The sequence below is a fragment of the Ranitomeya imitator genome, chromosome 3 (genome assembly GCF_032444005.1).
Source record: "Ranitomeya imitator isolate aRanImi1 chromosome 3, aRanImi1.pri, whole genome shotgun sequence".
Taxonomy (NCBI): domain Eukaryota; kingdom Metazoa; phylum Chordata; class Amphibia; order Anura; family Dendrobatidae; genus Ranitomeya; species Ranitomeya imitator.
This window is the reverse complement of record NC_091284.1, coordinates 295,003,624-295,276,147: the sequence shown is the minus strand read 5'-3', so window position 1 is coordinate 295,276,147 and position 272,524 is coordinate 295,003,624.

Below are 272,524 nucleotides of genomic sequence, written 5' to 3'. Positions count from 1 at the left end.
AAGGCCTGGGCACAAGTGCGGGCTAGGCTTAAGACCTGGGCACAAGTGCGGGCTTGGCTTAAGGCAGGGGCACAAGTGCGGGCTAGGCTTAAGGTCTGGGCACAAGTGCGGGCTAGGCTTAAGGCCTGGGCACAAGTGCGGGCTAGGCTTAAGGCCTGGGCACAAGTGCGGGCTCGGCTTAAGGCCTGGGCACAAGTGCGGGCTAGGCTTAAGGCATAGGCACAAGTGCGGGCTAGGCTTAAGGCCTGGGCACAAGTGCGGGCTAGGCTTAAGGCCTGGGCACAAGTGCAGTGCTGGCTAGGATCAAGGCAGGGGGCACAAGTGCTGGCTAGGCTTAAGGCATTCAGCTAACTCTTTGCACTCTTTGCATAAAGGGTTAGGCACCCATAGGGGTGAAGAGCTAGCTTTCACCCCTCTACTCTGTACATGGACATTTAGGACTAGATCCTTTGTTGCACAGTGCGGAGCCTCTCCATAACCCCATGCTCCAAGCGACCAGGCACTTCTTGTCTGTCCTCCGTAAATGGGTAATGCCTTCTTCCCCAATTACAGTCGTGCATGCGCATTCAGATGGGACAAGAGCGAAGAGCGTAAAGCTGGCCCTATGTGCATAACCAACATGAAGCTGAAGACAAAAACAAACAAACAAGCATTCAAGGGGCTCAAAAGTGCAGGCTAGGCTTAAGGCCTGGGCACAAGTGCGGGCTAGGCTTAAGGCCTGGGCACAAGTGCTGGCTAGGATCAAGGCAGGGGGCACAAGTGCGGGCTAGGCTTAAGGCCTGGGCACAAGTGTGGGCTAGGCTTAAGGCCTGGGCACAAGTGCGGGCTAGGCTTAAGGCCTGGGCACAAGTGCGGGCTAGGCTTAAGGCCTGGGCACAAGTGCGGGCTAGGCTTAAGGCCTGGGCACAAGTGCAGGCTAGGCTTAAGGCCTGGGCACAAGTGCAGTGCCGGCTAGGACCAGGCAGGGGGCACAAGTGCTGGCTAGGCTTAAGGCATTCAGCTAACTCTTTGCACTCTTTGCATAAAGGGTTAGGCACCCATAGGGGTGAAGAGCTAGCTTTCACCCCTCTACTGTGTACTTGGACATTTAGGACTAGATCCTTTGTTGTACAGTGTGGAGCCTCTCCATAACCCCATGCTCCAAGCGACCAGGCACTTCTTGTCTGTCCTCCGTAAATGGGTAATGCCTTCTTCCCCAATTGCAGTCGTGCATGCGCATTCAGACGGGACAAGAGCGAAGAGCGTAAAGCTGGCTTTACGTGCATAACCAACATGAAGCTGAAGACAAAAACAAACAAGCATTCAAGGGGCTCAAAAGTGCAGGCTAGGTTTAAGGCCTGGGCACAAGTGCGGGCTAGGCTTAAGGCCTGGGCACAAGTGCGGGCTAGGCTTAAGGCCTGGGCACAAGTGCGGGCTAGGCTTAAGGCCTGGGCACAAGTGCGGGCTAGGCTTAAGGCTTGGGCACAAGTGCGGGCTAGGCTTATGGCCTGGGCACAAGTGCGGGCTAGGCTTAAGGCCTGGGCACAAGTGCGGGCTAGGCTTAAGGCCTGGGCACAAGTGCGGGCTAGGCTTAAGGCCTGGGCACAAGTGCAGTGCCGGCTAGGACCAGGCAGGGGGCACAAGTGCTGGCTAGGCTTAAGGCATTCAGCTAACTCTTTGCACTCTTTGAATAAAGGGTTAGGCACCCATAGGGGTGAAGAGCTAGCTTTCACCCCTCTACTTTGTACTTGGACATTTAGGACTAGATCCTTTGTTGTACAGTGCGGAGCCTCTCCATAACCCCATGCTCCAAGCGACCAGGCACTTCTTGTCTGTCCTCCGTAAATGGGTAATGCCTTCTTCCCCAATTGCAGTCGTGCATGCGCATTCAGACGGGACAAGAGCGAAGAGCGTAAAGCTGGCTTTATGTGCATAACCAACATGAAGCTGAAGACAAAAACAAACAAGCATTCAAGGGGCTCAAAAGTGCAGGCTAGGCTTAAGGCCTGGGCACAAGTGCGGGCTAGGCTTAAGGCCTGGGCACAAGTGCTGGCTAGGATCAAGGCAGGGGACACAAGTGCGGGCTAGGCTTATGGCCTGGGCACAAGTGCGGGCTAGGCTTAAGGCCTGGGCACAAGTGCGGGCTAGGCTTAAGGCCTGGGCACAAGTGCGGGCTAGGCTTAAGGCCTGGGCACAAGTGCGGGCTAGGCTTAAGGCCTGGGCACAAGTGCGGGCTAGGCTTAAGGCCTGGGCACAAGTGCGGGCTAGGCATAAGGCCTGGGCACAAGTGCGGGCTAGGCTTAAGGCATGGGCACAAGTGCGGGCTTGGCTTAAGGCAGGGGCACAAGTGCAGGCTTGGCTTAAGGCAGGGGCACAAGTGCGGGCTAGGCTTAAGGCCGGGGCACAAGTGCGGGCTAGGCTTAAGGCCGGGGCACAAGTGCGGGCTAGGCTTAAGGCCTGGGCACAAGTGCGGGCTAGGCTTAAGGCCTGGGCACAAGTGCGGGCTAGGCTTAAGGCCTGGGCACAAGTGCGGGCTAGGCTTAAGGCCTGGGCACAAGTGCGGGCTAGGCTTAAGGCAGGGGCACAAGTGCGGGCTAGGCTTAAGGCAGGGGCACAAGTGCGGGCTTGGCTTAAGGCCTGGGCACAAGTGCGGGCTAGGCTTAAGGCCTGGGCACAAGTGCGGGCTAGGCTTAAGGCCTGGGCACAAGTGCGGGCTAGGCTTAAGGCCTGGGCACAAGTGCGGGCTAGGCTTAAGGCCTGGGCACAAGTGCGGGCTAGGCTTAAGGCCTGGGCACAAGTGCGGGCTAGGCATAAGGCCTGGGCACAAGTGCGGGCTAGGCTTAAGGCCTGGGCACAAGTGCGGGCTAGGCTTAAGGCCTGGGCACAAGTGCTGGCTAGGCTTAAGGCCTGGGCACAAGTGCGGGCTAGGCTTAAGGCCTGGGCACAAGTGCGGGCTAGGCTTAAGGCCTGGGCACAAGTGTGGGCTAGGCTTAAGGCCTGGGCACAAGTGCGGGCTTGGCTTAAGGCCTGGGCACAAGTGCGGGCTAGGCTTAAGGCCTGGGCACAAGTGCGGGCTAGGCTTAAGGCCTGGGCACAAGTGCGGGCTAGGCTTAAGGCCTGGGCAAAAGTGCGGGCTAGGCTTAAGGCCTGGGCACAAGTGCGGGCTAGGCTTAAGGCCTGGGCACAAGTGCGGGCTAGGCTTAAGACCTGGGCACAAGTGCGGGCTTGGCTTAAGGCAGGGGCACAAGTGCGGGCTAGGCTTAAGGTCTGGGCACAAGTGCGGGCTAGGCTTAAGGCCTGGGCACAAGTGCGGGCTAGGCTTAAGGCCTGGGCACAAGTGCGGGCTCGGCTTAAGGCCTGGGCACAAGTGCGGGCTAGGCTTAAGGCATAGGCACAAGTGCGGGCTAGGCTTAAGGCCTGGGCACAAGTGCGGGCTAGGCTTAAGGCCTGGGCACAAGTGCAGTGCTGGCTAGGATCAAGGCAGGGGGCACAAGTGCTGGCTAGGCTTAAGGCATTCAGCTAACTCTTTGCACTCTTTGCATAAAGGGTTAGGCACCCATAGGGGTGAAGAGCTAGCTTTCACCCCTCTACTCTGTACTTGGACATTTAGGACTAGATCCTTTGTTGCACAGTGCGGAGCCTCTCCATAACCCCATGCTCCAAGCGACCAGGCACTTCTTGTCTGTCCTCCGTAAATGGGTAATGCCTTCTTCCCCAATTACAGTCGTGCATGCGCATTCAGATGGGACAAGAGCGAAGAGCGTAAAGCTGGCCCTATGTGCATAACCAACATGAAGCTGAAGACAAAAACAAACAAACAAGCATTCAAGGGGCTCAAAAGTGCAGGCTAGGCTTAAGGCCTGGGCACAAGTGCGGGCTAGGCTTAAGGCCTGGGCACAAGTGCTGGCTAGGATCAAGGCAGGGGGCACAAGTGCGGGCTAGGCTTAAGGCCTGGGCACAAGTGCGGGCTAGGCTTAAGGCCTGGGCACAAGTGCGGGCTAGGCTTAAGGCCTGGGCACAAGTGCGGGCTAGGCTTAAGGCCTGGGCACAAGTGCGGGCTAGGCTTAAGGCCTGGGCACAAGTGCAGGCTAGGCTTAAGGCCTGGGCACAAGTGCAGTGCCGGCTAGGACCAGGCAGGGGGCACAAGTGCTGGCTAGGCTTAAGGCATTCAGCTAACTCTTTGCACTCTTTGCATAAAGGGTTAGGCACCCATAGGGGTGAAGAGCTAGCTTTCACCCCTCTACTTTGTACTTGGACATTTAGGACTAGATCCTTTGTTGTACAGTGTGGAGCCTCTCCATAACCCCATGCTCCAAGCGACCAGGCACTTCTTGTCTGTCCTCCGTAAATGGGTAATGCCTTCTTCCCCAATTGCAGTCGTGCATGCGCATTCAGACGGGACAAGAGCGAAGAGCGTAAAGCTGGCTTTACGTGCATAACCAACATGAAGCTGAAGACAAAAACAAACAAGCATTCAAGGGGCTCAAAAGTGCAGGCTAGCTTTAAGGCCTGGGCACAAGTGCGGGCTAGGCTTAAGGCCTGGGCACAAGTGCTGGCTAGGATCAAGGCAGGGGACACAAGTGCGGGCTAGGCTTATGGCCTGGGCACAAGTGCGGGCTAGGCTTAAGGCCTGGGCACAAGTGCGGGCTAGGCTTAAGGCCTGGGCACAAGTGCGGGCTAGGCTTAAGGCCTGGGCACAAGTGCGGGCTAGGCTTAAGGCCTGGGCACAAGTGCGGGCTAGGCTTAAGGCCTGGGCACAAGTGCGGGCTAGGCTTAAGGCCTGGGCACAAGTGCGGGCTAGGCTTAAGGCCTGGGCACAAGTGCGGGCTAGGCATAAGGCCTGGGCACAAGTGCGGGCTAGGCATAAGGCCTGGGCACAAGTGCGGGCTAGGCTTAAAGCATGGGCACAAGTGCGGGCTTGGCTTAAGGCAGGGGCACAAGTGCGGGCTTGGCTTAAGGCAGGGGCACAAGTGCGGGCTAGGCTTAAGGCCGGGGCACAAGTGCGGGCTAGGCTTAAGGCCGGGGCACAAGTGCGGGCTAGGCTTAAGGCCTGGGCACAAGTGCGGGCTAGGCTTAAGGCCTGGGCACAAGTGCGGGCTAGGCTTAAGGCCTGGGCACAAGTGCGGGCTAGGCTTAAGGCCTGGGCACAAGTGCGGGCTAGGCTTAAGGCCTGGGCACAAGTTCGGGCTAGGCTTAAGGCCTGGGCACAAGTGCGGGCTTGGCTTAAGGCCTGGGCACAAGTGCGGGCTAGGCTTAAAGCCTGGGCACAAGTGCGGGCTAGGCTTAAGGCCTGGGCACAAGTGCGGGCTAGGCTTAAGGCCTGGGCACAAGTGCGGGCTAGGCTTAAGGCCTGGGCAAAAGTGCGGGCTAGGCTTAAGGCAGGGGCACAAGTGCGGGCTAGGCTTAAGGCAGGGGCACAAGTGCGGGCTAGGCTTAAGGCAGGGGCACAAGTGCGGGCTAGGCTTAAGGCCTGGGCACAAGTGCGGGCTAGGCTTAAGGCCTGGGCACAAGTGCGGGCTAGGCTTAAGGCCTGGGCACAAGTGCGGGCTAGGCTTAAGGCCTGGGCACAAGTGCGGGCTAGGCTTAAGGCCTGGGCACAAGTGCGGACTAGGCTTAAGGCCTGGGAACAAGTGCGGGCTAGGCTTAAGGCCTGGGCACAAGTGCGGGCTCGGCTTAAGGCAGGGGCACTAGTGCGGGCTCGGCTTAAGGCAGGGGCACAAGTGCGGGCTCGGCTTATGGCAGGGGCACAAGTGCGGGTTCGGCTTAAGGCCGGGGCACAAGTGCGGGCTCGGCTTAAGGCCGGGGCACAAGTGCGGGCTCGGCTTAAGGCCGGGGCACAAGTGCGGGCTCGGCTTAAGGCCGGGGCACAAGTGCGGGCTCGGCTTAAGGCCGGGCACAAGTGCGGGCTAGGCTTAAGGCCTGGGCACAAGTGCGGGCTAGGCTTAAGGCCTGGGCACAAGTGCGGGCTAGGCTTAAGGCCTGGGCACAAGTGCGGGCTAGGCTTAAGGCCTGGGCACAAGTGCGGGCTAGGCTTAAGGCCTGGGCACAAGTGCGGGCTAGGCTTAAGGCCTGGGCACAAGTGCGGGCTAGGCTTAAGGCCTGGGCACAAGTGCGGGCTAGGCTTAAGGCCTGGGCACAAGTGCGGGCTAGGCTTAAGGCATGGGCACAAGTGCGGGCTAGGCTTAAGGCCTGGGCACAAGTGCGGGCTAGGCTTAAGGCCTGGGCACAAGTGCGGGCTAGGCTTAAGGCCTGGGCACAAGTGCGGGCTAGGCTTAAGGCCTGGGCACAAGTGCGGGCTAGGCTTAAGGCCTGGGCACAAGTGCGGGCTAGGCTTAAGGCCTGGGCACAAGTGCGGGCTTGGCTTAAGGCCTGGGCACAAGTGCGGTCTTGGCTTAAGGCCTGGGCACAAGTGCGGGCTAGGCTTAAGGCCTGGGCACAAGTGCGGGCTTGGCTTAAGGCAGGGGCACAAATGCGGGCTAGGCTTAAGGCCGGGGCACAAGTGCGGCATAGGCTTAAGGCCGGGGCACAAGTGTGGGCTAGGCTTAAGGCCGGGGCACAAGTGCGGGCTAGGCTTAAGGCCGGGGCACAAGTGCGGGCTAGGCTTAAGGCCGGGGCACAAGTGCGGGCTAGGCTTAAGGCCGGGGCACAAGTGCGGGCTAGGCTTAAGGCCGGGGCACAAGTGCGGGCTAGGCTTAAGGCCTGGGCACAAGTGCGGGCTAGGCTTAAGGCCTGGGCACAAGTGCGGGCTAGGCTTAAGGCCTGGGCACAAGTGTGGGCTAGGCTTAAGGCCTGGGCACAAGTGCGGGCTTGGCTTAAGGCCTGGGCACAAGTGCGGGCTAGGCTTAAGGCCTGGGCACAAGTGCGGGCTAGGCTTAAGGCCTGGGCACAAGTGCGGGCTAGGCTTAAGGCCTGGGCAAAAGTGCGGGCTAGGCTTAAGGCCTGGGCACAAGTGCGGGCTAGGCTTAAGGCCTGGGCACAAGTGCAGGCTAGGCTTAAGGCCTGGGCACAAGTGCGGGCTTGGCTTAAGGCAGGGGCACAAGTGCGGGCTAGGCTTAAGGTCTGGGCACAAGTGCGGGCTAGGCTTAAGGCCTGGGCACAAGTGCGGGCTAGGCTTAAGGCCTGGGCACAAGTGCGGGCTAGGCTTAAGGCATGGGCACAAGTGCAGTGCTGGCTAGGATCAAGGCAGGGGGCACAAGTGCTGGCTAGGCTTAAGGCATTCAGCTAACTCTTTGCACTCTTTGCATAAAGGGTTAGGCACCCATAGGGGTGAAGAGCTAGCTTTCACCCCTCTACTCTTTACTTGGACATTTAGGATTAGATCCTTTGTTGTACAGTGCGGAGCCTCTCCATAACCCCATGCTCCAAGCGACCAGGCACTTCTTGTCTGTCCTCCGTAAATGGGTAATGCCTTCTTCCCCAATTACAGTCGTGCATGCGCATTCAGACGTGACAAGAGCGAAGAGCGTAAAGCTGGCCCTATGTGCATAACCAACATGAAGCTGAAGACAAAAACCAACAAACAAGCATTCAAGGGGCTCAAAAGTGCAGGCTAGGCTTAAGGCCTGGGCACAAGTGCGGGCTAGGCTTAAGGCCTGGGCACAAGTGAGGGCTAGGCGTAAGGCCTGGGCACAAGTGCGGGCTAGGCTTAAGGCCTGGGCACAAGTGCGGGCTAGGCTTAAGGACTGGGCACAAGTGCGGGCTAGGCTTAAGGCCTGGGCACAAGTGCGGGCTAGGCTTAAGGCATGGGCACAAGTGCGGGCTAGGCTTAAGGCCTGGGCACAAGTGCGGGCTAGGCTTAAGGCCTGGGCACAAGTGCAGTGCTGGCTAGGATCAAGGCAGGGGGCACAAGTGCTGGCTAGGCTTAAGGCATTCAGCTAACTCTTTGCACTCTTTGCATAAAGGGTTAGGCACCCATAGGGGTGAAGAGCTAGCTTTCACCCCTCTACTCTGTACTTGGACATTTAGGACTAGATCCTTTGTTGCACAGTGCGGAGCCTCTCCATAACCCCATGCTCCAAGCGACCAGGCACTTGTCTGTCCTCCGTAAATGGGTAATGCCTTCTTCCCCAATTACAGTCGTGCATGCGCATTCAGATGGGACAAGAGCGAAGAGCGTAAAGCTGGCCCTATGTGCATAACCAACATGAAGCTGAAGACAAAAACAAACAAACAAGCATTCAAGGGGCTCAAAAGTGCAGGCTAGGCTTAAGGCCTGGGCACAAGTGCGGGCTAGGCTTAAGGCCTGGGCACAAGTGCTGGCTAGGATCAAGGCAGGGGGCACAAGTGCGGGCTAGGCTTAAGGCCTGGGCACAAGTGCGGGCTAGGCTTAAGGCCTGGGCACAAGTGCGGGCTAGGCTTAAGGCCTGGGCACAAGTGCGGGCTAGGCTTAAGGCTTGGGCACAAGTGCGGGCTAGGCTTATGGCCTGGGCACAAGTGCGGGCTAGGCTTAAGGCCTGGGCACAAGTGCGGGCTAGGCTTAAGGCCTGGGCACAAGTGCGGGCTAGGCTTAAGGCCTGGGCACAAGTGCGGGCTAGGCTTAAGGCCTGGGCACAAGTGCGGGCTAGGCTTAAGGCCTGGGCACAAGTGCGGGCTAGGCTTAAGGCCTGGGCACAAGTGCGGGCTAGGCTTAAGGCCTGGGCACAAGTGCGGGCTAGCCTTAAGGCCTGGGCACAAGTGCGGGCTAGGCTTAAGGCCTGGGCACAAGTGCGGGCTAGGCTTAAGGCCTGGGCACAAGTGCGGGCTATGCTTAAGGCCTGGGCACAAGTGCGGGCTAGGCTTAAGGCCTGGGCACAAGTGCGGGCTAGGCTTAAGGCCTGGGCACAAGTGCGGGCTAGGCTTAAGGCCTGGGCACAAGTGCGGGCTAGGCTTAAGGCTTGGGCACAAGTGCGGGCTAGGCTTATGGCCTGGGCACAAGTGCGGGCTAGGCTTAAGGCCTGGGCACAAGTGCGGGCTAGGCTTAAGGCCTGGGCACAAGTGCGGGCTAGGCTTAAGGCCTGGGCACAAGTGCAGTGCCGGCTAGGACCAGGCAGGGGGCACAAGTGCTGGCTAGGCTTAAGGCATTCAGCTAACTCTTTGCACTCTTTGAATAAAGGGTTAGGCACCCATAGGGGTGAAGAGCTAGCTTTCACCCCTCTACTTTGTACTTGGACATTTAGGACTAGATCCTTTGTTGTACAGTGCGGAGCCTCTCCATAACCCCATGCTCCAAGCGACCAGGCACTTCTTGTCTGTCCTCCGTAAATGGGTAATGCCTTCTTCCCCAATTGCAGTCGTGCATGCGCATTCAGACGGGACAAGAGCGAAGAGCGTAAAGCTGGCTTTATGTGCATAACCAACATGAAGCTGAAGACAAAAACAAACAAGCATTCAAGGGGCTCAAAAGTGCAGGCTAGGCTTAAGGCCTGGGCACAAGTGCGGGCTAGGCTTAAGGCCTGGGCACAAGTGCTGGCTAGGATCAAGGCAGGGGACACAAGTGCGGGCTAGGCTTATGGCCTGGGCACAAGTGCGGGCTAGGCTTAAGGCCTGGGCACAAGTGCGGGCTAGGCTTAAGGCCTGGGCACAAGTGCGGGCTAGGCTTAAGGCCTGGGCACAAGTGCGGGCTAGGCTTAAGGCCTGGGCACAAGTGCGGGCTAGGCTTAAGGCCTGGGCACAAGTGCGGGCTAGGCATAAGGCCTGGGCACAAGTGCGGGCTAGGCTTAAGGCATGGGCACAAGTGCGGGCTTGGCTTAAGGCAGGGGCACAAGTGCAGGCTTGGCTTAAGGCAGGGGCACAAGTGCGGGCTAGGCTTAAGGCCGGGGCACAAGTGCGGGCTAGGCTTAAGGCCGGGGCACAAGTGCGGGCTAGGCTTAAGGCCTGGGCACAAGTGCGGGCTAGGCTTAAGGCCTGGGCACAAGTGCGGGCTAGGCTTAAGGCCTGGGCACAAGTGCGGGCTAGGCTTAAGGCCTGGGCACAAGTGCGGGCTAGGCTTAAGGCAGGGGCACAAGTGCGGGCTAGGCTTAAGGCAGGGGCACAAGTGCGGGCTTGGCTTAAGGCCTGGGCACAAGTGCGGGCTAGGCTTAAGGCCTGGGCACAAGTGCGGGCTAGGCTTAAGGCCTGGGCACAAGTGCGGGCTAGGCTTAAGGCCTGGGCACAAGTGCGGGCTAGGCTTAAGGCCTGGGCACAAGTGCGGGCTAGGCTTAAGGCCTGGGCACAAGTGCGGGCTAGGCATAAGGCCTGGGCACAAGTGCGGGCTAGGCTTAAGGCCTGGGCACAAGTGCGGGCTAGGCTTAAGGCCTGGGCACAAGTGCTGGCTAGGCTTAAGGCCTGGGCACAAGTGCGGGCTAGGCTTAAGGCCTGGGCACAAGTGCGGGCTAGGCTTAAGGCCTGGGCACAAGTGTGGGCTAGGCTTAAGGCCTGGGCACAAGTGCGGGCTTGGCTTAAGGCCTGGGCACAAGTGCGGGCTAGGCTTAAGGCCTGGGCACAAGTGCGGGCTAGGCTTAAGGCCTGGGCACAAGTGCGGGCTAGGCTTAAGGCCTGGGCAAAAGTGCGGGCTAGGCTTAAGGCCTGGGCACAAGTGCGGGCTAGGCTTAAGGCCTGGGCACAAGTGCGGGCTAGGCTTAAGACCTGGGCACAAGTGCGGGCTTGGCTTAAGGCAGGGGCACAAGTGCGGGCTAGGCTTAAGGTCTGGGCACAAGTGCGGGCTAGGCTTAAGGCCTGGGCACAAGTGCGGGCTAGGCTTAAGGCCTGGGCACAAGTGCGGGCTCGGCTTAAGGCCTGGGCACAAGTGCGGGCTAGGCTTAAGGCATAGGCACAAGTGCGGGCTAGGCTTAAGGCCTGGGCACAAGTGCGGGCTAGGCTTAAGGCCTGGGCACAAGTGCAGTGCTGGCTAGGATCAAGGCAGGGGGCACAAGTGCTGGCTAGGCTTAAGGCATTCAGCTAACTCTTTGCACTCTTTGCATAAAGGGTTAGGCACCCATAGGGGTGAAGAGCTAGCTTTCACCCCTCTACTCTGTACTTGGACATTTAGGACTAGATCCTTTGTTGCACAGTGCGGAGCCTCTCCATAACCCCATGCTCCAAGCGACCAGGCACTTCTTGTCTGTCCTCCGTAAATGGGTAATGCCTTCTTCCCCAATTACAGTCGTGCATGCGCATTCAGATGGGACAAGAGCGAAGAGCGTAAAGCTGGCCCTATGTGCATAACCAACATGAAGCTGAAGACAAAAACAAACAAACAAGCATTCAAGGGGCTCAAAAGTGCAGGCTAGGCTTAAGGCCTGGGCACAAGTGCGGGCTAGGCTTAAGGCCTGGGCACAAGTGCTGGCTAGGATCAAGGCAGGGGGCACAAGTGCGGGCTAGGCTTAAGGCCTGGGCACAAGTGCGGGCTAGGCTTAAGGCCTGGGCACAAGTGCGGGCTAGGCTTAAGGCCTGGGCACAAGTGCGGGCTAGGCTTAAGGCCTGGGCACAAGTGCGGGCTAGGCTTAAGGCCTGGGCACAAGTGCAGGCTAGGCTTAAGGCCTGGGCACAAGTGCAGTGCCGGCTAGGACCAGGCAGGGGGCACAAGTGCTGGCTAGGCTTAAGGCATTCAGCTAACTCTTTGCACTCTTTGCATAAAGGGTTAGGCACCCATAGGGGTGAAGAGCTAGCTTTCACCCCTCTACTTTGTACTTGGACATTTAGGACTAGATCCTTTGTTGTACAGTGTGGAGCCTCTCCATAACCCCATGCTCCAAGCGACCAGGCACTTCTTGTCTGTCCTCCGTAAATGGGTAATGCCTTCTTCCCCAATTGCAGTCGTGCATGCGCATTCAGACGGGACAAGAGCGAAGAGCGTAAAGCTGGCTTTACGTGCATAACCAACATGAAGCTGAAGACAAAAACAAACAAGCATTCAAGGGGCTCAAAAGTGCAGGCTAGCTTTAAGGCCTGGGCACAAGTGCGGGCTAGGCTTAAGGCCTGGGCACAAGTGCTGGCTAGGATCAAGGCAGGGGACACAAGTGCGGGCTAGGCTTATGGCCTGGGCACAAGTGCGGGCTAGGCTTAAGGCCTGGGCACAAGTGCGGGCTAGGCTTAAGGCCTGGGCACAAGTGCGGGCTAGGCTTAAGGCCTGGGCACAAGTGCGGGCTAGGCTTAAGGCCTGGGCACAAGTGCGGGCTAGGCTTAAGGCCTGGGCACAAGTGCGGGCTAGGCTTAAGGCCTGGGCACAAGTGCGGGCTAGGCTTAAGGCCTGGGCACAAGTGCGGGCTAGGCATAAGGCCTGGGCACAAGTGCGGGCTAGGCATAAGGCCTGGGCACAAGTGCGGGCTAGGCTTAAAGCATGGGCACAAGTGCGGGCTTGGCTTAAGGCAGGGGCACAAGTGCGGGCTTGGCTTAAGGCAGGGGCACAAGTGCGGGCTAGGCTTAAGGCCGGGGCACAAGTGCGGGCTAGGCTTAAGGCCGGGGCACAAGTGCGGGCTAGGCTTAAGGCCTGGGCACAAGTGCGGGCTAGGCTTAAGGCCTGGGCACAAGTGCGGGCTAGGCTTAAGGCCTGGGCACAAGTGCGGGCTAGGCTTAAGGCCTGGGCACAAGTGCGGGCTAGGCTTAAGGCCTGGGCACAAGTTCGGGCTAGGCTTAAGGCCTGGGCACAAGTGCGGGCTTGGCTTAAGGCCTGGGCACAAGTGCGGGCTAGGCTTAAAGCCTGGGCACAAGTGCGGGCTAGGCTTAAGGCCTGGGCACAAGTGCGGGCTAGGCTTAAGGCCTGGGCACAAGTGCGGGCTAGGCTTAAGGCCTGGGCAAAAGTGCGGGCTAGGCTTAAGGCAGGGGCACAAGTGCGGGCTAGGCTTAAGGCAGGGGCACAAGTGCGGGCTAGGCTTAAGGCAGGGGCACAAGTGCGGGCTAGGCTTAAGGCCTGGGCACAAGTGCGGGCTAGGCTTAAGGCCTGGGCACAAGTGCGGGCTAGGCTTAAGGCCTGGGCACAAGTGCGGGCTAGGCTTAAGGCCTGGGCACAAGTGCGGGCTAGGCTTAAGGCCTGGGCACAAGTGCGGACTAGGCTTAAGGCCTGGGAACAAGTGCGGGCTAGGCTTAAGGCCTGGGCACAAGTGCGGGCTCGGCTTAAGGCAGGGGCACTAGTGCGGGCTCGGCTTAAGGCAGGGGCACAAGTGCGGGCTCGGCTTATGGCAGGGGCACAAGTGCGGGTTCGGCTTAAGGCCGGGGCACAAGTGCGGGCTCGGCTTAAGGCCGGGGCACAAGTGCGGGCTCGGCTTAAGGCCGGGGCACAAGTGCGGGCTCGGCTTAAGGCCGGGGCACAAGTGCGGGCTCGGCTTAAGGCCGGGCACAAGTGCGGGCTAGGCTTAAGGCCTGGGCACAAGTGCGGGCTAGGCTTAAGGCCTGGGCACAAGTGCGGGCTAGGCTTAAGGCCTGGGCACAAGTGCGGGCTAGGCTTAAGGCCTGGGCACAAGTGCGGGCTAGGCTTAAGGCCTGGGCACAAGTGCGGGCTAGGCTTAAGGCCTGGGCACAAGTGCGGGCTAGGCTTAAGGCCTGGGCACAAGTGCGGGCTAGGCTTAAGGCCTGGGCACAAGTGCGGGCTAGGCTTAAGGCATGGGCACAAGTGCGGGCTAGGCTTAAGGCCTGGGCACAAGTGCGGGCTAGGCTTAAGGCCTGGGCACAAGTGCGGGCTAGGCTTAAGGCCTGGGCACAAGTGCGGGCTAGGCTTAAGGCCTGGGCACAAGTGCGGGCTAGGCTTAAGGCCTGGGCACAAGTGCGGGCTAGGCTTAAGGCCTGGGCACAAGTGCGGGCTTGGCTTAAGGCCTGGGCACAAGTGCGGTCTTGGCTTAAGGCCTGGGCACAAGTGCGGGCTAGGCTTAAGGCCTGGGCACAAGTGCGGGCTTGGCTTAAGGCAGGGGCACAAATGCGGGCTAGGCTTAAGGCCGGGGCACAAGTGCGGCATAGGCTTAAGGCCGGGGCACAAGTGTGGGCTAGGCTTAAGGCCGGGGCACAAGTGCGGGCTAGGCTTAAGGCCGGGGCACAAGTGCGGGCTAGGCTTAAGGCCGGGGCACAAGTGCGGGCTAGGCTTAAGGCCGGGGCACAAGTGCGGGCTAGGCTTAAGGCCGGGGCACAAGTGCGGGCTAGGCTTAAGGCCTGGGCACAAGTGCGGGCTAGGCTTAAGGCCTGGGCACAAGTGCGGGCTAGGCTTAAGGCCTGGGCACAAGTGTGGGCTAGGCTTAAGGCCTGGGCACAAGTGCGGGCTTGGCTTAAGGCCTGGGCACAAGTGCGGGCTAGGCTTAAGGCCTGGGCACAAGTGCGGGCTAGGCTTAAGGCCTGGGCACAAGTGCGGGCTAGGCTTAAGGCCTGGGCAAAAGTGCGGGCTAGGCTTAAGGCCTGGGCACAAGTGCGGGCTAGGCTTAAGGCCTGGGCACAAGTGCAGGCTAGGCTTAAGGCCTGGGCACAAGTGCGGGCTTGGCTTAAGGCAGGGGCACAAGTGCGGGCTAGGCTTAAGGTCTGGGCACAAGTGCGGGCTAGGCTTAAGGCCTGGGCACAAGTGCGGGCTAGGCTTAAGGCCTGGGCACAAGTGCGGGCTAGGCTTAAGGCATGGGCACAAGTGCAGTGCTGGCTAGGATCAAGGCAGGGGGCACAAGTGCTGGCTAGGCTTAAGGCATTCAGCTAACTCTTTGCACTCTTTGCATAAAGGGTTAGGCACCCATAGGGGTGAAGAGCTAGCTTTCACCCCTCTACTCTTTACTTGGACATTTAGGATTAGATCCTTTGTTGTACAGTGCGGAGCCTCTCCATAACCCCATGCTCCAAGCGACCAGGCACTTCTTGTCTGTCCTCCGTAAATGGGTAATGCCTTCTTCCCCAATTACAGTCGTGCATGCGCATTCAGACGTGACAAGAGCGAAGAGCGTAAAGCTGGCCCTATGTGCATAACCAACATGAAGCTGAAGACAAAAACCAACAAACAAGCATTCAAGGGGCTCAAAAGTGCAGGCTAGGCTTAAGGCCTGGGCACAAGTGCGGGCTAGGCTTAAGGCCTGGGCACAAGTGAGGGCTAGGCGTAAGGCCTGGGCACAAGTGCGGGCTAGGCTTAAGGCCTGGGCACAAGTGCGGGCTAGGCTTAAGGACTGGGCACAAGTGCGGGCTAGGCTTAAGGCCTGGGCACAAGTGCGGGCTAGGCTTAAGGCATGGGCACAAGTGCGGGCTAGGCTTAAGGCCTGGGCACAAGTGCGGGCTAGGCTTAAGGCCTGGGCACAAGTGCAGTGCTGGCTAGGATCAAGGCAGGGGGCACAAGTGCTGGCTAGGCTTAAGGCATTCAGCTAACTCTTTGCACTCTTTGCATAAAGGGTTAGGCACCCATAGGGGTGAAGAGCTAGCTTTCACCCCTCTACTCTGTACTTGGACATTTAGGACTAGATCCTTTGTTGCACAGTGCGGAGCCTCTCCATAACCCCATGCTCCAAGCGACCAGGCACTTGTCTGTCCTCCGTAAATGGGTAATGCCTTCTTCCCCAATTACAGTCGTGCATGCGCATTCAGATGGGACAAGAGCGAAGAGCGTAAAGCTGGCCCTATGTGCATAACCAACATGAAGCTGAAGACAAAAACAAACAAACAAGCATTCAAGGGGCTCAAAAGTGCAGGCTAGGCTTAAGGCCTGGGCACAAGTGCGGGCTAGGCTTAAGGCCTGGGCACAAGTGCTGGCTAGGATCAAGGCAGGGGGCACAAGTGCGGGCTAGGCTTAAGGCCTGGGCACAAGTGCGGGCTAGGCTTAAGGCCTGGGCACAAGTGCGGGCTAGGATCAAGGCCTGGGCACAAGTGCGGGCTAGGATCAAGGCAGGGGGCACAAGTGCGGGCTAGGCTTAAGGCCTGGGCACAAGTGCGGGCTAGGCTTAAGGCCTGGGCACAAGTGCGGGCTAGGCTTAAGGCCTGGGCACAAGTGCGGGCTAGGCTTAAGGCCTGGGCACAAGTGCGGGCTAGGCTTAAGGCCTGGGCACAAGTGCGGGCTAGGCTTAAGGCCTGGGCACAGGTGCGGGCTAGGCTTAAGGCCTGGGCACAAGTGCGGGCTAGGCTTAAGGCCTGGGCACAAGTGCGGGCTAGGCTTAAGGCCTGGGCACAAGTGCGGGCTAGGCTTAAGGCCTGGGCACAAGTGCAGTGCCGGCTAGGACCAGGCAGGGGGCACAAGTGCTGGCTAGGCTTAAGGCATTCAGCTAACTCTTTGCACTCTTTGCATAAAGGGTTAGGCACCCATAGGGGTGAAGAGCTAGCTTTCACCCCTCTACTTTGTACTTGGACATTTAGGACTAGATCCTTTGTTGTACAGTGCGGAGCCTCTCCATAACCCCATGCTCCAAGCGACCAGGCACTTCTTGTCTGTCCTCCGTAAATGGGTAATGCCTTCTTCCCCAATTGCAGTCGTGCATGCGCATTCAGACGGGACAAGAGCGAAGAGCGTAAAGCTGGCTTTATGTGCATAACCAACATGAAGCTGAAGACAAAAACAAACAAGCATTCAAGGGGCTCAAAAGTGCAGGCTAGGCTTAAGGCCTGGGCACAAGTGCGGGCTAGGCTTAAGGCCTGGGCACAAGTGCTGGCTAGGATCAAGGCAGGGGACACAAGTGCGGGCTAGGCTTATGGCCTGGGCACAAGTGCGGGCTAGGCTTAAGGCCTGGGCACAAGTGCGGGCTAGGCTTAAGGCCTGGGCACAAGTGCGGGCTAGGATCAAGGCCTGGGCACAAGTGCGGGCTAGGATCAAGGCCTGGGCACAAGTGCGGGCTAGGATCAAGGCAGGGGGCACAAGTGCGGGCTAGGCTTAAGGCCTGGGCACAAGTGCGGGCTAGGCTTAAGGCCTGGGCACAAGTGCGGGCTAGGCTTAAGGCCTGGGCACAAGTGCGGGCTAGGCTTAAGGCCTGGGCACAAGTGCGGGCTAGGCTTAAGGCCTGGGCACAAGTGCGGGCTAGGCTTAAGGCCTGGGCACAAGTGCGGGCTAGGCTTAAGGCCTGGGCACAAGTGCAGTGCCGGCTAGGACCAGGCAGGGGGCACAAGTGCTGGCTAGGCTTAAGGCATTCAGCTAACTCTTTGCATAAAGGGTTAGGCACCCATAGGGGTGAAGAGCTAGCTTTCACCCCTCTACTTTGTACTTGGACATTTAGGACTAGATCCTTTGTTGTACAGTGCGGAGCCTCTCCATAACCCCATGCTCCAAGCGACCAGGCACTTCTTGTCTGTCCTCCGTAAATGGGTAATGCCTTCTTCCCCAATTGCAGTCGTGCATGCGCATTCAGACGGGACAAGAGCGAAGAGCGTAAAGCTGGCTTTATGTGCATAACCAACATGAAGCTGAAGACAAAAACAAACAAGCATTCAAGGGGCTCAAAAGTGCAGGCTAGGCTTAAGGCCTGGGCACAAGTGCGGGCTAGGCTTAAGGCCTGGGCACAAGTGCGGGCTAGCCTTAAGGCCTGGGCACAAGTGCGGGCTAGGCTTAAGGCCTGGGCACAAGTGCGGGCTAGGCTTAAGGCCTGGGCACAAGTGCGGGCTATGCTTAAGGCCTGGGCACAAGTGCGGGCTAGGCTTAAGGCCTGGGCACAAGTGCGGGCTAGGCTTAAGGCCTGGGCACAAGTGCGGGCTAGGCTTAAGGCCTGGGCACAAGTGCGGGCTAGGCTTAAGGCTTGGGCACAAGTGCGGGCTAGGCTTATGGCCTGGGCACAAGTGCGGGCTAGGCTTAAGGCCTGGGCACAAGTGCGGGCTAGGCTTAAGGCCTGGGCACAAGTGCGGGCTAGGCTTAAGGCCTGGGCACAAGTGCGGGCTAGGCTTAAGGCCTGGGCACAAGTGCGGGCTAGGCTTAAGGCCTGGGCACAAGTGCGGGCTAGGCTTAAGGCCTGGGCACAAGTGCGGGCTAGGCTTAAGGCCTGGGCACAAGTGCGGGCTAGGCTTAAGGCCTGGGCACAAGTGCGGGCTAGGCTTAAGGCCTGGGCACAAGTGCGGGCTAGGCTTAAGGCCTGGGCACAAGTGCGGGCTAGGCTTAAGGCCTGGGCACAAGTGCGGGCTAGGCTTAAGGCCTGGGCACAAGTGCGGGCTAGGCTTAAGGCGTGGGCACAAGTGCGGGCTAGGCTTAAGGCGTGGGCACAAGTGCGGGCTAGGCTTAAGGCCTGGGCACAAGTGCGGGCTAGGCTTAAGGCAGGGGCACAAGTGCGGGCTCGGCTTAAGGCAGGGGCACAAGTGCGGGCTTGGCTTAAGGCCTGGGCACAAGTGCGGGCTAGGTTTAAGGCCTGGGCACAAGTGCGGGCTAGGCTTAAGGCCTGGGCACAAGTGCGGGCTCGGCTTAAGGCAGGGGCACAAGTGCGGGCTCAGCTTAAGGCAGGGGCACAAGTGCGGGCTCGGCTTAAGGCAGGGGCACAAGTGAGGGCTCGGCTTAAGGCTGGGGCACAAGTGAGGGCTAGGCTTAAGGCCGGGGCACAAGTGCGGGCTAGGCTTAAGGCCGGGGCACAAGTGCGGGCTAGGCTTAAGGCCTGGGCACAAGTGCGGGCTAGGCTTAAGGCCGGGGCACAAGTGCGGGCGAGGCTTAAGGCCGGGGCACAAATGCGGGCTAGGCTTAAGGCCGGGGCACAAGTGCGGGCTAGGCTTAAGGCCTGGGCACAAGTGTGGGCTAGGCTTAAGGCATGGGCACAAGTGCAGTGCTGGCTAGGATCAAGGCAGGGGGCACAAGTGCTGGCTAGGCTTAAGGCATTCAGCTAACTTTGCACTCTTTGCATAAAGGGTTAGGCACCCATAGGGGTGAAGAGCTAGCTTTCACCACTCTACTCTGTACTTGGACATTTAGGACTAGATCCTTTGTTGTACAGTGCAGAGCCTCTCCATAACCCCATGCTCCAAGCGACCAGGCACTTCTTGTCTGTCCTCCGTAAATGAGTAATGCCTTCTTCCCCAATTACAGTTGTGCATGCGCATTCAGACGGGACAAGAGCGAAGAGCGTAAAGCTGGCCCTATGTGCATAACCAACATGAAGCTGAAGACAAAAACAAACAAACAAGCATTCAAGGGGCTCAAAAGTGCAGGCTAGGCTTAAGGCCTGGGCACAAGTGCGGGCTAGGATCAAGGCAGGGGGCACAAGTACGGGCTAGGATCAAGGCCTGGGCACAAGTGCGGGCTAGGCTTAAGGCCTGGGCACAAGTGCGGGCTAGGCTTAAGGCCTGGGCACAAGTGCGGGCTAGGCTTAAGGCCTGGGCACAAGTGCGGGCTAGGCTTAAGGCCTGGGCACAAGTGCGGGCTAGGCTTAAGGCCTGGGCACAAGTGCGGGCTAGGCTTAAGGCCTGGGCACAAGTGCGGGCTAGGCTTAAGGCCTGGGCACAAGTGCGGGCTAGCCTTAAGGCCTGGGCACAAGTGCGGGCTAGGCTTAAGGCCTGGGCACAAGTGCGGGCTAGGCTTAAGGCCTGGGCACAAGTGCGGGCTATGCTTAAGGCCTGGGCACAAGTGCGGGCTAGGCTTAAGGCCTGGGCACAAGTGCGGGCTAGGCTTAAGGCCTGGGCACAAGTGCGGGCTAGGCTTAAGGCCTGGGCACAAGTGCGGGCTAGGCTTAAGGCTTGGGCACAAGTGCGGGCTAGGCTTATGGCCTGGGCACAAGTGCGGGCTAGGCTTAAGGCCTGGGCACAAGTGCGGGCTAGGCTTAAGGCCTGGGCACAAGTGCGGGCTAGGCTTAAGGCCTGGGCACAAGTGCGGGCTAGGCTTAAGGCCTGGGCACAAGTGCGGGCTAGGCTTAAGGCCTGGGCACAAGTGCGGGCTAGGCTTAAGGCCTGGGCACAAGTGCGGGCTAGGCTTAAGGCCTGGGCACAAGTGCGGGCTAGCCTTAAGGCCTGGGAACAAGTGCGGGCTAGGCTTAAGGCCTGGGCACAAGTGCGGGCTAGGCTTAAGGCCTGGGCACAAGTGCGGGCTATGCTTAAGGCCTGGGCACAAGTGCGGGCTAGGCTTAAGGCCTGGGCACAAGTGCGGGCTAGGCTTAAGGCCTGGGCACAAGTGCGGGCTAGGCTTAAGGCCTGGGCACAAGTGCGGGCTAGGCTTAAGGCTTGGGCACAAGTGCGGGCTAGGCTTATGGCCTGGGCACAAGTGCGGGCTAGGCTTAAGGCCTGGGCACAAGTGCGGGCTAGGCTTAAGGCCTGGGCACAAGTGCGGGCTAGGCTTAAGGCCTGGGCACAATTGCAGTGCCGGCTAGGACCAGGCAGGGGGCACAAGTGCTGGCTAGGCTTAAGGCATTCAGCTAACTCTTTGCACTCTTTGAATAAAGGGTTAGGCACCCATAGGGGTGAAGAGCTAGCTTTCACCCCTCTACTTTGTACTTGGACATTTAGGACTAGATCCTTTGTTGTACAGTGCGGAGCCTCTCCATAACCCCATGCTCCAAGCGACCAGGCACTTCTTGTCTGTCCTCCGTAAATGGGTAATGCCTTCTTCCCCAATTGCAGTCGTGCATGCGCATTCAGACGGGACAAGAGCGAAGAGCGTAAAGCTGGCTTTATGTGCATAACCAACATGAAGCTGAAGACAAAAACAAACAAGCATTCAAGGGGCTCAAAAGTGCAGGCTAGGCTTAAGGCCTGGGCACAAGTGCGGGCTAGGCTTAAGGCCTGGGCACAAGTGCTGGCTAGGATCAAGGCAGGGGACACAAGTGCGGGCTAGGCTTATGGCCTGGGCACAAGTGCGGGCTAGGCTTAAGGCCTGGGCACAAGTGCGGGCTAGGCTTAAGGCCTGGGCACAAGTGCGGGCTAGGCTTAAGGCCTGGGCACAAGTGCGGGCTAGGCTTAAGGCCTGGGCACAAGTGCGGGCTAGGCTTAAGGCCTGGGCACAAGTGCGGGCTAGGCATAAGGCCTGGGCACAAGTGCGGGCTAGGCTTAAGGCATGGGCACAAGTGCGGGCTTGGCTTAAGGCAGGGGCACAAGTGCAGGCTTGGCTTAAGGCAGGGGCACAAGTGCGGGCTAGGCTTAAGGCCGGGGCACAAGTGCGGGCTAGGCTTAAGGCCGGGGCACAAGTGCGGGCTAGGCTTAAGGCCTGGGCACAAGTGCGGGCTAGGCTTAAGGCCTGGGCACAAGTGCGGGCTAGGCTTAAGGCCTGGGCACAAGTGCGGGCTAGGCTTAAGGCCTGGGCACAAGTGCGGGCTAGGCTTAAGGCAGGGGCACAAGTGCGGGCTAGGCTTAAGGCAGGGGCACAAGTGCGGGCTTGGCTTAAGGCCTGGGCACAAGTGCGGGCTAGGCTTAAGGCCTGGGCACAAGTGCGGGCTAGGCTTAAGGCCTGGGCACAAGTGCGGGCTAGGCTTAAGGCCTGGGCACAAGTGCGGGCTAGGCTTAAGGCCTGGGCACAAGTGCGGGCTAGGCTTAAGGCCTGGGCACAAGTGCGGGCTAGGCATAAGGCCTGGGCACAAGTGCGGGCTAGGCTTAAGGCCTGGGCACAAGTGCGGGCTAGGCTTAAGGCCTGGGCACAAGTGCTGGCTAGGCTTAAGGCCTGGGCACAAGTGCGGGCTAGGCTTAAGGCCTGGGCACAAGTGCGGGCTAGGCTTAAGGCCTGGGCACAAGTGTGGGCTAGGCTTAAGGCCTGGGCACAAGTGCGGGCTTGGCTTAAGGCCTGGGCACAAGTGCGGGCTAGGCTTAAGGCCTGGGCACAAGTGCGGGCTAGGCTTAAGGCCTGGGCACAAGTGCGGGCTAGGCTTAAGGCCTGGGCAAAAGTGCGGGCTAGGCTTAAGGCCTGGGCACAAGTGCGGGCTAGGCTTAAGGCCTGGGCACAAGTGCGGGCTAGGCTTAAGACCTGGGCACAAGTGCGGGCTTGGCTTAAGGCAGGGGCACAAGTGCGGGCTAGGCTTAAGGTCTGGGCACAAGTGCGGGCTAGGCTTAAGGCCTGGGCACAAGTGCGGGCTAGGCTTAAGGCCTGGGCACAAGTGCGGGCTCGGCTTAAGGCCTGGGCACAAGTGCGGGCTAGGCTTAAGGCATAGGCACAAGTGCGGGCTAGGCTTAAGGCCTGGGCACAAGTGCGGGCTAGGCTTAAGGCCTGGGCACAAGTGCAGTGCTGGCTAGGATCAAGGCAGGGGGCACAAGTGCTGGCTAGGCTTAAGGCATTCAGCTAACTCTTTGCACTCTTTGCATAAAGGGTTAGGCACCCATAGGGGTGAAGAGCTAGCTTTCACCCCTCTACTCTGTACATGGACATTTAGGACTAGATCCTTTGTTGCACAGTGCGGAGCCTCTCCATAACCCCATGCTCCAAGCGACCAGGCACTTCTTGTCTGTCCTCCGTAAATGGGTAATGCCTTCTTCCCCAATTACAGTCGTGCATGCGCATTCAGATGGGACAAGAGCGAAGAGCGTAAAGCTGGCCCTATGTGCATAACCAACATGAAGCTGAAGACAAAAACAAACAAACAAGCATTCAAGGGGCTCAAAAGTGCAGGCTAGGCTTAAGGCCTGGGCACAAGTGCGGGCTAGGCTTAAGGCCTGGGCACAAGTGCTGGCTAGGATCAAGGCAGGGGGCACAAGTGCGGGCTAGGCTTAAGGCCTGGGCACAAGTGTGGGCTAGGCTTAAGGCCTGGGCACAAGTGCGGGCTAGGCTTAAGGCCTGGGCACAAGTGCGGGCTAGGCTTAAGGCCTGGGCACAAGTGCGGGCTAGGCTTAAGGCCTGGGCACAAGTGCAGGCTAGGCTTAAGGCCTGGGCACAAGTGCAGTGCCGGCTAGGACCAGGCAGGGGGCACAAGTGCTGGCTAGGCTTAAGGCATTCAGCTAACTCTTTGCACTCTTTGCATAAAGGGTTAGGCACCCATAGGGGTGAAGAGCTAGCTTTCACCCCTCTACTTTGTACTTGGACATTTAGGACTAGATCCTTTGTTGTACAGTGTGGAGCCTCTCCATAACCCCATGCTCCAAGCGACCAGGCACTTCTTGTCTGTCCTCCGTAAATGGGTAATGCCTTCTTCCCCAATTGCAGTCGTGCATGCGCATTCAGACGGGACAAGAGCGAAGAGCGTAAAGCTGGCTTTACGTGCATAACCAACATGAAGCTGAAGACAAAAACAAACAAGCATTCAAGGGGCTCAAAAGTGCAGGCTAGGTTTAAGGCCTGGGCACAAGTGCGGGCTAGGCTTAAGGCCTGGGCACAAGTGCGGGCTAGGCTTAAGGCCTGGGCACAAGTGCGGGCTAGGCTTAAGGCCTGGGCACAAGTGCGGGCTAGGCATAAGGCCTGGGCACAAGTGCGGGCTAGGCTTAAGGCCTGGGCACAAGTGCGGGCTAGGCTTAAGGCCTGGGCACAAGTGCTGGCTAGGCTTAAGGCCTGGGCACAAGTGCGGGCTAGGCTTAAGGCCTGGGCACAAGTGCGGGCTAGGCTTAAGGCCTGGGCACAAGTGTGGGCTAGGCTTAAGGCCTGGGCACAAGTGCGGGCTTGGCTTAAGGCCTGGGCACAAGTGCGGGCTAGGCTTAAGGCCTGGGCACAAGTGCGGGCTAGGCTTAAGGCCTGGGCACAAGTGCGGGCTAGGCTTAAGGCCTGGGCAAAAGTGCGGGCTAGGCTTAAGGCCTGGGCACAAGTGCGGGCTAGGCTTAAGGCCTGGGCACAAGTGCGGGCTAGGCTTAAGACCTGGGCACAAGTGCGGGCTTGGCTTAAGGCAGGGGCACAAGTGCGGGCTAGGCTTAAGGTCTGGGCACAAGTGCGGGCTAGGCTTAAGGCCTGGGCACAAGTGCGGGCTAGGCTTAAGGCCTGGGCACAAGTGCGGGCTCGGCTTAAGGCCTGGGCACAAGTGCGGGCTAGGCTTAAGGCATAGGCACAAGTGCGGGCTAGGCTTAAGGCCTGGGCACAAGTGCGGGCTAGGCTTAAGGCCTGGGCACAAGTGCAGTGCTGGCTAGGATCAAGGCAGGGGGCACAAGTGCTGGCTAGGCTTAAGGCATTCAGCTAACTCTTTGCACTCTTTGCATAAAGGGTTAGGCACCCATAGGGGTGAAGAGCTAGCTTTCACCCCTCTACTCTGTACATGGACATTTAGGACTAGATCCTTTGTTGCACAGTGCGGAGCCTCTCCATAACCCCATGCTCCAAGCGACCAGGCACTTCTTGTCTGTCCTCCGTAAATGGGTAATGCCTTCTTCCCCAATTACAGTCGTGCATGCGCATTCAGATGGGACAAGAGCGAAGAGCGTAAAGCTGGCCCTATGTGCATAACCAACATGAAGCTGAAGACAAAAACAAACAAACAAGCATTCAAGGGGCTCAAAAGTGCAGGCTAGGCTTAAGGCCTGGGCACAAGTGCGGGCTAGGCTTAAGGCCTGGGCACAAGTGCTGGCTAGGATCAAGGCAGGGGGCACAAGTGCGGGCTAGGCTTAAGGCCTGGGCACAAGTGCGGGCTAGGCTTAAGGCCTGGGCACAAGTGCGGGCTAGGCTTAAGGCCTGGGCACAAGTGCGGGCTAGGCTTAAGGCCTGGGCACAAGTGCGGGCTAGGCTTAAGGCCTGGGCACAAGTGCAGGCTAGGCTTAAGGCCTGGGCACAAGTGCAGTGCCGGCTAGGACCAGGCAGGGGGCACAAGTGCTGGCTAGGCTTAAGGCATTCAGCTAACTCTTTGCACTCTTTGCATAAAGGGTTAGGCACCCATAGGGGTGAAGAGCTAGCTTTCACCCCTCTACTTTGTACTTGGACATTTAGGACTAGATCCTTTGTTGTACAGTGTGGAGCCTCTCCATAACCCCATGCTCCAAGCGACCAGGCACTTCTTGTCTGTCCTCCGTAAATGGGTAATGCCTTCTTCCCCAATTGCAGTCGTGCATGCGCATTCAGACGGGACAAGAGCGAAGAGCGTAAAGCTGGCTTTACGTGCATAACCAACATGAAGCTGAAGACAAAAACAAACAAGCATTCAAGGGGCTCAAAAGTGCAGGCTAGGTTTAAGGCCTGGGCACAAGTGCGGGCTAGGCTTAAGGCCTGGGCACAAGTGCGGGCTAGGCTTAAGGCCTGGGCACAAGTGCGGGCTAGGCTTAAGGCCTGGGCACAAGTGCGGGCTAGGCTTAAGGCCTGGGCACAAGTGCGGGCTAGGCTTAAGGCAGGGGCACAAGTGCGGGCTAGGCTTAAGGCAGGGGCACAAGTGCGGGCTTGGCTTAAGGCCTGGGCACAAGTGCGGGCTAGGCTTAAGGCCTGGGCACAAGTGCGGGCTAGGCTTAAGGCCTGGGCACAAGTGCGGGCTAGGCTTAAGGCCTGGGCACAAGTGCGGGCTAGGCTTAAGGCCTGGGCACAAGTGCGGGCTAGGCTTAAGGCCTGGGCACAAGTGCGGGCTAGGCATAAGGCCTGGGCACAAGTGCGGGCTAGGCTTAAGGCCTGGGCACAAGTGCGGGCTAGGCTTAAGGCCTGGGCACAAGTGCTGGCTAGGCTTAAGGCCTGGGCACAAGTGCGGGCTAGGCTTAAGGCCTGGGCACAAGTGCGGGCTAGGCTTAAGGCCTGGGCACAAGTGTGGGCTAGGCTTAAGGCCTGGGCACAAGTGCGGGCTTGGCTTAAGGCCTGGGCACAAGTGCGGGCTAGGCTTAAGGCCTGGGCACAAGTGCGGGCTAGGCTTAAGGCCTGGGCACAAGTGCGGGCTAGGCTTAAGGCCTGGGCAAAAGTGCGGGCTAGGCTTAAGGCCTGGGCACAAGTGCAGGCTAGGCTTAAGGCCTGGGCACAAGTGCGGGCTAGGCTTAAGACCTGGGCACAAGTGCGGGCTTGGCTTAAGGCAGGGGCACAAGTGCGGGCTAGGCTTAAGGTCTGGGCACAAGTGCGGGCTAGGCTTAAGGCCTGGGCACAAGTGCGGGCTAGGCTTAAGGCCTGGGCACAAGTGCGGGCTCGGCTTAAGGCCTGGGCACAAGTGCGGGCTAGGCTTAAGGCATAGGCACAAGTGCGGGCTAGGCTTAAGGCCTGGGCACAAGTGCGGGCTAGGCTTAAGGCCTGGGCACAAGTGCAGTGCTGGCTAGGATCAAGGCAGGGGGCACAAGTGCTGGCTAGGCTTAAGGCATTCAGCTAACTCTTTGCACTCTTTGCATAAAGGGTTAGGCACCCATAGGGGTGAAGAGCTAGCTTTCACCCCTCTACTCTGTACATGGACATTTAGGACTAGATCCTTTGTTGCACAGTGCGGAGCCTCTCCATAACCCCATGCTCCAAGCGACCAGGCACTTCTTGTCTGTCCTCCGTAAATGGGTAATGCCTTCTTCCCCAATTACAGTCGTGCATGCGCATTCAGATGGGACAAGAGCGAAGAGCGTAAAGCTGGCCCTATGTGCATAACCAACATGAAGCTGAAGACAAAAACAAACAAACAAGCATTCAAGGGGCTCAAAAGTGCAGGCTAGGCTTAAGGCCTGGGCACAAGTGCGGGCTAGGCTTAAGGCCTGGGCACAAGTGCTGGCTAGGATCAAGGCAGGGGGCACAAGTGCGGGCTAGGCTTAAGGCCTGGGCACAAGTGTGGGCTAGGCTTAAGGCCTGGGCACAAGTGCGGGCTAGGCTTAAGGCCTGGGCACAAGTGCGGGCTAGGCTTAAGGCCTGGGCACAAGTGCGGGCTAGGCTTAAGGCCTGGGCACAAGTGCAGGCTAGGCTTAAGGCCTGGGCACAAGTGCAGTGCCGGCTAGGACCAGGCAGGGGGCACAAGTGCTGGCTAGGCTTAAGGCATTCAGCTAACTCTTTGCACTCTTTGCATAAAGGGTTAGGCACCCATAGGGGTGAAGAGCTAGCTTTCACCCCTCTACTGTGTACTTGGACATTTAGGACTAGATCCTTTGTTGTACAGTGTGGAGCCTCTCCATAACCCCATGCTCCAAGCGACCAGGCACTTCTTGTCTGTCCTCCGTAAATGGGTAATGCCTTCTTCCCCAATTGCAGTCGTGCATGCGCATTCAGACGGGACAAGAGCGAAGAGCGTAAAGCTGGCTTTACGTGCATAACCAACATGAAGCTGAAGACAAAAACAAACAAGCATTCAAGGGGCTCAAAAGTGCAGGCTAGGTTTAAGGCCTGGGCACAAGTGCGGGCTAGGCTTAAGGCCTGGGCACAAGTGCGGGCTAGGCTTAAGGCCTGGGCACAAGTGCGGGCTAGGCTTAAGGCCTGGGCACAAGTGCGGGCTAGGCATAAGGCCTGGGCACAAGTGCGGGCTAGGCTTAAGGCCTGGGCACAAGTGCGGGCTAGGCTTAAGGCCTGGGCACAAGTGCTGGCTAGGCTTAAGGCCTGGGCACAAGTGCGGGCTAGGCTTAAGGCCTGGGCACAAGTGCGGGCTAGGCTTAAGGCCTGGGCACAAGTGTGGGCTAGGCTTAAGGCCTGGGCACAAGTGCGGGCTTGGCTTAAGGCCTGGGCACAAGTGCGGGCTAGGCTTAAGGCCTGGGCACAAGTGCGGGCTAGGCTTAAGGCCTGGGCACAAGTGCGGGCTAGGCTTAAGGCCTGGGCAAAAGTGCGGGCTAGGCTTAAGGCCTGGGCACAAGTGCGGGCTAGGCTTAAGGCCTGGGCACAAGTGCGGGCTAGGCTTAAGACCTGGGCACAAGTGCGGGCTTGGCTTAAGGCAGGGGCACAAGTGCGGGCTAGGCTTAAGGTCTGGGCACAAGTGCGGGCTAGGCTTAAGGCCTGGGCACAAGTGCGGGCTAGGCTTAAGGCCTGGGCACAAGTGCGGGCTCGGCTTAAGGCCTGGGCACAAGTGCGGGCTAGGCTTAAGGCATAGGCACAAGTGCGGGCTAGGCTTAAGGCCTGGGCACAAGTGCGGGCTAGGCTTAAGGCCTGGGCACAAGTGCAGTGCTGGCTAGGATCAAGGCAGGGGGCACAAGTGCTGGCTAGGCTTAAGGCATTCAGCTAACTCTTTGCACTCTTTGCATAAAGGGTTAGGCACCCATAGGGGTGAAGAGCTAGCTTTCACCCCTCTACTCTGTACATGGACATTTAGGACTAGATCCTTTGTTGCACAGTGCGGAGCCTCTCCATAACCCCATGCTCCAAGCGACCAGGCACTTCTTGTCTGTCCTCCGTAAATGGGTAATGCCTTCTTCCCCAATTACAGTCGTGCATGCGCATTCAGATGGGACAAGAGCGAAGAGCGTAAAGCTGGCCCTATGTGCATAACCAACATGAAGCTGAAGACAAAAACAAACAAACAAGCATTCAAGGGGCTCAAAAGTGCAGGCTAGGCTTAAGGCCTGGGCACAAGTGCGGGCTAGGCTTAAGGCCTGGGCACAAGTGCTGGCTAGGATCAAGGCAGGGGGCACAAGTGCGGGCTAGGCTTAAGGCCTGGGCACAAGTGCGGGCTAGGCTTAAGGCCTGGGCACAAGTGCGGGCTAGGCTTAAGGCCTGGGCACAAGTGCGGGCTAGGCTTAAGGCCTGGGCACAAGTGCGGGCTAGGCTTAAGGCCTGGGCACAAGTGCAGGCTAGGCTTAAGGCCTGGGCACAAGTGCAGTGCCGGCTAGGACCAGGCAGGGGGCACAAGTGCTGGCTAGGCTTAAGGCATTCAGCTAACTCTTTGCACTCTTTGCATAAAGGGTTAGGCACCCATAGGGGTGAAGAGCTAGCTTTCACCCCTCTACTTTGTACTTGGACATTTAGGACTAGATCCTTTGTTGTACAGTGTGGAGCCTCTCCATAACCCCATGCTCCAAGCGACCAGGCACTTCTTGTCTGTCCTCCGTAAATGGGTAATGCCTTCTTCCCCAATTGCAGTCGTGCATGCGCATTCAGACGGGACAAGAGCGAAGAGCGTAAAGCTGGCTTTACGTGCATAACCAACATGAAGCTGAAGACAAAAACAAACAAGCATTCAAGGGGCTCAAAAGTGCAGGCTAGGTTTAAGGCCTGGGCACAAGTGCGGGCTAGGCTTAAGGCCTGGGCACAAGTGCGGGCTAGGCTTAAGGCCTGGGCACAAGTGCGGGCTAGGCTTAAGGCCTGGGCACAAGTGCTGGCTAGGATCAAGGCCTGGGCACAAGTGCGGGCTAGGCTTAAGGCCTGGGCACAAGTGCGGGCTAGGCTTAAGGCCTGGGCACAAGTGCGGGCTAGGCTTAAGGCCTGGGCACAAGTGCGGGCTAGGCTTATGGCCTGGGCACAAGTGCGGGCTAGGCTTAAGGCCTGGGCACAAGTGCGGGCTAGGCTTAAGGCCTGGGCACAAGTGCGGGCTAGGCTTAAGGCCTGGGCACAAGTGCGGGCTAGGCTTAAGGCCTGGGCACAAGTGCGGGCTAGGCTTAAGGCCTGGGCACAAGTGCGGGCTAGGCTTAAGGCCTGGGCACAAGTGCGGGCTAGGCTTAAGGCCTGGGCACAAGTGCGGGCTAGGCATAAGGCCTGGGCACAAGTGCGGGCTAGGCATAAGGCCTGGGCACAAGTGCGGGCTAGGCTTAAACCATGGGCACAAGTGCGGGCTTGGCTTAAGGCAGGGGCACAAGTGCGGGCTTGGCTTAAGGCAGGGGCACAAGTGCGGGCTAGGCTTAAGGCCGGGGCACAAGTGCGGGCTAGGCTTAAGGCCGGGGCACAAGTGCGGGCTAGGCTTAAGGCCTGGGCACAAGTGCGGGCTAGGCTTAAGGCCTGGGCACAAGTGCGGGCTAGGCTTAAGGCCTGGGCACAAGTGCGGGCTAGGCTTAAGGCCTGGGCACAAGTGCGGGCTAGGCTTAAGGCCTGGGCACAAGTTCGGGCTAGGCTTAAGGCCTGGGCACAAGTGCGGGCTTGGCTTAAGGCCTGGGCACAAGTGCGGGCTAGGCTTAAAGCCTGGGCACAAGTGCGGGCTAGGCTTAAGGCCTGGGCACAAGTGCGGGCTAGGCTTAAGGCCTGGGCACAAGTGCGGGCTAGGCTTAAGGCCTGGGCAAAAGTGCGGGCTAGGCTTAAGGCAGGGGCACAAGTGCGGGCTAGGCTTAAGGCAGGGGCACAAGTGCGGGCTAGGCTTAAGGCAGGGGCACAAGTGCGGGCTAGGCTTAAGGCCTGGGCACAAGTGCGGGCTAGGCTTAAGGCCTGGGCACAAGTGCGGGCTAGGCTTAAGGCCTGGGCACAAGTGCGGGCTAGGCTTAAGGCCTGGGCACAAGTGCGGACTAGGCTTAAGGCCTGGGAACAAGTGCGGGCTAGGCTTAAGGCCTGGGCACAAGTGCGGGCTCGGCTTAAGGCAGGGGCACTAGTGCGGGCTCGGCTTAAGGCAGGGGCACAAGTGCGGGCTCGGCTTACGGCATGGGCACAAGTGCGGGTTCGGCTTAAGGCCGGGGCACAAGTGCGGGCTCGGCTTAAGGCCGGGGCACAAGTGCGGGCTCGGCTTAAGGCCGGGGCACAAGTGCGGGCTCGGCTTAAGGCCGGGGCACAAGTGCGGGCTCGGCTTAAGGCCGGGGCACAAGTGCGGGCTCGGCTTAAGGCCGGGCACAAGTGCGGGCTAGGCTTAAGGCCTGGGCACAAGTGCGGGCTAGGCTTAAGGCCTGGGCACAAGTGCGGGCTAGGCTTAAGGCCTGGGCACAAGTGCGGGCTAGGCTTAAGGCCTGGGCACAAGTGCGGGCTAGGCTTAAGGCCTGGGCACAAGTGCGGGCTAGGCTTAAGGCCTGGGCACAAGTGCGGGCTAGGCTTAAGGCCTGGGCACAAGTGCGGGCTAGGCTTAAGGCCTGGGCACAAGTGCGGGCTAGGCTTAAGGCATGGGCATAAGTGCGGGCTAGGCTTAAGGCCTGGGCACAAGTGCGGGCTAGGCTTAAGGCCTGGGCACAAGTGCGGGCTAGGCTTAAGGCCTGGGCACAAGTGCGGGCTAGGCTTAAGGCCTGGGCACAAGTGCGGGCTAGGCTTAAGGCCTGGGCACAAGTGCGGGCTTGGCTTAAGGCCTGGGCACAAGTGCGGGCTTGGCTTAAGGCCTGGGCACAAGTGCGGGCTAGGCTTAAGGCCTGGGCACAAGTGCGGGCTTGGCTTAAGGCAGGGGCACAAATGCGGGCTAGGCTTAAGGCCGGGGCACAAGTGCGGCATAGGCTTAAGGCAGGGGCACAAGTGTGGGCTAGGCTTAAGGCCGGGGCACAAGTGCGGGCTAGGCTTAAGGCCGGGGCACAAGTGCGGGCTAGGCTTAAGGCCGGGGCACAAGTGCGGGCTAGGCTTAAGGCCGGGGCACAAGTGCGGGCTAGGCTTAAGGCCGGGGCACAAGTGCGGGCTAGGCTTAAGGCCTGGGCACAAGTGCGGGCTAGGCTTAAGGCCTGGGCACAAGTGCGGGCTAGGCTTAAGGCCTGGGCACAAGTGTGGGCTAGGCTTAAGGCCTGGGCACAAGTGCGGGCTTGGCTTAAGGCCTGGGCACAAGTGCGGGCTAGGCTTAAGGCCTGGGCACAAGTGCGGGCTAGGCTTAAGGCCTGGGCACAAGTGCGGGCTAGGCTTAAGGCCTGGGCAAAAGTGCGGGCTAGGCTTAAGGCCTGGGCACAAGTGCGGGCTAGGCTTAAGGCCTGGGCACAAGTGCAGGCTAGGCTTAAGGCCTGGGCACAAGTGCGGGCTTGGCTTAAGGCAGGGGCACAAGTGCGGGCTAGGCTTAAGGTCTGGGCACAAGTGCGGGCTAGGCTTAAGGCCTGGGCACAAGTGCGGGCTAGGCTTAAGGCCTGGGCACAAGTGCGGGCTAGGCTTAAGGCATGGGCACAAGTGCAGTGCTGGCTAGGATCAAGGCAGGGGGCACAAGTGCTGGCTAGGCTTAAGGCATTCAGCTAACTCTTTGCACTCTTTGCATAAAGGGTTAGGCACCCATAGGGGTGAAGAGCTAGCTTTCACCCCTCTACTCTTTACTTGGACATTTAGGATTAGATCCTTTGTTGTACAGTGCGGAGCCTCTCCATAACCCCATGCTCCAAGCGACCAGGCACTTCTTGTCTGTCCTCCGTAAATGGGTAATGCCTTCTTCCCCAATTACAGTCGTGCATGCGCATTCAGACGTGACAAGAGCGAAGAGCGTAAAGCTGGCCCTATGTGCATAACCAACATGAAGCTGAAGACAAAAACCAACAAACAAGCATTCAAGGGGCTCAAAAGTGCAGGCTAGGCTTAAGGCCTGGGCACAAGTGCGGGCTAGGCTTAAGGCCTGGGCACAAGTGAGGGCTAGGCGTAAGGCCTGGGCACAAGTGCGGGCTAGGCTTAAGGCCTGGGCACAAGTGCGGGCTAGGCTTAAGGACTGGGCACAAGTGCGGGCTAGGCTTAAGGCCTGGGCACAAGTGCGGGCTAGGCTTAAGGCATGGGCACAAGTGCGGGCTAGGCTTAAGGCCTGGGCACAAGTGCGGGCTAGGCTTAAGGCCTGGGCACAAGTGCAGTGCTGGCTAGGATCAAGGCAGGGGGCACAAGTGCTGGCTAGGCTTAAGGCATTCAGCTAACTCTTTGCACTCTTTGCATAAAGGGTTAGGCACCCATAGGGGTGAAGAGCTAGCTTTCACCCCTCTACTCTGTACTTGGACATTTAGGACTAGATCCTTTGTTGCACAGTGCGGAGCCTCTCCATAACCCCATGCTCCAAGCGACCAGGCACTTCTTGTCTGTCCTCCGTAAATGGGTAATGCCTTCTTCCCCAATTACAGTCGTGCATGCGCATTCAGATGGGACAAGAGCGAAGAGCGTAAAGCTGGCCCTATGTGCATAACCAACATGAAGCTGAAGACAAAAACAAACAAACAAGCATTCAAGGGGCTCAAAAGTGCAGGCTAGGCTTAAGGCCTGGGCACAAGTGCGGGCTAGGCTTAAGGCCTGGGCACAAGTGCTGGCTAGGATCAAGGCAGGGGGCACAAGTGCGGGCTAGGCTTAAGGCCTGGGCACAAGTGCGGGCTAGGCTTAAGGCCTGGGCACAAGTGCGGGCTAGGATCAAGGCCTGGGCACAAGTGCGGGCTAGGATCAAGGCAGGGGGCACAAGTGCGGGCTAGGCTTAAGGCCTGGGCACAAGTGCGGGCTAGGCTTAAGGCCTGGGCACAAGTGCGGGCTAGGCTTAAGGCCTGGGCACAAGTGCGGGCTAGGCTTAAGGCCTGGGCACAAGTGCGGGCTAGGCTTAAGGCCTGGGCACAAGTGCGGGCTAGGCTTAAGGCCTGGGCACAGGTGCGGGCTAGGCTTAAGGCCTGGGCACAAGTGCGGGCTAGGCTTAAGGCCTGGGCACAAGTGCGGGCTAGGCTTAAGGCCTGGGCACAAGTGCGGGCTAGGCTTAAGGCCTGGGCACAAGTGCGGGCTAGGCTTAAGGCCTGGGCACAAGTGCGGGCTAGGCTCAAGGCCTGGGCACAAGTGCGGGCTAGGCTTAAGGCAGGGGCACAAGTGCGGTCTTGGCTTAAGGCCTGGGCACAAGTGCGGGCTAGGCTTAAGGCCTGGGCACAAGTGCGGGCTAGGCTTAAGGCCTGGGCACAAGTGCGGGCTCGGCTTAAGGCCGGGGCACAAGTGCGGGCTCGGCTTAAGGCCGGGGCACAAGTGCGGGCCCGGCTTAAGGCCGGGGCACAAGTGCGGGCTCGGCTTAAGGCCTGGGCACAAGTGCGGGCTAGGCTTAAGGCATAGGCACAAGTGCGGGCTAGGCTTAAGGCCTGGGCACAAGTGCGGGCTAGGCTTAAGGCCTGGGCACAAGTGCGGGCTAGGCTTAAGGCCTGGGCACAAGTGCGGGCTAGGCTTAAGGCCTGGGCACAAGTGCGGGCTAGGCTTAAGGCCTGGGCACAAGTGCGGGCTAGGCTTAAGGCCTGGGCACAAGTGCGGGCTAGGCTTAAGGCCTGGGCACAAGTGCGGGCTAGGCTTAAGGCCTGGGCACAAGTGCAGTGCCGGCTAGGACCAGGCAGGGGGCACAAGTGCTGGCTAGGCTTAAGGCATTCAGCTAACTCTTTGCACTCTTTGCATAAAGGGTTAGGCACCCATAGGGGTGAAGAGCTAGCTTTCACCCCTCTACTTTGTACTTGGACATTTAGGACTAGATCCTTTGTTGTACAGTGCGGAGCCTCTCCATAACCCCATGCTCCAAGCGACCAGGCACTTCTTGTCTGTCCTCCGTAAATGGGTAATGCCTTCTTCCCCAATTGCAGTCGTGCATGCGCATTCAGACGGGACAAGAGCGAAGAGCGTAAAGCTGGCTTTATGTGCATAACCAACATGAAGCTGAAGACAAAAACAAACAAGCATTCAAGGGGCTCAAAAGTGCAGGCTAGGCTTAAGGCCTGGGCACAAGTGCGGGCTAGGCTTAAGGCCTGGGCACAAGTGCTGGCTAGGATCAAGGCAGGGGACACAAGTGCGGGCTAGGCTTATGGCCTGGGCTCAAGTGCGGGCTAGGCTTAAGGCCTGGGCACAAGTGCGGGCTAGGCTTAAGGCCTGGGCACAAGTGCGGGCTAGGATCAAGGCCTGGGCACAAGTGCGGGCTAGGATCAAGGCCTGGGCACAAGTGCGGGCTAGGATCAAGGCAGGGGGCACAAGTGCGGGCTAGGCTTAAGGCCTGGGCACAAGTGCGGGCTAGGCTTAAGGCCTGGGCACAAGTGCGGGCTAGGCTTAAGGCCTGGGCACAAGTGCGGGCTAGGCTTAAGGCCTGGGCACAAGTGCGGGCTAGGCTTAAGGCCTGGGCACAAGTGCGGGCTAGGCTTAAGGCCTGGGCACAAGTGCGGGCTAGGCTTAAGGCCTGGGCACAAGTGCAGTGCCGGCTAGGACCAGGCAGGGGGCACAAGTGCTGGCTAGGCTTAAGGCATTCAGCTAACTCTTTGCATAAAGGGTTAGGCACCCATAGGGGTGAAGAGCTAGCTTTCACCCCTCTACTTTGTACTTGGACATTTAGGACTAGATCCTTTGTTGTACAGTGCGGAGCCTCTCCATAACCCCATGCTCCAAGCGACCAGGCACTTCTTGTCTGTCCTCCGTAAATGGGTAATGCCTTCTTCCCCAATTGCAGTCGTGCATGCGCATTCAGACGGGACAAGAGCGAAGAGCGTAAAGCTGGCTTTATGTGCATAACCAACATGAAGCTGAAGACAAAAACAAACAAGCATTCAAGGGGCTCAAAAGTGCAGGCTAGGCTTAAGGCCTGGGCACAAGTGCGGGCTAGGCTTAAGGCCTGGGCACAAGTGCGGGCTAGGCTTAAGGCCTGGGCACAAGTGCGGGCTAGGCTTAAGGCCTGGGCACAAGTGCGGGCTAGGCTTAAGGCCTGGGCACAAGTGCGGGCTAGGCATAAGGCCTGGGCACAAGTGCGGGCTAGGCTTAAGGCCTGGGCACAAGTGCGGGCTAGGCTTAAGGTCTGGGCACAAGTGCGGGCTAGGCTTAAGGCCTGGGCACAAGTGCGGGCTAGGCTTAAGGCCTGGGCACAAGTGCGGGCTAGGCTTAAGGCCTGGGCACAAGTGCGGGCTAGGCTTAAGGCCTGGGCACAAGTGCGGGCTAGGCTTAAGGCCTGGGCACAACTGCGGGCTAGGCTTAAGGCCTGGGCACAACTGCGGGCTAGGCTTAAGGCCTGGACACAAGTGCGGGCTAGGCTTAAGGCCTGGGCACAAGTGCGGGCTAGGCTTAAGGCGTGGGCACAAGTGCGGGCTAGGCTTAAGGCGTGGGCACAAGTGCGGGCTAGGCTTAAGGCCTGGGCACAAGTGCGGGCTAGGCTTAAGGCAGGGGCACAAGTGCGGGCTAGGCTTAAGGCAGGGGCACAAGTGCGGGCTTGGCTTAAGGCCTGGGCACAAGTGCGGGCTAGGTTTAAGGCCTGGGCACAAGTGCGGGCTAGGCTTAAGGCCTGGGCACAAGTGCGGGCTCGGCTTAAGGCAGGGGCACAAGTGCGGGCTCGGCTTAAAGCAGGGGCACAAGTGCGGGCTCGGCTTAAGGCAGGGGCACAAGTGAGGGCTCGGCTTAAGGCCGGGGCACAAGTGAGGGCTAGGCTTAAGGCCGGGGCACAAGTGCGGGCTAGGCTTAAGGCCGGGGCACAAGTGCGGGCTAGGCTTAAGGCCTGGGCACAAGTGCGGGCTAGGCTTAAGGCCTGGGCACAAGTGCGGGCTAGGCTTAAGGCCTGGGCACAAGTGCGGGCTAGGCTTAAGGCCTGGGCACAAGTGCGGGCTAGGCTTAAGGCCTGGGCACAAGTGCGGGCTAGGCTTAAGGCCTGGGCACAAGTGCGGGCTAGGCTTAAGGCCTGGGCACAAGTGCGGGCTAGGCTTAAGGCCTGGGCACAAGTGCGGGCTAGGCATAAGGCCTGGGCACAAGTGCGGGCTAGGCATAAGGCCTGGGCACAAGTGCGGGCTAGGCTTAAGGCCTGGGCACAAGTGCGGGCTAGGCTTAAGGCCTGGGCACAAGTGCTGGCTAGGATCAAGGCAGGGGACACAAGTGCGGGCTAGGCTTATGGCCTGGGCACAAGTGCGGGCTAGGCTTAAGGCCTGGGCACAAGTGCGGGCTAGGCTTAAGGCCTGGGCACAAGTGCGGGCTAGGATCAAGGCCTGGGCACAAGTGCGGGCTAGGATCAAGGCCTGGGCACAAGTGCGGGCTAGGATCAAGGCAGGGGGCACAAGTGCGGGCTAGGCTTAAGGCCTGGGCACAAGTGCGGGCTAGGCTTAAGGCCTGGGCACAAGTGCGGGCTAGGCTTAAGGCCTGGGCACAAGTGCGGGCTAGGCTTAAGGCCTGGGCACAAGTGCGGGCTAGGCTTAAGGCCTGGGCACAAGTGCGGACTAGGCTTAAGGCCTGGGCACAAGTGCGGGCTAGGCTTAAGGCCTGGGCACAAGTGCAGTGCCGGCTAGGACCAGGCAGGGGGCACAAGTGCTGGCTAGGCTTAAGGCATTCAGCTAACTCTTTGCATAAAGGATTAGGCACCCATAGGGGTGAAGAGCTAGCTTTCACCCCTCTACTTTGTACTTGGACATTTAGGACTAGATCCTTTGTTGTACAGTGCGGAGCCTCTCCATCACCCCATGCTCCAAGCGACCAGGCACTTCTTGTCTGTCCTCCGTAAATGGGTAATGCCTTCTTCCCCAATTGCAGTCGTGCATGCGCATTCAGACGGGACAAGAGCGAAGAGCGTAAAGCTGGCTTTATGTGCATAACCAACATGAAGCTGAAGACAAAAACAAACAAGCATTCAAGGGGCTCAAAAGTGCAGGCTAGGCTTAAGGCCTGGGCACAAGTGCGGGCTAGGCTTAAGGCCTGGGCACAAGTGCGGGCTAGGCTTAAGGCCTGGGCACAAGTGCGGGCTAGGCTTAAGGCCTGGGCACAAGTGCGGGCTAGGCTTAAGGCCTGGGCACAAGTGCGGGCTAGGCATAAGGCCTGGGCACAAGTGCGGGCTAGGCTTAAGGCCTGGGCACAAGTGCGGGCTAGGCTTAAGGTCTGGGCACAAGTGCGGGCTAGGCTTAAGGCCTGGGCACAAGTGCGGGCTAGGCTTAAGGCCTGGGCACAAGTGCGGGCTAGGCTTAAGGCCTGGGCACAAGTGCGGGCTAGGCTTAAGGCCTGGGCACAAGTGCGGGCTAGGCTTAAGGCCTGGGCACAAGTGCGGGCTAGGCTTAAGGCCTGGGCACAACTGCGGGCTAGGCTTAAGGCCTGGGCACAAGTGCGGGCTAGGCTTAAGGCCTGGGCACAAGTGCGGGCTAGGCTTAAGGCGTGGGCACAAGTGCGGGCTAGGCTTAAGGCGTGGGCACAAGTGCGGGCTAGGCTTAAGGCCTGGGCACAAGTGCGGGCTAGGCTTAAGGCAGGGGCACAAGTGCGGGCTAGGCTTAAGGCAGGGGCACAAGTGCGGGCTTGGCTTAAGGCCTGGGCACAAGTGCGGGCTAGGTTTAAGGCCTGGGCACAAGTGCGGGCTAGGCTTAAGGCCTGGGCACAAGTGCGGGCTCGGCTTAAGGCAGGGGCACAAGTGCGGGCTCGGCTTAAAGCAGGGGCACAAGTGCGGGCTCGGCTTAAGGCAGGGGCACAAGTGAGGGCTCGGCTTAAGGCCGGGGCACAAGTGAGGGCTAGGCTTAAGGCCGGGGCACAAGTGCGGGCTAGGCTTAAGGCCGGGGCACAAGTGCGGGCTAGGCTTAAGGCCTGGGCACAAGTGCGGGCTAGGCTTAAGGCCTGGGCACAAGTGCGGGCTAGGCTTAAGGCCTGGGCACAAGTGCGGGCTAGGCTTAAGGCCTGGGCACAAGTGCGGGCTAGGCTTAAGGCCTGGGCACAAGTGCGGGCTAGGCTTAAGGCCTGGGCACAAGTGCGGGCTAGGCTTAAGGCCTGGGCACAAGTGCGGGCTAGGCTTAAGGCCTGGGCACAAGTGCGGGCTAGGCATAAGGCCTGGGCACAAGTGCGGGCTAGGCATAAGGCCTGGGCACAAATGCGGGCTAGGCTTAAGGCATGGGCACAAGTGCGGGCTTGGCTTAAGGCAGGGGCACAAGTGCGGGCTTGGCTTAAGGCAGGGGCACAAGTGCGGGCTAGGCTTAAGGCCGGGGCACAAGTGCGGGCTAGGCTTAAGGCAGGGGCACAAGTGCGGGCTAGGCTTAAGGCCTGGGCACAAGTGCGGGCTAGGCTTAAGGCCTGGGCACAAGTGCGGGCTCGGCTTAAGGCAGGGGCACAAGTGCGGGCTCGGCTTAAGGCAGGGGCACAAGTGTGGGCTCGGCTTACGGCAGGGGCACAAGTGCGGGTTCGGCTTAAGGCCGGGGCACAAGTGCGGGCTCGGCTTAAGGCCGGGGCACAAGTGCGGGCTCGGCTTAAGGCCGGGGCACAAGTGCGGGCTCGGCTTAAGGCCGGGGCACAAGTGCAGGCTCGGCTTAAGGCCGGGGCACAAGTGCGGGCTAGGCTTAAGGCCTGGGCACAAATGCGGGCTAGGCTTAAGGCCTGGGCACAAGTGCGGGCTAGGCTTAAGGCCTGGGCACAAGTGCGGGCTAGGCTTAAGGCCTGGGCACAAGTGCGGGCTAGGCTTAAGGCCTGGGCACAAGTTCGGGCTAGGCTTAAGGCCTGGGCACAAGTGCGGGCTTGGCTTAAGGCCTGGGCACAAGTGCGGGCTAGGCTTAAGGCCTGGGCACAAGTGCGGGCTAGGCTTAAGGCCTGGGCACAAGTGCGGGCTAGGCTTAAGGCCTGGGCACAAGTGCGGGCTAGGCTTAAGGCCTGGGCAAAAGTGCGGGCTAGGCTTAAGGCAGGGGCACAAGTGCGGGCTAGGCTTAAGGCAGGGGCACAAGTGCGGGCTAGGCTTAAGGCAGGGGCACAAGTGCGGGCTAGGCTTAAGGCCTGGGCACAAGTGCGGGCTAGGCTTAAGGCCTGGGCACAAGTGCGGGCTAGGCTTAAGGCCTGGGCACAAGTGCGGGCTAGGCTTAAGGCCTGGGCACAAGTGCGGACTAGGCTTAAGGCCTGGGCACAAGTGCGGGCTAGGCTTAAGGCCTGGGCACAAGTGCGGGCTCAGCTTAAGGCAGGGGCACAAGTGCGGGCTCGGCTTAAGGCAGGGGCACAAGTGCGGGCTCGGCTTACGGCAGGGGCACAAGTGCGGGTTCGGCTTAAGGCCGGGGCACAAGTGCGGGCTCGGCTTAAGGCCGGGGCACAAGTGCGGGCTCGGCTTAAGGCCGGGGCACAAGTGCGGGCTCGGCTTAAGGCCGGGGCACAAGTGCAGGCTCGGCTTAAGGCCGGGGCACAAGTGCGGGCTAGGCTTAAGGCCTGGGCACAAGTGCGGGCTAGGCTTAAGGCCTGGGCACAAGTGCGGGCTAGGCTTAAGGCCTGGGCACAAGTGCGGGCTAGGCTTAAGGCCTGGGCACAAGTGCGGGCTAGGCTTAAGGCCTGGGCACAAGTGCGGGCTAGGCTTAAGGCCTGGGCACAAGTGCGGGCTAGGCTTAAGGCATGGGCACAAGTGCGGGCTAGGCTTAAGGCATGGGCACAAGTGCGGGCTAGGCTTAAGGCCTGGGCACAAGTGCGGGCTAGGCTTAAGGCCTGGGCACAAGTGCGGGCTAGGCTTAAGGCCTGGGCACAAGTGCGGGCTAGGCTTAAGGCCTGGGCACAAGTGCGGGCTAGGCTTAAGGCCTGGGCACAAGTGCGGGCTAGGCTTAAGGCCTGGGCACAAGTGCGGGCTTGGCTTAAGGCCTGGGCACAAGTGCGGGCTTGGCTTAAGGCCTGGGCACAAGTGCGGGCTAGGCTTAAGGCCTGGGCACAAGTGCGGGCTTGGCTTAAGGCAGGGGCACAAATGCGGGCTAGGCTTAAGGCCGGGGCACAAGTGCGGCCTAGGCTTAAGGCCGGGGCACAAGTGCGGGCTAGGCTTAAGGCCGGGGCACAAGTGCGGGCTAGGCTTAAGGCCGGGGCACAAGTGCGGGCTAGGCTTAAGGCCGGGGCACAAGTGCGGGCTAGGCTTAAGGCCGGGGCACAAGTGCGGGCTAGGCTTAAGGCCGGGGCACAAGTGCGGGCTAGGCTTAAGGCCGGGGCACAAGTGCGGGCTTGGCTTAAGGCAGGGGCACAAGTGCGGGCTAGGCTTAAGGTCTGGGCACAAGTGCGGGCTAGGCTTAAGGCCTGGGCACAAGTGCGGGCTAGGCTTAAGGCCTGGGCACAAGTGCGGGCTAGGCTTAAGGCCTGGGCACAAGTGCAGTGCTGGCTAGGATCAAGGCAGGGGGCACAAGTGCTGGCTAGGCTTAAGGCATTCAGCTAACTCTTTGCACTCTTTGCATAAAGGGTTAGGCACCCATAGGGGTGAAGAGCTAGCTTTCACCCCTCTACTCTGTACATGGACATTTAGGACTAGATCCTTTGTTGCACAGTGCGGAGCCTCTCCATAACCCCATGCTCCAAGCGACCAGGCACTTCTTGTCTGTCCTCCGTAAATGGGTAATGCCTTCTTCCCCAATTACAGTCGTGCATGCGCATTCAGATGGGACAAGAGCGAAGAGCGTAAAGCTGGCCCTATGTGCATAACCAACATGAAGCTGAAGACAAAAACAAACAAACAAGCATTCAAGGGGCTCAAAAGTGCAGGCTAGGCTTAAGGCCTGGGCACAAGTGCGGGCTAGGCTTAAGGCCTGGGCACAAGTGCTGGCTAGGATCAAGGCAGGGGGCACAAGTGCGGGCTAGGCTTAAGGCCTGGGCACAAGTGCGGGCTAGGCTTAAGGCCTGGGCACAAGTGCGGGCTAGGCTTAAGGCCTGGGCACAAGTGCGGGCTAGGCTTAAGGCCTGGGCACAAGTGCGGGCTAGGCTTAAGGCCTGGGCACAAGTGCAGGCTAGGCTTAAGGCCTGGGCACAAGTGCAGTGCCGGCTAGGACCAGGCAGGGGGCACAAGTGCTGGCTAGGCTTAAGGCATTCAGCTAACTCTTTGCACTCTTTGCATAAAGGGTTAGGCACCCATAGGGGTGAAGAGCTAGCTTTCACCCCTCTACTTTGTACTTGGACATTTAGGACTAGATCCTTTGTTGTACAGTGTGGAGCCTCTCCATAACCCCATGCTCCAAGCGACCAGGCACTTCTTGTCTGTCCTCCGTAAATGGGTAATGCCTTCTTCCCCAATTGCAGTCGTGCATGCGCATTCAGACGGGACAAGAGCGAAGAGCGTAAAGCTGGCTTTACGTGCATAACCAACATGAAGCTGAAGACAAAAACAAACAAGCATTCAAGGGGCTCAAAAGTGCAGGCTAGGTTTAAGGCCTGGGCACAAGTGCGGGCTAGGCTTAAGGCCTGGGCACAAGTGCTGGCTAGGATCAAGGCAGGGGACACAAGTGCGGGCTAGGCTTATGGCCTGGGCACAAGTGCGGGCTAGGCTTAAGGCCTGGGCACAAGTGCGGGCTAGGCTTAAGGCCTGGGCACAAGTGCGGGCTAGGCTTAAGGCCTGGGCACAAGTGCGGGCTAGGCTTAAGGCCTGGGCACAAGTGCGGGCTAGGCTTAAGGCCTGGGCACAAGTGCGGGCTAGGCTTAAGGCCTGGGCACAAGTGCGGGCTAGGCTTAAGGCCTGGGCACAAGTGCGGGCTAGGCATAAGGCCTGGGCACAAGTGCGGGCTAGGCATAAGGCCTGGGCACAAGTGCGGGCTAGGCTTAAACCATGGGCACAAGTGCGGGCTTGGCTTAAGGCAGGGGCACAAGTGCGGGCTTGGCTTAAGGCAGGGGCACAAGTGCGGGCTAGGCTTAAGGCCGGGGCACAAGTGCGGGCTAGGCTTAAGGCCGGGGCACAAGTGCGGGCTAGGCTTAAGGCCTGGGCAAAAGTGCGGGCTAGGCTTAAGGCCTGGGCACAAGTGCGGGCTAGGCTTAAGGCCTGGGCACAAGTGCGGGCTAGGCTTAAGGCCTGGGCACAAGTGCGGGCTAGGCTTAAGGCCTGGGCACAAGTTCGGGCTAGGCTTAAGGCCTGGGCACAAGTGCGGGCTTGGCTTAAGGCCTGGGCACAAGTGCGGGCTAGGCTTAAAGCCTGGGCACAAGTGCGGGCTAGGCTTAAGGCCTGGGCACAAGTGCGGGCTAGGCTTAAGGCCTGGGCACAAGTGCGGGCTAGGCTTAAGGCCTGGGCAAAAGTGCGGGCTAGGCTTAAGGCAGGGGCACAAGTGCGGGCTAGGCTTAAGGCAGGGGCACAAGTGCGGGCTAGGCTTAAGGCAGGGGCACAAGTGCGGGCTAGGCTTAAGGCCTGGGCACAAGTGCGGGCTAGGCTTAAGGCCTGGGCACAAGTGCGGGCTAGGCTTAAGGCCTGGGCACAAGTGCGGGCTAGGCTTAAGGCCTGGGCACAAGTGCGGACTAGGCTTAAGGCCTGGGAACAAGTGCGGGCTAGGCTTAAGGCCTGGGCACAAGTGCGGGCTCGGCTTAAGGCAGGGGCACTAGTGCGGGCTCGGCTTAAGGCAGGGGCACAAGTGCGGGCTCGGCTTACGGCATGGGCACAAGTGCGGGTTCGGCTTAAGGCCGGGGCACAAGTGCGGGCTCGGCTTAAGGCCGGGGCACAAGTGCGGGCTCGGCTTAAGGCCGGGGCACAAGTGCGGGCTCGGCTTAAGGCCGGGGCACAAGTGCGGGCTCGGCTTAAGGCCTGGGCACAAGTGCGGGCTAGGCTTAAGGCCTGGGCACAAGTGCGGGCTAGGCTTAAGGCCTGGGCACAAGTGCGGGCTAGGCTTAAGGCCTGGGCACAAGTGCGGGCTAGGCTTAAGGCCTGGGCACAAGTGTGGGCTAGGCTTAAGGCCTGGGCACAAGTGCGGGCTTGGCTTAAGGCCTGGGCACAAGTGCGGGCTAGGCTTAAGGCCTGGGCACAAGTGCGGGCTAGGCTTAAGGCCTGGGCACAAGTGCGGGCTAGGCTTAAGGCCTGGGCAAAAGTGCGGGCTAGGCTTAAGGCCTGGGCACAAGTGCGGGCTAGGCTTAAGGCCTGGGCACAAGTGCAGGCTAGGCTTAAGGCCTGGGCACAAGTGCGGGCTTGGCTTAAGGCAGGGGCACAAGTGCGGGCTAGGCTTAAGGTCTGGGCACAAGTGCGGGCTAGGCTTAAGGCCTGGGCACAAGTGCGGGCTAGGCTTAAGGCCTGGGCACAAGTGCGGGCTAGGCTTAAGGCATGGGCACAAGTGCAGTGCTGGCTAGGATCAAGGCAGGGGGCACAAGTGCTGGCTAGGCTTAAGGCATTCAGCTAACTCTTTGCACTCTTTGCATAAAGGGTTAGGCACCCATAGGGGTGAAGAGCTAGCTTTCACCCCTCTACTCTTTACTTGGACATTTAGGATTAGATCCTTTGTTGTACAGTGCGGAGCCTCTCCATAACCCCATGCTCCAAGCGACCAGGCACTTCTTGTCTGTCCTCCGTAAATGGGTAATGCCTTCTTCCCCAATTACAGTCGTGCATGCGCATTCAGACGTGACAAGAGCGAAGAGCGTAAAGCTGGCCCTATGTGCATAACCAACATGAAGCTGAAGACAAAAACCAACAAACAAGCATTCAAGGGGCTCAAAAGTGCAGGCTAGGCTTAAGGCCTGGGCACAAGTGCGGGCTAGGCTTAAGGCCTGGGCACAAGTGAGGGCTAGGCGTAAGGCCTGGGCACAAGTGCGGGCTAGGCTTAAGGCCTGGGCACAAGTGCGGGCTAGGCTTAAGGACTGGGCACAAGTGCGGGCTAGGCTTAAGGCCTGGGCACAAGTGCGGGCTAGGCTTAAGGCATGGGCACAAGTGCGGGCTAGGCTTAAGGCCTGGGCACAAGTGCGGGCTAGGCTTAAGGCCTGGGCACAAGTGCAGTGCTGGCTAGGATCAAGGCAGGGGGCACAAGTGCTGGCTAGGCTTAAGGCATTCAGCTAACTCTTTGCACTCTTTGCATAAAGGGTTAGGCACCCATAGGGGTGAAGAGCTAGCTTTCACCCCTCTACTCTGTACTTGGACATTTAGGACTAGATCCTTTGTTGCACAGTGCGGAGCCTCTCCATAACCCCATGCTCCAAGCGACCAGGCACTTCTTGTCTGTCCTCCGTAAATGGGTAATGCCTTCTTCCCCAATTACAGTCGTGCATGCGCATTCAGATGGGACAAGAGCGAAGAGCGTAAAGCTGGCCCTATGTGCATAACCAACATGAAGCTGAAGACAAAAACAAACAAACAAGCATTCAAGGGGCTCAAAAGTGCAGGCTAGGCTTAAGGCCTGGGCACAAGTGCGGGCTAGGCTTAAGGCCTGGGCACAAGTGCTGGCTAGGATCAAGGCAGGGGGCACAAGTGCGGGCTAGGCTTAAGGCCTGGGCACAAGTGCGGGCTAGGCTTAAGGCCTGGGCACAAGTGCGGGCTAGGATCAAGGCCTGGGCACAAGTGCGGGCTAGGATCAAGGCAGGGGGCACAAGTGCGGGCTAGGCTTAAGGCCTGGGCACAAGTGCGGGCTAGGCTTAAGGCCTGGGCACAAGTGCGGGCTAGGCTTAAGGCCTGGGCACAAGTGCGGGCTAGGCTTAAGGCCTGGGCACAAGTGCGGGCTAGGCTTAAGGCCTGGGCACAAGTGCGGGCTAGGCTTAAGGCCTGGGCACAGGTGCGGGCTAGGCTTAAGGCCTGGGCACAAGTGCGGGCTAGGCTTAAGGCCTGGGCACAAGTGCGGGCTAGGCTTAAGGCCTGGGCACAAGTGCGGGCTAGGCTTAAGGCCTGGGCACAAGTGCGGGCTAGGCTTAAGGCCTGGGCACAAGTGCGGGCTAGGCTCAAGGCCTGGGCACAAGTGCGGGCTAGGCTTAAGGCAGGGGCACAAGTGCGGTCTTGGCTTAAGGCCTGGGCACAAGTGCGGGCTAGGCTTAAGGCCTGGGCACAAGTGCGGGCTAGGCTTAAGGCCTGGGCACAAGTGCGGGCTCGGCTTAAGGCCGGGGCACAAGTGCGGGCTCGGCTTAAGGCCGGGGCACAAGTGCGGGCCCGGCTTAAGGCCGGGGCACAAGTGCGGGCTCGGCTTAAGGCCTGGGCACAAGTGCGGGCTAGGCTTAAGGCATAGGCACAAGTGCGGGCTAGGCTTAAGGCCTGGGCACAAGTGCGGGCTAGGCTTAAGGCCTGGGCACAAGTGCGGGCTAGGCTTAAGGCCTGGGCACAAGTGCGGGCTAGGCTTAAGGCCTGGGCACAAGTGCGGGCTAGGCTTAAGGCCTGGGCACAAGTGCGGGCTAGGCTTAAGGCCTGGGCACAAGTGCGGGCTAGGCTTAAGGCCTGGGCACAAGTGCGGGCTAGGCTTAAGGCCTGGGCACAAGTGCAGTGCCGGCTAGGACCAGGCAGGGGGCACAAGTGCTGGCTAGGCTTAAGGCATTCAGCTAACTCTTTGCACTCTTTGCATAAAGGGTTAGGCACCCATAGGGGTGAAGAGCTAGCTTTCACCCCTCTACTTTGTACTTGGACATTTAGGACTAGATCCTTTGTTGTACAGTGCGGAGCCTCTCCATAACCCCATGCTCCAAGCGACCAGGCACTTCTTGTCTGTCCTCCGTAAATGGGTAATGCCTTCTTCCCCAATTGCAGTCGTGCATGCGCATTCAGACGGGACAAGAGCGAAGAGCGTAAAGCTGGCTTTATGTGCATAACCAACATGAAGCTGAAGACAAAAACAAACAAGCATTCAAGGGGCTCAAAAGTGCAGGCTAGGCTTAAGGCCTGGGCACAAGTGCGGGCTAGGCTTAAGGCCTGGGCACAAGTGCTGGCTAGGATCAAGGCAGGGGACACAAGTGCGGGCTAGGCTTATGGCCTGGGCTCAAGTGCGGGCTAGGCTTAAGGCCTGGGCACAAGTGCGGGCTAGGCTTAAGGCCTGGGCACAAGTGCGGGCTAGGATCAAGGCCTGGGCACAAGTGCGGGCTAGGATCAAGGCCTGGGCACAAGTGCGGGCTAGGATCAAGGCAGGGGGCACAAGTGCGGGCTAGGCTTAAGGCCTGGGCACAAGTGCGGGCTAGGCTTAAGGCCTGGGCACAAGTGCGGGCTAGGCTTAAGGCCTGGGCACAAGTGCGGGCTAGGCTTAAGGCCTGGGCACAAGTGCGGGCTAGGCTTAAGGCCTGGGCACAAGTGCGGGCTAGGCTTAAGGCCTGGGCACAAGTGCGGGCTAGGCTTAAGGCCTGGGCACAAGTGCAGTGCCGGCTAGGACCAGGCAGGGGGCACAAGTGCTGGCTAGGCTTAAGGCATTCAGCTAACTCTTTGCATAAAGGGTTAGGCACCCATAGGGGTGAAGAGCTAGCTTTCACCCCTCTACTTTGTACTTGGACATTTAGGACTAGATCCTTTGTTGTACAGTGCGGAGCCTCTCCATAACCCCATGCTCCAAGCGACCAGGCACTTCTTGTCTGTCCTCCGTAAATGGGTAATGCCTTCTTCCCCAATTGCAGTCGTGCATGCGCATTCAGACGGGACAAGAGCGAAGAGCGTAAAGCTGGCTTTATGTGCATAACCAACATGAAGCTGAAGACAAAAACAAACAAGCATTCAAGGGGCTCAAAAGTGCAGGCTAGGCTTAAGGCCTGGGCACAAGTGCGGGCTAGGCTTAAGGCCTGGGCACAAGTGCGGGCTAGGCTTAAGGCCTGGGCACAAGTGCGGGCTAGGCTTAAGGCCTGGGCACAAGTGCGGGCTAGGCTTAAGGCCTGGGCACAAGTGCGGGCTAGGCATAAGGCCTGGGCACAAGTGCGGGCTAGGCTTAAGGCCTGGGCACAAGTGCGGGCTAGGCTTAAGGTCTGGGCACAAGTGCGGGCTAGGCTTAAGGCCTGGGCACAAGTGCGGGCTAGGCTTAAGGCCTGGGCACAAGTGCGGGCTAGGCTTAAGGCCTGGGCACAAGTGCGGGCTAGGCTTAAGGCCTGGGCACAAGTGCGGGCTAGGCTTAAGGCCTGGGCACAACTGCGGGCTAGGCTTAAGGCCTGGGCACAACTGCGGGCTAGGCTTAAGGCCTGGGCACAAGTGCGGGCTAGGCTTAAGGCCTGGGCACAAGTGCGGGCTAGGCTTAAGGCGTGGGCACAAGTGCGGGCTAGGCTTAAGGCGTGGGCACAAGTGCGGGCTAGGCTTAAGGCCTGGGCACAAGTGCGGGCTAGGCTTAAGGCAGGGGCACAAGTGCGGGCTAGGCTTAAGGCAGGGGCACAAGTGCGGGCTTGGCTTAAGGCCTGGGCACAAGTGCGGGCTAGGTTTAAGGCCTGGGCACAAGTGCGGGCTAGGCTTAAGGCCTGGGCACAAGTGCGGGCTCGGCTTAAGGCAGGGGCACAAGTGCGGGCTCGGCTTAAAGCAGGGGCACAAGTGCGGGCTCGGCTTAAGGCAGGGGCACAAGTGAGGGCTCGGCTTAAGGCCGGGGCACAAGTGAGGGCTAGGCTTAAGGCCGGGGCACAAGTGCGGGCTAGGCTTAAGGCCGGGGCACAAGTGCGGGCTAGGCTTAAGGCCTGGGCACAAGTGCGGGCTAGGCTTAAGGCCTGGGCACAAGTGCGGGCTAGGCTTAAGGCCTGGGCACAAGTGCGGGCTAGGCTTAAGGCCTGGGCACAAGTGCGGGCTAGGCTTAAGGCCTGGGCACAAGTGCGGGCTAGGCTTAAGGCCTGGGCACAAGTGCGGGCTAGGCTTAAGGCCTGGGCACAAGTGCGGGCTAGGCTTAAGGCCTGGGCACAAGTGCGGGCTAGGCATAAGGCCTGGGCACAAGTGCGGGCTAGGCATAAGGCCTGGGCACAAGTGCGGGCTAGGCTTAAGGCCTGGGCACAAGTGCGGGCTAGGCTTAAGGCCTGGGCACAAGTGCTGGCTAGGATCAAGGCAGGGGACACAAGTGCGGGCTAGGCTTATGGCCTGGGCACAAGTGCGGGCTAGGCTTAAGGCCTGGGCACAAGTGCGGGCTAGGCTTAAGGCCTGGGCACAAGTGCGGGCTAGGATCAAGGCCTGGGCACAAGTGCGGGCTAGGATCAAGGCCTGGGCACAAGTGCGGGCTAGGATCAAGGCAGGGGGCACAAGTGCGGGCTAGGCTTAAGGCCTGGGCACAAGTGCGGGCTAGGCTTAAGGCCTGGGCACAAGTGCGGGCTAGGCTTAAGGCCTGGGCACAAGTGCGGGCTAGGCTTAAGGCCTGGGCACAAGTGCGGGCTAGGCTTAAGGCCTGGGCACAAGTGCGGACTAGTCTTAAGGCCTGGGCACAAGTGCGGGCTAGGCTTAAGGCCTGGGCACAAGTGCAGTGCCGGCTAGGACCAGGCAGGGGGCACAAGTGCTGGCTAGGCTTAAGGCATTCAGCTAACTCTTTGCATAAAGGATTAGGCACCCATAGGGGTGAAGAGCTAGCTTTCACCCCTCTACTTTGTACTTGGACATTTAGGACTAGATCCTTTGTTGTACAGTGCGGAGCCTCTCCATCACCCCATGCTCCAAGCGACCAGGCACTTCTTGTCTGTCCTCCGTAAATGGGTAATGCCTTCTTCCCCAATTGCAGTCGTGCATGCGCATTCAGACGGGACAAGAGCGAAGAGCGTAAAGCTGGCTTTATGTGCATAACCAACATGAAGCTGAAGACAAAAACAAACAAGCATTCAAGGGGCTCAAAAGTGCAGGCTAGGCTTAAGGCCTGGGCACAAGTGCGGGCTAGGCTTAAGGCCTGGGCACAAGTGCGGGCTAGGCTTAAGGCCTGGGCACAAGTGCGGGCTAGGCTTAAGGCCTGGGCACAAGTGCGGGCTAGGCTTAAGGCCTGGGCACAAGTGCGGGCTAGGCATAAGGCCTGGGCACAAGTGCGGGCTAGGCTTAAGGCCTGGGCACAAGTGCGGGCTAGGCTTAAGGTCTGGGCACAAGTGCGGGCTAGGCTTAAGGCCTGGGCACAAGTGCGGGCTAGGCTTAAGGCCTGGGCACAAGTGCGGGCTAGGCTTAAGGCCTGGGCACAAGTGCGGGCTAGGCTTAAGGCCTGGGCACAAGTGCGGGCTAGGCTTAAGGCCTGGGCACAAGTGCGGGCTAGGCTTAAGGCCTGGGCACAACTGCGGGCTAGGCTTAAGGCCTGGGCACAAGTGCGGGCTAGGCTTAAGGCCTGGGCACAAGTGCGGGCTAGGCTTAAGGCGTGGGCACAAGTGCGGGCTAGGCTTAAGGCGTGGGCACAAGTGCGGGCTAGGCTTAAGGCCTGGGCACAAGTGCGGGCTAGGCTTAAGGCAGGGGCACAAGTGCGGGCTAGGCTTAAGGCAGGGGCACAAGTGCGGGCTTGGCTTAAGGCCTGGGCACAAGTGCGGGCTAGGTTTAAGGCCTGGGCACAAGTGCGGGCTAGGCTTAAGGCCTGGGCACAAGTGCGGGCTCGGCTTAAGGCAGGGGCACAAGTGCGGGCTCGGCTTAAAGCAGGGGCACAAGTGCGGGCTCGGCTTAAGGCAGGGGCACAAGTGAGGGCTCGGCTTAAGGCCGGGGCACAAGTGAGGGCTAGGCTTAAGGCCGGGGCACAAGTGCGGGCTAGGCTTAAGGCCGGGGCACAAGTGCGGGCTAGGCTTAAGGCCTGGGCACAAGTGCGGGCTAGGCTTAAGGCCTGGGCACAAGTGCGGGCTAGGCTTAAGGCCTGGGCACAAGTGCGGGCTAGGCTTAAGGCCTGGGCACAAGTGCGGGCTAGGCTTAAGGCCTGGGCACAAGTGCGGGCTAGGCTTAAGGCCTGGGCACAAGTGCGGGCTAGGCTTAAGGCCTGGGCACAAGTGCGGGCTAGGCTTAAGGCCTGGGCACAAGTGCGGGCTAGGCATAAGGCCTGGGCACAAGTGCGGGCTAGGCATAAGGCCTGGGCACAAGTGCGGGCTAGGCTTAAGGCATGGGCACAAGTGCGGGCTTGGCTTAAGGCAGGGGCACAAGTGCGGGCTTGGCTTAAGGCAGGGGCACAAGTGCGGGCTAGGCTTAAGGCCGGGGCACAAGTGCGGGCTAGGCTTAAGGCAGGGGCACAAGTGCGGGCTAGGCTTAAGGCCTGGGCACAAGTGCGGGCTAGGCTTAAGGCCTGGGCACAAGTGCGGGCTCGGCTTAAGGCAGTGGCACAAGTGCGGGCTCGGCTTAAGGCAGGGGCACAAGTGCGGGCTCGGCTTACGGCAGGGGCACAAGTGCGGGTTCGGCTTAAGGCCGGGGCACAAGTGCGGGCTCGGCTTAAGGCCGGGGCACAAGTGCGGGCTCGGCTTAAGGCCGGGGCACAAGTGCGGGCTCGGCTTAAGGCCGGGGCACAAGTGCAGGCTCGGCTTAAGGCCGGGGCACAAGTGCGGGCTAGGCTTAAGGCCTGGGCACAAATGCGGGCTAGGCTTAAGGCCTGGGCACAAGTGCGGGCTAGGCTTAAGGCCTGGGCACAAGTGCGGGCTAGGCTTAAGGCCTGGGCACAAGTGCGGGCTAGGCTTAAGGCCTGGGCACAAGTTCGGGCTAGGCTTAAGGCCTGGGCACAAGTGCGGGCTTGGCTTAAGGCCTGGGCACAAGTGCGGGCTAGGCTTAAGGCCTGGGCACAAGTGCGGGCTAGGCTTAAGGCCTGGGCACAAGTGCGGGCTAGGCTTAAGGCCTGGGCACAAGTGCGGGCTAGGCTTAAGGCCTGGGCAAAAGTGCGGGCTAGGCTTAAGGCAGGGGCACAAGTGCGGGCTAGGCTTAAGGCAGGGGCACAAGTGCGGGCTAGGCTTAAGGCAGGGGCACAAGTGCGGGCTAGGCTTAAGGCCTGGGCACAAGTGCGGGCTAGGCTTAAGGCCTGGGCACAAGTGCGGGCTAGGCTTAAGGCCTGGGCACAAGTGCGGGCTAGGCTTAAGGCCTGGGCACAAGTGCGGACTAGGCTTAAGGCCTGGGCACAAGTGCGGGCTAGGCTTAAGGCCTGGGCACAAGTGCGGGCTCAGCTTAAGGCAGGGGCACAAGTGCGGGCTCGGCTTAAGGCAGGGGCACAAGTGCGGGCTCGGCTTACGGCAGGGGCACAAGTGCGGGTTCGGCTTAAGGCCGGGGCACAAGTGCGGGCTCGGCTTAAGGCCGGGGCACAAGTGCGGGCTCGGCTTAAGGCCGGGGCACAAGTGCGGGCTCGGCTTAAGGCCGGGGCACAAGTGCAGGCTCGGCTTAAGGCCGGGGCACAAGTGCGGGCTAGGCTTAAGGCCTGGGCACAAGTGCGGGCTAGGCTTAAGGCCTGGGCACAAGTGCGGGCTAGGCTTAAGGCCTGGGCACAAGTGCGGGCTAGGCTTAAGGCCTGGGCACAAGTGCGGGCTAGGCTTAAGGCCTGGGCACAAGTGCGGGCTAGGCTTAAGGCCTGGGCACAAGTGCGGGCTAGGCTTAAGGCATGGGCACAAGTGCGGGCTAGGCTTAAGGCATGGGCACAAGTGCGGGCTAGGCTTAAGGCCTGGGCACAAGTGCGGGCTAGGCTTAAGGCCTGGGCACAAGTGCGGGCTAGGCTTAAGGCCTGGGCACAAGTGCGGGCTAGGCTTAAGGCCTGGGCACAAGTGCGGGCTAGGCTTAAGGCCTGGGCACAAGTGCGGGCTAGGCTTAAGGCCTGGGCACAAGTGCGGGCTTGGCTTAAGGCCTGGGCACAAGTGCGGGCTTGGCTTAAGGCCTGGGCACAAGTGCGGGCTAGGCTTAAGGCCTGGGCACAAGTGCGGGCTTGGCTTAAGGCAGGGGCACAAATGCGGGCTAGGCTTAAGGCCGGGGCACAAGTGCGGCCTAGGCTTAAGGCCGGGGCACAAGTGCGGGCTAGGCTTAAGGCCGGGGCACAAGTGCGGGCTAGGCTTAAGGCCGGGGCACAAGTGCGGGCTAGGCTTAAGGCCGGGGCACAAGTGCGGGCTAGGCTTAAGGCCGGGGCACAAGTGCGGGCTAGGCTTAAGGCCGGGGCACAAGTGCGGGCTAGGCTTAAGGCCGGGGCACAAGTGCGGGCTTGGCTTAAGGCAGGGGCACAAGTGCGGGCTAGGCTTAAGGTCTGGGCACAAGTGCGGGCTAGGCTTAAGGCCTGGGCACAAGTGCGGGCTAGGCTTAAGGCCTGGGCACAAGTGCGGGCTAGGCTTAAGGCATGGGCACAAGTGCAGTGCTGGCTAGGATCAAGGCACGGGGCACAAGTGCTGGCTAGGCTTAAGGCATTCAGCTAACTCTTTGCACTCTTTGCATAAAGGGTTAGGCACCCATAGGGGTGAAGAGCTAGCTTTCACCCCTCTACTCTTTACTTGGACATTTAGGATTAGATCCTTTGTTGTACAGTGCGGAGCCTCTCCATAACCCCATGCTCCAAGCGACCAGGCACTTCTTGTCTGTCCTCCGTAAATGGTAATGCCTTCTTCCCCAATTACAGTCGTGCATGCGCATTCAGACGGGACAAGAGCGAAGAGCGTAAAGCTGGCCCTATGTGCATAACCAACATGAAGCTGAAGACAAAAACCAACAAACAAGCATTCAAGGGGCTCAAAAGTGCAGGCTAGGCTTAAGGCCTGGGCACAAGTGCGGGCTAGGCTTAAGGCCTGGGCACAAGTGAGGGCTAGGCGTAAGGCCTGGGCACAAGTGCGGGCTAGGCTTAAGGCCTGGGCACAAGTGCGGGCTAGGCTTAAGGACTGGGCACAAGTGCGGGCTAGGCTTAAGGCCTGGGCACAAGTGCGGGCTAGGCTTAAGGCATGGGCACAAGTGCGGGCTAGGCTTAAGGCCTGGGCACAAGTGCGGGCTAGGCTTAAGGCCTGGGCACAAGTGCAGTGCTGGCTAGGATCAAGGCAGGGGGCACAAGTGCTGGCTAGGCTTAAGGCATTCAGCTAACTCTTTGCATAAAGGGTTAGGCACCCATAGGGGTGAAGAGCTAGCTTTCACCCCTCTACTCTGTACTTGGACATTTAGGACTAGATCCTTTGTTGCACAGTGCGGAGCCTCTCCATAACCCCATGCTCCAAGCGACCAGGCACTTCTTGTCTGTCCTCCGTAAATGGGTAATGCCTTCTTCCCCAATTACAGTTGTGCATGCGCATTCAGATGGGACAAGAGCGAAGAGCGTAAAGCTGGCCCTATGTGCATAACCAACATGAAGCTGAAGACAAAAACAAACAAACAAGCATTCAAGGGGCTCAAAAGTGCAGGCTAGGCTTAAGGCCTGGGCACAAGTGCGGGCTAGGCTTAAGGCCTGGGCACAAGTGCTGGCTAGGATCAAGGCAGGGGGCACAAGTGCGGGCTAGGCTTAAGGCCTGGGCACAAGTGCGGGCTAGGCTTAAGGCCTGGGCACAAGTGCGGGCTAGGATCAAGGCCTGGGCACAAGTGCGGGCTAGGATCAAGGCAGGGGGCACAAGTGCGGGCTAGGCTTAAGGCCTGGGCACAAGTGCGGGCTAGGCTTAAGGCCTGGGCACAAGTGCGGGCTAGGCTTAAGGCCTGGGCACAAGTGCGGGCTAGGCTTAAGGCCTGGGCACAAGTGCGGGCTAGGCTTAAGGCCTGGGCACAAGTGCGGGCTAGGCTTAAGGCCTGGGCACAGGTGCGGGCTAGGCTTAAGGCCTGGGCACAAGTGCGGGCTAGGCTTAAGGCCTGGGCACAAGTGCGGGCTAGGCTTAAGGCCTGGGCACAAGTGCGGGCTAGGCTTAAGGCCTGGGCACAAGTGCGGGCTAGGCTTAAGGCCTGGGCACAAGTGCGGGCTAGGCTCAAGGCCTGGGCACAAGTGCGGGCTAGGCTTAAGGCAGGGGCACAAGTGCGGTCTTGGCTTAAGGCCTGGGCACAAGTGCGGGCTAGGCTTAAGGCCTGGGCACAAGTGTGGGCTAGGCTTAAGGCCTGGGCACAAGTGCGGGCTCGGCTTAAGGCCGGGGCACAAGTGCGGGCTCGGCTTAAGGCCGGGGCACAAGTGCGGGCTCGGCTTAAGGCCGGGGCACAAGTGCGGGCTCGGCTTAAGGCCTGGGCACAAGTGCGGGCTAGGCTTAAGGCATAGGCACAAGTGCGGGCTAGGCTTAAGGCCTGGGCACAAGTGCGGGCTAGGCTTAAGGCCTGGGCACAAGTGCGGGCTAGGCTTAAGGCCTGGGCACAAGTGCGGGCTAGGCTTAAGGCCTGGGCACAAGTGCGGGCTAGGCTTAAGGCCTGGGCACAAGTGCGGGCTAGGCTTAAGGCCTGGGCACAAGTGCGGGCTAGGCTTAAGGCCTGGGCACAAGTGCGGGCTAGGCTTAAGGCCTGGGCACAAGTGCAGTGCCGGCTAGGACCAGGCAGGGGGCACAAGTGCTGGCTAGGCTTAAGGCATTCAGCTAACTATTTGCACTCTTTGCATAAAGGGTTAGGCACCCATAGGGGTGAAGAGCTAGCTTTCACCCCTCTACTTTGTACTTGGACATTTAGGACTAGATCCTTTGTTGTACAGTGCGGAGCCTCTCCATAACCCCATGCTCCAAGCGACCAGGCACTTCTTGTCTGTCCTCCGTAAATGGGTAATGCCTTCTTCCCCAATTGCAGTCGTGCATGCGCATTCAGACGGGACAAGAGCGAAGAGCGTAAAGCTGGCTTTATGTGCATAACCAACATGAAGCTGAAGACAAAAACAAACAAGCATTCAAGGGGCTCAAAAGTGCAGGCTAGGCTTAAGGCCTGGGCACAAGTGCGGGCTAGGCTTAAGGCCTGGGCACAAGTGCTGGCTAGGATCAAGGCAGGGGACACAAGTGCGGGCTAGGCTTATGGCCTGGGCACAAGTGCGGGCTAGGCTTAAGGCCTGGGCACAAGTGCGGGCTAGGCTTAAGGCCTGGGCACAAGTGCGGGCTAGGATCAAGGCCTGGGCACAAGTGCGGGCTAGGATCAAGGCCTGGGCACAAGTGCGGGCTAGGATCAAGGCAGGGGGCACAAGTGCGGGCTAGGCTTAAGGCCTGGGCACAAGTGCGGGCTAGGCTTAAGGCCTGGGCACAAGTGCGGGCTAGGCTTAAGGCCTGGGCACAAGTGCGGGCTAGGCTTAAGGCCTGGGCACAAGTGCGGGCTAGGCTTAAGGCCTGGGCACAAGTGCGGGCTAGGCTTAAGGCCTGGGCACAAGTGCGGGCTAGGCTTAAGGCCTGGGCACAAGTGCAGTGCCGGCTAGGACCAGGCAGGGGGCACAAGTGCTGGCTAGGCTTAAGGCATTCAGCTAACTCTTTGCATAAAGGATTAGGCACCCATAGGGGTGAAGAGCTAGCTTTCACCCCTCTACTTTGTACTTGGACATTTAGGACTAGATCCTTTGTTGTACAGTGCGGAGCCTCTCCATCACCCCATGCTCCAAGCGACCAGGCACTTCTTGTCTGTCCTCCGTAAATGGGTAATGCCTTCTTCCCCAATTGCAGTCGTGCATGCGCATTCAGACGGGACAAGAGCGAAGAGCGTAAAGCTGGCTTTATGTGCATAACCAACATGAAGCTGAAGACAAAAACAAACAAGCATTCAAGGGGCTCAAAAGTGCAGGCTAGGCTTAAGGCCTGGGCACAAGTGCGGGCTAGGCTTAAGGCCTGGGCACAAGTGCGGGCTAGGCTTAAGGCCTGGGCACAAGTGCGGGCTAGGCTTAAGGCCTGGGCACAAGTGCGGGCTAGGCTTAAGGCCTGGGCACAAGTGCGGGCTAGGCATAAGGCCTGGGCACAAGTGCGGGCTAGGCTTAAGGCCTGGGCACAAGTGCGGGCTAGGCTTAAGGTCTGGGCACAAGTGCGGGCTAGGCTTAAGGCCTGGGCACAAGTGCGGGCTAGGCTTAAGGCCTGGGCACAAGTGCGGGCTAGGCTTAAGGCCTGGGCACAAGTGCGGGCTAGGCTTAAGGCCTGGGCACAAGTGCGGGCTAGGCTTAAGGCCTGGGCACAAGTGCGGGCTAGGCTTAAGGCCTGGGCACAACTGCGGGCTAGGCTTAAGGCCTGGGCACAAGTGCGGGCTAGGCTTAAGGCCTGGGCACAAGTGCGGGCTAGGCTTAAGGCGTGGGCACAAGTGCGGGCTAGGCTTAAGGCGTGGGCACAAGTGTGGGCTAGGCTTAAGGCCTGGGCACAAGTGCGGGCTAGGCTTAAGGCAGGGGCACAAGTGCGGGCTAGGCTTAAGGCAGGGGCACAAGTGCGGGCTTGGCTTAAGGCCTGGGCACAAGTGCGGGCTAGGTTTAAGGCCTGGGCACAAGTGCGGGCTAGGCTTAAGGCCTGGGCACAAGTGCGGGCTCGGCTTAAGGCAGGGGCACAAGTGCGGGCTCGGCTTAAAGCAGGGGCACAAGTGCGGGCTCGGCTTAAGGCAGGGGCACAAGTGAGGGCTCGGCTTAAGGCCGGGGCACAAGTGAGGGCTAGGCTTAAGGCCGGGGCACAAGTGCGGGCTAGGCTTAAGGCCGGGGCACAAGTGCGGGCTAGGCTTAAGGCCTGGGCACAAGTGCGGGCTAGGCTTAAGGCCTGGGCACAAGTGCGGGCTAGGCTTAAGGCCTGGGCACAAGTGCGGGCTAGGCTTAAGGCCTGGGCACAAGTGCGGGCTAGGCTTAAGGCCTGGGCACAAGTGCGGGCTAGGCTTAAGGCCTGGGCACAAGTGCGGGCTAGGCTTAAGGCCTGGGCACAAGTGCGGGCTAGGCTTAAGGCCTGGGCACAAGTGCGGGCTAGGCATAAGGCCTGGGCACAAGTGCGGGCTAGGCATAAGGCCTGGGCACAAGTGCGGGCTAGGCTTAAGGCATGGGCACAAGTGCGGGCTTGGCTTAAGGCAGGGGCACAAGTGCGGGCTTGGCTTAAGGCAGGGGCACAAGTGCGGGCTAGGCTTAAGGCCGGGGCACAAGTGCGGGCTAGGCTTAAGGCAGGGGCACAAGTGCGGGCTAGGCTTAAGGCCTGGGCACAAGTGCGGGCTAGGCTTAAGGCCTGGGCACAAGTGCGGGCTCGGCTTAAGGCAGGGGCACAAGTGCGGGCTCGGCTTAAGGCAGGGGCACAAGTGCGGGCTCGGCTTACGGCAGGGGCACAAGTGCGGGTTCGGCTTAAGGCCGGGGCACAAGTGCGGGCTCGGCTTAAGGCCGGGGCACAAGTGCGGGCTCGGCTTAAGGCCGGGGCACAAGTGCGGGCTCGGCTTAAGGCCGGGGCACAAGTGCAGGCTCGGCTTAAGGCCGGGGCACAAGTGCGGGCTAGGCTTAAGGCCTGGGCACAAATGCGGGCTAGGCTTAAGGCCTGGGCACAAGTGCGGGCTAGGCTTAAGGCCTGGGCACAAGTGCGGGCTAGGCTTAAGGCCTGGGCACAAGTGCGGGCTAGGCTTAAGGCCTGGGCACAAGTTCGGGCTAGGCTTAAGGCCTGGGCACAAGTGCGGGCTTGGCTTAAGGCCTGGGCACAAGTGCGGGCTAGGCTTAAGGCCTGGGCACAAGTGCGGGCTAGGCTTAAGGCCTGGGCACAAGTGCGGGCTAGGCTTAAGGCCTGGGCACAAGTGCGGGCTAGGCTTAAGGCCTGGGCAAAAGTGCGGGCTAGGCTTAAGGCAGGGGCACAAGTGCGGGCTAGGCTTAAGGCAGGGGCACAAGTGCGGGCTAGGCTTAAGGCAGGGGCACAAGTGCGGGCTAGGCTTAAGGCCTGGGCACAAGTGCGGGCTAGGCTTAAGGCCTGGGCACAAGTGCGGGCTAGGCTTAAGGCCTGGGCACAAGTGCGGGCTAGGCTTAAGGCCTGGGCACAAGTGCGGACTAGGCTTAAGGCCTGGGCACAAGTGCGGGCTAGGCTTAAGGCCTGGGCACAAGTGCGGGCTCAGCTTAAGGCAGGGGCACAAGTGCGGGCTCGGCTTAAGGCAGGGGCACAAGTGCGGGCTCGGCTTACGGCAGGGGCACAAGTGCGGGTTCGGCTTAAGGCCGGGGCACAAGTGCGGGCTCGGCTTAAGGCCGGGGCACAAGTGCGGGCTCGGCTTAAGGCCGGGGCACAAGTGCGGGCTCGGCTTAAGGCCGGGGCACAAGTGCAGGCTCGGCTTAAGGCCGGGGCACAAGTGCGGGCTAGGCTTAAGGCCTGGGCACAAGTGCGGGCTAGGCTTAAGGCCTGGGCACAAGTGCGGGCTAGGCTTAAGGCCTGGGCACAAGTGCGGGCTAGGCTTAAGGCCTGGGCACAAGTGCGGGCTAGGCTTAAGGCCTGGGCACAAGTGCGGGCTAGGCTTAAGGCCTGGGCACAAGTGCGGGCTAGGCTTAAGGCATGGGCACAAGTGCGGGCTAGGCTTAAGGCATGGGCACAAGTGCGGGCTAGGCTTAAGGCCTGGGCACAAGTGCGGGCTAGGCTTAAGGCCTGGGCACAAGTGCGGGCTAGGCTTAAGGCCTGGGCACAAGTGCGGGCTAGGCTTAAGGCCTGGGCACAAGTGCGGGCTAGGCTTAAGGCCTGGGCACAAGTGCGGGCTAGGCTTAAGGCCTGGGCACAAGTGCGGGCTTGGCTTAAGGCCTGGGCACAAGTGCGGGCTTGGCTTAAGGCCTGGGCACAAGTGCGGGCTAGGCTTAAGGCCTGGGCACAAGTGCGGGCTTGGCTTAAGGCAGGGGCACAAATGCGGGCTAGGCTTAAGGCCGGGGCACAAGTGCGGCCTAGGCTTAAGGCCGGGGCACAAGTGCGGGCTAGGCTTAAGGCCGGGGCACAAGTGCGGGCTAGGCTTAAGGCCGGGGCACAAGTGCGGGCTAGGCTTAAGGCCGGGGCACAAGTGCGGGCTAGGCTTAAGGCCGGGGCACAAGTGCGGGCTAGGCTTAAGGCCGGGGCACAAGTGCGGGCTAGGCTTAAGGCCGGGGCACAAGTGCGGGCTTGGCTTAAGGCAGGGGCACAAGTGCGGGCTAGGCTTAAGGTCTGGGCACAAGTGCGGGCTAGGCTTAAGGCCTGGGCACAAGTGCGGGCTAGGCTTAAGGCCTGGGCACAAGTGCGGGCTAGGCTTAAGGCATGGGCACAAGTGCAGTGCTGGCTAGGATCAAGGCACGGGGCACAAGTGCTGGCTAGGCTTAAGGCATTCAGCTAACTCTTTGCACTCTTTGCATAAAGGGTTAGGCACCCATAGGGGTGAAGAGCTAGCTTTCACCCCTCTACTCTTTACTTGGACATTTAGGATTAGATCCTTTGTTGTACAGTGCGGAGCCTCTCCATAACCCCATGCTCCAAGCGACCAGGCACTTCTTGTCTGTCCTCCGTAAATGGTAATGCCTTCTTCCCCAATTACAGTCGTGCATGCGCATTCAGACGGGACAAGAGCGAAGAGCGTAAAGCTGGCCCTATGTGCATAACCAACATGAAGCTGAAGACAAAAACCAACAAACAAGCATTCAAGGGGCTCAAAAGTGCAGGCTAGGCTTAAGGCCTGGGCACAAGTGCGGGCTAGGCTTAAGGCCTGGGCACAAGTGAGGGCTAGGCGTAAGGCCTGGGCACAAGTGCGGGCTAGGCTTAAGGCCTGGGCACAAGTGCGGGCTAGGCTTAAGGACTGGGCACAAGTGCGGGCTAGGCTTAAGGCCTGGGCACAAGTGCGGGCTAGGCTTAAGGCATGGGCACAAGTGCGGGCTAGGCTTAAGGCCTGGGCACAAGTGCGGGCTAGGCTTAAGGCCTGGGCACAAGTGCAGTGCTGGCTAGGATCAAGGCAGGGGGCACAAGTGCTGGCTAGGCTTAAGGCATTCAGCTAACTCTTTGCATAAAGGGTTAGGCACCCATAGGGGTGAAGAGCTAGCTTTCACCCCTCTACTCTGTACTTGGACATTTAGGACTAGATCCTTTGTTGCACAGTGCGGAGCCTCTCCATAACCCCATGCTCCAAGCGACCAGGCACTTCTTGTCTGTCCTCCGTAAATGGGTAATGCCTTCTTCCCCAATTACAGTTGTGCATGCGCATTCAGATGGGACAAGAGCGAAGAGCGTAAAGCTGGCCCTATGTGCATAACCAACATGAAGCTGAAGACAAAAACAAACAAACAAGCATTCAAGGGGCTCAAAAGTGCAGGCTAGGCTTAAGGCCTGGGCACAAGTGCGGGCTAGGCTTAAGGCCTGGGCACAAGTGCTGGCTAGGATCAAGGCAGGGGGCACAAGTGCGGGCTAGGCTTAAGGCCTGGGCACAAGTGCGGGCTAGGCTTAAGGCCTGGGCACAAGTGCGGGCTAGGATCAAGGCCTGGGCACAAGTGCGGGCTAGGATCAAGGCAGGGGGCACAAGTGCGGGCTAGGCTTAAGGCCTGGGCACAAGTGCGGGCTAGGCTTAAGGCCTGGGCACAAGTGCGGGCTAGGCTTAAGGCCTGGGCACAAGTGCGGGCTAGGCTTAAGGCCTGGGCACAAGTGCGGGCTAGGCTTAAGGCCTGGGCACAAGTGCGGGCTAGGCTTAAGGCCTGGGCACAGGTGCGGGCTAGGCTTAAGGCCTGGGCACAAGTGCGGGCTAGGCTTAAGGCCTGGGCACAAGTGCGGGCTAGGCTTAAGGCCTGGGCACAAGTGCGGGCTAGGCTTAAGGCCTGGGCACAAGTGCGGGCTAGGCTTAAGGCCTGGGCACAAGTGCGGGCTAGGCTCAAGGCCTGGGCACAAGTGCGGGCTAGGCTTAAGGCAGGGGCACAAGTGCGGTCTTGGCTTAAGGCCTGGGCACAAGTGCGGGCTAGGCTTAAGGCCTGGGCACAAGTGTGGGCTAGGCTTAAGGCCTGGGCACAAGTGCGGGCTCGGCTTAAGGCCGGGGCACAAGTGCGGGCTCGGCTTAAGGCCGGGGCACAAGTGCGGGCTCGGCTTAAGGCCGGGGCACAAGTGCGGGCTCGGCTTAAGGCCTGGGCACAAGTGCGGGCTAGGCTTAAGGCATAGGCACAAGTGCGGGCTAGGCTTAAGGCCTGGGCACAAGTGCGGGCTAGGCTTAAGGCCTGGGCACAAGTGCGGGCTAGGCTTAAGGCCTGGGCACAAGTGCGGGCTAGGCTTAAGGCCTGGGCACAAGTGCGGGCTAGGCTTAAGGCCTGGGCACAAGTGCGGGCTAGGCTTAAGGCCTGGGCACAAGTGCGGGCTAGGCTTAAGGCCTGGGCACAAGTGCGGGCTAGGCTTAAGGCCTGGGCACAAGTGCAGTGCCGGCTAGGACCAGGCAGGGGGCACAAGTGCTGGCTAGGCTTAAGGCATTCAGCTAACTATTTGCACTCTTTGCATAAAGGGTTAGGCACCCATAGGGGTGAAGAGCTAGCTTTCACCCCTCTACTTTGTACTTGGACATTTAGGACTAGATCCTTTGTTGTACAGTGCGGAGCCTCTCCATAACCCCATGCTCCAAGCGACCAGGCACTTCTTGTCTGTCCTCCGTAAATGGGTAATGCCTTCTTCCCCAATTGCAGTCGTGCATGCGCATTCAGACGGGACAAGAGCGAAGAGCGTAAAGCTGGCTTTATGTGCATAACCAACATGAAGCTGAAGACAAAAACAAACAAGCATTCAAGGGGCTCAAAAGTGCAGGCTAGGCTTAAGGCCTGGGCACAAGTGCGGGCTAGGCTTAAGGCCTGGGCACAAGTGCTGGCTAGGATCAAGGCAGGGGACACAAGTGCGGGCTAGGCTTATGGCCTGGGCACAAGTGCGGGCTAGGCTTAAGGCCTGGGCACAAGTGCGGGCTAGGCTTAAGGCCTGGGCACAAGTGCGGGCTAGGATCAAGGCCTGGGCACAAGTGCGGGCTAGGATCAAGGCCTGGGCACAAGTGCGGGCTAGGATCAAGGCAGGGGGCACAAGTGCGGGCTAGGCTTAAGGCCTGGGCACAAGTGCGGGCTAGGCTTAAGGCCTGGGCACAAGTGCGGGCTAGGCTTAAGGCCTGGGCACAAGTGCGGGCTAGGCTTAAGGCCTGGGCACAAGTGCGGGCTAGGCTTAAGGCCTGGGCACAAGTGCGGGCTAGGCTTAAGGCCTGGGCACAAGTGCGGGCTAGGCTTAAGGCCTGGGCACAAGTGCAGTGCCGGCTAGGACCAGGCAGGGGGCACAAGTGCTGGCTAGGCTTAAGGCATTCAGCTAACTCTTTGCATAAAGGGTTAGGCACCCATAGGGGTGAAGAGCTAGCTTTCACCCCTCTACTTTGTACTTGGACATTTAGGACTAGATCCTTTGTTGTACAGTGCGGAGCCTCTCCATAACCCCATGCTCCAAGCGACCAGGCACTTCTTGTCTGTCCTCCGTAAATGGGTAATGCCTTCTTCCCCAATTGCAGTCGTGCATGCGCATTCAGACGGGACAAGAGCGAAGAGCGTAAAGCTGGCTTTATGTGCATAACCAACATGAAGCTGAAGACAAAAACAAACAAGCATTCAAGGGGCTCAAAAGTGCAGGCTAGACTTAAGGCCTGGGCACAAGTGCGGGCTAGGCTTAAGGCCTGGGCACAAGTGCGGGCTAGGCTTAAGGCCTGGGCACAAGTGCGGGCTAGGCTTAAGGCCTGGGCACAAGTGCGGGCTAGGCTTAAGGCCTGGGCACAAGTGCGGGCTAGGCATAAGGCCTGGGCACAAGTGCGGGCTAGGCTTAAGGCCTGGGCACAAGTGCGGGATAGGATCAAGGCCTGGGCACAAGTGCGGGCTAGGCTTAAGGCCTGGGCACAAGTGCGGGCTAGGATCAAGGCAGGGGGCACAAGTGCGGGCTAGGCTTAAGGCCTGGGCACAAGTGCGGGCTAGGCTTAAGGCCTGGGCACAAGTGCGGGCTAGGCTTAAGGCCTGGGCACAAGTGCGGGCTAGGCTTAAGGCCTGGGCACAAGTGCGGGCTAGGCTTAAGGCCTGGGCACAAGTGCGGGCTAGGCTTAAGGCCTGGGCACAAGTGCGGGCTAGGCTTAAGGCCTGGGCACAAGTGCGGGCTAGGCTTAAGGCCTGGGCACAAGTGCAGTGCCGGCTAGGACCAGGCAGGGGGCACAAGTGCTGGCTAGGCTTAAGGCATTCAGCTAACTCTTTGCATAAAGGGTTAGGCACCCATAGGGGTGAAGAGCTAGCTTTCACCCCTCTACTTTGTACTTGGACATTTAGGACTAGATCCTTTGTTGTACAGTGCGGAGCCTCTCCATAACCCCATGCTCCAAGCGACCAGGCACTTCTTGTCTGTCCTCCGTAAATGGGTAATGCCTTCTTCCCCAATTGCAGTCGTGCATGCGCATTCAGACGGGACAAGAGCGAAGAGCGTAAAGCTGGCTTTATGTGCATAACCAACATGAAGCTGAAGACAAAAACAAACAAGCATTCAAGGGGCTCAAAAGTGCAGGCTAGGCTTAAGGCCTGGGCACAAGTGCGGGCTAGGCTTAAGGCCTGGGCACAAGTGCGGGCTAGGCTTAAGGCCTGGGCACAAGTGCGGGCTAGGCTTAAGGCCTGGGCACAAGTGCGGGCTAGGCTTAAGGCCTGGGCACAAGTGCGGGCTAGGCATAAGGCCTGGGCACAAGTGCGGGCTAGGCTAAAGGCCTGGGCACAAGTGCGGGCTAGGCTTAAGGTCTGGGCACAAGTGCGGGCTAGGCTTAAGGCCTGGGCACAAGTGCGGGCTAGGCTTAAGGCCTGGGCACAAGTGCGGGCTAGGCTTAAGGCCTGGGCACAAGTGCGGGCTAGGCTTAAGGCCTGGGCACAAGTGCGGGCTAGGCTTAAGGCCTGGGCACAAGTGCGGGCTAGGCTTAAGGCCTGGGCACAACTGCGGGCTAGGCTTAAGGCCTGGGCACAAGTGCGGGCTAGGCTTAAGGCCTGGGCACAAGTGCGGGCTAGGCTTAAGGCGTGGGCACAAGTGCGGGCTAGGCTTAAGGCGTGGGCACAAGTGCGGGCTAGGCTTAAGGCCTGGGCACAAGTGCGGGCTAGGCTTAAGGCAGGGGCACAAGTGCGGGCTAGGCTTAAGGCAGGGGCACAAGTGCGGGCTTGGCTTAAGGCCTGGGCACAAGTGCGGGCTAGGTTTAAGGCCTGGGCACAAGTGCGGGCTAGGCTTAAGGCCTGGGCACAAGTGCGGGCTAGGCTTAAGGCCTGGGCACAAGTGCGGGCTCGGCTTAAGGCAGGGGCACAAGTGCGGGCTCGGCTTAAAGCAGGGGCACAAGTGCGGGCTCGGCTTAAGGCAGGGGCACAAGTGAGGGCTCGGCTTAAGGCCGGGGCACAAGTGAGGGCTAGGCTTAAGGCCGGGGCACAAGTGCGGGCTAGGCTTAAGGCCGGGGCACAAGTGCGGGCTAGGCTTAAGGCCTGGGCACAAGTGCGGGCTAGGCTTAAGGCCGGGGCACAAGTGCGGGCTAGGCTTAAGGCCGGGGCACAAGTGCGGGCTAGGCTTAAGGCCGGGGCACAAGTGCGGGCTAGGCTTAAGGCCTGGGCACAAGTGCGGGCTAGGCTTAAGGCATGGGCACAAGTGCAGTGCTGGCTAGGATCAAGGCAGGGGGCACAAGTGCTGGCTAGGCTTAAGGCATTCAGCTAACTTTGCACTCTTTGCATAAAGGGTTAGGCACCCATAGGGGTGAAGAGCTAGCTTTCACCCCTCTACTCTGTACTTGGACATTTAGGACTAGATCCTTTGTTGTACAGTGCAGACCCTCTCCATAACCCCATGCTCAAAGCGACCAGGCACTTCTTGTCTGTCCTCCGTAAATGAGTAATGCCTTCTTCCCCAATTACAGTTGTGCATGCGCATTCAGACGGGACAAGAGCGAAGAGCGTAAAGCTGGCCCTATGTGCATAACCAACATGAAGCTGAAGACAAAAACAAACAAACAAGCATTCAAGGGGCTCAAAAGTGCAGGCTAGGCTTAAGGCCTGGGCACAAGTGCGGGCTAGGCTTAAGGCCTGGGCACAAGTGCGGGCTAGGATCAAGGCAGGGGGCACAAGTGCGGGCTAGGATCAAGGCCTGGGCACAAGTGCGGGCTAGGCTTAAGGCCTGGGCACAAGTGCGGGCTAGGCTTAAGGCCTGGGCACAAGTGCGGGCTAGGCTTAAGGCCTGGGCACAAGTGCGGGCTAGGCTTAAGGCCTGGGCACAAGTGCCGGCTAGGCTTAAGGCCTGGGCACAAGTGCGGGCTAGGCTTAAGGCCTGGGCACAAGTGCGGGCTAGGCTTAAGGCCTGGGCACAAGTGCGGGCTAGGCTTAAGGCCTGGGCACAAGTGCGGGCTAGGCTTAAAGCCTGGGCACAAGTGCGGGCTAGGCTTAAGGCCTGGGCACAAGTGCGGGCTAGGCTTAAGGCCTGGGCACAAGTGCGGGCTAGGCTTAAGGCCTGGGCACAAGTGCGGGCTAGGCTTAAGGCCTGGGCACAAGTGCGGGCTAGGCTTAAGGCCTGGGCACTAGTGCGGGCTAGGCTTAAGGCCTGGGCACAAGTGCGGGCTAGACTTAAGGCCTGGGCACAAGTGCGGGCTAGGCTTAAGGCCTGGGCACAAGTGCGGGCTAGGCTTAAGGCTTGGGCACAAGTGCGGGCTAGGCTTATGGCCTGGGCACAAGTGCGGGCTAGGCTTAAGGCCTGGGCACAAGTGCGGGCTAGGCTTAAGGCCTGGGCACAAGTGCGGGCTAGGCTTAAGGCCTGGGCACAAGTGCGGGCTAGGCTTAAGGCCTGGGCACAAGTGCGGGCTAGGCTTAAGGCCTGGGCACAAGTGCAGTGCCGGCTAGGACCAGGCAGGGGGCACAAGTGCTGGCTAGGCTTAAGGCATTCAGCTAACTCTTTGCACTCTTTGCATAAAGGGTTAGGCACCCATAGGGGTGAAGAGCTAGCTTTCACCCCTCTACTTTGTACTTGGACATTTAGGACTAGATCCTTTGTTGTACAGTGCGGAGCCTCTCCATAACCCCATGCTCCAAGCGACCAGGCACTTCTTGTCTGTCCTCCGTAAATGGGTAATGCCTTCTTCCCCAATTGCAGTCGTGCATGCGCATTCAGACGGGACAAGAGCGAAGAGCGTAAAGCTGGCTTTATGTGCATAACCAACATGAAGCTGAAGACAAAAACAAACAAGCATTCAAGGGGCTCAAAAGTGCAGGCTAGGCTTAAGGCCTGGGCACAAGTGCGGGCTAGGCTTAAGGCCTGGGCACAAGTGCTGGCTAGGATCAAGGCAGGGGACACAAGTGCGGGCTAGGCTTATGGCCTGGGCACAAGTGCGGGCTAGGCTTAAGGCCTGGGCACAAGTGCGGGCTAGGCTTAAGGCCTGGGCACAAGTGCGGGCTAGGATCAAGGCCTGGGCACAAGTGCGGGCTAGGATCAAGGCCTGGGCACAAGTGCGGGCTAGGATCAAGGCAGGGGGCACAAGTGCGGGCTAGGCTTAAGGCCTGGGCACAAGTGCGGGCTAGGCTTAAGGCCTGGGCACAAGTGCGGGCTAGGCTTAAGGCCTGGGCACAAGTGCGGGCTAGGCTTAAGGCCTGGGCACAAGTGCGGGCTAGGCTTAAGGCCTGGGCACAAGTGCGGGCTAGGCTTAAGGCCTGGGCACAAGTGCGGGCTAGGCTTAAGGCCTGGGCACAAGTGCAGTGCCGGCTAGGACCAGGCAGGGGGCACAAGTGCTGGCTAGGCTTAAGGCATTCAGCTAACTCTTTGCATAAAGGGTTAGGCACCCATAGGGGTGAAGAGCTAGCTTTCACCCCTCTACTTTGTACTTGGACATTTAGGACTAGATCCTTTGTTGTACAGTGCGGAGCCTCTCCATAACCCCATGCTCCAAGCGACCAGGCACTTCTTGTCTGTCCTCCGTAAATGGGTAATGCCTTCTTCCCCAATTGCAGTCGTGCATGCGCATTCAGACGGGACAAGAGCGAAGAGCGTAAAGCTGGCTTTATGTGCATAACCAACATGAAGCTGAAGACAAAAACAAACAAGCATTCAAGGGGCTCAAAAGTGCAGGCTAGGCTTAAGGCCTGGGCACAAGTGCGGGCTAGGCTTAAGGCCTGGGCACAAGTGCGGGCTAGGCTTAAGGCCTGGGCACAAGTGCGGGCTAGGCTTAAGGCCTGGGCACAAGTGCGGGCTAGGCTTAAGGCCTGGGCACAAGTGCGGGCTAGGCATAAGGCCTGGGCACAAGTGCGGGCTAGGCTTAAGGCCTGGGCACAAGTGCGGGATAGGATCAAGGCCTGGGCACAAGTGCGGGCTAGGCTTAAGGCCTGGGCACAAGTGCGGGCTAGGATCAAGGCAGGGGGCACAAGTGCGGGCTAGGCTTAAGGCCTGGGCACAAGTGCGGGCTAGGCTTAAGGCCTGGGCACAAGTGCGGGCTAGGCTTAAGGCCTGGGCACAAGTGCGGGCTAGGCTTAAGGCCTGGGCACAAGTGCGGGCTAGGCTTAAGGCCTGGGCACAAGTGCGGGCTAGGCTTAAGGCCTGGGCACAAGTGCGGGCTAGGCTTAAGGCCTGGGCACAAGTGCGGGCTAGGCTTAAGGCCTGGGCACAAGTGCAGTGCCGGCTAGGACCAGGCAGGGGGCACAAGTGCTGGCTAGGCTTAAGGCATTCAGCTAACTCTTTGCATAAAGGGTTAGGCACCCATAGGGGTGAAGAGCTAGCTTTCACCCCTCTACTTTGTACTTGGACATTTAGGACTAGATCCTTTGTTGTACAGTGCGGAGCCTCTCCATAACCCCATGCTCCAAGCGACCAGGCACTTCTTGTCTGTCCTCCGTAAATGGGTAATGCCTTCTTCCCCAATTGCAGTCGTGCATGCGCATTCAGACGGGACAAGAGCGAAGAGCGTAAAGCTGGCTTTATGTGCATAACCAACATGAAGCTGAAGACAAAAACAAACAAGCATTCAAGGGGCTCAAAAGTGCAGGCTAGGCTTAAGGCCTGGGCACAAGTGCGGGCTAGGCTTAAGGCCTGGGCACAAGTGCGGGCTAGGCTTAAGGCCTGGGCACAAGTGCGGGCTAGGCTTAAGGCCTGGGCACAAGTGCGGGCTAGGCTTAAGGCCTGGGCACAAGTGCGGGCTAGGCATAAGGCCTGGGCACAAGTGCGGGCTAGGCTAAAGGCCTGGGCACAAGTGCGGGCTAGGCTTAAGGTCTGGGCACAAGTGCGGGCTAGGCTTAAGGCCTGGGCACAAGTGCGGGCTAGGCTTAAGGCCTGGGCACAAGTGCGGGCTAGGCTTAAGGCCTGGGCACAAGTGCGGGCTAGGCTTAAGGCCTGGGCACAAGTGCGGGCTAGGCTTAAGGCCTGGGCACAAGTGCGGGCTAGGCTTAAGGCCTGGGCACAACTGCGGGCTAGGCTTAAGGCCTGGGCACAAGTGCGGGCTAGGCTTAAGGCCTGGGCACAAGTGCGGGCTAGGCTTAAGGCGTGGGCACAAGTGCGGGCTAGGCTTAAGGCGTGGGCACAAGTGCGGGCTAGGCTTAAGGCCTGGGCACAAGTGCGGGCTAGGCTTAAGGCAGGGGCACAAGTGCGGGCTAGGCTTAAGGCAGGGGCACAAGTGCGGGCTTGGCTTAAGGCCTGGGCACAAGTGCGGGCTAGGTTTAAGGCCTGGGCACAAGTGCGGGCTAGGCTTAAGGCCTGGGCACAAGTGCGGGCTCGGCTTAAAGCAGGGGCACAAGTGCGGGCTCGGCTTAAGGCAGGGGCACAAGTGAGGGCTCGGCTTAAGGCCGGGGCACAAGTGAGGGCTAGGCTTAAGGCCGGGGCACAAGTGCGGGCTAGGCTTAAGGCCGGGGCACAAGTGCGGGCTAGGCTTAAGGCCTGGGCACAAGTGCGGGCTAGGCTTAAGGCCGGGGCACAAGTGCGGGCTAGGCTTAAGGCCGGGGCACAAGTGCGGGCTAGGCTTAAGGCCGGGGCACAAGTGCGGGCTAGGCTTAAGGCCTGGGCACAAGTGCGGGCTAGGCTTAAGGCATGGGCACAAGTGCAGTGCTGGCTAGGATCAAGGCAGGGGGCACAAGTGCTGGCTAGGCTTAAGGCATTCAGCTAACTTTGCACTCTTTGCATAAAGGGTTAGGCACCCATAGGGGTGAAGAGCTAGCTTTCACCCCTCTACTCTGTACTTGGACATTTAGGACTAGATCCTTTGTTGTACAGTGCAGACCCTCTCCATAACCCCATGCTCAAAGCGACCAGGCACTTCTTGTCTGTCCTCCGTAAATGAGTAATGCCTTCTTCCCCAATTACAGTTGTGCATGCGCATTCAGACGGGACAAGAGCGAAGAGCGTAAAGCTGGCCCTATGTGCATAACCAACATGAAGCTGAAGACAAAAACAAACAAACAAGCATTCAAGGGGCTCAAAAGTGCAGGCTAGGCTTAAGGCCTGGGCACAAGTGCGGGCTAGGCTTAAGGCCTGGGCACAAGTGCGGGCTAGGATCAAGGCAGGGGGCACAAGTGCGGGCTAGGATCAAGGCCTGGGCACAAGTGCGGGCTAGGCTTAAGGCCTGGGCACAAGTGCGGGCTAGGCTTAAGGCCTGGGCACAAGTGCGGGCTAGGCTTAAGGCCTGGGCACAAGTGCGGGCTAGGCTTAAGGCCTGGGCACAAGTGCCGGCTAGGCTTAAGGCCTGGGCACAAGTGCGGGCTAGGCTTAAGGCCTGGGCACAAGTGCGGGCTAGGCTTAAGGCCTGGGCACAAGTGCGGGCTAGGCTTAAGGCCTGGGCACAAGTGCGGGCTAGGCTTAAGGCCTGGGCACAAGTGCGGGCTAGGCTTAAGGCCTGGGCACAAGTGCGGGCTAGGCTTAAGGCCTGGGCACAAGTGCGGGCTAGGCTTAAGGCCTGGGCACAAGTGCGGGCTAGGCTTAAGGCGTGGGCACAAGTGCGGGCTAGGCTTAAGGCATGGGCACAAGTGCGGGCTAGGCTTAAGGCCTGGGCACAAGTGCGGGCTAGGCTTAAGGCAGGGGCACAAGTGCGGGCTAGGCTTAAGGCAGGGGCACAAGTGCGGGCTTGGCTTAAGGCCTGGGCACAAGTGCGGGCTAGGTTTAAGGCCTGGGCACAAGTGCGGGCTAGGCTTAAGGCCTGGGCACAAGTGCGGGCTCGGCTTAAAGCAGGGGCACAAGTGCGGGCTCGGCTTAAGGCAGGGGCACAAGTGAGGGCTCGGCTTAAGGCCGGGGCACAAGTGAGGGCTAGGCTTAAGGCCGGGGCACAAGTGCGGGCTAGGCTTAAGGCCGGGGCACAAGTGCGGGCTAGGCTTAAGGCCTGGGCACAAGTGCGGGCTAGGCTTAAGGCCGGGGCACAAGTGCGGGCTAGGCTTAAGGCCGGGGCACAAGTGCGGGCTAGGCTTAAGGCCGGGGCACAAGTGCGGGCTAGGCTTAAGGCCTGGGCACAAGTGCGGGCTAGGCTTAAGGCATGGGCACAAGTGCAGTGCTGGCTAGGATCAAGGCAGGGGGCACAAGTGCTGGCTAGGCTTAAGGCATTCAGCTAACTTTGCACTCTTTGCATAAAGGGTTAGGCACCCATAGGGGTGAAGAGCTAGCTTTCACCCCTCTACTCTGTACTTGGACATTTAGGACTAGATCCTTTGTTGTACAGTGCAGACCCTCTCCATAACCCCATGCTCAAAGCGACCAGGCACTTCTTGTCTGTCCTCCGTAAATGAGTAATGCCTTCTTCCCCAATTACAGTTGTGCATGCGCATTCAGACGGGACAAGAGCGAAGAGCGTAAAGCTGGCCCTATGTGCATAACCAACATGAAGCTGAAGACAAAAACAAACAAACAAGCATTCAAGGGGCTCAAAAGTGCAGGCTAGGCTTAAGGCCTGGGCACAAGTGCGGGCTAGGCTTAAGGCCTGGGCACAAGTGCGGGCTAGGATCAAGGCAGGGGGCACAAGTGCGGGCTAGGATCAAGGCCTGGGCACAAGTGCGGGCTAGGCTTAAGGCCTGGGCACAAGTGCGGGCTAGGCTTAAGGCCTGGGCACAAGTGCGGGCTAGGCTTAAGGCCTGGGCACAAGTGCGGGCTAGGCTTAAGGCCTGGGCACAAGTGCCGGCTAGGCTTAAGGCCTGGGCACAAGTGCGGGCTAGGCTTAAGGCCTGGGCACAAGTGCGGGCTAGGCTTAAGGCCTGGGCACAAGTGCGGGCTAGGCTTAAGGCCTGGGCACAAGTGCGGGCTAGGCTTAAGGCCTGGGCACAAGTGCGGGCTAGGCTTAAGGCCTGGGCACAAGTGCGGGCTAGGCTTAAGGCCTGGGCACAAGTGCGGGCTAGGCTTAAGGCCTGGGCACAAGTGCGGGCTAGGCTTAAGGCCTGGGCACAAGTGCGGGCTAGGCTTAAGGCCTGGGCACAAGTGCGGGCTAGGCTTAAGGCCTGGGCACTAGTGCGGGCTAGGCTTAAGGCCTGGGCACAAGTGCGGGCTAGACTTAAGGCCTGGGCACAAGTGCGGGCTAGGCTTAAGGCCTGGGCACAAGTGCGGGCTAGGCTTAAGGCTTGGGCACAAGTGCGGGCTAGGCTTATGGCCTGGGCACAAGTGCGGGCTAGGCTTAAGGCCTGGGCACAAGTGCGGGCTAGGCTTAAGGCCTGGGCACAAGTGCGGGCTAGGCTTAAGGCCTGGGCACAAGTGCGGGCTAGGCTTAAGGCCTGGGCACAAGTGCGGGCTAGGCTTAAGGCCTGGGCACAAGTGCAGTGCCGGCTAGGACCAGGCAGGGGGCACAAGTGCTGGCTAGGCTTAAGGCATTCAGCTAACTCTTTGCACTCTTTGCATAAAGGGTTAGGCACCCATAGGGGTGAAGAGCTAGCTTTCACCCCTCTACTTTGTACTTGGACATTTAGGACTAGATCCTTTGTTGTACAGTGCGGAGCCTCTCCATAACCCCATGCTCCAAGCGACCAGGCACTTCTTGTCTGTCCTCCGTAAATGGGTAATGCCTTCTTCCCCAATTGCAGTCGTGCATGCGCATTCAGACGGGACAAGAGCGAAGAGCGTAAAGCTGGCTTTATGTGCATAACCAACATGAAGCTGAAGACAAAAACAAACAAGCATTCAAGGGGCTCAAAAGTGCAGGCTAGGCTTAAGGCCTGGGCACAAGTGCGGGCTAGGCTTAAGGCCTGGGCACAAGTGCTGGCTAGGATCAAGGCAGGGGACACAAGTGCGGGCTAGGCTTATGGCCTGGGCACAAGTGCGGGCTAGGCTTAAGGCCTGGGCACAAGTGCGGGCTAGGCTTAAGGCCTGGGCACAAGTGCTAGCTAGGCTTAAGGCCTGGGCACAAGTGCGGGCTAGGCTTAAGGCCTGGGCACAAGTGCGGGCTAGGCTTAAGGCCTGGGCACAAGTGCGGGCTAGGCTTAAGGCCGGGGCACAAGTGCGGGCTAGGCTTAAGGCCTGGGCACAAGTGCGGGCTAGGCATAAGGCCTGGGCACAAGTGCGGGCTAGGCTTAAGGCATGGGCACAAGTGCGGGCTTGGCTTAAGGCAGGGGCACAAGTGCAGGCTTGGCTTAAGGCAGGGGCACAAGTGCGGGCTAGGCTTAAGGCCGGGGCACAAGTGCGGGCTAGGCTTAAGGCCGGGGCACAAGTGCGGGCTAGGCTTAAGGCCGGGGCACAAGTGCGGGCTAGGCTTAAGGCCTGGGCACAAGTGCGGGCTAGGCTTAAGGCCTGGGCACAAGTGCGGGCTAGGCTTAAGGCCTGGGCACAAGTGCGGGCTAGGCTTAAGGCAGGGGCACAAGTGCAGGCTAGGCTTAAGGCAGGGGCACAAGTGTGGGCTTGGCTTAAGGCCTGGGCACAAGTGCGGGCTAGGCTTAAGGCCTGGGCACAAGTGCGGGCTAGGCTTAAGGCCTGGGCACAAGTGCGGGCTAGGCTTAAGGCCTGGGCACAAGTGCGGGCTAGGCTTAAGGCCTGGGCACAAGTGCGGGCTAGGCTTAAGGCCTGGGCACAAGTGCAGGCTAGGCATAAGGCCTGGGCACAAGTGCGGGCTAGGCTTAAGGCCTGGGCACAAGTGCGGGCTAGGCTTAAGGCCTGGGCACAAGTGCGGGCTAGGCTTAAGGCCTGGGCACAAGTGCGGGCTAGGCTTAAGGCCTGGGCACAAGTGCAGGCTAGGCTTAAGGCAGGGGCACAAGTGCGGTCTTGGCTTAAGGCCTGGGCACAAGTGCGGGCTAGGCTTAAGGCCTGGGCACAAGTGCGGGCTAGGCTTAAGGCCTGGGCACAAGTGCGGGCTCAGCTTAAGGCCGGGGCACAAGTGCGGGCTCGGCTTAAGGCCTGGGCACAAGTGCGGGCTCGGCTTAAGGCCTGGGCACAAGTGCGGGCTAGGCTTAAGGCATAGGCACAAGTGCGGGCTAGGCTTAAGGCCTGGGCACAAGTGCGGGCTAGGCTTAAGGCCTGGGCACAAGTGCGGGCTAGGCTTAAGGCCTGGGCACAAGTGCGGGCTAGGCTTAAGGCCTGGGCACAAGTGCGGGCTAGGCTTAAGGCCTGGGCACAAGTGCAGTGCCGGCTAGGACCAGGCAGGGGGCACAAGTGCTGGCTAGGCTTAAGGCATTCAGCTAACTCTTTGCACTCTTTGCATAAAGGGTTAGGCACCCATAGGGGTGAAGAGCTAGCTTTCACCCCTCTACTTTGTACTTGGACATTTAGGACTAGATCCTTTGTTGTACAGTGCGGAGCCTCTCCATAACCCCATGCTCCAAGCGACCAGGCACTTCTTGTCTGTCCTCCGTAAATGGGTAATGCCTTCTTCCCCAATTGCAGTCGTGCATGCGCATTCAGACGGGACAAGAGCGAATAGCGTAAAGCTGGTTTTATGTGCATAACCAACATGAAGCTGAAGACAAAAACAAACAAGCATTCAAGGGGCTCAAAAGTGCAGGCTAGGCTTAAGGCCTGGGCACAAGTGCGGGCTAGGCTTAAGGCCTGGGCACAAGTGCTGGCTAGGATCAAGGCAGGGGACACAAGTGCGGGCTAGGCTTATGGCCTGGGCACAAGTGCGGGCTAGGCTTAAGGCCTGGGCACAAGTGCGGGCTAGGCTTAAGGCCTGGGCACAAGTGCGGGCTAGGCTTAAGGCCTGGGCACAAGTGCGGGCTAGGCTTAAGGCCTGGGCACAAGTGCGGGCTAGGCTTAAGGCCTGGGCACAAGTGCGGGCTAGGCTTAAGGCCTGGGCACAAGTGCGGGCTAGGCTTAAGGCCTGGGCACAAGTGCGGGCTAGGCATAAGGCCTGGGCACAAGTGCGGGCTAGGCATAAGGCCTGGGCACAAGTGCGGGCTAGGCATAAGGCCTGGGCACAAGTGCGGGCTTGGCTTAAGGCAGGGGCAGAAGTGCGGGCTAGGCTTAAGGCCGGGGCACAAGTGCGGGCTAGGCTTAAGGCCGGGGCACAAGTGCGGGCTAGGCTTAAGGCCTGGGCACAAGTGCGGGCTAGGCTTAAGGCCTGGGCACAAGTGCGGGCTAGGCTTAAGGCCTGGGCACAAGTGCGGGCTAGGCTTAAGGCCTGGGCACAAGTGCGGGCTAGGCTTAAGGCAGGGGCACAAGTGCGGGCTAGGCTTAAGGCAGGGGCACAAGTGCGGGCTTGGCTTAAGGCCTGGGCACAAGTGCGGGCTAGGCTTAAGGCCTGGGCACAAGTGCGGGCTAGGCTTAAGGCCTGGGCACAAGTGCGGGCTAGGCTTAAGGCCTGGGCACAAGTGCGGGCTAGGCTTAAGGCCTGGGCACAAGTGCGGGCTAGGCTTAAGGCAGGGGCACAAGTGCGGGCTAGGCTTAAGGCAGGGTCACAAGTGCGGGCTAGGCTTAAGGCAGGGGCACAAGTGCGGGCTAGGCTTAAGGCCTGGGCACAAGTGCGGGCTAGGCTTAAGGCCTGGGCACAAGTGCGGGCTAGGCTTAAGGCCTGGGCACAAGTGCGGGCTAGGCTTAAGGCCTGGGCACAAGTGCGGACTAGGCTTAAGGCCTGGGCACAAGTGAGGGCTAGGCTTAAGGCCTGGGCACAAGTGCGGGCTCGGCTTATGGCAGGGCACAAGTGCGGGCTCGGCTTAAGGCAGGGGCACAAGTGCGGGCTCGGCTTAAGGCAGGGGCACAAGTGCGGGTTCGGCTTAAGGCAGGGGCACAAGTGCGGGCTCGGCTTAAGGCCGGGGCACAAGTGCGGACTAGGCTTAAGGCCTGGGCACAAGTGCGGGCTAGGCTTAAGGCCTGGGCACAAGTGCGGGCTAGGCTTAAGGCCTGGGCACAAGTGCGGGCTAGGCTCAAGGCCTGGGCACAAGTGCGGGCTAGGCTTAAGGCCTGGGCACAAGTGCGGGCTAGGCTTAAGGCAGGGGCACAAGTGCGGTCTTGGCTTAAGGCCTGGGCACAAGTGCGGGCTAGGCTTAAGGCCTGGGCACAAGTGCGGGCTAGGCTTAAGGCCTGGGCACAAGTGCGGGCTCGGCTTAAGGCCGGGGCACAAGTGCGGGCTCGGCTTAAGGCCGGGGCACAAGTGCGGGCTCGGCTTAAGGCCTGGGCACAAGTGCGGGCTAGGCTTAAGGCATAGGCACAAGTGCGGGCTAGGCTTAAGGCCTGGGCACAAGTGCGGGCTAGGCTTAAGGCCTGGGCACAAGTGGGGGTAGGCTTAAGGCCTGGGCACAAGTGCGGGCTAGGCTTAAGGCCTGGGCACAAGTGCGGGCTAGGCTTAAGGCCTGGGCACAAGTGCAGTGCCGGCTAGGACCAGGCAGGGGGCACAAGTGCTGGCTAGGCTTAAGGCATTCAGCTAACTCTTTGCACTCTTTGCATAAAGGGTTAGGCACCCATAGGGGTGAAGAGCTAGCTTTCACCCCTCTACTTTGTACTTGGACATTTAGGACTAGATCCTTTGTTGTACAGTGCGGAGCCTCTCCATAACCCTATGCTCCAAGCGACCAGGCACTTCTTGTCTGTCCTCCGTAAATGGGTAATGCCTTCTTCCCCAATTGCAGTCGTGCATGCGCATTCAGACGGGACAAGAGCGAAGAGCGTAAAGCTGGCTTTATGTGCATAACCAACATGAAGCTGAAGACAAAAACAAACAAGCATTCAAGGGGCTCAAAAGTGCAGGCTAGGCTTAAGGCCTGGGCACAAGTGCGGGCTAGGCTTAAGGCCTGGGCACAAGTGCGGGCTAGGCTTAAGGCCTGGGCACAAGTGCTGGCTAGGATCAAGGCAGGGGACACAAGTGCGGGCTAGGCTTATGGCCTGGGCACAAGTGCGGGCTAGGCTTAAGGCCTGGGCACAAGTGCGGGCTAGGCTTAAGGCCTGGGCACAAGTGCGGGCTAGGATCAAGGCCTGGGCACAAGTGCGGGCTAGGATCAAGGCCTGGGCACAAGTGCGGGCTAGGATCAAGGCAGGGGGCACAAGTGCGGGCTAGGCTTAAGGCCTGGGCACAAGTGCGGGCTAGGCTTAAGGCCTGGGCACAAGTGCGGGCTAGGCTTAAGGCCTGGGCACAAGTGCGGGCTAGGCTTAAGGCCTGGGCACAAGTGCGGGCTAGGCTTAAGGCCTGGGCACAAGTGCGGACTAGGCTTAAGGCCTGGGCACAAGTGCGGGCTAGGCTTAAGGCCTGGGCACAAGTGCAGTGCCGGCTAGGACCAGGCAGGGGGCACAAGTGCTGGCTAGGCTTAAGGCATTCAGCTAACTCTTTGCATAAAGGATTAGGCACCCATAGGGGTGAAGAGCTAGCTTTCACCCCTCTACTTTGTACTTGGACATTTAGGACTAGATCCTTTGTTGTACAGTGCGGAGCCTCTCCATCACCCCATGCTCCAAGCGACCAGGCACTTCTTGTCTGTCCTCCGTAAATGGGTAATGCCTTCTTCCCCAATTGCAGTCGTGCATGCGCATTCAGACGGGACAAGAGCGAAGAGCGTAAAGCTGGCTTTATGTGCATAACCAACATGAAGCTGAAGACAAAAACAAACAAGCATTCAAGGGGCTCAAAAGTGCAGGCTAGGCTTAAGGCCTGGGCACAAGTGCGGGCTAGGCTTAAGGCCTGGGCACAAGTGCGGGCTAGGCTTAAGGCCTGGGCACAAGTGCGGGCTAGGCTTAAGGCCTGGGCACAAGTGCGGGCTAGGCTTAAGGCCTGGGCACAAGTGCGGGCTAGGCATAAGGCCTGGGCACAAGTGCGGGCTAGGCTTAAGGCCTGGGCACAAGTGCGGGCTAGGCTTAAGGTCTGGGCACAAGTGCGGGCTAGGCTTAAGGCCTGGGCACAAGTGCGGGCTAGGCTTAAGGCCTGGGCACAAGTGCGGGCTAGGCTTAAGGCCTGGGCACAAGTGCGGGCTAGGCTTAAGGCCTGGGCACAAGTGCGGGCTAGGCTTAAGGCCTGGGCACAACTGCGGGCTAGGCTTAAGGCCTGGGCACAAGTGCGGGCTAGGCTTAAGGCCTGGGCACAAGTGCGGGCTAGGCTTAAGGCGTGGGCACAAGTGCGGGCTAGGCTTAAGGCGTGGGCACAAGTGCGGGCTAGGCTTAAGGCCTGGGCACAAGTGCGGGCTAGGCTTAAGGCAGGGGCACAAGTGCGGGCTAGGCTTAAGGCAGGGGCACAAGTGCGGGCTTGGCTTAAGGCCTGGGCACAAGTGCGGGCTAGGTTTAAGGCCTGGGCACAAGTGCGGGCTAGGCTTAAGGCCTGGGCACAAGTGCGGGCTCGGCTTAAGGCAGGGGCACAAGTGCGGGCTCGGCTTAAAGCAGGGGCACAAGTGCGGGCTCGGCTTAAGGCAGGGGCACAAGTGAGGGCTCGGCTTAAGGCCGGGGCACAAGTGAGGGCTAGGCTTAAGGCCGGGGCACAAGTGCGGGCTAGGCTTAAGGCCGGGGCACAAGTGCGGGCTAGGCTTAAGGCCTGGGCACAAGTGCGGGCTAGGCTTAAGGCCTGGGCACAAGTGCGGGCTAGGCTTAAGGCCTGGGCACAAGTGCGGGCTAGGCTTAAGGCCTGGGCACAAGTGCGGGCTAGGCTTAAGGCCTGGGCACAAGTGCGGGCTAGGCTTAAGGCCTGGGCACAAGTGCGGGCTAGGCTTAAGGCCTGGGCACAAGTGCGGGCTAGGCTTAAGGCCTGGGCACAAGTGCGGGCTAGGCATAAGGCCTGGGCACAAGTGCGGGCTAGGCATAAGGCCTGGGCACAAGTGCGGGCTAGGCTTAAGGCATGGGCACAAGTGCGGGCTTGGCTTAAGGCAGGGGCACAAGTGCGGGCTTGGCTTAAGGCAGGGGCACAAGTGCGGGCTAGGCTTAAGGCCGGGGCACAAGTGCGGGCTAGGCTTAAGGCCGGGGCACAAGTGCGGGCTAGGCTTAAGGCCTGGGCACAAGTGCGGGCTAGGCTTAAGGCCTGGGCACAAGTGCGGGCTCGGCTTAAGGCAGGGGCACAAGTGCGGGCTCGGCTTAAGGCAGGGGCACAAGTGCGGGCTCGGCTTACGGCAGGGGCACAAGTGCGGGTTCGGCTTAAGGCCGGGGCACAAGTGCGGGCTCGGCTTAAGGCCGGGGCACAAGTGCGGGCTCGGCTTAAGGCCGGGGCACAAGTGCGGGCTCGGCTTAAGGCCGGGGCACAAGTGCAGGCTCGGCTTAAGGCCGGGGCACAAGTGCGGGCTAGGCTTAAGGCCTGGGCACAAATGCGGGCTAGGCTTAAGGCCTGGGCACAAGTGCGGGCTAGGCTTAAGGCCTGGGCACAAGTGCGGGCTAGGCTTAAGGCCTGGGCACAAGTGCGGGCTAGGCTTAAGGCCTGGGCACAAGTTCGGGCTAGGCTTAAGGCCTGGGCACAAGTGCGGGCTTGGCTTAAGGCCTGGGCACAAGTGCGGGCTAGGCTTAAGGCCTGGGCACAAGTGCGGGCTAGGCTTAAGGCCTGGGCACAAGTGCGGGCTAGGCTTAAGGCCTGGGCACAAGTGCGGGCTAGGCTTAAGGCCTGGGCAAAAGTGCGGGCTAGGCTTAAGGCAGGGGCACAAGTGCGGGCTAGGCTTAAGGCAGGGGCACAAGTGCGGGCTAGGCTTAAGGCAGGGGCACAAGTGCGGGCTAGGCTTAAGGCCTGGGCACAAGTGCGGGCTAGGCTTAAGGCCTGGGCACAAGTGCGGGCTAGGCTTAAGGCCTGGGCACAAGTGCGGGCTAGGCTTAAGGCCTGGGCACAAGTGCGGACTAGGCTTAAGGCCTGGGCACAAGTGCGGGCTAGGCTTAAGGCCTGGGCACAAGTGCGGGCTCAGCTTAAGGCAGGGGCACAAGTGCGGGCTCGGCTTAAGGCAGGGGCACAAGTGCGGGCTCGGCTTACGGCAGGGGCACAAGTGCGGGTTCGGCTTAAGGCCGGGGCACAAGTGCGGGCTCGGCTTAAGGCCGGGGCACAAGTGCGGGCTCGGCTTAAGGCCGGGGCACAAGTGCGGGCTCGGCTTAAGGCCGGGGCACAAGTGCAGGCTCGGCTTAAGGCCGGGGCACAAGTGCGGGCTAGGCTTAAGGCCTGGGCACAAGTGCGGGCTAGGCTTAAGGCCTGGGCACAAGTGCGGGCTAGGCTTAAGGCCTGGGCACAAGTGCGGGCTAGGCTTAAGGCCTGGGCACAAGTGCGGGCTAGGCTTAAGGCCTGGGCACAAGTGCGGGCTAGGCTTAAGGCCGGGGCACAAGTGCGGGCTAGGCTTAAGGCCGGGGCACAAGTGCGGGCTCGGCTTAAGGCCGGGGCACAAGTGCGGGCTAGGCTTAAGGCCGGGGCACAAGTGCGGGCTAGGCTTAAGGCCTGGGCACAAGTGCGGGCTAGGCTTAAGGCCGGGGCACAAGAGCGGGCTAGGCTTAAGGCCGGGGCACAAGCGCGGGCTAGGCTTAAGGCCGGGGCACAAGTGCGGGCTAGGCTTAAGGCCTGGGCACAAGTGCGGGCTAGGCTTAAGGCCTGGGCACAAGTGCGGGCTAGGCTTAAGGCCTGGGCACAAGTGCGGGCTAGGCTTAAGGCCTGGGCACAAGTGCGGGCTAGGCTTAAGGCCTGGGCACAAGTGCGGGCTAGGCTTAACGCCTGGGCACAAGTGCGGGCTAGGCTTAAGGCCTGGGCACAAGTGCGGGCTAGGCTTAAGGCGTGGGCACAAGTGCGGGCTAGGCATAAGGCCTGGGCACAAGTGCGGGCTAGGCATAAGGCCTGGGCACAAGTGCGGGCTAGGCTTAATGCCTGGGCACAAGTGCGGGCTAGGCTTAAGGCCTGGGCACAAGTGCGGGCTAGGCTTAAGGCCTGGGCACAAGTGCGGGCTAGGCTTAAGGCCTGGGCACAAGTGCGGGCTAGGCTTAAGGCCTGGGCACAAGTGCGGGCTAGGCTTAAGGCCTGGGCACAAGTGCGGGCTTGGCTTAAGGCAGGGGCACAAGTGCGGGCTAGGCTTAAGGCCTGGGCACAAGTGCGGGCTAGGCTTAAGGCCGGGGCACAAGTGCGGGCTCGGCTTAAGGCCGGGGCACAAGTGCGGGCTAGGCTTAAGGCCGGGGCACAAGTGCGGGCTAGGCTTAAGGCCGGGGCACAAGTGCGGGCTAGGCTTAAGGCCGGGGCACAAGTGCGGGCTAGGCTTAAGGCCTGGGCACAAGTGCGGGCTAGGCTTAAGGCCTGGGCACAAGTGTTGGCTAAGCTTAAGGCCGAGGCACAAGTGCGGGCTAGGCTTAAGGCCTGGGCACAAGTGCGGACTAGGCTTAAGGCCTGGGCACAAGTGCGGGCTAGGCTTAAGGCCTGGGCACAAGTGCAGTGCCGGCTAGGACCAGGCAGGGGGCACAAGTGCTGGCTAGGCTTAAGGCATTCAGCTAACTCTTTGCATAAAGGATTAGGCACCCATAGGGGTGAAGAGCTAGCTTTCACCCCTCTACTTTGTACTTGGACATTTAGGACTAGATCCTTTGTTGTACAGTGCGGAGCCTCTCCATCACCCCATGCTCCAAGCGACCAGGCACTTCTTGTCTGTCCTCCGTAAATGGGTAATGCCTTCTTCCCCAATTGCAGTCGTGCATGCGCATTCAGACGGGACAAGAGCGAAGAGCGTAAAGCTGGCTTTATGTGCATAACCAACATGAAGCTGAAGACAAAAACAAACAAGCATTCAAGGGGCTCAAAAGTGCAGGCTAGGCTTAAGGCCTGGGCACAAGTGCGGGCTAGGCTTAAGGCCTGGGCACAAGTGCGGGCTAGGCTTAAGGCCTGGGCACAAGTGCGGGCTAGGCTTAAGGCCTGGGCACAAGTGCGGGCTAGGCTTAAGGCCTGGGCACAAGTGCGGGCTAGGCATAAGGCCTGGGCACAAGTGCGGGCTAGGCTTAAGGCCTGGGCACAAGTGCGGGCTAGGCTTAAGGTCTGGGCACAAGTGCGGGCTAGGCTTAAGGCCTGGGCACAAGTGCGGGCTAGGCTTAAGGCCTGGGCACAAGTGCGGGCTAGGCTTAAGGCCTGGGCACAAGTGCGGGCTAGGCTTAAGGCCTGGGCACAAGTGCGGGCTAGGCTTAAGGCCTGGGCACAACTGCGGGCTAGGCTTAAGGCCTGGGCACAAGTGCGGGCTAGGCTTAAGGCCTGGGCACAAGTGCGGGCTAGGCTTAAGGCGTGGGCACAAGTGCGGGCTAGGCTTAAGGCGTGGGCACAAGTGCGGGCTAGGCTTAAGGCCTGGGCACAAGTGCGGGCTAGGCTTAAGGCAGGGGCACAAGTGCGGGCTAGGCTTAAGGCAGGGGCACAAGTGCGGGCTTGGCTTAAGGCCTGGGCACAAGTGCGGGCTAGGTTTAAGGCCTGGGCACAAGTGCGGGCTAGGCTTAAGGCCTGGGCACAAGTGCGGGCTCGGCTTAAGGCAGGGGCACAAGTGCGGGCTCGGCTTAAAGCAGGGGCACAAGTGCGGGCTCGGCTTAAGGCAGGGGCACAAGTGAGGGCTCGGCTTAAGGCCGGGGCACAAGTGAGGGCTAGGCTTAAGGCCGGGGCACAAGTGCGGGCTAGGCTTAAGGCCGGGGCACAAGTGCGGGCTAGGCTTAAGGCCTGGGCACAAGTGCGGGCTAGGCTTAAGGCCTGGGCACAAGTGCGGGCTAGGCTTAAGGCCTGGGCACAAGTGCGGGCTAGGCTTAAGGCCTGGGCACAAGTGCGGGCTAGGCTTAAGGCCTGGGCACAAGTGCGGGCTAGGCTTAAGGCCTGGGCACAAGTGCGGGCTAGGCTTAAGGCCTGGGCACAAGTGCGGGCTAGGCTTAAGGCCTGGGCACAAGTGCGGGCTAGGCATAAGGCCTGGGCACAAGTGCGGGCTAGGCATAAGGCCTGGGCACAAGTGCGGGCTAGGCTTAAGGCATGGGCACAAGTGCGGGCTTGGCTTAAGGCAGGGGCACAAGTGCGGGCTTGGCTTAAGGCAGGGGCACAAGTGCGGGCTAGGCTTAAGGCCGGGGCACAAGTGCGGGCTAGGCTTAAGGCCGGGGCACAAGTGCGGGCTAGGCTTAAGGCCTGGGCACAAGTGCGGGCTAGGCTTAAGGCCTGGGCACAAGTGCGGGCTCGGCTTAAGGCAGGGGCACAAGTGCGGGCTCGGCTTAAGGCAGGGGCACAAGTGCGGGCTCGGCTTACGGCAGGGGCACAAGTGCGGGTTCGGCTTAAGGCCGGGGCACAAGTGCGGGCTCGGCTTAAGGCCGGGGCACAAGTGCGGGCTCGGCTTAAGGCCGGGGCACAAGTGCGGGCTCGGCTTAAGGCCGGGGCACAAGTGCAGGCTCGGCTTAAGGCCGGGGCACAAGTGCGGGCTAGGCTTAAGGCCTGGGCACAAATGCGGGCTAGGCTTAAGGCCTGGGCACAAGTGCGGGCTAGGCTTAAGGCCTGGGCACAAGTGCGGGCTAGGCTTAAGGCCTGGGCACAAGTGCGGGCTAGGCTTAAGGCCTGGGCACAAGTTCGGGCTAGGCTTAAGGCCTGGGCACAAGTGCGGGCTTGGCTTAAGGCCTGGGCACAAGTGCGGGCTAGGCTTAAGGCCTGGGCACAAGTGCGGGCTAGGCTTAAGGCCTGGGCACAAGTGCGGGCTAGGCTTAAGGCCTGGGCACAAGTGCGGGCTAGGCTTAAGGCCTGGGCAAAAGTGCGGGCTAGGCTTAAGGCAGGGGCACAAGTGCGGGCTAGGCTTAAGGCAGGGGCACAAGTGCGGGCTAGGCTTAAGGCAGGGGCACAAGTGCGGGCTAGGCTTAAGGCCTGGGCACAAGTGCGGGCTAGGCTTAAGGCCTGGGCACAAGTGCGGGCTAGGCTTAAGGCCTGGGCACAAGTGCGGGCTAGGCTTAAGGCCTGGGCACAAGTGCGGACTAGGCTTAAGGCCTGGGCACAAGTGCGGGCTAGGCTTAAGGCCTGGGCACAAGTGCGGGCTCAGCTTAAGGCAGGGGCACAAGTGCGGGCTCGGCTTAAGGCAGGGGCACAAGTGCGGGCTCGGCTTACGGCAGGGGCACAAGTGCGGGTTCGGCTTAAGGCCGGGGCACAAGTGCGGGCTCGGCTTAAGGCCGGGGCACAAGTGCGGGCTCGGCTTAAGGCCGGGGCACAAGTGCGGGCTCGGCTTAAGGCCGGGGCACAAGTGCAGGCTCGGCTTAAGGCCGGGGCACAAGTGCGGGCTAGGCTTAAGGCCTGGGCACAAGTGCGGGCTAGGCTTAAGGCCTGGGCACAAGTGCGGGCTAGGCTTAAGGCCTGGGCACAAGTGCGGGCTAGGCTTAAGGCCTGGGCACAAGTGCGGGCTAGGCTTAAGGCCTGGGCACAAGTGCGGGCTAGGCTTAAGGCCGGGGCACAAGTGCGGGCTAGGCTTAAGGCCGGGGCACAAGTGCGGGCTCGGCTTAAGGCCGGGGCACAAGTGCGGGCTAGGCTTAAGGCCGGGGCACAAGTGCGGGCTAGGCTTAAGGCCTGGGCACAAGTGCGGGCTAGGCTTAAGGCCGGGGCACAAGAGCGGGCTAGGCTTAAGGCCGGGGCACAAGCGCGGGCTAGGCTTAAGGCCGGGGCACAAGTGCGGGCTAGGCTTAAGGCCTGGGCACAAGTGCGGGCTAGGCTTAAGGCCTGGGCACAAGTGCGGGCTAGGCTTAAGGCCTGGGCACAAGTGCGGGCTAGGCTTAAGGCCTGGGCACAAGTGCGGGCTAGGCTTAAGGCCTGGGCACAAGTGCGGGCTAGGCTTAACGCCTGGGCACAAGTGCGGGCTAGGCTTAAGGCCTGGGCACAAGTGCGGGCTAGGCTTAAGGCGTGGGCACAAGTGCGGGCTAGGCATAAGGCCTGGGCACAAGTGCGGGCTAGGCATAAGGCCTGGGCACAAGTGCGGGCTAGGCTTAATGCCTGGGCACAAGTGCGGGCTAGGCTTAAGGCCTGGGCACAAGTGCGGGCTAGGCTTAAGGCCTGGGCACAAGTGCGGGCTAGGCTTAAGGCCTGGGCACAAGTGCGGGCTAGGCTTAAGGCCTGGGCACAAGTGCGGGCTAGGCTTAAGGCCTGGGCACAAGTGCGGGCTTGGCTTAAGGCAGGGGCACAAGTGCGGGCTAGGCTTAAGGCCTGGGCACAAGTGCGGGCTAGGCTTAAGGCCGGGGCACAAGTGCGGGCTCGGCTTAAGGCCGGGGCACAAGTGCGGGCTAGGCTTAAGGCCGGGGCACAAGTGCGGGCTAGGCTTAAGGCCGGGGCACAAGTGCGGGCTAGGCTTAAGGCCGGGGCACAAGTGCGGGCTAGGCTTAAGGCCTGGGCACAAGTGCGGGCTAGGCTTAAGGCCTGGGCACAAGTGTTGGCTAAGCTTAAGGCCGAGGCACAAGTGCGGGCTAGGCTTAAGGCCTGGGCACAAGTGTTGGCTAAGCTTAAGGCCGAGGCACAAGTGCGGGCTAGGCTTAAGGCCGGGGCACAAGTGCGGGCTAGGCTTAAGGCATGGGCACAAATGCAGTGCTGGCTAGGATCAAGGCAGGGGGCACAAGTGCTGGCTAGGCTTAAGGCATTCAGCTAGCTCTTTGCACTCTTTGCATAAAGGGTTAGGCACCCATAGGGGTGAAGAGTTAGCTTTCACCCCTCTACTCTGTACTTGGACATTTAGGACTAGATCCTTTGTTGTACAGTGCGGAGCCTCTCCATAACCCCATGCTCCAAGCGACCAGGCACTTCTTGTCTGTCCTCCGTAAATGGGTAATGCCTTCTTCCCCAATTACAGTCGTGCATGCGCATTCAGACGGGACAAGAGCGAAGAGCGTAAAGCTGGCCCTATGTGCATAACCAACATGAAGCTGAAGACAAAAACAAACAAGCATTCAAGGGGCTCAAAAGTGCAGGCTAGGCTTAAGGCCTGGGCACAAGTGCGGGCTAGGCTTAAGGCCTGGGCACAAGTGCGGGCTAGGGTCAAGGCAGGGGGCACAAGTGCGGGCTAGGCTTAAGGCCTGGGCACAAGTGCGGGCTAGGCTTAAAACCTGGGCACAAGTGCGGGCTAGGCTTAAGGCCTGGGCACAAGTGCGGGCTAGGCTTAAGGCCTGGGCACAAGTGCGGGCTAGGCTTAAGGCCTGGGCACAAGTGCGGGCTAGGCTTAAGGCCTGGGCACAAGTGCGGGCTAGGCTTAAGGCCTGGGCACAAGTGCGGGCTAGGCTTAAGGCCTGGGCACAAGTGCGGGCTAGGCTTAAGGCCTGGGCACAAGTGCGGGCTAGGCTTAAGGCCTGGGCACAAGTGCGGGCTAGGCTTAAGGCCTGGGCACAAGTGCGGGCTAGGCTTAAGGCTTGGGCACAAGTGCGGGCTAGGCTTAAGGCCTGGGCACAAGTGCGGGCTAGGCTTAAGGCCTGGGCACAAGTGCGGGCTAGGCTTAAGGCCTGGGCACAAGTGCGGGCTAGGCTTAAGGCCTGGGCACAAGTGCGGGCTAGGCTTAAGGCGTGGGCACAAGTGCGGGCTAGGCTTAAGGCGTGGGCACAAGTGCGGGCTAGGCTTAAGGCCTGGGCACAAGTGCGGGCTAGGCTTAAGGCAGGGGCACAAGTGCGGGCTAGGCTTAAGGCAGGGGCACAAGTGTGGGCTTGGCTTAAGGCCTGGGCACAAGTGCGGGCTAGGTTTAAGGCCTGGGCACAAGTGCGGGCTAGGCTTAAGGCCTGGGCACAAGTGCGGGCTCGGCTTAAGACAGGGGCACAAGTGCGGGCTCGGCTTAAGGCAGGGGCACAAGTGCGGGCTCGGCTTAAGGCCGGGGCACAAGTGCGGGCTAGGCTTAAGGCCGGGGCACAAGTGCGGGCTAGGCTTAAGGCCTGGGCACAAGTGCGGGCTAGGCTTAAGGCATGGGCACAAGTGCAGTGCTGGCTAGGATCAAGGCAGGGGGCACAAGTGCTGGCTAGGCTTAAGGCATTCAGCTAACTTTGCACTCTTTGCATAAAGGGTTAGGCACCCATAGGGGTGAAGAGCTAGCTTTCACCCCTCTACTCTGTACTTGGACATTTAGGACTAGATCCTTTGTTGTACAGTGCGGAGCCTCTCCATAACCCCATGCTCCAAGCGACCAGGCACTTGTCTGTCCTCCGTAAATGGGTAATGCCTTCTTCCCCAATTACAGTTGTGCATGCGCATTCAGACGGGACAAGAGCGAAGAGCGTAAAGCTGGCCCTATGTGCATAACCAACATGAAGCTGAAGACAAAAACAAACAAACAAGCATTCAAGGGGCTCAAAAGTGCAGGCTAGGCTTAAGGCCTGGGCACAAGTGCGGGCTAGGATCAAGGCAGGGGGCACAAGTGCGGGCTAGGATCAAGGCCTGGGCACAAGTGCGGGCTAGGCTTAAGGCCTGGGCACAAGTGCGGGCTAGGCTTAAGGCCTGGGCACAAGTGCGGGCTAGGCTTAAGGCCTGGGCACAAGTGCGGGCTAGGCTTAAGGCCTGGGCACAAGTGCGGGCTAGGCTTAAGGCCTGGGCACAAGTGCGGGCTAGGCTTAAGGCCTGGGCACAAGTGCGGGCTAGGCTTAAGGCCTGGGCACTAGTGCGGGCTAGGATCAAGGCAGGGGGCACAAGTGCGGGCTAGGCTTAAGGCCTGGGCACAAGTGCGGGCTAGGATCAAGGCAGGGGGCACAAGTGCGGGCTAGGATCAAGGCCTGGGCACAAGTGCGGGCTAGGCTTAAGTCCTGGGCACAAGTGCGGGCTAGGCTTAAGGCCTGGGCACAAGTGCGGGCTAGGCTTAAGGCCTGGGCACAAGTGCGGGCTAGGCTTAAGGCCTGGGCACAAGTGCGGGCTAGGCTTAAGGCCTGGGCACAAGTGCGGGCTAGGCTTAAGGCATGGGCACAAGTGCAGTGCTGGCTAGGATCAAGGCAGGGGGCACAAGTGCTGGCTAGGCTTAAGGCATTCAGCTAACTCTTTGCACTCTTTGCATAAAGGCTTAGGCACCCATAGGGGTGAAGAGCTAGCTTTCACCCCTCTACTTTGTACTTGGACATTTAGGACTAGATCCTTTGTTGTACAGTGCGGAGCCTCTCCATAACCCCATGCTCCAAGCGACCAGGCACTTCTTGTCTGTCCTCCGTAAATGGGTAATGCCTTCTTCCCCAATTACAGTCGTGCATGCGCATTCAGACGGGACAAGAGCGAATAGCGTAAAGCTGGTTTTATGTGCATAACCAACATGAAGCTGAAGACAAAAACAAACAAGCATTCAAGGGGCTCAAAAGTGCAGGCTAGGCTTAAGGCCTGGGCACAAGTGCGGGCTAGGCTTAAGGCCTGGGCACAAGTGCTGGCTAGGATCAAGGCAGGGGACACAAGTGCGGGCTAGGCTTATGGCCTGGGCACAAGTGCGGGCTAGGCTTAAGGCCTGGGCACAAGTGCGGGCTAGGCTTAAGGCCTGGGCACAAGTGCGGGCTAGGCTTAAGGCCTGGGCACAAGTGCGGGCTAGGCTTAAGGCCTGGGCACAAGTGCGGGCTAGGCTTAAGGCCTGGGCACAAGTGCGGGCTAGGCTTAAGGCCTGGGCACAAGTGCGGGCTAGGCTTAAGGCCTGGGCACAAGTGCGGGCTAGGCATAAGGCCTGGGCACAAGTGCGGGCTAGGCATAAGGCCTGGGCACAAGTGCGGGCTAGGCATAAGGCCTGGGCACAAGTGCGGGCTTGGCTTAAGGCAGGGGCAGAAGTGCGGGCTAGGCTTAAGGCCGGGGCACAAGTGCGGGCTAGGCTTAAGGCCGGGGCACAAGTGCGGGCTAGGCTTAAGGCCTGGGCACAAGTGCGGGCTAGGCTTAAGGCCTGGGCACAAGTGCGGGCTAGGCTTAAGGCCTGGGCACAAGTGCGGGCTAGGCTTAAGGCCTGGGCACAAGTGCGGGCTAGGCTTAAGGCAGGGGCACAAGTGCGGGCTAGGCTTAAGGCAGGGGCACAAGTGCGGGCTTGGCTTAAGGCCTGGGCACAAGTGCGGGCTAGGCTTAAGGCCTGGGCACAAGTGCGGGCTAGGCTTAAGGCCTGGGCACAAGTGCGGGCTAGGCTTAAGGCCTGGGCACAAGTGCGGGCTAGGCTTAAGGCCTGGGCACAAGTGCGGGCTAGGCTTAAGGCAGGGGCACAAGTGCGGGCTAGGCTTAAGGCAGGGTCACAAGTGCGGGCTAGGCTTAAGGCAGGGGCACAAGTGCGGGCTAGGCTTAAGGCCTGGGCACAAGTGCGGGCTAGGCTTAAGGCCTGGGCACAAGTGCGGGCTAGGCTTAAGGCCTGGGCACAAGTGCGGGCTAGGCTTAAGGCCTGGGCACAAGTGCGGACTAGGCTTAAGGCCTGGGCACAAGTGAGGGCTAGGCTTAAGGCCTGGGCACAAGTGCGGGCTCGGCTTATGGCAGGGCACAAGTGCGGGCTCGGCTTAAGGCAGGGGCACAAGTGCGGGCTCGGCTTAAGGCAGGGGCACAAGTGCGGGTTCGGCTTAAGGCAGGGGCACAAGTGCGGGCTCGGCTTAAGGCCGGGGCACAAGTGCGGACTAGGCTTAAGGCCTGGGCACAAGTGCGGGCTAGGCTTAAGGCCTGGGCACAAGTGCGGGCTAGGCTTAAGGCCTGGGCACAAGTGCGGGCTAGGCTCAAGGCCTGGGCACAAGTGCGGGCTAGGCTTAAGGCCTGGGCACAAGTGCGGGCTAGGCTTAAGGCAGGGGCACAAGTGCGGTCTTGGCTTAAGGCCTGGGCACAAGTGCGGGCTAGGCTTAAGGCCTGGGCACAAGTGCGGGCTAGGCTTAAGGCCTGGGCACAAGTGCGGGCTCGGCTTAAGGCCGGGGCACAAGTGCGGGCTCGGCTTAAGGCCGGGGCACAAGTGCGGGCTCGGCTTAAGGCCTGGGCACAAGTGCGGGCTAGGCTTAAGGCATAGGCACAAGTGCGGGCTAGGCTTAAGGCCTGGGCACAAGTGCGGGCTAGGCTTAAGGCCTGGGCACAAGTGCGGGCTAGGCTTAAGGCCTGGGCACAAGTGCGGGCTAGGCTTAAGGCCTGGGCACAAGTGCGGGCTAGGCTTAAGGCCTGGGCACAAGTGCAGTGCCGGCTAGGACCAGGCAGGGGGCACAAGTGCTGGCTAGGCTTAAGGCATTCAGCTAACTCTTTGCACTCTTTGCATAAAGGGTTAGGCACCCATAGGGGTGAAGAGCTAGCTTTCACCCCTCTACTTTGTACTTGGACATTTAGGACTAGATCCTTTGTTGTACAGTGCGGAGCCTCTCCATAACCCTATGCTCCAAGCGACCAGGCACTTCTTGTCTGTCCTCCGTAAATGGGTAATGCCTTCTTCCCCAATTGCAGTCGTGCATGCGCATTCAGACGGGACAAGAGCGAAGAGCGTAAAGCTGGCTTTATGTGCATAACCAACATGAAGCTGAAGACAAAAACAAACAAGCATTCAAGGGGCTCAAAAGTGCAGGCTAGGCTTAAGGCCTGGGCACAAGTGCGGGCTAGGCTTAAGGCCTGGGCACAAGTGCGGGCTAGGCTTAAGGCCTGGGCACAAGTGCTGGCTAGGATCAAGGCAGGGGACACAAGTGCGGGCTAGGCTTATGGCCTGGGCACAAGTGCGGGCTAGGCTTAAGGCCTGGGCACAAGTGCGGGCTAGGCTTAAGGCCTGGGCACAAGTGCGGGCTAGGATCAAGGCCTGGGCACAAGTGCGGGCTAGGATCAAGGCCTGGGCACAAGTGCGGGCTAGGATCAAGGCAGGGGGCACAAGTGCGGGCTAGGCTTAAGGCCTGGGCACAAGTGCGGGCTAGGCTTAAGGCCTGGGCACAAGTGCGGGCTAGGCTTAAGGCCTGGGCACAAGTGCGGGCTAGGCTTAAGGCCTGGGCACAAGTGCGGGCTAGGCTTAAGGCCTGGGCACAAGTGCGGACTAGGCTTAAGGCCTGGGCACAAGTGCGGGCTAGGCTTAAGGCCTGGGCACAAGTGCAGTGCCGGCTAGGACCAGGCAGGGGGCACAAGTGCTGGCTAGGCTTAAGGCATTCAGCTAACTCTTTGCATAAAGGATTAGGCACCCATAGGGGTGAAGAGCTAGCTTTCACCCCTCTACTTTGTACTTGGACATTTAGGACTAGATCCTTTGTTGTACAGTGCGGAGCCTCTCCATCACCCCATGCTCCAAGCGACCAGGCACTTCTTGTCTGTCCTCCGTAAATGGGTAATGCCTTCTTCCCCAATTGCAGTCGTGCATGCGCATTCAGACGGGACAAGAGCGAAGAGCGTAAAGCTGGCTTTATGTGCATAACCAACATGAAGCTGAAGACAAAAACAAACAAGCATTCAAGGGGCTCAAAAGTGCAGGCTAGGCTTAAGGCCTGGGCACAAGTGCGGGCTAGGCTTAAGGCCTGGGCACAAGTGCGGGCTAGGCTTAAGGCCTGGGCACAAGTGCGGGCTAGGCTTAAGGCCTGGGCACAAGTGCGGGCTAGGCTTAAGGCCTGGGCACAAGTGCGGGCTAGGCATAAGGCCTGGGCACAAGTGCGGGCTAGGCTTAAGGCCTGGGCACAAGTGCGGGCTAGGCTTAAGGTCTGGGCACAAGTGCGGGCTAGGCTTAAGGCCTGGGCACAAGTGCGGGCTAGGCTTAAGGCCTGGGCACAAGTGCGGGCTAGGCTTAAGGCCTGGGCACAAGTGCGGGCTAGGCTTAAGGCATTCAGCTAGCTCTTTGCACTCTTTGCATAAAGGGTTAGGCACCCATAGGGGTGAAGAGTTAGCTTTCACCCCTCTACTCTGTACTTGGACATTTAGGACTAGATCCTTTGTTGTACAGTGCGGAGCCTCTCCATAACCCCATGCTCCAAGCGACCAGGCACTTCTTGTCTGTCCTCCGTAAATGGGTAATGCCTTCTTCCCCAATTACAGTCGTGCATGCGCATTCAGACGGGACAAGAGCGAAGAGCGTAAAGCTGGCCCTATGTGCATAACCAACATGAAGCTGAAGACAAAAACAAACAAGCATTCAAGGGGCTCAAAAGTGCAGGCTAGGCTTAAGGCCTGGGCACAAGTGCGGGCTAGGCTTAAGGCCTGGGCACAAGTGCGGGCTAGGGTCAAGGCAGGGGGCACAAGTGCGGGCTAGGCTTAAGGCCTGGGCACAAGTGCGGGCTAGGCTTAAAACCTGGGCACAAGTGCGGGCTAGGCTTAAGGCCTGGGCACAAGTGCGGGCTAGGCTTAAGGCCTGGGCACAAGTGCGGGCTAGGCTTAAGGCCTGGGCACAAGTGCGGGCTAGGCTTAAGGCCTGGGCACAAGTGCGGGCTAGGCTTAAGGCCTGGGCACAAGTGCGGGCTAGGCTTAAGGCCTGGGCACAAGTGCGGGCTAGGCTTAAGGCCTGGGCACAAGTGCGGGCTAGGCTTAAGGCCTGGGCACAAGTGCGGGCTAGGCTTAAGGCCTGGGCACAAGTGCGGGCTAGGCTTAAGGCTTGGGCACAAGTGCGGGCTAGGCTTAAGGCCTGGGCACAAGTGCGGGCTAGGCTTAAGGCCTGGGCACAAGTGCGGGCTAGGCTTAAGGCCTGGGCACAAGTGCGGGCTAGGCTTAAGGCCTGGGCACAAGTGCGGGCTAGGCTTAAGGCGTGGGCACAAGTGCGGGCTAGGCTTAAGGCGTGGGCACAAGTGCGGGCTAGGCTTAAGGCCTGGGCACAAGTGCGGGCTAGGCTTAAGGCAGGGGCACAAGTGCGGGCTAGGCTTAAGGCAGGGGCACAAGTGTGGGCTTGGCTTAAGGCCTGGGCACAAGTGCGGGCTAGGTTTAAGGCCTGGGCACAAGTGCGGGCTAGGCTTAAGGCCTGGGCACAAGTGCGGGCTCGGCTTAAGACAGGGGCACAAGTGCGGGCTCGGCTTAAGGCAGGGGCACAAGTGCGGGCTCGGCTTAAGGCCGGGGCACAAGTGCGGGCTAGGCTTAAGGCCGGGGCACAAGTGCGGGCTAGGCTTAAGGCCTGGGCACAAGTGCGGGCTAGGCTTAAGGCATGGGCACAAGTGCAGTGCTGGCTAGGATCAAGGCAGGGGGCACAAGTGCTGGCTAGGCTTAAGGCATTCAGCTAACTTTGCACTCTTTGCATAAAGGGTTAGGCACCCATAGGGGTGAAGAGCTAGCTTTCACCCCTCTACTCTGTACTTGGACATTTAGGACTAGATCCTTTGTTGTACAGTGCGGAGCCTCTCCATAACCCCATGCTCCAAGCGACCAGGCACTTGTCTGTCCTCCGTAAATGGGTAATGCCTTCTTCCCCAATTACAGTTGTGCATGCGCATTCAGACGGGACAAGAGCGAAGAGCGTAAAGCTGGCCCTATGTGCATAACCAACATGAAGCTGAAGACAAAAACAAACAAACAAGCATTCAAGGGGCTCAAAAGTGCAGGCTAGGCTTAAGGCCTGGGCACAAGTGCGGGCTAGGATCAAGGCAGGGGGCACAAGTGCGGGCTAGGATCAAGGCCTGGGCACAAGTGCGGGCTAGGCTTAAGGCCTGGGCACAAGTGCGGGCTAGGCTTAAGGCCTGGGCACAAGTGCGGGCTAGGCTTAAGGCCTGGGCACAAGTGCGGGCTAGGCTTAAGGCCTGGGCACAAGTGCGGGCTAGGCTTAAGGCCTGGGCACAAGTGCGGGCTAGGCTTAAGGCCTGGGCACAAGTGCGGGCTAGGCTTAAGGCCTGGGCACTAGTGCGGGCTAGGATCAAGGCAGGGGGCACAAGTGCGGGCTAGGCTTAAGGCCTGGGCACAAGTGCGGGCTAGGATCAAGGCAGGGGGCACAAGTGCGGGCTAGGATCAAGGCCTGGGCACAAGTGCGGGCTAGGCTTAAGTCCTGGGCACAAGTGCGGGCTAGGCTTAAGGCCTGGGCACAAGTGCGGGCTAGGCTTAAGGCCTGGGCACAAGTGCGGGCTAGGCTTAAGGCCTGGGCACAAGTGCGGGCTAGGCTTAAGGCCTGGGCACAAGTGCGGGCTAGGCTTAAGGCATGGGCACAAGTGCAGTGCTGGCTAGGATCAAGGCAGGGGGCACAAGTGCTGGCTAGGCTTAAGGCATTCAGCTAACTCTTTGCACTCTTTGCATAAAGGCTTAGGCACCCATAGGGGTGAAGAGCTAGCTTTCACCCCTCTACTTTGTACTTGGACATTTAGGACTAGATCCTTTGTTGTACAGTGCGGAGCCTCTCCATAACCCCATGCTCCAAGCGACCAGGCACTTCTTGTCTGTCCTCCGTAAATGGGTAATGCCTTCTTCCCCAATTACAGTCGTGCATGCGCATTCAGACGGGACAAGAGCGAATAGCGTAAAGCTGGTTTTATGTGCATAACCAACATGAAGCTGAAGACAAAAACAAACAAGCATTCAAGGGGCTCAAAAGTGCAGGCTAGGCTTAAGGCCTGGGCACAAGTGCGGGCTAGGCTTAAGGCCTGGGCACAAGTGCTGGCTAGGATCAAGGCAGGGGACACAAGTGCGGGCTAGGCTTATGGCCTGGGCACAAGTGCGGGCTAGGCTTAAGGCCTGGGCACAAGTGCGGGCTAGGCTTAAGGCCTGGGCACAAGTGCGGGCTAGGCTTAAGGCCTGGGCACAAGTGCGGGCTAGGCTTAAGGCCTGGGCACAAGTGCGGGCTAGGCTTAAGGCCTGGGCACAAGTGCGGGCTAGGCTTAAGGCCTGGGCACAAGTGCGGGCTAGGCTTAAGGCCTGGGCACAAGTGCGGGCTAGGCATAAGGCCTGGGCACAAGTGCGGGCTAGGCATAAGGCCTGGGCACAAGTGCGGGCTAGGCATAAGGCCTGGGCACAAGTGCGGGCTTGGCTTAAGGCAGGGGCAGAAGTGCGGGCTAGGCTTAAGGCCGGGGCACAAGTGCGGGCTAGGCTTAAGGCCGGGGCACAAGTGCGGGCTAGGCTTAAGGCCTGGGCACAAGTGCGGGCTAGGCTTAAGGCCTGGGCACAAGTGCGGGCTAGGCTTAAGGCCTGGGCACAAGTGCGGGCTAGGCTTAAGGCCTGGGCACAAGTGCGGGCTAGGCTTAAGGCAGGGGCACAAGTGCGGGCTAGGCTTAAGGCAGGGGCACAAGTGCGGGCTTGGCTTAAGGCCTGGGCACAAGTGCGGGCTAGGCTTAAGGCCTGGGCACAAGTGCGGGCTAGGCTTAAGGCCTGGGCACAAGTGCGGGCTAGGCTTAAGGCCTGGGCACAAGTGCGGGCTAGGCTTAAGGCCTGGGCACAAGTGCGGGCTAGGCTTAAGGCAGGGGCACAAGTGCGGGCTAGGCTTAAGGCAGGGTCACAAGTGCGGGCTAGGCTTAAGGCAGGGGCACAAGTGCGGGCTAGGCTTAAGGCCTGGGCACAAGTGCGGGCTAGGCTTAAGGCCTGGGCACAAGTGCGGGCTAGGCTTAAGGCCTGGGCACAAGTGCGGGCTAGGCTTAAGGCCTGGGCACAAGTGCGGACTAGGCTTAAGGCCTGGGCACAAGTGAGGGCTAGGCTTAAGGCCTGGGCACAAGTGCGGGCTCGGCTTATGGCAGGGCACAAGTGCGGGCTCGGCTTAAGGCAGGGGCACAAGTGCGGGCTCGGCTTAAGGCAGGGGCACAAGTGCGGGTTCGGCTTAAGGCAGGGGCACAAGTGCGGGCTCGGCTTAAGGCCGGGGCACAAGTGCGGACTAGGCTTAAGGCCTGGGCACAAGTGCGGGCTAGGCTTAAGGCCTGGGCACAAGTGCGGGCTAGGCTTAAGGCCTGGGCACAAGTGCGGGCTAGGCTCAAGGCCTGGGCACAAGTGCGGGCTAGGCTTAAGGCCTGGGCACAAGTGCGGGCTAGGCTTAAGGCAGGGGCACAAGTGCGGTCTTGGCTTAAGGCCTGGGCACAAGTGCGGGCTAGGCTTAAGGCCTGGGCACAAGTGCGGGCTAGGCTTAAGGCCTGGGCACAAGTGCGGGCTCGGCTTAAGGCCGGGGCACAAGTGCGGGCTCGGCTTAAGGCCGGGGCACAAGTGCGGGCTCGGCTTAAGGCCTGGGCACAAGTGCGGGCTAGGCTTAAGGCATAGGCACAAGTGCGGGCTAGGCTTAAGGCCTGGGCACAAGTGCGGGCTAGGCTTAAGGCCTGGGCACAAGTGCGGGCTAGGCTTAAGGCCTGGGCACAAGTGCGGGCTAGGCTTAAGGCCTGGGCACAAGTGCGGGCTAGGCTTAAGGCCTGGGCACAAGTGCAGTGCCGGCTAGGACCAGGCAGGGGGCACAAGTGCTGGCTAGGCTTAAGGCATTCAGCTAACTCTTTGCACTCTTTGCATAAAGGGTTAGGCACCCATAGGGGTGAAGAGCTAGCTTTCACCCCTCTACTTTGTACTTGGACATTTAGGACTAGATCCTTTGTTGTACAGTGCGGAGCCTCTCCATAACCCTATGCTCCAAGCGACCAGGCACTTCTTGTCTGTCCTCCGTAAATGGGTAATGCCTTCTTCCCCAATTGCAGTCGTGCATGCGCATTCAGACGGGACAAGAGCGAAGAGCGTAAAGCTGGCTTTATGTGCATAACCAACATGAAGCTGAAGACAAAAACAAACAAGCATTCAAGGGGCTCAAAAGTGCAGGCTAGGCTTAAGGCCTGGGCACAAGTGCGGGCTAGGCTTAAGGCCTGGGCACAAGTGCGGGCTAGGCTTAAGGCCTGGGCACAAGTGCTGGCTAGGATCAAGGCAGGGGACACAAGTGCGGGCTAGGCTTATGGCCTGGGCACAAGTGCGGGCTAGGCTTAAGGCCTGGGCACAAGTGCGGGCTAGGCTTAAGGCCTGGGCACAAGTGCGGGCTAGGATCAAGGCCTGGGCACAAGTGCGGGCTAGGATCAAGGCCTGGGCACAAGTGCGGGCTAGGATCAAGGCAGGGGGCACAAGTGCGGGCTAGGCTTAAGGCCTGGGCACAAGTGCGGGCTAGGCTTAAGGCCTGGGCACAAGTGCGGGCTAGGCTTAAGGCCTGGGCACAAGTGCGGGCTAGGCTTAAGGCCTGGGCACAAGTGCGGGCTAGGCTTAAGGCCTGGGCACAAGTGCGGACTAGGCTTAAGGCCTGGGCACAAGTGCGGGCTAGGCTTAAGGCCTGGGCACAAGTGCAGTGCCGGCTAGGACCAGGCAGGGGGCACAAGTGCTGGCTAGGCTTAAGGCATTCAGCTAACTCTTTGCATAAAGGATTAGGCACCCATAGGGGTGAAGAGCTAGCTTTCACCCCTCTACTTTGTACTTGGACATTTAGGACTAGATCCTTTGTTGTACAGTGCGGAGCCTCTCCATCACCCCATGCTCCAAGCGACCAGGCACTTCTTGTCTGTCCTCCGTAAATGGGTAATGCCTTCTTCCCCAATTGCAGTCGTGCATGCGCATTCAGACGGGACAAGAGCGAAGAGCGTAAAGCTGGCTTTATGTGCATAACCAACATGAAGCTGAAGACAAAAACAAACAAGCATTCAAGGGGCTCAAAAGTGCAGGCTAGGCTTAAGGCCTGGGCACAAGTGCGGGCTAGGCTTAAGGCCTGGGCACAAGTGCGGGCTAGGCTTAAGGCCTGGGCACAAGTGCGGGCTAGGCTTAAGGCCTGGGCACAAGTGCGGGCTAGGCTTAAGGCCTGGGCACAAGTGCGGGCTAGGCATAAGGCCTGGGCACAAGTGCGGGCTAGGCTTAAGGCCTGGGCACAAGTGCGGGCTAGGCTTAAGGTCTGGGCACAAGTGCGGGCTAGGCTTAAGGCCTGGGCACAAGTGCGGGCTAGGCTTAAGGCCTGGGCACAAGTGCGGGCTAGGCTTAAGGCCTGGGCACAAGTGCGGGCTAGGCTTAAGGCATTCAGCTAGCTCTTTGCACTCTTTGCATAAAGGGTTAGGCACCCATAGGGGTGAAGAGTTAGCTTTCACCCCTCTACTCTGTACTTGGACATTTAGGACTAGATCCTTTGTTGTACAGTGCGGAGCCTCTCCATAACCCCATGCTCCAAGCGACCAGGCACTTCTTGTCTGTCCTCCGTAAATGGGTAATGCCTTCTTCCCCAATTACAGTCGTGCATGCGCATTCAGACGGGACAAGAGCGAAGAGCGTAAAGCTGGCCCTATGTGCATAACCAACATGAAGCTGAAGACAAAAACAAACAAGCATTCAAGGGGCTCAAAAGTGCAGGCTAGGCTTAAGGCCTGGGCACAAGTGCGGGCTAGGCTTAAGGCCTGGGCACAAGTGCGGGCTAGGGTCAAGGCAGGGGGCACAAGTGCGGGCTAGGCTTAAGGCCTGGGCACAAGTGCGGGCTAGGCTTAAAACCTGGGCACAAGTGCGGGCTAGGCTTAAGGCCTGGGCACAAGTGCGGGCTAGGCTTAAGGCCTGGGCACAAGTGCGGGCTAGGCTTAAGGCCTGGGCACAAGTGCGGGCTAGGCTTAAGGCCTGGGCACAAGTGCGGGCTAGGCTTAAGGCCTGGGCACAAGTGCGGGCTAGGCTTAAGGCCTGGGCACAAGTGCGGGCTAGGCTTAAGGCCTGGGCACAAGTGCGGGCTAGGCTTAAGGCCTGGGCACAAGTGCGGGCTAGGCTTAAGGCCTGGGCACAAGTGCGGGCTAGGCTTAAGGCTTGGGCACAAGTGCGGGCTAGGCTTAAGGCCTGGGCACAAGTGCGGGCTAGGCTTAAGGCCTGGGCACAAGTGCGGGCTAGGCTTAAGGCCTGGGCACAAGTGCGGGCTAGGCTTAAGGCCTGGGCACAAGTGCGGGCTAGGCTTAAGGCGTGGGCACAAGTGCGGGCTAGGCTTAAGGCGTGGGCACAAGTGCGGGCTAGGCTTAAGGCCTGGGCACAAGTGCGGGCTAGGCTTAAGGCAGGGGCACAAGTGCGGGCTAGGCTTAAGGCAGGGGCACAAGTGTGGGCTTGGCTTAAGGCCTGGGCACAAGTGCGGGCTAGGTTTAAGGCCTGGGCACAAGTGCGGGCTAGGCTTAAGGCCTGGGCACAAGTGCGGGCTCGGCTTAAGACAGGGGCACAAGTGCGGGCTCGGCTTAAGGCAGGGGCACAAGTGCGGGCTCGGCTTAAGGCCGGGGCACAAGTGCGGGCTAGGCTTAAGGCCGGGGCACAAGTGCGGGCTAGGCTTAAGGCCTGGGCACAAGTGCGGGCTAGGCTTAAGGCATGGGCACAAGTGCAGTGCTGGCTAGGATCAAGGCAGGGGGCACAAGTGCTGGCTAGGCTTAAGGCATTCAGCTAACTTTGCACTCTTTGCATAAAGGGTTAGGCACCCATAGGGGTGAAGAGCTAGCTTTCACCCCTCTACTCTGTACTTGGACATTTAGGACTAGATCCTTTGTTGTACAGTGCGGAGCCTCTCCATAACCCCATGCTCCAAGCGACCAGGCACTTGTCTGTCCTCCGTAAATGGGTAATGCCTTCTTCCCCAATTACAGTTGTGCATGCGCATTCAGACGGGACAAGAGCGAAGAGCGTAAAGCTGGCCCTATGTGCATAACCAACATGAAGCTGAAGACAAAAACAAACAAACAAGCATTCAAGGGGCTCAAAAGTGCAGGCTAGGCTTAAGGCCTGGGCACAAGTGCGGGCTAGGATCAAGGCAGGGGGCACAAGTGCGGGCTAGGATCAAGGCCTGGGCACAAGTGCGGGCTAGGCTTAAGGCCTGGGCACAAGTGCGGGCTAGGCTTAAGGCCTGGGCACAAGTGCGGGCTAGGCTTAAGGCCTGGGCACAAGTGCGGGCTAGGCTTAAGGCCTGGGCACAAGTGCGGGCTAGGCTTAAGGCCTGGGCACAAGTGCGGGCTAGGCTTAAGGCCTGGGCACAAGTGCGGGCTAGGCTTAAGGCCTGGGCACTAGTGCGGGCTAGGATCAAGGCAGGGGGCACAAGTGCGGGCTAGGCTTAAGGCCTGGGCACAAGTGCGGGCTAGGATCAAGGCAGGGGGCACAAGTGCGGGCTAGGATCAAGGCCTGGGCACAAGTGCGGGCTAGGCTTAAGTCCTGGGCACAAGTGCGGGCTAGGCTTAAGGCCTGGGCACAAGTGCGGGCTAGGCTTAAGGCCTGGGCACAAGTGCGGGCTAGGCTTAAGGCCTGGGCACAAGTGCGGGCTAGGCTTAAGGCCTGGGCACAAGTGCGGGCTAGGCTTAAGGCATGGGCACAAGTGCAGTGCTGGCTAGGATCAAGGCAGGGGGCACAAGTGCTGGCTAGGCTTAAGGCATTCAGCTAACTCTTTGCACTCTTTGCATAAAGGCTTAGGCACCCATAGGGGTGAAGAGCTAGCTTTCACCCCTCTACTTTGTACTTGGACATTTAGGACTAGATCCTTTGTTGTACAGTGCGGAGCCTCTCCATAACCCCATGCTCCAAGCGACCAGGCACTTCTTGTCTGTCCTCCGTAAATGGGTAATGCCTTCTTCCCCAATTACAGTTGTGCATGCGCATTCAGACAGGACAAGAGCGAAGAGCGTAAAGCTGGTCCTATGTGCATAACCAACATGAAGCTGAAGACAAAAACAAACAAGCATTCAAGGGGCTCAAAAGTGCAGGCTAGGCTTAAGGCCTGGGCACAAGTGCGGGCTAGGCTTAAGGCCTGGGCACAAGTGCGGGCTAGGCTTAAGGCCTGGGCACAAGTGCGGGCTAGGCTTAAGGCCTGGGCACAAGTGCGGGCTAGGCTTAAGGCCTGGGCACAAGTGCGGGCTAGGCTTAAGGCCTGGGCACAAGTGCGGGCTAGACTTAAGGCCTGGGCACAAGTGCGGGCTAGGCTTAAGGCCTGGGCACAAGTGCGGGCTAGGCTTAAGGCCTGGGCACAAGTGCGGGCTAGGCTTAAGGCCTGGGCACAAGTGCGGGCTAGGATTAAGGCCTGGGCACAAGTGCGGGCTAGGCTTAAGGCCTGGGCACAAGTGCGGGCTAGGCTTAAGGCCTGGGCACAAGTGCGGGCTAGGCTTAAGGCAGGGGCACATGTGCGGGCTAGGCTTAAAGCAGGGGCACAAGTGCGGGCTTGGCTTAAGGCCTGGGCACAAGTGCGGGCTAGGTTTAAGGCCTGGGCACAAGTGCGAGCTAGGCATAAGGCCTGGGCACAACTGCGGGCTAGGCTTAAGGCCTGGGCACAAGTGCGGGCTAGGCTTAAGGCCGGGGCACAAGTGCGGGCTAGGCTTAAGGCCGGGGCACAAGTGCGGGCTAGGCTTAAGGCCGGGGCACAAGTGCGGGCTAGGCTTAAGGCCTGGGAACAAGTGCGGGCTAGGCTTAAGGCCTGGGCACAAGTGTGGGCTAAGCTTAAGGCCGGGGCACAAGTGCGGGCTAGGCTTAAGGCCGGGGCACAAGTGCGGGCTAGGCTTAAGGCCTGGGCACAAGTGCGGGCTAGGCTTAAGGCATGGGCACAAGTGCGGGCTAGGCTTAAGGCCTGGGCACAAGTGCGGGCTAGGCTTAAGGCCGGGGCACAAGTGCGGGCTAGGCTTAAGGCCGGGGCACAAGTGCGAGCTAGGCATAAGGCCTGGGCACAAGTGCGGGCTAGGCTTAAGGCCTGGGCACAAGTGCGGGCTAGGCTTAAGGCCGGGGCACAAGTGCGGGCTAGGCTTAAGGCCGGGGCACAAGTGCGGGCTAGGCTTAAGGCCGGGGCACAAGTGCGGGCTAGGCTTAAGGCCTGGGAACAAGTGCGGGCTAGGCTTAAGGCCTGGGCACAAGTGTGGGCTAAGCTTAAGGCCGGGGCACAAGTGCGGGCTAGGCTTAAGGCCTGGGCACAAGTGCGGGCTAGGCTTAAGGCCTGGGCACAAGTGCGGGCTAGGCTTAAGGCCTGGGCACAAGTGCGGGCTAGGCTTAAGGCCTGGGCACAAGTGCGGGCTAGGCTTAAGGCCTGGGCACAAGTGCGGGCTAGGCTTAAGGCTTGGGCACAAGTGCGGGCTAGGCTTAAGGCCTGGGCACAAGTGCGGGCTAGGCTTAAGGCCTGGGCACAAGTGCGGGCTAGGCTTAAGGCCTGGGCACAAGTGCGGGCTAGGCTTAAGGCCTGGGCACAAGTGCGGGCTAGGCTTAAGGCCTGGGCACAAGTGCGGGCTAGGATTAAGGCCTGGGCACAAGTGCGGGCTAGGCTTAAGGCCTGGGCACAAGTGCGGGCTAGGCTTAAGGCCTGGGCACAAGTGCGGGCTAGGCTTAAGGCAGGGGCACATGTGCGGGCTAGGCTTAAAGCAGGGGCACAAGTGCGGGCTTGGCTTAAGGCCTGGGCACAAGTGCGGGCTAGGTTTAAGGCCTGGGCACAAGTGCGAGCTAGGCATAAGGCCTGGGCACAACTGCGGGCTAGGCTTAAGGCCTGGGCACAAGTGCGGGCTAGGCTTAAGGCCGGGGCACAAGTGCGGGCTAGGCTTAAGGCCGGGGCACAAGTGCGGGCTAGGCTTAAGGCCGGGGCACAAGTGCGGGCTAGGCTTAAGGCCTGGGAACAAGTGCGGGCTAGGCTTAAGGCCTGGGCACAAGTGTGGGCTAAGCTTAAGGCCGGGGCACAAGTGCGGGCTAGGCTTAAGGCCGGGGCACAAGTGCGGGCTAGGCTTAAGGCCTGGGCACAAGTGCGGGCTAGGCTTAAGGCATGGGCACAAGTGCGGGCTAGGCTTAAGGCCTGGGCACAAGTGCGGGCTAGGCTTAAGGCCGGGGCACAAGTGCGGGCTAGGCTTAAGGCCGGGGCACAAGTGCGAGCTAGGCATAAGGCCTGGGCACAAGTGCGGGCTAGGCTTAAGGCCTGGGCACAAGTGCGGGCTAGGCTTAAGGCCGGGGCACAAGTGCGGGCTAGGCTTAAGGCCGGGGCACAAGTGCGGGCTAGGCTTAAGGCCGGGGCACAAGTGCGGGCTAGGCTTAAGGCCTGGGAACAAGTGCGGGCTAGGCTTAAGGCCTGGGCACAAGTGTGGGCTAAGCTTAAGGCCGGGGCACAAGTGCGGGCTAGGCTTAAGGCCGGGGCACAAGTGCGGGCTAGGCTTAAGGCCTGGGCACAAGTGTGGGCTAGGCTTAAGGCATGGGCACAAGTGCAGTGCTGGCTAGGATCAAGGCAGGGGGCACAAGTGCTGGCTAGGCTTAAGGCATTCAGCTAACTCTTTGCACTCTTTGCATAAAGGGTTAGGCACCCATAGGGGTGAAGAGCTAGCTTTCACCCCTCTACTCTGTACTTGGACATTTAGGACTAGATCCTTTGTTGTACAGTGCGGAGCCTCTCCATAACCCCATGCTCCAAGCGACCAGGCACTTCTTGTCTGTCCTCCGTAAATGGGTAATGCTTTCTTCCCCAATTACAGTCGTGCATGCGCATTCAGACGGGACAAGAGCGAAGAGCGTAAAGCTGGCCCTATGTGCATAACCAACATGAAGCTGAAGACAAAAAACAAACAAGCATTCAAGGGGCTCAAAAGTGCAGGCTAGGCTTAAGGCCTGGGCATAAGTGCGGGCTAGGCTTAAGGCCTGGGCACAAGTGCGGGCTAGGATCAAGGCAGGGGGCACAAGTGCGGGCTAGGCTTAAGGCCTGGGCACAAGTGCGGGCTAGGCTTAAGGCCTGGGCACAAGTGCGGGCTAGGATCAAGGCAGGGGGCACAAGTGCGGGCTAGGCTTAAGGCCTGGGCACAAGTGCGGGCTAGGCTTAAGGCCTGGGCACAAGTGCGGGCTAGGCTTAAGGCCTGGGCACAAGTGCGGGCTAGGCTTAAGGTCGGGACACAAGTGCGGGCTAGGCTTAAGGCCTGGGCACAAGTGCGGGCTAGGCTTAAGGCCTGGGCACAAGTGCGGGCTAGGCTTAAGGCCTGGGCACAAGTGCGGGCTAGGCTTAAGGCCTGGGCACAAGTGCGGGCTAGGCTTAAGGCCTGGGCACAAGTGCGGGCTAGGCTTAAGGCCGGGGCACAAGTGCGGGCTAGGCTTAAGGCCGGGGCACAAGTGCGGGCTAGGCTTAAGGCCGGGGCACAAGTGCGGGCTAGGCTTAAGGCCTGGGCACAAGTGTGGGCTAAGCTTAAGGCCGGGGCACAAGTGCGGGCTAGGCTTAAGGCCGGGGCACAAGTGCGGGCTAGGCTTAAGGCCTGGGCACAAGTGCTGGCTAGGCTTAAGGCATGGGCACAAGTGCAGTGCTGGCTAGGATCAAGGCAGAGGGCACAAGTGCTGGCTAGGCTTAAGGCATTCAGCTAACTCTTTGCACTCTTTGCATAAAGGGTTAGGCACCCATAGGGGTGAAGAGCTAGCTTTCACCCCTCTACTCTGTACTTGGACATTTAGGACTAGATCCTTTGTTGTACAGTGCGGAGCCTCTCCATAACCCCATGCTCCAAGCGACCAGGCACTTCTTGTCTGTCCTCCGTAAATGGGTAATGCCTTCTTCCCCAATTACAGTCGTGCATGCGCATTCAGACGGGACAAGAGCGAAGAGCGTAAAGCTGGCCCTATGTGCATAACCAACATGAAGCTGAAGACAAAAACAAACAAGCATTCAAGGGGCTCAAAAGTGCAGGCTAGGCTTAAGGCCTGGGCATAAGTGCGGGCTAGGCTTAAGGCCTGGGCACAAGTGCGGACTAGGATCAAGGCAGGGGGCACAAGTGCGGGCTAGGCTTAAGGCCTGGGCACAAGTGCGGGCTAGGCTTAAGGCCTGGGCACAAGTGCGGGCTAGGATCAAGGCAGGGGGCACAAGTGCGGGCTAGGCTTAAGGCCTGGGCACAAGTGCGGGCTAGGCTTAAGGCCTGGGCACAAGTGCGGGCTAGGCTTAAGGCCTGGGCACAAGTGCGGGCTAGGCTTAAGGTCGGGACACAAGTGCGGGCTAGGCTTAAGGCCTGGGCACAAGTGCGGGCTAGGCTTAAGGCCTGGGCACAAGTGCGGGCTGGGCTTAAGGCCTGGGCACAAGTGCGGGCTAGGCTTAAGGCCTGGGCACAAGTGCGGGCTAGGCTTAAGGCCTGGGCACAAGTGCGGGCTAGGCTTAAGGCCGGGGCACAAGTGCGGGCTAGGCTTAAGGCCGGGGCACAAGTGCGGGCTAGGCTTAAGGCCGGGGCACAAGTGCGGGCTAGGCTTAAGGCCTGGGCACAAGTGTGGGCTAAGCTTAAGGCCGGGGCACAAGTGCGGGCTAGGCTTAAGGCCGGGGCACAAGTGCGGGCTAGGCTTAAGGCCTGGGCACAAGTGCGGGCTAGGCTTAAGGCATGGGCACAAGTGCAGTGCTGGCTAGGATCAAGGCAGAGGGCACAAGTGCTGGCTAGGCTTAAGGCATTCAGCTAACTCTTTGCACTCTTTGCATAAAGGGTTAGGCACCCATAGGGGTGAAGAGCTAGCTTTCACCCCTCTACTCTGTACTTGGACATTTAGGACTAGATCCTTTGTTGTACAGTGCGGAGCCTCTCCATAACCCCATGCTCCAAGCGACCAGGCACTTCTTGTCTGTCCTCCGTAAATGGGTAATGCCTTCTTCCCCAATTACAGTCGTGCATGCGCATTCAGACGGGACAAGAGCGAAGAGCGTAAAGCTGGCCCTATGTGCATAACCAACATGAAGCTGAAGACAAAAACAAACAAGCATTCAAGGGGCTCAAAAGTGCAGGCTAGGCTTAAGGCCTGGGCATAAGTGCGGGCTAGGCTTAAGGCCTGGGCACAAGTGCGGGCTAGGATCAAGGCAGGGGGCACAAGTGCGGGCTAGGCTTAAGGCCTGGGCACAAGTGCGGGCTAGGCTTAAGGCCTGGGCACAAGTGCGGGCTAGGATCAAGGCAGGGGGCACAAGTGCGGGCTAGGCTTAAGGCCTGGGCACAAGTGCGGGCTAGGCTTAAGGCCTGGGCACAAGTGCGGGCTAGGCTTAAGGCCTGGGCACAAGTGCGGGCTAGGCTTAAGGTCGGGGCACAAGTGCGGGCTAGGCTTAAGGCCTGGGCACAAGTGCGGGCTAGGCTTAAGGCCTGGGCACAAGTGCGGGCTCGGCTTACGGCCTGGGCACAAGTGCGGGCTCGGCTTAAGGCCGGGGCACAAGTGCGGGCTCGGCTTAAGGCCGGGGCACAAGTGCGGGCTAGGCTTAAGGCCGGGGCACAAGTGCGGGCTAGGCTTAAGGCCTGGGCACAAGTGCGGGCTAGGCTTAAGGCCTGGGCACAAGTGTTGGCTAAGCTTAAGGCCGAGGCACAAGTGCGGGCTAGGCTTAAGGCCTGGGCACAAGTGTTGGCTAAGCTTAAGGCCGAGGCACAAGTGCGGGCTAGGCTTAAGGCCGGGGCACAAGTGCGGGCTAGGCTTAAGGCCGGGGCACAAGTGCGGGCTAGGCTTAAGGCCTGGGAACAAGTGCGGGCTAGGCTTAAGGCCTGGGCACAAGTGTGGGCTAAGCTTAAGGCCGGGGCACAAGTGCGGGCTAGGCTTAAGGCCGGGGCACAAGTGCGGGCTAGGCTTAAGGCCTGGGCACAAGTGCGGGCTAGGCTTAAGGCATGGGCACAAGTGCGGGCTAGGCTTAAGGCCTGGGCACAAGTGCGGGCTAGGCTTAAGGCCGGGGCACAAGTGCGGGCTAGGCTTAAGGCCGGGGCACAAGTGCGAGCTAGGCATAAGGCCTGGGCACAAGTGCGGGCTAGGCTTAAGGCCTGGGCACAAGTGCGGGCTAGGCTTAAGGCCGGGGCACAAGTGCGGGCTAGGCTTAAGGCCGGGGCACAAGTGCGGGCTAGGCTTAAGGCCGGGGCACAAGTGCGGGCTAGGCTTAAGGCCTGGGAACAAGTGCGGGCTAGGCTTAAGGCCTGGGCACAAGTGTGGGCTAAGCTTAAGGCCGGGGCACAAGTGCGGGCTAGGCTTAAGGCCTGGGCACAAGTGCGGGCTAGGCTTAAGGCCTGGGCACAAGTGCGGGCTAGGCTTAAGGCCTGGGCACAAGTGCGGGCTAGGCTTAAGGCCTGGGCACAAGTGCGGGCTAGGCTTAAGGCCTGGGCACAAGTGCGGGCTAGGCTTAAGGCTTGGGCACAAGTGCGGGCTAGGCTTAAGGCCTGGGCACAAGTGCGGGCTAGGCTTAAGGCCTGGGCACAAGTGCGGGCTAGGCTTAAGGCCTGGGCACAAGTGCGGGCTAGGCTTAAGGCCTGGGCACAAGTGCGGGCTAGGCTTAAGGCCTGGGCACAAGTGCGGGCTAGGATTAAGGCCTGGGCACAAGTGCGGGCTAGGCTTAAGGCCTGGGCACAAGTGCGGGCTAGGCTTAAGGCCTGGGCACAAGTGCGGGCTAGGCTTAAGGCAGGGGCACATGTGCGGGCTAGGCTTAAAGCAGGGGCACAAGTGCGGGCTTGGCTTAAGGCCTGGGCACAAGTGCGGGCTAGGTTTAAGGCCTGGGCACAAGTGCGAGCTAGGCATAAGGCCTGGGCACAACTGCGGGCTAGGCTTAAGGCCTGGGCACAAGTGCGGGCTAGGCTTAAGGCCGGGGCACAAGTGCGGGCTAGGCTTAAGGCCGGGGCACAAGTGCGGGCTAGGCTTAAGGCCGGGGCACAAGTGCGGGCTAGGCTTAAGGCCTGGGAACAAGTGCGGGCTAGGCTTAAGGCCTGGGCACAAGTGTGGGCTAAGCTTAAGGCCGGGGCACAAGTGCGGGCTAGGCTTAAGGCCGGGGCACAAGTGCGGGCTAGGCTTAAGGCCTGGGCACAAGTGCGGGCTAGGCTTAAGGCATGGGCACAAGTGCGGGCTAGGCTTAAGGCCTGGGCACAAGTGCGGGCTAGGCTTAAGGCCGGGGCACAAGTGCGGGCTAGGCTTAAGGCCGGGGCACAAGTGCGAGCTAGGCATAAGGCCTGGGCACAAGTGCGGGCTAGGCTTAAGGCCTGGGCACAAGTGCGGGCTAGGCTTAAGGCCGGGGCACAAGTGCGGGCTAGGCTTAAGGCCGGGGCACAAGTGCGGGCTAGGCTTAAGGCCGGGGCACAAGTGCGGGCTAGGCTTAAGGCCTGGGAACAAGTGCGGGCTAGGCTTAAGGCCTGGGCACAAGTGTGGGCTAAGCTTAAGGCCGGGGCACAAGTGCGGGCTAGGCTTAAGGCCGGGGCACAAGTGCGGGCTAGGCTTAAGGCCTGGGCACAAGTGCGGGCTAGGCTTAAGGCATGGGCACAAGTGCAGTGCTGGCTAGGATCAAGGCAGGGGGCACAAGTGCTGGCTAGGCTTAAGGCATTCAGCTAACTCTTTGCACTCTTTGCATAAAGGGTTAGGCACCCATAGGGGTGAAGAGCTAGCTTTCACCCCTCTACTCTGTACTTGGACATTTAGGACTAGATCCTTTGTTGTACAGTGCGGAGCCTCTCCATAACCCCATGCTCCAAGCGACCAGGCACTTCTTGTCTGTCCTCCGTAAATGGGTAATGCTTTCTTCCCCAATTACAGTCGTGCATGCGCATTCAGACGGGACAAGAGCGAAGAGCGTAAAGCTGGCCCTATGTGCATAACCAACATGAAGCTGAAGACAAAAAACAAACAAGCATTCAAGGGGCTCAAAAGTGCAGGCTAGGCTTAAGGCCTGGGCATAAGTGCGGGCTAGGCTTAAGGCCTGGGCACAAGTGCGGGCTAGGATCAAGGCAGGGGGCACAAGTGCGGGCTAGGCTTAAGGCCTGGGCACAAGTGCGGGCTAGGCTTAAGGCCTGGGCACAAGTGCGGGCTAGGATCAAGGCAGGGGGCACAAGTGCGGGCTAGGCTTAAGGCCTGGGCACAAGTGCGGGCTAGGCTTAAGGCCGGGGCACAAGTGCGGGCTAGGCTTAAGGCCTGGGCACAAGTGCGGGCTAGGCTTAAGGTCGGGACACAAGTGCGGGCTAGGCTTAAGGCCTGGGCACAAGTGCGGGCTAGGCTTAAGGCCTGGGCACAAGTGCGGGCTAGGCTTAAGGCCTGGGCACAAGTGCGGGCTAGGCTTAAGGCCTGGGCACAAGTGCGGGCTAGGCTTAAGGCCTGGGCACAAGTGCGGGCTAGGCTTAAGGCCGGGGCACAAGTGCGGGCTAGGCTTAAGGCCGGGGCACAAGTGCGGGCTAGGCTTAAGGCCGGGGCACAAGTGCGGGCTAGGCTTAAGGCCTGGGCACAAGTGTGGGCTAAGCTTAAGGCCGGGGCACAAGTGCGGGCTAGGCTTAAGGCCGGGGCACAAGTGCGGGCTAGGCTTAAGGCCTGGGCACAAGTGCTGGCTAGGCTTAAGGCATGGGCACAAGTGCAGTGCTGGCTAGGATCAAGGCAGAGGGCACAAGTGCTGGCTAGGCTTAAGGCATTCAGCTAACTCTTTGCACTCTTTGCATAAAGGGTTAGGCACCCATAGGGGTGAAGAGCTAGCTTTCACCCCTCTACTCTGTACTTGGACATTTAGGACTAGATCCTTTGTTGTACAGTGCGGAGCCTCTCCATAACCCCATGCTCCAAGCGACCAGGCACTTCTTGTCTGTCCTCCGTAAATGGGTAATGCCTTCTTCCCCAATTACAGTCGTGCATGCGCATTCAGACGGGACAAGAGCGAAGAGCGTAAAGCTGGCCCTATGTGCATAACCAACATGAAGCTGAAGACAAAAACAAACAAGCATTCAAGGGGCTCAAAAGTGCAGGCTAGGCTTAAGGCCTGGGCATAAGTGCGGGCTAGGCTTAAGGCCTGGGCACAAGTGCGGACTAGGATCAAGGCAGGGGGCACAAGTGCGGGCTAGGCTTAAGGCCTGGGCACAAGTGCGGGCTAGGCTTAAGGCCTGGGCACAAGTGCGGGCTAGGATCAAGGCAGGGGGCACAAGTGCGGGCTAGGCTTAAGGCCTGGGCACAAGTGCGGGCTAGGCTTAAGGCCTGGGCACAAGTGCGGGCTAGGCTTAAGGCCTGGGCACAAGTGCGGGCTAGGCTTAAGGTCGGGACACAAGTGCGGGCTAGGCTTAAGGCCTGGGCACAAGTGCGGGCTAGGCTTAAGGCCTGGGCACAAGTGCGGGCTGGGCTTAAGGCCTGGGCACAAGTGCGGGCTAGGCTTAAGGCCTGGGCACAAGTGCGGGCTAGGCTTAAGGCCTGGGCACAAGTGCGGGCTAGGCTTAAGGCCGGGGCACAAGTGCGGGCTAGGCTTAAGGCCGGGGCACAAGTGCGGGCTAGGCTTAAGGCCGGGGCACAAGTGCGGGCTAGGCTTAAGGCCTGGGCACAAGTGTGGGCTAAGCTTAAGGCCGGGGCACAAGTGCGGGCTAGGCTTAAGGCCGGGGCACAAGTGCGGGCTAGGCTTAAGGCCTGGGCACAAGTGCGGGCTAGGCTTAAGGCATGGGCACAAGTGCAGTGCTGGCTAGGATCAAGGCAGAGGGCACAAGTGCTGGCTAGGCTTAAGGCATTCAGCTAACTCTTTGCACTCTTTGCATAAAGGGTTAGGCACCCATAGGGGTGAAGAGCTAGCTTTCACCCCTCTACTCTGTACTTGGACATTTAGGACTAGATCCTTTGTTGTACAGTGCGGAGCCTCTCCATAACCCCATGCTCCAAGCGACCAGGCACTTCTTGTCTGTCCTCCGTAAATGGGTAATGCCTTCTTCCCCAATTACAGTCGTGCATGCGCATTCAGACGGGACAAGAGCGAAGAGCGTAAAGCTGGCCCTATGTGCATAACCAACATGAAGCTGAAGACAAAAACAAACAAGCATTCAAGGGGCTCAAAAGTGCAGGCTAGGCTTAAGGCCTGGGCATAAGTGCGGGCTAGGCTTAAGGCCTGGGCACAAGTGCGGGCTAGGATCAAGGCAGGGGGCACAAGTGCGGGCTAGGCTTAAGGCCTGGGCACAAGTGCGGGCTAGGCTTAAGGCCTGGGCACAAGTGCGGGCTAGGATCAAGGCAGGGGGCACAAGTGCGGGCTAGGCTTAAGGCCTGGGCACAAGTGCGGGCTAGGCTTAAGGCCTGGGCACAAGTGCGGGCTAGGCTTAAGGCCTGGGCACAAGTGCGGGCTAGGCTTAAGGTCGGGGCACAAGTGCGGGCTAGGCTTAAGGCCTGGGCACAAGTGCGGGCTAGGCTTAAGGCCTGGGCACAAGTGCGGGCTCGGCTTACGGCCTGGGCACAAGTGCGGGCTCGGCTTAAGGCAGGGGCACAAGTGCGGGCTCGGCTTAAGGCCGGGGCACAAGTGCGGGCTAGGCTTAAGGCCGGGGCACAAGTGCGGGCTAGGCTTAAGGCCTGGGCACAAGTGCGGGCTAGGCTTAAGGCCTGGGCACAAGTGCGGGCTAGGCTTAAGGCCTGGGCACAAGTGCGGGCTAGGCTTAAGGCATGGGCACAAGTGCAGTGCTGGCTAGGATCAAGGCAGGGGGCACAAGTGCTGGCTAGGCTTAAGGCATTCAGCTAACTCTTTACACTCTTTGCATAAAGGGTAAGGCACCCATAGGGGTGAAGAGCTAGCTTTCACCCCTCTACTTTGTACTTGGACATTTAGGACTAGATCCTTTGTTGTACAGTGCGGAGCCTCTCCATAACCCCATGCTCCAAGCGACCAGGCACTTCTTGTCTGTCCTCCGTAAATGGGTAATGCCTTCTTCCCCAATTACAGTCGTGCATGCGCATTCAGACGGGACAAGAGCGAAGAGCGTAAAGCTGGCCCTATGTGCATAACCAACATGAAGCTGAAGACAAAAACAAACAAGCATTCAAGGGGCTCAAAAGTGCAGGCTAGGCTTAAGGCCTGGGCACAAGTGCGGGCTAGGCTTAAGGCCTGGGCACAAGTGCGGGCTAGGCTTAAGGCCTGGGCACAAGTGCGGGCTAGGCTTAAGGCCTGGGCACAAGTGCGGGCTAGGCTTAAGGCCTGGGCACAAGTGCGGGCTAGGCTTAAGGCCTGGGCACAAGTGCGGGCTAGGCTTAAGGCCTGGGCACAAGTGCGGGCTAGGCTTAAGGCCTGGGCACAAGTGCGGGCTAGGCTTAAGGCCTGGGCACAAGTGCGGGCTAGGCTTAAGGTCGGGACACAAGTGCGGGCTAGGCTTAAGGCCTGGGCACAAGTGCGGGCTAGGCTTAAGGCCTGGGCACAAGTGCGGGCTGGGCTTAAGGCCTGGGCACAAGTGCGGGCTAGGCTTAAGGCCTGGGCACAAGTGCGGGCTAGGCTTAAGGCCTGGGCACAAGTGCGGGCTAGGCTTAAGGCCGGGGCACAAGTGCGGGCTAGGCTTAAGGCCGGGGCACAAGTGCGGGCTAGGCTTAAGGCCGGGGCACAAGTGCGGGCTAGGCTTAAGGCCTGGGCACAAGTGTGGGCTAAGCTTAAGGCCGGGGCACAAGTGCGGGCTAGGCTTAAGGCCGGGGCACAAGTGCGGGCTAGGCTTAAGGCCTGGGCACAAGTGCGGGCTAGGCTTAAGGCATGGGCACAAGTGCAGTGCTGGCTAGGATCAAGGCAGAGGGCACAAGTGCTGGCTAGGCTTAAGGCATTCAGCTAACTCTTTGCACTCTTTGCATAAAGGGTTAGGCACCCATAGGGGTGAAGAGCTAGCTTTCACCCCTCTACTCTGTACTTGGACATTTAGGACTAGATCCTTTGTTGTACAGTGCGGAGCCTCTCCATAACCCCATGCTCCAAGCGACCAGGCACTTCTTGTCTGTCCTCCGTAAATGGGTAATGCCTTCTTCCCCAATTACAGTCGTGCATGCGCATTCAGACGGGACAAGAGCGAAGAGCGTAAAGCTGGCCCTATGTGCATAACCAACATGAAGCTGAAGACAAAAACAAACAAGCATTCAAGGGGCTCAAAAGTGCAGGCTAGGCTTAAGGCCTGGGCATAAGTGCGGGCTAGGCTTAAGGCCTGGGCACAAGTGCGGGCTAGGATCAAGGCAGGGGGCACAAGTGCGGGCTAGGCTTAAGGCCTGGGCACAAGTGCGGGCTAGGCTTAAGGCCTGGGCACAAGTGCGGGCTAGGATCAAGGCAGGGGGCACAAGTGCGGGCTAGGCTTAAGGCCTGGGCACAAGTGCGGGCTAGGCTTAAGGCCTGGGCACAAGTGCGGGCTAGGCTTAAGGCCTGGGCACAAGTGCGGGCTAGGCTTAAGGTCGGGGCACAAGTGCGGGCTAGGCTTAAGGCCTGGGCACAAGTGCGGGCTAGGCTTAAGGCCTGGGCACAAGTGCGGGCTCGGCTTACGGCCTGGGCACAAGTGCGGGCTCGGCTTAAGGCCGGGGCACAAGTGCGGGCTCGGCTTAAGGCCGGGGCACAAGTGCGGGCTAGGCTTAAGGCCGGGGCACAAGTGCGGGCTAGGCTTAAGGCCTGGGCACAAGTGCGGGCTAGGCTTAAGGCCTGGGCACAAGTGTTGGCTAAGCTTAAGGCCGAGGCACAAGTGCGGGCTAGGCTTAAGGCCTGGGCACAAGTGTTGGCTAAGCTTAAGGCCGAGGCACAAGTGCGGGCTAGGCTTAAGGCCGGGGCACAAGTGCGGGCTAGGCTTAAGGCCGGGGCACAAGTGCGGGCTAGGCTTAAGGCCTGGGAACAAGTGCGGGCTAGGCTTAAGGCCTGGGCACAAGTGTGGGCTAAGCTTAAGGCCGGGGCACAAGTGCGGGCTAGGCTTAAGGCCGGGGCACAAGTGCGGGCTAGGCTTAAGGCCTGGGCACAAGTGCGGGCTAGGCTTAAGGCATGGGCACAAGTGCGGGCTAGGCTTAAGGCCTGGGCACAAGTGCGGGCTAGGCTTAAGGCCGGGGCACAAGTGCGGGCTAGGCTTAAGGCCGGGGCACAAGTGCGAGCTAGGCATAAGGCCTGGGCACAAGTGCGGGCTAGGCTTAAGGCCTGGGCACAAGTGCGGGCTAGGCTTAAGGCCGGGGCACAAGTGCGGGCTAGGATTAAGGCCGGGGCACAAGTGCGGGCTAGGCTTAAGGCCGGGGCACAAGTGCGGGCTAGGCTTAAGGCCTGGGAACAAGTGCGGGCTAGGCTTAAGGCCTGGGCACAAGTGTGGGCTAAGCTTAAGGCCGGGGCACAAGTGCGGGCTAGGCTTAAGGCCTGGGCACAAGTGCGGGCTAGGCTTAAGGCCTGGGCACAAGTGCGGGCTAGGCTTAAGGCCTGGGCACAAGTGCGGGCTAGGCTTAAGGCCTGGGCACAAGTGCGGGCTAGGCTTAAGGCCTGGGCACAAGTGCGGGCTAGGCTTAAGGCTTGGGCACAAGTGCGGGCTAGGCTTAAGGCCTGGGCACAAGTGCGGGCTAGGCTTAAGGCCTGGGCACAAGTGCGGGCTAGGCTTAAGGCCTGGGCACAAGTGCGGGCTAGGCTTAAGGCCTGGGCACAAGTGCGGGCTAGGCTTAAGGCCTGGGCACAAGTGCGGGCTAGGATTAAGGCCTGGGCACAAGTGCGGGCTAGGCTTAAGGCCTGGGCACAAGTGCGGGCTAGGCTTAAGGCCTGGGCACAAGTGCGGGCTAGGCTTAAGGCAGGGGCACATGTGCGGGCTAGGCTTAAAGCAGGGGCACAAGTGCGGGCTTGGCTTAAGGCCTGGGCACAAGTGCGGGCTAGGTTTAAGGCCTGGGCACAAGTGCGAGCTAGGCATAAGGCCTGGGCACAACTGCGGGCTAGGCTTAAGGCCTGGGCACAAGTGCGGGCTAGGCTTAAGGCCGGGGCACAAGTGCGGGCTAGGCTTAAGGCCGGGGCACAAGTGCGGGCTAGGCTTAAGGCCGGGGCACAAGTGCGGGCTAGGCTTAAGGCCTGGGAACAAGTGCGGGCTAGGCTTAAGGCCTGGGCACAAGTGTGGGCTAAGCTTAAGGCCGGGGCACAAGTGCGGGCTAGGCTTAAGGCCGGGGCACAAGTGCGGGCTAGGCTTAAGGCCTGGGCACAAGTGCGGGCTAGGCTTAAGGCATGGGCACAAGTGCGGGCTAGGCTTAAGGCCTGGGCACAAGTGCGGGCTAGGCTTAAGGCCGGGGCACAAGTGCGGGCTAGGCTTAAGGCCGGGGCACAAGTGCGAGCTAGGCATAAGGCCTGGGCACAAGTGCGGGCTAGGCTTAAGGCCTGGGCACAAGTGCGGGCTAGGCTTAAGGCCGGGGCACAAGTGCGGGCTAGGCTTAAGGCCGGGGCACAAGTGCGGGCTAGGCTTAAGGCCGGGGCACAAGTGCGGGCTAGGCTTAAGGCCTGGGAACAAGTGCGGGCTAGGCTTAAGGCCTGGGCACAAGTGTGGGCTAAGCTTAAGGCCGGGGCACAAGTGCGGGCTAGGCTTAAGGCCGGGGCACAAGTGCGGGCTAGGCTTAAGGCCTGGGCACAAGTGCGGGCTAGGCTTAAGGCATGGGCACAAGTGCAGTGCTGGCTAGGATCAAGGCAGGGGGCACAAGTGCTGGCTAGGCTTAAGGCATTCAGCTAACTCTTTGCACTCTTTGCATAAAGGGTTAGGCACCCATAGGGGTGAAGAGCTAGCTTTCACCCCTCTACTCTGTACTTGGACATTTAGGACTAGATCCTTTGTTGTACAGTGCGGAGCCTCTCCATAACCCCATGCTCCAAGCGACCAGGCACTTCTTGTCTGTCCTCCGTAAATGGGTAATGCTTTCTTCCCCAATTACAGTCGTGCATGCGCATTCAGACGGGACAAGAGCGAAGAGCGTAAAGCTGGCCCTATGTGCATAACCAACATGAAGCTGAAGACAAAAAACAAACAAGCATTCAAGGGGCTCAAAAGTGCAGGCTAGGCTTAAGGCCTGGGCATAAGTGCGGGCTAGGCTTAAGGCCTGGGCACAAGTGCGGGCTAGGATCAAGGCAGGGGGCACAAGTGCGGGCTAGGCTTAAGGCCTGGGCACAAGTGCGGGCTAGGCTTAAGGCCTGGGCACAAGTGCGGGCTAGGATCAAGGCAGGGGGCACAAGTGCGGGCTAGGCTTAAGGCCTGGGCACAAGTGCGGGCTAGGCTTAAGGCCGGGGCACAAGTGCGGGCTAGGCTTAAGGCCTGGGCACAAGTGCGGGCTAGGCTTAAGGTCGGGACACAAGTGCGGGCTAGGCTTAAGGCCTGGGCACAAGTGCGGGCTAGGCTTAAGGCCTGGGCACAAGTGCGGGCTAGGCTTAAGGCCTGGGCACAAGTGCGGGCTAGGCTTAAGGCCTGGGCACAAGTGCGGGCTAGGCTTAAGGCCTGGGCACAAGTGCGGGCTAGGCTTAAGGCCGGGGCACAAGTGCGGGCTAGGCTTAAGGCCGGGGCACAAGTGCGGGCTAGGCTTAAGGCCGGGGCACAAGTGCGGGCTAGGCTTAAGGCCTGGGCACAAGTGTGGGCTAAGCTTAAGGCCGGGGCACAAGTGCGGGCTAGGCTTAAGGCCGGGGCACAAGTGCGGGCTAGGCTTAAGGCCTGGGCACAAGTGCTGGCTAGGCTTAAGGCATGGGCACAAGTGCAGTGCTGGCTAGGATCAAGGCAGAGGGCACAAGTGCTGGCTAGGCTTAAGGCATTCAGCTAACTCTTTGCACTCTTTGCATAAAGGGTTAGGCACCCATAGGGGTGAAGAGCTAGCTTTCACCCCTCTACTCTGTACTTGGACATTTAGGACTAGATCCTTTGTTGTACAGTGCGGAGCCTCTCCATAACCCCATGCTCCAAGCGACCAGGCACTTCTTGTCTGTCCTCCGTAAATGGGTAATGCCTTCTTCCCCAATTACAGTCGTGCATGCGCATTCAGACGGGACAAGAGCGAAGAGCGTAAAGCTGGCCCTATGTGCATAACCAACATGAAGCTGAAGACAAAAACAAACAAGCATTCAAGGGGCTCAAAAGTGCAGGCTAGGCTTAAGGCCTGGGCATAAGTGCGGGCTAGGCTTAAGGCCTGGGCACAAGTGCGGACTAGGATCAAGGCAGGGGGCACAAGTGCGGGCTAGGCTTAAGGCCTGGGCACAAGTGCGGGCTAGGCTTAAGGCCTGGGCACAAGTGCGGGCTAGGATCAAGGCAGGGGGCACAAGTGCGGGCTAGGCTTAAGGCCTGGGCACAAGTGCGGGCTAGGCTTAAGGCCTGGGCACAAGTGCGGGCTAGGCTTAAGGCCTGGGCACAAGTGCGGGCTAGGCTTAAGGTCGGGACACAAGTGCGGGCTAGGCTTAAGGCCTGGGCACAAGTGCGGGCTAGGCTTAAGGCCTGGGCACAAGTGCGGGCTGGGCTTAAGGCCTGGGCACAAGTGCGGGCTAGGCTTAAGGCCTGGGCACAAGTGCGGGCTAGGCTTAAGGCCTGGGCACAAGTGCGGGCTAGGCTTAAGGCCGGGGCACAAGTGCGGGCTAGGCTTAAGGCCGGGGCACAAGTGCGGGCTAGGCTTAAGGCCGGGGCACAAGTGCGGGCTAGGCTTAAGGCCTGGGCACAAGTGTGGGCTAAGCTTAAGGCCGGGGCACAAGTGCGGGCTAGGCTTAAGGCCGGGGCACAAGTGCGGGCTAGGCTTAAGGCCTGGGCACAAGTGCGGGCTAGGCTTAAGGCATGGGCACAAGTGCAGTGCTGGCTAGGATCAAGGCAGAGGGCACAAGTGCTGGCTAGGCTTAAGGCATTCAGCTAACTCTTTGCACTCTTTGCATAAAGGGTTAGGCACCCATAGGGGTGAAGAGCTAGCTTTCACCCCTCTACTCTGTACTTGGACATTTAGGACTAGATCCTTTGTTGTACAGTGCGGAGCCTCTCCATAACCCCATGCTCCAAGCGACCAGGCACTTCTTGTCTGTCCTCCGTAAATGGGTAATGCCTTCTTCCCCAATTACAGTCGTGCATGCGCATTCAGACGGGACAAGAGCGAAGAGCGTAAAGCTGGCCCTATGTGCATAACCAACATGAAGCTGAAGACAAAAACAAACAAGCATTCAAGGGGCTCAAAAGTGCAGGCTAGGCTTAAGGCCTGGGCATAAGTGCGGGCTAGGCTTAAGGCCTGGGCACAAGTGCGGGCTAGGATCAAGGCAGGGGGCACAAGTGCGGGCTAGGCTTAAGGCCTGGGCACAAGTGCGGGCTAGGCTTAAGGCCTGGGCACAAGTGCGGGCTAGGATCAAGGCAGGGGGCACAAGTGCGGGCTAGGCTTAAGGCCTGGGCACAAGTGCGGGCTAGGCTTAAGGCCTGGGCACAAGTGCGGGCTAGGCTTAAGGCCTGGGCACAAGTGCGGGCTAGGCTTAAGGTCGGGGCACAAGTGCGGGCTAGGCTTAAGGCCTGGGCACAAGTGCGGGCTAGGCTTAAGGCCTGGGCACAAGTGCGGGCTCGGCTTACGGCCTGGGCACAAGTGCGGGCTCGGCTTAAGGCCGGGGCACAAGTGCGGGCTCGGCTTAAGGCCGGGGCACAAGTGCGGGCTAGGCTTAAGGCCGGGGCACAAGTGCGGGCTAGGCTTAAGGCCTGGGCACAAGTGCGGGCTAGGCTTAAGGCCTGGGCACAAGTGCGGGCTAGGCTTAAGGCCTGGGCACAAGTGCGGGCTAGGCTTAAGGCATGGGCACAAGTGCAGTGCTGGCTAGGATCAAGGCAGGGGGCACAAGTGCTGGCTAGGCTTAAGGCATTCAGCTAACTCTTTACACTCTTTGCATAAAGGGTAAGGCACCCATAGGGGTGAAGAGCTAGCTTTCACCCCTCTACTTTGTACTTGGACATTTAGGACTAGATCCTTTGTTGTACAGTGCGGAGCCTCTCCATAACCCCATGCTCCAAGCGACCAGGCACTTCTTGTCTGTCCTCCGTAAATGGGTAATGCCTTCTTCCCCAATTACAGTCGTGCATGCGCATTCAGACGGGACAAGAGCGAAGAGCGTAAAGCTGGCCCTATGTGCATAACCAACATGAAGCTGAAGACAAAAACAAACAAGCATTCAAGGGGCTCAAAAGTGCAGGCTAGGCTTAAGGCCTGGGCACAAGTGCGGGCTAGGCTTAAGGCCTGGGCACAAGTGCGGGCTAGGCTTAAGGCCTGGGCACAAGTGCGGGCTAGGCTTAAGGCCTGGGCACAAGTGCGGGCTAGGCTTAAGGCCTGGGCACAAGTGCGGGCTAGGCTTAAGGCCTGGGCACAAGTGCGGGCTAGGCTTAAGGCCTGGGCACAAGTGCGGGCTAGGCTTAAGGCCTGGGCACAAGTGCGGGCTAGGCTTAACGCCTGGGCACAAGTGCGGGCTAGGCTTAAGGCCTGGGCACAAGTGCGGGCTAGGCTTAAGGCCTGGGCACAAGTGCGGGCTAGGCTTAAGGCCTGGGCACAAGTGCGGGCTAGGCATAAGGCCTGGGCACAAGTGCGGGCTAGGCATAAGGCCTGGGCACAAGTGTGGGCTAGGCTTAAGGCCTGGGCACAAGTGCGGGCTAGGCTTAAGGCCTGGGCACAAGTGCGGGCTAGGCTTAAGGCCTGGGCACAAGTGCGGGCTAGGCTTAAGGCCTGGGCACAAGTGCGGGCTAGGCTTAAGGCCTGGGCACAAGTGCGGGCTAGGCTTAAGGCCTGGGCACAAGTGCGGGCTAGGCTTAAGGCTTGGGCACAAGTGCGGGCTAGGCTTAAGGCCTGGGCACAAGTGCGGGCTAGGCTTAAGGCCTGGGCACAAGTGCGGGCTAGGCTTAAGGCCTGGGCACAAGTGCGGGCTAGGCTTAAGGCCTGGGCACAAGTGCGGGCTAGGCTTAAGGCGTGGGCACAAGTGCGGGCTAGGCTTAAGGCGTGGGCACAAGTGCGGGCTAGGCTTAAGGCCTGGGCACAAGTGCGGGCTAGGCTTAAGGCAGGGGCACAAGTGCGGGCTAGGCTTAAGGCAGGGGCACAAGTGTGGGCTTGGCTTAAGGCCTGGGCACAAGTGCGGGCTAGGTTTAAGGCCTGGGCACAAGTGCGGGCTAGGCTTAAGGCCTGGGCACAAGTGCGGGCTCGGCTTAAGACAGGGGCACAAGTGCGGGCTCGGCTTAAGGCAGGGGCACAAGTGCGGGCTCGGCTTAAGGCCGGGGCACAAGTGCGGGCTAGGCTTAAGGCCGGGGCACAAGTGCGGGCTAGGCTTAAGGCCTGGGCACAAGTGCGGGCTAGGCTTAAGGCATGGGCACAAGTGCAGTGCTGGCTAGGATCAAGGCAGGGGGCACAAGTGCTGGCTAGGCTTAAGGCATTCAGCTAACTTTGCACTCTTTGCATAAAGGGTTAGGCACCCATAGGGGTGAAGAGCTAGCTTTCACCCCTCTACTCTGTACTTGGACATTTAGGACTAGATCCTTTGTTGTACAGTGCGGAGCCTCTCCATAACCCCATGCTCCAAGCGACCAGGCACTTGTCTGTCCTCCGTAAATGGGTAATGCCTTCTTCCCCAATTACAGTTGTGCATGCGCATTCAGACGGGACAAGAGCGAAGAGCGTAAAGCTGGCCCTATGTGCATAACCAACATGAAGCTGAAGACAAAAACAAACAAACAAGCATTCAAGGGGCTCAAAAGTGCAGGCTAGGCTTAAGGCCTGGGCACAAGTGCGGGCTAGGCTTAAGGCCTGGGCACAAGTGCGGGCTAGGATCAAGGCAGGGGGCACAAGTGCGGGCTAGGATCAAGGCCTGGGCACAAGTGCGGGCTAGGCTTAAGGCCTGGGCACAAGTGCGGGCTAGGCTTAAGGCCTGGGCACAAGTGCGGGCTAGGCTTAAGGCCTGGGCACAAGTGCGGGCTAGGCTTAAGGCCTGGGCACAAGTGCCGGCTAGGCTTAAGGCCTGGGCACAAGTGCGGGCTAGGCTTAAGGCCTGGGCACAAGTGCGGGCTAGGCTTAAGGCCTGGGCACAAGTGCGGGCTAGGCTTAAGGCCTGGGCACAAGTGCGGGCTAGGCTTAAGGCCTGGGCACAAGTGCGGGCTAGGCTTAAGGCCTGGGCACAAGTGCGGGCTAGGCTTAAGGCCTGGGCACAAGTGCGGGCTAGGCTTAAGGCCTGGGCACAAGTGCGGGCTAGGCTTAAGGCGTGGGCACAAGTGCGGGCTAGGCTTAAGGCGTGGGCACAAGTGCGGGCTAGGCTTAAGGCCTGGGCACAAGTGCGGGCTAGGCTTAAGGCAGGGGCACAAGTGCGGGCTAGGCTTAAGGCAGGGGCACAAGTGCGGGCTTGGCTTAAGGCCTGGGCACAAGTGCGGGCTAGGTTTAAGGCCTGGGCACAAGTGCGGGCTAGGCTTAAGGCCTGGGCACAAGTGCGGGCTCGGCTTAAAGCAGGGGCACAAGTGCGGGCTCGGCTTAAGGCAGGGGCACAAGTGAGGGCTCGGCTTAAGGCCGGGGCACAAGTGAGGGCTAGGCTTAAGGCCGGGGCACAAGTGCGGGCTAGGCTTAAGGCCGGGGCACAAGTGCGGGCTAGGCTTAAGGCCTGGGCACAAGTGCGGGCTAGGCTTAAGGCCGGGGCACAAGTGCGGGCTAGGCTTAAGGCCGGGGCACAAGTGTGGGCTAGGCTTAAGGCCGGGGCACAAGTGCGGGCTAGGCTTAAGGCCTGGGCACAAGTGCGGGCTAGGCTTAAGGCATGGGCACAAGTGCAGTGCTGGCTAGGATCAAGGCAGGGGGCACAAGTGCTGGCTAGGCTTAAGGCATTCAGCTAACTTTGCACTCTTTGCATAAAGGGTTAGGCACCCATAGGGGTGAAGAGCTAGCTTTCACCCCTCTACTCTGTACTTGGACATTTAGGACTAGATCCTTTGTTGTACAGTGCAGACCCTCTCCATAACCCCATGCTCAAAGCGACCAGGCACTTCTTGTCTGTCCTCCGTAAATGAGTAATGCCTTCTTCCCCAATTACAGTTGTGCATGCGCATTCAGACGGGACAAGAGCGAAGAGCGTAAAGCTGGCCCTATGTGCATAACCAACATGAAGCTGAAGACAAAAACAAACAAACAAGCATTCAAGGGGCTCAAAAGTGCAGGCTAGGCTTAAGGCCTGGGCACAAGTGCGGGCTAGGCTTAAGGCCTGGGCACAAGTGCGGGCTAGGATCAAGGCAGGGGGCACAAGTGCGGGCTAGGATCAAGGCCTGGGCACAAGTGCGGGCTAGGCTTAAGGCCTGGGCACAAGTGCGGGCTAGGCTTAAGGCCTGGGCACAAGTGCGGGCTAGGCTTAAGGCCTGGGCACAAGTGCGGGCTAGGCTTAAGGCCTGGGCACAAGTGCCGGCTAGGCTTAAGGCCTGGGCACAAGTGCGGGCTAGGCTTAAGGCCTGGGCACAAGTGCGGGCTAGGCTTAAGGCCTGGGCACAAGTGCGGGCTAGGCTTAAGGCCTGGGCACAAGTGCGGGCTAGGCTTAAGGCCTGGGCACAAGTGCGGGCTAGGCTTAAGGCCTGGGCACAAGTGCGGGCTAGGCTTAAGGCCTGGGCACAAGTGCGGGCTAGGCTTAAGGCCTGGGCACAAGTGCGGGCTAGGCTTAAGGCCTGGGCACAAGTGCGGGCTAGGCTTAAGGCCTGGGCACTAGTGCGGGCTAGGCTTAAGGCCTGGGCACAAGTGCGGGCTAGGCTTAAGGCCTGGGCACTAGTGCGGGCTAGGCTTAAGGCCTGGGCACAAGTGCGGGCTAGACTTAAGGCCTGGGCACAAGTGCGGGCTAGGCTTAAGGCCTGGGCACAAGTGCGGGCTAGGCTTAAGGCTTGGGCACAAGTGCGGGCTAGGCTTATGGCCTGGGCACAAGTGCGGGCTAGGCTTAAGGCCTGGGCACAAGTGCGGGCTAGGCTTAAGGCCTGGGCACAAGTGCGGGCTAGGCTTAAGGCCTGGGCACAAGTGCGGGCTAGGCTTAAGGCCTGGGCACAAGTGCGGGCTAGGCTTAAGGCCTGGGCACAAGTGCAGTGCCGGCTAGGACCAGGCAGGGGGCACAAGTGCTGGCTAGGCTTAAGGCATTCAGCTAACTCTTTGCACTCTTTGCATAAAGGGTTAGGCACCCATAGGGGTGAAGAGCTAGCTTTCACCCCTCTACTTTGTACTTGGACATTTAGGACTAGATCCTTTGTTGTACAGTGCGGAGCCTCTCCATAACCCCATGCTCCAAGCGACCAGGCACTTCTTGTCTGTCCTCCGTAAATGGGTAATGCCTTCTTCCCCAATTGCAGTCGTGCATGCGCATTCAGACGGGACAAGAGCGAAGAGCGTAAAGCTGGCTTTATGTGCATAACCAACATGAAGCTGAAGACAAAAACAAACAAGCATTCAAGGGGCTCAAAAGTGCAGGCTAGGCTTAAGGCCTGGGCACAAGTGCGGGCTAGGCTTAAGGCCTGGGCACAAGTGCTGGCTAGGATCAAGGCAGGGGACACAAGTGCGGGCTAGGCTTATGGCCTGGGCACAAGTGCGGGCTAGGCTTAAGGCCTGGGCACAAGTGCGGGCTAGGCTTAAGGCCTGGGCACAAGTGCTAGCTAGGCTTAAGGCCTGGGCACAAGTGCGGGCTAGGCTTAAGGCCTGGGCACAAGTGCGGGCTAGGCTTAAGGCCTGGGCACAAGTGCGGGCTAGGCTTAAGGCCGGGGCACAAGTGCGGGCTAGGCTTAAGGCCTGGGCACAAGTGCGGGCTAGGCATAAGGCCTGGGCACAAGTGCGGGCTAGGCTTAAGGCATGGGCACAAGTGCGGGCTTGGCTTAAGGCAGGGGCACAAGTGCAGGCTTGGCTTAAGGCAGGGGCACAAGTGCGGGCTAGGCTTAAGGCCGGGGCACAAGTGCGGGCTAGGCTTAAGGCCGGGGCACAAGTGCGGGCTAGGCTTAAGGCCGGGGCACAAGTGCGGGCTAGGCTTAAGGCCTGGGCACAAGTGCGGGCTAGGCTTAAGGCCTGGGCACAAGTGCGGGCTAGGCTTAAGGCCTGGGCACAAGTGCGGGCTAGGCTTAAGGCAGGGGCACAAGTGCAGGCTAGGCTTAAGGCAGGGGCACAAGTGTGGGCTTGGCTTAAGGCCTGGGCACAAGTGCGGGCTAGGCTTAAGGCCTGGGCACAAGTGCGGGCTAGGCTTAAGGCCTGGGCACAAGTGCGGGCTAGGCTTAAGGCCTGGGCACAAGTGCGGGCTAGGCTTAAGGCCTGGGCACAAGTGCGGGCTAGGCTTAAGGCCTGGGCACAAGTGCAGGCTAGGCATAAGGCCTGGGCACAAGTGCGGGCTAGGCTTAAGGCCTGGGCACAAGTGCGGGCTAGGCTTAAGGCCTGGGCACAAGTGCGGGCTAGGCTTAAGGCCTGGGCACAAGTGCGGGCTAGGCTTAAGGCCTGGGCACAAGTGCAGGCTAGGCTTAAGGCAGGGGCACAAGTGCGGTCTTGGCTTAAGGCCTGGGAACAAGTGCGGGCTAGGCTTAAGGCCTGGGCACAAGTGCGGGCTAGGCTTAAGGCCTGGGCACAAGTGCGGGCTCAGCTTAAGGCCGGGGCACAAGTGCGGGCTCGGCTTAAGGCCTGGGCACAAGTGCGGGCTCGGCTTAAGGCCTGGGCACAAGTGCGGGCTAGGCTTAAGGCATAGGCACAAGTGCGGGCTAGGCTTAAGGCCTGGGCACAAGTGCGGGCTAGGCTTAAGGCCTGGGCACAAGTGCGGGCTAGGCTTAAGGCCTGGGCACAAGTGCGGGCTAGGCTTAAGGCCTGGGCACAAGTGCGGGCTAGGCTTAAGGCCTGGGCACAAGTGCAGTGCCGGCTAGGACCAGGCAGGGGGCACAAGTGCTGGCTAGGCTTAAGGCATTCAGCTAACTCTTTGCACTCTTTGCATAAAGGGTTAGGCACCCATAGGGGTGAAGAGCTAGCTTTCACCCCTCTACTTTGTACTTGGACATTTAGGACTAGATCCTTTGTTGTACAGTGCGGAGCCTCTCCATAACCCCATGCTCCAAGCGACCAGGCACTTCTTGTCTGTCCTCCGTAAATGGGTAATGCCTTCTTCCCCAATTGCAGTCGTGCATGCGCATTCAGACGGGACAAGAGCGAATAGCGTAAAGCTGGTTTTATGTGCATAACCAACATGAAGCTGAAGACAAAAACAAACAAGCATTCAAGGGGCTCAAAAGTGCAGGCTAGGCTTAAGGCCTGGGCACAAGTGCGGGCTAGGCTTAAGGCCTGGGCACAAGTGCTGGCTAGGATCAAGGCAGGGGACACAAGTGCGGGCTAGGCTTATGGCCTGGGCACAAGTGCGGGCTAGGCTTAAGGCCTGGGCACAAGTGCGGGCTAGGCTTAAGGCCTGGGCACAAGTGCGGGCTAGGCTTAAGGCCTGGGCACAAGTGCGGGCTAGGCTTAAGGCCTGGGCACAAGTGCGGGCTAGGCTTAAGGCCTGGGCACAAGTGCGGGCTAGGCTTAAGGCCTGGGCACAAGTGCGGGCTAGGCTTAAGGCCTGGGCACAAGTGCGGGCTAGGCATAAGGCCTGGGCACAAGTGCGGGCTAGGCATAAGGCCTGGGCACAAGTGCGGGCTAGGCATAAGGCCTGGGCACAAGTGCGGGCTTGGCTTAAGGCAGGGGCAGAAGTGCGAGCTAGGCTTAAGGCCGGGGCACAAGTGCGGGCTAGGCTTAAGGCCGGGGCACAAGTGCGGGCTAGGCTTAAGGCCTGGGCACAAGTGCGGGCTAGGCTTAAGGCCTGGGCACAAGTGCGGGCTAGGCTTAAGGCCTGGGCACAAGTGCGGGCTAGGCTTAAGGCCTGGGCACAAGTGCGGGCTAGGCTTAAGGCAGGGGCACAAGTGCGGGCTAGGCTTAAGGCAGGGGCACAAGTGCGGGCTTGGCTTAAGGCCTGGGCACAAGTGCGGGCTAGGCTTAAGGCCTGGGCACAAGTGCGGGCTAGGCTTAAGGCCTGGGCACAAGTGCGGGCTAGGCTTAAGGCCTGGGCACAAGTGCGGGCTAGGCTTAAGGCCTGGGCACAAGTGCGGGCTAGGCTTAAGGCAGGGGCACAAGTGCGGGCTAGGCTTAAGGCAGGGTCACAAGTGCGGGCTAGGCTTAAGGCAGGGGCACAAGTGCGGGCTAGGCTTAAGGCCTGGGCACAAGTGCGGGCTAGGCTTAAGGCCTGGGCACAAGTGCGGGCTAGGCTTAAGGCCTGGGCACAAGTGCGGGCTAGGCTTAAGGCCTGGGCACAAGTGCGGACTAGGCTTAAGGCCTGGGCACAAGTGAGGGCTAGGCTTAAGGCCTGGGCACAAGTGCGGGCTCGGCTTATGGCAGGGCACAAGTGCGGGCTCGGCTTAAGGCAGGGGCACAAGTGCGGGCTCGGCTTAAGGCAGGGGCACAAGTGCGGGTTCGGCTTAAGGCAGGGGCACAAGTGCGGGCTCGGCTTAAGGCCGGGGCACAAGTGCGGACTAGGCTTAAGGCCTGGGCACAAGTGCGGGCTAGGCTTAAGGCCTGGGCACAAGTGCGGGCTAGGCTTAAGGCCTGGGCACAAGTGCGGGCTAGGCTCAAGGCCTGGGCACAAGTGCGGGCTAGGCTTAAGGCCTGGGCACAAGTGCGGGCTAGGCTTAAGGCAGGGGCACAAGTGCGGTCTTGGCTTAAGGCCTGGGCACAAGTGCGGGCTAGGCTTAAGGCCTGGGCACAAGTGCGGGCTAGGCTTAAGGCCTGGGCACAAGTGCGGGCTCGGCTTAAGGCCGGGGCACAAGTGCGGGCTCGGCTTAAGGCCGGGGCACAAGTGCGGGCTCGGCTTAAGGCCTGGGCACAAGTGCGGGCTAGGCTTAAGGCATAGGCACAAGTGCGGGCTAGGCTTAAGGCCTGGGCACAAGTGCGGGCTAGGCTTAAGGCCTGGGCACAAGTGCGGGCTAGGCTTAAGGCCTGGGCACAAGTGCGGGCTAGGCTTAAGGCCTGGGCACAAGTGCGGGCTAGGCTAGGACCAGGCAGGGGGCACAAGTGCTGGCTAGGCTTAAGGCATTCAGCTAACTCTTTGCACTCTTTGCATAAAGGGTTAGGCACCCATAGGGGTGAAGAGCTAGCTTTCACCCCTCTACTTTGTACTTGGACATTTAGGACTAGATCCTTTGTTGTACAGTGCGGAGCCTCTCCATAACCCTATGCTCCAAGCGACCAGGCACTTCTTGTCTGTCCTCCGTAAATGGGTAATGCCTTCTTCCCCAATTGCAGTCGTGCATGCGCATTCAGACGGGACAAGAGCGAAGAGCGTAAAGCTGGCTTTATGTGCATAACCAACATGAAGCTGAAGACAAAAACAAACAAGCATTCAAGGGGCTCAAAAGTGCAGGCTAGGCTTAAGGCCTGGGCACAAGTGCGGGCTAGGCTTAAGGCCTGGGCACAAGTGCGGGCTAGGCTTAAGGCCTGGGCACAAGTGCTGGCTAGGATCAAGGCAGGGGACACAAGTGCGGGCTAGGCTTATGGCCTGGGCACAAGTGCGGGCTAGGCTTAAGGCCTGGGCACAAGTGCGGGCTAGGCTTAAGGCCTGGGCACAAGTGCGGGCTAGGATCAAGGCCTGGGCACAAGTGCGGGCTAGGATCAAGGCCTGGGCACAAGTGCGGGCTAGGATCAAGGCAGGGGGCACAAGTGCGGGCTAGGCTTAAGGCCTGGGCACAAGTGCGGGCTAGGCTTAAGGCCTGGGCACAAGTGCGGGCTAGGCTTAAGGCCTGGGCACAAGTGCGGGCTAGGCTTAAGGCCTGGGCACAAGTGCGGGCTAGGCTTAAGGCCTGGGCACAAGTGCGGACTAGGCTTAAGGCCTGGGCACAAGTGCGGGCTTGGCTTAAGGCCTGGGCACAAGTGCAGTGCCGGCTAGGACCAGGCAGGGGGCACAAGTGCTGGCTAGGCTTAAGGCATTCAGCTAACTCTTTGCATAAAGGATTAGGCACCCATAGGGGTGAAGAGCTAGCTTTCACCCCTCTACTTTGTACTTGGACATTTAGGACTAGATCCTTTGTTGTACAGTGCGGAGCCTCTCCATCACCCCATGCTCCAAGCGACCAGGCACTTCTTGTCTGTCCTCCGTAAATGGGTAATGCCTTCTTCCCCAATTGCAGTCGTGCATGCGCATTCAGACGGGACAAGAGCGAAGAGCGTAAAGCTGGCTTTATGTGCATAACCAACATGAAGCTGAAGACAAAAACAAACAAGCATTCAAGGGGCTCAAAAGTGCAGGCTAGGCTTAAGGCCTGGGCACAAGTGCGGGCTAGGCTTAAGGCCTGGGCACAAGTGCGGGCTAGGCTTAAGGCCTGGGCACAAGTGCGGGCTAGGCTTAAGGCCTGGGCACAAGTGCGGGCTAGGCTTAAGGCCTGGGCACAAGTGCGGGCTAGGCATAAGGCCTGGGCACAAGTGCGGGCTAGGCTTAAGGCCTGGGCACAAGTGCGGGCTAGGCTTAAGGTCTGGGCACAAGTGCGGGCTAGGCTTAAGGCCTGGGCACAAGTGCGGGCTAGGCTTAAGGCCTGGGCACAAGTGCGGGCTAGGCTTAAGGCCTGGGCACAAGTGCGGGCTAGGCTTAAGGCCTGGGCACAAGTGCGGGCTAGGCTTAAGGCCTGGGCACAACTGCGGGCTAGGCTTAAGGCCTGGGCACAAGTGCGGGCTAGGCTTAAGGCCTGGGCACAAGTGCGGGCTAGGCTTAAGGCGTGGGCACAAGTGCGGGCTAGGCTTAAGGCGTGGGCACAAGTGCGGGCTAGGCTTAAGGCCTGGGCACAAGTGCGGGCTAGGCTTAAGGCAGGGGCACAAGTGCGGGCTAGGCTTAAGGCAGGGGCACAAGTGCGGGCTTGGCTTAAGGCCTGGGCACAAGTGCGGGCTAGGTTTAAGGCCTGGGCACAAGTGCGGGCTAGGCTTAAGGCCTGGGCACAAGTGCGGGCTCGGCTTAAGGCAGGGGCACAAGTGCGGGCTCGGCTTAAAGCAGGGGCACAAGTGCGGGCTCGGCTTAAGGCAGGGGCACAAGTGAGGGCTCGGCTTAAGGCCGGGGCACAAGTGAGGGCTAGGCTTAAGGCCGGGGCACAAGTGCGGGCTAGGCTTAAGGCCGGGGCACAAGTGCGGGCTAGGCTTAAGGCCTGGGCACAAGTGCGGGCTAGGCTTAAGGCCTGGGCACAAGTGCGGGCTAGGCTTAAGGCCTGGGCACAAGTGCGGGCTAGGCTTAAGGCAGGGGCACAAGTGCGGGCTAGGCTTAAGGCCTGGGCACAAGTGCGGGCTAGGCTTAAGGCCTGGGCACAAGTGCGGGCTAGGCTTAAGGCCTGGGCACAAGTGCGGGCTAGGCTTAAGGCCTGGGCACAAGTGCGGGCTAGGCATAAGGCCTGGGCACAAGTGCGGGCTAGGCATAAGGCCTGGGCACAAGTGCGGGCTAGGCTTAAGGCATGGGCACAAGTGCGGGCTTGGCTTAAGGCAGGGGCACAAGTGCGGGCTTGGCTTAAGGCAGGGGCACAAGTGCGGGCTAGGCTTAAGGCCGGGGCACAAGTGCGGGCTAGGCTTAAGGCCGGGGCACAAGTGCGGGCTAGGCTTAAGGCCTGGGCACAAGTGCGGGCTAGGCTTAAGGCCTGGGCACAAGTGCGGGCTCGGCTTAAGGCAGGGGCACAAGTGCGGGCTCGGCTTAAGGCAGGGGCACAAGTGCGGGCTCGGCTTACGGCAGGGGCACAAGTGCGGGTTCGGCTTAAGGCCGGGGCACAAGTGCGGGCTCGGCTTAAGGCCGGGGCACAAGTGCGGGCTCGGCTTAAGGCCGGGGCACAAGTGCGGGCTCGGCTTAAGGCCGGGGCACAAGTGCAGGCTCGGCTTAAGGCCGGGGCACAAGTGCGGGCTAGGCTTAAGGCCTGGGCACAAATGCGGGCTAGGCTTAAGGCCTGGGCACAAGTGCGGGCTAGGCTTAAGGCCTGGGCACAAGTGCGGGCTAGGCTTAAGGCCTGGGCACAAGTGCGGGCTAGGCTTAAGGCCTGGGCACAAGTTCGGGCTAGGCTTAAGGCCTGGGCACAAGTGCGGGCTCGGCTTAAGGCCTGGGCACAAGTGCGGGCTAGGCTTAAGGCATAGGCACAAGTGCGGGCTAGGCTTAAGGCCTGGGCACAAGTGCGGGCTAGGCTTAAGGCCTGGGCACAAGTGCGGGCTAGGCTTAAGGCCTGGGCACAAGTGCGGGCTAGGCTTAAGGCCTGGGCACAAGTGCGGGCTAGGCTTAAGGCCTGGGCACAAGTGCAGTGCCGGCTAGGACCAGGCAGGGGGCACAAGTGCTGGCTAGGCTTAAGGCATTCAGCTAACTCTTTGCACTCTTTGCATAAAGGGTTAGGCACCCATAGGGGTGAAGAGCTAGCTTTCACCCCTCTACTTTGTACTTGGACATTTAGGACTAGATCCTTTGTTGTACAGTGCGGAGCCTCTCCATAACCCCATGCTCCAAGCGACCAGGCACTTCTTGTCTGTCCTCCGTAAATGGGTAATGCCTTCTTCCCCAATTGCAGTCGTGCATGCGCATTCAGACGGGACAAGAGCGAATAGCGTAAAGCTGGTTTTATGTGCATAACCAACATGAAGCTGAAGACAAAAACAAACAAGCATTCAAGGGGCTCAAAAGTGCAGGCTAGGCTTAAGGCCTGGGCACAAGTGCGGGCTAGGCTTAAGGCCTGGGCACAAGTGCTGGCTAGGATCAAGGCAGGGGACACAAGTGCGGGCTAGGCTTATGGCCTGGGCACAAGTGCGGGCTAGGCTTAAGGCCTGGGCACAAGTGCGGGCTAGGCTTAAGGCCTGGGCACAAGTGCGGGCTAGGCTTAAGGCCTGGGCACAAGTGCGGGCTAGGCTTAAGGCCTGGGCACAAGTGCGGGCTAGGCTTAAGGCCTGGGCACAAGTGCGGGCTAGGCTTAAGGCCTGGGCACAAGTGCGGGCTAGGCTTAAGGCCTGGGCACAAGTGCGGGCTAGGCATAAGGCCTGGGCACAAGTGCGGGCTAGGCATAAGGCCTGGGCACAAGTGCGGGCTAGGCATAAGGCCTGGGCACAAGTGCGGGCTTGGCTTAAGGCAGGGGCAGAAGTGCGGGCTAGGCTTAAGGCCGGGGCACAAGTGCGGGCTAGGCTTAAGGCCGGGGCACAAGTGCGGGCTAGGCTTAAGGCCTGGGCACAAGTGCGGGCTAGGCTTAAGGCCTGGGCACAAGTGCGGGCTAGGCTTAAGGCCTGGGCACAAGTGCGGGCTAGGCTTAAGGCCTGGGCACAAGTGCGGGCTAGGCTTAAGGCAGGGGCACAAGTGCGGGCTAGGCTTAAGGCAGGGGCACAAGTGCGGGCTTGGCTTAAGGCCTGGGCACAAGTGCGGGCTAGGCTTAAGGCCTGGGCACAAGTGCGGGCTAGGCTTAAGGCCTGGGCACAAGTGCGGGCTAGGCTTAAGGCCTGGGCACAAGTGCGGGCTAGGCTTAAGGCCTGGGCACAAGTGCGGGCTAGGCTTAAGGCAGGGGCACAAGTGCGGGCTAGGCTTAAGGCAGGGTCACAAGTGCGGGCTAGGCTTAAGGCAGGGGCACAAGTGCGGGCTAGGCTTAAGGCCTGGGCACAAGTGCGGGCTAGGCTTAAGGCCTGGGCACAAGTGCGGGCTAGGCTTAAGGCCTGGGCACAAGTGCGGGCTAGGCTTAAGGCCTGGGCACAAGTGCGGACTAGGCTTAAGGCCTGGGCACAAGTGAGGGCTAGGCTTAAGGCCTGGGCACAAGTGCGGGCTCGGCTTATGGCAGGGCACAAGTGCGGGCTCGGCTTAAGGCAGGGGCACAAGTGCGGGCTCGGCTTAAGGCAGGGGCACAAGTGCGGGTTCGGCTTAAGGCAGGGGCACAAGTGCGGGCTCGGCTTAAGGCCGGGGCACAAGTGCGGACTAGGCTTAAGGCCTGGGCACAAGTGCGGGCTAGGCTTAAGGCCTGGGCACAAGTGCGGGCTAGGCTTAAGGCCTGGGCACAAGTGCGGGCTAGGCTCAAGGCCTGGGCACAAGTGCGGGCTAGGCTTAAGGCCTGGGCACAAGTGCGGGCTAGGCTTAAGGCAGGGGCACAAGTGCGGTCTTGGCTTAAGGCCTGGGCACAAGTGCGGGCTAGGCTTAAGGCCTGGGCACAAGTGCGGGCTAGGCTTAAGGCCTGGGCACAAGTGCGGGCTCGGCTTAAGGCCGGGGCACAAGTGCGGGCTCGGCTTAAGGCCGGGGCACAAGTGCGGGCTCGGCTTAAGGCCTGGGCACAAGTGCGGGCTAGGCTTAAGGCATAGGCACAAGTGCGGGCTAGGCTTAAGGCCTGGGCACAAGTGCGGGCTAGGCTTAAGGCCTGGGCACAAGTGCGGGCTAGGCTTAAGGCCTGGGCACAAGTGCGGGCTAGGCTTAAGGCCTGGGCACAAGTGCGGGCTAGGCTTAAGGCCTGGGCACAAGTGCAGTGCCGGCTAGGACCAGGCAGGGGGCACAAGTGCTGGCTAGGCTTAAGGCATTCAGCTAACTCTTTGCACTCTTTGCATAAAGGGTTAGGCACCCATAGGGGTGAAGAGCTAGCTTTCACCCCTCTACTTTGTACTTGGACATTTAGGACTAGATCCTTTGTTGTACAGTGCGGAGCCTCTCCATAACCCTATGCTCCAAGCGACCAGGCACTTCTTGTCTGTCCTCCGTAAATGGGTAATGCCTTCTTCCCCAATTGCAGTCGTGCATGCGCATTCAGACGGGACAAGAGCGAAGAGCGTAAAGCTGGCTTTATGTGCATAACCAACATGAAGCTGAAGACAAAAACAAACAAGCATTCAAGGGGCTCAAAAGTGCAGGCTAGGCTTAAGGCCTGGGCACAAGTGCGGGCTAGGCTTAAGGCCTGGGCACAAGTGCGGGCTAGGCTTAAGGCCTGGGCACAAGTGCTGGCTAGGATCAAGGCAGGGGACACAAGTGCGGGCTAGGCTTATGGCCTGGGCACAAGTGCGGGCTAGGCTTAAGGCCTGGGCACAAGTGCGGGCTAGGCTTAAGGCCTGGGCACAAGTGCGGGCTAGGATCAAGGCCTGGGCACAAGTGCGGGCTAGGATCAAGGCCTGGGCACAAGTGCGGGCTAGGATCAAGGCAGGGGGCACAAGTGCGGGCTAGGCTTAAGGCCTGGGCACAAGTGCGGGCTAGGCTTAAGGCCTGGGCACAAGTGCGGGCTAGGCTTAAGGCCTGGGCACAAGTGCGGGCTAGGCTTAAGGCCTGGGCACAAGTGCGGGCTAGGCTTAAGGCCTGGGCACAAGTGCGGACTAGGCTTAAGGCCTGGGCACAAGTGCGGGCTAGGCTTAAGGCCTGGGCACAAGTGCAGTGCCGGCTAGGACCAGGCAGGGGGCACAAGTGCTGGCTAGGCTTAAGGCATTCAGCTAACTCTTTGCATAAAGGATTAGGCACCCATAGGGGTGAAGAGCTAGCTTTCACCCCTCTACTTTGTACTTGGACATTTAGGACTAGATCCTTTGTTGTACAGTGCGGAGCCTCTCCATCACCCCATGCTCCAAGCGACCAGGCACTTCTTGTCTGTCCTCCGTAAATGGGTAATGCCTTCTTCCCCAATTGCAGTCGTGCATGCGCATTCAGACGGGACAAGAGCGAAGAGCGTAAAGCTGGCTTTATGTGCATAACCAACATGAAGCTGAAGACAAAAACAAACAAGCATTCAAGGGGCTCAAAAGTGCAGGCTAGGCTTAAGGCCTGGGCACAAGTGCGGGCTAGGCTTAAGGCCTGGGCACAAGTGCGGGCTAGGCTTAAGGCCTGGGCACAAGTGCGGGCTAGGCTTAAGGCCTGGGCACAAGTGCGGGCTAGGCTTAAGGCCTGGGCACAAGTGCGGGCTAGGCATAAGGCCTGGGCACAAGTGCGGGCTAGGCTTAAGGCCTGGGCACAAGTGCGGGCTAGGCTTAAGGTCTGGGCACAAGTGCGGGCTAGGCTTAAGGCCTGGGCACAAGTGCGGGCTAGGCTTAAGGCCTGGGCACAAGTGCGGGCTAGGCTTAAGGCCTGGGCACAAGTGCGGGCTAGGCTTAAGGCCTGGGCACAAGTGCGGGCTAGGCTTAAGGCCTGGGCACAACTGCGGGCTAGGCTTAAGGCCTGGGCACAAGTGCGGGCTAGGCTTAAGGCCTGGGCACAAGTGCGGGCTAGGCTTAAGGCGTGGGCACAAGTGCGGGCTAGGCTTAAGGCGTGGGCACAAGTGCGGGCTAGGCTTAAGGCCTGGGCACAAGTGCGGGCTAGGCTTAAGGCAGGGGCACAAGTGCGGGCTAGGCTTAAGGCAGGGGCACAAGTGCGGGCTTGGCTTAAGGCCTGGGCACAAGTGCGGGCTAGGTTTAAGGCCTGGGCACAAGTGCGGGCTAGGCTTAAGGCCTGGGCACAAGTGCGGGCTCGGCTTAAGGCAGGGGCACAAGTGCGGGCTCGGCTTAAAGCAGGGGCACAAGTGCGGGCTCGGCTTAAGGCAGGGGCACAAGTGAGGGCTCGGCTTAAGGCCGGGGCACAAGTGAGGGCTAGGCTTAAGGCCGGGGCACAAGTGCGGGCTAGGCTTAAGGCCGGGGCACAAGTGCGGGCTAGGCTTAAGGCCTGGGCACAAGTGCGGGCTAGGCTTAAGGCCTGGGCACAAGTGCGGGCTAGGCTTAAGGCCTGGGCACAAGTGCGGGCTAGGCTTAAGGCCTGGGCACAAGTGCAGGCTAGGCTTAAGGCCTGGGCACAAGTGCGGGCTAGGCTTAAGGCCTGGGCACAAGTGCGGGCTAGGCTTAAGGCCTGGGCACAAGTGCGGGCTAGGCTTAAGGCCTGGGCACAAGTGCGGGCTAGGCATAAGGCCTGGGCACAAGTGCGGGCTAGGCATAAGGCCTGGGCACAAGTGCGGGCTAGGCTTAAGGCATGGGCACAAGTGCGGGCTTGGCTTAAGGCAGGGGCACAAGTGCGGGCTTGGCTTAAGGCAGGGGCACAAGTGCGGGCTAGGCTTAAGGCCGGGGCACAAGTGCGGGCTAGGCTTAAGGCCGGGGCACAAGTGCGGGCTAGGCTTAAGGCCTGGGCACAAGTGCGGGCTAGGCTTAAGGCCTGGGCACAAGTGCGGGCTCGGCTTAAGGCAGGGGCACAAGTGCGGGCTCGGCTTAAGGCAGGGGCACAAGTGCGGGCTCGGCTTACGGCAGGGGCACAAGTGCGGGTTCGGCTTAAGGCCGGGGCACAAGTGCGGGCTCGGCTTAAGGCCGGGGCACAAGTGCGGGCTCGGCTTAAGGCCGGGGCACAAGTGCGGGCTCGGCTTAAGGCCGGGGCACAAGTGCAGGCTCGGCTTAAGGCCGGGGCACAAGTGCGGGCTAGGCTTAAGGCCTGGGCACAAATGCGGGCTAGGCTTAAGGCCTGGGCACAAGTGCGGGCTAGGCTTAAGGCCTGGGCACAAGTGCGGGCTAGGCTTAAGGCCTGGGCACAAGTGCGGGCTAGGCTTAAGGCCTGGGCACAAGTTCGGGCTAGGCTTAAGGCCTGGGCACAAGTGCGGGCTTGGCTTAAGGCCTGGGCACAAGTGCGGGCTAGGCTTAAGGCCTGGGCACAAGTGCGGGCTAGGCTTAAGGCCTGGGCACAAGTGCGGGCTAGGCTTAAGGCCTGGGCACAAGTGCGGGCTAGGCTTAAGGCCTGGGCAAAAGTGCGGGCTAGGCTTAAGGCAGGGGCACAAGTGCGGGCTAGGCTTAAGGCAGGGGCACAAGTGCGGGCTAGGCTTAAGGCAGGGGCACAAGTGCGGGCTAGGCTTAAGGCCTGGGCACAAGTGCGGGCTAGGCTTAAGGCCTGGGCACAAGTGCGGGCTAGGCTTAAGGCCTGGGCACAAGTGCGGGCTAGGCTTAAGGCCTGGGCACAAGTGCGGACTAGGCTTAAGGCCTGGGCACAAGTGCGGGCTAGGCTTAAGGCCTGGGCACAAGTGCGGGCTCAGCTTAAGGCAGGGGCACAAGTGCGGGCTCGGCTTAAGGCAGGGGCACAAGTGCGGGCTCGGCTTACGGCAGGGGCACAAGTGCGGGTTCGGCTTAAGGCCGGGGCACAAGTGCGGGCTCGGCTTAAGGCCGGGGCACAAGTGCGGGCTCGGCTTAAGGCCGGGGCACAAGTGCGGGCTCGGCTTAAGGCCGGGGCACAAGTGCAGGCTCGGCTTAAGGCCGGGGCACAAGTGCGGGCTAGGCTTAAGGCCTGGGCACAAGTGCGGGCTAGGCTTAAGGCCTGGGCACAAGTGCGGGCTAGGCTTAAGGCCTGGGCACAAGTGCGGGCTAGGCTTAAGGCCTGGGCACAAGTGCGGGCTAGGCTTAAGGCCTGGGCACAAGTGCGGGCTAGGCTTAAGGCCTGGGCACAAGTGCGGGCTAGGCTTAAGGCATGGGCACAAGTGCGGGCTAGGCTTAAGGCATGGGCACAAGTGCGGGCTAGGCTTAAGGCCTGGGCACAAGTGCGGGCTAGGCTTAAGGCCTGGGCACAAGTGCGGGCTAGGCTTAAGGCCTGGGCACAAGTGCGGGCTAGGCTTAAGGCCTGGGCACAAGTGCGGGCTAGGCTTAAGGCCTGGGCACAAGTGCGGGCTAGGCTTAAGGCCTGGGCACAAGTGCGGGCTTGGCTTAAGGCCTGGGCACAAGTGCGGGCTTGGCTTAAGGCCTGGGCACAAGTGCGGGCTAGGCTTAAGGCCTGGGCACAAGTGCGGGCTTGGCTTAAGGCAGGGGCACAAATGCGGGCTAGGCTTAAGGCCGGGGCACAAGTGCGGCCTAGGCTTAAGGCCGGGGCACAAGTGCGGGCTAGGCTTAAGGCCGGGGCACAAGTGCGGGCTAGGCTTAAGGCCGGGGCACAAGTGCGGGCTAGGCTTAAGGCCGGGGCACAAGTGCGGGCTAGGCTTAAGGCCGGGGCACAAGTGCGGGCTAGGCTTAAGGCCGGGGCACAAGTGCGGGCTAGGCTTAAGGCCGGGGCACAAGTGCGGGCTTGGCTTAAGGCAGGGGCACAAGTGCGGGCTAGGCTTAAGGTCTGGGCACAAGTGCGGGCTAGGCTTAAGGCCTGGGCACAAGTGCGGGCTAGGCTTAAGGCCTGGGCACAAGTGCGGGCTAGGCTTAAGGCATGGGCACAAGTGCAGTGCTGGCTAGGATCAAGGCACGGGGCACAAGTGCTGGCTAGGCTTAAGGCATTCAGCTAACTCTTTGCACTCTTTGCATAAAGGGTTAGGCACCCATAGGGGTGAAGAGCTAGCTTTCACCCCTCTACTCTTTACTTGGACATTTAGGATTAGATCCTTTGTTGTACAGTGCGGAGCCTCTCCATAACCCCATGCTCCAAGCGACCAGGCACTTCTTGTCTGTCCTCCGTAAATGGTAATGCCTTCTTCCCCAATTACAGTCGTGCATGCGCATTCAGACGGGACAAGAGCGAAGAGCGTAAAGCTGGCCCTATGTGCATAACCAACATGAAGCTGAAGACAAAAACCAACAAACAAGCATTCAAGGGGCTCAAAAGTGCAGGCTAGGCTTAAGGCCTGGGCACAAGTGCGGGCTAGGCTTAAGGCCTGGGCACAAGTGAGGGCTAGGCGTAAGGCCTGGGCACAAGTGCGGGCTAGGCTTAAGGCCTGGGCACAAGTGCGGGCTAGGCTTAAGGACTGGGCACAAGTGCGGGCTAGGCTTAAGGCCTGGGCACAAGTGCGGGCTAGGCTTAAGGCATGGGCACAAGTGCGGGCTAGGCTTAAGGCCTGGGCACAAGTGCGGGCTAGGCTTAAGGCCTGGGCACAAGTGCAGTGCTGGCTAGGATCAAGGCAGGGGGCACAAGTGCTGGCTAGGCTTAAGGCATTCAGCTAACTCTTTGCATAAAGGGTTAGGCACCCATAGGGGTGAAGAGCTAGCTTTCACCCCTCTACTCTGTACTTGGACATTTAGGACTAGATCCTTTGTTGCACAGTGCGGAGCCTCTCCATAACCCCATGCTCCAAGCGACCAGGCACTTCTTGTCTGTCCTCCGTAAATGGGTAATGCCTTCTTCCCCAATTACAGTTGTGCATGCGCATTCAGATGGGACAAGAGCGAAGAGCGTAAAGCTGGCCCTATGTGCATAACCAACATGAAGCTGAAGACAAAAACAAACAAACAAGCATTCAAGGGGCTCAAAAGTGCAGGCTAGGCTTAAGGCCTGGGCACAAGTGCGGGCTAGGCTTAAGGCCTGGGCACAAGTGCTGGCTAGGATCAAGGCAGGGGGCACAAGTGCGGGCTAGGCTTAAGGCCTGGGCAAAAGTGCGGGCTAGGCTTAAGGCCTGGGCACAAGTGCGGGCTAGGATCAAGGCCTGGGCACAAGTGCGGGCTAGGATCAAGGCAGGGGGCACAAGTGCGGGCTAGGCTTAAGGCCTGGGCACAAGTGCGGGCTAGGCTTAAGGCCTGGGCACAAGTGCGGGCTAGGCTTAAGGCCTGGGCACAAGTGCGGGCTAGGCTTAAGGCCTGGGCACAAGTGCGGGCTAGGCTTAAGGCCTGGGCACAAGTGCGGGCTAGGCTTAAGGCCTGGGCACAGGTGCGGGCTAGGCTTAAGGCCTGGGCACAAGTGCGGGCTAGGCTTAAGGCCTGGGCACAAGTGCGGGCTAGGCTTAAGGCCTGGGCACAAGTGCGGGCTAGGCTTAAGGCCTGGGCACAAGTGCGGGCTAGGCTTAAGGCCTGGGCACAAGTGCGGGCTAGGCTCAAGGCCTGGGCACAAGTGCGGGCTAGGCTTAAGGCAGGGGCACAAGTGCGGTCTTGGCTTAAGGCCTGGGCACAAGTGCGGGCTAGGCTTAAGGCCTGGGCACAAGTGTGGGCTAGGCTTAAGGCCTGGGCACAAGTGCGGGCTCGGCTTAAGGCCGGGGCACAAGTGCGGGCTCGGCTTAAGGCCGGGGCACAAGTGCGGGCTAGGCTTAAGGCCTGGGCACAAGTGCGGGCTAGGCTTAAGGCCTGGGCACAAGTGCGGGCTAGGCTTAAGGCCTGGGCACAAGTGCGGGCTAGGCTTAAGGCCTGGGCACAAGTGCGGGCTAGGCTTAAGGCCTGGGCACAAGTGCAGTGCCGGCTAGGACCAGGCAGGGGGCACAAGTGCTGGCTAGGCTTAAGGCATTCAGCTAACTATTTGCACTCTTTGCATAAAGGGTTAGGCACCCATAGGGGTGAAGAGCTAGCTTTCACCCCTCTACTTTGTACTTGGACATTTAGGACTAGATCCTTTGTTGTACAGTGCGGAGCCTCTCCATAACCCCATGCTCCAAGCGACCAGGCACTTCTTGTCTGTCCTCCGTAAATGGGTAATGCCTTCTTCCCCAATTGCAGTCGTGCATGCGCATTCAGACGGGACAAGAGCGAAGAGCGTAAAGCTGGCTTTATGTGCATAACCAACATGAAGCTGAAGACAAAAACAAACAAGCATTCAAGGGGCTCAAAAGTGCAGGCTAGGCTTAAGGCCTGGGCACAAGTGCGGGCTAGGCTTAAGGCCTGGGCACAAGTGCTGGCTAGGATCAAGGCAGGGGACACAAGTGCGGGCTAGGCTTATGGCCTGGGCACAAGTGCGGGCTAGGCTTAAGGCCTGGGCACAAGTGCGGGCTAGGCTTAAGGCCTGGGCACAAGTGCGGGCTAGGATCAAGGCCTGGGCACAAGTGCGGGCTAGGATCAAGGCCTGGGCACAAGTGCGGGCTAGGATCAAGGCAGGGGGCACAAGTGCGGGCTAGGCTTAAGGCCTGGGCACAAGTGCGGGCTAGGCTTAAGGCCTGGGCACAAGTGCGGGCTAGGCTTAAGGCCTGGGCACAAGTGCGGGCTAGGCTTAAGGCCTGGGCACAAGTGCGGGCTAGGCTTAAGGCCTGGGCACAAGTGCGGGCTAGGCTTAAGGCCTGGGCACAAGTGCGGGCTAGGCTTAAGGCCTGGGCACAAGTGCAGTGCCGGCTAGGACCAGGCAGGGGGCACAAGTGCTGGCTAGGCTTAAGGCATTCAGCTAACTCTTTGCATAAAGGGTTAGGCACCCATAGGGGTGAAGAGCTAGCTTTCACCCCTCTACTTTGTACTTGGACATTTAGGACTAGATCCTTTGTTGTACAGTGCGGAGCCTCTCCATAACCCCATGCTCCAAGCGACCAGGCACTTCTTGTCTGTCCTCCGTAAATGGGTAATGCCTTCTTCCCCAATTGCAGTCGTGCATGCGCATTCAGACGGGACAAGAGCGAAGAGCGTAAAGCTGGCTTTATGTGCATAACCAACATGAAGCTGAAGACAAAAACAAACAAGCATTCAAGGGGCTCAAAAGTGCAGGCTAGGCTTAAGGCCTGGGCACAAGTGCGGGCTAGGCTTAAGGCCTGGGCACAAGTGCGGGCTAGGCTTAAGGCCTGGGCACAAGTGCGGGCTAGGCTTAAGGCCTGGGCACAAGTGCGGGCTAGGCTTAAGGCCTGGGCACAAGTGCGGGCTCGGCTTAAGGCCGGGGCACAAGTGCAGGCTCGGCTTAAGGCCGGGGCACAAGTGCGGGCTAGGCTTAAGGCCTGGGCACAAATGCGGGCTAGGCTTAAGGCCTGGGCACAAGTGCGGGCTAGGCTTAAGGCCTGGGCACAAGTGCGGGCTAGGCTTAAGGCCTGGGCACAAGTGCGGGCTAGGCTTAAGGCCTGGGCACAAGTTCGGGCTAGGCTTAAGGCCTGGGCACAAGTGCGGGCTTGGCTTAAGGCCTGGGCACAAGTGCGGGCTAGGCTTAAGGCCTGGGCACAAGTGCGGGCTAGGCTTAAGGCCTGGGCACAAGTGCGGGCTAGGCTTAAGGCCTGGGCACAAGTGCGGGCTAGGCTTAAGGCCTGGGCAAAAGTGCGGGCTAGGCTTAAGGCAGGGGCACAAGTGCGGGCTAGGCTTAAGGCAGGGGCACAAGTGCGGGCTAGGCTTAAGGCAGGGGCACAAGTGCGGGCTAGGCTTAAGGCCTGGGCACAAGTGCGGGCTAGGCTTAAGGCCTGGGCACAAGTGCGGGCTAGGCTTAAGGCCTGGGCACAAGTGCGGGCTAGGCTTAAGGCCTGGGCACAAGTGCGGACTAGGCTTAAGGCCTGGGCACAAGTGCGGGCTAGGCTTAAGGCCTGGGCACAAGTGCGGGCTCAGCTTAAGGCAGGGGCACAAGTGCGGGCTCGGCTTAAGGCAGGGGCACAAGTGCGGGCTCGGCTTACGGCAGGGGCACAAGTGCGGGTTCGGCTTAAGGCCGGGGCACAAGTGCGGGCTCGGCTTAAGGCCGGGGCACAAGTGCGGGCTCGGCTTAAGGCCGGGGCACAAGTGCGGGCTCGGCTTAAGGCCGGGGCACAAGTGCAGGCTCGGCTTAAGGCCGGGGCACAAGTGCGGGCTAGGCTTAAGGCCTGGGCACAAGTGCGGGCTAGGCTTAAGGCCTGGGCACAAGTGCGGGCTAGGCTTAAGGCCTGGGCACAAGTGCGGGCTAGGCTTAAGGCCTGGGCACAAGTGCGGGCTAGGCTTAAGGCCTGGGCACAAGTGCGGGCTAGGCTTAAGGCCTGGGCACAAGTGCGGGCTAGGCTTAAGGCATGGGCACAAGTGCGGGCTAGGCTTAAGGCATGGGCACAAGTGCGGGCTAGGCTTAAGGCCTGGGCACAAGTGCGGGCTAGGCTTAAGGCCTGGGCACAAGTGCGGGCTAGGCTTAAGGCCTGGGCACAAGTGCGGGCTAGGCTTAAGGCCTGGGCACAAGTGCGGGCTAGGCTTAAGGCCTGGGCACAAGTGCGGGCTAGGCTTAAGGCCTGGGCACAAGTGCGGGCTTGGCTTAAGGCCTGGGCACAAGTGCGGGCTTGGCTTAAGGCCTGGGCACAAGTGCGGGCTAGGCTTAAGGCCTGGGCACAAGTGCGGGCTTGGCTTAAGGCAGGGGCACAAATGCGGGCTAGGCTTAAGGCCGGGGCACAAGTGCGGCCTAGGCTTAAGGCCGGGGCACAAGTGCGGGCTAGGCTTAAGGCCGGGGCACAAGTGCGGGCTAGGCTTAAGGCCGGGGCACAAGTGCGGGCTAGGCTTAAGGCCGGGGCACAAGTGCGGGCTAGGCTTAAGGCCGGGGCACAAGTGCGGGCTAGGCTTAAGGCCGGGGCACAAGTGCGGGCTAGGCTTAAGGCCGGGGCACAAGTGCGGGCTTGGCTTAAGGCAGGGGCACAAGTGCGGGCTAGGCTTAAGGTCTGGGCACAAGTGCGGGCTAGGCTTAAGGCCTGGGCACAAGTGCGGGCTAGGCTTAAGGCCTGGGCACAAGTGCGGGCTAGGCTTAAGGCATGGGCACAAGTGCAGTGCTGGCTAGGATCAAGGCACGGGGCACAAGTGCTGGCTAGGCTTAAGGCATTCAGCTAACTCTTTGCACTCTTTGCATAAAGGGTTAGGCACCCATAGGGGTGAAGAGCTAGCTTTCACCCCTCTACTCTTTACTTGGACATTTAGGATTAGATCCTTTGTTGTACAGTGCGGAGCCTCTCCATAACCCCATGCTCCAAGCGACCAGGCACTTCTTGTCTGTCCTCCGTAAATGGTAATGCCTTCTTCCCCAATTACAGTCGTGCATGCGCATTCAGACGGGACAAGAGCGAAGAGCGTAAAGCTGGCCCTATGTGCATAACCAACATGAAGCTGAAGACAAAAACCAACAAACAAGCATTCAAGGGGCTCAAAAGTGCAGGCTAGGCTTAAGGCCTGGGCACAAGTGCGGGCTAGGCTTAAGGCCTGGGCACAAGTGAGGGCTAGGCGTAAGGCCTGGGCACAAGTGCGGGCTAGGCTTAAGGCCTGGGCACAAGTGCGGGCTAGGCTTAAGGACTGGGCACAAGTGCGGGCTAGGCTTAAGGCCTGGGCACAAGTGCGGGCTAGGCTTAAGGCATGGGCACAAGTGCGGGCTAGGCTTAAGGCCTGGGCACAAGTGCGGGCTAGGCTTAAGGCCTGGGCACAAGTGCAGTGCTGGCTAGGATCAAGGCAGGGGGCACAAGTGCTGGCTAGGCTTAAGGCATTCAGCTAACTCTTTGCATAAAGGGTTAGGCACCCATAGGGGTGAAGAGCTAGCTTTCACCCCTCTACTCTGTACTTGGACATTTAGGACTAGATCCTTTGTTGCACAGTGCGGAGCCTCTCCATAACCCCATGCTCCAAGCGACCAGGCACTTCTTGTCTGTCCTCCGTAAATGGGTAATGCCTTCTTCCCCAATTACAGTTGTGCATGCGCATTCAGATGGGACAAGAGCGAAGAGCGTAAAGCTGGCCCTATGTGCATAACCAACATGAAGCTGAAGACAAAAACAAACAAACAAGCATTCAAGGGGCTCAAAAGTGCAGGCTAGGCTTAAGGCCTGGGCACAAGTGCGGGCTAGGCTTAAGGCCTGGGCACAAGTGCTGGCTAGGATCAAGGCAGGGGGCACAAGTGCGGGCTAGGCTTAAGGCCTGGGCAAAAGTGCGGGCTAGGCTTAAGGCCTGGGCACAAGTGCGGGCTAGGATCAAGGCCTGGGCACAAGTGCGGGCTAGGATCAAGGCAGGGGGCACAAGTGCGGGCTAGGCTTAAGGCCTGGGCACAAGTGCGGGCTAGGCTTAAGGCCTGGGCACAAGTGCGGGCTAGGCTTAAGGCCTGGGCACAAGTGCGGGCTAGGCTTAAGGCCTGGGCACAAGTGCGGGCTAGGCTTAAGGCCTGGGCACAAGTGCGGGCTAGGCTTAAGGCCTGGGCACAGGTGCGGGCTAGGCTTAAGGCCTGGGCACAAGTGCGGGCTAGGCTTAAGGCCTGGGCACAAGTGCGGGCTAGGCTTAAGGCCTGGGCACAAGTGCGGGCTAGGCTTAAGGCCTGGGCACAAGTGCGGGCTAGGCTTAAGGCCTGGGCACAAGTGCGGGCTAGGCTCAAGGCCTGGGCACAAGTGCGGGCTAGGCTTAAGGCAGGGGCACAAGTGCGGTCTTGGCTTAAGGCCTGGGCACAAGTGCGGGCTAGGCTTAAGGCCTGGGCACAAGTGTGGGCTAGGCTTAAGGCCTGGGCACAAGTGCGGGCTCGGCTTAAGGCCGGGGCACAAGTGCGGGCTCGGCTTAAGGCCGGGGCACAAGTGCGGGCTCGGCTTAAGGCCGGGGCACAAGTGCGGGCTCGGCTTAAGGCCTGGGCACAAGTGCGGGCTAGGCTTAAGGCATAGGCACAAGTGCGGGCTAGGCTTAAGGCCTGGGCACAAGTGCGGGCTAGGCTTAAGGCCTGGGCACAAGTGCGGGCTAGGCTTAAGGCCTGGGCACAAGTGCGGGCTAGGCTTAAGGCCTGGGCACAAGTGCGGGCTAGGCTTAAGGCCTGGGCACAAGTGCGGGCTAGGCTTAAGGCCTGGGCACAAGTGCGGGCTAGGCTTAAGGCCTGGGCACAAGTGCGGGCTAGGCTTAAGGCCTGGGCACAAGTGCAGTGCCGGCTAGGACCAGGCAGGGGGCACAAGTGCTGGCTAGGCTTAAGGCATTCAGCTAACTATTTGCACTCTTTGCATAAAGGGTTAGGCACCCATAGGGGTGAAGAGCTAGCTTTCACCCCTCTACTTTGTACTTGGACATTTAGGACTAGATCCTTTGTTGTACAGTGCGGAGCCTCTCCATAACCCCATGCTCCAAGCGACCAGGCACTTCTTGTCTGTCCTCCGTAAATGGGTAATGCCTTCTTCCCCAATTGCAGTCGTGCATGCGCATTCAGACGGGACAAGAGCGAAGAGCGTAAAGCTGGCTTTATGTGCATAACCAACATGAAGCTGAAGACAAAAACAAACAAGCATTCAAGGGGCTCAAAAGTGCAGGCTAGGCTTAAGGCCTGGGCACAAGTGCGGGCTAGGCTTAAGGCCTGGGCACAAGTGCTGGCTAGGATCAAGGCAGGGGACACAAGTGCGGGCTAGGCTTATGGCCTGGGCACAAGTGCGGGCTAGGCTTAAGGCCTGGGCACAAGTGCGGGCTAGGCTTAAGGCCTGGGCACAAGTGCGGGCTAGGATCAAGGCCTGGGCACAAGTGCGGGCTAGGATCAAGGCCTGGGCACAAGTGCGGGCTAGGATCAAGGCAGGGGGCACAAGTGCGGGCTAGGCTTAAGGCCTGGGCACAAGTGCGGGCTAGGCTTAAGGCCTGGGCACAAGTGCGGGCTAGGCTTAAGGCCTGGGCACAAGTGCGGGCTAGGCTTAAGGCCTGGGCACAAGTGCGGGCTAGGCTTAAGGCCTGGGCACAAGTGCGGGCTAGGCTTAAGGCCTGGGCACAAGTGCGGGCTAGGCTTAAGGCCTGGGCACAAGTGCAGTGCCGGCTAGGACCAGGCAGGGGGCACAAGTGCTGGCTAGGCTTAAGGCATTCAGCTAACTCTTTGCATAAAGGGTTAGGCACCCATAGGGGTGAAGAGCTAGCTTTCACCCCTCTACTTTGTACTTGGACATTTAGGACTAGATCCTTTGTTGTACAGTGCGGAGCCTCTCCATAACCCCATGCTCCAAGCGACCAGGCACTTCTTGTCTGTCCTCCGTAAATGGGTAATGCCTTCTTCCCCAATTGCAGTCGTGCATGCGCATTCAGACGGGACAAGAGCGAAGAGCGTAAAGCTGGCTTTATGTGCATAACCAACATGAAGCTGAAGACAAAAACAAACAAGCATTCAAGGGGCTCAAAAGTGCAGGCTAGGCTTAAGGCCTGGGCACAAGTGCGGGCTAGGCTTAAGGCCTGGGCACAAGTGCGGGCTAGGCTTAAGGCCTGGGCACAAGTGCGGGCTAGGCTTAAGGCCTGGGCACAAGTGCGGGCTAGGCTTAAGGCCTGGGCACAAGTGCGGGCTAGGCATAAGGCCTGGGCACAAGTGCGGGCTAGGCTTAAGGCCTGGGCACAAGTGCGGGATAGGATCAAGGCCTGGGCACAAGTGCGGGCTAGGCTTAAGGCCTGGGCACAAGTGCGGGCTAGGATCAAGGCAGGGGGCACAAGTGCGGGCTAGGCTTAAGGCCTGGGCACAAGTGCGGGCTAGGCTTAAGGCCTGGGCACAAGTGCGGGCTAGGCTTAAGGCCTGGGCACAAGTGCGGGCTAGGCTTAAGGCCTGGGCACAAGTGCGGGCTAGGCTTAAGGCCTGGGCACAAGTGCGGGCTAGGCTTAAGGCCTGGGCACAAGTGCGGGCTAGGCTTAAGGCCTGGGCACAAGTGCGGGCTAGGCTTAAGGCCTGGGCACAAGTGCAGTGCCGGCTAGGACCAGGCAGGGGGCACAAGTGCTGGCTAGGCTTAAGGCATTCAGCTAACTCTTTGCATAAAGGGTTAGGCACCCATAGGGGTGAAGAGCTAGCTTTCACCCCTCTACTTTGTACTTGGACATTTAGGACTAGATCCTTTGTTGTACAGTGCGGAGCCTCTCCATAACCCCATGCTCCAAGCGACCAGGCACTTCTTGTCTGTCCTCCGTAAATGGGTAATGCCTTCTTCCCCAATTGCAGTCGTGCATGCGCATTCAGACGGGACAAGAGCGAAGAGCGTAAAGCTGGCTTTATGTGCATAACCAACATGAAGCTGAAGACAAAAACAAACAAGCATTCAAGGGGCTCAAAAGTGCAGGCTAGGCTTAAGGCCTGGGCACAAGTGCGGGCTAGGCTTAAGGCCTGGGCACAAGTGCGGGCTAGGCTTAAGGCCTGGGCACAAGTGCGGGCTAGGCTTAAGGCCTGGGCACAAGTGCGGGCTAGGCTTAAGGCCTGGGCACAAGTGCGGGCTAGGCATAAGGCCTGGGCACAAGTGCGGGCTAGGCTAAAGGCCTGGGCACAAGTGCGGGCTAGGCTTAAGGTCTGGGCACAAGTGCGGGCTAGGCTTAAGGCCTGGGCACAAGTGCGGGCTAGGCTTAAGGCCTGGGCACAAGTGCGGGCTAGGCTTAAGGCCTGGGCACAAGTGCGGGCTAGGCTTAAGGCCTGGGCACAAGTGCGGGCTAGGCTTAAGGCCTGGGCACAACTGCGGGCTAGGCTTAAGGCCTGGGCACAAGTGCGGGCTAGGCTTAAGGCCTGGGCACAAGTGCGGGCTAGGCTTAAGGCGTGGGCACAAGTGCGGGCTAGGCTTAAGGCGTGGGCACAAGTGCGGGCTAGGCTTAAGGCCTGGGCACAAGTGCGGGCTAGGCTTAAGGCAGGGGCACAAGTGCGGGCTAGGCTTAAGGCAGGGGCACAAGTGCGGGCTTGGCTTAAGGCCTGGGCACAAGTGCGGGCTAGGTTTAAGGCCTGGGCACAAGTGCGGGCTAGGCTTAAGGCTTGGGCACAAGTGCGGGCTCGGCTTAAGGCAGGGGCACAAGTGCGGGCTCGGCTTAAAGCAGGGGCACAAGTGCGGGCTCGGCTTAAGGCAGGGGCACAAGTGAGGGCTCGGCTTAAGGCCGGGGCACAAGTGAGGGCTAGGCTTAAGGCCGGGGCACAAGTGCGGGCTAGGCTTAAGGCCGGGGCACAAGTGCGGGCTAGGCTTAAGGCCTGGGCACAAGTGCGGGCTAGGCTTAAGGCCGGGGCACAAGTGCGGGCTAGGCTTAAGGCCGGGGCACAAGTGCGGGCTAGGCTTAAGGCCGGGGCACAAGTGCGGGCTAGGCTTAAGGCCTGGGCACAAGTGCGGGCTAGGCTTAAGGCATGGGCACAAGTGCAGTGCTGGCTAGGATCAAGGCAGGGGGCACAAGTGCTGGCTAGGCTTAAGGCATTCAGCTAACTTTGCACTCTTTGCATAAAGGGTTAGGCACCCATAGGGGTGAAGAGCTAGCTTTCACCCCTCTACTCTGTACTTGGACATTTAGGACTAGATCCTTTGTTGTACAGTGCAGACCCTCTCCATAACCCCATGCTCAAAGCGACCAGGCACTTCTTGTCTGTCCTCCGTAAATGAGTAATGCCTTCTTCCCCAATTACAGTTGTGCATGCGCATTCAGACGGGACAAGAGCGAAGAGCGTAAAGCTGGCCCTATGTGCATAACCAACATGAAGCTGAAGACAAAAACAAACAAACAAGCATTCAAGGGGCTCAAAAGTGCAGGCTAGGCTTAAGGCCTGGGCACAAGTGCGGGCTAGGCTTAAGGCCTGGGCACAAGTGCGGGCTAGGATCAAGGCAGGGGGCACAAGTGCGGGCTAGGATCAAGGCCTGGGCACAAGTGCGGGCTAGGCTTAAGGCCTGGGCACAAGTGCGGGCTAGGCTTAAGGCCTGGGCACAAGTGCGGGCTAGGCTTAAGGCCTGGGCACAAGTGCGGGCTAGGCTTAAGGCCTGGGCACAAGTGCGGGCTAGGCTTAAGGCCTGGGCACAAGTGCGGGCTAGGCTTAAGGCCTGGGCACAAGTGCGGGCTAGGCTTAAGGCCTGGGCACAAGTGCGGGCTAGGCTTAAGGCCTGGGCACAAGTGCGGGCTAGGCTTAAGGCCTGGGCACTAGTGCGGGCTAGGCTTAAGGCCTGGGCACAAGTGCGGGCTAGACTTAAGGCCTGGGCACAAGTGCGGGCTAGGCTTAAGGCCTGGGCACAAGTGCGGGCTAGGCTTAAGGCTTGGGCACAAGTGCGGGCTAGGCTTATGGCCTGGGCACAAGTGCGGGCTAGGCTTAAGGCCTGGGCACAAGTGCGGGCTAGGCTTAAGGCCTGGGCACAAGTGCGGGCTAGGCTTAAGGCCTGGGCACAAGTGCGGGCTAGGCTTAAGGCCTGGGCACAAGTGCGGGCTAGGCTTAAGGCCTGGGCACAAGTGCAGTGCCGGCTAGGACCAGGCAGGGGGCACAAGTGCTGGCTAGGCTTAAGGCATTCAGCTAACTCTTTGCACTCTTTGCATAAAGGGTTAGGCACCCATAGGGGTGAAGAGCTAGCTTTCACCCCTCTACTTTGTACTTGGACATTTAGGACTAGATCCTTTGTTGTACAGTGTGGAGCCTCTCCATAACCCCATGCTCCAAGCGACCAGGCACTTCTTGTCTGTCCTCCGTAAATGGGTAATGCCTTCTTCCCCAATTGCAGTCGTGCATGCGCATTCAGACGGGACAAGAGCGAAGAGCGTAAAGCTGGCTTTATGTGCATAACCAACATGAAGCTGAAGACAAAAACAAACAAGCATTCAAGGGGCTCAAAAGTGCAGGCTAGGCTTAAGGCCTGGGCACAAGTGCGGGCTAGGCTTAAGGCCTGGGCACAAGTGCTGGCTAGGATCAAGGCAGGGGACACAAGTGCGGGCTAGGCTTATGGCCTGGGCACAAGTGCGGGCTAGGCTTAAGGCCTGGGCACAAGTGCGGGCTAGGCTTAAGGCCTGGGCACAAGTGCGGGCTAGGATCAAGGCCTGGGCACAAGTGCGGGCTAGGATCAAGGCCTGGGCACAAGTGCGGGCTAGGATCAAGGCAGGGGGCACAAGTGCGGGCTAGGCTTAAGGCCTGGGCACAAGTGCGGGCTAGGCTTAAGGCCTGGGCACAAGTGCGGGCTAGGCTTAAGGCCTGGGCACAAGTGCGGGCTAGGCTTAAGGCCTGGGCACAAGTGCGGGCTAGGCTTAAGGCCTGGGCACAAGTGCGGGCTAGGCTTAAGGCCTGGGCACAAGTGCGGGCTAGGCTTAAGGCCTGGGCACAAGTGCAGTGCCGGCTAGGACCAGGCAGGGGGCACAAGTGCTGGCTAGGCTTAAGGCATTCAGCTAACTCTTTGCATAAAGGGTTAGGCACCCATAGGGGTGAAGAGCTAGCTTTCACCCCTCTACTTTGTACTTGGACATTTAGGACTAGATCCTTTGTTGTACAGTGCGGAGCCTCTCCATAACCCCATGCTCCAAGCGACCAGGCACTTCTTGTCTGTCCTCCGTAAATGGGTAATGCCTTCTTCCCCAATTGCAGTCGTGCATGCGCATTCAGACGGGACAAGAGCGAAGAGCGTAAAGCTGGCTTTATGTGCATAACCAACATGAAGCTGAAGACAAAAACAAACAAGCATTCAAGGGGCTCAAAAGTGCAGGCTAGGCTTAAGGCCTGGGCACAAGTGCGGGCTAGGCTTAAGGCCTGGGCACAAGTGCGGGCTAGGCTTAAGGCCTGGGCACAAGTGCGGGCTAGGCTTAAGGCCTGGGCACAAGTGCGGGCTAGGCTTAAGGCCTGGGCACAAGTGCGGGCTAGGCATAAGGCCTGGGCACAAGTGCGGGCTAGGCTTAAGGCCTGGGCACAAGTGCGGGATAGGATCAAGGCCTGGGCACAAGTGCGGGCTAGGCTTAAGGCCTGGGCACAAGTGCGGGCTAGGATCAAGGCAGGGGGCACAAGTGCGGGCTAGGCTTAAGGCCTGGGCACAAGTGCGGGCTAGGCTTAAGGCCTGGGCACAAGTGCGGGCTAGGCTTAAGGCCTGGGCACAAGTGCGGGCTAGGCTTAAGGCCTGGGCACAAGTGCGGGCTAGGCTTAAGGCCTGGGCACAAGTGCGGGCTAGGCTTAAGGCCTGGGCACAAGTGCGGGCTAGGCTTAAGGCCTGGGCACAAGTGCGGGCTAGGCTTAAGGCCTGGGCACAAGTGCAGTGCCGGCTAGGACCAGGCAGGGGGCACAAGTGCTGGCTAGGCTTAAGGCATTCAGCTAACTCTTTGCATAAAGGGTTAGGCACCCATAGGGGTGAAGAGCTAGCTTTCACCCCTCTACTTTGTACTTGGACATTTAGGACTAGATCCTTTGTTGTACAGTGCGGAGCCTCTCCATAACCCCATGCTCCAAGCGACCAGGCACTTCTTGTCTGTCCTCCGTAAATGGGTAATGCCTTCTTCCCCAATTGCAGTCGTGCATGCGCATTCAGACGGGACAAGAGCGAAGAGCGTAAAGCTGGCTTTATGTGCATAACCAACATGAAGCTGAAGACAAAAACAAACAAGCATTCAAGGGGCTCAAAAGTGCAGGCTAGGCTTAAGGCCTGGGCACAAGTGCGGGCTAGGCTTAAGGCCTGGGCACAAGTGCGGGCTAGGCTTAAGGCCTGGGCACAAGTGCGGGCTAGGCTTAAGGCCTGGGCACAAGTGCGGGCTAGGCTTAAGGCCTGGGCACAAGTGCGGGCTAGGCATAAGGCCTGGGCACAAGTGCGGGCTAGGCTAAAGGCCTGGGCACAAGTGCGGGCTAGGCTTAAGGTCTGGGCACAAGTGCGGGCTAGGCTTAAGGCCTGGGCACAAGTGCGGGCTAGGCTTAAGGCCTGGGCACAAGTGCGGGCTAGGCTTAAGGCCTGGGCACAAGTGCGGGCTAGGCTTAAGGCCTGGGCACAAGTGCGGGCTAGGCTTAAGGCCTGGGCACAAGTGCGGGCTAGGCTTAAGGCCTGGGCACAACTGCGGGCTAGGCTTAAGGCCTGGGCACAAGTGCGGGCTAGGCTTAAGGCCTGGGCACAAGTGCGGGCTAGGCTTAAGGCGTGGGCACAAGTGCGGGCTAGGCTTAAGGCGTGGGCACAAGTGCGGGCTAGGCTTAAGGCCTGGGCACAAGTGCGGGCTAGGCTTAAGGCAGGGGCACAAGTGCGGGCTAGGCTTAAGGCAGGGGCACAAGTGCGGGCTTGGCTTAAGGCCTGGGCACAAGTGCGGGCTAGGTTTAAGGCCTGGGCACAAGTGCGGGCTAGGCTTAAGGCCTGGGCACAAGTGCGGGCTCGGCTTAAAGCAGGGGCACAAGTGCGGGCTCGGCTTAAGGCAGGGGCACAAGTGAGGGCTCGGCTTAAGGCCGGGGCACAAGTGAGGGCTAGGCTTAAGGCCGGGGCACAAGTGCGGGCTAGGCTTAAGGCCGGGGCACAAGTGCGGGCTAGGCTTAAGGCCTGGGCACAAGTGCGGGCTAGGCTTAAGGCCGGGGCACAAGTGCGGGCTAGGCTTAAGGCCGGGGCACAAGTGCGGGCTAGGCTTAAGGCCGGGGCACAAGTGCGGGCTAGGCTTAAGGCCTGGGCACAAGTGCGGGCTAGGCTTAAGGCATGGGCACAAGTGCAGTGCTGGCTAGGATCAAGGCAGGGGGCACAAGTGCTGGCTAGGCTTAAGGCATTCAGCTAACTTTGCACTCTTTGCATAAAGGGTTAGGCACCCATAGGGGTGAAGAGCTAGCTTTCACCCCTCTACTCTGTACTTGGACATTTAGGACTAGATCCTTTGTTGTACAGTGCAGACCCTCTCCATAACCCCATGCTCAAAGCGACCAGGCACTTCTTGTCTGTCCTCCGTAAATGAGTAATGCCTTCTTCCCCAATTACAGTTGTGCATGCGCATTCAGACGGGACAAGAGCGAAGAGCGTAAAGCTGGCCCTATGTGCATAACCAACATGAAGCTGAAGACAAAAACAAACAAACAAGCATTCAAGGGGCTCAAAAGTGCAGGCTAGGCTTAAGGCCTGGGCACAAGTGCGGGCTAGGCTTAAGGCCTGGGCACAAGTGCGGGCTAGGATCAAGGCAGGGGGCACAAGTGCGGGCTAGGATCAAGGCCTGGGCACAAGTGCGGGCTAGGCTTAAGGCCTGGGCACAAGTGCGGGCTAGGCTTAAGGCCTGGGCACAAGTGCGGGCTAGGCTTAAGGCCTGGGCACAAGTGCGGGCTAGGCTTAAGGCCTGGGCACAAGTGCCGGCTAGGCTTAAGGCCTGGGCACAAGTGCGGGCTAGGCTTAAGGCCTGGGCACAAGTGCGGGCTAGGCTTAAGGCCTGGGCACAAGTGCGGGCTAGGCTTAAGGCCTGGGCACAAGTGCGGGCTAGGCTTAAGGCCTGGGCACAAGTGCGGGCTAGGCTTAAGGCCTGGGCACAAGTGCGGGCTAGGCTTAAGGCCTGGGCACAAGTGCGGGCTAGGCTTAAGGCCTGGGCACAAGTGCGGGCTAGGCTTAAGGCGTGGGCACAAGTGCGGGCTAGGCTTAAGGCGTGGGCACAAGTGCGGGCTAGGCTTAAGGCCTGGGCACAAGTGCGGGCTAGGCTTAAGGCAGGGGCACAAGTGCGGGCTAGGCTTAAGGCAGGGGCACAAGTGCGGGCTTGGCTTAAGGCCTGGGCACAAGTGCGGGCTAGGTTTAAGGCCTGGGCACAAGTGCGGGCTAGGCTTAAGGCCTGGGCACAAGTGCGGGCTCGGCTTAAAGCAGGGGCACAAGTGCGGGCTCGGCTTAAGGCAGGGGCACAAGTGAGGGCTCGGCTTAAGGCCGGGGCACAAGTGAGGGCTAGGCTTAAGGCCGGGGCACAAGTGCGGGCTAGGCTTAAGGCCAGGGCACAAGTGCGGGCTAGGCTTAAGGCCTGGGCACAAGTGCGGGCTAGGCTTAAGGCCGGGGCACAAGTGCGGGCTAGGCTTAAGGCCGGGGCACAAGTGCGGGCTAGGCTTAAGGCCGGGGCACAAGTGCGGGCTAGGCTTAAGGCCTGGGCACAAGTGCGGGCTAGGCTTAAGGCATGGGCACAAGTGCAGTGCTGGCTAGGATCAAGGCAGGGGGCACAAGTGCTGGCTAGGCTTAAGGCATTCAGCTAACTTTGCACTCTTTGCATAAAGGGTTAGGCACCCATAGGGGTGAAGAGCTAGCTTTCACCCCTCTACTCTGTACTTGGACATTTAGGACTAGATCCTTTGTTGTACAGTGCAGACCCTCTCCATAACCCCATGCTCAAAGCGACCAGGCACTTCTTGTCTGTCCTCCGTAAATGAGTAATGCCTTCTTCCCCAATTACAGTTGTGCATGCGCATTCAGACGGGACAAGAGCGAAGAGCGTAAAGCTGGCCCTATGTGCATAACCAACATGAAGCTGAAGACAAAAACAAACAAACAAGCATTCAAGGGGCTCAAAAGTGCAGGCTAGGCTTAAGGCCTGGGCACAAGTGCGGGCTAGGCTTAAGGCCTGGGCACAAGTGCGGGCTAGGATCAAGGCAGGGGGCACAAGTGCGGGCTAGGATCAAGGCCTGGGCACAAGTGCGGGCTAGGCTTAAGGCCTGGGCACAAGTGCGGGCTAGGCTTAAGGCCTGGGCACAAGTGCGGGCTAGGCTTAAGGCCTGGGCACAAGTGCGGGCTAGGCTTAAGGCCTGGGCACAAGTGCCGGCTAGGCTTAAGGCCTGGGCACAAGTGCGGGCTAGGCTTAAGGCCTGGGCACAAGTGCGGGCTAGGCTTAAGGCCTGGGCACAAGTGCGGGCTAGGCTTAAGGCCTGGGCACAAGTGCGGGCTAGGCTTAAGGCCTGGGCACAAGTGCGGGCTAGGCTTAAGGCCTGGGCACAAGTGCGGGCTAGGCTTAAGGCCTGGGCACAAGTGCGGGCTAGGCTTAAGGCCTGGGCACAAGTGCGGGCTAGGCTTAAGGCCTGGGCACAAGTGCGGGCTAGGCTTAAGGCCTGGGCACTAGTGCGGGCTAGGCTTAAGGCCTGGGCACAAGTGCGGGCTAGGCTTAAGGCCTGGGCACTAGTGCGGGCTAGGCTTAAGGCCTGGGCACAAGTGCGGGCTAGACTTAAGGCCTGGGCACAAGTGCGGGCTAGGCTTAAGGCCTGGGCACAAGTGCGGGCTAGGCTTAAGGCTTGGGCACAAGTGCGGGCTAGGCTTATGGCCTGGGCACAAGTGCGGGCTAGGCTTAAGGCCTGGGCACAAGTGCGGGCTAGGCTTAAGGCCTGGGCACAAGTGCGGGCTAGGCTTAAGGCCTGGGCACAAGTGCGGGCTAGGCTTAAGGCCTGGGCACAAGTGCGGGCTAGGCTTAAGGCCTGGGCACAAGTGCAGTGCCGGCTAGGACCAGGCAGGGGGCACAAGTGCTGGCTAGGCTTAAGGCATTCAGCTAACTCTTTGCACTCTTTGCATAAAGGGTTAGGCACCCATAGGGGTGAAGAGCTAGCTTTCACCCCTCTACTTTGTACTTGGACATTTAGGACTAGATCCTTTGTTGTACAGTGCGGAGCCTCTCCATAACCCCATGCTCCAAGCGACCAGGCACTTCTTGTCTGTCCTCCGTAAATGGGTAATGCCTTCTTCCCCAATTGCAGTCGTGCATGCGCATTCAGACGGGACAAGAGCGAAGAGCGTAAAGCTGGCTTTATGTGCATAACCAACATGAAGCTGAAGACAAAAACAAACAAGCATTCAAGGGGCTCAAAAGTGCAGGCTAGGCTTAAGGCCTGGGCACAAGTGCGGGCTAGGCTTAAGGCCTGGGCACAAGTGCTGGCTAGGATCAAGGCAGGGGACACAAGTGCGGGCTAGGCTTATGGCCTGGGCACAAGTGCGGGCTAGGCTTAAGGCCTGGGCACAAGTGCGGGCTAGGCTTAAGGCCTGGGCACAAGTGCTAGCTAGGCTTAAGGCCTGGGCACAAGTGCGGGCTAGGCTTAAGGCCTGGGCACAAGTGCGGGCTAGGCTTAAGGCCTGGGCACAAGTGCGGGCTAGGCTTAAGGCCGGGGCACAAGTGCGGGCTAGGCTTAAGGCCTGGGCACAAGTGCGGGCTAGGCATAAGGCCTGGGCACAAGTGCGGGCTAGGCTTAAGGCATGGGCACAAGTGCGGGCTTGGCTTAAGGCAGGGGCACAAGTGCAGGCTTGGCTTAAGGCAGGGGCACAAGTGCGGGCTAGGCTTAAGGCCGGGGCACAAGTGCGGGCTAGGCTTAAGGCCGGGGCACAAGTGCGGGCTAGGCTTAAGGCCGGGGCACAAGTGCGGGCTAGGCTTAAGGCCTGGGCACAAGTGCGGGCTAGGCTTAAGGCCTGGGCACAAGTGCGGGCTAGGCTTAAGGCCTGGGCACAAGTGCGGGCTAGGCTTAAGGCAGGGGCACAAGTGCAGGCTAGGCTTAAGGCAGGGGCACAAGTGTGGGCTTGGCTTAAGGCCTGGGCACAAGTGCGGGCTAGGCTTAAGGCCTGGGCACAAGTGCGGGCTAGGCTTAAGGCCTGGGCACAAGTGCGGGCTAGGCTTAAGGCCTGGGCACAAGTGCGGGCTAGGCTTAAGGCCTGGGCACAAGTGCGGGCTAGGCTTAAGGCCTGGGCACAAGTGCAGGCTAGGCATAAGGCCTGGGCACAAGTGCGGGCTAGGCTTAAGGCCTGGGCACAAGTGCGGGCTAGGCTTAAGGCCTGGGCACAAGTGCGGGCTAGGCTTAAGGCCTGGGCACAAGTGCGGGCTAGGCTTAAGGCCTGGGCACAAGTGCAGGCTAGGCTTAAGGCAGGGGCACAAGTGCGGTCTTGGCTTAAGGCCTGGGCACAAGTGCGGGCTAGGCTTAAGGCCTGGGCACAAGTGCGGGCTAGGCTTAAGGCCTGGGCACAAGTGCGGGCTCAGCTTAAGGCCGGGGCACAAGTGCGGGCTCGGCTTAAGGCCTGGGCACAAGTGCGGGCTCGGCTTAAGGCCTGGGCACAAGTGCGGGCTAGGCTTAAGGCATAGGCACAAGTGCGGGCTAGGCTTAAGGCCTGGGCACAAGTGCGGGCTAGGCTTAAGGCCTGGGCACAAGTGCGGGCTAGGCTTAAGGCCTGGGCACAAGTGCGGGCTAGGCTTAAGGCCTGGGCACAAGTGCGGGCTAGGCTTAAGGCCTGGGCACAAGTGCAGTGCCGGCTAGGACCAGGCAGGGGGCACAAGTGCTGGCTAGGCTTAAGGCATTCAGCTAACTCTTTGCACTCTTTGCATAAAGGGTTAGGCACCCATAGGGGTGAAGAGCTAGCTTTCACCCCTCTACTTTGTACTTGGACATTTAGGACTAGATCCTTTGTTGTACAGTGCGGAGCCTCTCCATAACCCCATGCTCCAAGCGACCAGGCACTTCTTGTCTGTCCTCCGTAAATGGGTAATGCCTTCTTCCCCAATTGCAGTCGTGCATGCGCATTCAGACGGGACAAGAGCGAATAGCGTAAAGCTGGTTTTATGTGCATAACCAACATGAAGCTGAAGACAAAAACAAACAAGCATTCAAGGGGCTCAAAAGTGCAGGCTAGGCTTAAGGCCTGGGCACAAGTGCGGGCTAGGCTTAAGGCCTGGGCACAAGTGCTGGCTAGGATCAAGGCAGGGGACACAAGTGCGGGCTAGGCTTATGGCCTGGGCACAAGTGCGGGCTAGGCTTAAGGCCTGGGCACAAGTGCGGGCTAGGCTTAAGGCCTGGGCACAAGTGCGGGCTAGGCTTAAGGCCTGGGCACAAGTGCGGGCTAGGCTTAAGGCCTGGGCACAAGTGCGGGCTAGGCTTAAGGCCTGGGCACAAGTGCGGGCTAGGCTTAAGGCCTGGGCACAAGTGCGGGCTAGGCTTAAGGCCTGGGCACAAGTGCGGGCTAGGCATAAGGCCTGGGCACAAGTGCGGGCTAGGCATAAGGCCTGGGCACAAGTGCGGGCTAGGCATAAGGCCTGGGCACAAGTGCGGGCTTGGCTTAAGGCAGGGGCAGAAGTGCGGGCTAGGCTTAAGGCCGGGGCACAAGTGCGGGCTAGGCTTAAGGCCGGGGCACAAGTGCGGGCTAGGCTTAAGGCCTGGGCACAAGTGCGGGCTAGGCTTAAGGCCTGGGCACAAGTGCGGGCTAGGCTTAAGGCCTGGGCACAAGTGCAGTGCCGGCTAGGACCAGGCAGGGGGCACAAGTGCTGGCTAGGCTTAAGGCATTCAGCTAACTCTTTGCATAAAGGGTTAGGCACCCATAGGGGTGAAGAGCTAGCTTTCACCCCTCTACTTTGTACTTGGACATTTAGGACTAGATCCTTTGTTGTACAGTGCGGAGCCTCTCCATAACCCCATGCTCCAAGCGACCAGGCACTTCTTGTCTGTCCTCCGTAAATGGGTAATGCCTTCTTCCCCAATTGCAGTCGTGCATGCGCATTCAGACGGGACAAGAGCGAAGAGCGTAAAGCTGGCTTTATGTGCATAACCAACATGAAGCTGAAGACAAAAACAAACAAGCATTCAAGGGGCTCAAAAGTGCAGGCTAGGCTTAAGGCCTGGGCACAAGTGCGGGCTAGGCTTAAGGCCTGGGCACAAGTGCGGGCTAGGCTTAAGGCCTGGGCACAAGTGCGGGCTAGGCTTAAGGCCTGGGCACAAGTGCGGGCTAGGCTTAAGGCCTGGGCACAAGTGCGGGCTAGGCATAAGGCCTGGGCACAAGTGCGGGCTAGGCTTAAGGCCTGGGCACAAGTGCGGGATAGGATCAAGGCCTGGGCACAAGTGCGGGCTAGGCTTAAGGCCTGGGCACAAGTGCGGGCTAGGATCAAGGCAGGGGGCACAAGTGCGGGCTAGGCTTAAGGCCTGGGCACAAGTGCGGGCTAGGCTTAAGGCCTGGGCACAAGTGCGGGCTAGGCTTAAGGCCTGGGCACAAGTGCGGGCTAGGCTTAAGGCCTGGGCACAAGTGCGGGCTAGGCTTAAGGCCTGGGCACAAGTGCGGGCTAGGCTTAAGGCCTGGGCACAAGTGCGGGCTAGGCTTAAGGCCTGGGCACAAGTGCGGGCTAGGCTTAAGGCCTGGGCACAAGTGCAGTGCCGGCTAGGACCAGGCAGGGGGCACAAGTGCTGGCTAGGCTTAAGGCATTCAGCTAACTCTTTGCATAAAGGGTTAGGCACCCATAGGGGTGAAGAGCTAGCTTTCACCCCTCTACTTTGTACTTGGACATTTAGGACTAGATCCTTTGTTGTACAGTGCGGAGCCTCTCCATAACCCCATGCTCCAAGCGACCAGGCACTTCTTGTCTGTCCTCCGTAAATGGGTAATGCCTTCTTCCCCAATTGCAGTCGTGCATGCGCATTCAGACGGGACAAGAGCGAAGAGCGTAAAGCTGGCTTTATGTGCATAACCAACATGAAGCTGAAGACAAAAACAAACAAGCATTCAAGGGGCTCAAAAGTGCAGGCTAGGCTTAAGGCCTGGGCACAAGTGCGGGCTAGGCTTAAGGCCTGGGCACAAGTGCGGGCTAGGCTTAAGGCCTGGGCACAAGTGCGGGCTAGGCTTAAGGCCTGGGCACAAGTGCGGGCTAGGCTTAAGGCCTGGGCACAAGTGCGGGCTAGGCATAAGGCCTGGGCACAAGTGCGGGCTAGGCTAAAGGCCTGGGCACAAGTGCGGGCTAGGCTTAAGGTCTGGGCACAAGTGCGGGCTAGGCTTAAGGCCTGGGCACAAGTGCGGGCTAGGCTTAAGGCCTGGGCACAAGTGCGGGCTAGGCTTAAGGCCTGGGCACAAGTGCGGGCTAGGCTTAAGGCCTGGGCACAAGTGCGGGCTAGGCTTAAGGCCTGGGCACAAGTGCGGGCTAGGCTTAAGGCCTGGGCACAACTGCGGGCTAGGCTTAAGGCCTGGGCACAAGTGCGGGCTAGGCTTAAGGCCTGGGCACAAGTGCGGGCTAGGCTTAAGGCGTGGGCACAAGTGCGGGCTAGGCTTAAGGCGTGGGCACAAGTGCGGGCTAGGCTTAAGGCCTGGGCACAAGTGCGGGCTAGGCTTAAGGCAGGGGCACAAGTGCGGGCTAGGCTTAAGGCAGGGGCACAAGTGCGGGCTTGGCTTAAGGCCTGGGCACAAGTGCGGGCTAGGTTTAAGGCCTGGGCACAAGTGCGGGCTAGGCTTAAGGCCTGGGCACAAGTGCGGGCTCGGCTTAAAGCAGGGGCACAAGTGCGGGCTCGGCTTAAGGCAGGGGCACAAGTGAGGGCTCGGCTTAAGGCCGGGGCACAAGTGAGGGCTAGGCTTAAGGCCGGGGCACAAGTGCGGGCTAGGCTTAAGGCCGGGGCACAAGTGCGGGCTAGGCTTAAGGCCTGGGCACAAGTGCGGGCTAGGCTTAAGGCCGGGGCACAAGTGCGGGCTAGGCTTAAGGCCGGGGCACAAGTGCGGGCTAGGCTTAAGGCCGGGGCACAAGTGCGGGCTAGGCTTAAGGCCTGGGCACAAGTGCGGGCTAGGCTTAAGGCATGGGCACAAGTGCAGTGCTGGCTAGGATCAAGGCAGGGGGCACAAGTGCTGGCTAGGCTTAAGGCATTCAGCTAACTTTGCACTCTTTGCATAAAGGGTTAGGCACCCATAGGGGTGAAGAGCTAGCTTTCACCCCTCTACTCTGTACTTGGACATTTAGGACTAGATCCTTTGTTGTACAGTGCAGACCCTCTCCATAACCCCATGCTCAAAGCGACCAGGCACTTCTTGTCTGTCCTCCGTAAATGAGTAATGCCTTCTTCCCCAATTACAGTTGTGCATGCGCATTCAGACGGGACAAGAGCGAAGAGCGTAAAGCTGGCCCTATGTGCATAACCAACATGAAGCTGAAGACAAAAACAAACAAACAAGCATTCAAGGGGCTCAAAAGTGCAGGCTAGGCTTAAGGCCTGGGCACAAGTGCGGGCTAGGCTTAAGGCCTGGGCACAAGTGCGGGCTAGGATCAAGGCAGGGGGCACAAGTGCGGGCTAGGATCAAGGCCTGGGCACAAGTGCGGGCTAGGCTTAAGGCCTGGGCACAAGTGCGGGCTAGGCTTAAGGCCTGGGCACAAGTGCGGGCTAGGCTTAAGGCCTGGGCACAAGTGCGGGCTAGGCTTAAGGCCTGGGCACAAGTGCCGGCTAGGCTTAAGGCCTGGGCACAAGTGCGGGCTAGGCTTAAGGCCTGGGCACAAGTGCGGGCTAGGCTTAAGGCCTGGGCACAAGTGCGGGCTAGGCTTAAGGCCTGGGCACAAGTGCGGGCTAGGCTTAAGGCCTGGGCACAAGTGCGGGCTAGGCTTAAGGCCTGGGCACAAGTGCGGGCTAGGCTTAAGGCCTGGGCACAAGTGCGGGCTAGGCTTAAGGCCTGGGCACAAGTGCGGGCTAGGCTTAAGGCGTGGGCACAAGTGCGGGCTAGGCTTAAGGCGTGGGCACAAGTGCGGGCTAGGCTTAAGGCCTGGGCACAAGTGCGGGCTAGGCTTAAGGCAGGGGCACAAGTGCGGGCTAGGCTTAAGGCAGGGGCACAAGTGCGGGCTTGGCTTAAGGCCTGGGCACAAGTGCGGGCTAGGTTTAAGGCCTGGGCACAAGTGCGGGCTAGGCTTAAGGCCTGGGCACAAGTGCGGGCTCGGCTTAAAGCAGGGGCACAAGTGCGGGCTCGGCTTAAGGCAGGGGCACAAGTGAGGGCTCGGCTTAAGGCCGGGGCACAAGTGAGGGCTAGGCTTAAGGCCGGGGCACAAGTGCGGGCTAGGCTTAAGGCCGGGGCACAAGTGCGGGCTAGGCTTAAGGCCTGGGCACAAGTGCGGGCTAGGCTTAAGGCCGGGGCACAAGTGCGGGCTAGGCTTAAGGCCGGGGCACAAGTGCGGGCTAGGCTTAAGGCCGGGGCACAAGTGCGGGCTAGGCTTAAGGCCTGGGCACAAGTGCGGGCTAGGCTTAAGGCATGGGCACAAGTGCAGTGCTGGCTAGGATCAAGGCAGGGGGCACAAGTGCTGGCTAGGCTTAAGGCATTCAGCTAACTTTGCACTCTTTGCATAAAGGGTTAGGCACCCATAGGGGTGAAGAGCTAGCTTTCACCCCTCTACTCTGTACTTGGACATTTAGGACTAGATCCTTTGTTGTACAGTGCAGACCCTCTCCATAACCCCATGCTCAAAGCGACCAGGCACTTCTTGTCTGTCCTCCGTAAATGAGTAATGCCTTCTTCCCCAATTACAGTTGTGCATGCGCATTCAGACGGGACAAGAGCGAAGAGCGTAAAGCTGGCCCTATGTGCATAACCAACATGAAGCTGAAGACAAAAACAAACAAACAAGCATTCAAGGGGCTCAAAAGTGCAGGCTAGGCTTAAGGCCTGGGCACAAGTGCGGGCTAGGCTTAAGGCCTGGGCACAAGTGCGGGCTAGGATCAAGGCAGGGGGCACAAGTGCGGGCTAGGATCAAGGCCTGGGCACAAGTGCGGGCTAGGCTTAAGGCCTGGGCACAAGTGCGGGCTAGGCTTAAGGCCTGGGCACAAGTGCGGGCTAGGCTTAAGGCCTGGGCACAAGTGCGGGCTAGGCTTAAGGCCTGGGCACAAGTGCCGGCTAGGCTTAAGGCCTGGGCACAAGTGCGGGCTAGGCTTAAGGCCTGGGCACAAGTGCGGGCTAGGCTTAAGGCCTGGGCACAAGTGCGGGCTAGGCTTAAGGCCTGGGCACAAGTGCGGGCTAGGCTTAAGGCCTGGGCACAAGTGCGGGCTAGGCTTAAGGCCTGGGCACAAGTGCGGGCTAGGCTTAAGGCCTGGGCACAAGTGCGGGCTAGGCTTAAGGCCTGGGCACAAGTGCGGGCTAGGCTTAAGGCCTGGGCACAAGTGCGGGCTAGGCTTAAGGCCTGGGCACAAGTGCGGGCTAGGCTTAAGGCCTGGGCACAAGTGCGGGCTAGGCTTAAGGCCTGGGCACTAGTGCGGGCTAGGCTTAAGGCCTGGGCACAAGTGCGGGCTAGACTTAAGGCCTGGGCACAAGTGCGGGCTAGGCTTAAGGCCTGGGCACAAGTGCGGGCTAGGCTTAAGGCTTGGGCACAAGTGCGGGCTAGGCTTATGGCCTGGGCACAAGTGCGGGCTAGGCTTAAGGCCTGGGCACAAGTGCGGGCTAGGCTTAAGGCCTGGGCACAAGTGCGGGCTAGGCTTAAGGCCTGGGCACAAGTGCGGGCTAGGCTTAAGGCCTGGGCACAAGTGCGGGCTAGGCTTAAGGCCTGGGCACAAGTGCAGTGCCGGCTAGGACCAGGCAGGGGGCACAAGTGCTGGCTAGGCTTAAGGCATTCAGCTAACTCTTTGCACTCTTTGCATAAAGGGTTAGGCACCCATAGGGGTGAAGAGCTAGCTTTCACCCCTCTACTTTGTACTTGGACATTTAGGACTAGATCCTTTGTTGTACAGTGCGGAGCCTCTCCATAACCCCATGCTCCAAGCGACCAGGCACTTCTTGTCTGTCCTCCGTAAATGGGTAATGCCTTCTTCCCCAATTGCAGTCGTGCATGCGCATTCAGACGGGACAAGAGCGAAGAGCGTAAAGCTGGCTTTATGTGCATAACCAACATGAAGCTGAAGACAAAAACAAACAAGCATTCAAGGGGCTCAAAAGTGCAGGCTAGGCTTAAGGCCTGGGCACAAGTGCGGGCTAGGCTTAAGGCCTGGGCACAAGTGCTGGCTAGGATCAAGGCAGGGGACACAAGTGCGGGCTAGGCTTATGGCCTGGGCACAAGTGCGGGCTAGGCTTAAGGCCTGGGCACAAGTGCGGGCTAGGCTTAAGGCCTGGGCACAAGTGCTAGCTAGGCTTAAGGCCTGGGCACAAGTGCGGGCTAGGCTTAAGGCCTGGGCACAAGTGCGGGCTAGGCTTAAGGCCTGGGCACAAGTGCGGGCTAGGCTTAAGGCCGGGGCACAAGTGCGGGCTAGGCTTAAGGCCTGGGCACAAGTGCGGGCTAGGCATAAGGCCTGGGCACAAGTGCGGGCTAGGCTTAAGGCATGGGCACAAGTGCGGGCTTGGCTTAAGGCAGGGGCACAAGTGCAGGCTTGGCTTAAGGCAGGGGCACAAGTGCGGGCTAGGCTTAAGGCCGGGGCACAAGTGCGGGCTAGGCTTAAGGCCGGGGCACAAGTGCGGGCTAGGCTTAAGGCCGGGGCACAAGTGCGGGCTAGGCTTAAGGCCTGGGCACAAGTGCGGGCTAGGCTTAAGGCCTGGGCACAAGTGCGGGCTAGGCTTAAGGCCTGGGCACAAGTGCGGGCTAGGCTTAAGGCAGGGGCACAAGTGCAGGCTAGGCTTAAGGCAGGGGCACAAGTGTGGGCTTGGCTTAAGGCCTGGGCACAAGTGCGGGCTAGGCTTAAGGCCTGGGCACAAGTGCGGGCTAGGCTTAAGGCCTGGGCACAAGTGCGGGCTAGGCTTAAGGCCTGGGCACAAGTGCGGGCTAGGCTTAAGGCCTGGGCACAAGTGCGGGCTAGGCTTAAGGCCTGGGCACAAGTGCAGGCTAGGCATAAGGCCTGGGCACAAGTGCGGGCTAGGCTTAAGGCCTGGGCACAAGTGCGGGCTAGGCTTAAGGCCTGGGCACAAGTGCGGGCTAGGCTTAAGGCCTGGGCACAAGTGCGGGCTAGGCTTAAGGCCTGGGCACAAGTGCAGGCTAGGCTTAAGGCAGGGGCACAAGTGCGGTCTTGGCTTAAGGCCTGGGCACAAGTGCGGGCTAGGCTTAAGGCCTGGGCACAAGTGCGGGCTAGGCTTAAGGCCTGGGCACAAGTGCGGGCTCAGCTTAAGGCCGGGGCACAAGTGCGGGCTCGGCTTAAGGCCTGGGCACAAGTGCGGGCTCGGCTTAAGGCCTGGGCACAAGTGCGGGCTAGGCTTAAGGCATAGGCACAAGTGCGGGCTAGGCTTAAGGCCTGGGCACAAGTGCGGGCTAGGCTTAAGGCCTGGGCACAAGTGCGGGCTAGGCTTAAGGCCTGGGCACAAGTGCGGGCTAGGCTTAAGGCCTGGGCACAAGTGCGGGCTAGGCTTAAGGCCTGGGCACAAGTGCAGTGCCGGCTAGGACCAGGCAGGGGGCACAAGTGCTGGCTAGGCTTAAGGCATTCAGCTAACTCTTTGCACTCTTTGCATAAAGGGTTAGGCACCCATAGGGGTGAAGAGCTAGCTTTCACCCCTCTACTTTGTACTTGGACATTTAGGACTAGATCCTTTGTTGTACAGTGCGGAGCCTCTCCATAACCCCATGCTCCAAGCGACCAGGCACTTCTTGTCTGTCCTCCGTAAATGGGTAATGCCTTCTTCCCCAATTGCAGTCGTGCATGCGCATTCAGACGGGACAAGAGCGAATAGCGTAAAGCTGGTTTTATGTGCATAACCAACATGAAGCTGAAGACAAAAACAAACAAGCATTCAAGGGGCTCAAAAGTGCAGGCTAGGCTTAAGGCCTGGGCACAAGTGCGGGCTAGGCTTAAGGCCTGGGCACAAGTGCTGGCTAGGATCAAGGCAGGGGACACAAGTGCGGGCTAGGCTTATGGCCTGGGCACAAGTGCGGGCTAGGCTTAAGGCCTGGGCACAAGTGCGGGCTAGGCTTAAGGCCTGGGCACAAGTGCGGGCTAGGCTTAAGGCCTGGGCACAAGTGCGGGCTAGGCTTAAGGCCTGGGCACAAGTGCGGGCTAGGCTTAAGGCCTGGGCACAAGTGCGGGCTAGGCTTAAGGCCTGGGCACAAGTGCGGGCTAGGCTTAAGGCCTGGGCACAAGTGCGGGCTAGGCATAAGGCCTGGGCACAAGTGCGGGCTAGGCATAAGGCCTGGGCACAAGTGCGGGCTAGGCATAAGGCCTGGGCACAAGTGCGGGCTTGGCTTAAGGCAGGGGCAGAAGTGCGGGCTAGGCTTAAGGCCGGGGCACAAGTGCGGGCTAGGCTTAAGGCCGGGGCACAAGTGCGGGCTAGGCTTAAGGCCTGGGCACAAGTGCGGGCTAGGCTTAAGGCCTGGGCACAAGTGCGGGCTAGGCTTAAGGCCTGGGCACAAGTGCGGGCTAGGCTTAAGGCCTGGGCACAAGTGCGGGCTAGGCTTAAGGCAGGGGCACAAGTGCGGGCTAGGCTTAAGGCAGGGGCACAAGTGCGGGCTTGGCTTAAGGCCTGGGCACAAGTGCGGGCTAGGCTTAAGGCCTGGGCACAAGTGCGGGCTAGGCTTAAGGCCTGGGCACAAGTGCGGGCTAGGCTTAAGGCCTGGGCACAAGTGCGGGCTAGGCTTAAGGCCTGGGCACAAGTGCGGGCTAGGCTTAAGGCAGGGGCACAAGTGCGGGCTAGGCTTAAGGCAGGGTCACAAGTGCGGGCTAGGCTTAAGGCAGGGGCACAAGTGCGGGCTAGGCTTAAGGCCTGGGCACAAGTGCGGGCTAGGCTTAAGGCCTGGGCACAAGTGCGGGCTAGGCTTAAGGCCTGGGCACAAGTGCGGGCTAGGCTTAAGGCCTGGGCACAAGTGCGGACTAGGCTTAAGGCCTGGGCACAAGTGAGGGCTAGGCTTAAGGCCTGGGCACAAGTGCGGGCTCGGCTTATGGCAGGGCACAAGTGCGGGCTCGGCTTAAGGCAGGGGCACAAGTGCGGGCTCGGCTTAAGGCAGGGGCACAAGTGCGGGTTCGGCTTAAGGCAGGGGCACAAGTGCGGGCTCGGCTTAAGGCCGGGGCACAAGTGCGGACTAGGCTTAAGGCCTGGGCACAAGTGCGGGCTAGGCTTAAGGCCTGGGCACAAGTGCGGGCTAGGCTTTAGGCCTGGGCACAAGTGCGGGCTAGGCTCAAGGCCTGGGCACAAGTGCGGGCTAGGCTTAAGGCCTGGGCACAAGTGCGGGCTAGGCTTAAGGCAGGGGCACAAGTGCGGTCTTGGCTTAAGGCCTGGGCACAAGTGCGGGCTAGGCTTAAGGCCTGGGCACAAGTGCGGGCTAGGCTTAAGGCCTGGGCACAAGTGCGGGCTCGGCTTAAGGCCGGGGCACAAGTGCGGGCTCGGCTTAAGGCCGGGGCACAAGTGCGGGCTCGGCTTAAGGCCTGGGCACAAGTGCGGGCTAGGCTTAAGGCATAGGCACAAGTGCGGGCTAGGCTTAAGGCCTGGGCACAAGTGCGGGCTAGGCTTAAGGCCTGGGCACAAGTGCGGGCTAGGCTTAAGGCCTGGGCACAAGTGCGGGCTAGGCTTAAGGCCTGGGCACAAGTGCGGGCTAGGCTTAAGGCCTGGGCACAAGTGCAGTGCCGGCTAGGACCAGGCAGGGGGCACAAGTGCTGGCTAGGCTTAAGGCATTCAGCTAACTCTTTGCACTCTTTGCATAAAGGGTTAGGCACCCATAGGGGTGAAGAGCTAGCTTTCACCCCTCTACTTTGTACTTGGACATTTAGGACTAGATCCTTTGTTGTACAGTGCGGAGCCTCTCCATAACCCTATGCTCCAAGCGACCAGGCACTTCTTGTCTGTCCTCCGTAAATGGGTAATGCCTTCTTCCCCAATTGCAGTCGTGCATGCGCATTCAGACGGGACAAGAGCGAAGAGCGTAAAGCTGGCTTTATGTGCATAACCAACATGAAGCTGAAGACAAAAACAAACAAGCATTCAAGGGGCTCAAAAGTGCAGGCTAGGCTTAAGGCCTGGGCACAAGTGCGGGCTAGGCTTAAGGCCTGGGCACAAGTGCTGGCTAGGATCAAGGCAGGGGACACAAGTGTGGGCTAGGCTTATGGCCTGGGCACAAGTGCGGGCTAGGCTTAAGGCCTGGGCACAAGTGCGGGCTAGGCTTAAGGCCTGGGCACAAGTGCGGGCTAGGCTTAAGGCCTGGGCACAAGTGCGGGCTAGGCTTAAGGCCTGGGCACAAGTGCGGGCTAGGCTTAAGGCCTGGGCACAAGTGCGGGCTAGGCTTAAGGCCTGGGCACTAGTGCGGGCTAGGCTTAAGGCCTGGGCACAAGTGCGGGCTAGACTTAAGGCCTGGGCACAAGTGCGGGCTAGGCTTAAGGCCTGGGCACAAGTGCGGGCTAGGCTTAAGGCTTGGGCACAAGTGCGGGCTAGGCTTATGGCCTGGGCACAAGTGCGGGCTAGGCTTAAGGCCTGGGCACAAGTGCGGGCTAGGCTTAAGGCCTGGGCACAAGTGCGGGCTAGGCTTAAGGCCTGGGCACAAGTGCGGGCTAGGCTTAAGGCCTGGGCACAAGTGCGGGCTAGGCTTAAGGCCTGGGCACAAGTGCAGTGCCGGCTAGGACCAGGCAGGGGGCACAAGTGCTGGCTAGGCTTAAGGCATTCAGCTAACTCTTTGCACTCTTTGCATAAAGGGTTAGGCACCCATAGGGGTGAAGAGCTAGCTTTCACCCCTCTACTTTGTACTTGGACATTTAGGACTAGATCCTTTGTTGTACAGTGCGGAGCCTCTCCATAACCCCATGCTCCAAGCGACCAGGCACTTCTTGTCTGTCCTCCGTAAATGGGTAATGCCTTCTTCCCCAATTGCAGTCGTGCATGCGCATTCAGACGGGACAAGAGCGAAGAGCGTAAAGCTGGCTTTATGTGCATAACCAACATGAAGCTGAAGACAAAAACAAACAAGCATTCAAGGGGCTCAAAAGTGCAGGCTAGGCTTAAGGCCTGGGCACAAGTGCGGGCTAGGCTTAAGGCCTGGGCACAAGTGCTGGCTAGGATCAAGGCAGGGGACACAAGTGCGGGCTAGGCTTATGGCCTGGGCACAAGTGCGGGCTAGGCTTAAGGCCTGGGCACAAGTGCGGGCTAGGCTTAAGGCCTGGGCACAAGTGCGGGCTAGGCTTAAGGCCTGGGCACAAGTGCGGGCTAGGCTTAAGGCCTGGGCACAAGTGCGGGCTAGGCTTAAGGCCTGGGCACAAGTGCGGGCTAGGCTTAAGGCCGGGGCACAAGTGCGGGCTAGGCTTAAGGCCTGGGCACAAGTGCGGGCTAGGCATAAGGCCTGGGCACAAGTGCGGGCTAGGCTTAAGGCATGGGCACAAGTGCGGGCTTGGCTTAAGGCAGGGGCACAAGTGCAGGCTTGGCTTAAGGCAGGGGCACAAGTGCGGGCTAGGCTTAAGGCCGGGGCACAAGTGCGGGCTAGGCTTAAGGCCGGGGCACAAGTGCGGGCTAGGCTTAAGGCCGGGGCACAAGTGCGGGCTAGGCTTAAGGCCTGGGCACAAGTGCGGGCTAGGCTTAAGGCCTGGGCACAAGTGCGGGCTAGGCTTAAGGCCTGGGCACAAGTGCGGGCTAGGCTTAAGGCAGGGGCACAAGTGCAGGCTAGGCTTAAGGCAGGGGCACAAGTGTGGGCTTGGCTTAAGGCCTGGGCACAAGTGCGGGCTAGGCTTAAGGCCTGGGCACAAGTGCGGGCTAGGCTTAAGGCCTGGGCACAAGTGCGGGCTAGGCTTAAGGCCTGGGCACAAGTGCGGGCTAGGCTTAAGGCCTGGGCACAAGTGCGGGCTAGGCTTAAGGCCTGGGCACAAGTGCAGGCTAGGCATAAGGCCTGGGCACAAGTGCGGGCTAGGCTTAAGGCCTGGGCACAAGTGCGGGCTAGGCTTAAGGCCTGGGCACAAGTGCGGGCTAGGCTTAAGGCCTGGGCACAAGTGCGGGCTAGGCTTAAGGCCTGGGCACAAGTGCAGGCTAGGCTTAAGGCAGGGGCACAAGTGCGGTCTTGGCTTAAGGCCTGGGCACAAGTGCGGGCTAGGCTTAAGGCCTGGGCACAAGTGCGGGCTAGGCTTAAGGCCTGGGCACAAGTGCGGGCTCAGCTTAAGGCCGGGGCACAAGTGCGGGCTCGGCTTAAGGCCTGGGCACAAGTGCGGGCTCGGCTTAAGGCCTGGGCACAAGTGCGGGCTAGGCTTAAGGCATAGGCACAAGTGCGGGCTAGGCTTAAGGCCTGGGCACAAGTGCGGGCTAGGCTTAAGGCCTGGGCACAAGTGCGGGCTAGGCTTAAGGCCTGGGCACAAGTGCGGGCTAGGCTTAAGGCCTGGGCACAAGTGCGGGCTAGGCTTAAGGCCTGGGCACAAGTGCAGTGCCGGCTAGGACCAGGCAGGGGGCACAAGTGCTGGCTAGGCTTAAGGCATTCAGCTAACTCTTTGCACTCTTTGCATAAAGGGTTAGGCACCCATAGGGGTGAAGAGCTAGCTTTCACCCCTCTACTTTGTACTTGGACATTTAGGACTAGATCCTTTGTTGTACAGTGCGGAGCCTCTCCATAACCCCATGCTCCAAGCGACCAGGCACTTCTTGTCTGTCCTCCGTAAATGGGTAATGCCTTCTTCCCCAATTGCAGTCGTGCATGCGCATTCAGACGGGACAAGAGCGAAGAGCGTAAAGCTGGCTTTATGTGCATAACCAACATGAAGCTGAAGACAAAAACAAACAAGCATTCAAGGGGCTCAAAAGTGCAGGCTAGGCTTAAGGCCTGGGCACAAGTGCGGGCTAGGCTTAAGGCCTGGGCACAAGTGCTGGCTAGGATCAAGGCAGGGGACACAAGTGCGGGCTAGGCTTATGGCCTGGGCACAAGTGCGGGCTAGGCTTAAGGCCTGGGCACAAGTGCGGGCTAGGCTTAAGGCCTGGGCACAAGTGCGGGCTAGGCTTAAGGCCTGGGCACAAGTGCGGGCTAGGCTTAAGGCCTGGGCACAAGTGCGGGCTAGGCTTAAGGCCTGGGCACAAGTGCGGGCTAGGCTTAAGGCCTGGGCACAAGTGCGGGCTAGGCTTAAGGCCTGGGCACAAGTGCGGGCTAGGCATAAGGCCTGGGCACAAGTGCGGGCTAGGCATAAGGCCTGGGCACAAGTGCGGGCTAGGCATAAGGCCTGGGCACAAGTGCGGGCTTGGCTTAAGGCAGGGGCAGAAGTGCGGGCTAGGCTTAAGGCCGGGGCACAAGTGCGGGCTAGGCTTAAGGCCGGGGCACAAGTGCGGGCTAGGCTTAAGGCCTGGGCACAAGTGCGGGCTAGGCTTAAGGCCTGGGCACAAGTGCGGGCTAGGCTTAAGGCCTGGGCACAAGTGCGGGCTAGGCTTAAGGCCTGGGCACAAGTGCGGGCTAGGCTTAAGGCAGGGGCACAAGTGCGGGCTAGGCTTAAGGCAGGGGCACAAGTGCGGGCTTGGCTTAAGGCCTGGGCACAAGTGCGGGCTAGGCTTAAGGCCTGGGCACAAGTGCGGGCTAGGCTTAAGGCCTGGGCACAAGTGCGGGCTAGGCTTAAGGCCTGGGCACAAGTGCGGGCTAGGCTTAAGGCCTGGGCACAAGTGCGGGCTAGGCTTAAGGCAGGGGCACAAGTGCGGGCTAGGCTTAAGGCAGGGTCACAAGTGCGGGCTAGGCTTAAGGCAGGGGCACAAGTGCGGGCTAGGCTTAAGGCCTGGGCACAAGTGCGGGCTAGGCTTAAGGCCTGGGCACAAGTGCGGGCTAGGCTTAAGGCCTGGGCACAAGTGCGGGCTAGGCTTAAGGCCTGGGCACAAGTGCGGACTAGGCTTAAGGCCTGGGCACAAGTGCGGGCTAGGCTTAAGGTCTGGGCACAAGTGCGGGCTCGGCTTAAGGCAGGGGCACAAGTGCGGGCTCGGCTTAAGGCAGGGGCACAAGTGCGGGCTCGGCTTAAGGCAGGGGCACAAGTGCGGGTTCGGCTTAAGGCAGGGGCACAAGTGCGGGCTCGGCTTAAGGCCGGGGCACAAGTGCGGACTAGGCTTAAGGCCTGGGCACAAGTGCGGGCTAGGCTTAAGGCCTGGGCACAAGTGCGGGCTAGGCTTAAGGCCTGGGCACAAGTGCGGGCTAGGCTTAAGGCCTGGGCACAAGTGCGGGCTAGGCTTAAGGCCTGGGCACAAGTGCGGGCTAGGCTTAAGGCAGGGGCACAAGTGCGGTCTTGGCTTAAGGCCTGGGCACAAGTGCGGGCTAGGCTTAAGGCCTGGGCACAAGTGCGGGCTAGGCTTAAGGCCTGGGCACAAGTGCGGGCTAGGCATAAGGCCTGGGCACAAGTGCGGGCTAGGCATAAGGCCTGGGCACAAGTGCGGGCTAGGCATAAGGCCTGGGCACAAGTGCGGGCTTGGCTTAAGGCAGGGGCAGAAGTGCGGGCTAGGCTTAAGGCCGGGGCACAAGTGCGGGCTAGGCTTAAGGCCGGGGCACAAGTGCGGGCTAGGCTTAAGGCCTGGGCACAAGTGCGGGCTAGGCTTAAGGCCTGGGCACAAGTGCGGGCTAGGCTTAAGGCCTGGGCACAAGTGCGGGCTAGGCTTAAGGCCTGGGCACAAGTGCGGGCTAGGCTTAAGGCAGGGGCACAAGTGCGGGCTAGGCTTAAGGCAGGGGCACAAGTGCGGGCTTGGCTTAAGGCCTGGGCACAAGTGCGGGCTAGGCTTAAGGCCTGGGCACAAGTGCGGGCTAGGCTTAAGGCCTGGGCACAAGTGCGGGCTAGGCTTAAGGCCTGGGCACAAGTGCGGGCTAGGCTTAAGGCCTGGGCACAAGTGCGGGCTAGGCTTAAGGCAGGGGCACAAGTGCGGGCTAGGCTTAAGGCAGGGTCACAAGTGCGGGCTAGGCTTAAGGCAGGGGCACAAGTGCGGGCTAGGCTTAAGGCCTGGGCACAAGTGCGGGCTAGGCTTAAGGCCTGGGCACAAGTGCGGGCTAGGCTTAAGGCCTGGGCACAAGTGCGGGCTAGGCTTAAGGCCTGGGCACAAGTGCGGACTAGGCTTAAGGCCTGGGCACAAGTGCGGGCTAGGCTTAAGGTCTGGGCACAAGTGCGGGCTCGGCTTAAGGCAGGGGCACAAGTGCGGGCTCGGCTTAAGGCAGGGGCACAAGTGCGGGCTCGGCTTAAGGCAGGGGCACAAGTGCGGGTTCGGCTTAAGGCAGGGGCACAAGTGCGGGCTCGGCTTAAGGCCGGGGCACAAGTGCGGACTAGGCTTAAGGCCTGGGCACAAGTGCGGGCTAGGCTTAAGGCCTGGGCACAAGTGCGGGCTAGGCTTAAGGCCTGGGCACAAGTGCGGGCTAGGCTTAAGGCCTGGGCACAAGTGCGGGCTAGGCTTAAGGCCTGGGCACAAGTGCGGGCTAGGCTTAAGGCAGGGGCACAAGCGCGGTCTTGGCTTAAGGCCTGGGCACAAGTGCGGGCTAGGCTTAAGGCCTGGGCACAAGTGCGGGCTAGGCTTAAGGCATGGGCACAAGTGCGGGCTTGGCTTAAGGCAGGGACACAAGTGCGGGCTTGGCTTAAGGCAGGGGCACAAGTGCGGGCTAGGCTTAAGGCCGGGGCACAAGTGCGGGCTCGGCTTAAGGCCGGGGCACAAGTGCGGGCTCGGCTTAAGGCCGGGGCACAAGTGCGGGCTCGGCTTAAGGCCTGGGCACAAGTGCGGGCTAGGCTTAAGGCATAGGCACAAGTGCGGGCTAGGCTTAAGGCCTGGGCACAAGTGCGGGCTAGGCTTAAGGCCTGGGCACAAGTGCGGGCTAGGCTTAAGGCCTGGGCACAAGTGCGGGCTAGGCTTAAGGCCTGGGCACAAGTGCAGTGCCGGCTAGGACCAGGCAGGGGGCACAAGTGCTGGCTAGGCTTAAGGCATTCAGCTAACTCTTTGCACTCTTTGCATAAAGGGTTAGGCACCCATAGGGGTGAAGAGCTAGCTTTCACCCCTCTACTTTGTACTTGGACATTTAGGACTAGATCCTTTGTTGTACAGTGCGGAGCCTCTCCATAACCCCATGCTCCAAGCGACCAGGCACTTCTTGTCTGTCCTCCGTAAATGGGTAATGCCTTCTTCCCCAATTGCAGTCGTGCATGCGCATTCAGACGGGACAAGAGCGAAGAGCGTAAAGCTGGCTTTATGTGCATAACCAACATGAAGCTGAAGACAAAAACAAACAAGCATTCAAGGGGCTCAAAAGTGCAGGCTAGGCTTAAGGCCTGGGCACAAGTGCGGGCTAGGCTTAAGGCCTGGGCACAAGTGCTGGCTAGGATCAAGGCAGGGGACACAAGTGCGGGCTAGGCTTATGGCCTGGGCACAAGTGCGGGCTAGGCTTAAGGCCTGGGCACAAGTGCGGGCTAGGCTTAAGGCCTGGGCACAAGTGCTAGCTAGGCTTAAGGCCTGGGCACAAGTGCGGGCTAGGCTTAAGGCCTGGGCACAAGTGCGGGCTAGGCTTAAGGCCTGGGCACAAGTGCGGGCTAGGCTTAAGGCCGGGGCACAAGTGCGGGCTAGGCTTAAGGCCTGGGCACAAGTGCGGGCTAGGCATAAGGCCTGGGCACAAGTGCGGGCTAGGCTTAAGGCATGGGCACAAGTGCGGGCTTGGCTTAAGGCAGGGGCACAAGTGCAGGCTTGGCTTAAGGCAGGGGCACAAGTGCGGGCTAGGCTTAAGGCCGGGGCACAAGTGCGGGCTAGGCTTAAGGCCGGGGCACAAGTGCGGGCTAGGCTTAAGGCCGGGGCACAAGTGCGGGCTAGGCTTAAGGCCTGGGCACAAGTGCGGGCTAGGCTTAAGGCCTGGGCACAAGTGCGGGCTAGGCTTAAGGCCTGGGCACAAGTGCGGGCTAGGCTTAAGGCAGGGGCACAAGTGCAGGCTAGGCTTAAGGCAGGGGCACAAGTGTGGGCTTGGCTTAAGGCCTGGGCACAAGTGCGGGCTAGGCTTAAGGCCTGGGCACAAGTGCGGGCTAGGCTTAAGGCCTGGGCACAAGTGCGGGCTAGGCTTAAGGCCTGGGCACAAGTGCGGGCTAGGCTTAAGGCCTGGGCACAAGTGCGGGCTAGGCTTAAGGCCTGGGCACAAGTGCAGGCTAGGCATAAGGCCTGGGCACAAGTGCGGGCTAGGCTTAAGGCCTGGGCACAAGTGCGGGCTAGGCTTAAGGCCTGGGCACAAGTGCGGGCTAGGCTTAAGGCCTGGGCACAAGTGCGGGCTAGGCTTAAGGCCTGGGCACAAGTGCAGGCTAGGCTTAAGGCAGGGGCACAAGTGCGGTCTTGGCTTAAGGCCTGGGCACAAGTGCGGGCTAGGCTTAAGGCCTGGGCACAAGTGCGGGCTAGGCTTAAGGCCTGGGCACAAGTGCGGGCTCAGCTTAAGGCCGGGGCACAAGTGCGGGCTCGGCTTAAGGCCTGGGCACAAGTGCGGGCTCGGCTTAAGGCCTGGGCACAAGTGCGGGCTAGGCTTAAGGCATAGGCACAAGTGCGGGCTAGGCTTAAGGCCTGGGCACAAGTGCGGGCTAGGCTTAAGGCCTGGGCACAAGTGCGGGCTAGGCTTAAGGCCTGGGCACAAGTGCGGGCTAGGCTTAAGGCCTGGGCACAAGTGCGGGCTAGGCTTAAGGCCTGGGCACAAGTGCAGTGCCGGCTAGGACCAGGCAGGGGGCACAAGTGCTGGCTAGGCTTAAGGCATTCAGCTAACTCTTTGCACTCTTTGCATAAAGGGTTAGGCACCCATAGGGGTGAAGAGCTAGCTTTCACCCCTCTACTTTGTACTTGGACATTTAGGACTAGATCCTTTGTTGTACAGTGCGGAGCCTCTCCATAACCCTATGCTCCAAGCGACCAGGCACTTCTTGTCTGTCCTCCGTAAATGGGTAATGCCTTCTTCCCCAATTGCAGTCGTGCATGCGCATTCAGACGGGACAAGAGCGAAGAGCGTAAAGCTGGCTTTATGTGCATAACCAACATGAAGCTGAAGACAAAAACAAACAAGCATTCAAGGGGCTCAAAAGTGCAGGCTAGGCTTAAGGCCTGGGCACAAGTGCGGGCTAGGCTTAAGGCCTGGGCACAAGTGCTGGCTAGGATCAAGGCAGGGGACACAAGTGTGGGCTAGGCTTATGGCCTGGGCACAAGTGCGGGCTAGGCTTAAGGCCTGGGCACAAGTGCGGGCTAGGCTTAAGGCCTGGGCACAAGTGCGGGCTAGGCTTAAGGCCTGGGCACAAGTGCGGGCTAGGCTTAAGGCCTGGGCACAAGTGCGGGCTAGGCTTAAGGCCTGGGCACAAGTGCGGGCTAGGCTTAAGGCCTGGGCACTAGTGCGGGCTAGGCTTAAGGCCTGGGCACAAGTGCGGGCTAGACTTAAGGCCTGGGCACAAGTGCGGGCTAGGCTTAAGGCCTGGGCACAAGTGCGGGCTAGGCTTAAGGCTTGGGCACAAGTGCGGGCTAGGCTTATGGCCTGGGCACAAGTGCGGGCTAGGCTTAAGGCCTGGGCACAAGTGCGGGCTAGGCTTAAGGCCTGGGCACAAGTGCGGGCTAGGCTTAAGGCCTGGGCACAAGTGCGGGCTAGGCTTAAGGCCTGGGCACAAGTGCGGGCTAGGCTTAAGGCCTGGGCACAAGTGCAGTGCCGGCTAGGACCAGGCAGGGGGCACAAGTGCTGGCTAGGCTTAAGGCATTCAGCTAACTCTTTGCACTCTTTGCATAAAGGGTTAGGCACCCATAGGGGTGAAGAGCTAGCTTTCACCCCTCTACTTTGTACTTGGACATTTAGGACTAGATCCTTTGTTGTACAGTGCGGAGCCTCTCCATAACCCCATGCTCCAAGCGACCAGGCACTTCTTGTCTGTCCTCCGTAAATGGGTAATGCCTTCTTCCCCAATTGCAGTCGTGCATGCGCATTCAGACGGGACAAGAGCGAAGAGCGTAAAGCTGGCTTTATGTGCATAACCAACATGAAGCTGAAGACAAAAACAAACAAGCATTCAAGGGGCTCAAAAGTGCAGGCTAGGCTTAAGGCCTGGGCACAAGTGCGGGCTAGGCTTAAGGCCTGGGCACAAGTGCTGGCTAGGATCAAGGCAGGGGACACAAGTGCGGGCTAGGCTTATGGCCTGGGCACAAGTGCGGGCTAGGCTTAAGGCCTGGGCACAAGTGCGGGCTAGGCTTAAGGCCTGGGCACAAGTGCGGGCTAGGCTTAAGGCCTGGGCACAAGTGCGGGCTAGGCTTAAGGCCTGGGCACAAGTGCGGGCTAGGCTTAAGGCCTGGGCACAAGTGCGGGCTAGGCTTAAGGCCGGGGCACAAGTGCGGGCTAGGCTTAAGGCCTGGGCACAAGTGCGGGCTAGGCATAAGGCCTGGGCACAAGTGCGGGCTAGGCTTAAGGCATGGGCACAAGTGCGGGCTTGGCTTAAGGCAGGGGCACAAGTGCAGGCTTGGCTTAAGGCAGGGGCACAAGTGCGGGCTAGGCTTAAGGCCGGGGCACAAGTGCGGGCTAGGCTTAAGGCCGGGGCACAAGTGCGGGCTAGGCTTAAGGCCGGGGCACAAGTGCGGGCTAGGCTTAAGGCCTGGGCACAAGTGCGGGCTAGGCTTAAGGCCTGGGCACAAGTGCGGGCTAGGCTTAAGGCCTGGGCACAAGTGCGGGCTAGGCTTAAGGCAGGGGCACAAGTGCAGGCTAGGCTTAAGGCAGGGGCACAAGTGTGGGCTTGGCTTAAGGCCTGGGCACAAGTGCGGGCTAGGCTTAAGGCCTGGGCACAAGTGCGGGCTAGGCTTAAGGCCTGGGCACAAGTGCGGGCTAGGCTTAAGGCCTGGGCACAAGTGCGGGCTAGGCTTAAGGCCTGGGCACAAGTGCGGGCTAGGCTTAAGGCCTGGGCACAAGTGCAGGCTAGGCATAAGGCCTGGGCACAAGTGCGGGCTAGGCTTAAGGCCTGGGCACAAGTGCGGGCTAGGCTTAAGGCCTGGGCACAAGTGCGGGCTAGGCTTAAGGCCTGGGCACAAGTGCGGGCTAGGCTTAAGGCCTGGGCACAAGTGCAGGCTAGGCTTAAGGCAGGGGCACAAGTGCGGTCTTGGCTTAAGGCCTGGGCACAAGTGCGGGCTAGGCTTAAGGCCTGGGCACAAGTGCGGGCTAGGCTTAAGGCCTGGGCACAAGTGCGGGCTCAGCTTAAGGCCGGGGCACAAGTGCGGGCTCGGCTTAAGGCCTGGGCACAAGTGCGGGCTCGGCTTAAGGCCTGGGCACAAGTGCGGGCTAGGCTTAAGGCATAGGCACAAGTGCGGGCTAGGCTTAAGGCCTGGGCACAAGTGCGGGCTAGGCTTAAGGCCTGGGCACAAGTGCGGGCTAGGCTTAAGGCCTGGGCACAAGTGCGGGCTAGGCTTAAGGCCTGGGCACAAGTGCGGGCTAGGCTTAAGGCCTGGGCACAAGTGCAGTGCCGGCTAGGACCAGGCAGGGGGCACAAGTGCTGGCTAGGCTTAAGGCATTCAGCTAACTCTTTGCACTCTTTGCATAAAGGGTTAGGCACCCATAGGGGTGAAGAGCTAGCTTTCACCCCTCTACTTTGTACTTGGACATTTAGGACTAGATCCTTTGTTGTACAGTGCGGAGCCTCTCCATAACCCCATGCTCCAAGCGACCAGGCACTTCTTGTCTGTCCTCCGTAAATGGGTAATGCCTTCTTCCCCAATTGCAGTCGTGCATGCGCATTCAGACGGGACAAGAGCGAAGAGCGTAAAGCTGGCTTTATGTGCATAACCAACATGAAGCTGAAGACAAAAACAAACAAGCATTCAAGGGGCTCAAAAGTGCAGGCTAGGCTTAAGGCCTGGGCACAAGTGCGGGCTAGGCTTAAGGCCTGGGCACAAGTGCTGGCTAGGATCAAGGCAGGGGACACAAGTGCGGGCTAGGCTTATGGCCTGGGCACAAGTGCGGGCTAGGCTTAAGGCCTGGGCACAAGTGCGGGCTAGGCTTAAGGCCTGGGCACAAGTGCGGGCTAGGCTTAAGGCCTGGGCACAAGTGCGGGCTAGGCTTAAGGCCTGGGCACAAGTGCGGGCTAGGCTTAAGGCCTGGGCACAAGTGCGGGCTAGGCTTAAGGCCTGGGCACAAGTGCGGGCTAGGCTTAAGGCCTGGGCACAAGTGCGGGCTAGGCATAAGGCCTGGGCACAAGTGCGGGCTAGGCATAAGGCCTGGGCACAAGTGCGGGCTAGGCATAAGGCCTGGGCACAAGTGCGGGCTTGGCTTAAGGCAGGGGCAGAAGTGCGGGCTAGGCTTAAGGCCGGGGCACAAGTGCGGGCTAGGCTTAAGGCCGGGGCACAAGTGCGGGCTAGGCTTAAGGCCTGGGCACAAGTGCGGGCTAGGCTTAAGGCCTGGGCACAAGTGCGGGCTAGGCTTAAGGCCTGGGCACAAGTGCGGGCTAGGCTTAAGGCCTGGGCACAAGTGCGGGCTAGGCTTAAGGCAGGGGCACAAGTGCGGGCTAGGCTTAAGGCAGGGGCACAAGTGCGGGCTTGGCTTAAGGCCTGGGCACAAGTGCGGGCTAGGCTTAAGGCCTGGGCACAAGTGCGGGCTAGGCTTAAGGCCTGGGCACAAGTGCGGGCTAGGCTTAAGGCCTGGGCACAAGTGCGGGCTAGGCTTAAGGCCTGGGCACAAGTGCGGGCTAGGCTTAAGGCAGGGGCACAAGTGCGGGCTAGGCTTAAGGCAGGGTCACAAGTGCGGGCTAGGCTTAAGGCAGGGGCACAAGTGCGGGCTAGGCTTAAGGCCTGGGCACAAGTGCGGGCTAGGCTTAAGGCCTGGGCACAAGTGCGGGCTAGGCTTAAGGCCTGGGCACAAGTGCGGGCTAGGCTTAAGGCCTGGGCACAAGTGCGGACTAGGCTTAAGGCCTGGGCACAAGTGCGGGCTAGGCTTAAGGTCTGGGCACAAGTGCGGGCTCGGCTTAAGGCAGGGGCACAAGTGCGGGCTCGGCTTAAGGCAGGGGCACAAGTGCGGGCTCGGCTTAAGGCAGGGGCACAAGTGCGGGTTCGGCTTAAGGCAGGGGCACAAGTGCGGGCTCGGCTTAAGGCCGGGGCACAAGTGCGGACTAGGCTTAAGGCCTGGGCACAAGTGCGGGCTAGGCTTAAGGCCTGGGCACAAGTGCGGGCTAGGCTTAAGGCCTGGGCACAAGTGCGGGCTAGGCTTAAGGCCTGGGCACAAGTGCGGGCTAGGCTTAAGGCCTGGGCACAAGTGCGGGCTAGGCTTAAGGCAGGGGCACAAGTGCGGTCTTGGCTTAAGGCCTGGGCACAAGTGCGGGCTAGGCTTAAGGCCTGGGCACAAGTGCGGGCTAGGCTTAAGGCCTGGGCACAAGTGCGGGCTAGGCATAAGGCCTGGGCACAAGTGCGGGCTAGGCATAAGGCCTGGGCACAAGTGCGGGCTAGGCATAAGGCCTGGGCACAAGTGCGGGCTTGGCTTAAGGCAGGGGCAGAAGTGCGGGCTAGGCTTAAGGCCGGGGCACAAGTGCGGGCTAGGCTTAAGGCCGGGGCACAAGTGCGGGCTAGGCTTAAGGCCTGGGCACAAGTGCGGGCTAGGCTTAAGGCCTGGGCACAAGTGCGGGCTAGGCTTAAGGCCTGGGCACAAGTGCGGGCTAGGCTTAAGGCCTGGGCACAAGTGCGGGCTAGGCTTAAGGCAGGGGCACAAGTGCGGGCTAGGCTTAAGGCAGGGGCACAAGTGCGGGCTTGGCTTAAGGCCTGGGCACAAGTGCGGGCTAGGCTTAAGGCCTGGGCACAAGTGCGGGCTAGGCTTAAGGCCTGGGCACAAGTGCGGGCTAGGCTTAAGGCCTGGGCACAAGTGCGGGCTAGGCTTAAGGCCTGGGCACAAGTGCGGGCTAGGCTTAAGGCAGGGGCACAAGTGCGGGCTAGGCTTAAGGCAGGGTCACAAGTGCGGGCTAGGCTTAAGGCAGGGGCACAAGTGCGGGCTAGGCTTAAGGCCTGGGCACAAGTGCGGGCTAGGCTTAAGGCCTGGGCACAAGTGCGGGCTAGGCTTAAGGCCTGGGCACAAGTGCGGGCTAGGCTTAAGGCCTGGGCACAAGTGCGGACTAGGCTTAAGGCCTGGGCACAAGTGCGGGCTAGGCTTAAGGTCTGGGCACAAGTGCGGGCTCGGCTTAAGGCAGGGGCACAAGTGCGGGCTCGGCTTAAGGCAGGGGCACAAGTGCGGGCTCGGCTTAAGGCAGGGGCACAAGTGCGGGTTCGGCTTAAGGCAGGGGCACAAGTGCGGGCTCGGCTTAAGGCCGGGGCACAAGTGCGGACTAGGCTTAAGGCCTGGGCACAAGTGCGGGCTAGGCTTAAGGCCTGGGCACAAGTGCGGGCTAGGCTTAAGGCCTGGGCACAAGTGCGGGCTAGGCTTAAGGCCTGGGCACAAGTGCGGGCTAGGCTTAAGGCCTGGGCACAAGTGCGGGCTAGGCTTAAGGCAGGGGCACAAGCGCGGTCTTGGCTTAAGGCCTGGGCACAAGTGCGGGCTAGGCTTAAGGCCTGGGCACAAGTGCGGGCTAGGCTTAAGGCATGGGCACAAGTGCGGGCTTGGCTTAAGGCAGGGACACAAGTGCGGGCTTGGCTTAAGGCAGGGGCACAAGTGCGGGCTAGGCTTAAGGCCGGGGCACAAGTGCGGGCTCGGCTTAAGGCCGGGGCACAAGTGCGGGCTCGGCTTAAGGCCGGGGCACAAGTGCGGGCTCGGCTTAAGGCCTGGGCACAAGTGCGGGCTAGGCTTAAGGCATAGGCACAAGTGCGGGCTAGGCTTAAGGCCTGGGCACAAGTGCGGGCTAGGCTTAAGGCCTGGGCACAAGTGCGGGCTAGGCTTAAGGCCTGGGCACAAGTGCGGGCTAGGCTTAAGGCCTGGGCACAAGTGCAGTGCCGGCTAGGACCAGGCAGGGGGCACAAGTGCTGGCTAGGCTTAAGGCATTCAGCTAACTCTTTGCACTCTTTGCATAAAGGGTTAGGCACCCATAGGGGTGAAGAGCTAGCTTTCACCCCTCTACTTTGTACTTGGACATTTAGGACTAGATCCTTTGTTGTACAGTGCGGAGCCTCTCCATAACCCCATGCTCCAAGCGACCAGGCACTTCTTGTCTGTCCTCCGTAAATGGGTAATGCCTTCTTCCCCAATTGCAGTCGTGCATGCGCATTCAGACGGGACAAGAGCGAAGAGCGTAAAGCTGGCTTTATGTGCATAACCAACATGAAGCTGAAGACAAAAACAAACAAGCATTCAAGGGGCTCAAAAGTGCAGGCTAGGCTTAAGGCCTGGGCACAAGTGCGGGCTAGGCTTAAGGCCTGGGCACAAGTGCTGGCTAGGATCAAGGCAGGGGACACAAGTGCGGGCTAGGCTTATGGCCTGGGCACAAGTGCGGGCTAGGCTTAAGGCCTGGGCACAAGTGCGGGCTAGGCTTAAGGCCTGGGCACAAGTGCTAGCTAGGCTTAAGGCCTGGGCACAAGTGCGGGCTAGGCTTAAGGCCTGGGCACAAGTGCGGGCTAGGCTTAAGGCCTGGGCACAAGTGCGGGCTAGGCTTAAGGCCGGGGCACAAGTGCGGGCTAGGCTTAAGGCCTGGGCACAAGTGCGGGCTAGGCATAAGGCCTGGGCACAAGTGCGGGCTAGGCTTAAGGCATGGGCACAAGTGCGGGCTTGGCTTAAGGCAGGGGCACAAGTGCAGGCTTGGCTTAAGGCAGGGGCACAAGTGCGGGCTAGGCTTAAGGCCGGGGCACAAGTGCGGGCTAGGCTTAAGGCCGGGGCACAAGTGCGGGCTAGGCTTAAGGCCGGGGCACAAGTGCGGGCTAGGCTTAAGGCCTGGGCACAAGTGCGGGCTAGGCTTAAGGCCTGGGCACAAGTGCGGGCTAGGCTTAAGGCCTGGGCACAAGTGCGGGCTAGGCTTAAGGCAGGGGCACAAGTGCAGGCTAGGCTTAAGGCAGGGGCACAAGTGTGGGCTTGGCTTAAGGCCTGGGCACAAGTGCGGGCTAGGCTTAAGGCCTGGGCACAAGTGCGGGCTAGGCTTAAGGCCTGGGCACAAGTGCGGGCTAGGCTTAAGGCCTGGGCACAAGTGCGGGCTAGGCTTAAGGCCTGGGCACAAGTGCGGGCTAGGCTTAAGGCCTGGGCACAAGTGCAGGCTAGGCATAAGGCCTGGGCACAAGTGCGGGCTAGGCTTAAGGCCTGGGCACAAGTGCGGGCTAGGCTTAAGGCCTGGGCACAAGTGCGGGCTAGGCTTAAGGCCTGGGCACAAGTGCGGGCTAGGCTTAAGGCCTGGGCACAAGTGCAGGCTAGGCTTAAGGCAGGGGCACAAGTGCGGTCTTGGCTTAAGGCCTGGGCACAAGTGCGGGCTAGGCTTAAGGCCTGGGCACAAGTGCGGGCTAGGCTTAAGGCCTGGGCACAAGTGCGGGCTCAGCTTAAGGCCGGGGCACAAGTGCGGGCTCGGCTTAAGGCCTGGGCACAAGTGCGGGCTCGGCTTAAGGCCTGGGCACAAGTGCGGGCTAGGCTTAAGGCATAGGCACAAGTGCGGGCTAGGCTTAAGGCCTGGGCACAAGTGCGGGCTAGGCTTAAGGCCTGGGCACAAGTGCGGGCTAGGCTTAAGGCCTGGGCACAAGTGCGGGCTAGGCTTAAGGCCTGGGCACAAGTGCGGGCTAGGCTTAAGGCCTGGGCACAAGTGCAGTGCCGGCTAGGACCAGGCAGGGGGCACAAGTGCTGGCTAGGCTTAAGGCATTCAGCTAACTCTTTGCACTCTTTGCATAAAGGGTTAGGCACCCATAGGGGTGAAGAGCTAGCTTTCACCCCTCTACTTTGTACTTGGACATTTAGGACTAGATCCTTTGTTGTACAGTGCGGAGCCTCTCCATAACCCCATGCTCCAAGCGACCAGGCACTTCTTGTCTGTCCTCCGTAAATGGGTAATGCCTTCTTCCCCAATTGCAGTCGTGCATGCGCATTCAGACGGGACAAGAGCGAATAGCGTAAAGCTGGTTTTATGTGCATAACCAACATGAAGCTGAAGACAAAAACAAACAAGCATTCAAGGGGCTCAAAAGTGCAGGCTAGGCTTAAGGCCTGGGCACAAGTGCGGGCTAGGCTTAAGGCCTGGGCACAAGTGCTGGCTAGGATCAAGGCAGGGGACACAAGTGCGGGCTAGGCTTATGGCCTGGGCACAAGTGCGGGCTAGGCTTAAGGCCTGGGCACAAGTGCGGGCTAGGCTTAAGGCCTGGGCACAAGTGCGGGCTAGGCTTAAGGCCTGGGCACAAGTGCGGGCTAGGCTTAAGGCCTGGGCACAAGTGCGGGCTAGGCTTAAGGCCTGGGCACAAGTGCGGGCTAGGCTTAAGGCCTGGGCACAAGTGCGGGCTAGGCTTAAGGCCTGGGCACAAGTGCGGGCTAGGCATAAGGCCTGGGCACAAGTGCGGGCTAGGCATAAGGCCTGGGCACAAGTGCGGGCTAGGCATAAGGCCTGGGCACAAGTGCGGGCTTGGCTTAAGGCAGGGGCAGAAGTGCGGGCTAGGCTTAAGGCCGGGGCACAAGTGCGGGCTAGGCTTAAGGCCGGGGCACAAGTGCGGGCTAGGCTTAAGGCCTGGGCACAAGTGCGGGCTAGGCTTAAGGCCTGGGCACAAGTGCGGGCTAGGCTTAAGGCCTGGGCACAAGTGCGGGCTAGGCTTAAGGCCTGGGCACAAGTGCGGGCTAGGCTTAAGGCAGGGGCACAAGTGCGGGCTAGGCTTAAGGCAGGGGCACAAGTGCGGGCTTGGCTTAAGGCCTGGGCACAAGTGCGGGCTAGGCTTAAGGCCTGGGCACAAGTGCGGGCTAGGCTTAAGGCCTGGGCACAAGTGCGGGCTAGGCTTAAGGCCTGGGCACAAGTGCGGGCTAGGCTTAAGGCCTGGGCACAAGTGCGGGCTAGGCTTAAGGCAGGGGCACAAGTGCGGGCTAGGCTTAAGGCAGGGTCACAAGTGCGGGCTAGGCTTAAGGCAGGGGCACAAGTGCGGGCTAGGCTTAAGGCCTGGGCACAAGTGCGGGCTAGGCTTAAGGCCTGGGCACAAGTGCGGGCTAGGCTTAAGGCCTGGGCACAAGTGCGGGCTAGGCTTAAGGCCTGGGCACAAGTGCGGACTAGGCTTAAGGCCTGGGCACAAGTGAGGGCTAGGCTTAAGGCCTGGGCACAAGTGCGGGCTCGGCTTATGGCAGGGCACAAGTGCGGGCTCGGCTTAAGGCAGGGGCACAAGTGCGGGCTCGGCTTAAGGCAGGGGCACAAGTGCGGGTTCGGCTTAAGGCAGGGGCACAAGTGCGGGCTCGGCTTAAGGCCGGGGCACAAGTGCGGACTAGGCTTAAGGCCTGGGCACAAGTGCGGGCTAGGCTTAAGGCCTGGGCACAAGTGCGGGCTAGGCTTTAGGCCTGGGCACAAGTGCGGGCTAGGCTCAAGGCCTGGGCACAAGTGCGGGCTAGGCTTAAGGCCTGGGCACAAGTGCGGGCTAGGCTTAAGGCAGGGGCACAAGTGCGGTCTTGGCTTAAGGCCTGGGCACAAGTGCGGGCTAGGCTTAAGGCCTGGGCACAAGTGCGGGCTAGGCTTAAGGCCTGGGCACAAGTGCGGGCTCGGCTTAAGGCCGGGGCACAAGTGCGGGCTCGGCTTAAGGCCGGGGCACAAGTGCGGGCTCGGCTTAAGGCCTGGGCACAAGTGCGGGCTAGGCTTAAGGCATAGGCACAAGTGCGGGCTAGGCTTAAGGCCTGGGCACAAGTGCGGGCTAGGCTTAAGGCCTGGGCACAAGTGCGGGCTAGGCTTAAGGCCTGGGCACAAGTGCGGGCTAGGCTTAAGGCCTGGGCACAAGTGCGGGCTAGGCTTAAGGCCTGGGCACAAGTGCAGTGCCGGCTAGGACCAGGCAGGGGGCACAAGTGCTGGCTAGGCTTAAGGCATTCAGCTAACTCTTTGCACTCTTTGCATAAAGGGTTAGGCACCCATAGGGGTGAAGAGCTAGCTTTCACCCCTCTACTTTGTACTTGGACATTTAGGACTAGATCCTTTGTTGTACAGTGCGGAGCCTCTCCATAACCCTATGCTCCAAGCGACCAGGCACTTCTTGTCTGTCCTCCGTAAATGGGTAATGCCTTCTTCCCCAATTGCAGTCGTGCATGCGCATTCAGACGGGACAAGAGCGAAGAGCGTAAAGCTGGCTTTATGTGCATAACCAACATGAAGCTGAAGACAAAAACAAACAAGCATTCAAGGGGCTCAAAAGTGCAGGCTAGGCTTAAGGCCTGGGCACAAGTGCGGGCTAGGCTTAAGGCCTGGGCACAAGTGCTGGCTAGGATCAAGGCAGGGGACACAAGTGTGGGCTAGGCTTATGGCCTGGGCACAAGTGCGGGCTAGGCTTAAGGCCTGGGCACAAGTGCGGGCTAGGCTTAAGGCCTGGGCACAAGTGCGGGCTAGGCTTAAGGCCTGGGCACAAGTGCGGGCTAGGCTTAAGGCCTGGGCACAAGTGCGGGCTAGGCTTAAGGCCTGGGCACAAGTGCGGGCTAGGCTTAAGGCCTGGGCACTAGTGCGGGCTAGGCTTAAGGCCTGGGCACAAGTGCGGGCTAGACTTAAGGCCTGGGCACAAGTGCGGGCTAGGCTTAAGGCCTGGGCACAAGTGCGGGCTAGGCTTAAGGCTTGGGCACAAGTGCGGGCTAGGCTTATGGCCTGGGCACAAGTGCGGGCTAGGCTTAAGGCCTGGGCACAAGTGCGGGCTAGGCTTAAGGCCTGGGCACAAGTGCGGGCTAGGCTTAAGGCCTGGGCACAAGTGCGGGCTAGGCTTAAGGCCTGGGCACAAGTGCGGGCTAGGCTTAAGGCCTGGGCACAAGTGCAGTGCCGGCTAGGACCAGGCAGGGGGCACAAGTGCTGGCTAGGCTTAAGGCATTCAGCTAACTCTTTGCACTCTTTGCATAAAGGGTTAGGCACCCATAGGGGTGAAGAGCTAGCTTTCACCCCTCTACTTTGTACTTGGACATTTAGGACTAGATCCTTTGTTGTACAGTGCGGAGCCTCTCCATAACCCCATGCTCCAAGCGACCAGGCACTTCTTGTCTGTCCTCCGTAAATGGGTAATGCCTTCTTCCCCAATTGCAGTCGTGCATGCGCATTCAGACGGGACAAGAGCGAAGAGCGTAAAGCTGGCTTTATGTGCATAACCAACATGAAGCTGAAGACAAAAACAAACAAGCATTCAAGGGGCTCAAAAGTGCAGGCTAGGCTTAAGGCCTGGGCACAAGTGCGGGCTAGGCTTAAGGCCTGGGCACAAGTGCTGGCTAGGATCAAGGCAGGGGACACAAGTGCGGGCTAGGCTTATGGCCTGGGCACAAGTGCGGGCTAGGCTTAAGGCCTGGGCACAAGTGCGGGCTAGGCTTAAGGCCTGGGCACAAGTGCGGGCTAGGCTTAAGGCCTGGGCACAAGTGCGGGCTAGGCTTAAGGCCTGGGCACAAGTGCGGGCTAGGCTTAAGGCCTGGGCACAAGTGCGGGCTAGGCTTAAGGCCGGGGCACAAGTGCGGGCTAGGCTTAAGGCCTGGGCACAAGTGCGGGCTAGGCATAAGGCCTGGGCACAAGTGCGGGCTAGGCTTAAGGCATGGGCACAAGTGCGGGCTTGGCTTAAGGCAGGGGCACAAGTGCAGGCTTGGCTTAAGGCAGGGGCACAAGTGCGGGCTAGGCTTAAGGCCGGGGCACAAGTGCGGGCTAGGCTTAAGGCCGGGGCACAAGTGCGGGCTAGGCTTAAGGCCGGGGCACAAGTGCGGGCTAGGCTTAAGGCCTGGGCACAAGTGCGGGCTAGGCTTAAGGCCTGGGCACAAGTGCGGGCTAGGCTTAAGGCCTGGGCACAAGTGCGGGCTAGGCTTAAGGCAGGGGCACAAGTGCAGGCTAGGCTTAAGGCAGGGGCACAAGTGTGGGCTTGGCTTAAGGCCTGGGCACAAGTGCGGGCTAGGCTTAAGGCCTGGGCACAAGTGCGGGCTAGGCTTAAGGCCTGGGCACAAGTGCGGGCTAGGCTTAAGGCCTGGGCACAAGTGCGGGCTAGGCTTAAGGCCTGGGCACAAGTGCGGGCTAGGCTTAAGGCCTGGGCACAAGTGCAGGCTAGGCATAAGGCCTGGGCACAAGTGCGGGCTAGGCTTAAGGCCTGGGCACAAGTGCGGGCTAGGCTTAAGGCCTGGGCACAAGTGCGGGCTAGGCTTAAGGCCTGGGCACAAGTGCGGGCTAGGCTTAAGGCCTGGGCACAAGTGCAGGCTAGGCTTAAGGCAGGGGCACAAGTGCGGTCTTGGCTTAAGGCCTGGGCACAAGTGCGGGCTAGGCTTAAGGCCTGGGCACAAGTGCGGGCTAGGCTTAAGGCCTGGGCACAAGTGCGGGCTCAGCTTAAGGCCGGGGCACAAGTGCGGGCTCGGCTTAAGGCCTGGGCACAAGTGCGGGCTCGGCTTAAGGCCTGGGCACAAGTGCGGGCTAGGCTTAAGGCATAGGCACAAGTGCGGGCTAGGCTTAAGGCCTGGGCACAAGTGCGGGCTAGGCTTAAGGCCTGGGCACAAGTGCGGGCTAGGCTTAAGGCCTGGGCACAAGTGCGGGCTAGGCTTAAGGCCTGGGCACAAGTGCGGGCTAGGCTTAAGGCCTGGGCACAAGTGCAGTGCCGGCTAGGACCAGGCAGGGGGCACAAGTGCTGGCTAGGCTTAAGGCATTCAGCTAACTCTTTGCACTCTTTGCATAAAGGGTTAGGCACCCATAGGGGTGAAGAGCTAGCTTTCACCCCTCTACTTTGTACTTGGACATTTAGGACTAGATCCTTTGTTGTACAGTGCGGAGCCTCTCCATAACCCCATGCTCCAAGCGACCAGGCACTTCTTGTCTGTCCTCCGTAAATGGGTAATGCCTTCTTCCCCAATTGCAGTCGTGCATGCGCATTCAGACGGGACAAGAGCGAAGAGCGTAAAGCTGGCTTTATGTGCATAACCAACATGAAGCTGAAGACAAAAACAAACAAGCATTCAAGGGGCTCAAAAGTGCAGGCTAGGCTTAAGGCCTGGGCACAAGTGCGGGCTAGGCTTAAGGCCTGGGCACAAGTGCTGGCTAGGATCAAGGCAGGGGACACAAGTGCGGGCTAGGCTTATGGCCTGGGCACAAGTGCGGGCTAGGCTTAAGGCCTGGGCACAAGTGCGGGCTAGGCTTAAGGCCTGGGCACAAGTGCGGGCTAGGCTTAAGGCCTGGGCACAAGTGCGGGCTAGGCTTAAGGCCTGGGCACAAGTGCGGGCTAGGCTTAAGGCCTGGGCACAAGTGCGGGCTAGGCTTAAGGCCTGGGCACAAGTGCGGGCTAGGCTTAAGGCCTGGGCACAAGTGCGGGCTAGGCATAAGGCCTGGGCACAAGTGCGGGCTAGGCATAAGGCCTGGGCACAAGTGCGGGCTAGGCATAAGGCCTGGGCACAAGTGCGGGCTTGGCTTAAGGCAGGGGCAGAAGTGCGGGCTAGGCTTAAGGCCGGGGCACAAGTGCGGGCTAGGCTTAAGGCCGGGGCACAAGTGCGGGCTAGGCTTAAGGCCTGGGCACAAGTGCGGGCTAGGCTTAAGGCCTGGGCACAAGTGCGGGCTAGGCTTAAGGCCTGGGCACAAGTGCGGGCTAGGCTTAAGGCCTGGGCACAAGTGCGGGCTAGGCTTAAGGCAGGGGCACAAGTGCGGGCTAGGCTTAAGGCAGGGGCACAAGTGCGGGCTTGGCTTAAGGCCTGGGCACAAGTGCGGGCTAGGCTTAAGGCCTGGGCACAAGTGCGGGCTAGGCTTAAGGCCTGGGCACAAGTGCGGGCTAGGCTTAAGGCCTGGGCACAAGTGCGGGCTAGGCTTAAGGCCTGGGCACAAGTGCGGGCTAGGCTTAAGGCAGGGGCACAAGTGCGGGCTAGGCTTAAGGCAGGGTCACAAGTGCGGGCTAGGCTTAAGGCAGGGGCACAAGTGCGGGCTAGGCTTAAGGCCTGGGCACAAGTGCGGGCTAGGCTTAAGGCCTGGGCACAAGTGCGGGCTAGGCTTAAGGCCTGGGCACAAGTGCGGGCTAGGCTTAAGGCCTGGGCACAAGTGCGGACTAGGCTTAAGGCCTGGGCACAAGTGCGGGCTAGGCTTAAGGTCTGGGCACAAGTGCGGGCTCGGCTTAAGGCAGGGGCACAAGTGCGGGCTCGGCTTAAGGCAGGGGCACAAGTGCGGGCTCGGCTTAAGGCAGGGGCACAAGTGCGGGTTCGGCTTAAGGCAGGGGCACAAGTGCGGGCTCGGCTTAAGGCCGGGGCACAAGTGCGGACTAGGCTTAAGGCCTGGGCACAAGTGCGGGCTAGGCTTAAGGCCTGGGCACAAGTGCGGGCTAGGCTTAAGGCCTGGGCACAAGTGCGGGCTAGGCTTAAGGCCTGGGCACAAGTGCGGGCTAGGCTTAAGGCCTGGGCACAAGTGCGGGCTAGGCTTAAGGCAGGGGCACAAGTGCGGTCTTGGCTTAAGGCCTGGGCACAAGTGCGGGCTAGGCTTAAGGCCTGGGCACAAGTGCGGGCTAGGCTTAAGGCCTGGGCACAAGTGCGGGCTAGGCATAAGGCCTGGGCACAAGTGCGGGCTAGGCATAAGGCCTGGGCACAAGTGCGGGCTAGGCATAAGGCCTGGGCACAAGTGCGGGCTTGGCTTAAGGCAGGGGCAGAAGTGCGGGCTAGGCTTAAGGCCGGGGCACAAGTGCGGGCTAGGCTTAAGGCCGGGGCACAAGTGCGGGCTAGGCTTAAGGCCTGGGCACAAGTGCGGGCTAGGCTTAAGGCCTGGGCACAAGTGCGGGCTAGGCTTAAGGCCTGGGCACAAGTGCGGGCTAGGCTTAAGGCCTGGGCACAAGTGCGGGCTAGGCTTAAGGCAGGGGCACAAGTGCGGGCTAGGCTTAAGGCAGGGGCACAAGTGCGGGCTTGGCTTAAGGCCTGGGCACAAGTGCGGGCTAGGCTTAAGGCCTGGGCACAAGTGCGGGCTAGGCTTAAGGCCTGGGCACAAGTGCGGGCTAGGCTTAAGGCCTGGGCACAAGTGCGGGCTAGGCTTAAGGCCTGGGCACAAGTGCGGGCTAGGCTTAAGGCAGGGGCACAAGTGCGGGCTAGGCTTAAGGCAGGGTCACAAGTGCGGGCTAGGCTTAAGGCAGGGGCACAAGTGCGGGCTAGGCTTAAGGCCTGGGCACAAGTGCGGGCTAGGCTTAAGGCCTGGGCACAAGTGCGGGCTAGGCTTAAGGCCTGGGCACAAGTGCGGGCTAGGCTTAAGGCCTGGGCACAAGTGCGGACTAGGCTTAAGGCCTGGGCACAAGTGCGGGCTAGGCTTAAGGTCTGGGCACAAGTGCGGGCTCGGCTTAAGGCAGGGGCACAAGTGCGGGCTCGGCTTAAGGCAGGGGCACAAGTGCGGGCTCGGCTTAAGGCAGGGGCACAAGTGCGGGTTCGGCTTAAGGCAGGGGCACAAGTGCGGGCTCGGCTTAAGGCCGGGGCACAAGTGCGGACTAGGCTTAAGGCCTGGGCACAAGTGCGGGCTAGGCTTAAGGCCTGGGCACAAGTGCGGGCTAGGCTTAAGGCCTGGGCACAAGTGCGGGCTAGGCTTAAGGCCTGGGCACAAGTGCGGGCTAGGCTTAAGGCCTGGGCACAAGTGCGGGCTAGGCTTAAGGCAGGGGCACAAGCGCGGTCTTGGCTTAAGGCCTGGGCACAAGTGCGGGCTAGGCTTAAGGCCTGGGCACAAGTGCGGGCTAGGCTTAAGGCATGGGCACAAGTGCGGGCTTGGCTTAAGGCAGGGACACAAGTGCGGGCTTGGCTTAAGGCAGGGGCACAAGTGCGGGCTAGGCTTAAGGCCGGGGCACAAGTGCGGGCTCGGCTTAAGGCCGGGGCACAAGTGCGGGCTCGGCTTAAGGCCGGGGCACAAGTGCGGGCTCGGCTTAAGGCCTGGGCACAAGTGCGGGCTAGGCTTAAGGCATAGGCACAAGTGCGGGCTAGGCTTAAGGCCTGGGCACAAGTGCGGGCTAGGCTTAAGGCCTGGGCACAAGTGCGGGCTAGGCTTAAGGCCTGGGCACAAGTGCGGGCTAGGCTTAAGGCCTGGGCACAAGTGCAGTGCCGGCTAGGACCAGGCAGGGGGCACAAGTGCTGGCTAGGCTTAAGGCATTCAGCTAACTCTTTGCACTCTTTGCATAAAGGGTTAGGCACCCATAGGGGTGAAGAGCTAGCTTTCACCCCTCTACTTTGTACTTGGACATTTAGGACTAGATCCTTTGTTGTACAGTGCGGAGCCTCTCCATAACCCCATGCTCCAAGCGACCAGGCACTTCTTGTCTGTCCTCCGTAAATGGGTAATGCCTTCTTCCCCAATTGCAGTCGTGCATGCGCATTCAGACGGGACAAGAGCGAAGAGCGTAAAGCTGGCTTTATGTGCATAACCAACATGAAGCTGAAGACAAAAACAAACAAGCATTCAAGGGGCTCAAAAGTGCAGGCTAGGCTTAAGGCCTGGGCACAAGTGCGGGCTAGGCTTAAGGCCTGGGCACAAGTGCTGGCTAGGATCAAGGCAGGGGACACAAGTGCGGGCTAGGCTTATGGCCTGGGCACAAGTGCGGGCTAGGCTTAAGGCCTGGGCACAAGTGCGGGCTAGGCTTAAGGCCTGGGCACAAGTGCTAGCTAGGCTTAAGGCCTGGGCACAAGTGCGGGCTAGGCTTAAGGCATGGGCACAAGTGCGGGCTTGGCTTAAGGCAGGGGCACAAGTGCAGGCTTGGCTTAAGGCAGGGGCACAAGTGCGGGCTAGGCTTAAGGCCGGGGCACAAGTGCGGGCTAGGCTTAAGGCCGGGGCACAAGTGCGGGCTAGGCTTAAGGCCGGGGCACAAGTGCGGGCTAGGCTTAAGGCCTGGGCACAAGTGCGGGCTAGGCTTAAGGCCTGGGCACAAGTGCGGGCTAGGCTTAAGGCCTGGGCACAAGTGCGGGCTAGGCTTAAGGCAGGGGCACAAGTGCAGGCTAGGCTTAAGGCAGGGGCACAAGTGTGGGCTTGGCTTAAGGCCTGGGCACAAGTGCGGGCTAGGCTTAAGGCCTGGGCACAAGTGCGGGCTAGGCTTAAGGCCTGGGCACAAGTGCGGGCTAGGCTTAAGGCCTGGGCACAAGTGCGGGCTAGGCTTAAGGCCTGGGCACAAGTGCGGGCTAGGCTTAAGGCCTGGGCACAAGTGCAGGCTAGGCATAAGGCCTGGGCACAAGTGCGGGCTAGGCTTAAGGCCTGGGCACAAGTGCGGGCTAGGCTTAAGGCCTGGGCACAAGTGCGGGCTAGGCTTAAGGCCTGGGCACAAGTGCGGGCTAGGCTTAAGGCCTGGGCACAAGTGCAGGCTAGGCTTAAGGCAGGGGCACAAGTGCGGTCTTGGCTTAAGGCCTGGGCACAAGTGCGGGCTAGGCTTAAGGCCTGGGCACAAGTGCGGGCTAGGCTTAAGGCCTGGGCACAAGTGCGGGCTCAGCTTAAGGCCGGGGCACAAGTGCGGGCTCGGCTTAAGGCCTGGGCACAAGTGCGGGCTCGGCTTAAGGCCTGGGCACAAGTGCGGGCTAGGCTTAAGGCATAGGCACAAGTGCGGGCTAGGCTTAAGGCCTGGGCACAAGTGCGGGCTAGGCTTAAGGCCTGGGCACAAGTGCGGGCTAGGCTTAAGGCCTGGGCACAAGTGCGGGCTAGGCTTAAGGCCTGGGCACAAGTGCGGGCTAGGCTTAAGGCCTGGGCACAAGTGCAGTGCCGGCTAGGACCAGGCAGGGGGCACAAGTGCTGGCTAGGCTTAAGGCATTCAGCTAACTCTTTGCACTCTTTGCATAAAGGGTTAGGCACCCATAGGGGTGAAGAGCTAGCTTTCACCCCTCTACTTTGTACTTGGACATTTAGGACTAGATCCTTTGTTGTACAGTGCGGAGCCTCTCCATAACCCCATGCTCCAAGCGACCAGGCACTTCTTGTCTGTCCTCCGTAAATGGGTAATGCCTTCTTCCCCAATTGCAGTCGTGCATGCGCATTCAGACGGGACAAGAGCGAATAGCGTAAAGCTGGTTTTATGTGCATAACCAACATGAAGCTGAAGACAAAAACAAACAAGCATTCAAGGGGCTCAAAAGTGCAGGCTAGGCTTAAGGCCTGGGCACAAGTGCGGGCTAGGCTTAAGGCCTGGGCACAAGTGCTGGCTAGGATCAAGGCAGGGGACACAAGTGCGGGCTAGGCTTATGGCCTGGGCACAAGTGCGGGCTAGGCTTAAGGCCTGGGCACAAGTGCGGGCTAGGCTTAAGGCCTGGGCACAAGTGCGGGCTAGGCTTAAGGCCTGGGCACAAGTGCGGGCTAGGCTTAAGGCCTGGGCACAAGTGCGGGCTAGGCTTAAGGCCTGGGCACAAGTGCGGGCTAGGCTTAAGGCCTGGGCACAAGTGCGGGCTAGGCTTAAGGCCTGGGCACAAGTGCGGGCTAGGCATAAGGCCTGGGCACAAGTGCGGGCTAGGCATAAGGCCTGGGCACAAGTGCGGGCTAGGCATAAGGCCTGGGCACAAGTGCGGGCTTGGCTTAAGGCAGGGGCAGAAGTGCGGGCTAGGCTTAAGGCCGGGGCACAAGTGCGGGCTAGGCTTAAGGCCGGGGCACAAGTGCGGGCTAGGCTTAAGGCCTGGGCACAAGTGCGGGCTAGGCTTAAGGCCTGGGCACAAGTGCGGGCTAGGCTTAAGGCCTGGGCACAAGTGCGGGCTAGGCTTAAGGCCTGGGCACAAGTGCGGGCTAGGCTTAAGGCAGGGGCACAAGTGCGGGCTAGGCTTAAGGCAGGGGCACAAGTGCGGGCTTGGCTTAAGGCCTGGGCACAAGTGCGGGCTAGGCTTAAGGCCTGGGCACAAGTGCGGGCTAGGCTTAAGGCCTGGGCACAAGTGCGGGCTAGGCTTAAGGCCTGGGCACAAGTGCGGGCTAGGCTTAAGGCCTGGGCACAAGTGCGGGCTAGGCTTAAGGCAGGGGCACAAGTGCGGGCTAGGCTTAAGGCAGGGTCACAAGTGCGGGCTAGGCTTAAGGCAGGGGCACAAGTGCGGGCTAGGCTTAAGGCCTGGGCACAAGTGCGGGCTAGGCTTAAGGCCTGGGCACAAGTGCGGGCTAGGCTTAAGGCCTGGGCACAAGTGCGGGCTAGGCTTAAGGCCTGGGCACAAGTGCGGACTAGGCTTAAGGCCTGGGCACAAGTGAGGGCTAGGCTTAAGGCCTGGGCACAAGTGCGGGCTCGGCTTATGGCAGGGCACAAGTGCGGGCTCGGCTTAAGGCAGGGGCACAAGTGCGGGCTCGGCTTAAGGCAGGGGCACAAGTGCGGGTTCGGCTTAAGGCAGGGGCACAAGTGCGGGCTCGGCTTAAGGCCGGGGCACAAGTGCGGACTAGGCTTAAGGCCTGGGCACAAGTGCGGGCTAGGCTTAAGGCCTGGGCACAAGTGCGGGCTAGGCTTTAGGCCTGGGCACAAGTGCGGGCTAGGCTCAAGGCCTGGGCACAAGTGCGGGCTAGGCTTAAGGCCTGGGCACAAGTGCGGGCTAGGCTTAAGGCAGGGGCACAAGTGCGGTCTTGGCTTAAGGCCTGGGCACAAGTGCGGGCTAGGCTTAAGGCCTGGGCACAAGTGCGGGCTAGGCTTAAGGCCTGGGCACAAGTGCGGGCTCGGCTTAAGGCCGGGGCACAAGTGCGGGCTCGGCTTAAGGCCGGGGCACAAGTGCGGGCTCGGCTTAAGGCCTGGGCACAAGTGCGGGCTAGGCTTAAGGCATAGGCACAAGTGCGGGCTAGGCTTAAGGCCTGGGCACAAGTGCGGGCTAGGCTTAAGGCCTGGGCACAAGTGCGGGCTAGGCTTAAGGCCTGGGCACAAGTGCGGGCTAGGCTTAAGGCCTGGGCACAAGTGCGGGCTAGGCTTAAGGCCTGGGCACAAGTGCAGTGCCGGCTAGGACCAGGCAGGGGGCACAAGTGCTGGCTAGGCTTAAGGCATTCAGCTAACTCTTTGCACTCTTTGCATAAAGGGTTAGGCACCCATAGGGGTGAAGAGCTAGCTTTCACCCCTCTACTTTGTACTTGGACATTTAGGACTAGATCCTTTGTTGTACAGTGCGGAGCCTCTCCATAACCCTATGCTCCAAGCGACCAGGCACTTCTTGTCTGTCCTCCGTAAATGGGTAATGCCTTCTTCCCCAATTGCAGTCGTGCATGCGCATTCAGACGGGACAAGAGCGAAGAGCGTAAAGCTGGCTTTATGTGCATAACCAACATGAAGCTGAAGACAAAAACAAACAAGCATTCAAGGGGCTCAAAAGTGCAGGCTAGGCTTAAGGCCTGGGCACAAGTGCGGGCTAGGCTTAAGGCCTGGGCACAAGTGCTGGCTAGGATCAAGGCAGGGGACACAAGTGTGGGCTAGGCTTATGGCCTGGGCACAAGTGCGGGCTAGGCTTAAGGCCTGGGCACAAGTGCGGGCTAGGCTTAAGGCCTGGGCACAAGTGCGGGCTAGGCTTAAGGCCTGGGCACAAGTGCGGGCTAGGCTTAAGGCCTGGGCACAAGTGCGGGCTAGGCTTAAGGCCTGGGCACAAGTGCGGGCTAGGCTTAAGGCCTGGGCACTAGTGCGGGCTAGGCTTAAGGCCTGGGCACAAGTGCGGGCTAGACTTAAGGCCTGGGCACAAGTGCGGGCTAGGCTTAAGGCCTGGGCACAAGTGCGGGCTAGGCTTAAGGCTTGGGCACAAGTGCGGGCTAGGCTTATGGCCTGGGCACAAGTGCGGGCTAGGCTTAAGGCCTGGGCACAAGTGCGGGCTAGGCTTAAGGCCTGGGCACAAGTGCGGGCTAGGCTTAAGGCCTGGGCACAAGTGCGGGCTAGGCTTAAGGCCTGGGCACAAGTGCGGGCTAGGCTTAAGGCCTGGGCACAAGTGCAGTGCCGGCTAGGACCAGGCAGGGGGCACAAGTGCTGGCTAGGCTTAAGGCATTCAGCTAACTCTTTGCACTCTTTGCATAAAGGGTTAGGCACCCATAGGGGTGAAGAGCTAGCTTTCACCCCTCTACTTTGTACTTGGACATTTAGGACTAGATCCTTTGTTGTACAGTGCGGAGCCTCTCCATAACCCCATGCTCCAAGCGACCAGGCACTTCTTGTCTGTCCTCCGTAAATGGGTAATGCCTTCTTCCCCAATTGCAGTCGTGCATGCGCATTCAGACGGGACAAGAGCGAAGAGCGTAAAGCTGGCTTTATGTGCATAACCAACATGAAGCTGAAGACAAAAACAAACAAGCATTCAAGGGGCTCAAAAGTGCAGGCTAGGCTTAAGGCCTGGGCACAAGTGCGGGCTAGGCTTAAGGCCTGGGCACAAGTGCTGGCTAGGATCAAGGCAGGGGACACAAGTGCGGGCTAGGCTTATGGCCTGGGCACAAGTGCGGGCTAGGCTTAAGGCCTGGGCACAAGTGCGGGCTAGGCTTAAGGCCTGGGCACAAGTGCGGGCTAGGCTTAAGGCCTGGGCACAAGTGCGGGCTAGGCTTAAGGCCTGGGCACAAGTGCGGGCTAGGCTTAAGGCCTGGGCACAAGTGCGGGCTAGGCTTAAGGCCGGGGCACAAGTGCGGGCTAGGCTTAAGGCCTGGGCACAAGTGCGGGCTAGGCATAAGGCCTGGGCACAAGTGCGGGCTAGGCTTAAGGCATGGGCACAAGTGCGGGCTTGGCTTAAGGCAGGGGCACAAGTGCAGGCTTGGCTTAAGGCAGGGGCACAAGTGCGGGCTAGGCTTAAGGCCGGGGCACAAGTGCGGGCTAGGCTTAAGGCCGGGGCACAAGTGCGGGCTAGGCTTAAGGCCGGGGCACAAGTGCGGGCTAGGCTTAAGGCCTGGGCACAAGTGCGGGCTAGGCTTAAGGCCTGGGCACAAGTGCGGGCTAGGCTTAAGGCCTGGGCACAAGTGCGGGCTAGGCTTAAGGCAGGGGCACAAGTGCAGGCTAGGCTTAAGGCAGGGGCACAAGTGTGGGCTTGGCTTAAGGCCTGGGCACAAGTGCGGGCTAGGCTTAAGGCCTGGGCACAAGTGCGGGCTAGGCTTAAGGCCTGGGCACAAGTGCGGGCTAGGCTTAAGGCCTGGGCACAAGTGCGGGCTAGGCTTAAGGCCTGGGCACAAGTGCGGGCTAGGCTTAAGGCCTGGGCACAAGTGCAGGCTAGGCATAAGGCCTGGGCACAAGTGCGGGCTAGGCTTAAGGCCTGGGCACAAGTGCGGGCTAGGCTTAAGGCCTGGGCACAAGTGCGGGCTAGGCTTAAGGCCTGGGCACAAGTGCGGGCTAGGCTTAAGGCCTGGGCACAAGTGCAGGCTAGGCTTAAGGCAGGGGCACAAGTGCGGTCTTGGCTTAAGGCCTGGGCACAAGTGCGGGCTAGGCTTAAGGCCTGGGCACAAGTGCGGGCTAGGCTTAAGGCCTGGGCACAAGTGCGGGCTCAGCTTAAGGCCGGGGCACAAGTGCGGGCTCGGCTTAAGGCCTGGGCACAAGTGCGGGCTCGGCTTAAGGCCTGGGCACAAGTGCGGGCTAGGCTTAAGGCATAGGCACAAGTGCGGGCTAGGCTTAAGGCCTGGGCACAAGTGCGGGCTAGGCTTAAGGCCTGGGCACAAGTGCGGGCTAGGCTTAAGGCCTGGGCACAAGTGCGGGCTAGGCTTAAGGCCTGGGCACAAGTGCGGGCTAGGCTTAAGGCCTGGGCACAAGTGCAGTGCCGGCTAGGACCAGGCAGGGGGCACAAGTGCTGGCTAGGCTTAAGGCATTCAGCTAACTCTTTGCACTCTTTGCATAAAGGGTTAGGCACCCATAGGGGTGAAGAGCTAGCTTTCACCCCTCTACTTTGTACTTGGACATTTAGGACTAGATCCTTTGTTGTACAGTGCGGAGCCTCTCCATAACCCCATGCTCCAAGCGACCAGGCACTTCTTGTCTGTCCTCCGTAAATGGGTAATGCCTTCTTCCCCAATTGCAGTCGTGCATGCGCATTCAGACGGGACAAGAGCGAAGAGCGTAAAGCTGGCTTTATGTGCATAACCAACATGAAGCTGAAGACAAAAACAAACAAGCATTCAAGGGGCTCAAAAGTGCAGGCTAGGCTTAAGGCCTGGGCACAAGTGCGGGCTAGGCTTAAGGCCTGGGCACAAGTGCTGGCTAGGATCAAGGCAGGGGACACAAGTGCGGGCTAGGCTTATGGCCTGGGCACAAGTGCGGGCTAGGCTTAAGGCCTGGGCACAAGTGCGGGCTAGGCTTAAGGCCTGGGCACAAGTGCGGGCTAGGCTTAAGGCCTGGGCACAAGTGCGGGCTAGGCTTAAGGCCTGGGCACAAGTGCGGGCTAGGCTTAAGGCCTGGGCACAAGTGCGGGCTAGGCTTAAGGCCTGGGCACAAGTGCGGGCTAGGCTTAAGGCCTGGGCACAAGTGCGGGCTAGGCATAAGGCCTGGGCACAAGTGCGGGCTAGGCATAAGGCCTGGGCACAAGTGCGGGCTAGGCATAAGGCCTGGGCACAAGTGCGGGCTTGGCTTAAGGCAGGGGCAGAAGTGCGGGCTAGGCTTAAGGCCGGGGCACAAGTGCGGGCTAGGCTTAAGGCCGGGGCACAAGTGCGGGCTAGGCTTAAGGCCTGGGCACAAGTGCGGGCTAGGCTTAAGGCCTGGGCACAAGTGCGGGCTAGGCTTAAGGCCTGGGCACAAGTGCGGGCTAGGCTTAAGGCCTGGGCACAAGTGCGGGCTAGGCTTAAGGCAGGGGCACAAGTGCGGGCTAGGCTTAAGGCAGGGGCACAAGTGCGGGCTTGGCTTAAGGCCTGGGCACAAGTGCGGGCTAGGCTTAAGGCCTGGGCACAAGTGCGGGCTAGGCTTAAGGCCTGGGCACAAGTGCGGGCTAGGCTTAAGGCCTGGGCACAAGTGCGGGCTAGGCTTAAGGCCTGGGCACAAGTGCGGGCTAGGCTTAAGGCAGGGGCACAAGTGCGGGCTAGGCTTAAGGCAGGGTCACAAGTGCGGGCTAGGCTTAAGGCAGGGGCACAAGTGCGGGCTAGGCTTAAGGCCTGGGCACAAGTGCGGGCTAGGCTTAAGGCCTGGGCACAAGTGCGGGCTAGGCTTAAGGCCTGGGCACAAGTGCGGGCTAGGCTTAAGGCCTGGGCACAAGTGCGGACTAGGCTTAAGGCCTGGGCACAAGTGCGGGCTAGGCTTAAGGTCTGGGCACAAGTGCGGGCTCGGCTTAAGGCAGGGGCACAAGTGCGGGCTCGGCTTAAGGCAGGGGCACAAGTGCGGGCTCGGCTTAAGGCAGGGGCACAAGTGCGGGTTCGGCTTAAGGCAGGGGCACAAGTGCGGGCTCGGCTTAAGGCCGGGGCACAAGTGCGGACTAGGCTTAAGGCCTGGGCACAAGTGCGGGCTAGGCTTAAGGCCTGGGCACAAGTGCGGGCTAGGCTTAAGGCCTGGGCACAAGTGCGGGCTAGGCTTAAGGCCTGGGCACAAGTGCGGGCTAGGCTTAAGGCCTGGGCACAAGTGCGGGCTAGGCTTAAGGCAGGGGCACAAGTGCGGTCTTGGCTTAAGGCCTGGGCACAAGTGCGGGCTAGGCTTAAGGCCTGGGCACAAGTGCGGGCTAGGCTTAAGGCCTGGGCACAAGTGCGGGCTAGGCATAAGGCCTGGGCACAAGTGCGGGCTAGGCATAAGGCCTGGGCACAAGTGCGGGCTAGGCATAAGGCCTGGGCACAAGTGCGGGCTTGGCTTAAGGCAGGGGCAGAAGTGCGGGCTAGGCTTAAGGCCGGGGCACAAGTGCGGGCTAGGCTTAAGGCCGGGGCACAAGTGCGGGCTAGGCTTAAGGCCTGGGCACAAGTGCGGGCTAGGCTTAAGGCCTGGGCACAAGTGCGGGCTAGGCTTAAGGCCTGGGCACAAGTGCGGGCTAGGCTTAAGGCCTGGGCACAAGTGCGGGCTAGGCTTAAGGCAGGGGCACAAGTGCGGGCTAGGCTTAAGGCAGGGGCACAAGTGCGGGCTTGGCTTAAGGCCTGGGCACAAGTGCGGGCTAGGCTTAAGGCCTGGGCACAAGTGCGGGCTAGGCTTAAGGCCTGGGCACAAGTGCGGGCTAGGCTTAAGGCCTGGGCACAAGTGCGGGCTAGGCTTAAGGCCTGGGCACAAGTGCGGGCTAGGCTTAAGGCAGGGGCACAAGTGCGGGCTAGGCTTAAGGCAGGGTCACAAGTGCGGGCTAGGCTTAAGGCAGGGGCACAAGTGCGGGCTAGGCTTAAGGCCTGGGCACAAGTGCGGGCTAGGCTTAAGGCCTGGGCACAAGTGCGGGCTAGGCTTAAGGCCTGGGCACAAGTGCGGGCTAGGCTTAAGGCCTGGGCACAAGTGCGGACTAGGCTTAAGGCCTGGGCACAAGTGCGGGCTAGGCTTAAGGTCTGGGCACAAGTGCGGGCTCGGCTTAAGGCAGGGGCACAAGTGCGGGCTCGGCTTAAGGCAGGGGCACAAGTGCGGGCTCGGCTTAAGGCAGGGGCACAAGTGCGGGTTCGGCTTAAGGCAGGGGCACAAGTGCGGGCTCGGCTTAAGGCCGGGGCACAAGTGCGGACTAGGCTTAAGGCCTGGGCACAAGTGCGGGCTAGGCTTAAGGCCTGGGCACAAGTGCGGGCTAGGCTTAAGGCCTGGGCACAAGTGCGGGCTAGGCTTAAGGCCTGGGCACAAGTGCGGGCTAGGCTTAAGGCCTGGGCACAAGTGCGGGCTAGGCTTAAGGCAGGGGCACAAGCGCGGTCTTGGCTTAAGGCCTGGGCACAAGTGCGGGCTAGGCTTAAGGCCTGGGCACAAGTGCGGGCTAGGCTTAAGGCATGGGCACAAGTGCGGGCTTGGCTTAAGGCAGGGACACAAGTGCGGGCTTGGCTTAAGGCAGGGGCACAAGTGCGGGCTAGGCTTAAGGCCGGGGCACAAGTGCGGGCTCGGCTTAAGGCCGGGGCACAAGTGCGGGCTCGGCTTAAGGCCGGGGCACAAGTGCGGGCTCGGCTTAAGGCCTGGGCACAAGTGCGGGCTAGGCTTAAGGCATAGGCACAAGTGCGGGCTAGGCTTAAGGCCTGGGCACAAGTGCGGGCTAGGCTTAAGGCCTGGGCACAAGTGCGGGCTAGGCTTAAGGCCTGGGCACAAGTGCGGGCTAGGCTTAAGGCCTGGGCACAAGTGCAGTGCCGGCTAGGACCAGGCAGGGGGCACAAGTGCTGGCTAGGCTTAAGGCATTCAGCTAACTCTTTGCACTCTTTGCATAAAGGGTTAGGCACCCATAGGGGTGAAGAGCTAGCTTTCACCCCTCTACTTTGTACTTGGACATTTAGGACTAGATCCTTTGTTGTACAGTGCGGAGCCTCTCCATAACCCCATGCTCCAAGCGACCAGGCACTTCTTGTCTGTCCTCCGTAAATGGGTAATGCCTTCTTCCCCAATTGCAGTCGTGCATGCGCATTCAGACGGGACAAGAGCGAAGAGCGTAAAGCTGGCTTTATGTGCATAACCAACATGAAGCTGAAGACAAAAACAAACAAGCATTCAAGGGGCTCAAAAGTGCAGGCTAGGCTTAAGGCCTGGGCACAAGTGCGGGCTAGGCTTAAGGCCTGGGCACAAGTGCTGGCTAGGATCAAGGCAGGGGACACAAGTGCGGGCTAGGCTTATGGCCTGGGCACAAGTGCGGGCTAGGCTTAAGGCCTGGGCACAAGTGCGGGCTAGGCTTAAGGCCTGGGCACAAGTGCTAGCTAGGCTTAAGGCCTGGGCACAAGTGCGGGCTAGGCTTAAGGCCTGGGCACAAGTGCGGGCTAGGCTTAAGGCCTGGGCACAAGTGCGGGCTAGGCTTAAGGCCGGGGCACAAGTGCGGGCTAGGCTTAAGGCCTGGGCACAAGTGCGGGCTAGGCATAAGGCCTGGGCACAAGTGCGGGCTAGGCTTAAGGCATGGGCACAAGTGCGGGCTTGGCTTAAGGCAGGGGCACAAGTGCAGGCTTGGCTTAAGGCAGGGGCACAAGTGCGGGCTAGGCTTAAGGCCGGGGCACAAGTGCGGGCTAGGCTTAAGGCCGGGGCACAAGTGCGGGCTAGGCTTAAGGCCGGGGCACAAGTGCGGGCTAGGCTTAAGGCCTGGGCACAAGTGCGGGCTAGGCTTAAGGCCTGGGCACAAGTGCGGGCTAGGCTTAAGGCCTGGGCACAAGTGCGGGCTAGGCTTAAGGCAGGGGCACAAGTGCAGGCTAGGCTTAAGGCAGGGGCACAAGTGTGGGCTTGGCTTAAGGCCTGGGCACAAGTGCGGGCTAGGCTTAAGGCCTGGGCACAAGTGCGGGCTAGGCTTAAGGCCTGGGCACAAGTGCGGGCTAGGCTTAAGGCCTGGGCACAAGTGCGGGCTAGGCTTAAGGCCTGGGCACAAGTGCGGGCTAGGCTTAAGGCCTGGGCACAAGTGCAGGCTAGGCATAAGGCCTGGGCACAAGTGCGGGCTAGGCTTAAGGCCTGGGCACAAGTGCGGGCTAGGCTTAAGGCCTGGGCACAAGTGCGGGCTAGGCTTAAGGCCTGGGCACAAGTGCGGGCTAGGCTTAAGGCCTGGGCACAAGTGCAGGCTAGGCTTAAGGCAGGGGCACAAGTGCGGTCTTGGCTTAAGGCCTGGGCACAAGTGCGGGCTAGGCTTAAGGCCTGGGCACAAGTGCGGGCTAGGCTTAAGGCCTGGGCACAAGTGCGGGCTCAGCTTAAGGCCGGGGCACAAGTGCGGGCTCGGCTTAAGGCCTGGGCACAAGTGCGGGCTCGGCTTAAGGCCTGGGCACAAGTGCGGGCTAGGCTTAAGGCATAGGCACAAGTGCGGGCTAGGCTTAAGGCCTGGGCACAAGTGCGGGCTAGGCTTAAGGCCTGGGCACAAGTGCGGGCTAGGCTTAAGGCCTGGGCACAAGTGCGGGCTAGGCTTAAGGCCTGGGCACAAGTGCGGGCTAGGCTTAAGGCCTGGGCACAAGTGCAGTGCCGGCTAGGACCAGGCAGGGGGCACAAGTGCTGGCTAGGCTTAAGGCATTCAGCTAACTCTTTGCACTCTTTGCATAAAGGGTTAGGCACCCATAGGGGTGAAGAGCTAGCTTTCACCCCTCTACTTTGTACTTGGACATTTAGGACTAGATCCTTTGTTGTACAGTGCGGAGCCTCTCCATAACCCCATGCTCCAAGCGACCAGGCACTTCTTGTCTGTCCTCCGTAAATGGGTAATGCCTTCTTCCCCAATTGCAGTCGTGCATGCGCATTCAGACGGGACAAGAGCGAATAGCGTAAAGCTGGTTTTATGTGCATAACCAACATGAAGCTGAAGACAAAAACAAACAAGCATTCAAGGGGCTCAAAAGTGCAGGCTAGGCTTAAGGCCTGGGCACAAGTGCGGGCTAGGCTTAAGGCCTGGGCACAAGTGCTGGCTAGGATCAAGGCAGGGGACACAAGTGCGGGCTAGGCTTATGGCCTGGGCACAAGTGCGGGCTAGGCTTAAGGCCTGGGCACAAGTGCGGGCTAGGCTTAAGGCCTGGGCACAAGTGCGGGCTAGGCTTAAGGCCTGGGCACAAGTGCGGGCTAGGCTTAAGGCCTGGGCACAAGTGCGGGCTAGGCTTAAGGCCTGGGCACAAGTGCGGGCTAGGCTTAAGGCCTGGGCACAAGTGCGGGCTAGGCTTAAGGCCTGGGCACAAGTGCGGGCTAGGCATAAGGCCTGGGCACAAGTGCGGGCTAGGCATAAGGCCTGGGCACAAGTGCGGGCTAGGCATAAGGCCTGGGCACAAGTGCGGGCTTGGCTTAAGGCAGGGGCAGAAGTGCGGGCTAGGCTTAAGGCCGGGGCACAAGTGCGGGCTAGGCTTAAGGCCGGGGCACAAGTGCGGGCTAGGCTTAAGGCCTGGGCACAAGTGCGGGCTAGGCTTAAGGCCTGGGCACAAGTGCGGGCTAGGCTTAAGGCCTGGGCACAAGTGCGGGCTAGGCTTAAGGCCTGGGCACAAGTGCGGGCTAGGCTTAAGGCAGGGGCACAAGTGCGGGCTAGGCTTAAGGCAGGGGCACAAGTGCGGGCTTGGCTTAAGGCCTGGGCACAAGTGCGGGCTAGGCTTAAGGCCTGGGCACAAGTGCGGGCTAGGCTTAAGGCCTGGGCACAAGTGCGGGCTAGGCTTAAGGCCTGGGCACAAGTGCGGGCTAGGCTTAAGGCCTGGGCACAAGTGCGGGCTAGGCTTAAGGCAGGGGCACAAGTGCGGGCTAGGCTTAAGGCAGGGTCACAAGTGCGGGCTAGGCTTAAGGCAGGGGCACAAGTGCGGGCTAGGCTTAAGGCCTGGGCACAAGTGCGGGCTAGGCTTAAGGCCTGGGCACAAGTGCGGGCTAGGCTTAAGGCCTGGGCACAAGTGCGGGCTAGGCTTAAGGCCTGGGCACAAGTGCGGACTAGGCTTAAGGCCTGGGCACAAGTGAGGGCTAGGCTTAAGGCCTGGGCACAAGTGCGGGCTCGGCTTATGGCAGGGCACAAGTGCGGGCTCGGCTTAAGGCAGGGGCACAAGTGCGGGCTCGGCTTAAGGCAGGGGCACAAGTGCGGGTTCGGCTTAAGGCAGGGGCACAAGTGCGGGCTCGGCTTAAGGCCGGGGCACAAGTGCGGACTAGGCTTAAGGCCTGGGCACAAGTGCGGGCTAGGCTTAAGGCCTGGGCACAAGTGCGGGCTAGGCTTAAGGCCTGGGCACAAGTGCGGGCTAGGCTCAAGGCCTGGGCACAAGTGCGGGCTAGGCTTAAGGCCTGGGCACAAGTGCGGGCTAGGCTTAAGGCAGGGGCACAAGTGCGGTCTTGGCTTAAGGCCTGGGCACAAGTGCGGGCTAGGCTTAAGGCCTGGGCACAAGTGCGGGCTAGGCTTAAGGCCTGGGCACAAGTGCGGGCTCGGCTTAAGGCCGGGGCACAAGTGCGGGCTCGGCTTAAGGCCGGGGCACAAGTGCGGGCTCGGCTTAAGGCCTGGGCACAAGTGCGGGCTAGGCTTAAGGCATAGGCACAAGTGCGGGCTAGGCTTAAGGCCTGGGCACAAGTGCGGGCTAGGCTTAAGGCCTGGGCACAAGTGCGGGCTAGGCTTAAGGCCTGGGCACAAGTGCGGGCTAGGCTTAAGGCCTGGGCACAAGTGCGGGCTAGGCTTAAGGCCTGGGCACAAGTGCAGTGCCGGCTAGGACCAGGCAGGGGGCACAAGTGCTGGCTAGGCTTAAGGCATTCAGCTAACTCTTTGCACTCTTTGCATAAAGGGTTAGGCACCCATAGGGGTGAAGAGCTAGCTTTCACCCCTCTACTTTGTACTTGGACATTTAGGACTAGATCCTTTGTTGTACAGTGCGGAGCCTCTCCATAACCCTATGCTCCAAGCGACCAGGCACTTCTTGTCTGTCCTCCGTAAATGGGTAATGCCTTCTTCCCCAATTGCAGTCGTGCATGCGCATTCAGACGGGACAAGAGCGAAGAGCGTAAAGCTGGCTTTATGTGCATAACCAACATGAAGCTGAAGACAAAAACAAACAAGCATTCAAGGGGCTCAAAAGTGCAGGCTAGGCTTAAGGCCTGGGCACAAGTGCGGGCTAGGCTTAAGGCCTGGGCACAAGTGCTGGCTAGGATCAAGGCAGGGGACACAAGTGTGGGCTAGGCTTATGGCCTGGGCACAAGTGCGGGCTAGGCTTAAGGCCTGGGCACAAGTGCGGGCTAGGCTTAAGGCCTGGGCACAAGTGCGGGCTAGGCTTAAGGCCTGGGCACAAGTGCGGGCTAGGCTTAAGGCCTGGGCACAAGTGCGGGCTAGGCTTAAGGCCTGGGCACAAGTGCGGGCTAGGCTTAAGGCCTGGGCACTAGTGCGGGCTAGGCTTAAGGCCTGGGCACAAGTGCGGGCTAGACTTAAGGCCTGGGCACAAGTGCGGGCTAGGCTTAAGGCCTGGGCACAAGTGCGGGCTAGGCTTAAGGCTTGGGCACAAGTGCGGGCTAGGCTTATGGCCTGGGCACAAGTGCGGGCTAGGCTTAAGGCCTGGGCACAAGTGCGGGCTAGGCTTAAGGCCTGGGCACAAGTGCGGGCTAGGCTTAAGGCCTGGGCACAAGTGCGGGCTAGGCTTAAGGCCTGGGCACAAGTGCGGGCTAGGCTTAAGGCCTGGGCACAAGTGCAGTGCCGGCTAGGACCAGGCAGGGGGCACAAGTGCTGGCTAGGCTTAAGGCATTCAGCTAACTCTTTGCACTCTTTGCATAAAGGGTTAGGCACCCATAGGGGTGAAGAGCTAGCTTTCACCCCTCTACTTTGTACTTGGACATTTAGGACTAGATCCTTTGTTGTACAGTGCGGAGCCTCTCCATAACCCCATGCTCCAAGCGACCAGGCACTTCTTGTCTGTCCTCCGTAAATGGGTAATGCCTTCTTCCCCAATTGCAGTCGTGCATGCGCATTCAGACGGGACAAGAGCGAAGAGCGTAAAGCTGGCTTTATGTGCATAACCAACATGAAGCTGAAGACAAAAACAAACAAGCATTCAAGGGGCTCAAAAGTGCAGGCTAGGCTTAAGGCCTGGGCACAAGTGCGGGCTAGGCTTAAGGCCTGGGCACAAGTGCTGGCTAGGATCAAGGCAGGGGACACAAGTGCGGGCTAGGCTTATGGCCTGGGCACAAGTGCGGGCTAGGCTTAAGGCCTGGGCACAAGTGCGGGCTAGGCTTAAGGCCTGGGCACAAGTGCGGGCTAGGCTTAAGGCCTGGGCACAAGTGCGGGCTAGGCTTAAGGCCTGGGCACAAGTGCGGGCTAGGCTTAAGGCCTGGGCACAAGTGCGGGCTAGGCTTAAGGCCGGGGCACAAGTGCGGGCTAGGCTTAAGGCCTGGGCACAAGTGCGGGCTAGGCATAAGGCCTGGGCACAAGTGCGGGCTAGGCTTAAGGCATGGGCACAAGTGCGGGCTTGGCTTAAGGCAGGGGCACAAGTGCAGGCTTGGCTTAAGGCAGGGGCACAAGTGCGGGCTAGGCTTAAGGCCGGGGCACAAGTGCGGGCTAGGCTTAAGGCCGGGGCACAAGTGCGGGCTAGGCTTAAGGCCGGGGCACAAGTGCGGGCTAGGCTTAAGGCCTGGGCACAAGTGCGGGCTAGGCTTAAGGCCTGGGCACAAGTGCGGGCTAGGCTTAAGGCCTGGGCACAAGTGCGGGCTAGGCTTAAGGCAGGGGCACAAGTGCAGGCTAGGCTTAAGGCAGGGGCACAAGTGTGGGCTTGGCTTAAGGCCTGGGCACAAGTGCGGGCTAGGCTTAAGGCCTGGGCACAAGTGCGGGCTAGGCTTAAGGCCTGGGCACAAGTGCGGGCTAGGCTTAAGGCCTGGGCACAAGTGCGGGCTAGGCTTAAGGCCTGGGCACAAGTGCGGGCTAGGCTTAAGGCCTGGGCACAAGTGCAGGCTAGGCATAAGGCCTGGGCACAAGTGCGGGCTAGGCTTAAGGCCTGGGCACAAGTGCGGGCTAGGCTTAAGGCCTGGGCACAAGTGCGGGCTAGGCTTAAGGCCTGGGCACAAGTGCGGGCTAGGCTTAAGGCCTGGGCACAAGTGCAGGCTAGGCTTAAGGCAGGGGCACAAGTGCGGTCTTGGCTTAAGGCCTGGGCACAAGTGCGGGCTAGGCTTAAGGCCTGGGCACAAGTGCGGGCTAGGCTTAAGGCCTGGGCACAAGTGCGGGCTCAGCTTAAGGCCGGGGCACAAGTGCGGGCTCGGCTTAAGGCCTGGGCACAATTGCGGGCTCGGCTTAAGGCCTGGGCACAAGTGCGGGCTAGGCTTAAGGCATAGGCACAAGTGCGGGCTAGGCTTAAGGCCTGGGCACAAGTGCGGGCTAGGCTTAAGGCCTGGGCACAAGTGCGGGCTAGGCTTAAGGCCTGGGCACAAGTGCGGGCTAGGCTTAAGGCCTGGGCACAAGTGCGGGCTAGGCTTAAGGCCTGGGCACAAGTGCAGTGCCGGCTAGGACCAGGCAGGGGGCACAAGTGCTGGCTAGGCTTAAGGCATTCAGCTAACTCTTTGCACTCTTTGCATAAAGGGTTAGGCACCCATAGGGGTGAAGAGCTAGCTTTCACCCCTCTACTTTGTACTTGGACATTTAGGACTAGATCCTTTGTTGTACAGTGCGGAGCCTCTCCATAACCCCATGCTCCAAGCGACCAGGCACTTCTTGTCTGTCCTCCGTAAATGGGTAATGCCTTCTTCCCCAATTGCAGTCGTGCATGCGCATTCAGACGGGACAAGAGCGAAGAGCGTAAAGCTGGCTTTATGTGCATAACCAACATGAAGCTGAAGACAAAAACAAACAAGCATTCAAGGGGCTCAAAAGTGCAGGCTAGGCTTAAGGCCTGGGCACAAGTGCGGGCTAGGCTTAAGGCCTGGGCACAAGTGCTGGCTAGGATCAAGGCAGGGGACACAAGTGCGGGCTAGGCTTATGGCCTGGGCACAAGTGCGGGCTAGGCTTAAGGCCTGGGCACAAGTGCGGGCTAGGCTTAAGGCCTGGGCACAAGTGCGGGCTAGGCTTAAGGCCTGGGCACAAGTGCGGGCTAGGCTTAAGGCCTGGGCACAAGTGCGGGCTAGGCTTAAGGCCTGGGCACAAGTGCGGGCTAGGCTTAAGGCCTGGGCACAAGTGCGGGCTAGGCTTAAGGCCTGGGCACAAGTGCGGGCTAGGCATAAGGCCTGGGCACAAGTGCGGGCTAGGCATAAGGCCTGGGCACAAGTGCGGGCTAGGCATAAGGCCTGGGCACAAGTGCGGGCTTGGCTTAAGGCAGGGGCAGAAGTGCGGGCTAGGCTTAAGGCCGGGGCACAAGTGCGGGCTAGGCTTAAGGCCGGGGCACAAGTGCGGGCTAGGCTTAAGGCCTGGGCACAAGTGCGGGCTAGGCTTAAGGCCTGGGCACAAGTGCGGGCTAGGCTTAAGGCCTGGGCACAAGTGCGGGCTAGGCTTAAGGCCTGGGCACAAGTGCGGGCTAGGCTTAAGGCAGGGGCACAAGTGCGGGCTAGGCTTAAGGCAGGGGCACAAGTGCGGGCTTGGCTTAAGGCCTGGGCACAAGTGCGGGCTAGGCTTAAGGCCTGGGCACAAGTGCGGGCTAGGCTTAAGGCCTGGGCACAAGTGCGGGCTAGGCTTAAGGCCTGGGCACAAGTGCGGGCTAGGCTTAAGGCCTGGGCACAAGTGCGGGCTAGGCTTAAGGCAGGGGCACAAGTGCGGGCTAGGCTTAAGGCAGGGTCACAAGTGCGGGCTAGGCTTAAGGCAGGGGCACAAGTGCGGGCTAGGCTTAAGGCCTGGGCACAAGTGCGGGCTAGGCTTAAGGCCTGGGCACAAGTGCGGGCTAGGCTTAAGGCCTGGGCACAAGTGCGGGCTAGGCTTAAGGCCTGGGCACAAGTGCGGACTAGGCTTAAGGCCTGGGCACAAGTGCGGGCTAGGCTTAAGGTCTGGGCACAAGTGCGGGCTCGGCTTAAGGCAGGGGCACAAGTGCGGGCTCGGCTTAAGGCAGGGGCACAAGTGCGGGCTCGGCTTAAGGCAGGGGCACAAGTGCGGGTTCGGCTTAAGGCAGGGGCACAAGTGCGGGCTCGGCTTAAGGCCGGGGCACAAGTGCGGACTAGGCTTAAGGCCTGGGCACAAGTGCGGGCTAGGCTTAAGGCCTGGGCACAAGTGCGGGCTAGGCTTAAGGCCTGGGCACAAGTGCGGGCTAGGCTTAAGGCCTGGGCACAAGTGCGGGCTAGGCTTAAGGCCTGGGCACAAGTGCGGGCTAGGCTTAAGGCAGGGGCACAAGTGCGGTCTTGGCTTAAGGCCTGGGCACAAGTGCGGGCTAGGCTTAAGGCCTGGGCACAAGTGCGGGCTAGGCTTAAGGCCTGGGCACAAGTGCGGGCTAGGCATAAGGCCTGGGCACAAGTGCGGGCTAGGCATAAGGCCTGGGCACAAGTGCGGGCTAGGCATAAGGCCTGGGCACAAGTGCGGGCTTGGCTTAAGGCAGGGGCAGAAGTGCGGGCTAGGCTTAAGGCCGGGGCACAAGTGCGGGCTAGGCTTAAGGCCGGGGCACAAGTGCGGGCTAGGCTTAAGGCCTGGGCACAAGTGCGGGCTAGGCTTAAGGCCTGGGCACAAGTGCGGGCTAGGCTTAAGGCCTGGGCACAAGTGCGGGCTAGGCTTAAGGCCTGGGCACAAGTGCGGGCTAGGCTTAAGGCAGGGGCACAAGTGCGGGCTAGGCTTAAGGCAGGGGCACAAGTGCGGGCTTGGCTTAAGGCCTGGGCACAAGTGCGGGCTAGGCTTAAGGCCTGGGCACAAGTGCGGGCTAGGCTTAAGGCCTGGGCACAAGTGCGGGCTAGGCTTAAGGCCTGGGCACAAGTGCGGGCTAGGCTTAAGGCCTGGGCACAAGTGCGGGCTAGGCTTAAGGCAGGGGCACAAGTGCGGGCTAGGCTTAAGGCAGGGTCACAAGTGCGGGCTAGGCTTAAGGCAGGGGCACAAGTGCGGACTAGGCTTAAGGCCTGGGCACAAGTGCGGGCTAGGCTTAAGGCCTGGGCACAAGTGCGGGCTAGGCTTAAGGCCTGGGCACAAGTGCGGGCTAGGCTTAAGGCCTGGGCACAAGTGCGGACTAGGCTTAAGGCCTGGGCACAAGTGCGGGCTAGGCTTAAGGTCTGGGCACAAGTGCGGGCTCGGCTTAAGGCAGGGGCACAAGTGCGGGCTCGGCTTAAGGCAGGGGCACAAGTGCGGGCTCGGCTTAAGGCAGGGGCACAAGTGCGGGTTCGGCTTAAGGCAGGGGCACAAGTGCGGGCTCGGCTTAAGGCCGGGGCACAAGTGCGGACTAGGCTTAAGGCCTGGGCACAAGTGCGGGCTAGGCTTAAGGCCTGGGCACAAGTGCGGGCTAGGCTTAAGGCCTGGGCACAAGTGCGGGCTAGGCTTAAGGCCTGGGCACAAGTGCGGGCTAGGCTTAAGGCCTGGGCACAAGTGCGGGCTAGGCTTAAGGCAGGGGCACAAGCGCGGTCTTGGCTTAAGGCCTGGGCACAAGTGCGGGCTAGGCTTAAGGCCTGGGCACAAGTGCGGGCTAGGCTTAAGGCATGGGCACAAGTGCGGGCTTGGCTTAAGGCAGGGACACAAGTGCGGGCTTGGCTTAAGGCAGGGGCACAAGTGCGGGCTAGGCTTAAGGCCGGGGCACAAGTGCGGGCTCGGCTTAAGGCCGGGGCACAAGTGCGGGCTCGGCTTAAGGCCGGGGCACAAGTGCGGGCTCGGCTTAAGGCCTGGGCACAAGTGCGGGCTAGGCTTAAGGCATAGGCACAAGTGCGGGCTAGGCTTAAGGCCTGGGCACAAGTGCGGGCTAGGCTTAAGGCCTGGGCACAAGTGCGGGCTAGGCTTAAGGCCTGGGCACAAGTGCGGGCTAGGCTTAAGGCCTGGGCACAAGTGCGGGCTAGGCTTAAGGCCTGGGCACAAGTGCAGTGCCGGCTAGGACCAGGCAGGGGGCACAAGTGCTGGCTAGGCTTAAGGCATTCAGCTAACTCTTTGCACTCTTTGCATAAAGGGTTAGGCACCCATAGGGGTGAAGAGCTAGCTTTCACCCCTCTACTTTGTACTTGGACATTTAGGACTAGATCCTTTGTTGTACAGTGCGGAGCCTCTCCATAACCCTATGCTCCAAGCGACCAGGCACTTCTTGTCTGTCCTCCGTAAATGGGTAATGCCTTCTTCCCCAATTGCAGTCGTGCATGCGCATTCAGACGGGACAAGAGCGAAGAGCGTAAAGCTGGCTTTATGTGCATAACCAACATGAAGCTGAAGACAAAAACAAACAAGCATTCAAGGGGCTCAAAAGTGCAGGCTAGGCTTAAGGCCTGGGCACAAGTGCGGGCTAGGCTTAAGGCCTGGGCACAAGTGCTGGCTAGGATCAAGGCAGGGGACACAAGTGTGGGCTAGGCTTATGGCCTGGGCACAAGTGCGGGCTAGGCTTAAGGCCTGGGCACAAGTGCGGGCTAGGCTTAAGGCCTGGGCACAAGTGCGGGCTAGGCTTAAGGCCTGGGCACAAGTGCGGGCTAGGCTTAAGGCCTGGGCACAAGTGCGGGCTAGGCTTAAGGCCTGGGCACAAGTGCGGGCTAGGCTTAAGGCCTGGGCACAAGTGCGGGCTAGGCTTAAGGCCTGGGCACAAGTGCGGGCTAGGCATAAGGCCTGGGCACAAGTGCGGGCTAGGCATAAGGCCTGGGCACAAGTGCGGGCTAGGCTTAAGGCATGGGCACAAGTGCGGGCTTGGCTTAAGGCAGGGACACAAGTGCGGGCTTGGCTTAAGGCAGGGGCACAAGTGCGGGCTAGGCTTAAGGCCGGGGCACAAGTGCGGGCTCGGCTTAAGGCCGGGGCACAAGTGCGGGCTAGGCTTAAGGCCTGGGCACAAGTGCGGGCTAGGCTTAAGGCCTGGGCACAAGTGCGGGCTAGGCTTAAGGCCTGGGCACAAGTGCGGGCTAGGCTTAAGGCCTGGGCACAAGTGCGGGCTAGGCTTAAGGCAGGGGCACAAGTGCGGGCTAGGCTTAAGGCAGGGGCACAAGTGCGGGCTTGGCTTAAGGCCTGGGCACAAGTGCGGGCTAGGCTTAAGGCCTGGGCACAAGTGCGGGCTAGGCTTAAGGCTTGGGCACAAGTGCGGGCTAGGCTTATGGCCTGGGCACAAGTGCGGGCTAGGCTTAAGGCCTGGGCACAAGTGCGGGCTAGGCTTAAGGCCTGGGCACAAGTGCGGGCTAGGCTTAAGGCCTGGGCACAAGTGCGGGCTAGGCTTAAGGCCTGGGCACAAGTGCGGGCTAGGCTTAAGGCCTGGGCACAAGTGCAGTGCCGGCTAGGACCAGGCAGGGGGCACAAGTGCTGGCTAGGCTTAAGGCATTCAGCTAACTCTTTGCACTCTTTGCATAAAGGGTTAGGCACCCATAGGGGTGAAGAGCTAGCTTTCACCCCTCTACTTTGTACTTGGACATTTAGGACTAGATCCTTTGTTGTACAGTGCGGAGCCTCTCCATAACCCCATGCTCCAAGCGACCAGGCACTTCTTGTCTGTCCTCCGTAAATGGGTAATGCCTTCTTCCCCAATTGCAGTCGTGCATGCGCATTCAGACGGGACAAGAGCGAAGAGCGTAAAGCTGGCTTTATGTGCATAACCAACATGAAGCTGAAGACAAAAACAAACAAGCATTCAAGGGGCTCAAAAGTGCAGGCTAGGCTTAAGGCCTGGGCACAAGTGCGGGCTAGGCTTAAGGCCTGGGCACAAGTGCTGGCTAGGATCAAGGCAGGGGACACAAGTGCGGGCTAGGCTTATGGCCTGGGCACAAGTGCGGGCTAGGCTTAAGGCCTGGGCACAAGTGCGGGCTAGGCTTAAGGCCTGGGCACAAGTGCGGGCTAGGCTTAAGGCCTGGGCACAAGTGCGGGCTAGGCTTAAGGCCTGGGCACAAGTGCGGGCTAGGCTTAAGGCCTGGGCACAAGTGCGGGCTAGGCTTAAGGCCGGGGCACAAGTGCGGGCTAGGCTTAAGGCCTGGGCACAAGTGCGGGCTAGGCATAAGGCCTGGGCACAAGTGCGGGCTAGGCTTAAGGCATGGGCACAAGTGCGGGCTTGGCTTAAGGCAGGGGCACAAGTGCAGGCTTGGCTTAAGGCAGGGGCACAAGTGCGGGCTAGGCTTAAGGCCGGGGCACAAGTGCGGGCTAGGCTTAAGGCCGGGGCACAAGTGCGGGCTAGGCTTAAGGCCGGGGCACAAGTGCGGGCTAGGCTTAAGGCCTGGGCACAAGTGCGGGCTAGGCTTAAGGCCTGGGCACAAGTGCGGGCTAGGCTTAAGGCCTGGGCACAAGTGCGGGCTAGGCTTAAGGCAGGGGCACAAGTGCAGGCTAGGCTTAAGGCAGGGGCACAAGTGTGGGCTTGGCTTAAGGCCTGGGCACAAGTGCGGGCTAGGCTTAAGGCCTGGGCACAAGTGCGGGCTAGGCTTAAGGCCTGGGCACAAGTGCGGGCTAGGCTTAAGGCCTGGGCACAAGTGCGGGCTAGGCTTAAGGCCTGGGCACAAGTGCGGGCTAGGCTTAAGGCCTGGGCACAAGTGCAGGCTAGGCATAAGGCCTGGGCACAAGTGCGGGCTAGGCTTAAGGCCTGGGCACAAGTGCGGGCTAGGCTTAAGGCCTGGGCACAAGTGCGGGCTAGGCTTAAGGCCTGGGCACAAGTGCGGGCTAGGCTTAAGGCCTGGGCACAAGTGCAGGCTAGGCTTAAGGCAGGGGCACAAGTGCGGTCTTGGCTTAAGGCCTGGGCACAAGTGCGGGCTAGGCTTAAGGCCTGGGCACAAGTGCGGGCTAGGCTTAAGGCCTGGGCACAAGTGCGGGCTCAGCTTAAGGCCGGGGCACAAGTGCGGGCTCGGCTTAAGGCCTGGGCACAATTGCGGGCTCGGCTTAAGGCCTGGGCACAAGTGCGGGCTAGGCTTAAGGCATAGGCACAAGTGCGGGCTAGGCTTAAGGCCTGGGCACAAGTGCGGGCTAGGCTTAAGGCCTGGGCACAAGTGCGGGCTAGGCTTAAGGCCTGGGCACAAGTGCGGGCTAGGCTTAAGGCCTGGGCACAAGTGCGGGCTAGGCTTAAGGCCTGGGCACAAGTGCAGTGCCGGCTAGGACCAGGCAGGGGGCACAAGTGCTGGCTAGGCTTAAGGCATTCAGCTAACTCTTTGCACTCTTTGCATAAAGGGTTAGGCACCCATAGGGGTGAAGAGCTAGCTTTCACCCCTCTACTTTGTACTTGGACATTTAGGACTAGATCCTTTGTTGTACAGTGCGGAGCCTCTCCATAACCCCATGCTCCAAGCGACCAGGCACTTCTTGTCTGTCCTCCGTAAATGGGTAATGCCTTCTTCCCCAATTGCAGTCGTGCATGCGCATTCAGACGGGACAAGAGCGAAGAGCGTAAAGCTGGCTTTATGTGCATAACCAACATGAAGCTGAAGACAAAAACAAACAAGCATTCAAGGGGCTCAAAAGTGCAGGCTAGGCTTAAGGCCTGGGCACAAGTGCGGGCTAGGCTTAAGGCCTGGGCACAAGTGCTGGCTAGGATCAAGGCAGGGGACACAAGTGCGGGCTAGGCTTATGGCCTGGGCACAAGTGCGGGCTAGGCTTAAGGCCTGGGCACAAGTGCGGGCTAGGCTTAAGGCCTGGGCACAAGTGCGGGCTAGGCTTAAGGCCTGGGCACAAGTGCGGGCTAGGCTTAAGGCCTGGGCACAAGTGCGGGCTAGGCTTAAGGCCTGGGCACAAGTGCGGGCTAGGCTTAAGGCCTGGGCACAAGTGCGGGCTAGGCTTAAGGCCTGGGCACAAGTGCGGGCTAGGCATAAGGCCTGGGCACAAGTGCGGGCTAGGCATAAGGCCTGGGCACAAGTGCGGGCTAGGCATAAGGCCTGGGCACAAGTGCGGGCTTGGCTTAAGGCAGGGGCAGAAGTGCGGGCTAGGCTTAAGGCCGGGGCACAAGTGCGGGCTAGGCTTAAGGCCGGGGCACAAGTGCGGGCTAGGCTTAAGGCCTGGGCACAAGTGCGGGCTAGGCTTAAGGCCTGGGCACAAGTGCGGGCTAGGCTTAAGGCCTGGGCACAAGTGCGGGCTAGGCTTAAGGCCTGGGCACAAGTGCGGGCTAGGCTTAAGGCAGGGGCACAAGTGCGGGCTAGGCTTAAGGCAGGGGCACAAGTGCGGGCTTGGCTTAAGGCCTGGGCACAAGTGCGGGCTAGGCTTAAGGCCTGGGCACAAGTGCGGGCTAGGCTTAAGGCCTGGGCACAAGTGCGGGCTAGGCTTAAGGCCTGGGCACAAGTGCGGGCTAGGCTTAAGGCCTGGGCACAAGTGCGGGCTAGGCTTAAGGCAGGGGCACAAGTGCGGGCTAGGCTTAAGGCAGGGTCACAAGTGCGGGCTAGGCTTAAGGCAGGGGCACAAGTGCGGGCTAGGCTTAAGGCCTGGGCACAAGTGCGGGCTAGGCTTAAGGCCTGGGCACAAGTGCGGGCTAGGCTTAAGGCCTGGGCACAAGTGCGGGCTAGGCTTAAGGCCTGGGCACAATTGCGGACTAGGCTTAAGGCCTGGGCACAAGTGCGGGCTAGGCTTAAGGTCTGGGCACAAGTGCGGGCTCGGCTTAAGGCAGGGGCACAAGTGCGGGCTCGGCTTAAGGCAGGGGCACAAGTGCGGGCTCGGCTTAAGGCAGGGGCACAAGTGCGGGTTCGGCTTAAGGCAGGGGCACAAGTGCGGGCTCGGCTTAAGGCCGGGGCACAAGTGCGGACTAGGCTTAAGGCCTGGGCACAAGTGCGGGCTAGGCTTAAGGCCTGGGCACAAGTGCGGGCTAGGCTTAAGGCCTGGGCACAAGTGCGGGCTAGGCTTAAGGCCTGGGCACAAGTGCGGGCTAGGCTTAAGGCAGGGGCACAAGTGCGGTCTTGGCTTAAGGCCTGGGCACAAGTGCGGGCTAGGCTTAAGGCCTGGGCACAAGTGCGGGCTAGGCTTAAGGCCTGGGCACAAGTGCGGGCTAGGCATAAGGCCTGGGCACAAGTGCGGGCTAGGCATAAGGCCTGGGCACAAGTGCGGGCTAGGCATAAGGCCTGGGCACAAGTGCGGGCTTGGCTTAAGGCAGGGGCAGAAGTGCGGGCTAGGCTTAAGGCCGGGGCACAAGTGCGGGCTAGGCTTAAGGCCGGGGCACAAGTGCGGGCTAGGCTTAAGGCCTGGGCACAAGTGCGGGCTAGGCTTAAGGCCTGGGCACAAGTGCGGGCTAGGCTTAAGGCCTGGGCACAAGTGCGGGCTAGGCTTAAGGCCTGGGCACAAGTGCGGGCTAGGCTTAAGGCAGGGGCACAAGTGCGGGCTAGGCTTAAGGCAGGGGCACAAGTGCGGGCTTGGCTTAAGGCCTGGGCACAAGTGCGGGCTAGGCTTAAGGCCTGGGCACAAGTGCGGGCTAGGCTTAAGGCCTGGGCACAAGTGCGGGCTAGGCTTAAGGCCTGGGCACAAGTGCGGGCTAGGCTTAAGGCCTGGGCACAAGTGCGGGCTAGGCTTAAGGCAGGGGCACAAGTGCGGGCTAGGCTTAAGGCAGGGTCACAAGTGCGGGCTAGGCTTAAGGCAGGGGCACAAGTGCGGACTAGGCTTAAGGCCTGGGCACAAGTGCGGGCTAGGCTTAAGGCCTGGGCACAAGTGCGGGCTAGGCTTAAGGCCTGGGCACAAGTGCGGGCTAGGCTTAAGGCCTGGGCACAAGTGCGGACTAGGCTTAAGGCCTGGGCACAAGTGCGGGCTAGGCTTAAGGTCTGGGCACAAGTGCGGGCTCGGCTTAAGGCAGGGGCACAAGTGCGGGCTCGGCTTAAGGCAGGGGCACAAGTGCGGGCTCGGCTTAAGGCAGGGGCACAAGTGCGGGTTCGGCTTAAGGCAGGGGCACAAGTGCGGGCTCGGCTTAAGGCCGGGGCACAAGTGCGGACTAGGCTTAAGGCCTGGGCACAAGTGCGGGCTAGGCTTAAGGCCTGGGCACAAGTGCGGGCTAGGCTTAAGGCCTGGGCACAAGTGCGGGCTAGGCTTAAGGCCTGGGCACAAGTGCGGGCTAGGCTTAAGGCCTGGGCACAAGTGCGGGCTAGGCTTAAGGCAGGGGCACAAGCGCGGTCTTGGCTTAAGGCCTGGGCACAAGTGCGGGCTAGGCTTAAGGCCTGGGCACAAGTGCGGGCTAGGCTTAAGGCATGGGCACAAGTGCGGGCTTGGCTTAAGGCAGGGACACAAGTGCGGGCTTGGCTTAAGGCAGGGGCACAAGTGCGGGCTAGGCTTAAGGCCGGGGCACAAGTGCGGGCTCGGCTTAAGGCCGGGGCACAAGTGCGGGCTCGGCTTAAGGCCGGGGCACAAGTGCGGGCTCGGCTTAAGGCCTGGGCACAAGTGCGGGCTAGGCTTAAGGCATAGGCACAAGTGCGGGCTAGGCTTAAGGCCTGGGCACAAGTGCGGGCTAGGCTTAAGGCCTGGGCACAAGTGCGGGCTAGGCTTAAGGCCTGGGCACAAGTGCGGGCTAGGCTTAAGGCCTGGGCACAAGTGCGGGCTAGGCTTAAGGCCTGGGCACAAGTGCAGTGCCGGCTAGGACCAGGCAGGGGGCACAAGTGCTGGCTAGGCTTAAGGCATTCAGCTAACTCTTTGCACTCTTTGCATAAAGGGTTAGGCACCCATAGGGGTGAAGAGCTAGCTTTCACCCCTCTACTTTGTACTTGGACATTTAGGACTAGATCCTTTGTTGTACAGTGCGGAGCCTCTCCATAACCCTATGCTCCAAGCGACCAGGCACTTCTTGTCTGTCCTCCGTAAATGGGTAATGCCTTCTTCCCCAATTGCAGTCGTGCATGCGCATTCAGACGGGACAAGAGCGAAGAGCGTAAAGCTGGCTTTATGTGCATAACCAACATGAAGCTGAAGACAAAAACAAACAAGCATTCAAGGGGCTCAAAAGTGCAGGCTAGGCTTAAGGCCTGGGCACAAGTGCGGGCTAGGCTTAAGGCCTGGGCACAAGTGCTGGCTAGGATCAAGGCAGGGGACACAAGTGTGGGCTAGGCTTATGGCCTGGGCACAAGTGCGGGCTAGGCTTAAGGCCTGGGCACAAGTGCGGGCTAGGCTTAAGGCCTGGGCACAAGTGCGGGCTAGGCTTAAGGCCTGGGCACAAGTGCGGGCTAGGCTTAAGGCCTGGGCACAAGTGCGGGCTAGGCTTAAGGCCTGGGCACAAGTGCGGGCTAGGCTTAAGGCCTGGGCACAAGTGCGGGCTAGGCTTAAGGCCTGGGCACAAGTGCGGGCTAGGCATAAGGCCTGGGCACAAGTGCGGGCTAGGCATAAGGCCTGGGCACAAGTGCGGGCTAGGCTTAAGGCATGGGCACAAGTGCGGGCTTGGCTTAAGGCAGGGACACAAGTGCGGGCTTGGCTTAAGGCAGGGGCACAAGTGCGGGCTAGGCTTAAGGCCGGGGCACAAGTGCGGGCTCGGCTTAAGGCCGGGGCACAAGTGCGGGCTAGGCTTAAGGCCTGGGCACAAGTGCGGGCTAGGCTTAAGGCCTGGGCACAAGTGCGGGCTAGGCTTAAGGCCTGGGCACAAGTGCGGGCTAGGCTTAAGGCCTGGGCACAAGTGCGGGCTAGGCTTAAGGCAGGGGCACAAGTGCGGGCTAGGCTTAAGGCAGGGGCACAAGTGCGGGCTTGGCTTAAGGCCTGGGCACAAGTGCGGGCTAGGCTTAAGGCCTGGGCACAAGTGCGGGCTAGGCTTAAGGCCTGGGCACAAGTGCGGGCTAAGCTTAAGGCCTGGGCACAAGTGCGGGCTAGGCTTAAGGCCTGGGCACAAGTGCGGGCTAGGCTTAAGGCAGGGGCACAAGTGCGGGCTAGGCTTAAGGCAGGGGCACAAGTGCGGGCTAGGCTTAAGGCAGGGGCACAAGTGCGGGCTAGGCTTAAGGCCTGGGCACAAGTGCGGGCTAGGCTTAAGGCCTGGGCACAAGTGCGGGCTAGGCTTAAGGCCTGGGCACAAGTGCGGGCTAGGCATAAGGCCTGGGCACAAGTGCGGGCTAGGCTTAAAGCCTGGGCACAAGTGCGGGCTAGGCTTAAGGCCTGGGCACAAGTGCGGGCTAGGCTTAAGGCCTGGGCACAAGTGCGGGCTAGGCTTAAGGCCTGGGCACAAGTGCGGGCTAGACTTAAGGCAGGGGCACAAGTGCGGTCTTGGCTTAAGGCCTGGGCACAAGTGCGGGCTAGGCTTAAGGCCTGGGCACAAGTGCGGGCTAGGCTTAAGGCCTGGGCACAAGTGCGGGCTCGGCTTAAGGCCGGGGCACAAGTGCGGGCTCGGCTTAAGGCCGGGGCACAAGTGCGGGCTCGGCTTAAGGCCTGGGCACAAGTGCGGGCTAGGCTTAAGGCATAGGCACAAGTGCGGGCAAGGCTTAAGGCCTGGGCACAAGTGTGGGCTAGGCTTAAGGCCTGGGCACAAGTGCGGGCTAGGCTTAAGGCCTGGGCACAAGTGCGGGCTAGGCTTAAGGCCTGGGCACAAGTGCGGGCTAGGCTTAAGGCCTGGGCACAAGTGCAGTGCCGGCTAGGACCAGGCAGGGGGCACAAGTGCTGGCTAGGCTTAAGGCATTCAGCTAACTCTTTGCACTCTTTGCATAAAGGGTTAGGCACCCATAGGGGTGAAGAGCTAGCTTTCACCCCTCTACTTTGTACTTGGACATTTAGGACTAGATCCTTTGTTGTACAGTGCGGAGCCTCTCCATAACCCCATGCTCCAAGCGACCAGGCACTTCTTGTCTGTCCTCCGTAAATGGGTAATGCCTTCTTCCCCAATTGCAGTCGTGCATGCGCATTCAGACGGGACAAGAGCGAAGAGCGTAAAGCTGGCTTTATGTGCATAACCAACATGAAGCTGAAGACAAAAACAAACAAGCATTCAAGGGGCTCAAAAGTGCAGGTTAGGCTTAAGGCCTGGGCACAAGTGCGGGCTAGGCTTAAGGCCTGGGCACAAGTGCTGGCTAGGATCAAGGCAGGGGACACAAGTGCGGGCTAGGCTTATGGCCTGGGCACAAGTGCGGGCTAGGCTTAAGGCCTGGGCACAAGTGCGGGCTAGGCTTAAGGTCTGGGCACAAGTGCGGGCTAGGCTTAAGGCCTGGGCACAAGTGCGGGCTAGGCTTAAGGCCTGGGCACAAGTGCGGGCTAGGCATAAGGCCTGGGCACAAGTGCGGGCTAGGCATAAGGCCTGGGCACAAGTGCGGGCTAGGCTTAAAGCATGGGCACAAGTGCGGGCTTGGCTTAAGGCAGGGGCACAAGTGCGGGCTTGGCTTAAGGCAGGGGCACAAGTGCGGGCTAGGCTTAAGGCCTGGGCACTAGTGCGGGCTAGGCTTAAGGCCTGGGCACAAGTGCGGGCTAGGCTTAAGGCCTGGGCACAAGTGCGGGCTAGGCTTAAGGCCTGGGCACAAGTGAGGGCTAGGCGTAAGGCCTGGGCACAAGTGCGGGCTAGGCTTAAGGCCTGGGCACAAGTGCGGGCTCGGCTTAAGGCAGGGGCACAAGTGCGGGCTCGGCTTAAGGCAGGGGCACAAGTGCGGGCTCGGCTTAAGGCAGGGGCACAAGTGCGGGTTCGGCTTAAGGCAGGGGCACAAGTGCGGGCTCGGCTTAAGGCCGGGGCACAAGTGCGGACTAGGCTTAAGGCCTGGGCACAAGTGCGGGCTAGGCTTAAGGCCTGGGCACAAGTGCGGGCTAGGCTTAAGGCCTGGGCACAAGTGCGGGCTAGGCTTAAGGCCTGGGCACAAGTGCGGGCTAGGCTTAAGGCCTGGGCACAAGTGCGGGCTAGGCTTAAGGCAGGGGCACAAGTGCGGTCTTGGCTTAAGGCCTGGGCACAAGTGCGGGCTAGGCTTAAGGCCTGGGCACAAGTGCGGGCTAGGCTTAAGGCCTGGGCACAAGTGCGGGCTAGGCTTAAGGCCTGGGCACAAGTGCGGGCTAGGCTTAAGGCATGGGCACAAGTGCGGGCTTGGCTTAAGGCAGGGACACAAGTGCGGGCTTGGCTTAAGGCAGGGGCACAAGTGCGGGCTAGGCTTAAGGCCGGGGCACAAGTGCGGGCTCGGCTTAAGGCCGGGGCACAAGTGCGGGCTCGGCTTAAGGCCGGGGCACAAGTGCGGGCTCGGCTTAAGGCCTGGGCACAAGTGCGGGCTAGGCTTAAGGCATAGGCACAAGTGCGGGCTAGGCTTAAGGCCTGGGCACAAGTGCGGGCTAGGCTTAAGGCCTGGGCACAAGTGCGGGCTAGGCTTAAGGCCTGGGCACAAGTGCGGGCTAGGCTTAAGGCCTGGGCACAAGTGCGGGCTAGGCTTAAGGCCTGGGCACAAGTGCAGTGCCGGCTAGGACCAGGCAGGGGGCACAAGTGCTGGCTAGGCTTAAGGCATTCAGCTAACTCTTTGCACTCTTTGCATAAAGGGTTAGGCACCCATAGGGGTGAAGAGCTAGCTTTCACCCCTCTACTTTGTACTTGGACATTTAGGACTAGATCCTTTGTTGTACAGTGCGGAGCCTCTCCATAACCCTATGCTCCAAGCGACCAGGCACTTCTTGTCTGTCCTCCGTAAATGGGTAATGCCTTCTTCCCCAATTGCAGTCGTGCATGCGCATTCAGACGGGACAAGAGCGAAGAGCGTAAAGCTGGCTTTATGTGCATAACCAACATGAAGCTGAAGACAAAAACAAACAAGCATTCAAGGGGCTCAAAAGTGCAGGCTAGGCTTAAGGCCTGGGCACAAGTGCGGGCTAGGCTTAAGGCCTGGGCACAAGTGCTGGCTAGGATCAAGGCAGGGGACACAAGTGTGGGCTAGGCTTATGGCCTGGGCACAAGTGCGGGCTAGGCTTAAGGCCTGGGCACAAGTGCGGGCTAGGCTTAAGGCCTGGGCACAAGTGCGGGCTAGGCTTAAGGCCTGGGCACAAGTGCGGGCTAGGCTTAAGGCCTGGGCACAAGTGCGGGCTAGGCTTAAGGCCTGGGCACAAGTGCGGGCTAGGCTTAAGGCCTGGGCACAAGTGCGGGCTAGGCTTAAGGCCTGGGCACAAGTGCGGGCTAGGCATAAGGCCTGGGCACAAGTGCGGGCTAGGCATAAGGCCTGGGCACAAGTGCGGGCTAGGCTTAAGGCATGGGCACAAGTGCGGGCTTGGCTTAAGGCAGGGACACAAGTGCGGGCTTGGCTTAAGGCAGGGGCACAAGTGCGGGCTAGGCTTAAGGCCGGGGCACAAGTGCGGGCTCGGCTTAAGGCCGGGGCACAAGTGCGGGCTAGGCTTAAGGCCTGGGCACAAGTGCGGGCTAGGCTTAAGGCCTGGGCACAAGTGCGGGCTAGGCTTAAGGCCTGGGCACAAGTGCGGGCTAGGCTTAAGGCCTGGGCACAAGTGCGGGCTAGGCTTAAGGCAGGGGCACAAGTGCGGGCTAGGCTTAAGGCAGGGGCACAAGTGCGGGCTTGGCTTAAGGCCTGGGCACAAGTGCGGGCTAGGCTTAAGGCCTGGGCACAAGTGCGGGCTAGGCTTAAGGCCTGGGCACAAGTGCGGGCTAAGCTTAAGGCCTGGGCACAAGTGCGGGCTAGGCTTAAGGCCTGGGCACAAGTGCGGGCTAGGCTTAAGGCAGGGGCACAAGTGCGGGCTAGGCTTAAGGCAGGGGCACAAGTGCGGGCTAGGCTTAAGGCAGGGGCACAAGTGCGGGCTAGGCTTAAGGCCTGGGCACAAGTGCGGGCTAGGCTTAAGGCATGGGCACAAGTGCGGGCTAGGCTTAAGGCCTGGGCACAAGTGCGGGCTAGGCATAAGGCCTGGGCACAAGTGCGGGCTAGGCTTAAAGCCTGGGCACAAGTGCGGGCTAGGCTTAAGGCCTGGGCACAAGTGCGGGCTAGGCTTAAGGCCTGGGCACAAGTGCGGGCTAGGCTTAAGGCCTGGGCACAAGTGCAGTGCCGGCTAGGACCAGGCAGGGGGCACAAGTGCTGGCTAGGCTTAAGGCATTCAGCTAACTCTTTGCACTCTTTGCATAAAGGGTTAGGCACCCATAGGGGTGAAGAGCTAGCTTTCACCCCTCTACTTTGTACTTGGACATTTAGGACTAGATCCTTTGTTGTACAGTGCGGAGCCTCTCCATAACCCCATGCTCCAAGCGACCAGGCACTTCTTGTCTGTCCTCCGTAAATGGGTAATGCCTTCTTCCCCAATTGCAGTCGTGCATGCGCATTCAGACGGGACAAGAGCGAAGAGCGTAAAGCTGGCTTTATGTGCATAACCAACATGAAGCTGAAGACAAAAACAAACAAGCATTCAAGGGGCTCAAAAGTGCAGGTTAGGCTTAAGGCCTGGGCACAAGTGCGGGCTAGGCTTAAGGCCTGGGCACAAGTGCTGGCTAGGATCAAGGCAGGGGACACAAGTGCGGGCTAGGCTTATGGCCTGGGCACAAGTGCGGGCTAGGCTTAAGGCCTGGGCACAAGTGCGGGCTAGGCTTAAGGTCTGGGCACAAGTGCGGGCTAGGCTTAAGGCCTGGGCACAAGTGCGGGCTAGGCTTAAGGCCTGGGCACAAGTGCGGGCTAGGCATAAGGCCTGGGCACAAGTGCGGGCTAGGCATAAGGCCTGGGCACAAGTGCGGGCTAGGCTTAAAGCATGGGCACAAGTGCGGGCTTGGCTTAAGGCAGGGGCACAAGTGCGGGCTTGGCTTAAGGCAGGGGCACAAGTGCGGGCTAGGCTTAAGGCCTGGGCACTAGTGCGGGCTAGGCTTAAGGCCTGGGCACAAGTGCGGGCTAGGCTTAAGGCCTGGGCACAAGTGCGGGCTAGGCTTAAGGCCTGGGCACAAGTGAGGGCTAGGCGTAAGGCCTGGGCACAAGTGCGGGCTAGGCTTAAGGCCTGGGCACAAGTGCGGGCTAGGCTTAAGGACTGGGCACAAGTGCGGGCTAGGCTTAAGGCCTGGGCACAAGTGCGGGCTAGGCTTAAGGCCTGGGCACAAGTGCGGGCTAGGCTTAAGGCATGGGCACAAGTGCGGGCTAGGCTTAAGGCCTGGGCACAAGTGCGGGCTAGGCTTAAGGCAGGGGCACAAGTGCGGTCTTGGCTTAAGGCCTGGGCACAAGTGCGGGCTAGGCTTAAGGCCTGGGCACAAGTGCGGGCTAGGCTTAAGGCCTGGGCACAAGTGCGGGCTCGGCTTAAGGCTGGGGCACAAGTGCGGGCTCGGCTTAAGGCCGGGGCACAAGTGCGGGCTCGGCTTAAGGCCGGGGCACAAGTGCGGGCTCGGCTTAAGGCCTGGGCACAAGTGCGGGCTCGGCTTAAGGCTGGGGCACAAGTGCGGGCTCGGCTTAAGGCCGGGGCACAAGTGCGGGCTAGGCTTAAGGCCTGGGCACAAGTGCGGGCTAGGCTTAAGGCCTGGGCACAAGTGAGGGCTAGGCGTAAGGCCTGGGCACAAGTGCGGGCTAGGCTTAAGGCCTGGGCACAAGTGCGGGCTAGGCTTAAGGCCTGGGCACAAGTGCGGGCTAGGCTTAAGGCCTGGGCACAAGTGCGGGCTAGGCTTAAGGCCTGGGCACAAGTGCGGGCTAAGCTTAAGGCCTGGGCACAAGTGCGGGCTAGGCTTAAGGCCTGGGCACAAGTGCGGGCTAGGCTTAAGGCCTGGGCACAAGTGCGGGCTAGGCTTAAGGCCTGGGCACAAGTGCGGGCTAGGCTTAAGGCCTGGGCACAAGTGCGGGCTAGGCTTAAGGCCTGGGCACAAGTGCGGGCTAGGCTTAAGGCCTGGGCACAAGTGCGGGCTAGGCTTAAGGCTTGGGCACAAGTGCGGGCTAGGCTTATGGCCTGGGCACAAGTGCGGGCTAGGCTTAAGGCCTGGGCACAAGTGCGGGCTAGGCTTAAGGCCTGGGCACAAGTGCGGGCTAGGCTTAAGGCCTGGGCACAAGTGCGGGCTAGGCTTAAGGCCTGGGCACAAGTGCGGGCTAGGCTTAAGGCCTGGGCACAAGTGCAGTGCCGGCTAGGACCAGGCAGGGGGCACAAGTGCTGGCTAGGCTTAAGGCATTCAGCTAACTCTTTGCACTCTTTGCATAAAGGGTTAGGCACCCATAGTGGTGAAGAGCTAGCTTTCACCCCTCTACTTTGTACTTGGACATTTAGGACTAGATCCTTTGTTGTACAGTGCGGAGCCTCTCCATAACCCCATGCTCCAAGCGACCAGGCACTTCTTGTCTGTCCTCCGTAAATGGGTAATGCCTTCTTCCCCAATTGCAGTCGTGCATGCGCATTCAGACGGGACAAGAGCGAAGAGCGTAAAGCTGGCTTTATGTGCATAACCAACATGAAGCTGAAGACAAAAACAAACAAGCATTCAAGGGGCTCAAAAGTGCAGGCTAGGCTTAAGGCCTGGGCACAAGTGCGGGCTAGGCTTAAGGCCTGGGCACAAGTGCTGGCTAGGATCAAGGCAGGGGACACAAGTGCGGGCTAGGCTTATGGCCTGGGCACAAGTGCGGGCTAGGCTTAAGGCCTGGGCACAAGTGCGGGCTAGGCTTAAGGCCTGGGCACAAGTGCGGGCTAGGCTTAAGGCCTGGGCACAAGTGCGGGCTAGGCTTAAGGCCTGGGCACAAGTGCGGGCTAGGCTTAAGGCCTGGGCACAAGTGCGGGCTAGGCTTAAGGCCTGGGCACAAGTGCGGGCTAGGCTTAAGGCCTGGGCACAAGTGCGGGCTAGGCATAAGGCCTGGGCACAAGTGCGGGCTAGGCATAAGGCCTGGGCACAAGTGCGGGCTAGGCATAAGGCCTGGGCACAAGTGCGGGCTTGGCTTAAGGCAGGGGCAGAAGTGCGGGCTAGGCTTAAGGCCGGGGCACAAGTGCGGGCTAGGCTTAAGGCCGGGGCACAAGTGCGGGCTAGGCTTAAGGCCTGGGCACAAGTGCGGGCTAGGCTTAAGGCCTGGGCACAAGTGCGGGCTAGGCTTAAGGCCTGGGCACAAGTGCGGGCTAGGCTTAAGGCCTGGGCACAAGTGCGGGCTAGGCTTAAGGCAGGGGCACAAGTGCGGGCTAGGCTTAAGGCAGGGGCACAAGTGCGGGCTTGGCTTAAGGCCTGGGCACAAGTGCGGGCTAGGCTTAAGGCCTGGGCACAAGTGCGGGCTAGGCTTAAGGCCTGGGCACAAGTGCGGGCTAGGCTTAAGGCCTGGGCACAAGTGCGGGCTAGGCTTAAGGCCTGGGCACAAGTGCGGGCTAGGCTTAAGGCAGGGGCACAAGTGCGGGCTAGGCTTAAGGCAGGGTCACAAGTGCGGGCTAGGCTTAAGGCAGGGGCACAAGTGCGGGCTAGGCTTAAGGCCTGGGCACAAGTGCGGGCTAGGCTTAAGGCCTGGGCACAAGTGCGGGCTAGGCTTAAGGCCTGGGCACAAGTGCGGGCTAGGCTTAAGGCCTGGGCACAAGTGCGGACTAGGCTTAAGGCCTGGGCACAAGTGCGGGCTAGGCTTAAGGCCTGGGCACAAGTGCGGGCTCGGCTTAAGGCAGGGGCACAAGTGCGGGCTCGGCTTAAGGCAGGGGCACAAGTGCGGGCTCGGCTTAAGGCAGGGGCACAAGTGCGGGTTCGGCTTAAGGCAGGGGCACAAGTGCGGGCTCGGCTTAAGGCCGGGGCACAAGTGCGGACTAGGCTTAAGGCCTGGGCACAAGTGCGGGCTAGGCTTAAGGCCTGGGCACAAGTGCGGGCTAGGCTTAAGGCCTGGGCACAAGTGCGGGCTAGGCTTAAGGCCTGGGCACAAGTGCGGGCTAGGCTTAAGGCCTGGGCACAAGTGCGGGCTAGGCTTAAGGCAGGGGCACAAGTGCGGTCTTGGCTTAAGGCCTGGGCACAAGTGCGGGCTAGGCTTAAGGCCTGGGCACAAGTGCGGGCTAGGCTTAAGGCCTGGGCACAAGTGCGGGCTCGGCTTAAGGCCGGGGCACAAGTGCGGGCTCGGCTTAAGGCCGGGGCACAAGTGCGGGCTCGGCTTAAGGCCGGGGCACAAGTGCGGGCTCGGCTTAAGGCCTGGGCACAAGTGCGGGCTAGGCTTAAGGCATAGGCACAAGTGCGGGCTAGGCTTAAGGCCTGGGCACAAGTGCGGGCTAGGCTTAAGGCCTGGGCACAAGTGCGGGCTAGGCTTAAGGCCTGGGCACAAGTGCGGGCTAGGCTTAAGGCCTGGGCACAAGTGCGGGCTAGGCTTAAGGCCTGGGCACAAGTGCAGTGCCGGCTAGGACCAGGCAGGGGGCACAAGTGCTGGCTAGGCTTAAGGCATTCAGCTAACTCTTTGCACTCTTTGCATAAAGGGTTAGGCACCCATAGGGGTGAAGAGCTAGCTTTCACCCCTCTACTTTGTACTTGGACATTTAGGACTAGATCCTTTGTTGTACAGTGCGGAGCCTCTCCATAACCCTATGCTCCAAGCGACCAGGCACTTCTTGTCTGTCCTCCGTAAATGGGTAATGCCTTCTTCCCCAATTGCAGTCGTGCATGCGCATTCAGACGGGACAAGAGCGAAGAGCGTAAAGCTGGCTTTATGTGCATAACCAACATGAAGCTGAAGACAAAAACAAACAAGCATTCAAGGGGCTCAAAAGTGCAGGCTAGGCTTAAGGCCTGGGCACAAGTGCGGGCTAGGCTTAAGGCCTGGGCACAAGTGCTGGCTAGGATCAAGGCAGGGGACACAAGTGTGGGCTAGGCTTATGGCCTGGGCACAAGTGCCGGCTAGGCTTAAGGCCTGGGCACAAGTGCGGGCTAGGCTTAAGGCCTGGGCACAAGTGCGGGCTAGGCTTAAGGCCTGGGCACAAGTGCGGGCTAGGCTTAAGGCCTGGGCACAAGTGCGGGCTAGGCTTAAGGCCTGGGCACAAGTGCGGGCTAGGCTTAAGGCCTGGGCACAAGTGCGGGCTAGGCTTAAGGCCTGGGCACAAGTGCGGGCTAGGCATAAGGCCTGGGCACAAGTGCGGGCTAGGCATAAGGCCTGGGCACAAGTGCGGGCTAGGCTTAAGGCATGGGCACAAGTGCGGGCTTGGCTTAAGGCAGGGACACAAGTGCGGGCTTGGCTTAAGGCAGGGGCACAAGTGCGGGCTAGGCTTAAGGCCGGGGCACAAGTGCGGGCTAGGCTTAAGGCCGGGGCACAAGTGCGGGCTAGGCTTAAGGCCTGGGCACAAGTGCGGGCTAGGCTTAAGGCCTGGGCACAAGTGCGGGCTAGGCTTAAGGCCTGGGCACAAGTGCGGGCTAGGCTTAAGGCCTGGGCACAAGTGCGGGCTAGGCTTAAGGCAGGGGCACAAGTGCGGGCTAGGCTTAAGGCAGGGGCACAAGTGCGGGCTTGGCTTAAGGCCTGGGCACAAGTGCGGGCTAGGCTTAAGGCCTGGGCACAAGTGCGGGCTAGGCTTAAGGCCTGGGCACAAGTGCGGGCTAAGCTTAAGGCCTGGGCACAAGTGCGGGCTAGGCTTAAGGCCTGGGCACAAGTGCGGGCTAGGCTTAAGGCAGGGGCACAAGTGCGGGCTAGGCTTAAGGCAGGGGCACAAGTGCGGGCTAGGCTTAAGGCAGGGGCACAAGTGCGGGCTAGGCTTAAGGCCTGGGCACAAGTGCGGGCTAGGCTTAAGGCCTGGGCACAAGTGCGGGCTAGGCTTAAGGCCTGGGCACAAGTGCGGGCTAGGCATAAGGCCTGGGCACAAGTGCGGGCTAGGCTTAAAGCCTGGGCACAAGTGCGGGCTAGGCTTAAGGCCTGGGCACAAGTGCGGGCTAGGCTTAAGGCCTGGGCACAAGTGCGGGCTAGGCTTAAGGCCTGGGCACAAGTGCGGGCTAGACTTAAGGCAGGGGCACAAGTGCGGTCTTGGCTTAAGGCCTGGGCACAAGTGCGGGCTAGGCTTAAGGCCTGGGCACAAGTGCGGGCTAGGCTTAAGGCCTGGGCACAAGTGCGGGCTCGGCTTAAGGCCGGGGCACAAGTGCGGGCTCGGCTTAAGGCCGGGGCACAAGTGCGGGCTCGGCTTAAGGCCTGGGCACAAGTGCGGGCTAGGCTTAAGGCATAGGCACAAGTGCGGGCAAGGCTTAAGGCCTGGGCACAAGTGTGGGCTAGGCTTAAGGCCTGGGCACAAGTGCGGGCTAGGCTTAAGGCCTGGGCACAAGTGCGGGCTAGGCTTAAGGCCTGGGCACAAGTGCGGGCTAGGCTTAAGGCCTGGGCACAAGTGCAGTGCCGGCTAGGACCAGGCAGGGGGCACAAGTGCTGGCTAGGCTTAAGGCATTCAGCTAACTCTTTGCACTCTTTGCATAAAGGGTTAGGCACCCATAGGGGTGAAGAGCTAGCTTTCACCCCTCTACTTTGTACTTGGACATTTAGGACTAGATCCTTTGTTGTACAGTGCGGAGCCTCTCCATAACCCCATGCTCCAAGCGACCAGGCACTTCTTGTCTGTCCTCCGTAAATGGGTAATGCCTTCTTCCCCAATTGCAGTCGTGCATGCGCATTCAGACGGGACAAGAGCGAAGAGCGTAAAGCTGGCTTTATGTGCATAACCAACATGAAGCTGAAGACAAAAACAAACAAGCATTCAAGGGGCTCAAAAGTGCAGGTTAGGCTTAAGGCCTGGGCACAAGTGCGGGCTAGGCTTAAGGCCTGGGCACAAGTGCTGGCTAGGATCAAGGCAGGGGACACAAGTGCGGGCTAGGCTTATGGCCTGGGCACAAGTGCGGGCTAGGCTTAAGGCCTGGGCACAAGTGCGGGCTAGGCTTAAGGTCTGGGCACAAGTGCGGGCTAGGCTTAAGGCCTGGGCACAAGTGCGGGCTAGGCTTAAGGCCTGGGCACAAGTGCGGGCTAGGCATAAGGCCTGGGCACAAGTGCGGGCTAGGCATAAGGCCTGGGCACAAGTGCGGGCTAGGCTTAAAGCATGGGCACAAGTGCGGGCTTGGCTTAAGGCAGGGGCACAAGTGCGGGCTTGGCTTAAGGCAGGGGCACAAGTGCGGGCTAGGCTTAAGGCCTGGGCACTAGTGCGGGCTAGGCTTAAGGCCTGGGCACAAGTGCGGGCTAGGCTTAAGGCCTGGGCACAAGTGCGGGCTAGGCTTAAGGCCTGGGCACAAGTGAGGGCTAGGCGTAAGGCCTGGGCACAAGTGCGGGCTAGGCTTAAGGCCTGGGCACAAGTGCGGGCTAGGCTTAAGGACTGGGCACAAGTGCGGGCTAGGCTTAAGGCCTGGGCACAAGTGCGGGCTAGGCTTAAGGCCTGGGCACAAGTGCGGGCTAGGCTTAAGGCATGGGCACAAGTGCGGGCTAGGCTTAAGGCCTGGGCACAAGTGCGGGCTAGGCTTAAGGCAGGGGCACAAGTGCGGTCTTGGCTTAAGGCCTGGGCACAAGTGCGGGCTAGGCTTAAGGCCTGGGCACAAGTGCGGGCTAGGCTTAAGGCCTGGGCACAAGTGCGGGCTCGGCTTAAGGCTGGGGCACAAGTGCGGGCTCGGCTTAAGGCCGGGGCACAAGTGCGGGCTCGGCTTAAGGCCGGGGCACAAGTGCGGGCTCGGCTTAAGGCCTGGGCACAAGTGCGGGCTAGGCTTAAGGCATAGGCACAAGTGCGGGCTAGGCTTAAGGCCTGGGCACAAGTGCGGGCTAGGCTTAAGGCCTGGGCACAAGTGCGGGCTAGGCTTAAGGCCTGGGCACAAGTGCGGGCTAAGCTTAAGGCCTGGGCACAAGTGCGGGCTAGGCTTAAGGCCTGGGCACAAGTGCGGGCTAGGCTTAAGGCCTGGGCACAAGTGCGGGCTAGGCTTAAGGCCTGGGCACAAGTGCGGGCTAGGCTTAAGGCCTGGGCACAAGTGCGGGCTAGGCTTAAGGCTTGGGCACAAGTGCGGGCTAGGCTTATGGCCTGGGCACAAGTGCGGGCTAGGCTTAAGGCCTGGGCACAAGTGCGGGCTAGGCTTAAGGCCTGGGCACAAGTGCGGGCTAGGCTTAAGGCCTGGGCACAAGTGCGGGCTAGGCTTAAGGCCTGGGCACAAGTGCGGGCTAGGCTTAAGGCCTGGGCACAAGTGCAGTGCCGGCTAGGACCAGGCAGGGGGCACAAGTGCTGGCTAGGCTTAAGGCATTCAGCTAACTCTTTGCACTCTTTGCATAAAGGGTTAGGCACCCATAGGGGTGAAGAGCTAGCTTTCACCCCTCTACTTTGTACTTGGACATTTAGGACTAGATCCTTTGTTGTACAGTGCGGAGCCTCTCCATAACCCCATGCTCCAAGCGACCAGGCACTTCTTGTCTGTCCTCCGTAAATGGGTAATGCCTTCTTCCCCAATTGCAGTCGTGCATGCGCATTCAGACGGGACAAGAGCGAAGAGCGTAAAGCTGGCTTTATGTGCATAACCAACATGAAGCTGAAGACAAAAACAAACAAGCATTCAAGGGGCTCAAAAGTGCAGGCTAGGCTTAAGGCCTGGGCACAAGTGCGGGCTAGGCTTAAGGCCTGGGCACAAGTGCTGGCTAGGATCAAGGCAGGGGACACAAGTGCGGCTAGGCTTATGGCCTGGGCACAAGTGCGGGCTAGGCTTAAGGCCTGGGCACAAGTGCGGGCTAGGCTTAAGGCCTGGGCACAAGTGCGGGCTAGGCTTAAGGCCTGGGCACAAGTGCGGGCTAGGCTTAAGGCCGGGGCACAAGTGCGGGCTAGGCTTAAGGCCTGGGCACAAGTGCGGGCTAGGCTTAAGGCCTGGGCACAAGTGCGGGCTCGGCTTAAGGCCGGGGCACAAGTGCGGGCTAGGCTTAAGGCCTGGGCACAAGTGCGGGCTAGGCATAAGGCCTGGGCACAAGTGCGGGCTAGGCTTAAGGCATGGGCACAAGTGCGGGCTTGGCTTAAGGCAGGGGCACAAGTGCAGGCTTGGCTTAAGGCAGGGGCACAAGTGCGGGCTAGGCTTAAGGCCGGGGCACAAGTGCGGGCTAGGCTTAAGGCCGGGGCACAAGTGCGGGCTAGGCTTAAGGCCGGGGCACAAGTGCGGGCTAGGCTTAAGGCCTGGGCACAAGTGCGGGCTAGGCTTAAGGCCTGGGCACAAGTGCGGGCTAGGCTTAAGGCCTGGGCACAAGTGCGGGCTAGGCTTAAGGCAGGGGCACAAGTGCAGGCTAGGCTTAAGGCAGGGGCACAAGTGTGGGCTTGGCTTAAGGCCTGGGCACAAGTGCGGGCTAGGCTTAAGGCCTGGGCACAAGTGCGGGCTAGGCTTAAGGCCTGGGCACAAGTGCGGGCTAGGCTTAAGGCCTGGGCACAAGTGCGGGCTAGGCTTAAGGCCTGGGCACAAGTGCGGGCTAGGCTTAAGGCCTGGGCACAAGTGCAGGCTAGGCATAAGGCCTGGGCACAAGTGCGGGCTAGGCTTAAGGCCTGGGCACAAGTGCGGGCTAGGCTTAAGGCCTGGGCACAAGTGCGGGCTAGGCTTAAGGCCTGGGCACAAGTGCGGGCTAGGCTTAAGGCCTGGGCACAAGTGCAGGCTAGGCTTAAGGCAGGGGCACAAGTGCGGTCTTGGCTTAAGGCCTGGGCACAAGTGCGGGCTAGGCTTAAGGCCTGGGCACAAGTGCGGGCTAGGCTTAAGGCCTGGGCACAAGTGCGGGCTCAGCTTAAGGCCGGGGCACAAGTGCGGGCTCGGCTTAAGGCCTGGGCACAAGTGCGGGCTCGGCTTAAGGCCTGGGCACAAGTGCGGGCTAGGCTTAAGGCATAGGCACAAGTGCGGGCTAGGCTTAAGGCCTGGGCACAAGTGCGGGCTAGGCTTAAGGCCTGGGCACAAGTGCGGGCTAGGCTTAAGGCCTGGGCACAAGTGCGGGCTAGGCTTAAGGCCTGGGCACAAGTGCGGGCTAGGCTTAAGGCCTGGGCACAAGTGCAGTGCCGGCTAGGACCAGGCAGGGGGCACAAGTGCTGGCTAGGCTTAAGGCATTCAGCTAACTCTTTGCACTCTTTGCATAAAGGGTTAGGCACCCATAGGGGTGAAGAGCTAGCTTTCACCCCTCTACTTTGTACTTGGACATTTAGGACTAGATCCTTTGTTGTACAGTGCGGAGCCTCTCCATAACCCCATGCTCCAAGCGACCAGGCACTTCTTGTCTGTCCTCCGTAAATGGGTAATGCCTTCTTCCCCAATTGCAGTCGTGCATGCGCATTCAGACGGGACAAGAGCGAAGAGCGTAAAGCTGGCTTTATGTGCATAACCAACATGAAGCTGAAGACAAAAACAAACAAGCATTCAAGGGGCTCAAAAGTGCAGGCTAGGCTTAAGGCCTGGGCACAAGTGCGGGCTAGGCTTAAGGCCTGGGCACAAGTGCTGGCTAGGATCAAGGCAGGGGACACAAGTGCGGGCTAGGCTTATGGCCTGGGCACAAGTGCGGGCTAGGCTTAAGGCCTGGGCACAAGTGCGGGCTAGGCTTAAGGCCTGGGCACAAGTGCGGGCTAGGCTTAAGGCCTGGGCACAAGTGCGGGCTAGGCTTAAGGCCTGGGCACAAGTGCGGGCTAGGCTTAAGGCCTGGGCACAAGTGCGGGCTAGGCTTAAGGCCTGGGCACAAGTGCGGGCTAGGCTTAAGGCCTGGGCACAAGTGCGGGCTAGGCATAAGGCCTGGGCACAAGTGCGGGCTAGGCATAAGGCCTGGGCACAAGTGCGGGCTAGGCATAAGGCCTGGGCACAAGTGCGGGCTTGGCTTAAGGCAGGGGCAGAAGTGCGGGCTAGGCTTAAGGCCGGGGCACAAGTGCGGGCTAGGCTTAAGGCCGGGGCACAAGTGCGGGCTAGGCTTAAGGCCTGGGCACAAGTGCGGGCTAGGCTTAAGGCCTGGGCACAAGTGCGGGCTAGGCTTAAGGCCTGGGCACAAGTGCGGGCTAGGCTTAAGGCCTGGGCACAAGTGCGGGCTAGGCTTAAGGCAGGGGCACAAGTGCGGGCTAGGCTTAAGGCAGGGGCACAAGTGCGGGCTTGGCTTAAGGCCTGGGCACAAGTGCGGGCTAGGCTTAAGGCCTGGGCACAAGTGCGGGCTAGGCTTAAGGCCTGGGCACAAGTGCGGGCTAGGCTTAAGGCCTGGGCACAAGTGCGGGCTAGGCTTAAGGCCTGGGCACAAGTGCGGGCTAGGCTTAAGGCAGGGGCACAAGTGCGGGCTAGGCTTAAGGCAGGGTCACAAGTGCGGGCTAGGCTTAAGGCAGGGTCACAAGTGCGGGCTAGGCTTAAGGCCTGGGCACAAGTGCGGGCTAGGCTTAAGGCCTGGGCACAAGTGCGGGCTAGGCTTAAGGCCTGGGCACAAGTGCGGGCTAGGCTTAAGGCCTGGGCACAAGTGCGGACTAGGCTTAAGGCCTGGGCACAAGTGCGGGCTAGGCTTAAGGCCTGGGCACAAGTGCGGGCTCGGCTTAAGGCAGGGGCACAAGTGCGGGCTCGGCTTAAGGCAGGGGCACAAGTGCGGGCTCGGCTTAAGGCAGGGGCACAAGTGCGGGTTCGGCTTAAGGCAGGGGCACAAGTGCGGGCTCGGCTTAAGGCCGGGGCACAAGTGCGGACTAGGCTTAAGGCCTGGGCACAAGTGCGGGCTAGGCTTAAGGCCTGGGCACAAGTGCGGGCTAGGCTTAAGGCCTGGGCACAAGTGCGGGCTAGGCTTAAGGCCTGGGCACAAGTGCGGGCTAGGCTTAAGGCCTGGGCACAAGTGCGGGCTAGGCTTAAGGCAGGGGCACAAGTGCGGTCTTGGCTTAAGGCCTGGGCACAAGTGCGGGCTAGGCTTAAGGCCTGGGCACAAGTGCGGGCTAGGCTTAAGGCCTGGGCACAAGTGCGGGCTCGGCTTAAGGCCGGGGCACAAGTGCGGGCTCGGCTTAAGGCCGGGGCACAAGTGCGGGCTCGGCTTAAGGCCGGGGCACAAGTGCGGGCTCGGCTTAAGGCCTGGGCACAAGTGCGGGCTAGGCTTAAGGCATAGGCACAAGTGCGGGCTAGGCTTAAGGCCTGGGCACAAGTGCGGGCTAGGCTTAAGGCCTGGGCACAAGTGCGGGCTAGGCTTAAGGCCTGGGCACAAGTGCGGGCTAGGCTTAAGGCCTGGGCACAAGTGCGGGCTAGGCTTAAGGCCTGGGCACAAGTGCAGTGCCGGCTAGGACCAGGCAGGGGGCACAAGTGCTGGCTAGGCTTAAGGCATTCAGCTAACTCTTTGCACTCTTTGCATAAAGGGTTAGGCACCCATAGGGGTGAAGAGCTAGCTTTCACCCCTCTACTTTGTACTTGGACATTTAGGACTAGATCCTTTGTTGTACAGTGCGGAGCCTCTCCATAACCCTATGCTCCAAGCGACCAGGCACTTCTTGTCTGTCCTCCGTAAATGGGTAATGCCTTCTTCCCCAATTGCAGTCGTGCATGCGCATTCAGACGGGACAAGAGCGAAGAGCGTAAAGCTGGCTTTATGTGCATAACCAACATGAAGCTGAAGACAAAAACAAACAAGCATTCAAGGGGCTCAAAAGTGCAGGCTAGGCTTAAGGCCTGGGCACAAGTGCGGGCTAGGCTTAAGGCCTGGGCACAAGTGCTGGCTAGGATCAAGGCAGGGGACACAAGTGTGGGCTAGGCTTATGGCCTGGGCACAAGTGCGGGCTAGGCTTAAGGCCTGGGCACAAGTGCGGGCTAGGCTTAAGGCCTGGGCACAAGTGCGGGCTAGGCTTAAGGCCTGGGCACAAGTGCGGGCTAGGCTTAAGGCCTGGGCACAAGTGCCGGCTAGGCTTAAGGCCTGGGCACAAGTGCGGGCTAGGCTTAAGGCCTGGGCACAAGTGCGGGCTAGGCTTAAGGCCTGGGCACAAGTGCGGGCTAGGCATAAGGCCTGGGCACAAGTGCGGGCTAGGCATAAGGCCTGGGCACAAGTGCGGGCTAGGCTTAAGGCATGGGCACAAGTGCGGGCTTGGCTTAAGGCAGGGACACAAGTGCGGGCTTGGCTTAAGGCAGGGGCACAAGTGCGGGCTAGGCTTAAGGCCGGGGCACAAGTGCGGGCTAGGCTTAAGGCCGGGGCACAAGTGCGGGCTAGGCTTAAGGCCTGGGCACAAGTGCGGGCTAGGCTTAAGGCCTGGGCACAAGTGCGGGCTAGGCTTAAGGCCTGGGCACAAGTGCGGGCTAGGCTTAAGGCCTGGGCACAAGTGCGGGCTAGGCTTAAGGCAGGGGCACAAGTGCGGGCTAGGCTTAAGGCAGGGGCACAAGTGCGGGCTTGGCTTAAGGCCTGGGCACAAGTGCGGGCTAGGCTTAAGGCCTGGGCACAAGTGCGGGCTAGGCTTAAGGCCTGGGCACAAGTGCGGGCTAAGCTTAAGGCCTGGGCACAAGTGCGGGCTAGGCTTAAGGCCTGGGCACAAGTGCGGGCTAGGCTTAAGGCAGGGGCACAAGTGCGGGCTAGGCTTAAGGCAGGGGCACAAGTGCGGGCTAGGCTTAAGGCAGGGGCACAAGTGCGGGCTAGGCTTAAGGCCTGGGCACAAGTGCGGGCTAGGCTTAAGGCCTGGGCACAAGTGCGGGCTAGGCTTAAGGCCTGGGCACAAGTGCGGGCTAGGCATAAGGCCTGGGCACAAGTGCGGGCTAGGCTTAAAGCCTGGGCACAAGTGCGGGCTAGGCTTAAGGCCTGGGCACAAGTGCGGGCTAGGCTTAAGGCCTGGGCACAAGTGCGGGCTAGGCTTAAGGCCTGGGCACAAGTGCGGGCTAGACTTAAGGCAGGGGCACAAGTGCGGTCTTGGCTTAAGGCCTGGGCACAAGTGCGGGCTAGGCTTAAGGCCTGGGCACAAGTGCGGGCTAGGCTTAAGGCCTGGGCACAAGTGCGGGCTCGGCTTAAGGCCGGGGCACAAGTGCGGGCTCGGCTTAAGGCCGGGGCACAAGTGCGGGCTCGGCTTAAGGCCTGGGCACAAGTGCGGGCTAGGCTTAAGGCATAGGCACAAGTTCGGGCAAGGCTTAAGGCCTGGGCACAAGTGTGGGCTAGGCTTAAGGCCTGGGCACAAGTGCGGGCTAGGCTTAAGGCCTGGGCACAAGTGCGGGCTAGGCTTAAGGCCTGGGCACAAGTGCGGGCTAGGCTTAAGGCCTGGGCACAAGTGCAGTGCCGGCTAGGACCAGGCAGGGGGCACAAGTGCTGGCTAGGCTTAAGGCATTCAGCTAACTCTTTGCACTCTTTGCATAAAGGGTTAGGCACCCATAGGGGTGAAGAGCTAGCTTTCACCCCTCTACTTTGTACTTGGACATTTAGGACTAGATCCTTTGTTGTACAGTGCGGAGCCTCTCCATAACCCCATGCTCCAAGCGACCAGGCACTTCTTGTCTGTCCTCCGTAAATGGGTAATGCCTTCTTCCCCAATTGCAGTCGTGCATGCGCATTCAGACGGGACAAGAGCGAAGAGCGTAAAGCTGGCTTTATGTGCATAACCAACATGAAGCTGAAGACAAAAACAAACAAGCATTCAAGGGGCTCAAAAGTGCAGGTTAGGCTTAAGGCCTGGGCACAAGTGCGGGCTAGGCTTAAGGCCTGGGCACAAGTGCTGGCTAGGATCAAGGCAGGGGACACAAGTGCGGGCTAGGCTTATGGCCTGGGCACAAGTGCGGGCTAGGCTTAAGGCCTGGGCACAAGTGCGGGCTAGGCTTAAGGCCTGGGCACAAGTGCGGGCTAGGCTTAAGGCCTGGGCACAAGTGCGGGCTAGGCTTAAGGCCTGGGCACAAGTGCGGGCTAGGCATAAGGCCTGGGCACAAGTGCGGGCTAGGCATAAGGCCTGGGCACAAGTGCGGGCTAGGCTTAAAGCATGGGCACAAGTGCGGGCTTGGCTTAAGGCAGGGGCACAAGTGCGGGCTTGGCTTAAGGCAGGGGCACAAGTGCGGGCTAGGCTTAAGGCCTGGGCACTAGTGCGGGCTAGGCTTAAGGCCTGGGCACAAGTGCGGGCTAGGCTTAAGGCCTGGGCACAAGTGCGGGCTAGGCTTAAGGCCTGGGCACAAGTGCGGGCTAGGCTTAAGGCCTGGGCACAAGTGCGGGCTAGGCTTAAGGCCTGGGCACAAGTGCGGGCTAGGCTTAAGGCAGGGGCACAAGTGCGGTCTTGGCTTAAGGCCTGGGCACAAGTGCGGGCTAGGCTTAAGGCCTGGGCACAAGTGCGGGCTAGGCTTAAGGCCTGGGCACAAGTGCGGGCTCGGCTTAAGGCCGGGGCACAAGTGCGGGCTCGGCTTAAGGCCGGGGCACAAGTGCGGGCTCGGCTTAAGGCCGGGGCACAAGTGCGGGCTCGGCTTAAGGCCTGGGCACAAGTGCGGGCTAGGCTTAAGGCATAGGCACAAGTGCGGGCTAGGCTTAAGGCCTGGGCACAAGTGCGGGCTAGGCTTAAGGCCTGGGCACAAGTGCGGGCTAGGCTTAAGGCCTGGGCACAAGTGCGGGCTCGGCTTAAGGCCGGGGCACAAGTGCGGGCTCGGCTTAAGGCCGGGGCACAAGTGCGGGCTCGGCTTAAGGCCGGGGCACAAGTGCGGGCTCGGCTTAAGGCCTGGGCACAAGTGCGGGCTAGGCTTAAGGCATAGGCACAAGTGCGGGCTAGGCTTAAGGCCTGGGCACAAGTGCGGGCTAGGCTTAAGGCCTGGGCACAAGTGCGGGCTAGGCTTAAGGCCTGGGCACAAGTGCGGGCTAGGCTTAAGGCCTGGGCACAAGTGCGGGCTAGGCTTAAGGCCTGGGCACAAGTGCAGTGCCGGCTAGGACCAGGCAGGGGGCACAAGTGCTGGCTAGGCTTAAGGCATTCAGCTAACTCTTTGCACTCTTTGCATAAAGGGTTAGGCACCCATAGGGGTGAAGAGCTAGCTTTCACCCCTCTACTTTGTACTTGGACATTTAGGACTAGATCCTTTGTTGTACAGTGCGGAGCCTCTCCATAACCCTATGCTCCAAGCGACCAGGCACTTCTTGTCTGTCCTCCGTAAATGGGTAATGCCTTCTTCCCCAATTGCAGTCGTGCATGCGCATTCAGACGGGACAAGAGCGAAGAGCGTAAAGCTGGCTTTATGTGCATAACCAACATGAAGCTGAAGACAAAAACAAACAAGCATTCAAGGGGCTCAAAAGTGCAGGCTAGGCTTAAGGCCTGGGCACAAGTGCGGGCTAGGCTTAAGGCCTGGGCACAAGTGCTGGCTAGGATCAAGGCAGGGGACACAAGTGTGGGCTAGGCTTATGGCCTGGGCACAAGTGCTGGCTAGGCTTAAGGCCTGGGCACAAGTGCGGGCTAGGCTTAAGGCCTGGGCACAAGTGCGGGCTAGGCTTAAGGCCTGGGCACAAGTGCGGGCTAGGCTTAAGGCCTGGGCACAAGTGCCGGCTAGGCTTAAGGCCTGGGCACAAGTGCGGGCTAGGCTTAAGGCCTGGGCACAAGTGCGGGCTAGGCTTAAGGCCTGGGCACAAGTGCGGGTTAGGCTTAAGGCCTGGGCACAAGTGCGGGCTAGGCTGAAGGCCTGGGCACAAGTGCAGGCTAGGCTTAAGGCCTGGGCACAAGTGCGGGCTTGGCTTAAGGCCGGGGCACAAGTGCGGGCTAGGCTTAAGGCCGGGGCACAAGTGCGGGCTAGGCTTAAGGCCGGGGCACAAGTGCGGGCTAGGCTTAAGGCCGGGGCACAAGTGCGGGCTAGGCTTAAGGCCTGGGCACAAGTGCGGGCTAGGCTTAAGGCCTGGGCACAAGTGCGGGCTAGGCTTAAGGCCTGGGCACAAGTGCGGGCTAGGCTTAAGGCCTGGGCACAAGTGCGGGCTAGGCTTAAAGCCTGGGCACAAGTGCGGGCTAGGCTTAAGGCCTGGGCACAAGTGCGGGCTAGGCTTAAGGCCTGGGCACAAGTGCGGGCTAGGCTTAAGGCCTGGGCACAAGTGCGGGCTAGGCTTAAGGCCTGGGCACAAGTGCGGGCTAGGCTTAAGGCCTGGGCACAAGTGCGGGCTAGGCTTAAGGCCTGGGCACAAGTGCGGGCTAGGCATAAGGCCTGGGCACAAGTGCGGGCTAGGCATAAGGCCTGGGCACAAGTGCGGGCTAGGCATAAGGCCTGGGCACAAGTGCGGGCTTGGCTTAAGGCAGGGGCAGAAGTGCGGGCTAGGCTTAAGGCCGGGGCACAAGTGCGGGCTAGGCTTAAGGCCGGGGCACAAGTGCGGGCTAGGCTTAAGGCCTGGGCACAAGTGCGGGCTAGGCTTAAGGCCTGGGCACAAGTGCGGGCTAGGCTTAAGGCCTGGGCACAAGTGCGGGCTAGGCTTAAGGCCTGGGCACAAGTGCGGGCTAGGCTTAAGGCAGGGGCACAAGTGCGGGCTAGGCTTAAGGCAGGGGCACAAGTGCGGGCTTGGCTTAAGGCCTGGGCACAAGTGCGGGCTAGGCTTAAGGCCTGGGCACAAGTGCGGGCTAGGCTTAAGGCCTGGGCACAAGTGCGGGCTAGGCTTAAGGCCTGGGCACAAGTGCGGGCTAGGCTTAAGGCCTGGGCACAAGTGCGGGCTAGGCTTAAGGCAGGGGCACAAGTGCGGGCTAGGCTTAAGGCAGGGTCACAAGTGCGGGCTAGGCTTAAGGCAGGGTCACAAGTGCGGGCTAGGCTTAAGGCCTGGGCACAAGTGCGGGCTAGGCTTAAGGCCTGGGCACAAGTGCGGGCTAGGCTTAAGGCCTGGGCACAAGTGCGGGCTAGGCTTAAGGCCTGGGCACAAGTGCGGACTAGGCTTAAGGCCTGGGCACAAGTGCGGGCTAGGCTTAAGGCCTGGGCACAAGTGCGGGCTCGGCTTAAGGCAGGGGCACAAGTGCGGGCTCGGCTTAAGGCAGGGGCACAAGTGCGGGCTCGGCTTAAGGCAGGGGCACAAGTGCGGGTTCGGCTTAAGGCAGGGGCACAAGTGCGGGCTCGGCTTAAGGCCGGGGCACAAGTGCGGACTAGGCTTAAGGCCTGGGCACAAGTGCGGGCTAGGCTTAAGGCCTGGGCACAAGTGCGGGCTAGGCTTAAGGCCTGGGCACAAGTGCGGGCTAGGCTTAAGGCCTGGGCACAAGTGCGGGCTAGGCTTAAGGCCTGGGCACAAGTGCGGGCTAGGCTTAAGGCAGGGGCACAAGTGCGGTCTTGGCTTAAGGCCTGGGCACAAGTGCGGGCTAGGCTTAAGGCCTGGGCACAAGTGCGGGCTAGGCTTAAGGCCTGGGCACAAGTGCGGGCTCGGCTTAAGGCCGGGGCACAAGTGCGGGCTCGGCTTAAGGCCGGGGCACAAGTGCGGGCTCGGCTTAAGGCCGGGGCACAAGTGCGGGCTCGGCTTAAGGCCTGGGCACAAGTGCGGGCTAGGCTTAAGGCATAGGCACAAGTGCGGGCTAGGCTTAAGGCCTGGGCACAAGTGCGGGCTAGGCTTAAGGCCTGGGCACAAGTGCGGGCTAGGCTTAAGGCCTGGGCACAAGTGCGGGCTAGGCTTAAGGCCTGGGCACAAGTGCGGGCTAGGCTTAAGGCCTGGGCACAAGTGCAGTGCCGGCTAGGACCAGGCAGGGGGCACAAGTGCTGGCTAGGCTTAAGGCATTCAGCTAACTCTTTGCACTCTTTGCATAAAGGGTTAGGCACCCATAGGGGTGAAGAGCTAGCTTTCACCCCTCTACTTTGTACTTGGACATTTAGGACTAGATCCTTTGTTGTACAGTGCGGAGCCTCTCCATAACCCTATGCTCCAAGCGACCAGGCACTTCTTGTCTGTCCTCCGTAAATGGGTAATGCCTTCTTCCCCAATTGCAGTCGTGCATGCGCATTCAGACGGGACAAGAGCGAAGAGCGTAAAGCTGGCTTTATGTGCATAACCAACATGAAGCTGAAGACAAAAACAAACAAGCATTCAAGGGGCTCAAAAGTGCAGGCTAGGCTTAAGGCCTGGGCACAAGTGCGGGCTAGGCTTAAGGCCTGGGCACAAGTGCTGGCTAGGATCAAGGCAGGGGACACAAGTGTGGGCTAGGCTTATGGCCTGGGCACAAGTGCGGGCTAGGCTTAAGGCCTGGGCACAAGTGCGGGCTAGGCTTAAGGCCTGGGCACAAGTGCGGGCTAGGCTTAAGGCCTGGGCACAAGTGCGGGCTAGGCTTAAGGCCTGGGCACAAGTGCCGGCTAGGCTTAAGGCCTGGGCACAAGTGCGGGCTAGGCTTAAGGCCTGGGCACAAGTGCGGGCTAGGCTTAAGGCCTGGGCACAAGTGCGGGCTAGGCATAAGGCCTGGGCACAAGTGCGGGCTAGGCATAAGGCCTGGGCACAAGTGCGGGCTAGGCTTAAGGCATGGGCACAAGTGCGGGCTTGGCTTAAGGCAGGGACACAAGTGCGGGCTTGGCTTAAGGCAGGGGCACAAGTGCGGGCTAGGCTTAAGGCCGGGGCACAAGTGCGGGCTAGGCTTAAGGCCGGGGCACAAGTGCGGGCTAGGCTTAAGGCCTGGGCACAAGTGCGGGCTAGGCTTAAGGCCTGGGCACAAGTGCGGGCTAGGCTTAAGGCCTGGGCACAAGTGCGGGCTAGGCTTAAGGCCTGGGCACAAGTGCGGGCTAGGCTTAAGGCAGGGGCACAAGTGCGGGCTAGGCTTAAGGCAGGGGCACAAGTGCGGGCTTGGCTTAAGGCCTGGGCACAAGTGCGGGCTAGGCTTAAGGCCTGGGCACAAGTGCGGGCTAGGCTTAAGGCCTGGGCACAAGTGCGGGCTAAGCTTAAGGCCTGGGCACAAGTGCGGGCTAGGCTTAAGGCCTGGGCACAAGTGCGGGCTAGGCTTAAGGCAGGGGCACAAGTGCGGGCTAGGCTTAAGGCAGGGGCACAAGTGCGGGCTAGGCTTAAGGCAGGGGCACAAGTGCGGGCTAGGCTTAAGGCCTGGGCACAAGTGCGGGCTAGGCTTAAGGCCTGGGCACAAGTGCGGGCTAGGCTTAAGGCCTGGGCACAAGTGCGGGCTAGGCATAAGGCCTGGGCACAAGTGCGGGCTAGGCTTAAAGCCTGGGCACAAGTGCGGGCTAGGCTTAAGGCCTGGGCACAAGTGCGGGCTAGGCTTAAGGCCTGGGCACAAGTGCGGGCTAGGCTTAAGGCCTGGGCACAAGTGCGGGCTAGACTTAAGGCAGGGGCACAAGTGCGGTCTTGGCTTAAGGCCTGGGCACAAGTGCGGGCTAGGCTTAAGGCCTGGGCACAAGTGCGGGCTAGGCTTAAGGCCTGGGCACAAGTGCGGGCTCGGCTTAAGGCCGGGGCACAAGTGCGGGCTCGGCTTAAGGCCGGGGCACAAGTGCGGGCTCGGCTTAAGGCCTGGGCACAAGTGCGGGCTAGGCTTAAGGCATAGGCACAAGTTCGGGCAAGGCTTAAGGCCTGGGCACAAGTGTGGGCTAGGCTTAAGGCCTGGGCACAAGTGCGGGCTAGGCTTAAGGCCTGGGCACAAGTGCGGGCTAGGCTTAAGGCCTGGGCACAAGTGCGGGCTAGGCTTAAGGCCTGGGCACAAGTGCAGTGCCGGCTAGGACCAGGCAGGGGGCACAAGTGCTGGCTAGGCTTAAGGCATTCAGCTAACTCTTTGCACTCTTTGCATAAAGGGTTAGGCACCCATAGGGGTGAAGAGCTAGCTTTCACCCCTCTACTTTGTACTTGGACATTTAGGACTAGATCCTTTGTTGTACAGTGCGGAGCCTCTCCATAACCCCATGCCCCAAGCGACCAGGCACTTCTTGTCTGTCCTCCGTAAATGGGTAATGCCTTCTTCCCCAATTGCAGTCGTGCATGCGCATTCAGACGGGACAAGAGCGAAGAGCGTAAAGCTGGCTTTATGTGCATAACCAACATGAAGCTGAAGACAAAAACAAACAAGCATTCAAGGGGCTCAAAAGTGCAGGTTAGGCTTAAGGCCTGGGCACAAGTGCGGGCTAGGCTTAAGGCCTGGGCACAAGTGCTGGCTAGGATCAAGGCAGGGGACACAAGTGCGGGCTAGGCTTATGGCCTGGGCACAAGTGCGGGCTAGGCTTAAGGCCTGGGCACAAGTGCGGGCTAGGCTTAAGGCCTGGGCACAAGTGCGGGCTAGGCTTAAGGCCTGGGCACAAGTGCGGGCTAGGCTTAAGGCCTGGGCACAAGTGCGGGCTAGGCATAAGGCCTGGGCACAAGTGCGGGCTAGGCATAAGGCCTGGGCACAAGTGCGGGCTAGGCTTAAAGCATGGGCACAAGTGCGGGCTTGGCTTAAGGCAGGGGCACAAGTGCGGGCTTGGCTTAAGGCAGGGGCACAAGTGCGGGCTAGGCTTAAGGCCTGGGCACTAGTGCGGGCTAGGCTTAAGGCCTGGGCACAAGTGCGGGCTAGGCTTAAGGCCTGGGCACAAGTGCGGGCTAGGCTTAAGGCCTGGGCACAAGTGCGGGCTAGGCTTAAGGCCTGGGCACAAGTGCGGGCTAGGCTTAAGGCCTGGGCACAAGTGCGGGCTAGGCTTAAGGCAGGGGCACAAGTGCGGTCTTGGCTTAAGGCCTGGGCACAAGTGCGGGCTAGGCTTAAGGCCTGGGCACAAGTGCGGGCTAGGCTTAAGGCCTGGGCACAAGTGCGGGCTCGGCTTAAGGCCGGGGCACAAGTGCGGGCTCGGCTTAAGGCCGGGGCACAAGTGCGGGCTCGGCTTAAGGCCGGGGCACAAGTGCGGGCTCGGCTTAAGGCCTGGGCACAAGTGCGGGCTAGGCTTAAGGCATAGGCACAAGTGCGGGCTAGGCTTAAGGCCTGGGCACAAGTGCGGGCTAGGCTTAAGGCCTGGGCACAAGTGCGGGCTAGGCTTAAGGCCTGGGCACAAGTGCGGGCTCGGCTTAAGGCCGGGGCACAAGTGCGGGCTCGGCTTAAGGCCGGGGCACAAGTGCGGGCTCGGCTTAAGGCCGGGGCACAAGTGCGGGCTCGGCTTAAGGCCTGGGCACAAGTGCGGGCTAGGCTTAAGGCATAGGCACAAGTGCGGGCTAGGCTTAAGGCCTGGGCACAAGTGCGGGCTAGGCTTAAGGCCTGGGCACAAGTGCGGGCTAGGCTTAAGGCCTGGGCACAAGTGCGGGCTAGGCTTAAGGCCTGGGCACAAGTGCGGGCTAGGCTTAAGGCCTGGGCACAAGTGCAGTGCCGGCTAGGACCAGGCAGGGGGCACAAGTGCTGGCTAGGCTTAAGGCATTCAGCTAACTCTTTGCACTCTTTGCATAAAGGGTTAGGCACCCATAGGGGTGAAGAGCTAGCTTTCACCCCTCTACTTTGTACTTGGACATTTAGGACTAGATCCTTTGTTGTACAGTGCGGAGCCTCTCCATAACCCTATGCTCCAAGCGACCAGGCACTTCTTGTCTGTCCTCCGTAAATGGGTAATGCCTTCTTCCCCAATTGCAGTCGTGCATGCGCATTCAGACGGGACAAGAGCGAAGAGCGTAAAGCTGGCTTTATGTGCATAACCAACATGAAGCTGAAGACAAAAACAAACAAGCATTCAAGGGGCTCAAAAGTGCAGGCTAGGCTTAAGGCCTGGGCACAAGTGCGGGCTAGGCTTAAGGCCTGGGCACAAGTGCTGGCTAGGATCAAGGCAGGGGACACAAGTGTGGGCTAGGCTTATGGCCTGGGCACAAGTGCGGGCTAGGCTTAAGGCCTGGGCACAAGTGCGGGCTAGGCTTAAGGCCTGGGCACAAGTGCGGGCTAGGCTTAAGGCCTGGGCACAAGTGCGGGCTAGGCTTAAGGCCTGGGCACAAGTGCGGGCTAGGCTTAAGGCCTGGGCACAAGTGCGGGCTAGGCTTAAGGCCTGGGCACAAGTGCGGGCTAGGCTTAAGGCCTGGGCACAAGTGCGGGCTAGGCATAAGGCCTGGGCACAAGTGCGGGCTAGGCATAAGGCCTGGGCACAAGTGCGGGCTAGGCTTAAGGCATGGGCACAAGTGCGGGCTTGGCTTAAGGCAGGGACACAAGTGCGGGCTTGGCTTAAGGCAGGGGCACAAGTGCGGGCTAGGCTTAAGGCCGGGGCACAAGTGCGGGCTAGGCTTAAGGCCGGGGCACAAGTGCGGGCTAGGCTTAAGGCCTGGGCACAAGTGCGGGCTAGGCTTAAGGCCTGGGCACAAGTGCGGGCTAGGCTTAAGGCCTGGGCACAAGTGCGGGCTAGGCTTAAGGCCTGGGCACAAGTGCGGGCTAGGCTTAAGGCAGGGGCACAAGTGCGGGCTAGGCTTAAGGCAGGGGCACAAGTGCGGGCTTGGCTTAAGGCCTGGGCACAAGTGCGGGCTAGGCTTAAGGCCTGGGCACAAGTGCGGGCTAGGCTTAAGGCCTGGGCACAAGTGCGGGCTAAGCTTAAGGCCTGGGCACAAGTGCGGGCTAGGCTTAAGGCCTGGGCACAAGTGCGGGCTAGGCTTAAGGCAGGGGCACAAGTGCGGGCTAGGCTTAAGGCAGGGGCACAAGTGCGGGCTAGGCTTAAGGCAGGGGCACAAGTGCGGGCTAGGCTTAAGGCCTGGGCACAAGTGCGGGCTAGGCTTAAGGCCTGGGCACAAGTGCGGGCTAGGCTTAAGGCCTGGGCACAAGTGCGGGCTAGGCATAAGGCCTGGGCACAAGTGCGGGCTAGGCTTAAAGCCTGGGCACAAGTGCGGGCTAGGCTTAAGGCCTGGGCACAAGTGCGGGCTAGGCTTAAGGCCTGGGCACAAGTGCGGGCTAGGCTTACGGCCTGGGCACAAGTGCGGGCTAGACTTAAGGCAGGGGCACAAGTGCGGTCTTGGCTTAAGGCCTGGGCACAAGTGCGGGCTAGGCTTAAGGCCTGGGCACAAGTGCGGGCTAGGCTTAAGGCCTGGGCACAAGTGCGGGCTCGGCTTAAGGCCGGGGCACAAGTGCGGGCTCGGCTTAAGGCCGGGGCACAAGTGCGGGCTCGGCTTAAGGCCTGGGCACAAGTGCGGGCTAGGCTTAAGGCATAGGCACAAGTGCGGGCAAGGCTTAAGGCCTGGGCACAAGTGTGGGCTAGGCTTAAGGCCTGGGCACAAGTGCGGGCTAGGCTTAAGGCCTGGGCACAAGTGCGGGCTAGGCTTAAGGCCTGGGCACAAGTGCGGGCTAGGCTTAAGGCCTGGGCACAAGTGCAGTGCCGGCTAGGACCAGGCAGGGGGCACAAGTGCTGGCTAGGCTTAAGGCATTCAGCTAACTCTTTGCACTCTTTGCATAAAGGGTTAGGCACCCATAGGGGTGAAGAGCTAGCTTTCACCCCTCTACTTTGTACTTGGACATTTAGGACTAGATCCTTTGTTGTACAGTGCGGAGCCTCTCCATAACCCCATGCTCCAAGCGACCAGGCACTTCTTGTCTGTCCTCCGTAAATGGGTAATGCCTTCTTCCCCAATTGCAGTCGTGCATGCGCATTCAGACGGGACAAGAGCGAAGAGCGTAAAGCTGGCTTTATGTGCATAACCAACATGAAGCTGAAGACAAAAACAAACAAGCATTCAAGGGGCTCAAAAGTGCAGGTTAGGCTTAAGGCCTGGGCACAAGTGCGGGCTAGGCTTAAGGCCTGGGCACAAGTGCTGGCTAGGATCAAGGCAGGGGACACAAGTGCGGGCTAGGCTTATGGCCTGGGCACAAGTGCGGGCTAGGCTTAAGGCCTGGGCACAAGTGCGGGCTAGGCTTAAGGTCTGGGCACAAGTGCGGGCTAGGCTTAAGGCCTGGGCACAAGTGCGGGCTAGGCTTAAGGCCTGGGCACAAGTGCGGGCTAGGCATAAGGCCTGGGCACAAGTGCGGGCTAGGCATAAGGCCTGGGCACAAGTGCGGGCTAGGCTTAAAGCATGGGCACAAGTGCGGGCTTGGCTTAAGGCAGGGGCACAAGTGCGGGCTTGGCTTAAGGCAGGGGCACAAGTGCGGGCTAGGCTTAAGGCCTGGGCACTAGTGCGGGCTAGGCTTAAGGCCTGGGCACAAGTGCGGGCTAGGCTTAAGGCCTGGGCACAAGTGCGGGCTAGGCTTAAGGCCTGGGCACAAGTGAGGGCTAGGCGTAAGGCCTGGGCACAAGTGCGGGCTAGGCTTAAGGCCTGGGCACAAGTGCGGGCTAGGCTTAAGGACTGGGCACAAGTGCGGGCTAGGCTTAAGGCCTGGGCACAAGTGCGGGCTAGGCTTAAGGCCTGGGCACAAGTGCGGGCTAGGCTTAAGGCATGGGCACAAGTGCGGGCTAGGCTTAAGGCCTGGGCACAAGTGCGGGCTAGGCTTAAGGCAGGGGCACAAGTGCGGTCTTGGCTTAAGGCCTGGGCACAAGTGCGGGCTAGGCTTAAGGCCTGGGCACAAGTGCGGGCTAGGCTTAAGGCCTGGGCACAAGTGCGGGCTCGGCTTAAGGCTGGGGCACAAGTGCGGGCTCGGCTTAAGGCCGGGGCACAAGTGCGGGCTCGGCTTAAGGCCGGGGCACAAGTGCGGGCTCGGCTTAAGGCCTGGGCACAAGTGCGGGCTAGGCTTAAGGCATAGGCACAAGTGCGGGCTAGGCTTAAGGCCTGGGCACAAGTGCGGGCTAGGCTTAAGGCCTGGGCACAAGTGCGGGCTAGGCTTAAGGCCTGGGCACAAGTGCGGGCTAAGCTTAAGGCCTGGGCACAAGTGCGGGCTAGGCTTAAGGCCTGGGCACAAGTGCGGGCTAGGCTTAAGGCCTGGGCACAAGTGCGGGCTAGGCTTAAGGCCTGGGCACAAGTGCGGGCTAGGCTTAAGGCCTGGGCACAAGTGCGGGCTAGGCTTAAGGCTTGGGCACAAGTGCGGGCTAGGCTTATGGCCTGGGCACAAGTGCGGGCTAGGCTTAAGGCCTGGGCACAAGTGCGGGCTAGGCTTAAGGCCTGGGCACAAGTGCGGGCTAGGCTTAAGGCCTGGGCACAAGTGCGGGCTAGGCTTAAGGCCTGGGCACAAGTGCGGGCTAGGCTTAAGGCCTGGGCACAAGTGCAGTGCCGGCTAGGACCAGGCAGGGGGCACAAGTGCTGGCTAGGCTTAAGGCATTCAGCTAACTCTTTGCACTCTTTGCATAAAGGGTTAGGCACCCATAGGGGTGAAGAGCTAGCTTTCACCCCTCTACTTTGTACTTGGACATTTAGGACTAGATCCTTTGTTGTACAGTGCGGAGCCTCTCCATAACCCCATGCTCCAAGCGACCAGGCACTTCTTGTCTGTCCTCCGTAAATGGGTAATGCCTTCTTCCCCAATTGCAGTCGTGCATGCGCATTCAGACGGGACAAGAGCGAAGAGCGTAAAGCTGGCTTTATGTGCATAACCAACATGAAGCTGAAGACAAAAACAAACAAGCATTCAAGGGGCTCAAAAGTGCAGGCTAGGCTTAAGGCCTGGGCACAAGTGCGGGCTAGGCTTAAGGCCTGGGCACAAGTGCTGGCTAGGATCAAGGCAGGGGACACAAGTGCGGCTAGGCTTATGGCCTGGGCACAAGTGCGGGCTAGGCTTAAGGCCTGGGCACAAGTGCGGGCTAGGCTTAAGGCCTGGGCACAAGTGCGGGCTAGGCTTAAGGCCTGGGCACAAGTGCGGGCTAGGCTTAAGGCCTGGGCACAAGTGCGGGCTAGGCTTAAGGCCGGGGCACAAGTGCGGGCTAGGCTTAAGGCCTGGGCACAAGTGCGGGCTAGGCTTAAGGCCTGGGCACAAGTGCGGGCTCGGCTTAAGGCCGGGGCACAAGTGCGGGCTAGGCTTAAGGCCTGGGCACAAGTGCGGGCTAGGCATAAGGCCTGGGCACAAGTGCGGGCTAGGCTTAAGGCATGGGCACAAGTGCGGGCTTGGCTTAAGGCAGGGGCACAAGTGCAGGCTTGGCTTAAGGCAGGGGCACAAGTGCGGGCTAGGCTTAAGGCCGGGGCACAAGTGCGGGCTAGGCTTAAGGCCGGGGCACAAGTGCGGGCTAGGCTTAAGGCCGGGGCACAAGTGCGGGCTAGGCTTAAGGCCTGGGCACAAGTGCGGGCTAGGCTTAAGGCCTGGGCACAAGTGCGGGCTATGCTTAAGGCCTGGGCACAAGTGCGGGCTAGGCTTAAGGCAGGGGCACAAGTGCAGGCTAGGCTTAAGGCAGGGGCACAAGTGTGGGCTTGGCTTAAGGCCTGGGCACAAGTGCGGGCTAGGCTTAAGGCCTGGGCACAAGTGCGGGCTAGGCTTAAGGCCTGGGCACAAGTGCGGGCTAGGCTTAAGGCCTGGGCACAAGTGCGGGCTAGGCTTAAGGCCTGGGCACAAGTGCGGGCTAGGCTTAAGGCCTGGGCACAAGTGCAGGCTAGGCATAAGGCCTGGGCACAAGTGCGGGCTAGGCTTAAGGCCTGGGCACAAGTGCGGGCTAGGCTTAAGGCCTGGGCACAAGTGCGGGCTAGGCTTAAGGCCTGGGCACAAGTGCGGGCTAGGCTTAAGGCCTGGGCACAAGTGCAGGCTAGGCTTAAGGCAGGGGCACAAGTGCGGTCTTGGCTTAAGGCCTGGGCACAAGTGCGGGCTAGGCTTAAGGCCTGGGCACAAGTGCGGGCTAGGCTTAAGGCCTGGGCACAAGTGCGGGCTCAGCTTAAGGCCGGGGCACAAGTGCGGGCTCGGCTTAAGGCCTGGGCACAAGTGCGGGCTCGGCTTAAGGCCTGGGCACAAGTGCGGGCTAGGCTTAAGGCATAGGCACAAGTGCGGGCTAGGCTTAAGGCCTGGGCACAAGTGCGGGCTAGGCTTAAGGCCTGGGCACAAGTGCGGGCTAGGCTTAAGGCCTGGGCACAAGTGCGGGCTAGGCTTAAGGCCTGGGCACAAGTGCGGGCTAGGCTTAAGGCCTGGGCACAAGTGCAGTGCCGGCTAGGACCAGGCAGGGGGCACAAGTGCTGGCTAGGCTTAAGGCATTCAGCTAACTCTTTGCACTCTTTGCATAAAGGGTTAGGCACCCATAGGGGTGAAGAGCTAGCTTTCACCCCTCTACTTTGTACTTGGACATTTAGGACTAGATCCTTTGTTGTACAGTGCGGAGCCTCTCCATAACCCCATGCTCCAAGCGACCAGGCACTTCTTGTCTGTCCTCCGTAAATGGGTAATGCCTTCTTCCCCAATTGCAGTCGTGCATGCGCATTCAGACGGGACAAGAGCGAAGAGCGTAAAGCTGGCTTTATGTGCATAACCAACATGAAGCTGAAGACAAAAACAAACAAGCATTCAAGGGGCTCAAAAGTGCAGGCTAGGCTTAAGGCCTGGGCACAAGTGCGGGCTAGGCTTAAGGCCTGGGCACAAGTGCTGGCTAGGATCAAGGCAGGGGACACAAGTGCGGGCTAGGCTTATGGCCTGGGCACAAGTGCGGGCTAGGCTTAAGGCCTGGGCACAAGTGCGGGCTAGGCTTAAGGCCTGGGCACAAGTGCGGGCTAGGCTTAAGGCCTGGGCACAAGTGCGGGCTAGGCTTAAGGCCTGGGCACAAGTGCGGGCTAGGCTTAAGGCCTGGGCACAAGTGCGGGCTAGGCTTAAGGCCTGGGCACAAGTGCGGGCTAGGCTTAAGGCCTGGGCACAAGTGCGGGCTAGGCATAAGGCCTGGGCACAAGTGCGGGCTAGGCATAAGGCCTGGGCACAAGTGCGGGCTAGGCATAAGGCCTGGGCACAAGTGCGGGCTTGGCTTAAGGCAGGGGCAGAAGTGCGGGCTAGGCTTAAGGCCGGGGCACAAGTGCGGGCTAGGCTTAAGGCCGGGGCACAAGTGCGGGCTAGGCTTAAGGCCTGGGCACAAGTGCGGGCTAGGCTTAAGGCCTGGGCACAAGTGCGGGCTAGGCTTAAGGCCTGGGCACAAGTGCGGGCTAGGCTTAAGGCCTGGGCACAAGTGCGGGCTAGGCTTAAGGCAGGGGCACAAGTGCGGGCTAGGCTTAAGGCAGGGGCACAAGTGCGGGCTTGGCTTAAGGCCTGGGCACAAGTGCGGGCTAGGCTTAAGGCCTGGGCACAAGTGCGGGCTAGGCTTAAGGCCTGGGCACAAGTGCGGGCTAGGCTTAAGGCCTGGGCACAAGTGCGGGCTAGGCTTAAGGCCTGGGCACAAGTGCGGGCTAGGCTTAAGGCAGGGGCACAAGTGCGGGCTAGGCTTAAGGCAGGGTCACAAGTGCGGGCTAGGCTTAAGGCAGGGTCACAAGTGCGGGCTAGGCTTAAGGCCTGGGCACAAGTGCGGGCTAGGCTTAAGGCCTGGGCACAAGTGCGGGCTAGGCTTAAGGCCTGGGCACAAGTGCGGGCTAGGCTTAAGGCCTGGGCACAAGTGCGGACTAGGCTTAAGGCCTGGGCACAAGTGCGGGCTAGGCTTAAGGCCTGGGCACAAGTGCGGGCTCGGCTTAAGGCAGGGGCACAAGTGCGGGCTCGGCTTAAGGCAGGGGCACAAGTGCGGGCTCGGCTTAAGGCAGGGGCACAAGTGCGGGTTCGGCTTAAGGCAGGGGCACAAGTGCGGGCTCGGCTTAAGGCCGGGGCACAAGTGCGGACTAGGCTTAAGGCCTGGGCACAAGTGCGGGCTAGGCTTAAGGCCTGGGCACAAGTGCGGGCTAGGCTTAAGGCCTGGGCACAAGTGCGGGCTAGGCTTAAGGCCTGGGCACAAGTGCGGGCTAGGCTTAAGGCCTGGGCACAAGTGCGGGCTAGGCTTAAGGCAGGGGCACAAGTGCGGTCTTGGCTTAAGGCCTGGGCACAAGTGCGGGCTAGGCTTAAGGCCTGGGCACAAGTGCGGGCTAGGCTTAAGGCCTGGGCACAAGTGCGGGCTCGGCTTAAGGCCGGGGCACAAGTGCGGGCTCGGCTTAAGGCCGGGGCACAAGTGCGGGCTCGGCTTAAGGCCGGGGCACAAGTGCGGGCTCGGCTTAAGGCCTGGGCACAAGTGCGGGCTAGGCTTAAGGCATAGGCACAAGTGCGGGCTAGGCTTAAGGCCTGGGCACAAGTGCGGGCTAGGCTTAAGGCCTGGGCACAAGTGCGGGCTAGGCTTAAGGCCTGGGCACAAGTGCGGGCTAGGCTTAAGGCCTGGGCACAAGTGCGGGCTAGGCTTAAGGCCTGGGCACAAGTGCAGTGCCGGCTAGGACCAGGCAGGGGGCACAAGTGCTGGCTAGGCTTAAGGCATTCAGCTAACTCTTTGCACTCTTTGCATAAAGGGTTAGGCACCCATAGGGGTGAAGAGCTAGCTTTCACCCCTCTACTTTGTACTTGGACATTTAGGACTAGATCCTTTGTTGTACAGTGCGGAGCCTCTCCATAACCCTATGCTCCAAGCGACCAGGCACTTCTTGTCTGTCCTCCGTAAATGGGTAATGCCTTCTTCCCCAATTGCAGTCGTGCATGCGCATTCAGACGGGACAAGAGCGAAGAGCGTAAAGCTGGCTTTATGTGCATAACCAACATGAAGCTGAAGACAAAAACAAACAAGCATTCAAGGGGCTCAAAAGTGCAGGCTAGGCTTAAGGCCTGGGCACAAGTGTGGGCTAGGCTTATGGCCTGGGCACAAGTGCGGGCTAGGCTTAAGGCCTGGGCACAAGTGCGGGCTAGGCTTAAGGCCTGGGCACAAGTGCGGGCTAGGCTTAAGGCCTGGGCACAAGTGCGGGCTAGGCTTAAGGCCTGGGCACAAGTGCCGGCTAGGCTTAAGGCCTGGGCACAAGTGCGGGCTAGGCTTAAGGCCTGGGCACAAGTGCGGGCTAGGCTTAAGGCCTGGGCACAAGTGCGGGCTAGGCATAAGGCCTGGGCACAAGTGCGGGCTAGGCATAAGGCCTGGGCACAAGTGCGGGCTAGGCTTAAGGCATGGGCACAAGTGCGGGCTTGGCTTAAGGCAGGGACACAAGTGCGGGCTTGGCTTAAGGCAGGGGCACAAGTGCGGGCTAGGCTTAAGGCCGGGGCACAAGTGCGGGCTAGGCTTAAGGCCGGGGCACAAGTGCGGGCTAGGCTTAAGGCCTGGGCACAAGTGCGGGCTAGGCTTAAGGCCTGGGCACAAGTGCGGGCTAGGCTTAAGGCCTGGGCACAAGTGCGGGCTAGGCTTAAGGCCTGGGCACAAGTGCGGGCTAGGCTTAAGGCAGGGGCACAAGTGCGGGCTAGGCTTAAGGCAGGGGCACAAGTGCGGGCTTGGCTTAAGGCCTGGGCACAAGTGCGGGCTAGGCTTAAGGCCTGGGCACAAGTGCGGGCTAGGCTTAAGGCCTGGGCACAAGTGCGGGCTAAGCTTAAGGCCTGGGCACAAGTGCGGGCTAGGCTTAAGGCCTGGGCACAAGTGCGGGCTAGGCTTAAGGCAGGGGCACAAGTGCGGGCTAGGCTTAAGGCAGGGGCACAAGTGCGGGCTAGGCTTAAGGCAGGGGCACAAGTGCGGGCTAGGCTTAAGGCCTGGGCACAAGTGCGGGCTAGGCTTAAGGCCTGGGCACAAGTGCGGGCTAGGCTTAAGGCCTGGGCACAAGTGCGGGCTAGGCATAAGGCCTGGGCACAAGTGCGGGCTAGGCTTAAAGCCTGGGCACAAGTGCGGGCTAGGCTTAAGGCCTGGGCACAAGTGCGGGCTAGGCTTAAGGCCTGGGCACAAGTGCGGGCTAGGCTTAAGGCCTGGGCACAAGTGCGGGCTAGACTTAAGGCAGGGGCACAAGTGCGGTCTTGGCTTAAGGCCTGGGCACAAGTGCGGGCTAGGCTTAAGGCCTGGGCACAAGTGCGGGCTAGGCTTAAGGCCTGGGCACAAGTGCGGGCTCGGCTTAAGGCCGGGGCACAAGTGCGGGCTCGGCTTAAGGCCGGGGCACAAGTGCGGGCTCGGCTTAAGGCCTGGGCACAAGTGCGGGCTAGGCTTAAGGCATAGGCACAAGTTCGGGCAAGGCTTAAGGCCTGGGCACAAGTGTGGGCTAGGCTTAAGGCCTGGGCACAAGTGCGGGCTAGGCTTAAGGCCTGGGCACAAGTGCGGGCTAGGCTTAAGGCCTGGGCACAAGTGCGGGCTAGGCTTAAGGCCTGGGCACAAGTGCAGTGCCGGCTAGGACCAGGCAGGGGGCACAAGTGCTGGCTAGGCTTAAGGCATTCAGCTAACTCTTTGCACTCTTTGCATAAAGGGTTAGGCACCCATAGGGGTGAAGAGCTAGCTTTCACCCCTCTACTTTGTACTTGGACATTTAGGACTAGATCCTTTGTTGTACAGTGCGGAGCCTCTCCATAACCCCATGCTCCAAGCGACCAGGCACTTCTTGTCTGTCCTCCGTAAATGGGTAATGCCTTCTTCCCCAATTGCAGTCGTGCATGCGCATTCAGACGGGACAAGAGCGAAGAACGTAAAGCTGGCTTTATGTGCATAACCAACATGAAGCTGAAGACAAAAACAAACAAGCATTCAAGGGGCTCAAAAGTGCAGGTTAGGCTTAAGGCCTGGGCACAAGTGCGGGCTAGGCTTAAGGCCTGGGCACAAGTGCTGGCTAGGATCAAGGCAGGGGACACAAGTGCGGGCTAGGCTTATGGCCTGGGCACAAGTGCGGGCTAGGCTTAAGGCCTGGGCACAAGTGCGGGCTAGGCTTAAGGCCTGGGCACAAGTGCGGGCTAGGCTTAAGGCCTGGGCACAAGTGCGGGCTAGGCTTAAGGCCTGGGCACAAGTGCGGGCTAGGCATAAGGCCTGGGCACAAGTGCGGGCTAGGCATAAGGCCTGGGCACAAGTGCGGGCTAGGCTTAAAGCATGGGCACAAGTGCGGGCTTGGCTTAAGGCAGGGGCACAAGTGCGGGCTTGGCTTAAGGCAGGGGCACAAGTGCGGGCTAGGCTTAAGGCCTGGGCACTAGTGCGGGCTAGGCTTAAGGCCTGGGCACAAGTGCGGGCTAGGCTTAAGGCCTGGGCACAAGTGCGGGCTAGGCTTAAGGCCTGGGCACAAGTGCGGGCTAGGCTTAAGGCCTGGGCACAAGTGCGGGCTAGGCTTAAGGCCTGGGCACAAGTGCGGGCTAGGCTTAAGGCAGGGGCACAAGTGCGGTCTTGGCTTAAGGCCTGGGCACAAGTGCGGGCTAGGCTTAAGGCCTGGGCACAAGTGCGGGCTAGGCTTAAGGCCTGGGCACAAGTGCGGGCTCGGCTTAAGGCCGGGGCACAAGTGCGGGCTCGGCTTAAGGCCGGGGCACAAGTGCGGGCTCGGCTTAAGGCCTGGGCACAAGTGCGGGCTAGGCTTAAGGCATAGGCACAAGTGCGGGCTAGGCTTAAGGCCTGGGCACAAGTGCGGGCTAGGCTTAAGGCCTGGGCACAAGTGCGGGCTAGGCTTAAGGCCTGGGCACAAGTGCGGGCTAGGCTTAAGGCCTGGGCACAAGTGCGGGCTAGGCTTAAGGCCTGGGCACAAGTGCAGTGCCGGCTAGGACCAGGCAGGGGGCACAAGTGCTGGCTAGGCTTAAGGCATTCAGCTAACTCTTTGCACTCTTTGCATAAAGGGTTAGGCACCCATAGGGGTGAAGAGCTAGCTTTCACCCCTCTACTTTGTACTTGGACATTTAGGACTAGATCCTTTGTTGTACAGTGCGGAGCCTCTCCATAACCCTATGCTCCAAGCGACCAGGCACTTCTTGTCTGTCCTCCGTAAATGGGTAATGCCTTCTTCCCCAATTGCAGTCGTGCATGCGCATTCAGACGGGACAAGAGCGAAGAGCGTAAAGCTGGCTTTATGTGCATAACCAACATGAAGCTGAAGACAAAAACAAACAAGCATTCAAGGGGCTCAAAAGTGCAGGCTAGGCTTAAGGCCTGGGCACAAGTGCGGGCTAGGCTTAAGGCCTGGGCACAAGTGCTGGCTAGGATCAAGGCAGGGGACACAAGTGTGGGCTAGGCTTATGGCCTGGGCACAAGTGCGGGCTAGGCTTAAGGCCTGGGCACAAGTGCGGGCTAGGCTTAAGGCCTGGGCACAAGTGCGGGCTAGGCTTAAGGCCTGGGCACAAGTGCGGGCTAGGCTTAAGGCCTGGGCACAAGTGCGGGCTAGGCTTAAGGCCTGGGCACAAGTGCGGGCTAGGCTTAAGGCCTGGGCACAAGTGCGGGCTAGGCTTAAGGCCTGGGCACAAGTGCGGGCTAGGCATAAGGCCTGGGCACAAGTGCGGGCTAGGCATAAGGCCTGGGCACAAGTGCGGGCTAGGCTTAAGGCATGGGCACAAGTGCGGGCTTGGCTTAAGGCAGGGACACAAGTGCGGGCTTGGCTTAAGGCAGGGGCACAAGTGCGGGCTAGGCTTAAGGCCGGGGCACAAGTGCGGGCTAGGCTTAAGGCCGGGGCACAAGTGCGGGCTAGGCTTAAGGCCTGGGCACAAGTGCGGGCTAGGCTTAAGGCCTGGGCACAAGTGCGGGCTAGGCTTAAGGCCTGGGCACAAGTGCGGGCTAGGCTTAAGGCCTGGGCACAAGTGCGGGCTAGGCTTAAGGCAGGGGCACAAGTGCGGGCTAGGCTTAAGGCAGGGGCACAAGTGCGGGCTTGGCTTAAGGCCTGGGCACAAGTGCGGGCTAGGCTTAAGGCCTGGGCACAAGTGCGGGCTAGGCTTAAGGCCTGGGCACAAGTGCGGGCTAAGCTTAAGGCCTGGGCACAAGTGCGGGCTAGGCTTAAGGCCTGGGCACAAGTGCGGGCTAGGCTTAAGGCAGGGGCACAAGTGCGGGCTAGGCTTAAGGCAGGGGCACAAGTGCGGGCTAGGCTTAAGGCAGGGGCACAAGTGCGGGCTAGGCTTAAGGCCTGGGCACAAGTGCGGGCTAGGCTTAAGGCCTGGGCACAAGTGCGGGCTAGGCTTAAGGCCTGGGCACAAGTGCGGGCTAGGCATAAGGCCTGGGCACAAGTGCGGGCTAGGCTTAAAGCCTGGGCACAAGTGCGGGCTAGGCTTAAGGCCTGGGCACAAGTGCGGGCTAGGCTTAAGGCCTGGGCACAAGTGCGGGCTAGGCTTAAGGCCTGGGCACAAGTGCGGGCTAGACTTAAGGCAGGGGCACAAGTGCGGTCTTGGCTTAAGGCCTGGGCACAAGTGCGGGCTAGGCTTAAGGCCTGGGCACAAGTGCGGGCTAGGCTTAAGGCCTGGGCACAAGTGCGGGCTCGGCTTAAGGCCGGGGCACAAGTGCGGGCTCGGCTTAAGGCCGGGGCACAAGTGCGGGCTCGGCTTAAGGCCTGGGCACAAGTGCGGGCTAGGCTTAAGGCATAGGCACAAGTTCGGGCAAGGCTTAAGGCCTGGGCACAAGTGGGGGCTAGGCTTAATGCCTGGGCACAAGTGCGGGCTAGGCTTAAGGCCTGGGCACAAGTGCGGGCTAGGCTTAAGGCCTGGGCACAAGTGCGGGCTAGGCTTAAGGCCTGGGCACAAGTGCAGTGCCGGCTAGGACCAGGCAGGGGGCACAAGTGCTGGCTAGGCTTAAGGCATTCAGCTAACTCTTTGCACTCTTTGCATAAAGGGTTAGGCACCCATAGGGGTGAAGAGCTAGCTTTCACCCCTCTACTTTGTACTTGGACATTTAGGACTAGATCCTTTGTTGTACAGTGCGGAGCCTCTCCATAACCCCATGCTCCAAGCGACCAGGCACTTCTTGTCTGTCCTCCGTAAATGGGTAATGCCTTCTTCCCCAATTGCAGTCGTGCATGCGCATTCAGACGGGACAAGAGCGAAGAGCGTAAAGCTGGCTTTATGTGCATAACCAACATGAAGCTGAAGACAAAAACAAACAAGCATTCAAGGGGCTCAAAAGTGCAGGTTAGGCTTAAGGCCTGGGCACAAGTGCGGGCTAGGCTTAAGGCCTGGGCACAAGTGCTGGCTAGGATCAAGGCAGGGGACACAAGTGCGGGCTAGGCTTATGGCCTGGGCACAAGTGCGGGCTAGGCTTAAGGCCTGGGCACAAGTGCGGGCTAGGCTTAAGGCCTGGGCACAAGTGCGGGCTAGGCTTAAGGCCTGGGCACAAGTGCGGGCTAGGCTTAAGGCCTGGGCACAAGTGCGGGCTAGGCATAAGGCCTGGGCACAAGTGCGGGCTAGGCATAAGGCCTGGGCACAAGTGCGGGCTAGGCTTAAAGCATGGGCACAAGTGCGGGCTTGGCTTAAGGCAGGGGCACAAGTGCGGGCTTGGCTTAAGGCAGGGGCACAAGTGCGGGCTAGGCTTAAGGCCTGGGCACTAGTGCGGGCTAGGCTTAAGGCCTGGGCACAAGTGCGGGCTAGGCTTAAGGCCTGGGCACAAGTGCGGGCTAGGCTTAAGGCCTGGGCACAAGTGAGGGCTAGGCGTAAGGCCTGGGCACAAGTGCGGGCTAGGCTTAAGGCCTGGGCACAAGTGCGGGCTAGGCTTAAGGACTGGGCACAAGTGCGGGCTAGGCTTAAGGCCTGGGCACAAGTGCGGGCTAGGCTTAAGGCCTGGGCACAAGTGCGGGCTAGGCTTAAGGCATGGGCACAAGTGCGGGCTAGGCTTAAGGCCTGGGCACAAGTGCGGGCTAGGCTTAAGGCAGGGGCACAAGTGCGGTCTTGGCTTAAGGCCTGGGCACAAGTGCGGGCTAGGCTTAAGGCCTGGGCACAAGTGCGGGCTAGGCTTAAGGCCTGGGCACAAGTGCGGGCTCGGCTTAAGGCTGGGGCACAAGTGCGGGCTCGGCTTAAGGCCGGGGCACAAGTGCGGGCTCGGCTTAAGGCCGGGGCACAAGTGCGGGCTCGGCTTAAGGCCTGGGCACAAGTGCGGGCTAGGCTTAAGGCATAGGCACAAGTGCGGGCTAGGCTTAAGGCCTGGGCACAAGTGCGGGCTAGGCTTAAGGCCTGGGCACAAGTGCGGGCTAGGCTTAAGGCCTGGGCACAAGTGCGGGCTAGGCTTAAGGCCTGGGCACAAGTGCGGGCTCGGCTTAAGGCTGGGGCACAAGTGCGGGCTCGGCTTAAGGCCGGGGCACAAGTGCGGGCTCGGCTTAAGGCCGGGGCACAAGTGCGGGCTCGGCTTAAGGCCTGGGCACAAGTGCGGGCTAGGCTTAAGGCCTGGGCACAAGTGCGGGCTCGGCTTAAGGCCGGGGCACAAGTGCGGGCTCGGCTTAAGGCCGGGGCACAAGTGCGGGCTCGGCTTAAGGCCTGGGCACAAGTGCGGGCTAGGCTTAAGGCATAGGCACAAGTTCGGGCAAGGCTTAAGGCCTGGGCACAAGTGTGGGCTAGGCTTAAGGCCTGGGCACAAGTGCGGGCTAGGCTTAAGGCCTGGGCACAAGTGCGGGCTAGGCTTAAGGCCTGGGCACAAGTGCGGGCTAGGCTTAAGGCCTGGGCACAAGTGCAGTGCCGGCTAGGACCAGGCAGGGGGCACAAGTGCTGGCTAGGCTTAAGGCATTCAGCTAACTCTTTGCACTCTTTGCATAAAGGGTTAGGCACCCATAGGGGTGAAGAGCTAGCTTTCACCCCTCTACTTTGTACTTGGACATTTAGGACTAGATCCTTTGTTGTACAGTGCGGAGCCTCTCCATAACCCCATGCTCCAAGCGACCAGGCACTTCTTGTCTGTCCTCCGTAAATGGGTAATGCCTTCTTCCCCAATTGCAGTCGTGCATGCGCATTCAGACGGGACAAGAGCGAAGAGCGTAAAGCTGGCTTTATGTGCATAACCAACATGAAGCTGAAGACAAAAACAAACAAGCATTCAAGGGGCTCAAAAGTTCAGGTTAGGCTTAAGGCCTGGGCACAAGTGCGGGCTAGGCTTAAGGCCTGGGCACAAGTGCTGGCTAGGATCAAGGCAGGGGACACAAGTGCGGGCTAGGCTTATGGCCTGGGCACAAGTGCGGGCTAGGCTTAAGGCCTGGGCACAAGTGCGGGCTAGGCTTAAGGCCTGGGCACAAGTGCGGGCTAGGCTTAAGGCCTGGGCACAAGTGCGGGCTAGGCTTAAGGCCTGGGCACAAGTGCGGGCTAGGCATAAGGCCTGGGCACAAGTGCGGGCTAGGCATAAGGCCTGGGCACAAGTGCGGGCTAGGCTTAAAGCATGGGCACAAGTGCGGGCTTGGCTTAAGGCAGGGGCACAAGTGCGGGCTTGGCTTAAGGCAGGGGCACAAGTGCGGGCTAGGCTTAAGGCCTGGGCACTAGTGCGGGCTAGGCTTAAGGCCTGGGCACAAGTGCGGGCTAGGTTTAAGGCCTGGGCACAAGTGCGGGCTAGGCTTAAGGCCTGGGCACAAGTGCGGGCTAGGCTTAAGGCCTGGGCACAAGTGCGGGCTAGGCTTAAGGCCTGGGCACAAGTGCGGGCTAGGCTTAAGGCAGGGGCACAAGTGCGGTCTTGGCTTAAGGCCTGGGCACAAGTGCGGGCTAGGCTTAAGGCCTGGGCACAAGTGCGGGCTAGGCTTAAGGCCTGGGCACAAGTGCGGGCTCGGCTTAAGGCCGGGGCACAAGTGCGGGCTCGGCTTAAGGCCGGGGCACAAGTGCGGGCTCGGCTTAAGGCCGGGGCACAAGTGCGGGCTCGGCTTAAGGCCTGGGCACAAGTGCGGGCTAGGCTTAAGGCATAGGCACAAGTGCGGGCTAGGCTTAAGGCCTGGGCACAAGTGCGGGCTAGGCTTAAGGCCTGGGCACAAGTGCGGGCTAGGCTTAAGGCCTGGGCACAAGTGCGGGCTAGGCTTAAGGCCTGGGCACAAGTGCGGGCTAGGCTTAAGGCCTGGGCACAAGTGCAGTGCCGGCTAGGACCAGGCAGGGGGCACAAGTGCTGGCTAGGCTTAAGGCATTCAGCTAACTCTTTGCACTCTTTGCATAAAGGGTTAGGCACCCATAGGGGTGAAGAGCTAGCTTTCACCCCTCTACTTTGTACTTGGACATTTAGGACTAGATCCTTTGTTGTACAGTGCGGAGCCTCTCCATAACCCTATGCTCCAAGCGACCAGGCACTTCTTGTCTGTCCTCCGTAAATGGGTAATGCCTTCTTCCCCAATTGCAGTCGTGCATGCGCATTCAGACGGGACAAGAGCGAAGAGCGTAAAGCTGGCTTTATGTGCATAACCAACATGAAGCTGAAGACAAAAACAAACAAGCATTCAAGGGGCTCAAAAGTGCAGGCTAGGCTTAAGGCCTGGGCACAAGTGCGGGCTAGGCTTAAGGCCTGGGCACAAGTGCTGGCTAGGATCAAGGCAGGGGACACAAGTGTGGGCTAGGCTTATGGCCTGGGCACAAGTGCGGGCTAGGCTTAAGGCCTGGGCACAAGTGCGGGCTAGGCTTAAGGCCTGGGCACAAGTGCGGGCTAGGCTTAAGGCCTGGGCACAAGTGCGGGCTAGGCTTAAGGCCTGGGCACAAGTGCGGGCTAGGCTTAAGGCCTGGGCACAAGTGCGGGCTAGGCTTAAGGCCTGGGCACAAGTGCGGGCTAGGCTTAAGGCCTGGGCACAAGTGCGGGCTAGGCTTAAGGCCTGGGCACAAGTGCGGGCTAGGCATAAGGCCTGGGCACAAGTGCGGGCTAGGCATAAGGCCTGGGCACAAGTGCGGGCTAGGCTTAAGGCATGGGCACAAGTGCGGGCTTGGCTTAAGGCAGGGACACAAGTGCGGGCTTGGCTTAAGGCAGGGGCACAAGTGCGGGCTAGGCTTAAGGCCGGGGCACAAGTGCGGGCTAGGCTTAAGGCCGGGGCACAAGTGCGGGCTAGGCTTAAGGCCTGGGCACAAGTGCGGGCTAGGCTTAAGGCCTGGGCACAAGTGCGGGCTAGGCTTAAGGCCTGGGCACAAGTGCGGGCTAGGCTTAAGGCCTGGGCACAAGTGCGGGCTAGGCTTAAGGCAGGGGCACAAGTGCGGGCTAGGCTTAAGGCAGGGGCACAAGTGCGGGCTTGGCTTAAGGCCTGGGCACAAGTGCGGGCTAGGCTTAAGGACTGGGCACAAGTGCGGGCTAGGCTTAAGGCCTGGGCACAAGTGCGGGCTAGGCTTAAGGCCTGGGCACAAGTGCGGGCTAGGCTTAAGGCATGGGCACAAGTGCGGGCTAGGCTTAAGGCCTGGGCACAAGTGCGGGCTAGGCTTAAGGCAGGGGCACAAGTGCGGTCTTGGCTTAAGGCCTGGGCACAAGTGCGGGCTAGGCTTAAGGCCTGGGCACAAGTGCGGGCTAGGCTTAAGGCCTGGGCACAAGTGCGGGCTCGGCTTAAGGCTGGGGCACAAGTGCGGGCTCGGCTTAAGGCCGGGGCACAAGTGCGGGCTCGGCTTAAGGCCGGGGCACAAGTGCGGGCTCGGCTTAAGGCCTGGGCACAAGTGCGGGCTAGGCTTAAGGCATAGGCACAAGTGCGGGCTAGGCTTAAGGCCTGGGCACAAGTGCGGGCTAGGCTTAAGGCCTGGGCACAAGTGCGGGCTAGGCTTAAGGCCTGGGCACAAGTGCGGGCTAAGCTTAAGGCCTGGGCACAAGTGCGGGCTAGGCTTAAGGCCTGGGCACAAGTGCGGGCTAGGCTTAAGGCCTGGGCACAAGTGCGGGCTAGGCTTAAGGCCTGGGCACAAGTGCGGGCTAGGCTTAAGGCCTGGGCACAAGTGCGGGCTAGGCTTAAGGCTTGGGCACAAGTGCGGGCTAGGCTTATGGCCTGGGCACAAGTGCGGGCTAGGCTTAAGGCCTGGGCACAAGTGCGGGCTAGGCTTAAGGCCTGGGCACAAGTGCGGGCTAGGCTTAAGGCCTGGGCACAAGTGCGGGCTAGGCTTAAGGCCTGGGCACAAGTGCGGGCTAGGCTTAAGGCCTGGGCACAAGTGCAGTGCCGGCTAGGACCAGGCAGGGGGCACAAGTGCTGGCTAGGCTTAAGGCATTCAGCTAACTCTTTGCACTCTTTGCATAAAGGGTTAGGCACCCATAGGGGTGAAGAGCTAGCTTTCACCCCTCTACTTTGTACTTGGACATTTAGGACTAGATCCTTTGTTGTACAGTGCGGAGCCTCTCCATAACCCCATGCTCCAAGCGACCAGGCACTTCTTGTCTGTCCTCCGTAAATGGGTAATGCCTTCTTCCCCAATTGCAGTCGTGCATGCGCATTCAGACGGTACAAGAGCGAAGAGCGTAAAGCTGGCTTTATGTGCATAACCAACATGAAGCTGAAGACAAAAACAAACAAGCATTCAAGGGGCTCAAAAGTGCAGGCTAGGCTTAAGGCCTGGGCACAAGTGCGGGCTAGGCTTAAGGCCTGGGCACAAGTGCTGGCTAGGATCAAGGCAGGGGACACAAGTGCGGCTAGGCTTATGGCCTGGGCACAAGTGCGGGCTAGGCTTAAGGCCTGGGCACAAGTGCGGGCTAGGCTTAAGGCCTGGGCACAAGTGCGGGCTAGGCTTAAGGCCTGGGCACAAGTGCGGGCTAGGCTTAAGGCCTGGGCACAAGTGCGGGCTAGGCTTAAGGCCGGGGCACAAGTGCGGGCTAGGCTTAAGGCCTGGGCACAAGTGCGGGCTAGGCTTAAGGCCTGGGCACAAGTGCGGGCTCGGCTTAAGGCCGGGGCACAAGTGCGGGCTAGGCTTAAGGCCTGGGCACAAGTGCGGGCTAGGCATAAGGCCTGGGCACAAGTGCGGGCTAGGCTTAAGGCATGGGCACAAGTGCGGGCTTGGCTTAAGGCAGGGGCACAAGTGCAGGCTTGGCTTAAGGCAGGGGCACAAGTGCGGGCTAGGCTTAAGGCCGGGGCACAAGTGCGGGCTAGGCTTAAGGCCGGGGCACAAGTGCGGGCTAGGCTTAAGGCCGGGGCACAAGTGCGGGCTAGGCTTAAGGCCTGGGCACAAGTGCGGGCTAGGCTTAAGGCCTGGGCACAAGTGCGGGCTAGGCTTAAGGCCTGGGCACAAGTGCGGGCTAGGCTTAAGGCAGGGGCACAAGTGCAGGCTAGGCTTAAGGCAGGGGCACAAGTGTGGGCTTGGCTTAAGGCCTGGGCACAAGTGCGGGCTAGGCTTAAGGCCTGGGCACAAGTGCGGGCTAGGCTTAAGGCCTGGGCACAAGTGCGGGCTAGGCTTAAGGCCTGGGCACAAGTGCGGGCTAGGCTTAAGGCCTGGGCACAAGTGCGGGCTAGGCTTAAGGCCTGGGCACAAGTGCAGGCTAGGCATAAGGCCTGGGCACAAGTGCGGGCTAGGCTTAAGGCCTGGGCACAAGTGCGGGCTAGGCTTAAGGCCTGGGCACAAGTGCGGGCTAGGCTTAAGGCCTGGGCACAAGTGCGGGCTAGGCTTAAGGCCTGGGCACAAGTGCAGGCTAGGCTTAAGGCAGGGGCACAAGTGCGGTCTTGGCTTAAGGCCTGGGCACAAGTGCGGGCTAGGCTTAAGGCCTGGGCACAAGTGCGGGCTAGGCTTAAGGCCTGGGCACAAGTGCGGGCTCAGCTTAAGGCCGGGGCACAAGTGCGGGCTCGGCTTAAGGCCTGGGCACAAGTGCGGGCTCGGCTTAAGGCCTGGGCACAAGTGCGGGCTAGGCTTAAGGCATAGGCACAAGTGCGGGCTAGGCTTAAGGCCTGGGCACAAGTGCGGGCTAGGCTTAAGGCCTGGGCACAAGTGCGGGCTAGGCTTAAGGCCTGGGCACAAGTGCGGGCTAGGCTTAAGGCCTGGGCACAAGTGCGGGCTAGGCTTAAGGCCTGGGCACAAGTGCAGTGCCGGCTAGGACCAGGCAGGGGGCACAAGTGCTGGCTAGGCTTAAGGCATTCAGCTAACTCTTTGCACTCTTTGCATAAAGGGTTAGGCACCCATAGGGGTGAAGAGCTAGCTTTCACCCCTCTACTTTGTACTTGGACATTTAGGACTAGATCCTTTGTTGTACAGTGCGGAGCCTCTCCATAACCCCATGCTCCAAGCGACCAGGCACTTCTTGTCTGTCCTCCGTAAATGGGTAATGCCTTCTTCCCCAATTGCAGTCGTGCATGCGCATTCAGACGGGACAAGAGCGAAGAGCGTAAAGCTGGCTTTATGTGCATAACCAACATGAAGCTGAAGACAAAAACAAACAAGCATTCAAGGGGCTCAAAAGTGCAGGCTAGGCTTAAGGCCTGGGCACAAGTGCGGGCTAGGCTTAAGGCCTGGGCACAAGTGCTGGCTAGGATCAAGGCAGGGGACACAAGTGCGGGCTAGGCTTATGGCCTGGGCACAAGTGCGGGCTAGGCTTAAGGCCTGGGCACAAGTGCGGGCTAGGCTTAAGGCCTGGGCACAAGTGCGGGCTAGGCTTAAGGCCTGGGCACAAGTGCGGGCTAGGCTTAAGGCCTGGGCACAAGTGCGGGCTAGGCTTAAGGCCTGGGCACAAGTGCGGGCTAGGCTTAAGGCCTGGGCACAAGTGCGGGCTAGGCTTAAGGCCTGGGCACAAGTGCGGGCTAGGCATAAGGCCTGGGCACAAGTGCGGGCTAGGCATAAGGCCTGGGCACAAGTGCGGGCTAGGCATAAGGCCTGGGCACAAGTGCGGGCTTGGCTTAAGGCAGGGGCAGAAGTGCGGGCTAGGCTTAAGGCCGGGGCACAAGTGCGGGCTAGGCTTAAGGCCGGGGCACAAGTGCGGGCTAGGCTTAAGGCCTGGGCACAAGTGCGGGCTAGGCTTAAGGCCTGGGCACAAGTGCGGGCTAGGCTTAAGGCCTGGGCACAAGTGCGGGCTAGGCTTAAGGCCTGGGCACAAGTGCGGGCTAGGCTTAAGGCAGGGGCACAAGTGCGGGCTAGGCTTAAGGCAGGGGCACAAGTGCGGGCTTGGCTTAAGGCCTGGGCACAAGTGCGGGCTAGGCTTAAGGCCTGGGCACAAGTGCGGGCTAGGCTTAAGGCCTGGGCACAAGTGCGGGCTAGGCTTAAGGCCTGGGCACAAGTGCGGGCTAGGCTTAAGGCCTGGGCACAAGTGCGGGCTAGGCTTAAGGCAGGGGCACAAGTGCGGGCTAGGCTTAAGGCAGGGTCACAAGTGCGGGCTAGGCTTAAGGCAGGGTCACAAGTGCGGGCTAGGCTTAAGGCCTGGGCACAAGTGCGGGCTAGGCTTAAGGCCTGGGCACAAGTGCGGGCTAGGCTTAAGGCCTGGGCACAAGTGCGGGCTAGGCTTAAGGCCTGGGCACAAGTGCGGACTAGGCTTAAGGCCTGGGCACAAGTGCGGGCTAGGCTTAAGGCCTGGGCACAAGTGCGGGCTCGGCTTAAGGCAGGGGCACAAGTGCGGGCTCGGCTTAAGGCAGGGGCACAAGTGCGGGCTCGGCTTAAGGCAGGGGCACAAGTGCGGGTTCGGCTTAAGGCAGGGGCACAAGTGCGGGCTCGGCTTAAGGCCGGGGCACAAGTGCGGACTAGGCTTAAGGCCTGGGCACAAGTGCGGGCTAGGCTTAAGGCCTGGGCACAAGTGCGGGCTAGGCTTAAGGCCTGGGCACAAGTGCGGGCTAGGCTTAAGGCCTGGGCACAAGTGCGGGCTAGGCTTAAGGCCTGGGCACAAGTGCGGGCTAGGCTTAAGGCAGGGGCACAAGTGCGGTCTTGGCTTAAGGCCTGGGCACAAGTGCGGGCTAGGCTTAAGGCCTGGGCACAAGTGCGGGCTAGGCTTAAGGCCTGGGCACAAGTGCGGGCTCGGCTTAAGGCCGGGGCACAAGTGCGGGCTCGGCTTAAGGCCGGGGCACAAGTGCGGGCTCGGCTTAAGGCCGGGGCACAAGTGCGGGCTCGGCTTAAGGCCTGGGCACAAGTGCGGGCTAGGCTTAAGGCATAGGCACAAGTGCGGGCTAGGCTTAAGGCCTGGGCACAAGTGCGGGCTAGGCTTAAGGCCTGGGCACAAGTGCGGGCTAGGCTTAAGGCCTGGGCACAAGTGCGGGCTAGGCTTAAGGCCTGGGCACAAGTGCGGGCTAGGCTTAAGGCCTGGGCACAAGTGCAGTGCCGGCTAGGACCAGGCAGGGGGCACAAGTGCTGGCTAGGCTTAAGGCATTCAGCTAACTCTTTGCACTCTTTGCATAAAGGGTTAGGCACCCATAGGGGTGAAGAGCTAGCTTTCACCCCTCTACTTTGTACTTGGACATTTAGGACTAGATCCTTTGTTGTACAGTGCGGAGCCTCTCCATAACCCTATGCTCCAAGCGACCAGGCACTTCTTGTCTGTCCTCCGTAAATGGGTAATGCCTTCTTCCCCAATTGCAGTCGTGCATGCGCATTCAGACGGGACAAGAGCGAAGAGCGTAAAGCTGGCTTTATGTGCATAACCAACATGAAGCTGAAGACAAAAACAAACAAGCATTCAAGGGGCTCAAAAGTGCAGGCTAGGCTTAAGGCCTGGGCACAAGTGCGGGCTAGGCTTAAGGCCTGGGCACAAGTGCTGGCTAGGATCAAGGCAGGGGACACAAGTGTGGGCTAGGCTTATGGCCTGGGCACAAGTGCGGGCTAGGCTTAAGGCCTGGGCACAAGTGCGGGCTAGGCTTAAGGCCTGGGCACAAGTGCGGGCTAGGCTTAAGGCCTGGGCACAAGTGCGGGCTAGGCTTAAGGCCTGGGCACAAGTGCCGGCTAGGCTTAAGGCCTGGGCACAAGTGCGGGCTAGGCTTAAGGCCTGGGCACAAGTGCGGGCTAGGCTTAAGGCCTGGGCACAAGTGCGGGCTAGGCATAAGGCCTGGGCACAAGTGCGGGCTAGGCATAAGGCCTGGGCACAAGTGCGGGCTAGGCTTAAGGCATGGGCACAAGTGCGGGCTTGGCTTAAGGCAGGGACACAAGTGCGGGCTTGGCTTAAGGCAGGGGCACAAGTGCGGGCTAGGCTTAAGGCCGGGGCACAAGTGCGGGCTAGGCTTAAGGCCGGGGCACAAGTGCGGGCTAGGCTTAAGGCCTGGGCACAAGTGCGGGCTAGGCTTAAGGCCTGGGCACAAGTGCGGGCTAGGCTTAAGGCCTGGGCACAAGTGCGGGCTAGGCTTAAGGCCTGGGCACAAGTGCGGGCTAGGCTTAAGGCAGGGGCACAAGTGCGGGCTAGGCTTAAGGCAGGGGCACAAGTGCGGGCTTGGCTTAAGGCCTGGGCACAAGTGCGGGCTAGGCTTAAGGCCTGGGCACAAGTGCGGGCTAGGCTTAAGGCCTGGGCACAAGTGCGGGCTAAGCTTAAGGCCTGGGCACAAGTGCGGGCTAGGCTTAAGGCCTGGGCACAAGTGCGGGCTAGGCTTAAGGCAGGGGCACAAGTGCGGGCTAGGCTTAAGGCAGGGGCACAAGTGCGGGCTAGGCTTAAGGCAGGGGCACAAGTGCGGGCTAGGCTTAAGGCCTGGGCACAAGTGCGGGCTAGGCTTAAGGCCTGGGCACAAGTGCGGGCTAGGCTTAAGGCCTGGGCACAAGTGCGGGCTAGGCATAAGGCCTGGGCACAAGTGCGGGCTAGGCTTAAAGCCTGGGCACAAGTGCGGGCTAGGCTTAAGGCCTGGGCACAAGTGCGGGCTAGGCTTAAGGCCTGGGCACAAGTGCGGGCTAGGCTTAAGGCCTGGGCACAAGTGCGGGCTAGACTTAAGGCAGGGGCACAAGTGCGGTCTTGGCTTAAGGCCTGGGCACAAGTGCGGGCTAGGCTTAAGGCCTGGGCACAAGTGCGGGCTAGGCTTAAGGCCTGGGCACAAGTGCGGGCTCGGCTTAAGGCCGGGGCACAAGTGCGGGCTCGGCTTAAGGCCGGGGCACAAGTGCGGGCTCGGCTTAAGGCCTGGGCACAAGTGCGGGCTAGGCTTAAGGCATAGGCACAAGTTCGGGCAAGGCTTAAGGCCTGGGCACAAGTGTGGGCTAGGCTTAAGGCCTGGGCACAAGTGCGGGCTAGGCTTAAGGCCTGGGCACAAGTGCGGGCTAGGCTTAAGGCCTGGGCACAAGTGCGGGCTAGGCTTAAGGCCTGGGCACAAGTGCAGTGCCGGCTAGGACCAGGCAGGGGGCACAAGTGCTGGCTAGGCTTAAGGCATTCAGCTAACTCTTTGCACTCTTTGCATAAAGGGTTAGGCACCCATAGGGGTGAAGAGCTAGCTTTCACCCCTCTACTTTGTACTTGGACATTTAGGACTAGATCCTTTGTTGTACAGTGCGGAGCCTCTCCATAACCCCATGCTCCAAGCGACCAGGCACTTCTTGTCTGTCCTCCGTAAATGGGTAATGCCTTCTTCCCCAATTGCAGTCGTGCATGCGCATTCAGACGGGACAAGAGCGAAGAGCGTAAAGCTGGCTTTATGTGCATAACCAACATGAAGCTGAAGACAAAAACAAACAAGCATTCAAGGGGCTCAAAAGTGCAGGTTAGGCTTAAGGCCTGGGCACAAGTGCGGGCTAGGGTTAAGGCCTGGGCACAAGTGCTGGCTAGGATCAAGGCAGGGGACACAAGTGCGGGCTAGGCTTATGGCCTGGGCACAAGTGCGGGCTAGGCTTAAGGCCTGGGCACAAGTGCGGGCTAGGCTTAAGGCCTGGGCACAAGTGCGGGCTAGGCTTAAGGCCTGGGCACAAGTGCGGGCTAGGCTTAAGGCCTGGGCACAAGTGCGGGCTAGGCATAAGGCCTGGGCACAAGTGCGGGCTAGGCATAAGGCCTGGGCACAAGTGCGGGCTAGGCTTAAAGCATGGGCACAAGTGCGGGCTTGGCTTAAGGCAGGGGCACAAGTGCGGGCTTGGCTTAAGGCAGGGGCACAAGTGCGGGCTAGGCTTAAGGCCTGGGCACTAGTGCGGGCTAGGCTTAAGGCCTGGGCACAAGTGCGGGCTAGGCTTAAGGCCTGGGCACAAGTGCGGGCTAGGCTTAAGGCCTGGGCACAAGTGCGGGCTAGGCTTAAGGCCTGGGCACAAGTGCGGGCTAGGCTTAAGGCCTGGGCACAAGTGCGGGCTAGGCTTAAGGCAGGGGCACAAGTGCGGTCTTGGCTTAAGGCCTGGGCACAAGTGCGGGCTAGGCTTAAGGCCTGGGCACAAGTGCGGGCTAGGCTTAAGGCCTGGGCACAAGTGCGGGCTCGGCTTAAGGCCGGGGCACAAGTGCGGGCTCGGCTTAAGGCCGGGGCACAAGTGCGGGCTCGGCTTAAGGCCGGGGCACAAGTGCGGGCTCGGCTTAAGGCCGGGGCACAAGTGCGGGCTCGGCTTAAGGCCTGGGCACAAGTGCGGGCTAGGCTTAAGGCATAGGCACAAGTGCGGGCTAGGCTTAAGGCCTGGGCACAAGTGCGGGCTAGGCTTAAGGCCTGGGCACAAGTGCGGGCTAGGCTTAAGGCCTGGGCACAAGTGCGGGCTAGGCTTAAGGCCTGGGCACAAGTGCGGGCTAGGCTTAAGGCCTGGGCACAAGTGCAGTGCCGGCTAGGACCAGGCAGGGGGCACAAGTGCTGGCTAGGCTTAAGGCATTCAGCTAACTCTTTGCACTCTTTGCATAAAGGGTTAGGCACCCATAGGGGTGAAGAGCTAGCTTTCACCCCTCTACTTTGTACTTGGACATTTAGGACTAGATCCTTTGTTGTACAGTGCGGAGCCTCTCCATAACCCTATGCTCCAAGCGACCAGGCACTTCTTGTCTGTCCTCCGTAAATGGGTAATGCCTTCTTCCCCAATTGCAGTCGTGCATGCGCATTCAGACGGGACAAGAGCGAAGAGCGTAAAGCTGGCTTTATGTGCATAACCAACATGAAGCTGAAGACAAAAACAAACAAGCATTCAAGGGGCTCAAAAGTGCAGGCTAGGCTTAAGGCCTGGGCACAAGTGCGGGCTAGGCTTAAGGCCTGGGCACAAGTGCTGGCTAGGATCAAGGCAGGGGACACAAGTGTGGGCTAGGCTTATGGCCTGGGCACAAGTGCGGGCTAGGCTTAAGGCCTGGGCACAAGTGCGGGCTAGGCTTAAGGCCTGGGCACAAGTGCGGGCTAGGCTTAAGGCCTGGGCACAAGTGCGGGCTAGGCTTAAGGCCTGGGCACAAGTGCGGGCTAGGCTTAAGGCCTGGGCACAAGTGCGGGCTAGGCTTAAGGCCTGGGCACAAGTGCGGGCTAGGCTTAAGGCCTGGGCACAAGTGCGGGCTAGGCATAAGGCCTGGGCACAAGTGCGGGCTAGGCATAAGGCCTGGGCACAAGTGCGGGCTAGGCTTAAGGCATAGGCACAAGTTCGGGCAAGGCTTAAGGCCTGGGCACAAGTGCGGTCTTGGCTTAAGGCCTGGGCACAAGTGCGGGCTAGGCTTAAGGCCTGGGCACAAGTGCGGGCTAGGCTTAAGGCCTGGGCACAAGTGCGGGCTAGGCTTAAGGCCTGGGCACAAGTGCGGGCTAGGCTTAAGGCCTGGGCACAAGTGCGGGCTAGGCTTAAGGCCTGGGCACAAGTGCGGGCTAGGCTTAAGGCCTGGGCACAAGTGCGGGCTAGGCTTAAGGCCTGGGCACAAGTGCGGGCTAGGCTTAAGGCCTGGGCACAAGTGCGGGCTAGGCTTAAGGCCTGGGCACAAGTGCGGGCTAGGCTTAAGGCCTGGGCACAAGTGCGGGCTAGGCTTAAGGCCTGGGCACAAGTGCGGGCTAGGCTTAAGGCCTGGGCACAAGTGCGGGCTAGGCATAAGGCCTGGGCACAAGTGCGGGCTAGGCATAAGGCCTGGGCACAAGTGCGGGCTAGGCTTAAGGCATGGGCACAAGTGCGGGCTTGGCTTAAGGCAGGGACACAAGTGCGGGCTTGGCTTAAGGCAGGGGCACAAGTGCGGGCTAGGCTTAAGGCCGGGGCACAAGTGCGGGCTAGGCTTAAGGCCTGGGCACAAGTGCGGGCTAGGCTTAAGGCCTGGGCACAAGTGCGGGCTAGGCTTAAGGCCTGGGCACAAGTGCGGGCTAGGCTTAAGGCCTGGGCACAAGTGCAGTGCCGGCTAGGACCAGGCAGGGGGCACAAGTGCTGGCTAGGCTTAAGGCATTCAGCTAACTCTTTGCACTCTTTGCATAAAGGGTTAGGCACCCATAGGGGTGAAGAGCTAGCTTTCACCCCTCTACTTTGTACTTGGACATTTAGGACTAGATCCTTTGTTGTACAGTGCGGAGCCTCTCCATAACCCTATGCTCCAAGCGACCAGGCACTTCTTGTCTGTCCTCCGTAAATGGGTAATGCCTTCTTCCCCAATTGCAGTCGTGCATGCGCATTCAGACGGGACAAGAGCGAAGAGCGTAAAGCTGGCTTTATGTGCATAACCAACATGAAGCTGAAGACAAAAACAAACAAGCATTCAAGGGGCTCAAAAGTGCAGGCTAGGCTTAAGGCCTGGGCACAAGTGCGGGCTAGGCTTAAGGCCTGGGCACAAGTGCTGGCTAGGATCAAGGCAGGGGACACAAGTGTGGGCTAGGCTTATGGCCTGGGCACAAGTGCGGGCTAGGCTTAAGGCCTGGGCACAAGTGCGGGCTAGGCTTAAGGCCTGGGCACAAGTGCGGGCTAGGCTTAAGGCCTGGGCACAAGTGCGGGCTAGGCTTAAGGCCTGGGCACAAGTGCGGGCTAGGCTTAAGGCCTGGGCACAAGTGCGGGCTAGGCTTAAGGCCTGGGCACAAGTGCGGGCTAGGCTTAAGGCCTGGGCACAAGTGCGGGCTAGGCATAAGGCCTGGGCACAAGTGCGGGCTAGGCATAAGGCCTGGGCACAAGTGCGGGCTAGGCTTAAGGCATAGGCACAAGTTCGGGCAAGGCTTAAGGCCTGGGCACAAGTGCGGTCTTGGCTTAAGGCCTGGGCACAAGTGCGGGCTAGGCTTAAGGCCTGGGCACAAGTGCGGGCTAGGCTTAAGGCCTGGGCACAAGTGCGGGCTAGGCTTAAGGCCTGGGCACAAGTGCGGGCTAGGCTTAAGGCCTGGGCACAAGTGCGGGCTAGGCTTAAGGCCTGGGCACAAGTGCGGGCTAGGCTTAAGGCCTGGGCACAAGTGCGGGCTAGGCTTAAGGCCTGGGCACAAGTGCGGGCTAGGCTTAAGGCCTGGGCACAAGTGCGGGCTAGGCTTAAGGCCTGGGCACAAGTGCGGGCTAGGCTTAAGGCCTGGGCACAAGTGCGGGCTAGGCTTAAGGCCTGGGCACAAGTGCGGGCTAGGCTTAAGGCCTGGGCACAAGTGCGGGCTAGGCATAAGGCCTGGGCACAAGTGCGGGCTAGGCATAAGGCCTGGGCACAAGTGCGGGCTAGGCTTAAGGCATGGGCACAAGTGCGGGCTTGGCTTAAGGCAGGGACACAAGTGCGGGCTTGGCTTAAGGCAGGGGCACAAGTGCGGGCTAGGCTTAAGGCCGGGGCACAAGTGCGGGCTAGGCTTAAGGCCGGGGCACAAGTGCGGGCTAGGCTTAAGGCCTGGGCACAAGTGCGGGCTAGGCTTAAGGCCTGGGCACAAGTGCGGGCTAGGCTTAAGGCCTGGGCACAAGTGCGGGCTAGGCTTAAGGCCTGGGCACAAGTGCGGGCTAGGCTTAAGGCAGGGGCACAAGTGCGGGCTAGGCTTAAGGCAGGGGCACAAGTGCGGGCTTGGCTTAAGGCCTGGGCACAAGTGCGGGCTAGGCTTAAGGCCTGGGCACAAGTGCGGGCTAGGCTTAAGGCCTGGGCACAAGTGCGGGCTAAGCTTAAGGCCTGGGCACAAGTGCGGGCTAGGCTTAAGGCCTGGGCACAAGTGCGGGCTAGGCTTAAGGCAGGGGCACAAGTGCGGGCTAGGCTTAAGGCAGGGGCACAAGTGCGGGCTAGGCTTAAGGCAGGGGCACAAGTGCGGGCTAGGCTTAAGGCCTGGGCACAAGTGCGGGCTAGGCTTAAGGCCTGGGCACAAGTGCGGGCTAGGCTTAAGGCCTGGGCACAAGTGCGGGCTAGGCATAAGGCCTGGGCACAAGTGCGGGCTAGGCTTAAAGCCTGGGCACAAGTGCGGGCTAGGCTTAAGGCCTGGGCACAAGTGCGGGCTAGGCTTAAGGCCTGGGCACAAGTGCGGGCTAGGCTTAAGGCCTGGGCACAAGTGCGGGCTAGACTTAAGGCAGGGGCACAAGTGCGGTCTTGGCTTAAGGCCTGGGCACAAGTGCGGGCTAGGCTTAAGGCCTGGGCACAAGTGCGGGCTAGGCTTAAGGCCTGGGCACAAGTGCGGGCTCGGCTTAAGGCCGGGGCACAAGTGCGGGCTCGGCTTAAGGCCGGGGCACAAGTGCGGGCTCGGCTTAAGGCCTGGGCACAAGTGCGGGCTAGGCTTAAGGCATAGGCACAAGTTCGGGCAAGGCTTAAGGCC